The 288,358-nt window shown below is 46.9% G+C and overlaps 1 protein-coding gene and 1 long non-coding RNA gene across 5 annotated transcripts; one reads left to right on the top strand and one right to left on the bottom strand.

Moving 5' to 3' along the window:
- Positions 1-123,736: 123,736 nt before the first annotated feature.
- On the bottom strand, positions 123,737-241,705 carry TENT4A (terminal nucleotidyltransferase 4A). Of its 4 annotated transcripts, none has more exons than XM_030551673.1 (13): positions 240,871-241,705; positions 210,897-211,020; positions 208,207-208,253; positions 206,986-207,106; positions 205,174-205,281; positions 196,876-197,004; positions 193,535-193,748; positions 181,994-182,120; positions 161,719-161,819; positions 160,969-161,138; positions 146,841-146,999; positions 138,797-138,961; positions 123,737-125,975 (listed from the first exon to the last, which is right to left on the bottom strand). In XM_030551673.1, the coding sequence occupies exons 1-13, from the start codon at positions 241,650-241,652 to the stop codon at positions 125,790-125,792; spliced, it is 2,433 nt and encodes an 810-aa protein (XP_030407533.1). In that variant the 5' UTR covers positions 241,653-241,705; the 3' UTR covers positions 123,737-125,789. The 4 variants fall into 4 exon arrangements, with proteins under 4 accessions (XP_030407533.1, XP_030407534.1, XP_030407535.1 ...); XM_030551674.1 differs by having other exon boundaries at positions 123,737-125,972; XM_030551675.1 differs by lacking the exon at positions 146,841-146,999.
- A 9-nt stretch (positions 241,706-241,714) lies between these two features.
- Positions 241,715-245,645, top strand: LOC115646147. The gene is made up of 2 exons (XR_003998953.1): positions 241,715-242,069; positions 244,518-245,645. It is a non-coding gene; the product is annotated as an uncharacterized LOC115646147 (long non-coding RNA).
- The last annotated feature ends 42,713 nt before the right edge of the window (positions 245,646-288,358 follow it).

The raw sequence follows: 288,358 nt of genomic DNA, 5'->3' as shown, positions 1-288,358 counted from the left end.
GTCTCAAGGGAAACAGGTAGAGCAGGCCAGTTCTAGGAGTTCCCTCTTAAGTGTTGAGTTCCACTGTGTGAGAAATGGGTGCCATCCCATTACACCCCAGCAGAAGGCATTTACAGAACCTCAGTCCTCCTTCGTTGATTTTCCTGTTCAGAGAGAGGTAAGAATAAATTAAGAGCTCAAAGAAGAGAGATATTGAGTTTATTAATGGTAAAGATTAGTTGCATAGAGTTTAACTGAAAAATTACACTTTAGAGAGGGAGATTTCTAGTTTTATTGAATTCCACTAAATGAAGCTGCAGCCTGGTATCAAGTTCCAATAAAGGCTTTATGTTCTCAGAACAATATCATTTGGTAGTTTAACTTTGGGCATGACACTGACACCATCTGCTTGACACCAGTAGCCTTCTGCAAAATTAACTGTTTCATGGATTTCACACATTAGACCTGTTTCACTGTTATTTTCAGAAATAATGGGAAAAAAATCAAAATTCCCACCAGATCCAAATTGTTAAAATAAGAATTGTATTCCCTATATTTCTTTCTCCCACTAATTTCCCACTTCATTTCCAAAACCCCCCAATACAAACAACATGTTAACATGTTACTCCGATGACACTGACAGCTGGATTCTTCATGAGGTGCTAATGAACACAGGCTAGTTCTTATGGGATGATAACAGTAAGAAAAAAAACCCTCCTTCCAGAGAGTCAGTGAATCAGCATTGAGAGCCACCATCTTGTACCTGAGCCCCTTGTTTACAAAAGTCAATTGCAAAGAGATGGCTTTGCCATTTCAGTTGACTTGAGAAATTGGTCATCTTTCCCATTAAAAGTTACTGCAAAATGTGCAGTGTTCTTAGAGTGGAAAGTATTGTCTTTTTACAATCAAAATTATAGTAAGTATATTTCTAAAACTTTCATGTAATATGAACTCTCCCCTCTCACTTACTATCATGAAATATTAGATCTTATTCAACTTTATTTCATAAAATCATTAAAAATCACCTCTGAATAATTAATTTTCTAGTGTCCACCTCATACTTAATAAGCAATGAAATACCTCCTTTATTATTTTCTCTGACAGACTACACTGAACAAATAGAATTCTGGGATTAATTTAATTGATAGTTTCCAGGCTAGCAGCAAAATCTCCTCAAGGACTAGGAGATGATGAAATATGAGATTAATTTTCCATCTCTGTGGTGCTCCCAAGCTTATCACCTATTTTTCCAAGGACCTCAGCGGCCCCTTGTTTGCAGCATGACACCTTCTGCAAACAGGCCTGTTTATATTGAAGTGGTGTGAAAGCATGTTTTTTCCCTCTCAGTAAGTGTTGTCTCCTTTAGTACAGAAAGTTTCTTTAAGCAATAATGTTCCTATGAGTAATGATTCAAATGAAGGGTCCAATGAATATATAAGTAATTGGTAAATCATAAGACAGCCATGTACACTTAACTAAATATTGTTTGTACTTCATTAATAGTGCTACCGATAAATTAACCCTGTGACAATCAATTTGAGACTAAAAACATGCTCAGTCATATTATGTTGTCATGTTGCTTTAATCTGCTGTACCATGAAGTTACTTTTCTCTGCAGTTTTTAAACACTTTAAACACTTTATATTCTATTTGTATAAGAATAGAATAGATTGAGATTTCTTTTGGTCTATGAAAAGGAAAGTGCTTAATTAACTACACAATATGCTTCATAAGGTTGGAGGAAGACAAGTGCTCCTAAAGTAAGCCTTTGGTGGCATAGGGGAGGGTGGAGTTGAGTCTCTAAAAGTAAGTCAAGGAAAGGACAAAGCTTTCTTAATGGATCCCCACAGAAGCCTGAAATAGAACTCTAATAACTATTCTTAGACTCCTAAAGCCAAATTCATCCCTGGTATAGCTTCACTGACTTCAGCAGAGTGACACCAGGGAACAAATTGGCCCCAGGAGTCCAGGGCATGGGAGGTGGGAAACTGTCTCACTTAAATTCATGAGCACATAGGGAGAGCCATTACTGACATTCTCAGAGAAGGTGATGGCAACAGTAGAGGTACAAGATTTACAGATCAGCTGACAGCTCCTGTGACAGATATTTAGGCATGGGTGTTCATTTGCTTTACTAAATGTTATCTTTTATCTTTCTCTTTAAGAAAAGGTTTCCAATAGCATGAATAAATCTACTAGCTTTTTTGTATAGTGAGGCCTCAACTGAAATAGTGTTTTCGGCACCACACTTTAAGAAAAATTTATACAAATTAGACGGATTTCGGAGGAGAGAAATAATTGTGATTAAAGGTCTAGAAATCATGACCTATGATAAAAAGTTAAAATAACTGGCTGTGTTTAGTCTTGAGAAAAAAAAGAGTGAAGAGAACTTGATAAGTATATTAAAGGCTCTTATAAAGAGAATGCTAATCAGTTGTTTTCCATGTCCACTGAAGTTCAGACAAGACGAAATTTGATTAATCTTCAGAAAAGGAGATTTAGGTTAAATATGTAGAAAAACTTTCTAACAACAAGCATAGTTACAGTCCGACTCAGGTTATTCAGAGAAATTGTGGAATACCTGTCATTGGAGGTTTTTTAAAACAAACATCTTCAGGGATGGTCTAGGTACATCTGCTTTGCCTCAGTGCAGGGGATAGATTAGATGACCACTCATGATCCCTTCCAGCTTTATACTAATCTATTTTCATTTAATGGATCTGATACTGTATGATACTGAGGTATTGCTGAATGATTATAAAAGAACCTGTACAGATTCATCTTTTCAAACCTCATTCCCTGGGCAAACAGAAGTCTGAAAGAATCAAAGCTCAATATTTTAAGGAAGCCCTTGTCTCATTCCAAGATAAGCCAGAAAGACTGTACCATCATGGATCAGCCTTGGATGTTCCCTATAGGTTCAATTACATCACTTGGGCAAGCACTGCATAGACACCTTGTCACAGCAGCTGTGATATTCCTGATGATTTGGAAATGGAAGCAAGATGATGAAGACAGCCAACGACACAAAATAATTTACAATAGTAATGAATAATAAAACATACCAGAAGGATCAAAATCAAATGAGAGAGGACATCATAAAACTGGAGTAAAGGTTAAAAAAATATTGGCAACTTGAAGGGAACACATTGTAAAAGCTCATTGAAACTTTTAAATCCCCAAGCCTTAGAAAGCCAAGAATTTTTAAGTAATGGTCAAATCTCAAAAACAAACAAACAAACAAAAAAAAAATCACACACACACACACACACCAACCCACCACACAAAAGCTTTTTTTGGAAATATAGACACTCATTTCAGGTTAACAACTTAAACTCTGACTCATATCTCTCTCTGCCCTTTCCCTCTTAGCCCAAACCCATCTCAGCAAACGTTCAGGTACTAGTTTAGTCAATGGAAAATAAAGGGTATGTCTATCCTTCAGCTGCACAGCTATGCTGATGTAGTGCCTTAGCAAAGACACTTCCTTCTTCGACGGAAGGGGTTTTTCCATCAATGTAGTTAATCCACTTCTGAGGGGTGGTAGCTAGTTTGATGGAAGAATTCTTCTGTCAACCTAGCCGCATCTACACTGACCTAACTATGATGCTCAGGGTGTGAAATTCTTACAGCCCTGGGCAGCAGAGCTAGGTTGATCAAATTTTTAAGCATGGACCAAGCCAGAATGGAGGTAAGTGCAATGTCCTCCCTTTTATTCCAAGAGGACTCCACCTCCAATGCTTCTACTGATCTCAGCAGCAGCAATATCACTGAGGGACAGAGTCAATCTCTGGTCAAAGCTGCTATTTGGTCATCTAAAAGCAATCTAATCAAGTGGCGTGTGTGTGTGTGCACGCGCCTCTGTAGGGGTATGCTGAAAGCACTGTGTAATTGTATCTGTTTATGCCTGCTTTCAGGGGTGTGTTGAGAGAACTGTGTGAGTGCTTTATGTATGTGAAGGAGAGGAGTGTTGGAAGGAGTTGTCTTGTGCACAACTATAGCGGAGAGGCTGATGTGTGTTGTATAAGAGTTTGTGTGTGAGTGCATGTCTGTGTATATGTGCATGCATGTTGGGTAGAATTGTGTGCGTCTATGGCAGGGAATAAGGCCATAGGAAAGAGTGTGTGTCGGAATGGGTGTAGGGAATGATTATGTTTGGGTGCTGATAGAGTTTCCAAACCTTCACAAATCACTAATGAATAGTTCCAAAGATAACCATCCAGCCCTCCCAAACTAGTCTTGCAGTAGCTTCCATCAAGGACATGTAAACAAAATAAATTTGAAGTTTCTAGGCCAAGCAATTTGAGATATGACATGACAATGCAGTGTTAGAAAAATATTCTAAAAATGAATATTTTTTCTAAGTTTCCCATCTCAGAAAGGGCTGCATCAGAATCACTGCTAAAAACATCACATGCAAGATTTCACACAAACAGAATTTTTTTAAAAGGAATTCAGAGGCAGAGGTGAGGCCAGGGGCAAAATAAGGAAAATCAAAAATTTGTTGCAACCTTTACTGTAGAGATATTTATCACTCCATGACATGTATGACATAGTTGGCATCACAGAGACCTGGTGGGATAATATGCATGCCTGGAATATTGGTATAGAAGGGTACAGCTTGCTCAGGAAGAACAGGAAGGGTAAAAGACAGGAGGTGTTGCTTTATATATCAAAGATGTATACACTTAGACTGAGAAGGAGATGGAAATAAGAGACCAACTTGTTAAGTGTTTCTGGGTAAAGTTATTAAAAAACATGGGTGATGTCATGGTAGGAGTCTACTATAGACCACCTATGCAGGAATAAGAGGTGGATGTGTTTTTAAACACACACACAAACACCCCAAAATCATCCAAAGCACAGGATTTGGTGGTGATGGGAGACTTCAGTTACACAGACATCTATCGGAAAAAACAACACAGCAAGGCACAGATTATCCAACAAGTTTTTGAAATGTATTGAAGACACTATTTCAGAAGATGGAGAAAGCCACTAGGGGAGACATTGTTCTAGATTTGATTTTGACAAATAGGAAGGAACTGGTTGAGAATTTGAAAGCAAAAAGCAACTTGGGTGAAAGTGATCTCAAAATGATAGCGTTCATGAGTCTAAGGAATGGTAGGAGGGAAACCAGTAGAATAAAGATAATGGATTTCAAGAGGCAGACTTTAGCAAACTCAGGGAGTTGATAGGTAAGATCCCATGGGAAGTAAATCTAAGAGGGAAAACAGTTCCCAAGAGCTGGCAATTTTTCAGGGAGACATTTAATAAGGGCACAAGCAGAGTATCCCACTGTGTAAGGAAAATAGGAAGTAAGGCAAGAGACCACCCTGGTTTAACAAGGAGATATTCAATTATCTGAAATTCAAAAAAAAAATCCTACAAAAAGTGGAAACTAGATTATTACAAAGGATGAATATAAACACAAATATGTAGAGAAAAAAATTTGAAAGACCAAGTCACAAAACAAGATTAAACTAGCTACAGACATGAAGGATAACAAGAAAGCATTCTACAAATACATTGGAAGCAAGAGGAAGACCAAGGACAGGGTAGGCACATTACCCAGTGGGGGTGGCGGAAACAAGAATAGAAAAAGTGGAAATGGCAGAAGGGCTAAATTATTTTTTTGTTTCAGTTTTCACTAGAAAGTTTACTATTGATTGGACATCTAACATAGTGAATGCCAGAGAAAAATGAGGTAGGAACTGAGGCTTAAATGGGAAAAGAACAAGTTAAAAATTACTCAGACAAGTTAGATGTCTTCAGGTTACCAGGGCCTGATGAAATACATGCTAGAATATTCAAGGAGCTGACTGAAGAGGTATCTGAACCATTAGTGATTATCTTCGAAAAGTCATGGAAGACAGGAGAGATTCCAGAGGACTGGAAAAGGACAAATGTAGTGCCAATCTGTAAAAAGGGAATAAGGACAACCCAGGGAATTACAGACCAGTCATCTTAACTTCAGTACCCAGAAAGATAATGGAGCAAATAATTAAGCAATCAGTTTGCAAAACACCTAGAAGTTAATAAGGTGATAAGTAACAGTCAGCATGGATTTGTCAAGAACATATAGTGTCAAACCAACCTAATAGATTTCTGTGACAGGGTAACAAGCCTTGTGGATATGGGGGAAAGCAGTAGATGTTATATATTTTGACTTTATGATACTGTAGATGTGATATAATAGGAGATATATCTATCTCCTAGAAGGGACCTTGAAAGGTCATCAAGGTCAGCCCCCTGCCTTCACTAGCAACACCAAGTACTGATTTTCACCCCAGATCTCTAAGTGGCCTCCTCAAGGACTGAGCTCACAATCTTGGGTTTAGGAGATCAATGCTCAAACCACTGAGCTATAGTCTGCATGACTTTTTCATAAACAAACTAGGGAAACACAACCTAGATGGAGCTACTGTAAGGGTGGATGTATAACTGGTTGGAAAACCATTCCCAGAGAGTAAATCAGTGGTTCACAGACAAGCTAGAATTGAGATCTCTCAGGGATTGGTCCTGGGTCTGGTTCTGTTCAATATGTTCATCAATGATTTAGATAATGTCATAGAGAGTACACTTATAAAGTTTGCAGACAGTACCAAGCTGGAAGGGACTGCAAGTGCTTTGGAGTATATGATTAAAATTCGAAATGATCTGGACAAACTGGAGAAATGGTCGGAAGTACATAGGATGGAATTCAATAAGGACAAGTGGAAAGTACTCCACTTGGGAAGGAACAGTCAGTTGCACACAGACAAAATGGGAAATGATTGCCTAGGAAGAAGTCTGTCGGAAAGGGATCTGTGAGTCATAGTGGAACATAAGCTAAATGAATCAGTGTAACACTGTTGGGGAAAAAAACAAAACAAAACAAAAAAACCTACCCACATATATCATTCTGGGATGTATTAGCAGGAAAGTTGTAAGCAAGATACAAGAAATAATTCTTCCACTCTGTGCTGATATGGCCTCAACTGTAGTATTGTGTCCAGTTCTGGGCATCACATTCAGGAAAAATGTGGACAAGCTGGAGAAAGTCCAGAGAAGAGGAACAAAAATTATTAAAGCTCTAGCAAACATGACCCATGAGGAAAGATTGAAAAAAAATAGGTTTGTTTAGTCTGGAGAAGAGAAGACTGAGGGGTGATGGTAAGTTTTCAAATGACGTAAAAAGTTGTTACAAAGAGGAGGGAGAAAAATTGTTCTTGTTAATCTCAAGGAGCAATGGGTATAAATTTCAGCAAGGGTGATTTAGGTCGGACATTAGGGAAAACTTGCCAACTGTCAGAGCGGTTAAGTACTGGAATAAATTGGCTAGAGCAGTTATGGAATCTCCATCACTGGAGGTTTAAGATCAAGTTAGACAATCACATGTCAGGAACAGACTAGATAATACTTAATCCTGACATGAGTTCAGGGGACTGGACTAGAAGGCTTCTCATGGTCCCTTCCAGTCCTACAATTCTAGGTACACCCACCTATATGTGGCTGATTTACACCCGTTGTGGACTCCAGATCATTTCATGGATTAGAACGTTTTCTTGTTTTCCTTCTCATTTTCTCTCAAAATAAATGGAGTGAAACAATTGTGTTTGAAAACTAAGTGGTTTCACCTTCTATACCATATTCATTATTTTTCTACACATCTTATGTGATAGTTCAAGTTTATGAACATATTTAAAAGACCATGGTTAGATGATCTGAAAAATCTACAACTGTTCTGATGTGATCATCCTCCTATAAACAGCCTTGGTTTAATGAGTTACAATTCATGCCTTGAACATGAATAAGGGGAATTCATATTCAGGGATCATTCAACTACAGAAAATTCAAGACAGAGTTCAAATTCTCACCTCTAGTAAAAACTGGTTACTTACTTGTAACTGCTGCTCTTTGAGATGTGATGCAGATATGTATTTTACTTAGCTGTGTAAGTGTTCAGCCCACTTGGGCTGGACATCTTTGTGTAGCAGTATGCACAAGAATGGCACTCATGCCCTGTGGCCTTAGCTCTTCCTCTGCCTTCTAAGTGCAGCACTGCCCTGTCCTCCACAATTCCTTTGCACCAAACATCAGAAGTGCAGACTCCAATGCAGAGGGGATGGAGGGCAGGTCATGGAATATACATCTGCATCACATCTTCAAGAACAATGGTTACAAGAAGGTAATTTTTTTTTCTCTGAGTAGATGCAGCTCTGTATTCTATTGAGTTGACTCACAAGCAATACTCACAGGAGGTGGGGCTCTAAATCTATTTAAACAAGGACTGCTGTATTGCTTTCCCAGAGTTTGCACCTGATCTGGAGGCAGCAATAATGACTTAGTGGTTTGTAAAAGTACACACAGAGGACCAAGTGGCAGCCCTGCAAATGTCCAGTGTAGGAATGCCGTCAATGTTGCCTGGATTCTCATGGAATGAGCTCACACCCTATGAAGAGAAGTAGCCTGGGTTACTTCATGTTCTGTCATGATACAGGAAATTAGTCACCAGGAGATTGTCTGTGAAGAGACCAATTGACCCTTCATTTACTCTGCATGAGACAAAGAAACGAGTTGAAGTGAAAACATTTGGTCCTATCTAGATAAAAAGCTAATCACCTGACATCCAATGTCTGAAGCCATTGTTCCTCTGGGGTTGAATTTGGTTTAGGGAAAAAACACTGTAAATATGTTGCTTAGCTCAAGTGAAACTGGGAATCTCAAGATCTGCTGGGTACTTTTATACTAGACTATGCATATAAATCCCAGTCCTTCAGATTATTGAGCAGTGTCCCAAGCTTTACTGTTTACTTCTAGTTGAAATGGTAGTGGTCTGGGCTGTGTCAAAGTCAGACTCAGGACTCACAATTTGTTAGACCACTCTGTTTATCTGGGTGTATTGGCAGAGCACTGTGCTAATACACCCAGATAATGTGAGCACCATGCAAGACCCACACTACCTTATTTTGTACAGATAAAAAGGGTGCAAGCTTAAGAGGACAAAGAAAGCAGAACTGAGAAGTTTACCTGAGGTGAGACATACACAGTTAATTTCCTTACTAACTTTTACCAATCCCTGGTTAATGTTCCAGTATTAGCTTAAGTGGACTCATTGTTTATGCCTTAATCTTTCTTTTCCTGACACCTGTATTTCAACATTCCTTATTTCTGCTTCAAGGCACATCCAGCATTTCTTTAATCCATTCTATTTTTACAATATAATTCATTCTACTTTCACAGCTGTGTAAGTGAAGATTTTGGGTTCAAAACTGTCTGATCATGTTGGGGGCTATAAAATGTATGTCAGTTAGTATAAGGATACTGGACTATTCAAAGTTAGCATTATCTATTATAACAACATTTTTGGGAGGGATATAAAAATCTGCTACAGGATTTAAACCAATATCTAATTATTAGTGATTCAGAAGAGATTTTCATGGGATCAGATTTGGCACATCTGCCTACTGTGGGGTTGTTACATCTTCCACTAAAGCATGTGGTGCTGGCCACTGTTAAAGTCAGGATACTGGGCTGAATGGACCACAGGTCTGACCCCGTATGGCAATTCCTATTTTCAAATAATTTCTGTTTCTGAGGAGTCTTATCCATTCTCCTCGACTCCCTATGTGTATTTGTGAGCCTTCCCCTCCCCACCCCCAAATGTGTGTTGAAAATTAGATGTACTGCTCTTTTAACACTTGGTCTTTTCCACTGAAGTAGTTTGATCGTGTCCTCAACTCAGCAGAATTTTAAGTAGCAGCATACTGAATAAATAGGTTAGTCACAGAATTGCTCCCTTTTTTAAATGGTTGGATTCAACCCCACAGTGAAAACATAATTTTGTGAAGAGACTTGCAGTGTTTGAATTACTATGGTCTCTCACTATATGGTCTAGTCTTCTGTTTAACAAAAATACGCCTGAAAAGGTTATGCCTTTCCCCACCATCAGAAATTCTATTTAGATCAGGAATTGAGAGATTATAAATCCATCAAACAAAAGGTTGCAAAGTGTTCCAAATATACATTATTTATTTGTATTACCGTATAACTTGGAGGTCCCAACCAGGATTGGGGCCATGTTGTGCAAATACTGCCAAGGCAGTCCTTGCCCTGAACTCAGCGAAGAAGACAAAAAGTAGCTTTGCCCCCCCATTTTCTAGATGGAGAATGGAGGCATAGAGCAATTACGTGACTTGCTCCAAGGTCATAGGAAGGAAGTCCATATGAGAGATGAATTTAACCTAGATCTCCTCCAGTCCAATGCCTTAACCACAAGTCCATTGTTCCTGTCAAGGCTCAGTATGCAGGATTTGCTGTATTAGACTGAACTTCAAATATGCATTTTACTATATATATGGCCATTCATAATTAACTCATTTTCTTGAAGCTGAATACATTCAAAAGGTCTAAGGGTATGTCTACACTATGGGATTATTCTGATTTTACATAAACTGGTTTTGTAAAACTGATTGTATAAAGTCGAGTGCACTCGACCACACTAAGCACATTAATTCGGTGGTATGCGTCCATGGTCCGAGGCTAGCGTCGATTTCTGGAGCATTGCACTGTGGGTAACTATCCCGTAGCTATCCCATAGTTCCTGCAGTCTCCTCTGCCCATTGGAATTCTGGGTTTAGATCCCAATGCATGATGGTGCAAAAACAGTGTTGCGGGTGATTTTGGTTAAATGGTGTCACTCGTTCCTTCCTCTGTGAAAGCAACGGCAGACAATCATTTCGCACCCTTTTTCCCTGGATTGCCCTAGCAGACACCATGGCATGGCAACTATGGAGCCTGTTTTGCCTTTTGTCACTGTCACCGTATGTGTACCGGATGCCTCTAGCAGAGGTGGCACTGCAGCACTACACAGCAGCATTCATTTGTCTTTGCAAGATAGCAGAGATGGTTACCAGTTGTTCTGTACCATCTGCTGTGCCATTGTAAATTGGCGATGAGATGACGGTTATCAGTTGTTCTGTACTGTCTGCTGCTGTCATAGGTGCCCCAGGCTGAGGTTGGCAGGGGGCGCAAAGACAAAAACGGGAATGACTCCCGGGGTCATTCCTTCCTTTATGTTGTATCTAAAAATAGAGTCAGTCCTGCCTAGAATATGGGGCAAGTGTGCTAGAGAACCAGTGTACCAGAGAGCATAGCCTCTCCATGTCAAATCCTGCAGAAATGATGAGCTACATGCCATTCTAGGGGGTGCCCATGCAACAATCCCACCCATTGCTTCCCTGCTCCCCCAACCCTTCTGGGCTACCATTGCAGTGTCCCCCCCCATTTGTGTGATGAAGTAATAAAGAATGCAGGAATAAGAAACACTGGCTTTTTAGTGAGATAAAATGAGGGGGAGGCAGCCTCCAGCTGCTATGATAGTCCAGGTAGGACATTAAACAGTGCAGGGGAGAGGAGCCCAGCATCCCACTGCTATGATAGTTCAGAATCTTTTCTTTAGACATGAAAAGGGGGGGTGCTGATGGAGCTCAGCCCCCAGTTGCTATGATGAAGACAGTTACCAGCTGTTCTGTAGCATCTACCGGGAGTGACCGAGAGTCATTCCTATTTTTACCCAGGCGCCCTCGGCCGACCTCACCTGAGGCCAGCCAGGAGCACTCACGGGATGATAACAAGAACGGCTATCAGTCCTTTTGTAAGGTACTGTCTGCCACCAGGGAAGGGAGGAGAGAGGATGCTGCTGTTCTCTACCGCTGCACCGTGTCTACTAGCAGCATGCAGTAGACATAGGATGACATAAAAAAAGTCAAGAAACAATTTGTTCCCCTTATCTTTCACGGGGGGGACGGGGGCAAATTGATGAGATATACCCTGAACCACCCTGGACAATGTGTTTGACCCTACAAGCATTGGGAGCTCAGCCAAGAATGCAAATGATTTTTGGAGACTGTGGGATAGCTGGAGTCGTCAATACCCCCTCCCTCCCTCCTTGAGCCATCCATTTGATTCTTTGGCTTTTCGTTACACAGCACTGTGCTGTGGACTCTGTATCATAGCCTGGAGATTTTTTTCAAATGCTTTGGCATTTTGCCTTCTGTAACAGAGCTCTGATAGAACAGATTTGTCTCCCCATACAGCGATCAGATCCAGTATCTCCCGTATAGTCCATGCTGGAGCTCTTTTTGGATTTGGAATTGCATTGCTACCCATGCTGAACAAAGCTCCACGCTGGGCAAACAGGAAATGAAATTCAAAAGTTCGTGAGGCTTTTCCTGTCTACCTGGCCACTGCATCCAAGTTCAGATTGCTGTCCAGAGCGGTCACAATGGTGCACTGTGGGATACTGCCTGGTGGCCAATACTGTCGATTTGCAGCCCCACTAACCCTAATCCGATATGGTAATACCAATTTCAGCGCTACTCCTCTCATCAGGAGGAGTACAGAAACTGGTTTAAAGAGCCCTTTATATTGATATAAAGGGCATCATTGTGTGGACGGGTGCAGCGTTAAATCGGTTTAACGCTGCTAAAATCTGTTTAAATGCGTAGTGTAGACCAGGCCTGCGAGTCACTTTTTCCAATTCAGCCCTGTCTCTCTGAAGACAAAGGTGGCTTATCCACAATTATCCACAGTAAGACCATCTGGGTAGAGGAATATAAATTGACTAATGTTGTACTAGAATGACTCAATATTACATTGAGATGCTAAAATAAAAATGGAGGGTAAGTTTCTTTAATAAGAGAAATGGCAACTGGTAACAGCAAGTTAAGTTCATGCAGTCACAGAAACTGATGTCAATGCAAGCACAGCACTAGATGAAGTATCTATTGAAACTGTGTCCCAAACAAGTCAGGAAATTACCAGTAATTTGAATATGAGCTATGGAGTATAAACATCATATAAAGATTTGTGACATGACTTGATTCTGGACTGTGGATGAGGAAGTTCAGTCAATATTAGGAGTTAAATAGAAGAACTGAATCCTGTCAACTGTATAATGGAAGGTTTTTATGATCTAAAAGAAAAGTACATACTGTACTGCAGAATTCAGTCATGTGTTCAGTTTAATTAAGTACACACATCATTTTTATTTAAATGCCAAGTAACCCGAGTTATTAATACATCCTTAGGGTGACTATACATCCTGTTTTTCCCAGGAAAGTCCCTTTAAGCCCTGTCCTGGCTGTACTGACTTTTTTGGGACAAATGGGCATTTGTCCCATTTGCCCTTGCTAGCGCTATGCCAGTGGATGGGTGGCAAGGGAGGCTTGTGCCAGTCCCATGTGTGGGGGAGGCAGGGAATGTTCAAGCCAGTCCCACATGGAGAGGGATGGCAGGGGGCCTCGGGCTGGCCCTGTGCAATGTCCCATTTTCCTTTTGGGAAAATATAGTCACCCTATACATCCTGAAATACTCCATCTCCAGTTCTGAAGGAACTAATGCACAAGGTGAATTTAAATGTAGAGAGAAAGTCAGTGAACCAATTGATTAGTTATAACCAATAGAGGCAATAAGATAGGATTGAGATAGTGTGTAACTCCAAAGGAACATGATCAAGCTTGAAAATTAGGTCAGTTTGATCTTCCAGCTGTGGGAGAGATAAATAGCAGATTGCATGGAGTTAAATATTGCTAATATCCAGTGGATGTTAATAAAATAGCCCTGGATAAAACAAAAACCCATTTGTCATGCCATTGACAATATGCTATTTTCTACACTTTTTGATAATGCTATTGCACAGATAGTGTTCCTCACAATGATGGTGGAAACAGATGATATGGTTGGTATGTTTACAATATTGGTGAAAAGTCTTAAAGGGCAATAAAAGCAAAGTAGAGGTTATGATGAAGATGCCAATAACTTCAAAATGTACAGGGTGAGAAGAAATTCTGGCAGGTGATTAAGTGCTTTTCCAAATTCATGCCACAGATATCCATAGAAGTTGCTCTACTGAGCAGTAGTGCAGAAGTCTGTGGGAAGCAGGACGTGCTGAAAGTGGGATTGTTGTAATTGACATCAGTGAGAGCAGGATTGAGCTCAGAACATCTGAGATGCTACAAAGAACTATAAATGTAATCTCCTGCATAATTTCGCTCAAACAAACTGATTTAACCACTTGTTGATGCCTCACAAAGTGGACTGGGTGCAGTTTTTACAGGCCACTGAGCCAATTGTTTTTGCTCACAATGACACAAATCAGAAAATTTCCATGTCCAAACTGAAACAGAGGTTCTCATTGTGGGTTAGATTGAAATTTATGCTGAGTAAGGGGCAGAGCACAGTTGTGCTTCCCGAGAGCTGAACAGGGACCAAACTGTGACTTATTGCCCTGTGCTTCCCTGTGTTGCTTGGAGGTGGTAAGTAGAGAGAGCCCTTTTCTTTGCATAGCTTACCCCACTTTACTCTGACTCTGCAGCTCTGGTAGGCATGCTGCAGAGGTAGAGCCAAGCTTCCATCTATTCTGTAACCACTCCCTGCCCAGGGTTACCAATTTTGGTTGGACATATTCGTGGAGATTTAATCACATGACAATCTTTAATTAAAGATTAAATGTCTAATTCCGGGACACTCTAGGCTAATCCTGGAAGGTTGGCCTCCCAACCTGCAAGGCAAACAGTACCCTGCCCGCCCACCCTATCACTGCTCTCCCTACTGAATGTCTCTAGTGTCCATAGGACATGGGAATAAGGAAGTACCTTGTGCCCCCTTAATCCTCGGCACAGGTGCACACAGACTGGCTCAAACCTGAGTTCTAAACTATTGAGGTGAGAAAGTTGCCACCAATGTTTATAGTCAATCTGATATTAATTTTGTATAACTTATGTCAGCATTTTTATGGAGTTCTTTGCTGTGGAACCTGAACCAAATAACTGCATTTGTTTTTATTTGGAGCCAGAGCAAATATTTGAACCCATATTCTGTTCCCTCTTGCGCTAGTTTAAATCCAGACTAGCTGCACTGATTTCTGTAGTTACAGGAGATGTAGCCCAATCCATTTTGGCATCAAATCTCCTTTTTCGAGAGAGAGAGAGAGTGTTTACAGAATGTCTTTTCTGAGATCTTTCAGATGACATTGCATGCTGGAGCCAAGTTTTACAACCAAATTATAATCCCTTGAAAATCTGGGTTTAGTATTGGTGTGTTAAATTAATATTTCCTTTTCTACAGTATCACAAATGGCAACTCTGTCATGAAATAAGATATTTCTCACTTAATCTTCTAATCATATGTTCTCCACAGTGAGCCCTCACGGCTAAATGTAGTAAGACAAAGATATTTGTCTTCCTTTAGGAAAATGTATAGACAAACCCATTGTGATTTATCACTACAGACAAACTACATAAAATAGATAGAGACTATCTCTGTAGTACCAGTGAATGAATGAATAATATGTAGAGTCTGAGGCTGGACAATTGTTGTTCAATACAGTTGAGTTTCCAAATATTCTCCCCCACCCCCTTTTTCTCATATGATCTAGTATTACAAAATGCACAGACTCAGCAAAAGAAAAATCTCTTCCCTTTCATATCTTTGATTAACTGGATTCTGGATGTCTTTCAGGGTGATTGTCCTGTTGACTGATCATATTCTTAGTGACCAACAAAACATACTATTTCCCTCTAGACTTTATGCTGACAAGGTGGTACTCACTCCCACATTTCATCACTATCATCAGATTATTAAAAATTATAACAGCAATAAAAAAACCTTTCCCTAGTCTCCCACACAGATTCAATTTGTTCGTCCGTTGCTGACCTCTTCCCCTTGTTTGATGCTCTGAAAATCCCATCATTGGCCTATTTTTTTATTCATGTATCAAATAATTTGCATCTAGAGATAAGTGGGACTTTAAAAAATAATGTACGTTTTGTTGGTTTTTTAGTGTTATATTTCCCCTATCCTTCCTCTGCCCCCACATCCCTTCACACATACCAAAATCATCCAATGCAATTGTCCTTGGAGAACGCCTAGCCCTCTGCCACACTTACTCAGCAGCTATTATCCATCCATAAATTAAATTTTATTCGTCCATAACATTGTCCAACCAATTTGGAGAATAATTTGTATAAATAAAGTTGTCCCCACCAATCTTTCTTTCCTGCCTTCCTCCTTCATTGCCTCTATCCTATAACCCATTAGACAAACTTCCTCCTTATCCCCAGATAGAATTGGGAACTCTCTGAACGTGTCCTCAAAGCTCAGATCTGATCCTGATTCTGCTACTAGGAGTGACAAGAGAAAAGAATGTCTGGGTTACATTGCAGTCATCCAGCTGCCAGGGTAATTAATCAAACTCAGTTGCTCTTGAGACAAGTCTGTGGTTCAGAGTATCAGTAGGAATGGGGACCCCAAAGCAACAGTGAAGGTGAGCCAGAGTTGCTAAGAATATGGAAAGGGGTCGCATTGCCAACTCTGGTGATTTTACTGTTAGTCTTCTGATATTTGGTGTTTTTTTCTTAAGACCCAGCTCCTAGAATCATATGATGACATGAAAATCTCAGCTTCCATTTTATTTTTAAAAAGTAAGTTTCTAACCCTCATGGTTGCATAGAAAAGTGTGAAAACTTGGCCTTAACTCAGAACCCAGAAGGCACAGAAATAGAACCCACATTTTACTACTTTTGAAAATCTCATTTAAGTCTCTCATTATCTTTTGCATCTGAATTCATGATTTGGTTGTTTGGGATTGGCAATAGTGCCTGAACTAATACCTTAAATATTAAGTTCTGAGTCTCTGAATTCACAATCTGACATTTGAATTTCAACATTATGGGTACTTCTGGTTACATTATTAAAGTGAAACATGAGGCAGATGCTGTGGGCCAAATTCTCTACTGGTCCAAATTGGCAAAATGCCATTTAACTAATTGGAACTGCACCCATTGGCACCAACAGAGAACTTGGCCAGATATATTTTTACCTTTTAAAATATTGAAGGTTGACTTGCAAAAATGACTGTTCCCCTGTTTGGCAAAAGCAGAGAAAAGGTCCCCTCCTCACCCTGGATTGGATAAGTAGTGCTCCTTCACCCCTTGGTTAGTGTCATAAGAGCTCCCCCTTCTGTTTCAGTTCACTATAACCACTGGTTCTGTTCACAGAAATTATGAGAGGAAAAGTTCAAGAAGACTGCACAGTTTTGTTATGCCTTGCTCTGAGAAAGAACAGTGGGTGTGTTTGTGAATGAATTCATCCATTGCTATTCATTATGTACCAAAAAGTAGACTATTTTACCAGCCTGGAATTTGTACCACATATTTCTTAACAAGCTAATCAAAGCTACATAGCATGAGATATAGTGAATGAGAGATACACAGTTTCTGATTCTAGGTGTTCCTCTCAGACAGGAATTTCAGACAGGTGGAGGCCATTATATTGGGTACATCTTCACTTAGAGAAAAAAAGGATGTGTTCTTACCTTGAGTTAGCTATCATATCATGTCATTCCTGGACAAATCACTTTCCTGGGTCCATATTCCTAGGAATCACTACATCCAAATTAATGGGACTGTCACATTTGGAGTAGACCACAGGTAAAATACCCAATCTTAATGTGCCTCAGGCTCTCATACATTCCTATGCTGGAAGAGATTTGCTTCAGTCTGAATGATCAGTAAGGGCAAGATTCACAATGGGACTTAAGACCCAGGTTCTCAAAGATACTCCCCATGGGAGTTAAGTACCTAAATGCTTAAGTGCAATGTTTAGGAGCTACTGACATCCACAAAACTACTGCTCAGCTTCCACTTACCCTGTACACATTTGTTTCTGCCAGTGTGCACACAAAAAAAATACCTAAGTCCTGATGCCACCAAGCTGCTTGGCACCCTAAGCCTGGTGGGATTTTCAAATTAGACATTGTAGCATGCCAGACTTGGTAGGTATGCTCAGAGTATGCCTAACCAGCACGATAAGCAGCAAATGGCAAGCTCTGTTTGTCCAGTGGTCCACTTCCTTAGTGGGTGGGAGATCCAGGTTTGAATTTCTGCCTTGAAGCATGTGCTAACACCCATGTCTATCATCTCCTAGAAGAGGGCCCTCACCACCAGGCTATTGGGTAACCTGCAGTGTATTTATGTTAATCTCTCCTGTTGAAGCTGTTCCACTTTGTATAAAATAGTCATTAGCACCATGACTTGAACCTGACTCCCACATCCTAAGGGAATGTCCAAACCACCAGTCTATAATTTCAGACTCTTGTTTTTCCTTTCTGTCTGGCCCAATGCATATTTAATTTATACAGATTGGAACAGCTCTAACAGGAGAAATTGAGAAGAACCTAGCTCAGTGTACCCCCATAACCTGGTGGGTAGGGCATTCTCCTGAAAGTAGAAGGGCTGGCTTCATGTTCCTACTTCAAATCAGGCAGAGTAGGGGTTTGAAAACAGGGCTCTCACCTTTCAGGCTATAATAGGCTGAGGACCATTCTCATAAGAAAGGGCTGACCTGGCTTAGGCACCTAACTCCAGGACAGGTTTCGCAGCTGAAAATCCTGACTGCAGGGAGGCATCTCCCTGCAGTCTCTCAGTTAGGCACCCAAGACCTCAAACCCCTTTCCTCTGCATTTCCAGCTGGCTAGCTTAGGCAGTTCTCTATTCAACTCGCTGGCTTCTGTGTTACAGAATTCTCTTCTCAGTCACCTAACTCTTCCCATATGCAGCAACAGCCTAGGCGCCTAACTGGAGGTTGTGAATTCCATTGGGCAGCAGACTACTTCAGGGCTAAGCATAGCAATGCTCAGCAGTGCAGTGCTTAAGTCTCCCTTGTAAATCTAGCCTTAAATCCCTGGTGAAGTTGCCTCACCTTCCCTGGGTTTTGTATGCAGTATGTTGCCAATTGTGCTAACAAGATTTTCAGTTTCTGAAAAGCTTTGTCAAAATGTATCTGGGAGTACAGGAAATCCAGAATAAAATTAGTCAAATCACAGTTGCCTCAGAGGAAGACACACTTATGCCTAGCTCTGCTGAACAGTTAAATCTATAGCTTGTCATGTCAAATGAAATATCCAGGCCCGTGGTTAGCATTAAAGTCTGAAATTAGCTGGAGACAAATTGCTGTCTAGCATGTGCAGACACTCTGCTGGGAAGGACTGATTGCCTCATCACACAATCTCCTCTAGCCCTCTTTTCTCTCTGAAGAGGGCAATTGAAATTATAGTTCTTTACATTATAAAGTGAAACTTTTGATCATAAAACAGAAGTTAGGGTATTCTATTTCTCATCTCTTGGCTACTATTGACTATTTCACAAACTTGCATTTCTCTTTGAATTAATAAGAGAAGTGTCCCATGAGTACAGAGGGTTTATTTTCACTACAAATGTATTCTGTCAAATCTAGACCAGCCACAACATTTTTATAACTAATAGCACATGTATCCCTATGGACTTTTACCTCCAGATTAGACACTGTGAAACATTGTCATAGAAACAAATGGTAAATTTCCAGTCTAGCTCACATAAATCTCTCGTGGATAAATATTAGAGGAATCACAGTGACAACAAGATAAGGAAGCAGTGCTGCAGGTCTGTTTATACTGTCTTAGAACAACAAAAGTCTGTTACCGAAAAGCTTCAGGGATTTAAAAACATATCATAGAATATCAGGGTTAGAAGGGACCTCAGGAGCTCATCTAGTCCAACCCTCTGCTCAAAGCAGGACCTAATCCACAACTAAATCATCCCAGCAAGGACTTTGTCAAGCCAGACCTTAAAAACTGATCCACCTTTCAGCTACTGGCCCCATGTTCTTCCCTGGACTCAGTGCCCTTTTACATAGGGTGCTGCCCCCTGGCAGTGACCCCTTGTTCTCAGGGTCTCTCCTCCTTAATTAAAACTATTTTTACAGTGATATTAGTTTAAGTTGCTGGCGTGTTGTAGCCATGTTGGTCCCAGGATATTAGAGAGACAAAGTGGATGAAGGAATATCTTTCATTGAACACACTTCTGCTGGTGAGAGAGCTTTTGAGACACACAGACGTCTTTTTCAGGTCTGGGAAACTAATTCAAAGTATTAAATTAGTGCAAACTCCTGAGTGAGCACCCTTAATTAAATTTAAACCAAAGATTTAGCCTTGCTGATTTGTGCTAAATCTATATAAGCCAAGGTCAACTTGATTCAAGAGTGTCCACACAGGAGTTTGTGTAACCCACACACCTTCTGGGTGTGGTGTTCTGTCCGATCTAGTGTAGACATGATAAAATTGATCCCCGATCGCTCTGCCGTCGACTCTGGAATTCCACCATGGCGAGAGGCGGAAGCAGAGTCGACGGGGAAGAGGCAGCGGTCGACTCGCTGCTGTCCTCATGGCCAGGTAAATTGACCTAAGATAAGCCGACTTCAGTTACACTATTTGCATAGCTGAAGTTGTGCATCTTAAGTTGACCCCACCCCCGCAGTGTAGACCTAGCCTTAGAGAGAGAGATAAATGGGTCTGCTCTACAGCCTTAGCTAGCAGCCAGTTGGCTTTTAGCTCTTGCGGTACAGGCTCATGCACTAAGCTCCAGAGGTCCCAGCTTCAATATCGATGAGCAGGGTCTGTTGGTATTACATTTGCACCAGTTTAACTAAATCAATTTAAGTTAAGTCAGTGCAACCAGTGAAGATAAGCACTTTGTCTTCTTTTGTACAGACACCTGATGCACAATTATACCAGAAGATCCTTATGTAAGGAAGGGAAGTTCAAACTTTATTTGCAAGCGTTTTGTTTGTTTGTTTGTTTGTTGTCTGACCTGGTGCCATGTTAGTGATGTAGATGAATAACACTTTATAGAAAAATATTGTGTCTTTATTCTCTTCAAAGTATTACCATTATCATCATTACATATAACATTTATATTACAATGGCTTCCAAAGGGGTAAAGACAAGAACATCATGCTAGGTGCTGTACAGAATCCCAGCTCTGATGAGTTTACAATTTAATTAAAGTGACTTTAAAAAAAATCAGAGTGTTAGTGTGAGGAACAAAAGGTTACATAGACTGGGTCTATGAACAATAAGACTCCAAATTGGGTACTCATGGTGCTAAAGTTAAGCAGATATATTTGTCTTTACAGGATCAGGACCTTAAATAGTTCTGAGTCATTTATTTATTCATTTATTTGTTAGTGATAAGTTCTAAACATATACACAAAATAGATAGCAGCAAAACACCAGAATGACCTGTTCTTAAAATCAAAGGTGATCTGCTTTATTTAAAAACAGTTTGTGTAATGACACCTTGTTATTTATTTTAAAATTAAAGCTCAATAGATGTTAGGAGCCATAGGCAGTTCATGGCCATGCAATGCTTTGGAAATTGGCACTTTCATTGATGAGTTGGCTGCTGGTGAGAATCCAGTGAGAGACAAATAAAAGTACTTACTCACTGGCACAGACATAAGGAGCTAATGCTTAATAGGACTATCTATCCCTATTAATGTTTGGTCTTATTTCTCAACCAGCTGGATTGAAGTTGTAGTGCTCTCTCCCATGGTAGCTATATCAGTCTTTTATTGCTTCCTGCGGCCATGCTCATGGGTGCTAGCTGCTCTTCTATCCTTGTTCTAAGGACAAGAACATTGGATCAGTAAGGAGGGGCAGGTGGCAGGTGAGAACACAAAACAAAACAAAATCTCCTTGTTTCAAATGCTGACTTAAAAAGAACTCACACTTATGATACCTCATAATCTAATCAGAGATTCAGAAACTGGTTTTATATGCAGAAAGACAACATATACAGTTACATTGTACATTTTTTTTGTATCCTATGGACACTGCCAGAAACTGGAATTGGATGACAGGGAGATCAGTTCAAATTTCTTTGTTCTCTTCATTCTGTCTGTGCACTGTCAAATAACAGAACACTGAGCTAGATGGACCATTGGTCTGACCCAGTATGGCTGTTCTTATAAGGGATATAAACCTGCATGCTTCTGGGCATGCATTAACTGCTGCCTTGTTTTATGAAGAATCTTCCCTTATGGTGAGGTTATTTCACAATGACCTATTATGGGTTGTCATAAACAGATAAGTAAGAGTTAATAGAACAAAAATGCTTCATATTTCTTTTGCCTGGAAAGGGTTAACAAGATCAGAGAGCCTGGCTGTCACCTGACCAGAGGACCAACCAGGGGACAGGATACTTTCAAATCTTGAGGGAGGGAAGTTTGTGTGTGTGCTGTTAGTTTTTGGTTGTTGTTCACTCTGGGTTCTCAGAGGGACCTGACGTGCAACCAGGTTTCTCTCCAATCTCTCAGATACAGGCTCTTATAAGTTCAGAAAAGTAAGTACTAGGTAGATAGAGCGAGTTAGGATTATGTTTGTTTTCTTTATTTGCAAATGTGTATTTGGTTGGAAGGAGTTCAAATTTATATTTTGCTGAAAGGATTTTAATTTGTACTTGAATACTTAGGCTGGGAGGGTATTCCCAGTGTCTATAGCTGAAAGACCCTGTACATATTCCATCTTAAATTTACAAAGATAATTTTTATTGTTTTTTCTTTCTTTAATTAAAAGCTTTTCTTGTTTAAGAACCTGATTTTTTTTTATTCTGGTGAGACCCCAGGGGACTGGGTCTGGATTCACCAGGGAATTGGTGGGAAGAAAGGAGGGAAGGGGGGAGAGAGAGGCTAATTTCTCTGTGTTAGGATTACTGTCTCTCTTAGGGAGAATCTGGGAGGGGAAGAGAGGAGGAGGGGGGAAGATGCATTTTCCTCTCTGTTTAAGATTCAAGGAGTTTGAATCACAGTGATCTTCCAGGGTAACCCAGGGAGGGGAAGCCTGGAAGAGGCAACGGTGAGGGAAAGGGTTTACTTTCCTTGTGTTAAGATCCAGAGGGTCTGGGTCTTGGGGGTCCCCGGGCAAGGTTTTGGGGGGACCAGAGAGTACCAGGCACTGGAATTCCCGGTTGGTGGCAGCACTACAAGTACTAAGCTGGTTATTGAGCTTAGAGGAATTCATGCTGGTACCCCATCTTTTGAACGCTAAGGTTCAGAGTGGGGAATTATACCATGACATGGGTTTTTTTGCAACTTCCTCTGAAGCATCCATTAGAGGCTACTGTCAGACACAGAACACCAAACTAGACAGATCATTGGTCTGATCCTGTAGGGCAATCCCTGTGTTCCTAATACATGGCCTATATTTACACTGAAGGAGAAATGTACAGGCCTCTGACAGCCACCACCTGAAACTTCCTTTCATTCTATGCACTTGCTCTCTGTCTGCTGAGCTGGGAACCTGCCAGTTCACACTCAGATTTTAGGAGCCTCTGTGTATGCCTCCAAACTGACTTTAAATCCCTACTTTTAATATACACAGGCCTAGTACTCACATCTCCTCTGAACTTTTCAAACTATACATCTCAGCCAGATGTTCAAGATCTGCTGACTCTACTACTCTCTTATTTTCTAAGGCCAGATGCTGACCTCATGACTGGACTACTTGTGGTATGGCTCAGTGTCTGGAACCACTGCTACAGACTCTGAGAGAAGCTCCTTGTCTCACTATTTCTAAGACTAAGGCTATGACTTTTTGCTCTATCATGAAGTTCAGATTAGCAAATGTGACCAGGGCTGTGGGTTTTTTTTCTTCTAATTATAATATGGCTTAAGATCTTTGTATGCGAAAATGCTCTATTGACTCTTTGCACTCAATGTAAATTCAGTATATTTTCATTCTCTTTAAAAACGCAATGCCACTCCTTCAGCTGACCATTCTGGACATCTTAGCATATGCATGTTTACTCTTTTTGTCTGCAGGAAGACTATTCCCACAGGTTTTCTTCAATGGAGTCAGAATATTTCAGTATCACGTCATTCAATTAACTCCCACTAAAGAACTAACCTCTGGAAGAGTCTGCTGGGAAGGTTTGTGGCTGCCTGCTGCAGTTGGTTATGGATCTGAATTAAAATCTGCCAGTTAAAAGCAAGCAGGAGGACGGTTGGAAAGATTAAATTATAGCCAACAGTTACATAAGATGCAGTTACACTAAGAAATTAGGTGCAGATCTGCCTATAAATATATTGAAAACTTTTGAAAAAAAATAATTAAACATTTTGACTTATTATTTTAATATAATAGAAAATTATTTTTCTCTAAAAGTTTTCTCTAGTTTAAGCCTTCCACTTCCCAAATTTACCAGAAAGGTTGATACCTTGAGTTTAAATGAGGTGGCTTCTATATGCATATGAATTTACAGGTGAGAAAAAAGACACAGAGGTTGAGGAATTTACCCAAGGTATGATGGGGCAAGGCCAGCTGGCTATAGGAAAGGAGTGAAAAACAGGTATGTTAGCCCCAGGCTAAACAAATCCCTGTTACCATGGTAACCAAATGGTAGTTGCTTCAGGTTAATCAAGACACCTGGGGTCAATTAAGATCCTTCCAGAAAGCAGTGGAGACAGCTAGGTTGATTGGAACACCTGAAGCCAGTCAGGGGCTGGCTGAAACTAGTTAAAAAACCTCCCAGTTAGTCAGGTGGGTATGCATGTCAGGAGCTGTGGGAGGAAGTTGTGCTGTTGGAGGGACTGAGCTGGACACACCATATCAAGCCCAAGGAAGGAGGCCCTGAGGTAAGGGTGAAGTGGAGCTTGAGGAAGTAGCCCAGGGAATTGTATGTGTCCTGTTTCTAAAAGATCAGCTACCATAGCTGATACTATTAGGGTCCCTGGGCTGGAGCCCAGAGTAGAGGGTGGGCCCAGGCTTCCCCCTTTGCTGCCCCTCTACCCCTCCTGATTAATCACTGAGACTGGGAGACAACAGTGACTGTGCAAGGGAGGGTTGCTTCTCCTCATCTCCCTTGCTGGCTTATAATAAATGGCTCACTAGGCGCTGACCCTTCTCTGTAGAGAGAGAAGGGCTATGTGGAGGGTCACAGTGACCCTCTGAGGCTAGTGAAATCTGCCAGGAAATGTGGGACTCATGGAAACAAGGACAGAGCTTTGTCACAAAGGTCATACACAAGGTCAATGGAACAGCCAGAATTAGAACTCAGGAGTCCTGATTTCCGGATCATGGTTTCTAGGCTAAGAAGGTACAGAAATTTGCATAGAATGAAGGACTTTACCCTCTATGGTGAACTACTCATTTTCTCCCATTTTCTTCCTTCCTCTTGAATCAAGCTTCTGGGGTAAGAATCTGCCTCCTGTATCCACATACCCAGGCTTCTTCTCTCTTTTTTTTTTTTATCTAGCTCGTTGTGTTCCTGAAACAGGATATGTCTGTCTTCTCCTCCTCCCTAGTGAGTGAGATGTTGGCCAGGCTGGGATCTCCCATCTTTTGTTCTCCCCTTCACTGGGAGAGGAGAGATGCTTGGGGGAAGCTTTTCTGCATTATGCTCCAGTAGATCAGATACTGCACTAGCAGGTAGGACTCCTGGCTTTCCCATTTGTCTTCTTTATGATCGTGGACTAGTCACTTAACCTCCTTGTCAGAAATGTTTTAGAGATTGATATATAATGAATCATTTTTGCAACTCTTCTAAAACCAGATAACTGTTTGTTTGCTTGTTTGTTTGTTGTATTTCAATTTTAAATAAATAAAAATGTGTACCGAAGGCTCTAGGTACCTTAACACACAATTAAGTCTCAGCAGCATTAAAATAATAATTCAGTGGGAACTCAGCCGGTGAGCCTGCTACAAAAACACCTTTATGTCACTTCATTGTTGTGGGCAGCACACCTCTGTCTTCTCCAAAGCCCCTCTCAAACAGAAGTCTTTTGCTGCATTACTGAGCCCAGATGTTCAGGGGATTCTGAAGGTAATAAATACCTCCATGAATGACCTAAAATAGCCTTTCTATATATAACAATGTCACAAATTTAAAGTCCCATCTCAGGAACTCCGCAGGATAGGAGGAAGTGCTTTATGTCTCTGAAAAGTTAGGCTATCCCTTTCCACTGGTGTAATATTCCTGCATGGAAATTCCACATGCTAGCCCTGAAGAGACTCAGGATAATGGACTTTAAAGACAATAAATTTTTATGTACAGAAACTCTTATAGCCCTTACCTGAATTTTACCTCTTCTGGACCCCAGGCTGGTGTAATTTTGGAGGAAAAATTCCATATTTGGGAAGAAAGTTGGAAACCTTTTTCTGGCAGGTTGTTTGTTTTTTTTTTTTTAAATGGTGTCTGCCTGAACCTGCTCCTAGGTTTGGGATGTTAGAATATAATTTCTTGGGAAGGTGAAAAGCCAGAGAAGGAAGGCTGTCAGAAGTGAATAATATCATTGAGCCCATGGCTGTGCAGTTTATTATCAGAAAACCACCTCTATCTATGAAGTGCATGTGTTTGTGTGAATGACTCATTTTTTACACACATTAGCTCTGTTTTGTATAGCTCTTATCATAGTGGGCCCCTGGGCTATAATTGGGGGGGACTAGCACAACCATAATAATAATACATTTATAAGGGTTTTAGTCAGAATTATACGACTGCCATGATAGCCTGAATAATTTTCCCTTTGGAAAGCAGCTTGCATTTTTTTTAATTGGGAACACCTGGTTTCTAATATGGTTTGAGTTAGCCCAGTAAGAATGGGGTTAATAGAACCAATAAATATTTGTTTACACTCAGGAAAGTCCTGAACTGGACCCAGGATCTGAACTTTGGAAATCTCGCTTCAGGCAATTCAGACCTGGATATGAAATTGACTTCATGGTTCAGGCCTTTCAATATAATGGGCCCATACAATCTCTCCTCCCCTCCCACCAAGCTGGAATTCTGATAGGATTCTGGATCCAAATGTGATGGCTCTTTCCTCTCTAGCTTATAAAAGTAACAAGCTGTTTTCACTGTGATAGTTCATTTATGAATTCATGCTTGTTGCCCCAGTGATTTCATATGAAACTTCTCTTCTTATTGTGGAAGAAAGACTGACTCCAATAGTGGAAATTAGGACAGTATCTGTCTTATCCACAGAAGGATGTCCCTGGGGCGTAGCATAGGGGTAGTAACAGATTTTGCCACTGCACCTACCTTCCTCATTGAGGTACCATATGACAAGGGTGACTGCTAACAGCAACAGAACTTGCTGCACCTCTTTGAATATGTTCTGCTGTTGTCACTATTTGTATAATATAGGAGAAGGTAACTTTAAGATACACCCCACCACATAACTTCACTTAACTTTGCCTCCTGTCCCAGGAGGCAATCCTACTCCTATTTGGAAACACTTTGCCAGCCCAAATACTAATTTGTAGGAATGCCTTCCTTGCTTTGTCTTGACAACAGGTCTGGAGCACATAAGCACTATTGCAGTAATAGTGAACCTTCTGCTTCAAATGGGACCAAAAATAACAGTTTCTTTTAAAAAGCTCCTTGGCCTCTGAGGAGGGCAAGAGTGGGGGAAAGATGGGAAAGAGAGGTCTCCTCTGTGGCATTTTGATAGACAGGGCTGCAAATCTTCCTGTCTGAATATCTTCAGAAAACAAAAGGACCAGTCTCTGAAATATTTATTGTTTTCTTATTTCCTTATCTGAGAAGATTATCTCTACTCAGAGCTTATTATAGTGTGCTGGTTCCCTCTTCACTTATTCTTCAGGATCTATTTAAAGTCTGGCTTTGTCTGTTTCTTAGCAGCATATACCAATCTGATGCCATGGCATGCAATATACTTCAATATTTGAAGAAAGAGCTCAACTATGATTGTAAAGTGGAAGCTGGAAACAAATTTGCTTCCAAACCACTATTATGAGAACAAAATGTGATTTGAACTGTGTTGTCAAACCAACTTTTTTTAATCTATCTGCATCTTTCAGATTTCCTTTTTTCAAACACCAGAGAATGGGAGAGAATCCCCTCAACAAAATATGTCCACTGTTATCCTATTGTGTTCAGGTTTTTAAATATCACCCATCATTCTGATATCTGTGTCTAACACTGTTACTGTTTTTACTGAATCTTAATATTTGTGGTTTTCTTTTCCTACAGCCCATGATCTTTACAGAGAATACTGAACCTGTCATCTTAGGCATGCTGGCCTCAGTGGAGGTCATACTTGGAAGCCAGCTTTTTGAAGCATGGGCTGTAGATCTTGTTACTACCTGTGGGTTCATAAAAATCTTTCTGAATTGTTTTAATGTCTGAGACCAGGAACCAAATTATGGTTTCTCTAGTGTGTATCAGTTAAATTCTGGAGGATTCAGGGAGCCCTAATGGGCCAACATTTCAAATTAACGTTAGGCACTTTTGAACCACCATTCTCTCAATGCCAGCTGGCAAGGGGTTAGGGGAATAATCTGACTCTGATATGGACATTTTGGCTCACCAAAGAATGTCACGTGAGCTCTCAAATGAAAGCTGCGGTCACACACCATCACAAAATGTATGTACAATTCCTATAAAAGGAGTTAGAGGGGTGTGTGTGTGTGTGTGTGTGTGTATATATATATATATATATATATATATATATATATATATATATATATATATATCAGAAAATGTTTTTAGAGTCTGTATCACAATGAGTTATTTTAGCGAGAAGGTGGGCAAGGTAATATCTTGTATTGGACTGGCTTCTGTTGGTTAGAGAGACAAGCTGTCATGCTTTCACAAACCTCTTCTCTTCTTTAGTTGTGACACCAAGTACATTTCCCAGACTTAAACAATTATGAGGGACCATTCCAGGGGAAGCTGCCTGTTACCTCTCCCGTCATAAGGGGGGAAAAAACTGGAAGCGGGGGACACACGTGTAGTAGGTTATAGATTCTTGTAAACTATAAATCCAGTGTCACTATTCAGTCCATGACTTTTAGTGTCTAGCAAAGTTATGAATTTAAGCTCCCAGGCTTGTCTTTTGAAAATTTTGTGGGGGTTTCCTTTGAGGATGAGGGCTGAGTGGTCAGAGTGATCACATTGTGAAAAGTGTTCACCCACATTTTTGTGAGTTCATGAGAGCATAGTGATTGTCTTGTTTCACCCACATACTCTTGAATGAATGCACACACAAACGTGTAAGACAAAGACACCATATCACCCACGAGTGAACACTTTAACTTTGGTGGTTGGTGTGTGCCCATTGCTACCTGTCTAGAAAGAGCTGGGTCTGTCTGGAAATAAGTGCTTGTGTTGCCAGAGGCTAGTGATTTCAGGAAACTGATCCTAGCAAGCACAGGCAAGACTCCTTCATGCTCAGGGCAGATAGTGGTGAGGTGCATCACAACCCTGAGAACCTATCGGGAGTGTGGCAGTACTTAAATGCTCATTAGACACCCAAATCCCTATCTAGCTGTTTAAACTTAAGTGGAAGTTTGAAGCTAATCCATATTTGCAGCTATATGTATTACCCCCATAGGAGACATATTTGGGCAGGATTGTGGATTATCATCCTTCTCTATATACCAGCAGACAAGCTCAGTTTTGTGAGATCCCTTTGTAACTCTTCAGTCAGCTTTGGACTTAACTATCTTGAGTAACTTTATCATCAACAAACTTTGCCATCTCACTGTTCACCCCCTTTTTCCAGACCATTTTATGAATATGTTGAGCAGCACTGGTCTTAGTACAGATCCCTGGAGGACACCACTATTTACCTCTTGCCATTGTGAAAAATGACCATTTTTGACTACCCTTTGTTTCCTATCTATTTAACCGGATACTGATCCTTGAAAGGATATTTGCTCCTATCCCATGACTGCTTACTTTGCTTAAAAGCCTTTGGTAAAAAGCTTTCTGAAAGTCTAAGTACACTATTCCCATGTGCCTGAGTCCCTCAGGGAATTCTAATGGATGAGTGAGGCAAGAAAACAAATGTTCAATCTCCAGCAGTAGTCAAACAAGCTAACAGAATGGTATGAATAACCAGGAAAGGAACAGATAAAATAGAAAATATGATCATGCTACTATAAAAATCCATGGTACACCCATACCTGAAATACTGTGTGAAGTTCTGAACACACACCTATCCCAAAAAAGTATCTTAGAAAAAGTACAGGTAAGGGCAACAAAACTGATTAGGGTTATGGAACAGCTTCTATATGAGGAGAGATTAGAAGGACTGAGGCTGTTCATCTTAAAAGAGATGACCAAGGAGGGATTTGATGTCTGTAAAATCACGGTGTGGAAAAAGTGATGAAGTGTTTATCCATTCACATAACACCAGGACCAGTGGTCACCCAATGACATTAATAGGCAGCAGATTTAAAACAAACAGAAGGAAATACTTATTCATATCACACAGTCAATCTGTAGAACTCATTGCTGGGGATCTTGTGAAAGCTAAAAGTATAATTAGGTTAAAGAGAGAATTGGATAAGTTCATAGATGACAGGTTCATCAATGGCTATTAGCCCAGATGGTCAGGGATGCAATCCTGATGTTCCTAAACCTCCAACTGCCAGAAGCTGTGACTCTACAACAGATTGTAGATCACTTGATTGCCCTACTTTGTTCATTCCCTCTGAAACATCTGGCCATTGTTGGAAGGTAGGATACTGGGCTAGATAGAGCATTGGTCTGACCCAGCATGGCTGCTCATATGGTGTGGACTGCACCCTCTGCAAATTTGCAGATACCCTAGAGGGTAGGGATAAAATATAGAGGGACCTAGACAAATTAGAGGATTGAGCCAAAAGAAATCTGTGGTTCAACAAGGACAAGTGCAGAGTCCTGCACTTAGCATGGAAGAATCCCATGCACTGCTACTGACTAGGGACCAAGTGGATAGGCAGCAGTTCTGCAGAAAAGGATCTAGGGGGTTATGGTGGACGAGAAGTGGAATATCAACAGTGTGCCCTCGTTGCCAAGAAGGATAACAGCATTTTGGGCTCTAAGTAGGAGCATTGCCAGCAGATCAAGGGAGGTGATCATTCCCCTCTATTTGGCATTAGTGGGGCCTCATCTGGAGTACTGTCCAGTTTTGGGCCCCACACTACAAGAAGGATATAGAAAAATTGGAAAGTCCAGTGGAGGGCAACAAAAATGATTAGGGGGCTGGAGCACATGACTGCTGAGGGAAGTGGGCTTATTTAGTCTGCAGAAGAGAAGAATGAGGGGGATTTGATAGCTGCTTTCAATTACCTGAAAGGGGGTTTCAAAGAGGATGGACCTAGACTATTCTCAATGGTAGCAGATGACAGAACAAGCAGTCATGGTCTCAAGTTGCAGTGGGGGAGTTTTAGGTTGGATATTAGGGAAAAAAAATGAACAAACAGCCTTATCCAAAAAGAATACAATTTAACACATTCCAGCAACTACACATGTAAATACAAAAAACAATATAAACCTATTGTCTTACTATCCTTGTACTTGCAACTTGGAAACAGAAGATTAGAAAGAAAAATCAATCTCCAGGCTATCTCAGAGCCGAGAGGGCACAGACCCAAGACAAAGGACTCACACCCAAAACTTCCCTCCACCCAGATTTGCAGAGGGCGCTCTGGACACTGGACTGAGCTAATTCCTGAGGAGGACCAGTAGGAGGTGCTGTGGGGGTGAGTCTGCCTGGTTACAGGGACAAAGAAGTGACAACTTCTGGTAAGAAGGACCCTTTAGACATTCTGTGGATCACCCTAAATGTGTAGATTATAACTCTTGTGCCAAAGTTCTGTGCAGTGTGAAGTTTAAGTTTTTTTATTTAAAATTAATATATATTTTATAAATGCTCACTTCATGTAATGTGGGCACTGGCAATTCAGGTGGGTGAAGACACCCAATGTTTAGGCTTATGCCTCAGAAATGTGCACCTGAAAAATCAGGCCCCAAATTTCTCTCTGCTGTACTGTTTTCCTTCTTACTGTCTCTCCTTTCAGCAATTTTCTCTTCTCTGATAAAGCACATGTACCAAAATGAAGCAGCTAGCTGGATGAATGTCTACTGTAACAAAGGGAAGTGATGTGTCTAGACTCAGTAATCACTTTCTTTCACAAAGACTATCTCTACACTTGGAGCGAGGGGTGTGAATCTCAGCTCGTGTAAACATACCTGTTTGCTAGCAGACATTGAGAGAGCACCACTCCTTCTCCTTTAGTACCTGCTCCTTTAACAAAGGACATAAGGCTTTAGGAACCTTCCCCTCAACCACAAACCTTTTCCCTTCCTCATCCTTTGTAAACTCTGCCATTGCCTGAGACATCTCCATTCCCATGTGAGGATTACCCTTCTGCTCTATCTTCCTCTCCTCCTGGAGAGGTGCTCTCTATAGCAACTTGCACCTATCCTCTACCACCTTTGCCCATGTACCACCACCCTTCTAGAAAAGAAGCATATTTGGCAAGTTCTTCCCACCACCTCTATCTGCAACTGGGAAGGGGGTGGTGTGTCATTGCAATGTCACTTTTCCCCTTCCCTTTTTCATCTGTCTTGATCTCAGATGTAATGTTTTGCCTACTACTTGCTTCTGGAGGCAGACTGCCATCCCCATTACTCTGCTTCTTTCTAATACAATCATACCCACCTCTGTGTGCTTCCTTGGCACATATCTCTTCCCTGTGCCCCCAATTCCCACACCATGCACATCTGGTGTAATGTGGACACACAATTACTAAATGGCTCTTCTGCTTATAGCAGTAACATTATGCCAGATGGCAAGAGACAGCAAAGTGATCAGAAACCCCACAGTTATGAGGCTGCTGCACATAACTAACATACTCCCATTATTTTGCTTCTATAATTGAGCTGGGTCAGCACAAAATATAGTAGTTGTACAAGAATCGGGACAAGCACATTATGAATGTGTATTCCCCTGTCTGAATTCTCAGTCAATTCAGAACCTTTTTCTCTGGGGCCCAAAAGAATCATCAGTTTATTTAGCCAGTCCACAATCAACCAATAGGGCACTAGATGGTTACAAAATTTTAAGAAGGTCACCATAATATCTGGTTTCTTCGGGAGAAAACAACTATCTTCTACCAGTTCCTCTTTACCTTTCATCTTTGTGTATACCCTCCAAAGTGTTTTCATTAGCACACTTGGCTGGAAGCACAAATGGATTCCCTGGGGTTAACCAGGGTTAAAGAAATACTACTAGAACAGGCTGAGAAATTATCTTTTAGTGTGAAAAGTTTAGATGAATACTAAAATGTTTTCATTTTTGTCAAAATTTTTCTTCAAAAGTTCTTGGTTTTCATTGAAAAACTGACAATGCCAAAATAAAAAATGTTGGGCTTTGGCTGGTTTTCTTAAAAGCTTTATGATAAAGTGGAGGAGGGAGCAGGATGTCAAAAATATTTTGTTAGTATTCATTTGTGCTCAGCTGAATGCCTATGGCTCTCTCAGTTAAATTTTCAAAAACACCAAAGGGGCACATACCAGTTAAGTGGCTAACTCTCACTGACTTTTAATGGGAGTTAACTCCCCTTTGTGCCTTTGAAAATTTCCTCCTCCCAACTGAGTTCACAAAACATGCAGAAGCAAAATGAATAAATGTGCACTCCACTGAAAACTAATCAATGGGGAACTACAACCATGAGTGATTAAGGGCAGTTTGTGTATTACATTCTTAATTCCAGGTATAGATGTCAATCACCAGTGATGTTCATGCAAACTCATTACAAGAGAAATGCCTGCTAAATTGAAGTTAATTAATTAGTTAGGTTTCGGTCTTGTTCTCATAGTCAGTGGTACCACTTCCATTGATTTCAACAAGAACAGAATCAAGTTCTATATGTCTCTACCATGCTTTGAAAATTACTCCTGGGGGGAATTTCCCCCACTGCAGTGCATCCAAAAAATGCACCCCCTCTCCCTGCAGATTCTCTTTGCTTCCTTACAGAAAATGGTTTCTGTGGGGAAGTAAAGAGAAACTGCACCAGTGCTCACTCAGCTTTTCCAGTAGCTCAGATGTGCCTGTTTGGGCAGCTGTGGGAAACGAAGAACTGGAGGGATTTACAGCCACGAATAGTCTCCAGGAGTTACACAATTAATCCAGGTCAACCTTCTCTCCCACCTCTTCTCCCCAATACCCTGGTGGTCTGGACACTCACCTAGGATGTGGGAGACTTGAACTTGAATCTCACATCACATGGGAGTGTCCTAACCACCAGGTTTTTGAGCCAATCTCTTGCTTTGGAACAATAAATAATGAATTATTTATAAAAGTGGAACGAATCCAAGAGAAGAAATTGAACTTTTTGTACCTGGACCACACATAGCCCATACCAAAAATTCCCAGTCTGGTCGTCCACAGCTGTCTTTTGTGCAAGGCCTGATCCAACTCTGAGCACGTAGAATCATAGAATATCAGGGTTGGAAGGGACCTCTCGAGGTCATCTAGTCCAGTGCTTCTCAAAGTCAGGCTGCTGCTTGTTCAGGGAAAGCCCCTGGCAGTCCAGGCCAGTTTGTTTACCTGCTGTGTCCGCAGGTTCGGCCTATTGTGGCTCCCACTGGCCATGTTTTGCCATCCTAGGCCAATGGGGGCTGCAGGAAGGGCGGCCAGCATGGCCCATGCTGCTTCCTGTAGCCCCCATTGGCCTGGGACAACAAACTACAGCCAGTAGGAGCCGCGATCGGCTGAACCTGCATGTGTCAGGTAAACAAACCAGATGGGACTTCCAGGGGCTTTCCCTGAACAAGCAGCAGCCCGACTTTGAGGAGCATTGGACTAGTCCAACTCCCTGCTCAAAGCAGAACCAATCCCCAGCTAAATCATCCCAGCCAGGGCTTTGTCAAGCCAGACCTTAAAAACTCCTAAGGAAGGAGATTCCACCACCTCCTTAGGTAACCCATTCCAGCGCTTCACCACTCTCCTAGTGAAAATTTTTCCTAATATCCAACCTAAAACTCCCCCACTGCAACTTGAGACCATTACTCCTTGTTCTGTCACCTGCTACCACTGAGAACAGTCTAGATCCATCTTCTTTGGAACCCCCTTTCAGGTAGCTGAAGGCAGCTATCAAATCATTCTTCTCTTCTACAGACTAAACAATCCCAGTTCCCTCAGCCTCTCCTCATAAATCATGTGCTCCAATCCCCTAATCATTTTTGTTGCCCTCTGCTGGACTCTTTCCAATTTCTCCACATCCTTCTTGCAGTGTGGGGCCCAAAACTGGACACAATACTCCCGATGAGGCCTCCTCAATGTCTAATAGAGGGGAATGATCACGTCCCTTGATCTGCTGGCAATGCCCCTATTTATACAGCCCAAAATGTCATTAGCCTTCTTGGCAACAAGGGCACACTGCTGACTCATATCCAGCGTCTCATCCCCTAGGACCTTTTCTGCAGAAATGCTGCCTAGCCACTCGGTCCCTAGTCTGTAGCAGTGCATGGGATTCTTCCTTCCTAAATTCAGGACTCTGCACTTCTCCTTGTTGAACCTCATCAGATTTCTTTTGGCCCAATCCTCTAATTTGTCTAGGTCCCTCTGTATCCTATCCCTACCCTCCAGCATATCTACTACTCCTCCTCACAGTTTAGTGTCATCTGCAAACTTGCTGAGAGTGCAGTCCATGTCATCCTCCAGAACATTAATGAATTAATGAACACATCTAATATATTGGGCCCTGCAGGTGCGATAGACAGGACAATATCTAGTTTGAGAATCCCACCGGGGCTTAGGTGTCAGATTACTGAGCAACTTGGCAGTGGCAGGGCTTAAATGCCTAAAGTAGCAATTAGGCACCAAGTCCTTTTGTAAACGTAGCCCCTAGTATCATTATAATGTTAAACTAAGATGAGGGTGTTGGAGACTGGGGTTGGCTAGGTAAGGAGAATGGGAATGGAATGAAGTCTGAATGGAGAATGGGATTGGCAGGAGGAGCCAGGAGTGGGGAAGTGTCATAAACAGATAGCTAAGGGTTAATGTTCTTTTACCTGTAAAGGGTTAACACAGGGAACAAAACACCTGACCAGAGGACCAATCAGGAAACAAGACTTTTTCAAATCTGGGTGGAGGGAAGTTTTGGGTGTGAGACCTTTGTCTTGGGTCTGTGCCCTCTCGGCTCTGAGATTGATTTTTCTATCTCCAGGCTTTCTAATCTTCTGTTTCCAAGTTGCAAGTACAAGGATAGTAAGACAATAGGTTTATATTGTTTTTTGTATTTACATGTGTAGTTGCTGGAATGTGTTAAATTGTATTCTTTTTGGATAAGGCTGGCTGTTCATTTTTTTTCTTGAAGCAATTGACCCTGTATATTGTCACCTTAATACAGAGACTATATTTTATGTCCTTTTTCATTCTTTTTATATAAAGCTTTCTTTTTAAGACCTGTTGGAGTTTTTCTTTAGTGGGGACTCCAGGGAATTGAGTCTGCAGCTCACCAGGGAATTGGTGGGAGGAAGAAGTCAGGGGGAAAATCTTTGTGTTAGATTTACTAAGCCTGACTTTGCATACCCTCTGGGTAAGGGGGAAGAGAGATTAGCTCTCTCGGTACTTGTTTCCAGGACTCGAAACAGGGAGGGTATTATCCCTTTGTTTAGATTCACAGAGCTTGCTTCTGTATATCTCTCCAGGGAGGGAACACCTGGAGGGGGAAGGGAAATGGTTTATTCCCCTTTGTTGTGAGACTCAAGGAATCTGAGTCTTGGGGTTCCCCAGGAAAGGTTTTGGGGAGACCAGTGAGCTAGGCACTGTATAATTCCTAGCTGGTGGTAGCAATTAACAGGTCCAAGCTGGTAACTAAGCTTGGAGGTTTTCATGCTAACACCCATATTTTGGATGCTAAGGTCCAGATCTGGGAAGAAATGTTATGACAGGAAGAGACAAAACTGGGATTGGATGACTCAGGAGAAAAGAGGGGTGGGGGATAAGGGCAGAAAAGTCTGTCCACAAGAGCACACTCCCCTCCAGAGCCCGAAATGGAACCCAGGATTCCTGCATCTTTTCCTTCTGCTGTCAGCAAATGTCTATGAAACCCACAGGCAAAATGTCCCATCCCTGTCTAGTGCTGGTCCCCACAGAGGATGAAAACCTATTGTCCCACAGTGACACCATTAGCACAAGTGAAGAGGTCTGTGGGGTGATTTAAAGATTCAAACACTACAGCTAACCCATGCAGATATCAGTATGATGCCACATGACAGAATTTCTTATTTTTCTGTTCATCTTTTTTGTGTGTAATTTCCTGGATTTAAACATTTAAAGTACATTATTAAAGTGGCAAAGGGAAGCACTCAAAAGTTAAGAAATGCCAGAATTAAGGTTGCTTGTGCAAATTTAATTTGGGCCCCTTTTCAGTCTTTACATGATCACATACTGTTTTTTCCATAGGACCCCTGCCTCAGTCAGTGCATAGGATAGATTATGCTCTGAGGATGAATCAGGATTGTGTTTCAATAGTGGGCAGTGAATAAGACCAGGCCACACATTCGACAATAAGGAGCAAGTAATATATTGAATACCTGCTCATTAATTGCATACTGCCCATTCTGTGCACGGAATGAGGCAGACGTTCTAAGGAAAAAATACTATATGATTAAAGCATATGCACACGGGCAACATTTAATGGTTAAAATCTTAATTCTGACATATCCTAACTTTTGAATACTTGACTTTGAAAACTTAACATTCTTTTAATGTAGTTTTTGTATGTGATATTTCATATAGAGTTCTTTGGAAACATAATTCCTACCCCACCGCCACATACATCCCCCATTAATCTGGCTAATTTATACTTTTTGTGGTGAGTGGTTTTCTCTGTTTGCTTGTTTCTCTGATTGGTAAACTCCACAATCTTCCTGGGACGGTGATCAGTTATATCCATTTTTATTGCATAGATGCTTAGAACTTTCTTTGAGCAGAGCGGAAGCTTTATCAGGTATTGAAAAATCATTTTTCTACTCCCTACAAATATCAGGCATTGTACCTTTTGTCAGTGACAAAGTACATACACAAAAATAAAAGTAACTGAAATCATAATAGAAAGATAATGTTAAAGATTAATAACAAGTCACTTTCAATCCTACACAAACTCTTTCATTGGATAAATCAAAACAGAAGAGATGTCACAAATGGCAGTCTTATTTACAGTAAAATTATTTGCCGTGTACTTGTACTTTGAAAAGTAACTGTAGTTTACATGGCAAAGGAGAGCTTTCCTAAGTGCTAACCCAGAAAATTGAGCATAGGGTCTGAAGATCAACTGTGTTCTTTTTTTCTTGCATCATCAGTTACAAAGATTCTGCAGACAGAATTTAGTTAATAATTTTGACCATGATACACCATCCCTCTCACTGTGCTCCACTCTGAAAAGTGGAGCAATTTAGGACTGAGCAGCTGCTGGGGAGGGAGAAGGCTCAGCAGGAGCAAGATAGTGGCAGAATGATGAGCAGGAGAAGGAGGAGAAAAACAGTAGATGAAAAGAAGAAAACTGATTACAGTATTGAAAGAAAAAACAGTTGGGAACAGAAGTGGAGGGGAAGCAGCCAAGGACAGGAAGGGCTTCAAGGAGGGAAAATGGAAGAAACAAATTAGAATAGAAGACCGAAAAAAGAGTAAATATGAGAAAACAGCAAGAAATGGAAAGAAATGAGGAGAAAAAATAGCAAATGAAAAATTATTGACAAAGGAGACAAATTTTAAAAGGAAAAAATCTGATGTTTGTGGTGATTGGACTGGGAGACATGGAGCTTGTGCTAGGAGAACAGGAAAGGACAATGTGAATGGAAAGAGGCAATGGGGAAGCACACAGTAGGCATAAGGAGAGAGGATTAATTCAGGGGTCAGCAACCTTTGGCACACAGCTCACCAGGGTAAGCACCCTGACGGGCTGGGTTGGTTTGTTTACCTGCCGTGTCTGCAGGTTCGGCCAATCGCAGCTCCCACTGGCAGCAGTTCGCTGCTCCAGGCCAATGGGGGTGGTGGGAAGCGGCCCGCCAGACCAGTCAACTCAGGCTATTCTGGCACTACAGCAGCCTCTAGTGGGTGAAAGGCACAACTGCAGCACATTTTCTACAAGAAAAAAAAATCTGCCTCCCTCCGACAAGAATTCTGCTCATGCTGCAAATGTCACCTAAAGGGAGGGGGCACAACTGGAGACAAGGGGCATTTGGGGCATTTTGACAGGGGGCAGGGCAGATCAGGAGGCTCACTCCCTCCTGAGAACTCCCGTGCAGTGTGGCCAGTAGCAGCAGCAGCAGGGCAGAAAAATAGCCCTGGTATACAGTTGGTATACAACTCACAACTGGCCAACTGAGCTAGAAAAATCACATACTTGGCAATCTGCTGCTGTACCTAACTGGAAATCCATTCCTATGTGTAAGTGCACTCGTGTGTATTTGTTGCCCTTTCTTCCAACATCCTTGTCCCATTCTAACACCAGTGTTGCCCTTCTCTTGAGTGATGGTAGGTGTCCAAGGCCTTACAGATTGGTTTCCCAGTCAATGATGCAGACTGAGTACATTCAAAGTATATCTTGTTTTATTTAGACACATACACCAGCCCTGAAACAGATGGTCAAACAACATGCAGGCAATCCCTTCTTTTTGGAAATTCAGACCCACATCAGTGCCCAGTTCCCAGAGATCAACTCTGCCACAAGAATTGACTCTAATCAGACCTTAAAGGAGAGAGCAATTTTTTGCTTCCTCTCTTGCTGATTGTGCAACTTGTCATACCCCTTGTACACAGAAGGTTGCAAGACTACTAGTAACAGGTCAGGCTTCTGTACCAGGCATGGACTGGCTACAGAGATGAAGTTCCTACCCAGATTGAACACTGTATCTCTGTACATTCCTTTAATGCACTGTGAGAATGGCTGTTGTGAACTTAAGTGAAGTACGCTACACATTGCAACACATAGTGGCTGAACAGTATAATATAATTTAGCATTCCATTACCTCTCCCCCTTGAAGTTTTACATTCCTACCATTTACAAAATTTACACTACCATATTATCTTTAAAGTTCAATATGGATCCATCTGTTAAGTGTCTCTGAATCGTATTGGTTTTCTAATTACACCTCAAGGCGTACCAATTTGGTCTTCATGGTCCATTAGTTGCAACAACTGTCCCTGGTCGGTTTAGAATCATTTAATCTTCTTGTTCTGCATCTGCCATCTGTAGAGTTTCCTCTGATTGTTCATTCTGAGAAACAAACTGAAAATGTCTACAGTTTCTGTTGAACGCTCCACTGTCAGTCTCAATCACATTTGATATGGACAATTAATATTTTCTTTAAAACAGCTGGAGTTGTCCATCCTTTTTCTCCAGCCAGTTTGACACAAATACAGTCACCAGGTTCTAGGCATAGAAGATCTCAAACTATTGTGGGAGTGTTTGTAAATTCTTTTTGATTTTTTGATTCTTAATCCAATCTCAGAGGGGTAGCCGTGTTAGTCTGGATCTGTAAAAAGTGACAAAGAGGCCTGTGGCACCTTATAGACTAACAGAAGTATTTACCGACAAACTTAGGCTCCAACATTTCTGTTAGTCTATAAGGTGCCACAGGACTTTGTTGCTTTTTATTAATCCAATCTGGCCACTCTCAAAGTCTGGCCACTTTGGAGAGAGGTTCTTTTTCAAATTTGGAACAGTGGTTCTGAGTTGTCTTCCCACCAGGAGATGTGCTGGACTATATCCAGTAGCTGCTAATGGTGTTGATCTGCAGCTCAGAAGAGCTAGGAATGGATCTTTCTGTACAGTTCTGTCAGCCTGTCCATTTGCTGGTGGATAATGTAGACTGCTAGTAATATGCTCAAAATTATATTTTGTCTGTTACTACTTGATCAGGAATACTGAAATGAGCAAAAGTGCACTTCAGTTTCTCAATAGCATTAGACGTTATTTCTTTCTAGTACATTATTTCTATGTGCCTAGAAAAATAGTCCACTATGACCAGATAATGATGTCCTCTGAATTTGCATAAATCTGCATCTAGTCTCTTCCAAGGTCTGTGTGGTAGTGATGTTTTTACACTATATAGTTCAATATTGTTTCTTGAAGTTTTATTTGTTCTGAATCTTGCTTCAAAAGTCCAATATTGCTAATTTCTGCTAGTTCTTTCACCTTCCTCACTAGACCCATTATAACTACAGCTGAGATGGTGGTTGGTCTTTGATCACATACACTCTGTATGCAAGGCTTTTGTCTTTATAAGTTTCTGTGGTGAACTGGCCCATTCACTTCAGAATACCTCCAGGGCTACTCAAGGCTGTGTCAGGTGACTTCAGCTCTGGCAGGGGATGAAGATGATTGTAAGTCCCCTCTGAGATGATGATCACTGCTCCTGAATCAATTTTAAACTAGTGAATAGTCAATAGTCTCTCCATTAATATTTCATTCTCCAGGCAGGCTGTGTCTTCACACATGATAGATCTCTGGAACAATACTTTTGACTGTCTGTAGTACTCACTTCCTTGACTGAATGCCCATGTTTTGCATATTTAATATATCTTGCATCTTTACGTGGCCACCCATCTTGACTTATGAAATTTTGTGCATTTAGTCTGAAAAGTTGTGTAGTTACTCTGGGTTTCCCCCATAGCCTCAGGGCTTTTACAGTAATGACTTTCAGCAATTATGCTGTCTGTTTACAACTTCTAAGCTAGTTTCAGGTTTTTCAAGTTACTCCTGTCTCTTGTTCTGTTTGACTAGTCCAGACTGCTTTGCTATCTGTATAGTTGTAGATGGATTTAAGTCTGACTTTAATTGTAATTGCTGTGAGTGGCTTTTGTCTGTTAACCCAATAACCAGACTGTCTCTGATCTTCACGTCTTGCAATTCCAAAATCACTTTTCAGCCAATGCATGCAGAGTCCTTAAAATATTCATTATTTTCTCCTGCTTCCTGAATTCTCTGGTGAAAACATGCTTTTTAATAAACCACATTTCTTGGCAGTCTATAGTATGACTCAAACATAGCCAGAATCATTTTGTAGTCATCTTTGTGACTGTTTTCAGTAAAATCAAAGGATTTAAAGCTATACTCTGCTTGCTTCCCTACAGTATAAATTAAGAGTGATACCTGGATATGTCCAGTTCCTGGTGGAGTTTTGTAGCAATGTGAAATCTTTCAAAATACTGCATCCACTTTGTCCATTCTGAAGGCCTATCACAGCTGAAGTTCTCTGTGGCATTGAAGAATGGCATGCTGATGAAACTGATCCTGCAACCTTTGTTGCTGTTTTCCTTCTTTTCTGTTCTCCTCTGGCACTAGCATCTTCTGAGGAATACTTCTTCTGTTGTGTACCCCTTGAACATGGTAGATTGCAGGATTGATACTAGTAGGTCAGGCACCTGTACCAGAAATGGATGGCCTACAGAGCTTTCTTCCTGGAGGAATACACCATGGTTGTTCACTATCAGATCCTTTAATGAACTATCAGGAATAGCTGTAGTGAGCATGTTATGTTACATATGGTTCCACCTAATGGCTGAACAGTGGAATACAATTTAGCATGCCATTGCACCACTCTATCTCCAAGGACTATTGCCTCTACAAAGACATTCACATAACCAAAACAGCAACTTGCAAGACTGTAACACTACCACCTGGTGATGTTTCCTGTAATGTACATGTGAATAGACAGGTACATGGATGAGAGAGGGAAAAACTGACAGTGGGGAAACAGTGAATATGAATGGGAGGAGGGATCAATCAGCAGGGTGACAGGCACAGAGACTGGGTGTTTTGGAAGAGTTTTTTTAATGACAAAAGTAAGGTATTGTCAATTTCATTTTTATTTTACAATTTGCCACTGTTTTTTTCTTTGGAGCAGGTTTGGGCCTTTAATGGGAGGTTACCAATAAACTAAACAAACCAATTTCATCTTTGCATGTTCTTATTTTTAAATTCAATTTTACTGAATTTTTGAAGTGCAACTCTAGCTGGCGTATAAATCTACTTCTTGTAATAAACTCCTAAACCATGTGGAGATGCAAATCGTAACTGTTATTTACAAGAATTATTCCTTTAAAGTATCTCACCCAGAGGATGCCTCGGGCAATAACTAACCTATATTGTATATGTCTTCATAGAAGGAGTAATTTGCAATGAACAATGACAAGCCCTAGCCTAGTCTTCCAGGAAAGCTCCTGGAGTTACTCCATCTGCATTCAGTGTTTCCTCTGAAACCTCAGTTGCACTCTGGGCTTTTCACAGCTTTTATCTCTGTCTGAGAGCAAAAGGTACAGAAAAAGGCAAAATCTTAGCAAGATTTAAAAGTTTTAAAATGTTCTAGTAGGTCTGTTAATCACTTGAGGAGGAGCAATGTGTCACTCCTCTAACATTTCACAAGTGCTCAGATGGAGTCTAATCTGATGGACTTGATAGAAACTCCCAGCATAATTGACTGCATATGGGAATGCTAACATTTGAAAGCAAGGTGAGGCAGGGAGTGAGGATAGGATTTTCAAAAGTGCCTACATGAATTAGGAGCACTAATAAGTCACTTAGGCACTTTAAAAATCCAAGTCTGTATGTTTTGTTTGCTACAGCACCTAGCGCACGGTGAGTACTGAATAAATAGACATCATTAATATAGACAAAGGGGAACAAGTTAGCTCTATGTTCTAGGATGACTATTGTGACAGTCTGTATCCCTATGTTCACCCTTTTTACATAACTATAATGGAGTTTATAGAGTATGTCGTCTGAGGTATCATCATTTGAAAACTGATCATTATAGTTTTGGGAAAATGTGTGGCAACATTGTATGTAAAGTTATATGATTCTACTATCTAATATTACTGAGACATATTCCAAGTTTAGATAAGCAGACCCAAACCAGTTACTCCAGGACAAAATGCACACTGACACCTCAGTCAGTTGTCAACAAAATCAAATGAACTATCATCTGAGTAAGTGGCCATTCTTTGGCAAGAATAAGGGTGTGAGCAAGAAATTTACATCTTGGCAATGAAACAGCTAGATGCTCCCATCCCACAGTTTGTCATCTGTACCTGGAGATGATTATCAAAGAAGAGAAATGCTATAAGAAAATGGATCAAATTGCCCAGATTATCTCTCTTCCCTTTTGCTCTGCTCATGGCAACAATGACACCTGGAGGGCACTGGACTGGGGGAAGCATCTTGGTTGAAAGGATTCCATCCAGTGAGACTGCTAAAGCCTGTAGTGAGAAACATTTTGTTTTGACATCACTTAGCCCATTAAGTTAGCCTACGTCTATACTAGCACTTTTGTTGGTAAAATTTTGTCAGTCAAGGGGTGTTATTTTTTTGTTTTGTTTTTTTTTTTTACACACCCTGACCGACAAGTTCCACTGACAGAAGTACCAGGGTGGACAGTGCTATGTCAGGGGAAAATGCTCTCCTACTGACATAGTTACCATTCCTCATTGGGAGTGGTTTAATTATGCCAGCGGGGGAGCTTTCTCTCTTCGGCATAGAGCAGCTACCCTAAAGCAGCACAGCTGCAGCAATACAGCTGTGCTGCTGTAAGGTCTGTAGTGTAGACATGGCCTTAGATATTAGTTGTATTTTACCTTTTTGTTTTCTTGTAACCAAATTCTGACTTAAGTGGTTACAAGTAATGAGCATAAGTTTATTAACTACAGAAAGATAGATTTTTAAGTGTTGCTCTGCTCTACAATTCATCTGGGAGTAATTTATATGCTAGAGGCTGTGGGCAGACCAGAAGTGGTTGCTTTCTCAGCAAAGCAAGGTAAAACACGTGCCAGATTGGAGAATTGAGGGGACACAGCTGTTCAACAGTCCAGATAGTACCCTGGGTAATGTCACAATAACAGAAGCAGTTACCTATTTGTTCTTGTTGATAATTATATGGGGTCCATCACTGTGGTGGCAACACTAGTGTTGCCATTTATATTAATATAGTGTCTAGGAGCCCTAGTCATGTACCTGCACCCCACTGTGCTGGGTGATGTGAAAACACAGAACAAAAAGACAGTCTGAGTGACCCAGGACTGCTTGGTGCCAGCTGGCACTAATATACAGTTGCACAGGGTTTTAAAGAGTGCCTGTGTCAGATGTATATATTAGTTCACCAAAGGGTAGCACGTGAGGTCTCTACTGAGAGCCAGCATCCGCCAGATATCATAATCCATTGCAAAATATATGTACAAAAATATTTAAGGAGGTATGTATCTATGCACAAAATTATGTTCTTAGAGTCTTAAAAGTAAGACAGGTCACCAGGAGGTGACATGAGTCTGACAGGTTACTTTCAGGTAGGATGTAACAGATGCTTATTTCCTAGTCAGTCACATAAACATTATATATTACATGCCTCACAATGTATGCTTATTTGCATATTGAGGCAGATGCTGATTAGGAAATTGTGACATCTATGAGCAAGGAGTATACAGGAAAAAACAACCAGCGGGTGGGTGTCCTGCTTATGAACAAAGACAATGGATTGTTCTGATATATTTGGGAATGCAGACAGACACCCAGGATCTTTCACCAAGAAGGCAAGCTGACAGCATGGCTTGTCTCATGATCAGAAGATCAGCCATGCCTGTCTAAAACGCTGCAAGGACTTTGAGAATTAATCTATAAAACAGGAAAGTGTCTAGTTAAATAAGTCTAGATTCTAGAATGCATGTTACGATTATTTTATATGTAATCATTTTTTTCCAATACCGCTACTCACTATTACTTGAATCTCTATTCTTTTGTTAAATAAACTTTTGCTTGTTTACACTGTAAGCATATCTAAGTGCTGTATGCTAAGAGGAGTAGTGCTCTAAGGTAGAACTGCTAAACTGAGGTGTACTGCTTCTTTGGAAGCAGCAAATCTGTGAATATGGTGAGTGTCCAGTGGAACAAGGGCTGGACGCTCCAAGACTTTGGCTTTCTGGGCATCTAGTAAATGTTCTTAAATTCCCAATTATCATTCATATTTTTTTGATTAAAATCTTCCTTCCAGCTGACTTGGCTCATAATGGCTTTTAGCTTTTAAAGCACCAAGTATATATTTCAGTAATCTGGACTTTCTTCTGTTCTCACATTATAAGTGTGAACAAGTGATGGCGACTTGTAATTAAGTTGCCATCAATTTTTAGTTTTGTGATCAGTTCCTCTTTATCTGTGAAGGCAAGTTCTAATATAGAATATATATAGAGAGAGAGTATAGACAAGGTCTAAATCTGTAATGAAACCAAATGCTTTTCATCCAGATCTGTCTCTGCCAGACATTGAATTGAAGCTCAACTTTCTGGTGAGAAGTTGCATGATGCTATGGCTTGTGATCACCCTCAATGCCTTAAACAATAGCCCATATCTCCATGCCATCCTATATGTAATGGATCAATCTATCAGTGCTGTTCCAATTATTAGATTCTGCTGGAAGACGGGCTCAGTGTGACTAGCAATGGAGAGAACCTGGTCACAGCAGCTTTGTTCTGGCCTAAAACTGGTTTGTTGTACTCAAACACCGGAAGGAAATAGGTGAGTAAACCCCTGTCCACTAACTTTATCAGGTGTTCAGGAAGAGCTTTTCCTGAATCTCCTATCTAGTCAGCTTATTAATTTTGAGTTTTGAGTTATGGAGAAAGTGTGAGGTGACAGCATTGACTATCACTTTTGGTTGGTGATGTTTTTACCAGCTCAGTCTCCCCAAACTTACAGAGGAGGCTTTGCCACTGGAAAGAGTGAAGTCAAGACCCACCGCTGTTTAATTCCTCCTCTTTAGGTGAGCAGAGTTCTGCCTTTGTTTCTGAATCACCACTGTTCTCCTACTTCTTGTAGAATGCTTCTATCTCTGGCTGCCAGCAAAGAGTATAGATCCCACAATGTGTTTCATGACAGCATTGGTAAGAAGGCAAACAAGGTGGTTATACTTTTCTGGGATCAATGTGATACAATTTATCCCATCTTAAACTTCTGCAGTATATGCGACCCAGGTCACTTTGCAGAAGTTCCAGCACTGTCTATTTTGATTCAGTCAGTGAAACTCTAAAAGTGACATGAATAATAATGAGATGGCACTGGCTGCAAGGAAAGTTTCCAGGCACTGTTCATGATGAAAATTCACAGACAATCAGGTGAGTCAACAGGGTTGTGTTTCTTGTGTGGCAATCCCATTTGTTAGAGAGCCTACACACAACTGCTTTTTGGGTCTTTGGATCACCAAAGAGACTTAATGAGCATTCTCTAGTGTCTGAATACCTGAACACAATATTGTGCCATACTCAGCTTGTAGCAGTGTGGACTCACCCCTGCAGTGCCTTCTGCTGGTCATCCGTGGGAATTAGCTCACCAGCCCTCTGGAGCACCCTCTGTCGGCCAGTGACCTGCTACCACTGGGCCCCCATGTCCCTCCTGGACCCCTTTCTCTGGGGTGCTGGCCCCCTGGCAGTACACCCATATTCTCAGGTTCTGGGTCTCGCTGGGGCAGACTGCAGCATAAGCCACTCATCACAGGTAAGGGGGTTTGGACCTGCTGCCTTCCTCTACCACCCAGTACCCTTTTAAGCCTTAAACTAGGCCGTGCAGGCTGGGTAGTTGCCAGTCAGGAGTTCCCCTGCTCCTCTGGCTTGCCCCAGCCCTGCTTCTCTCCCAGTACCTTTTCTGCTAGGCAGCCAGGCCCTGCTCCCTCTTAGACCAGGGAGATCCTATTTGCTCCTGGCTTCCCTGGCCTTTATAGAGACCAGCGGGGTCTGTTTGGGGCATGGCCACAGCTGAGGCTGTTTCCCCCAACCAGCCCAGCTTTTCCCCCTGCCACAGGCCTTGTGAAGGGCTGTTTTAAGCCCTTCCTGGAAGGAGAGAGTGACCACCACGCTACAGAGCTGTAAATAGTCATTCTGTAAGTAGAGGATCTCTGTGCAGGTTTTCTGTGATTTCCATAACATCCATTACAGTCAAATGGATTACAGGTCAGCCTCACCGCAGTCCCTGGAAAAATCATGGATTAGGTCCTCAAGGAATCCATTTTAAAGCACTTGAAGGTGATCAGGAATAATCAATGTGGATTCACCAAGAGCAAATTATGCCTGACCAACTTGATTGCCTTCTATGAGGAGATAACTGGCTCTGTGGATAGGGGAAAAGGGTGAACATGATATATCTTGTCTTTTAGCAAAGCTTTTGATAGGGTCTCCCACAGTATTTTTGCCAGCAAGTTAAAGCATGGATTGGATGAATGGACTGTAAGGTGAATAGAAAGCTGGCTAGATCATCAGGCTCAACAGGTAGTGATCAACAGCTCAATGTCTAGTTGGCAGCAGCTATCAAGCAGAATGCCCCAGGGGTCTGTCCTGGGGCCAGTTTTGTTCAACATCTTTATTAATGATCTGGATGATGGGAGGGATTGCACCCTCAGCAAGTTTGCAGATGACACTAAGCTGGGGAGAGAGGTAGATATGCTAGAGGGTAGGGATAGGGTCCAGAGTGACCTAGATAAATCAGAGGATTGGGCCAGGAGAAATCGGATGAGGTTCAACAAGGACAAGTGCAGAGTCCTGCACTTAGGAAGGCAGAATCCCATGCACTGCTTACAGGTTGGGGACCGACTGGCTAAGCGGCAGTTCTGCAGAAAAGGACTTTGGGATTACAGTGGATGAGAAGATGGATATGAGTCAGCAGCTTGCTCTTGTTGCCAAAAGGCTAAAGGCATATTGGGCTGCATTAGTAGGAGCATTGCCAGCAGATCGAGAGAGGTGATTATTCCCCTCTATTCTGCACTGATGAGGCTAATCTGGAATATTGTGTCCCGTTTTGGGCCTACCACTACAGAAAGGATGTGGGCAAATTAGAGAGTCTAGCAGAGGGCAATGAAAATGATTAGGGGGCTGGGGCACATGATTTACAAGGAGGGGCTGAGGGAATGGGGGTTATTTAGTCTGCGGAAGAGAAGTGTGGGGGGGGGGGATTTGATAGCAGCCTTCAACTACCTGAAGGGGGTTTCTCAAAAGGATGGATCTAGACTGTTCTCAGTGGTAGCAGGTGACAGAACAAGGAGTTATGGTCTGAAGTTGCAGTGGGGGAGGTCTAGGTTGGATATTAGGAAACATTATTTCACTAGGAGGGTGGTAAAGCACTCAAATGGGTTATCTGGGGAGCTGGTGGAATCTCCATCCTTAAAGGTTTTTAAGGCCCAGCTTGACAGAGCCCTGGCTGAGATGATTTAGTTGGGAACTAGTCCAGCTTTGAGCAAGGGATTGGACAAGATGACCTCCTGAGGTTGCTTCCAACCCTGATATTCTATGATTCTACTAAATGAAGCGCTATGTGATCAATTAATGGTTTGGGTATTGAGCATTATAAGATATTGGGAAATGCACAGGGACTCACCAAATGGACTTCCAGGCATGTAAGCACTATAATAAATGGGAATGCCACATAAAGACAAAATTGTAAAGCTATTCATATATTTCATTCTAGTAACATCTGCCCAGGAATGTTAGCCTTAGCATGGCTCCCACTATAACAGCAAGCACACTTGTAACAGGCTGGCTGGTGTGCACTGCACTGAAGGAACAGAAACACTGTACAGTTTTTGAGCGGGTTGCAACAAAGGATTCTCAGTCTGTTATACAGGCTCCAGACACTTGCAGTCCTTTGTAATATGAACATCCTGTTAAGACATGTAATCCAGCAGCCATTTTCCATACACAAGCACAATAATTAATGGTTTTACAAATGTATGCACAATGTTACATATTCTTATGTGTTGTCAGCAGATGGAACTCCTTGTATTCACTTGTCTCTCTCACTAACAGAAGTTGATCCAATAAAAGACATTATCTCACCGATCTTGTCTCTCTAATACCCTGGGACTGACACAACTACAACACTGTATATTATCTACATGCTAGGCTCCCTGGACAAACTTGTATTTTGGCACCCCAACCCCTGCTGCCTCCTCAGGCTCCCTCCCACCCCGCATTGTCCCTGGGCCCAGCTGCCTTCCCCCACCCCCCAACTCATCCTGAGCTCCCTTCCATGGCCTCGCACCCTAGGCCCACCCCACTCCTTGACTCCTGACAATGGTGCCCTCTGTGACTACAGCACCCTGGCTGGTCACCACCATCACCCACCAGTAAGGCCGTCCCCCCATACAAGTGTGTCTCTTTTTATATACAACTCCCTCAACACATCCTAGTATGTGCCTTTTGAAAAGTTATCATCCTGTCTTTCTTGCAACTTGAGGCTGGCAAATATACTAACAAATTCCATAAGCTTTAACGCTAAAAAAAGGACTTTTCAGTTCACTACTAAGACTTTATGTTCAAAGACCCAGGATGACACACATTTTCTGGTGTTGTCAGAATGAAGGATCAACATTGTGAATCAATGGCAATGCAATATACCAGCACAGACTTTTCATATCAATTTATAGTAACAATTACAGCTACAGTGAAGAAATTTAAATTCTACTGATACAAACTTTTGGACACAAATTATAAATGGACAGGTAGGTGAATTGCAGAATAATCCCTTATTCCTGTTTACTGATATTAGCTGAAATCATGGTAATCAAATCTGAAAATTAAACCAGTTTTCTTTTTTCTTGGTAGGCTTAGGGGTGCAAGAGCGAATTTGTTTTAATCCCCATTAACTTCTTGCTGACAGGTCAAGATACATTTAGAAAAACATTTTGCAACTCTCTGCCAATATATTTAAAATGAATATCAAATTATATACATTCTGGACAGCTAAAGATAATCTTTGATAATCTTCTTTCAACTCACTTTCCTGACTATATCAATTTGGCAATGTGAATTCTCTCTATGATACTGGTTAAGCTTTGAGTTTTTTAGAGATCCTTTGAATTCAGAGTTTTAATACACTGGTTTTACAGTCACTAGCTCTTTTCAAATCTCATAAACAGTCTAAATGTTGTCCTTTCCATAGACTTTATATTAGATTCACTGACCCCCTAAAGACAAGCTCCAAATAAGGGGTTTAATTCACAACTGTGTTGTTGAACTTTTACTGTAGTGAAATTCCATTGATTTACATTTTTGTGAGGTTCTCCTGAGATCTCTTCAACTCAGTTCCCAAAGTCTCATCATTCAGTTTCCTTTATTTGGCATACTGTAAAGCTACATTGAGTTAATTTGACTCAAGCTTAGTGGGCTCATATAGGGCATAACACAACCAAAGTTACACAGCAAACCACTCCCTTTTTATATATATATATATATATATATATATATATATATATATATATATATATATATATATAAAAAAACATTGCATTTATTATACTATAGGGAGATGCCCTGGCTCCTACTGCACCTGAGAGGGCCGAGCCCACCGCTGCCCGTTCCTACCTCCCGGAAGTCAAGGGGTGGGACAGAAAGTATAAAAGCCCAGCTCCGGCGCTCACTTGGAGGCCGGTCGCAGAAGAGAACAGACGCGGGAGGCTGAGCTCCTGCCCGGCCTGAGCTTCCCCGTGCCCAGTATCTTGAGGAGCTGCCTGAGCTTCCCTGTCCTGGTATCCTGAGGAACCCATGGTCTGGGACCCACTGGAAGATGCTGGCGAGACACAAGTACCCAGAGAGGGGGAGGTCAGAAGTGGCCCGGGGGTGGCTGACCCTGGTTTGGCTCCCAGAGAACCTGAATCAATGTCAGCGTGTTGTGGCCAAGATCCCCACTGACAGCAGCAAGTCTTGGCCGCTGCCAGGACCCCAGGCTGGAACACAGTGGAGTAGGAGGGCCTGCGTGGCAGACTCCCCCTCTCGCTGGCCTGAGGAGGCCTTTCTACTGGGCTTATCGACTACTTGTTTGTTCAACCCCTGCTGAAGGGTCTGAACCCTGACCTATTTGCTGTCGGTAGTGAGGCGCCCTGGCTCCCAGCTGCACCTGAGGGGGCCGAGCCCCAACACCGGACATCTACATGTAGTGCCTTCTCTGAGGAGTTCTGCCCAGGATGTGGGTGTGAGCTCTCTACTCCAGTGAGAAGGGGGCTGGGGGGGGAGAGAGTCCCTTCCCGGGAGATGGATATGTCGCAGCTCCTTGCCCTCTTGACTGAGAATCAAGAGCAACAGCAGGCGGCCCAGTCGCGGCAGGAGCAGGAGCAGCAGGCCGACCACCTCCAACAGCAACAGCTGGGAACCCAGCAGCACCAACTGCTCCAAGAGCTGATCACCCTACACCAGGAGTTCCAACGCCAATGCATCCAGCAGCTCGCAGCAGCTCAGTCCGCCCCAGAGCAGCCCCCGCCGGGGGGCACGGATAGGACCCCTCAGCCCAGTCCCCCGATCCGGCTGATGAAGATGGGCCCCGGCAACGAGCCCGAAGCCTTCCTTGTCACGTTTGAGTGGGTGGTGGACATCGCAGGGTGGGCCCGCGACCAATGAGCTGCCTTCCTCGCCCCATACCTGACAGGGACCACTCAGGCAGCCTACCAAGGCCTGTCTGCAGAGGCTGCCCAGGATTACGACCAGGTGAAGGCTGTGGTCCTAGATGCCCTAGATGTGAATCTGGAAAGGTTCCAACAGCGATTTAGAAGCCTGGCCTACCCTATCCTTGGCCCAGCCCCGTATGGTAGCACAGGAACTCTGCGAGACCTGCAAGCACTGGTAGCAGCCAGAACGCCAAACGGCGGAGGAGACAATGGAGCAAGTGGTGCTTGAACAATTCACCCACATCCTTTCCCTGCAGGGAAGGGCCTGGGTCCTCCACCATTGGCCTGCAACCCTGGCCACTGCCGTTTCACTGATGGAGGACTTCCTCGTGGCTGAAGTACCACTAGGCCCGGCCGTTCGAGCAGCCCCACCAGGGGCAGAGCCCTAGCTCCGAGAAGAAGACTGCACTCGCCCGGGCTGACAGACGAGTTGCATATCAGGGGGCGGAGGCCTGGACCCGTACCACAACAGCCCCCAGGCGACCCGCTCAGACCCCGACTCCAACAGCGTGGGAGGCCACGGAACCCTCCAGGGCACACCCTGGGGCCCAGCCGCAGGCCAGATGAGCAGACCTGGGGCCCTGTTTTTTTCCTGCGGGGAGTATGGCTATCTATAGCGGGACTGCCCCCGACTCGAGTGCACCTTTGGCCAGGTCTGTTCAGGGGAAGACCGTGCCCGTCGATCCCAGGCCGCCAAGATCACCGTCTCCCTGATGGTTGAGGGATACCCGGCAACGGCCCTCCTCTACTCGGGCTGTGGACAGACGTTGATCCGGCAACGGCCCTCCTCTACTCGGGCTGTGGACAGACGTTGATCCGGCAACACTTGGGTCCACCAGTGGATGCCCGTCTGGGAAAGATCCGGCTACAATGCATCCACAGGGACATCTGACCTTACCCCAGCACCCACACCCAATTGACAGTTGACGGGGCTACCGGCTTGATGGTGGCGGGGCTGGCACCACGGCTGGCGCATCTGGTGATCCTGGGCCAGGACTGGCCCGAGTTTCCCGCATTCCTACGCTGCCACACCGGGGAGGGCCCGGAGCCCATGCCAGCCTTGGAAGGGGAGACCCCAGGAGCCGAGGAAGATGAGCCGGAAGCACTTGACCTCGATGACCAGCCGGGAGGGTTGGAGGACAGCTCCCCAAGAGCAGGGGAGGTTCCCTCCGCCCCCACGGATTTTTGCCGAGACCAAAGGGCCGACTCTACACTCAAGCAGGCATATGAACAACTGGCCACCATGGATGGAACCATCCTCGATCCCAACCGGGCTGCGCAGTGGCTGCATTTTGAGCTGAGACGAGAACGCCTGTATCAGGTCGAGAGGGACCCACACACCGGGGAACCCCAGACCGAGCTCCTTGTGCCCCGATGTCATCGGTGGGCGGTCTTGAAGCTGGCCCACAGTGTCCCCACAGCCGGACACCTGGGCCATGAAAAGACACTGGCCTGGATACTGAGGCGCTTCTTTTGGCCAGGTATATATCAGGAAGTAAAACGCTACTGCAACTCCTGCCCCGAGTGCCAGCTGGCCACCCCAGCAAGAACTCCCAAGGCGCCCCTAGTGCCCATGCCCGTAATTGAGACCCCCTTTGAGTGCGTGGCTATGGATCTAGTAGGGCCTCTCCCCAGGAGCATTGCAGGGTTTCAGTACATCCTGGTTATGCTGGACTATGCCACCCAGTTCCCCGAGATGATTCCCTTGCAAAACATCACAGCCTGCACTATTGCGAGCGAGGTGATGAAGATCTTCGCCCGCGTCGGCTTGCCCCGGGAGATCCTCACAGACCAGGGGACCAATTTTACCTCGCGATTACTACGCCAAGTGTTTAACCTCCTGGGGATCAAGCAGCTGCGGACTTCGGTATATCACCCCCAGACCGATGGATTGGTCGAATGGTTCAGTCAGACCCTAAAGGACATGCTGCACAGATTCCCCCAGCAGGACCTCCGCCGATGGGACCAGCTACTCCCACCTTGCTTTTAGCGGTTCAAGAGGTCCCCCAATCAACCAAATTTTTGCCCTTCGAACTGCTGTACTGCCGCCAGCCCTGGGGCCTCTTGGACTTAAAGTGGGAAACCTGGGAGCAAACCTCATCCCCCGCCCAAGGCCTTTTGAAGTACGTGATCCATCTGCAGGAGTGTCTTAGACAGGTGGAGGCCCTGGCCCGCGAGAATCTGAAAGCCGCCCAAGAAACACAGGCCCAGAGCTATAATCGGGACACACAGTCCCGCGACTTTCAACAGGGTCCTTCTCCTTCCCTCCAACAAGTCCAAGCTCCTGGCTTGGTGGCAAGGACCGTATGAGGTGGTGAGAAAAGTAGGCCCAGTCACCTAAGAGATCAACCAGCCCGACTGCGAAAGAAGCTACAGCAATACCACATTAACCTTCTCAAGCCCTGGCCCTAACCCCTACCCGCCTGAGCTAGGACCCCAGATAACCTGCACCGAAGATCCGGAGGGGCCCCATCTTGGGGAAACACTGACGGAGGCACAACTTAAGCAAACCCAGTGCCTCCTACAAGCATTCTCCTGCACTTTCATGGCCCAACCGGGATGCACCACCCTGATACACTACAGGATTCAGATGGAGCCTGGAGTGGTGGTCCAGGGCACGACTCGGCCTCTGCCCTATCATAGGAGACATGTCGTTGACGAGGAGGTACAAAATATGTTAGACTTGGGGGTGATTGAACCCTCGCAGAGCGAGTGGCATAGCCCTGTGGTGCTGGTCCAGAAGCCTGATGGCTCCCAACGATTCTGCATTGACTTCAGGAGCATCAATGCCCCCTCCAAATTTGATCTATACCCCATGCCCCGGATAGACGAGCTGTTGGCCCGGCTAGGAAAGGCCTGTTATATCACCACCCTGGATTTAAGTAAGGGGTACTGGTAGATCCCCCTCGATCCAGCGTCCAGAGAGAAGACAGCCTTCGCCACCCCTATGGGCTTCCATCAATTTACCCGGATGCCCTTCAGCCTCCATGGGGCCCCGGCTACGTTCCAGTGCCTGATGGACCGCCTCCTCCGACCACATCAGGCCTACACTGCAGCCTATCTGGACAATGTGGTCATCTACAGTCGCCACTGGGAGAGCCACTTAGAGCGGGTTGCAGCCATACTGAGGTCCCTGCGGGCAGCCGGGTTAACGGCCAACCCTAAGAAGTGCCGCATCGGCTGGCAAGAAACCACCTACCTGGGGTACACCATCGGAAATGGACAGGTGAAATCTCTCGTGGGCCAGGTTCAGGCTGTTGCAGCCTGTCCCCCACCAGCCACGAAACACCAAGTCCGTCAGTTCTTGGGGCTGGCGGGTTATTATCAATGGTTCATTCCCCAGTTCACAGCAATCGCGATCCTTGATGGGGCTCCTAACCAAGGACAGCCCGCGACAAGTGAAATGGACCTCCAAGTGTGACGAGGCCTTTCAAATGCTTAAGGCTAGCATCTGCCCTAAGTCCGTCCTGTATAGCCCCAATTTTGACCAGCCGTTCATCCTGCAGACGGATGCCTCGGAGGTGGGGCTCGGGGCTGTCCTCTCCCAAGAGGTGGATGGGGAAGAGCATCCGGTCCTCTACATCAGCCGGAAGCTGTTTCCCCAAGAGGAAAATTATGCTGTAGTTGAAAAGTAAGCCCTCGCAGTGAAGTGGGCTTGCGATGCCCTGCGGTACTACCTCCTTGGGGCTCCATTCACCTTGGTCACCGATCACACTGCCCTCTAGTGGTTGGCACGCATGAAGGACCATAACGTGGCTGTAGTGATGGTACCTGGTGCTACAGCCCTATGCCTTCAACATTTGCCATAGGGCCGGGAAGGATCACGCAAACGCGGACTTCATACCCCCCAGGTGGGAAAGGGAAGGGTCTGGCCCCACAGCATGGGGGCCAGCCTTGAGGAAGGGAACATGTAGCAAAGCACCCTGGCTCCCAGCTGCACCTGAGAGGGCTGAGCCACTGCAGCCAGCAACGTGGACGGAGCCACTGCCGCCTGTTCCTGCCCCCCAGAACTCGAGGGGCGGGACAAGAAGTATAAAAGCCCAGCCCTGGCGCTCACTTGGAGGCCGGTCACCGAAGAGAACAGACTCAGGTGGCTGAGCTCCCACCCGCCCTGAGCTTCCCCATGCCTGGTATCCTGAGGGGCTGCCTGAGCTTCCCTGTGCCTGGTATCCTGAGGAACCCATGGTCTGGGACCCACCGAAAGACACTGGCGAGACACAGGTACCCAGAGAGGGGGGAAGTCGGAAGTGGCCCGGGGGTAGCCGACCCTGGTTTGGCTCCCAGAGAGTCTGAACTAATGTCAGCGTGTTGTGGCCAGGATCCCTACTGACAGCAGTAAGTCTTGGCCGCTGCTAGGACCCCGGGCTGGAACACATTGGAGTGGGAGGGCCTGTGTTCCCCCGCCACCCTCCCAAGGGTTTCGGACTCCCCCTCTCGCTGGCCTGAGGAGGCCTTTCTACTGGGCTTATCGACTACCTGTTTGTTCAACCCCTGCTGAAGGGTCTGAACCTGACCTATTCGCTGTCGGTAGCGAGGCGTCCTGGCTCCCAGCTGCACCTGAGAGGGCCGAGCCCCAACGCCGGACATCTACACGTACATTACTTCTCACATCTTGGAAAAGGCTTAGTCAGTCTCGAGGAACCAGTCCCTGTAGTGCATGTTCTGTCCACATACTGTCTACATTTGATTGACCTTTTACCTTATTTTACGTTCTAGGCTTATCCTGTCAAGGGGAGTGCACAAGTGGGGGCAAGCAGGGTCACAGCACTCCCCTTCCCCCTGCAATAATTGGTGGCAGCACAGAGTGCCTCTGGCCCCAGGGAAACAGAGGGGAGCAGCAAGCTCCTCTGGCCACAGAGCCACAACAAGGGGCAGCAAGTTCCTCTCGCCCGGGGGCTGCAGTGGGAGCTGACTGCTCCTCCAGCCTGGGGCCACAGTGGGGGCACAGAATGTGCCCCTCCAAAAGCAGTGAAATTTAAATTCCTGAGCACACCCCGGCGCATTATCTTGTCCATTGTGAATGGTTCCTTGGTGTTCCCTCCGACCTTAGCTAGTACAGACATTCTGTTTCCAGGCTGCTCCTACTCCTTGTCCTGCAAGAAATAAGGCCTCATATGTGTCCAATTACTTATATCAAGTCAGGCCTACATTCCACTGCTTTTGTTTTTCTTTTTTGTGTTAGCATTTGTTTCATTTACATCATAGTCCTGTCTGTCTGTCAGCTTTCTTTTTAAATTCTCTATCCAGCAAATTCTCTATCCTTCCCAAAAGCAAGATAGTTGTAATAATTTGAACCACCATTAATACTAGGCTTAAATTATGAACAAGGAGGTGCAAGATCACCTCCTATAATATAGCCCACCAGGGTATAATTCCACATTATAAGCTTGCTCTGTCTGTAAAGGGTCCTTTGTAATTTTAACTTTGCTGTTATTACTTAAAAAACTGGTACAAATTATAAATTTTTTACAGAAAAAATCTTTTAGCACCACAGGAAATTTAGATGTGAAACAGAACATAGATCAATTACAATAATATTACCTGGGTCCATACCAGAAGTTGCACTTTTCAGCTACCCCAGAATACTTGCTATCACTAGCATAGGCAGTTTTTAGTTTACCAACATCCTAGTGTCTCAACTGTTCTCTGCAGTTTGGAGACTGTTCTCCCAAAGTAAACCCACATGCCAGCTATTCTTTCTCTAAGACATTACACCTGCACATGTAAGTGTCCTCCAGGTGCAAACAACAGGACAAGGCTAGGCACTGCCAGACTTTGTTGTCTTGCAACAGTATGTTATGGTGTCATGTCTCTTGTACCAAACATTTAACTTTTTCTGTGGTGATAGAAGGCAAGTTTTCTTGCTCCATATCACTTAAGGTTGCTTTTATTTATTTTATATATCCCACATATACTACACATGCTGTTATTAGAAGACATTGACTTAATTCCATATTATACACAGTTTAACAAAGCTTTGTTAATGAGGCTTCAGTGGATGCAGTACTTTTGCTGTTATCTTCCATTGAAATGCTTGGTCATATTCCCACAGTATGTCTATGTCAGCAACATATCAATTTTAAAAGTCTAGTTCCTGTACCAACTCTATAAAGTTTTATTTTCTGTGTAGTTGCCCCCTGTACTGGGGGTCTTACACATTCTAAAGTAAGCTTTTCTGTTCAGAACACAGTGTGATTCAGGCCCTTGAAATCTGCCAAAATAATAAAATAGGCATTAATGGACAAATTCTAATCTGAGACATATGCATGGGTTTTCTACTATATTCAGTGGGAGTTTCATGCACACATCTTTGGCCCTATTTTAGTAATCAGTTTATGAAACTCTGACTCTACCAATATCCAGCATAACCAGAGGCTGGGACTCCATTAACTGCATAAAAAAATTGAAAAGCCCATTACATTAAAGAAAACATGTCAGTAAGTTTACTTATCCACACTTTGTGACTTGGGGCCTTCTGCTTTGTACTTTAATCTACTCCATCTTAGAGCTTGTCAGGATTCCCTCCTCACTCTGAAGTTTAGGGTACAGATGTGAGGACCTGCATGAAAGCCCCCCCTAAGCTTATTTCTACAAGCCTAGGTTAAAACTTTCCCAAGGCACAAATTTTCCCTTGTACCTTGGATTATGTAAACGCTGCCACCACCAAGTGATTCAAACAAACATTTAGGGAAGGCCACTTGGAGCCCTATCTTCCCCCTAACATCCCACCAAGCCTACAGCCCCTTTCCTGGGAAGGCTTGAGAATAAACAAGATGAGCACAGACCAGCCTTGGGATTTTTAGTGTCCTAAAAAGCCCAATCAGAGTCTTAAAAAAAAAACCAGAACTTTATTAGAAAGAAAAAAGGTAAAAGAAGCATCTCTGTAAAGTTAGAATGGAAGATAATCTCACAGGGCAATCAGATCCAAAACAGAATTTTTCTCTATGCAAAACCTTCAAGTTACAAAAGAGAGAAAAGAAAAGGGAGGAGGAAGGGGAAGGAATACACCTTCCTCTTAACACAGAGAAAAATCACAAGTCAAAGCAAAAGATAATCTAACGCATTCCCTTGCTAGTACTTACTAATTCTATAAGAGTTGGATTGCTTGCTTTCTTGATCTGTCTCCAACAAGAGCCACATGGAACAGACAGAACAAATCCTTCCCCTTTGCCAGATTTGAAAGTATTTGTCCTCTTATTGGTCCTTTGGGTCAGGGGTCAGCCAGGTTACTTGAGCTTCTTAACCCTTTACAGTTAAGATGATTTTGTGCTTCTGGCCAGGAGGGATTTTATAGTACTTATACAGAAAGGTGGTTACCCATCCCTTTATATTTATGACAGAGCTGCTCAGAAAATTGCAGATTATTTTTCCCAGTGAAAAAATGAATTACAAGAGGGTGAGAAAAGTCATAAAATGGTTACAAAATATTTTGTCTTCATTTTCTAATAATCCAGGAACAACATACTTGAATCATTGAACTGGAAAAGGCCAATGGTCCAAATAGTCCAATATCCCCATCTCTGACAGGAGTAAATATCCAGATGCTTCAGAGGAAGGTGAAAGAAACACTCAAGTATGCAATTATGGGCTAAGTTGCTGTGACAGATCCAGACCAGTGGGGTACAGGAGTCTGTTTCTATTGGTATCCAGGAAGTGGGCGGGCGGAGCCCGCTACAGGAGTCTGATCCTATTGGTATCCAGGCGGTGGGCCCACTTCTAAAGGACCTCCCCCCCCCCCCAGCCTAAGGGGAGGATCCACAGGTCCGTGACACCAAATAAGCACGGGGGACAACTAATGAAAAAACAGGACCAGGAGTGAGGTCATAGGGCTAAACGAAGGGAACCTGATGGGGACACCGAGCAGAGAATCCCAGATAATGCCCACTGCTCCTCGAAGGCGTCAAGGGAGCCAGTGGACGCCGCTCAGAGAAACTCTGCCAGGAAGCATGAACAGACGGAGGAGCAGAAATAGGCCCCACAGTCACAGGAAATCCCGTCGGCCAACCTCCTCTCCCTGGTTTTGTAGATGGCTAGTTTGGCCAGGGCCAAGAGGAGGTTGACAAGGAGATTTCGCATCTTTGTAGGGCCACGGATGGGGAGGGTGTAGATAAACAGGTGAGGGGAAAAGTGCAACCAAAAACTCAATAAAAGATTCAAAAGGAGCCGGAACAGGGGCTGCAATGCGGCGCACTCTAAATAAATTTGTGTCAGGGTCTCTTTCATGCCACAAAAAGGGCAGGTGTTGGGGACAGAGGTAAACCACTCCAAGTACATGCCCGTGCTCATGGCCCCATGAAGAAGCCGCCAACTAACATCCCCGGCGGCCCTCGGGACCAGGGCAGAGTATAAGCTGGCCCACTGGGGCCTCTCACCCTTGAGAGGTGGCAGGAGGTCCCGCCATTTGGTATCAGGGCAGAATGAGAGGGTGAGGTAGTGGAGAGTGTGGAGCATGAGCATGTACAGGTGTTTCCATGGCGTGGCCTGGAACAGAACCGGCTGCAGATCGTGCAGCCGGCTCACCGTGAAAGTGTGGGGGAGCTGATTGGGTCCACGGGGCAGGGGCTCGATAAAAATGTCCGCAGGACTCGGTCAAGGTAAGCCCGAGCAGCAGGCAATAAAGTGCCCTTCGCCCCCTGAAGTACATGCCAGGGAGCACAAGGTCTGGAGAGCCCCAAGCGCTGAGCGAGCATCGGGGGATCCAGCCGGTCTCCCCGGTCGTAGTCCAGGAGGTCTTCGACCCTGGTGACTCCCACCAAGACTAGCCTCTGGCACACCACGGGGGACTCCGCCACCTGCACACGAAGCTGGGGATTGTGTAGCAGGGGCTCTGCAAGGAGATCGGCCCCCATGGTGGCCGCCACAGACCTGGTAGTTGAAAAGAGCTTCCAGGTCCGGAGGAAGTCTTGGTAGAAGACCGGCAGCCCGGAGATGTCTCGCGGAAGACCTCTCAGATGGAGGTAAAAGCTGCCAGTCGTATTGGAGCCCTCGGAAGTGGCGGAGGAAGGCGTGCTCCAATACACTCCAAGCTGGACTACCTGCACCATACAGGAGCCTCTGCAGGGCCTGGAGGTGGAAGACATGGACCTGAGTGTGTAGGCATTTCAGGCCCTGTCCTCCCCCCTCCAGGGGCAGGTGGAGGACCCCTGCAGAGACCCAGTGCATCCCTGGCCAAAAGAACTCCAGAATCATCATCCAGAGGTTGGCCAAGAAATCCGGGGCCACGATCAGGGTGTTAAGCCAGTACCAGAGCATGGACAGGACCAGTTGATTGAGCACCAGCGCCCTCCCTCGAAGGGAGAGGCATCGGAGTAGTCCCGTCCATTTCTGGAGCCGATCCATCACCTTGCCCTCTAAACCGTGCCAGTGCTCCGGCGGAGATGGATGCGTGGCAGAAAGATAAATGCCAAGATACAGCAGCAGACCCGCGCTCCACCAGATGGCCTGAAGTGCAGGAGGGAGGGAGCTTGCCTGCCACCTGTCCCCGACCACCAGGCCAGAGTTCTTGACCCAGTTGACTTGGACAGAGGAGACCAAGTACACAGCCTGGCAAGCCTCCACCCGCGCCAAGTCCTGGACCACGAGGAGCACATCGTCAGCGTACGCAGACAGGACAAGCCGCAGCTCCAGCTCCCGAAACACCAACCCCGTCAACCTCTTGTGGAGGAGACAGAGGAAGGGCTCGATCACCAGAGCGTACAGCTGGCCCGAGAGGGGGCACCCCTGCCACACTCCCTGCCCGAAGCTGACCGGCTCGGTCAGGGTCCAGTTGAGCCTGACCAGACACTCCGCAGAAGCGTACAACACTTGGAGAAAACCCACAAACTGGGGTCCAAAGCTGAACGCTCGCAGAGTGCTCAGAAGATACCCGTGATACACCCTGTCAAACGCCTTCTCCTGATCCAGGGACGAGAAGGCGAATGACAGACCATCCCAACACTCTAATTCCAGAAGGTCCCAGACCAGATACAAGTTATCAAAAATGGTGCGGCCTGGTACGGTGTAGGTCTGGTCTGGATGGACCACGTCCACCAGCACGGGCCCTAGCTCCATCGAGATGGCCTTCGCAACGATCTTGTAGTCCGTGCTGAGGAGCGAGATGGGACGCCAATTCCGTAAGTGACGGATGTCCCCCCTCTTCGGCAATAAGGCGAGCAGGGCTCACCTGCACGATAGAGGGAGGACCCCCCTCTGCAAAGACTCGGCCCAGACGGTGACCAGGTCTGGGCCGAGGACGTCCCAGAACACATGGTAGAACTCCACAGTCAACCCGTCCATGCCTGGAGATTTATTGGTGGGCATGCGACGGAGGGCTTCTGAGAACTCTGCCAGAGTGAGAGGCAGCTCTAGCCAGTCCCAGTCGCCGGTGCTGACCGTCGGGAGTCCGTCCCAGAGCACTCTGCAAGCAGCAGGATCGGTCGGATCCGGAGAGAAAAGAGTCGCATAGAAGGCCCTGGCCCTCTCGCACATCTCCACTGGATCTGTGAGGGGGGTGCCGTCCTCTGCCAGGAGGCAGGTGACGTGCTTCTTGGCCCCCCTCCTTTTCTCCAGGGCATAGAAGAAGCGGGAGCGGCGATCCATCTCCCGAAGGAGGTGGATGCGGGATCGAACAAAAGCACCCAGGGCCCAATGGTCTTCGAGGGCCCGGAGCTCCTCCCGCTTCTCCCGGCACACTCCGCAGAGGGATGGATCCTCGGGGCTGGCAGCCAGACGCCTCTCCAGCTCCAAGACCTCCCGCTCCAACTGCCCTATCGCCGCGTCCCTCCGTCGGCTGGGACCCCGAGTGTTGTCACGGCAGAAGAGCCGGGAGCGCACCTTCCCCAGATCCCATCACCGCCGCGCCGAGGAAAAGGCGCGCCTCTGTCCTTGCCAGGCCAGCCAGAACTCCCGGAAGGACGCCATTAAGCCCACATCCTCCAGCAAACTATTATTAAAGTGCCAATAGGCCGGCCCCGGCCTCTCCATGCAGAGAGAGGCCGTCACGGTGGCAAGGTGGTGATCCGAAAAGGGGGCAGGCCGAACGCTGGAGGAGTGGGCCCGTGAAAGGTGGAAACGTTACAGGTAAATATAGTCCAGCTGGGAGTGGCACGACCAATGGGCTTCCACCCGGACGAAGGTGAACGTCGAGACGTCGTCCAGGTGGTGGTCGCGCCAGACATCCACCAGGGAATGGCGTTCGACGATCTCCCGGAGGACGTCCGCGGCGGCCGGGCACTGCTCGGTCCCTTAGCGGTCCCGTTCCTCGAGGGTGGTGTTAAAGTCCCCTCCCAGGACCAGGCACTCACGAGGATCCAGGGAGCCGAGGAAGGCGGAAGCCTGCTGATAAAAACGTAGCCTCTCCGGGCCCGATGGGGCGTAAACATTGAGATTAACCACAAGCCCCTCCAGGCGGACCCAGAGGTGCAGCAGGCGACCCGGCACAGTCTCGGCGACCCCCAGCACCTCGGGCCATAGGTCGAGGGAGAACAGGGTCTCCACTCCAGCCGTGCAGACTAAAGTAGGCTAAAGTAAAGTGGCTAAAGTAGGCCCCGTCCCCCCCACTCCAGGCGCCAGCTAGCTTCAGCGGCCGGATCCCTATGGGTCTCCTGCAGGAAAACCACAGAGTACCCCCCCCCTCCCGGAGGAAGGAGAGCGCCTGGCTCCTGCAGCGACCCATCCTACAGCCCTGGGTGTTTAAGGTGGCAAGGACAATCGGCGCCATGAGGAGGGGTGGGGGGGGATCCTCGCCGGCAGACATGCCCACGGCCTTCGGCAGGCCGCGTAGCAATCCGTGACCAACCCCGAAGGTGAGTAAAGGGTCACGGAAGACACGGACCTGCCGGTAGGCCGCGGCGGCCTGCTTCCCGGTCCTCTTACCCTCCCCCATGAGGGCCCTCCCGGCTCGGAGGACCTGATGGAAATCCCCCCACCGCTGGAGCGCAAGATGGACTTTGTTCCGGGAGCCACGGACATCCTCAAGGAACTCCCACAGCTCCTCCCTCAGCGCATGGGGGGGCGGGGTCACCGATCGATGACTGTCCCCCAGTGGGACCCCCGTCACAGCCCCGTGGCCCACCGAGGTGGGCAGGCAGGGGGCAGACCCCTGACTTGGCAGCAGATGGGCCGACGCCACGCGACCCGCCCCGCTCCCAGATTCAAGAAGGGGCGGCGGAAGGAGAACAGCAGCCCCCGGGGGGTCAGGACAGGAAGAAACTAGTGAAGCCGCTCCCTGGGGGGTATTCCCAGGGGTGGCAATGGCCTTACAGGAGGTGGCGGGGACAAGGACAGGGTTAACAGGAGTAGGGTGAGGATCAGGGAGAGAATGGGGGAAGGGGGTAGAGGCAGGATCCTGAGCCTCTATAGTTGAGCCGCTGGATGGTGGCTCCTCCTGACCAGGCTCAGGGATCTGGGAAGTAGGAAGGGGACCCCTAACGATGCCAGGCTCAGCCACTGTGGCACTTGCGGCAGCCTCGGCATCCAGAGGTAGATGTTGGTCAATGGGGTCCCTGCCTAGGAAGGAGGGCGGGTCCTCCACACCCAAGAGGGACACTCCCTGGGAACCAGGTCACAGCTGCGGGGCACTGGTCATTGCCCCAATGGCCTCGGTGGCCGTCAACAGCTTGCCACCCGCAGCCAGGTTGATGGAAGAATCCAGGGGACCCTCAGAGGTGGGAGCAGAAGCAGCAGTTAGGGGAAGGGAACTCGGGGACAGGGGGACCGAGGTGAAGTCGCCCAGATCGAGGCCTGCTAGCAGAGGGCCATCCTCCCCGTGCATGACTGAGGTCAGAGCCAGGGCCTCGATCTCTTCGTAAATGGAAGAGAGATCACCATCCACCACCCCAGGGCCCTCCCTGCCAGCACCTGAGGCGCTACCCACATCGGTGCTCGCAGAGGCTTCAAGCGGGAAGGGGATGAGAGAGGCTCCCTTGGGGGTTTCTATGGGAAGGGACCCCGGAGGAGGGGCGGTGTTACCTTCCGGTGCTGCCACGATGTCCCCAGCCGGCATCACAGAACGGGAGTCATCAGGGGGCAAGGCGGAAGGCTTGTCATCAGTGCCTCCCTTCCTGCTCTTCCAGGGGGCCTCCGAATCTGAAGGATGGAAGGAGGCCCAAGCCTTCCACTTGCCCCGCTTCTCCTGCACTAAGGACCAGCCCTCCATGGCATCATCCAGGGGCTGGCTAACAGGGGTCAGGTTGGGGGGCCAGGGCAATGGCTCAGGGACTCGGGGAGGCAGTGGTGGGACAGCAGAAGCGAGGGAGGATTCCCCCTGGGATGAGCCCTCTCCCACGTCCAGCGGTATCTCCGCCACACCCTCCTCCACAGTGGTGGACCGAGAAGGAGGAGGAGGGGCAGCTGCGGGTGCCAGGCAGCCAGGGGTACCGGTGATGACAAGGCCAGCGTCTTGCCGGGGCTCGGGGGTCCCGGACACTCCTCTGTGCTGGACCAAGGGGCAGTCCCTCCGGATGTGCCCCAGTGCCTGGCAGAGGTAGCACCGGGCCTCCCCCATTGAATAATGCACCCGGTAGTGGGCTCCCTGGTGGGGGACCAGAAAGGACCCCTCGAGCGCCTCTCCGCCACGCACTGCCGGCAGCAGCTGAAGCTGCACTTGACAGCGGAATGAGAGGACGTGATGGAGGGTGGGGTCCTTGCAGCCCAAGGGGAAAGGGCTGATGAGGGAGATGGGGTACCCCAGGGCAGAAAGGGCGGGCAGCAGGGTGGCGTTGGGCAGGAAGGGAGGGACGGAGGTCAGGATAAAGCGGTCTCCCAGGTCTTCCAACGGCTCCAGGGAGATGAACACGCCCCACACTGCCAGGCCCGTCTCTTCTGCCTTCTGGGCGGCGGCCTCTGATGCCAAGAAGAAGACCACCCTCCCGTACATTTTGGAGGCTGCTACAATGGCCATGGGCCCCACTACCCTCGCCAATGCCCGCACGTAGGTCTCCATGTGGGGCGAGGCGGGCACCAGGAGTCAACGGACATCATGCTTCCTGGTCAAGGTGGGGAAGGGGTCCCAGCCACTATAGATGGTAGCGGAAGCGGCGGTCAGAAGAGCAGCGGCAGGCGAGGGGGCTGCCGTCACCTGGGCATATGCCTTGGGGGCCAGGGGAGGGACAACCGCGGAGCTGATGGAGGGAGCAGTGAGGAGGGATGCCACGGCTGGTAGCAGAGCTGCTGCAGCGGGGGCAGTATCTGCCATGGAGGGGCTGGTCTTTTTAGCAGGGCCCTTACCCTTCTTCCCAACCCAACCTTTCCCACCGGCTGGGGGGGCTCCCCCCAAATTGGAAGGGGTGAGGGACGTGGCAGCAGCAGAGGTCTCCCCAGTACTCACCGCCACCAGTGCCCCAGCAGGGGCAGTGGTAGGTGGAGCGGCAGTGGTGGTCAAGGTAGAGGCTTGGAAAATGGACACAAGGGCAGGTAGAGAGGGGTGGTGGGAGGATCGCGAGGGGTCCCTCCGCTGTGTCCCCCCCATAATGAGAGCAGGGAGGGGGACAAACAGCGAGGGGAAGGGAAGGAGAGGAGGCAACCACCCCTCCCTGCTAGGCTGCAGCCGGGGGGGGGTGCCAGAAAGGGAAGGCTAAAGGGGCAGGGGGGAGCAACTAAGAACTTAGGGGCAGGAGGATGTCAGGTCACCGACTTAGTGGGGAGTTCCGGCTCCTCTAGCTGCACTAGGGGATCAGAGGGGATAACAGCATAAGGGGCCGCAGTGTATAAGCGCAAACTCAAATGGGGGAAGGGCACAAGCCAGAGAGGGGGCGTGGGTGCACGAGGGGAGGGACCAATAGGCTGGGGGATCATGGGGAGGGGGAAAGGGTGAGCTAGGAACAGGGCGGAGGGACCACAGGGCTAGCTGCAGGGCTGGGGCAGGACAATGAGGGCCGCAGAAGGAAACAGATGGCGTAGACAAATATGGCATAGGAAAGGGAGTCAGCCCAGGGGGTAGAGGGGGGTGCGCCCATGGGCACTTATGCAAAAAAGTCAATGCTTTGCCGCTGTTACTACATGCTCAAATGGTGGAAGTGGGCATGGTGAGCCAGGCGAGCAGCTCAGTCCCAAAGGCAGGAGGTCAAAGTAGAAGGAAAGCAGCCAGCGGGGGTGGTGGAGGGGGCAACAATGGTGGTGGGGGCAAAGGGGGACACGGATGGACTGGGGGCAGGCTCCACACCACACCCCCGGTGTCCCAACAGACACAGTCCAAACCCCCACCACAAGAGCACAGTTCAAAAAAGACTTAGTCCAGTAAAGCCTCCTTCACAACGGTCCTCATGTGGTCTTCCAGCAGCGAGTGGTGCTCTTCTCCTCCTCCTCCTCCTCCTCCTCGGGGCTCCATCAGCCACAGTAATCCCAGCAGCTCCAGGTGGTGGTGGTCTGGTGTCCAGGCAGGAGGGACCCCGCTCAGATGGTGGTGTCCTCAGCAACAAGAGCTGGGGTCCCTCACTCCCCTCCTTCTCTGGAAAGCAGGCCTTCAGCAGCCTTCTTCTTCCCCCCAGGGCTGGAGGTGGAGTAACAGCAGCAATTGAGGGTGGGAGGAGGGTGAGGGGATCAGCAGCCAGCCAACTAGAGGGTAGCAGAGAAGGGGAGAGGCGGGGATGGAAGTGGTGGTGCCTGGCCCAGCCAAGGGAGCAGCAGGAAGAGCAGCAGCAGCAGCGAGGGCCCAGTGCTCAGCAGGAGCAGCAGCAGCAGGCCTCTCCCTCCTCCCCTCTACATCAGAGGAATCAAAGGGAGATCTACTGGCCACAGGAGAAGAAGGTTTCTGTTCCCTGAGTGACCAGAGCAGGGGCTGCACTAAAGCAATCAGGAACCTGCTAGAACCAATTAACACAGGCAAGCTAATCAAGACATCTGGAGCCAATTAAGAACTTTCTAGAATCAGTTGTGCCAGGCAGGCTAATCAGGACACCTGGTCTAAAAAGGACCTCCCATCTGTTAGTAGGGTTGTGTGCAAGGAGGGAGTGAGAAAGGTGTGCTGCTGGAGGAGTGAAGAGTTCAAGTGTGATCAGGCTTCAGGAGGAAGATCCTGCACTGAGGATAAAGAAGGTGCTGGGGGAAGGCCATGGGGAAGTAGCCCAGTGAGTTGTAGCTGTCATGCAGCTGATATAGGGAACATTGTAGACAGCTGCTATCCACAGGGCTCTGGGCTGGAACCTGGTGTAGAGGGTGGGCCCAGGCTCCCCCCATCCCCTGAACTCCTGATGAGGCACAGGAGGAGTTGACCTGGTCTGTGAGAAACATCAGAAGGGAAGGTCTAAATTGGAAAGAGATCTGGCCTATTCCTGGCCCACTAGGTGGGACACAGACACTGTGGGGATTGTACTCAGTTTCCCATATGCTGGCCAGTGATGAGGTTAGCTAAGTGGACGGCAGGTTTGAGCTACTAGCAAAAGTGGCCAAACTGAGGGCTGCCATGAATCTCTGAGGCAAGCAAATCTGCCAATAAGCCAGGACCCACCAAGGCAGAAAAGGAACTTTGTCACAGTTGCCCATAGGGTAAGCCTCTTCTTAACCCCTTCTCTTAAAGGTTGGCTCATGTCCTGAGACCTGATGGTGTGTCCAGCCCAAGCTTTTGCTTAGCTGCTTTTTCACAATCTTATATAATGTTACTGTGGATTTCTTAATACCTATATATTCAAGCCTTTTTTGAACTCTGCCTCAAGATATCATTGAGGTCAAGAGTTTAACAAAAAGTTTCACAAGCTAATTGTGCATTGTGCCTAGAAGTATTTCTTAGCCTCTGTATGGCTGGCCAGAAAAATTTAGTCAACATAAAAAAAAAAACCCTCTTTGCAAAGGTTTTCCCCTGTTTTTTGACAAGCTGTACCCTGAACTACCATGTATCTATTCCTATTACAGTACAAAAATCACAGTAGTACAGGAGAATAGAATATAGGAAACCCACACCACCTACGAGTGCTCTAAGTGCCTATGACAGGAGATAGACCTGGCTTCCTGTTTTGGGCTAATACTTCAGACTTTTTAGGTTCAAGTATAGGAAAATGGAGTTCCCAACCCCAAACAAGGTAATGTACACACTGCAGGTCAGTGCCCAGTTTCCTTCATTTTGTATTTTGGGAGGCATATATGATTAATACTGCAAAGAAAAACCTGCTTCTTCAGGGCTCATCCAGTAAGTGCTAAACACTCCTGTGAGGTGAGTGACTGCTGAAGTTGGGGAAGTTGAGGGAACTCACTACTTTGCAGGAATGTACAAGCACCTTGCAGCCTCTTGACGAACTAATGGTAAGACAAATGTGACTTTCTGCTTTAATTTCTCATGTAAAAAGTCCACATCCCCTTGCCTTCAGCTGGTCTGAGTCAGAAAGGCATGCATGAATTGATAACCATGATACCCCCATGTCCTACAATCCTGTGGAGGCCTTGTCCTGTTGATAAGGGACAGATTTTGCTTTTAGTTCTGAGCAAAGCAAAGAAAATTTTGTTTGTAGGCTATGTAATTAAATCAAATTTGACATGCAAGCTTTACATTGCAGTGTTCCTTTTAAAAGATTGCTTCTGAATTCGCATGACAATGATTACATCTGCCCATTGTTCCACACCTGGAGTGAGAAGCAAACACAAAGACCTGCCTGATGAGTTTTATTCAACATTGGTCAACAGAGTCCTAGTCATTGCTGTGTGACTCTTTCAGAAAGAAAATAAGTGGTTTTCAGCTTTTAGTTATAAAAATAACTTTTGCTAGCTGCACAGAATAAAAATCTAAACTAAAGTAGCTTGAACTATTTCCAGTAGATGACTTGACAAAATATACATTAGTTATTTCTGCTTAATTAGCATCCTGTGCTTGGACGTTTCATATTCTGGGACTTCCCATGGTGAACTGTAATTTTTGAGACTAAAATATAATAGAGCTGACTAGTTGACAGCCTCAGCAAGAGCAGGATTTAAATTGGAAAGCTACATAGAGCATCCCTGTGGTGACAATTGAGAGTGAACAACATTTGATCAAAATCTTATCTACTTTCAAATTTTGATATTTGTTCAGATGCACAGACATGAAGAACTTCAGCTCAGTGGGTTGTAACACTGAGAGCACACTCACAAGATCTGCAAGTGTTATCTAACACAGTATTTTTAAATATTGATTTTTGTCCCATATGCTCCTGGATATGGTCATGTTTCTCGTCATGGGACAATGCCAGTTAGTATAGAATAGGAGTTCTCAAACTGGGGGTCGGGACCCTTCAGAGGGCTTGAGGTTATTACATCAGGGAGTTCGAGCTGTCACCCTCAACCCCAAGCCTTGCTTTGCACCCAGCATTTATAATGGTGTTAAATATATAAAGAAGTGTTTTTAATTTATAAGGTCGTACTCAGAGGCTTGCTTTGTGAAAGGGGTCACCAGTACAAAGGTTTGAGAACCGCTGGTATAGAATGTGTCACTCTGCCACAACTGGGTATGCAGTAACACATTCATCACACACTTGTATATATTGTGTATTTTGGAGCTGATCAAGAGGCCACTGAAGTCAATGGAAATCTTCAGTGGCCTCTTGATGATGTCTCAGATGCTTGCCCTAGCAACCTATTAATGACAAAATTGAGTTGTCCTTTTCTTGTTAGAGTATAGCAACTTTAGAATATATTTCTTTCAAAAATCCTTTTAACAACCAGTGTAGTGAAGGTGAAGGAAGGCTATTATGTTCAAAACACTTTCCCTACACTTTTGAATACATGTTAATTTTTATCACCATCTTTTTTTTAAGGTTTCCTAGACTCTCTTCAGGTGCCTTATTCCTTCTCTTCCCAATGTGCCTGGCTACTCTTTCAGCAGAGATTGTGTTTTGTCGTTTATTTTTTGTAATACAGTAGTGGCTCCAGCTGCAACCAAGATTCCATTCCAGTAGGCATTACACAAACATCTAGTGAAAGACAGTCCTCACCCAAAGAGTGTACAGTCTAAATAGACAAAGGGTGGCAAGGGAAATACAGGCTTAGAGAGACTAAATGACTTGCTCAAGATCTCATAGCAAGTTATTGGCACAGCCAGGAATACGACCCCACACTAATAAATAGCCACTTTCAAATCATTTTGGATTGGAAGTTATTTAAAGTTTTGGGTTTCTTTTAATGGAGAATTGAAAATAACTGGAGACTACTAACAGATTCATGAGGCAGTCAGACCACATGGGGGCCATGAGTTTTCTTTTGCATAGCTCCAATCAGGAGATGAATGGGAAATAAGGACAAATAATGATGGCTGAGAATACAATCACCTATTTAAAGGATGTAAAAGGAAAACACACGATGATCAGAATCATAGAAATGAGTTACTAGATGAGTCACTTACTCTTTGTACCTTAGTTTCCACAGTTGTAAAAGGAGTTTCGTAAAATCCAGATCCTTAGCTGGTGTAAATCAGTTTGGCTGCATCTTCTTCATATTGAGGCTCTAGTCTTAAGTTTTTATATTGTGCTTGTCTGCTATGGTCTCTAAGCACCATAAAATATTTCTTTACAAACAACTGATTTTTTTCTGTCCCATGCAGATTTTAAATATAATTAATTTTATTTGTCTGTTTATTGTAGGAAATGTCTGTCAAAGAGGTGAGTTTTGCAATTTGACTGTGGTAAGATTTGCAGCCTTTAAGAATACCTACCACTTAGCTTTTTTTTTTTTTTTCAGAGACTTATTAAGGTTTGTAAAATGCCTTGAAAATGTAAAATACTAAATATTAATTACTGTATTTAAAAATCGGGGGCCGGATCCTTAGCTGGTGTAAATCAGTGTAGCTACATTGATTTCATTTACGCACACTGATTTACATCAGCTGAAGAACTGTCCCCATTTTGAACACTTAATAGAAAAGTAAATTATTATTAATTACAGCTAAGTGCAATAATTATTGTACTGCATCAGAAAATCAAGTGGATGTGTTTTCCCTTCCATATAGAAACATACTGCATATTTTTATAAAGAAGCTATAATAGTCAACAAGACTCCATTTCTCAAAGTTCATGTAGAAATGGGATCATTACTATTCCAAACATGTGAAATCAGACATTTCGTGAAGAAAAATCTTTAGTCACAACCTTGATAAGCATATGAATTAATAAGTCTTTTAACAATTCAAATCCATGTTAATAATTTGACTCTGCACAGCAGTTTGCTATAGCACTTTCTCTCAGAATAGCAACTAATTTCCTACCATTCAGTGGGGAAAAAAATCATGCCCACAGTACCACACTGCAATAGTAACGAACTGATGCGCAGGTACAAGGTTTCATTGAAAAAAATCTTTATTTTTTGTAAACTTCAAACTGTATGATTGCCACCTAGTAAATACCATTGTACCAATTTTCAAAATGATGAGTATATGGTAACAAGTGTGCCCGGTGAATTATAGCCCTTCTTTCAGTGATGTGCCACAAAGAGTTCTGCGAAGGGCATCCCACAAAAATATTCCCACATTTCCCATAGTAACCACTGTAGACTAGATCCACAATGGAGACTTAGACTGAGTGTTGTAGTACCTAATGTTTAGTGCCCTGCTGCCAAGTGGAATCCAAAGCCCCAAGTATGAGGAGAGCTAGGCCTACGGGAATAGAAGCCAGCAACCTGAGCAGAAACCCATGTAAGGTAGCCAGTAGGAAACCTCAAGAAGAGGGATGGGGCCTAAGACCTGTACTATAAAGGGAGTTTGATAGATGATAGATTCCAAGGCCAGAAGGGACCATTGTGATTACCTAGTCTGACCTTGTGTACAGCACAGGCCATAGAAATCCCACACAATAATTCCTAGAGTGTAGCTTTTAGAAAAACATCCAGTCTTGATTTTAAAGTGGTTAGTGATGGAGAATTCACCACAGCCCTTGGTAAATTGTTCCAGTGGTTAGTTACCTTCACTGTTAGAAGTTCATTCCTTATTTATAGTTGAATTTGCATACTTTCAACTTCTAGCCATTGAATCATGTTATACCTTTTTTCTCCTAGATTGAAGAGCCCGCTATTAAATATTTGTTCCCCATGTAGTTACATATAGACTGTAATCAAGTCACCCCTTAATCTAAATAGATCCATCTCTTTGACTCTATCACTAAGGTATGTGTTCCAATACCTTAATCATTCTCGCAGCTCTTCTCTGAACCCTCTCCAATCTATATCCTTCTTGAATTGTGGGCACCAGAAATGGACACAGTATTCTATTAGCAGTTGAACCAGTGCCAAATACAGATGTAAAATAACCTATCTACTCCTATCTGAGATTCCCTTGTGTATGAATCCTAGGATTGCATTAGCTCTTTTGGCCACAGAATTACACTGCGAATTACACATGTCCATCTGGTTATGCACCACAGCCCTCAAATCTTTTTCAGAGTCACTGCTTCCCACATTCTTTCTTCCCCAAAATGTATACATTTTGGCTTAAGCAAAGAATATGCATAGCTTTCCAAACGATCCAGATTTTTCTAAATTAGTAGCTTGTCCTCTTCATTATTTACCACTCCCCCAATTTGTGTATCATCTTCAAACTTCATCAGTGATGTTTTCGTGTTTTCTTCCAGGTCATTGATAAAAATGTTAAATAGCATAGAGAAGAACTGTTCCTTATGGTACCCCACTGGAAATAGACCTGCTATATGATATTTCCTCATTTACAATTACATTTTGAGACCTATATGTAATCCTTCTGCCCCTCTGAGTTGGCAGCAACAAGGGCCGGATTTAGTATCTAGGGGTTCTGTTTCAATAACGCAATGCAAAACCTGCTTGAGCCCCCACCCAGTGACCTGGCACAATTACATGCCCCCCTGTGCTCCTCTAGAAGGCAATACTTCCTCTCTTGCAATCATGGAGCCTGAGTGTAGCAAAATCCTTTTAATAAAGGAGGGAAACAATGCGGCATTACGTTGGGGAAACACCACAAACAGGATTCATAACACAAACCATGAGCAAAAGACCCACCTCCAAGTAAGTTTGGCTGTGTCCTTTTCCCCTCAGGGTCTAAAGTCCAAATCACCCCAAAGTCCAACAACCCAAAAGTCTCTGTCCCTGGTTAGTGCCGCCCCAGAGTTCAAAAGTTCATCTGCAGAGTTTTACCCGCCCAGCCTGGGTGGAATTGGGGGGGCACATGAGGTGTTAAGGGGCACCTTACATGGACCGAGGACAATTGCCCAGCCTCTCTGTGGAGGTCTGCTGCAGTCTTCACCACGAACGACTCTACTCCACCAGACGCTCCGCTCTTCCAGCCATACCATGAGCTGCTCCAGCCTTCCCCGCAAACTGCTCCACTCTGCTTCACTCACTGTTTCATGGGCTGCTCCAACCATCCCACAAACTGCTCCGCTCCACCAGCCATCCCATGAACCACTCCAGCTGTCCCCACAAACTTCTCGGCTCCACTCCGCTGAACTCGCCACTCCAACCATCCTGCAAACAGGTCTGCCAGCTGCTTAGCAACATATCTTCAGGCTCCCCCACTAGTTAACACAGCACTTAGTGATCTCAGCTCAGTACTTTTAGCTCTTTTAGTGATTTCAGCTTGTAGTAAGGGAGCTCCAGTGCTGGTGCACCATTGGCCCAAAGTGAATTCAGCTCAGCAGTCTCTAGCTAGACTCCTAATAGAATCAAAATTAGCTCTGTTATTCAACAAGGGAGAGGTAGAAGGAGGTACAATTGGTGTGCCAGGCCCTCAAAAGGGGCCCTTACCATCAGGTACACAAACCTGTCCCCAACCTCTCTCAATTCACTGGGTTTTGGAACCCATGTCCCTTCTCTAGTGAGTGCTACTTAGTTGATGGTGAGACCCTCTGTCATAAAACAGTCTTATAGTCCTTCATTCACATAATCGGGGTAACAGGATTTTATTCCTCCTACTCCAATAACTGAGAAAATGAGCATCCCACAGCTGTCAAAGTGACGATTTTCAGCTGCCGTGGGCTCAGGCTAGGCGGAGTGGGTGTGCCTATGCAAACAAGATTGGCTCTGTAAGTTCTTTTCCACACTCGCCATAATTCACCACCAGATATCAGGGTAGAGCTCATCCTGACTCTGCTTACATATAAGTTAATCAGTTTTAAAGCCATGTTCAGTGTATATCATTCTAGTTTAATCAAAATATTGTGTAGTACAAAGTCAAACATCTTATAGAAGTCTAAGTATATTGCATGAAGACTTTTATCACTCAATTTTGTAATTTTATCAAAAAAGGATATCGAGTTAGTCTGATAGGATCAATTTTCCATAAACTCATGTTGATTTGCACTAATTACATTATCCTCCTTTAGTTCACTATTAATCAAGTCTGCAATCAGCTACTTCACTATCTTGCTTGGGACTGATGTCAAACTGTTAGCCTTATAATGACTTGGGTTATCTTGTTTAACTTTTTTTAAATTAGCACAACATTAGCTTTCTTCTAGTCTTCTGGAACTTCCCTAGTGCACCAAGGCTTATTGAAAAATCAACATTAATGGTCCAGTGAGCTCCTCAGCCAGCTCTTAAAATCTTGAATGCAAGTTATTGGGACCTGCTGGTTTTAAAATGTGTAACTTTAGTAGCTTCTGCTTTAACCAGAGCAACTAGCGGAACGGAAAGAGTGTTATCACAATATGATGCCTGTGTCGTCTGTTTCTTACCTGAATACAGAACAGAAATATTTATTGAACACATTTCTGCATTTTTCTAAATTATTGATAATTTTACCATTTTCATCTAGTATTGGACAATACCATTGTCAGGTTTCTTTCGGGTATCTAACAGGAAGTGACTCCCTCTGCTTGGAGTTGTTGACTGTAAAAACTCTCCTGGAGTTAAACATCTAAGCCATCTTTTTGTGAGACAGGCCCTCCGCCTCTGACCTGACACGAAGTTAGCTTATGGACCATTGGTTTGATTCTGCAAGGTGCTGAACACTCTGGCCTGATCCAACAAAGCACATAAGCACATATATAACTTTAAGCACATGAGTAGTTGCATGGACTTTAAATGAGATTGAGACCCATCCATAAGGTTGAGCTATTTCTTGAGACCAGTCATGAAGTTGATGTTTATGCATTTCTTCCGCTTAATTCAATTATTCCTGCCAATATTTTGAACAAGTGACATTCATATATTTGTTCTGGTGGATAACTTTTCACTTCTTAATAATTTCAGGGCTAATAATAATAGGCTCATTAATTACAGATTTATGCAGTTTGTTGCGGCTGACAAGAAAAATATTAAATCCCATATTAATTCAGACCCCCTCATAGGCACTGAACTGTATGCCAGCACAATTTCATTTGCTATCTGTACTCATGAGCTATTGCTTACTAGCCTACACTGTATTACAGGGGTCAGCAACCTTTCAGAAGTGTTGTGCCAAGTCTTCATTTATTCACTCTAATTTAAGGTTTCATGTGTCAGTAATACATTGTAACATTTTCAGAAGGTCTCTTTCTATAAGTCTATAATATATAACTAAACTATTGTTGTATGTAAAGTAAATAGGGGTTTTAAAATGTTTAAGAAGCTAAAGTAAAATTAAAATGCAAAGCCCTCCCAGACCGGTGACCAGGGCCCGGGCAGTGAGTGCCGCTGAAAATCAGCTCACGTGCTGCTTTCCGCACCCATGCCATAGGTTGCCTACCCCTGCCATTATTTTCACTGCACTGTGTAAAATAATTTATAGTGGAAAAAATAGTTTTAATTTTATTAAAAAATTAACATTTTCATTTGAAAAACCATTGCGCCTGCATCCGTTCCAAAAATATCATTCCATACTCAGAGAGAGGACAGAAGGGACTCTGGAGAATATTTTACAGTTTCATAACTAGAAGCAAGGCTGGTGCAACCATTTAGGCTACCTAGGCTGTCGCCTAGGGCTCTAGGATTTGGGGGGCGCCATTTTCTTTGGCAGAGACAGCGGCAGCCAGATTTTCGGCCACACCAGTCGCTGCCGGAATTTAGGCGAAGGGAGCTGGGGTAGGGGAGCGTAGGGAGGGCTGTATGCAGCAAGTAAGGGGTGGGCAGCACGCAGGGGAACTCCTTGCCCCAGCTCACCCCTGCTCCGCCTCCACCCCGAGCACGCCATGGCTGCTTCACTTCTCTCACCTCCCAGGCTTGCGGCGCCTAAGCTGATTATCTTAGGCGCCGCAAGCCTGGGAGGTGGGAGAAGTGAAGCAGCCACAGTGTGCTCGTGGTGAAGGCGGAGCAGGGGTGAGCTGGGGCAGTGGGGGGTGCCTCAGGGCAGAGAGGGGGAGCTGCGGTGGGGGGGATGCTCAGAGTGGGGACGTGGGGTGAGGAGGGCACAAGGTGGAAGTTTCGCCTAGGGCACGAAAAATCCTTGCACCGGCCCTGACTAGAGGAAAGATTGTACAACCAAGTTAGCAATTGCCACGAATAACAAGATTTATTTTTTGATTGGATAAAGTGCCCTTTGAACATTTCTTGGAGAATGAAAGTCATCCTTAATCTGCAATTTATTTTCCATCTGAGCCCTTTTAAGTAATTGTGTAAAGCAAGTACATGTTAAAAATGCTGCACAATAGAAAGCAGTTAGAAACTAATTCAGAGGTCTGCTATGCAACACCTAATAGGCTTGAGAATCCCTTGAACTGAGATTGTATTACTCCAAAATTTGATCATTGATGGAATGTGCCCTTTGCAGTTCACTGCTGCAGTATTCAGAAGTATACAATCAAAGTCCTCAGCCCTACCCACACAGGGTATGGTAACAGACAACTGTAATGAAATCAGATATGGATAATGAAAATGTGATTCAAAGGTTAATTGCCAAAGAAAGATTTTATCCCTTCAAATAAAAAACAGCAACGAAAATCCCACACCCAAGAGTAAGAAAAGGTGATAAAATATGAAATTGTCCAGCTTGATGGACAAGTTCATGTTGTCCTCTGTTATTGTCTTCCTTATTTTAAAAGAAAAATGCCTGGAGCACATTTTATGCTAGTTTCATTTTATATAACGGATTTCTTAAAAAGAATTCATAACATTACAAGCCTTTGTGCCAATAATCAAGTGAAGACCTTATTAAAGGGTTCTAACAATGGACTTAAAATGAGATCGAGATCTGTCCATAAGGTCATTTTACAGCCAACTACTCCATAAAAGCTAATGGACTAGCCACAGGTTACCATTTTTTCTACTGTGAGGAAACCTTTGACACCATTTACCTAACAGTTGTTCTATTACTACTGCTATTAGTGCTTTTACTTGACTGTATTCTGGATTCCTCAATTAACAGAATCTATGCATAACATAGCACATATGTTCCCAGCAAAATTCAACCTGTTTAAATGCAGTGTTTCTGTCCGTTTTGCCTTTCCCAGAGGAGGAGTTTGGATAAGACATGGCAATGAAAAGGGGAGTAGCCTTGGAGGAAACACATGATAGGTTGCCCACAGCAAGTATGGTAGCAATAAGCAGGCATTTTTATCTGAGTGATACATTCTTGTAAAAGTGATTTAAAAATTAAAATGTAATTTCTTTATAATGTAAACAAGGAACAACATTCTCCATAGTCAAGATCATAGCTAAAGATATTGAATGAAAAAAAGTCAAATAAAAGAAGCACATGCCTTTTAGACAGAAAGAAATATACAGAATACCTGATTTTCAATGCATAATAAAGAATGTGTAAAATGTAAAAAAGAACATTGTCCCTGATTATCTAGAAAATTTGATTTCATTATAAACATTCCACTTTCAGGGACTGAAATTCTCTCCATAAAGTATGTTACCCTCCTATTCTCAACCTCATTGATGAGCAAAAATAACTCTACAGTCATTATGGCCTATATGTTTTGTTCCTATATGTAGCGATGTGGGACTCACCCTGCGGCACCTCCTGCTGGTCCAGTATAGGAATTAGCTCTCAAGCCTTGGAGAGCTCTCTGCAGGCCAATGTTCTGCTATCGCTGGCCCTATGTTCCTCCCGGACCCCAATACCCCTCTCCCTTGGGTGCTGCCCCCTGGCAGTACCCCCACTCTCTGGGGTCCTCTTCCAGGGGAATTCCCACCCTCTATTCTCAGCTTGCCTTAGTGTTCACTCTCAGTCCTCATCTGGTCCTCACACTCTGCAGTCCATATCACTCATCATCAGCAAAGGGGGTTTGAACCTGCTGCCTCCACCTACCCCTGGGCTGCACCTCTGGAACCCCAGTACCTTTTCAGGCCTTTGCCTAGGTCTGCATCCTGGGGGTTTTCCAGGCAGGCACTCCCCAGCTCCCTTGCCCTATTCCCCAGCATTGCTCTACTCCAGTACTTTACTCAAGTCCCAGGCAACCAGGCCCTTCTCTCTCTGCGCCTGTGCTCCTGGCCCACAGCCTCTTTATAGGGCCAGCTGCTGCCTGATTGGGGCATGGCCCCGCTGTGACTACTTCCCCAATCAGTCCAGGTTTTCCCCTACCACAGCTCTCCCCCAGGGCTCTTTTAAGCCCTTCAGGCAGGACACCCTGCTATACCATGTTACTAACTGGAAATTGTTTTCAGATGTATGGAGATAGGACAAAGCAAATAACCACAAGAATTAGATGCCATGTTTCTCCTTTTCAAGGCTTCTGTATCAAATAGTGAAAACAGCGTTATCTGCCAACATTTGGAAAATGTAAAGATATTTATTTTATTTGCTATTAAATATATAAAATCACTACTGACATTTACAAAACAGGGATAGCCTTTAAATCCCAACAAAATATTCCAAACTAGGATAACTTTGCAGGGGACTATAGTGTGAAAATGGTAAATATTCACTTTAAAAAGAGAAAACAATGAGAAGCCTTTGTGGCACCTTAGAGACTAACACATTTATTTGGACATAAGCGTTCGTGGGCTATAACCCACTTCATCAGATGCATGGAGTGAAAAATACAGTAGGCAAGTATAAATGTACAGCACATGAAAAGATGGGAGTTGCCTCAACAAGTGTGTGGAGGGGGGCTCAGTGCTAACAAAGCCAATTCAGTCAGGATGGATATGGCCCATTCCCAACAGCTGACAAAGTGTGAGTATCAACAGAGGGGAAATTACTTTTTGTAGTGTATCTATCTATCTATCCAGCCACTTCCAGTCTTTATTCAGGCCTAATTTGATGGTGTCAAGTTTGCAAATTAATTCCAGTTCTACAGTTTCTTGTTGAAGTCTGTTTTTTGAAGTTTTTTTGTTGAAGAATGGTCACTGTCTGTTACTGAGTGTCCAGGGAGATTGAAGTGTTCTCCTACCGGTTTTTGAATGTTACAATTCTTGATGTCTGATTTGTGTCCATTTATTCTTTTGCATAGAGACTGTCTGGTCTGGCAAATTCACATGGCAGAGGGGCATTGCTGGCACATGATGGCATATAACACATTGGTAGATATGCAAGTGAATGAGCCCTGGATGGTGTGGCTGATTGGGTTAGGTCCTATGATGGTTAGGTCCCTTGAATAGATATGTGGACAGAGTTGGCAATGGGGTTTGTTGCAGAGATTGGTTCCTGGGTTAGTGTTTCTGTTGTGTGGTGTATAGTTACTCATGAGTATTTGCTTCAGGTTGGGGGGGGCTGTCTGTAAGCAAAGACTGACCTGTCTCCCAAGGTTTGTGAGAGTGAGAAATCATCCTCCAGGATAGACTGTAGATCCTTGAGGATGCGCTGGAGAGGTTTTAGTTGGGAGTTGTATGTGATGCCTACTGGCATTCTGTTACTTTCTTAGTTGGGCCTGTCCTGTAGTATGTGACTTCTTTAAAATGAGAGTCTTCCTTATTAGTAACTACAGTGTCTGCCAGAAAAGGCATTAAATTGTGACCAGAGAAATAGTAATACTTTGTATTGCCTTCTGTCAAAGATCTTGGTGTGGTTACAAATCTTGAACTGATCCTCACATCGTGGTAATGAAGTATTAATTGATTGATAGATCATTATCTGAAGACACAGAGGGGGCAACTAGCTCCCAATCACACGACATGGTAGCAGAGTCAAAAATGAAGGAATCCTGACTCCCATCCCCATGTTCCATCCACCAGGCCATACACCTGCTCAGGATGTGCCTGAATCTTCAGGCTTTGTAAAGGTGAAAAAAGCACAAGACGCTGTAGGTAAGGCTGATGGGAAAGCTGAAAGAGAGAGGTGCAAAACAATTCCTGAGTGAATAAACCAGTTTGTCCCTTTCCATTTCTCTTCCCCTGTTAGAATGCTGCATTTCTGACTTGGCTTCCGTGTCACTCTGTGACCAGGGGTATGAGAAGATGCATTGTGAATTATGGAGAACAGACCTTGGATGTCATTCCAGTTACTGAATCATATAAAAAGGTACTGTGCAAAACAGGATTGTGCTGGAAAGAGTGTGATTCCCAAAGATGCTATATGGCAAGGGATCTCCTTTTTCCTCAAGCACAGATGCTAGAGAGCACAGGATCAAATGCAAAAAAACTGTCACAACGGCAATCAGCTCATTTAACTTTAAATAAATATAACAATACATCTTCTGTCTAGCAGGCTGAGGCATCCAAAGAGAGCATGTTGTGCTGACACTGTAGTGTGCCCAATTGAATAAAAAAGCAGGTGCATTGTTTAATGACAGGTCCTAAAACTCTCTGGGTAAAAACCTAGACCCATTAAAGTCAGTAGGAGTTTTGCCATTCTGCAATGCCAGGATTTTACCCTCTATCTTTTCCCTTTACTTTCCAGTTCCAAAAACCACAACAGTTGAAGAAATTAAGATACAAGTTGTGATCTCTAGTCTCTGCTCCTCACTGAATCCCACCTTCTAGCCCTGAGAAAACTACAATGTATTGGTGACCTTCCAAAAAACACCATCCTAGCCACCATGGATGTAGAACCTCTCTACACAAACATCACACACACAGATAGAATACAAGCTGTCAGGAACAGTATCCCTGATGATGCCACAGCACAAATGGTTGCTGAGCTCTGTGCCTTTATCCTCACGCACAACTATTTCAAATCTGATGACAATATATACCTCCAGACCAGTGGCACCACTATGGGAACCTGCATGGCCCCACAATATGCCAACATTTTTTTGGCTGACCTGGAACAACGCTTCCTCAGCTCTCATCCACTCACGCCCCTTCTCTACCTAAGCTACATTGATGACATCTTCATCATCTGGACCCATGGGAAGGAGACTTTGGAAAAATTCCACCACGATTTCAACAGCTTCCACCCCACCATCAACCTCAGCCTGGACCAGTCTACAGGGGAGGTCCAATTCCTAGACACCACGGTGCAAATAAGTGACGGTCACGTTAACACCACCCTATACCGAAAGCCCATCAACCGCTATGCCTACCTTCATGCTTCCAGCTTCCATCCCGGACACATCACACGATCCATTGCCTACAGCCAAGCACTGAGGTACAACTGCATCTGCTCCAACCCCTCAGACAGAAACCAACACCTAAAAAATCTTCACCAAGCATTCTCAAAACTATGATACCCGCATTAGGAAATAAGGAAACAGATCAACAGAGCTAGACGTGTACCCAGAAGCCTCCTACTGCAAGACAAGCCCAAGAAAGAAACCAACAGAACTCCACTGGTCATCACATACAGTCCCCAGCTAAAACCTCTCCAATGCATCATCAGGGATCTACAACCCATCCTGGACAATGATCCCTCACTTTCACAGGACTTGGGTGGCAGGCCGGTCCTTGCCCACAGACAACCCATCAACCTGAAGCATATTCTCACCAGTAACGACACACTGCACCATAGTAACTCTAACTCAGCAACAAACCTCGATGCCAACTCTGCCCACATATCTACACCAGTTACACCATCACAGGACCTAACCAGATCAGCCACACCATCATCGGTTCATTCACCTGCATGTCCAGCAATGTAATAGATGCCATCATATGCCAGTAATGCCCCTCTGCTATGTACATCGGCCAAACTGGACAGTCCCTATGTAAAAGGATAAATGGACACAGATCAGATATTAGGAATGGCAATATACAAAAACCTGTAGGAGAACACTTCAATCTCTCTGAACACACAATAACAGATTTAAAGATAGCCGTCTTGCAGCAAAAAAAAACTTCAGGACCAGACTTCAAAGAGAAACTGCTGAGCTTCAGTTCATCTGCAAATTTGACACCATCAGCTCAGGATTAAACAAAGACTGTGAATAGCTAGCCAGCTACAAAACCAGTTTCTCCTTCCTTGGTGTTCACACCTCAACTGCTAGAAGAGGGCATCATCCTCCCTGATTGAACTAACCTTGTTATCTCTAGCCTGCTTCTTGCTTGCATATTTATACCTGCCTCTGGAAATTTCCACTACATGCATCCGACGAAGTGGGTATTGTCATAAACAGATAGCTAAGGGTTAATGTTCTTTTACCTGTAAAGGGGTAACACCAGTAACCTGAAACACCTGACCAGAAGACCAATCAGGAAACAAGACTTTTTCAAATCTGGGTGCAGGGAAGTTTGTGTGTGAGTTCTTTGTTCTTTGTCTTGTGTCTGACCTTCTCGGCTCTGAGAGTGATCTTTCTGTCTCCTGGCTTTCTAATCTTCTGTTGCCAAGTTGTAAGTACAAGATAGTAAGACAATAAGGTTTATATTGTTTTCTTTTTGTATTTACATGTGTGTAGTTGCTGGAGTGCTTTGAATTGTATTCTTTTTAAACAAGGCTGTTTATTCATATTTCTTTTAAGCAATTGACCCTGTATTTGTCACCTTAATAGAGAGAGACCATTTTTATGTATTTTTTTCTTTCTTTTTAAGACCTGTTAGAGTTTTCCTTTAGTGGGAATTCCAGGGAATTGAGTCTGCAACTCACCAGGGAATTGGTGGGAGGAAGAAGTCAGGGGGGAAATCTCTTTGTGTTAGATTTACTAAGCCTGACTTTGCATAACCTCTGGGTGAAGAGGGAAGTACTTCTGTTTCCATGATTGGAAATGGGGAGGGTGGAGTCTCTCTGTTTAGATTCACGGAGCTTGCTTCTGTGTATCTCTCCAGGAACCCAGGGAGGGAACACCTGGAAGGGAGAAGGGGGGTGGGAAATGGTTTATTCCCCTTTGTTGTGAGACTCAAGGAATTTGGGTCGTGGAGTCCCCAGGGAAGGTTGTTGGGGGGACCAGAGTGCCCCAAAACACTCTAATTTTTTGGGTGGTGGCAGCTTTACTAGGTCCAAGCCGGTAACTAAGCTTGGAGGTTTTCATGCTAACACCCATATTTTGGACGCTAAGGTCCAAATCTGGGGAAAATGTTATGACAGGTATTCATCCACGAAAGCTCATGCTCCTATATGTCTGTTAGTCTATAAGGTGCCACAGGACTCTTTGCTGCTTTTACAGGTCCAGACTAACACGGCCACCCCTCTGATATGTTCTAGCCCTAGTTCCATTCCTAGGTTCCAGAAATACTGCCAATTATTATGAAAAAATAACATCACCAGTGCTTCCTCCATGTAACTACTTCTTATTAGTTTCAGCTTGTGTCAATAGCAGAACCAGACAGCAGCAATCTGAAGGCAAGTGCCAGACCAAACCTAAAATAATCTTCAATTAGTAAGAACATAAGAACAGCCGTACCGGGTCAGACCAAAGGTCCATCTAACCCAGTATCTGTCTACCAACAGGGGCCAATTCCAGGTGCCCCCGGCAATGATCAAGTGATCACTCTCCTGCCATCCATCTCCATCCTCTGACAAACAGAGGTTAGGGACACCATTTCTTACCCATCCTGGCTAATAGCCATTTATGGACTTCACCACCATGAATTTATCCAGTTCTCTCTTAAAAGCTGTTATAGTCCCACCCTTCACAACCTCCTCAGATAAGGCGTTCCACAAGTTGACTGTGCGCTGCGTGAAGAACTTCCTTTTATTTGTTTTAAACCTGCTACCTATTAATTTCATTTAATGACCCCTAGTTCTTGTATTATGAGAATAAGTAAATAACTTTTCCTTATCCACTTTCTCCACACCACTCATGATTTTATATACCTCTATCATATCCCCCCTTAGTCTTCTCTTTTCCAAGCTGAAGAAGTCTAGCCTCTTTAATCTTTCCTCATATAGGACTCTCTCCAAACCCCTAAACGTTTTAGTTGCCCTTTTCTGAACCTTTTCTAAAGCCAGTATATCTTTTTTGAGGTGAGGAGACCACATCTGTACACAGCATTCGATATGTGGGCGTACCATGGATTTATATAAGGGCAATAATATATTCTCAGTCTTATTCTCTATCCCCTTTTTAATTATTCCTAACATCCTGTTTGCTTTTTTGACTGCCTCTGCACACTTCGTGGACATCTAGGTACATATAAATATACATCTCAAGAGAGGGGGGGTTAACATATAGATACACCAGATTACAGAAATTTGAAGGCAGGACAAATTTCAGATTTAAAAAATGATCTCCCACAATGGAGATGGGTCAAGCTCCAGTTAGTGAAGTAGATTTTGCTACTGAAAAGAAATTGGCCAAATTCAGGAGACTATAACCCATATTTTGTATAGATGGCAGATTGCTCAGCTAATCTAAATTAAGCCTTGAAGTGGAGGAAGAAGCTGCTAGGGGGTGAGGGGATATGCTAGTGGCAGCTGAACTGTCCTGCTGGAAGCTGTTTGGTAAGCTAGCTTTTCCCTTTTGTATATCTTCCTCAAATTATTTTGTCTAATTTTTATTATTTTACTGATTTCATTATAAAAATATTGTACCATAAACAGGCAGACACTAAAAAAATTATAGCACACCTTACAGACATAAAGCAAAAGGCCCGCTGCTATGTTGTGTTAATCTATATGTTTTATTGGAGGAACAGTTAATATATGACCTGGAGAAGAGTTGAAAGCAGGATCAGACTTGAGGCACTGCCATTAAGACCTGGGATGTTGCTTTGGCTAAGGAGTAACAGATGGTGAGCAGAATGGATGCCCCCTCTACTTCAGAGTAAACTCCAATCTCTGGAAGTGAAAGGTGGGAAATGCAAGAATGAAGCAGCATTCTGCTCTCATGGCAATAAATACAAACATGAGCCAATATAAAGTTTCTATATGCTTTGGGCCTGAGTGTCCTCCAACTTACACCAGTGTAAAGCAGATATCACTTCACTAAAGTCAATGGAGTTACATTGTTATCTCTAGCTTGCTTGCTAGCATATATATACCTGCCCCTGGAAATTTCCATTACATGCATCTGAGGAAGTGGGTATTCACCCACGAAAGCTCATGCTCCAAAACGTCTGTTAGTCTATAACGTGCCACAGGATTCTTTGCTGCTTTTACAGCATAAAACTGGTGCAAGTGAGATCAGATACAGGACATTTATCCTTTGGCTCTTTTCTGCTACAGTAATGAAGTAAAAAGGTAAGTTTCAATCAGGAAATTAAGAGTTACAGAAGGGTGGCAAGGGCTAATTCAAAAAAAATCCACAAAGACGCATCTGGAAGGCATCCTGATTTCTGAAAAGCAAAAAGAAAGAGAAGCCCAATTCTGCTTGTTATGGACAAAAAGAAACAAATCTAGTTGCATTTCAAAGTGTTCCATGAATTGCCCACTACATTACATTTGTATTTTCATTTTGTGCTTCTTCCTGTAGCACGTTCCTCCTGATTGCATTATGATACTCAGCATTTATATAGTGCTTGACATTAAAGGAGTTCAGTACACTTTAGTAAAGGTGGGAAGGTATCATTATCCTCATTTTACAGAGAGTGTTTGTGTCATAAACAGATAGCTACGGGTTAATGTCTCTTTCACCTGTAAAGGGTTAACTAACAGTGACCTGAAACACCTGACCAGAGGACCAATCAGGAGACGAGATACTTTCAAATCTGGGTAAAGGGAAGTTTGGGTGTGGGTCCTTTGTTCTTGGGCTGTTCTCTTTCTGGGCTCTGAGAGTGACCACCCGAATCTCCAGGCTCTTTAATCTTCTGTTTCCAATTGTAAGTACAGCAGTAGAAAGACAATATAGGCTTTTACATTGTTTTTTCTGTATTTGCAAATGTGTAGTCTGCTGGCAATAGTTTAAATTATACTTTTTCTGGATAAGGCTGTTTATCCATTTTCTATAAGCTAAAAGATCTTGTACTGTTTACCATTTAAACTGCAGAGATAAACCTTTTACTTTTTTTTTTCTTTCTTTTGTTATTAAAAGCTTTGCTTTAAGACCTGTTTGATTTTTTTCTCCTAGTTAAGGCTCAAAGGATTTGAGTCTGTGTACACCTGGGAATTGGTGGGGAGAAGGGAAAGAGAGTGGGGAGGGAAGAATAAGTTTCCTCTTTGTATCACATTCAAGTAGATTGCCCTGAGGGAGGGAAAGGTAAATTTCCTCTTTGTGTTAGATTCACGGAGTTGAATCACGTGATCTCCTAATGTACCCAGGGCAGGAAAGATCTGGGAGGAGGTAAAGAGGGGGGAGGGAATGGTTTATTTCCCTTTGTTGTGAGACTCAAGGAATCTGGGTCTTGGGGGTCCCCAGGGAAGGGTTTGGGGACACCAGAGTCTATCAGGTGCTCTACTTAAGTCCTGATTGGTGGCAGCCTATCAGATCTAAGCTGGTAATTAAGCTTAGGGGAATTCATGCTAGTACCCGTATTTTGGACTCTAAGGTCCAGATTTGGGAATTATACTATGACAGTTTGCCACATGTACATGATCATATAATGATTCATTACCTGAAGTAGGACTAGAATGCTGCTCTTCTGAGGTCTAGATCAGTACTTTTTAAGCAACTGGCCTACATTATCCAGTCTCACAACATGTTCTCCACAGACTCTATAGTTTAATGGCAAGAGTGGCAAGTTGGACTACAAGCCCAAACTACAAATAAAGATAGTAACTATGAAATATAGGTCAATACTTTTTTCTAAAATCCTATTAAACATCTTGCGTTCTTGGAACAAAAATGTTACAGATCGTTTGCTGGATCCAAATGATAAACACATTGAAAGCAAGTTTGGGATAAATGAGCACCCTTTGGTCTCTAGTTTAAACCCAGTCCACGTGAGTCCAAAACAGCAGTGAGGCACAATATTGTGTAAAAAAATGGGCTATTGATGCATGCCTCAAGTTCAGTGTGGGACACAACACTGACTGGCTTCTAGCTGAAACATGTATTATGCCAACGTGGTTTATTCCTGTTAGAATATGGAATGTTGATTTTTCATTTAAAAAAACTTTTAAAAAATAATGTTTGGGGTATGAGGGTGAAGAGATGTAATGTAGCAGTGAAGTGCTGGAGCGGGTACTCTGTGACTCCAAAAACCCTCCTGTAAAAATTCTGTCTCTGTTAGGGAATTCCCTAGCTGGCCATTTGCAGCCAGATTATGTCTCTCTCCTTTGTATTACTCATCTGGCACAAATGGAGTGGACCTGGGGCTGCGAATCTTGCCTGTAAGATCATCACAAGAATTATGGTTTATAATGGATTTATTAGTTCCCTTTTTTTTTATAAGGGAATGTTTCTGGCATTGAAGCATAAGGTTATGTCTACACTACCAGGTTATTCAGATTTTACAGATATTGATTTTTGGAAACAGATTGTATAAAGTTGTATAAATGCACGCGGCCACACTAAGCACATTAATTCGGTGGTGTGCATCCATGTACCGAGGCTAGAGTCGACTTCCGGAGCACTGCACTGTGAGTAGCTATCCCATAGTTCCCGCAGTCTCCCCCGCCCATTGGAATTCTGGGTTGAGATCCCAATGCCTGATGGGCCCAAAAATTTGTTGCAGGTGGTTATGTGTAAATGTCATCAGTCAGTCCTCCCTTTGTGAAAGCAATGGCAGACAATCATTTCACACCCTTTTCCCTGGATTGCCCTGGCAGACGCCATAGCACAGCAACCATGGATCCCATTCAGCGTTTTTTCACTGTCACCGTATGTTTACTGGATGCTGCTGACAGACAGGGTACTGCAGTGCTACACAGCAGCATCCCCTTGCGTTTTGCAAGTTAGCAAAGACTGTTACCAGCCATACTGTACCATCTGCTGCTTTGCAAGTTGACAAAGACGGTTACCAGTCATACTGTACATGTCTGCTGCTGTCATGGGTGCTCCTGGCTGGCCTTGGTGAGGTCGATTGGGGACACCTGGACAAAAATGAGAATGACTCCCCAGGTCATTCTCTTCTTTAAGTTTTGTCTAATGGAGCATCAGTCCTGACTAGAATATCAGGCAAGCCTACTAAAGAACCAGAGAGGCAAACAGCGCTCTGGGTCAGAGCCCCAGACATCCTGCAGAAATGTTGAGCTGCATGCCATTCTAGGGGTGCCCCTACAACAACTCCACCCATTGCTTCCCTCCTCACCCACCCCTCCTGGCCTACTGTGGCAGTTATCCCCCCATTTGTGTGATGAAGTAATAAAGAATGCATTAATTTGAAACGACACTGACTTTATTGCCTCTGCAAGCAGAGATCAAAGGGGGGAGGGTGGTTGGCTTACAGCAAAGTAGAGTGAACCATCATTCTGCACTTGCTCAGCCTATAGCTGAACATGGGAATCTGTGATAAGCACTAGGATAGAAGCACAGGCAGGACTGAATCTCCATTTGTGTGTAGGCCTTTGGTTGACTCTGGTAAAGTACAAAATGTCCCAGGATATTTATGTTGGGGACAGTTCTAAACGGTGTAGTAAGTGAAGGCCCTGATAAAGGCCCAGTATGAGGCCTGAGCCGAGGTCGTTGGGAAAGTCTGCAGACCTCGGATGATTGTTGCCATCACCTGAAACCGCGGCTGTGGTAAGCAGGCTCCGGCTAGGTCGGAGTCCAGGATAGCTCCTAGGAAGTCTAACCTCTGCGTGGGAACCAGAGTGGATTGTTCTATAGTAATCATCAGGCCTAGACATGTGAATAGGTCCTTGAAGATGCCCACATGCTGAGTGATTTGTGTCTCGGAGTCTCCTCGGATAAGCCAATCATCCAGATATGGAAAAACGCATATCCGACGTCTGCGAAAGTAGGCTGCGACTACGGCCATACACTTGGTCAATACCCGTGGGGCTGTAGAAAGGCCAAACAGCAGGACCATAAACTGGAAGTACTGACGGTTGGCTAGAAAGCAGAGGTATCTCCCGTGCAGAGGGAAGATGGCAATGTGAAAGTACACGTCTTTCACATCGAGGGCGGCATACCAGTCTCCAGGATCCAAGGACGGGATAATGGTTCCCAGGGATACCATGCGGAACTTCAACCTTATCATAAACTGGTTGAGTCCTCGCAGGTCTAGGATAGGTCTGAGACCTCTATTCGAGTTGGGGATTAGGGAATAATGGGAGTAAAACCCCTTGCCCCTTTCATCCATCGGCGTCTGCACCTCTTGTAAGAGGAATTGCTAGTGAGAGGGGTCTGTAACGGGGGACAGGGTTGGAACAAATTGGAGGTGGTACCCATACTCCACCGTGCGTAGGACCCAGTGATCTGAAGTTAACTGGGACCACGCCAGGAGAAAGTAGGAGTGGGATCCCAACCTGTAACTGGTACGCAGCCCTCGGGTACACCTTCGAAAGTTCGTCTTTGGTCCTGGTGGTGATTGTGAGGGACCTTGATCTTGGCCCTCTAGGGGTCCTGACGGTCGTTTGCGACCATCTCGGCCATGCCATCTGCCAAAGTCCTGTCTCTGGTTAGGCACAGAGTACGGCGGTGTGACTGGGGACGGAAAGGCCTGTGTTTGTAGCCAGCGTATGCACGCTGAGAGAGCGCATTAGGACCCTGTTGTCCTTCAGGCTTTGCAGCCTGGGGCTGTCTTTACCGCAAAAAGGCCTTTACCATCAAATGGTAAGTCCTGAATGGTATACTGCAGCTCCAGCCAGAGGTTTGAAATCTGAAGCCATGAGATGCGCCTCGTGGCAACACCCGAGGCCAGAGTCCTGGCTTCTGAGTCTGCTGCATCCAACGAGGCCTGGAGGGAAGCTCTGGCCACCTTTTTCCCTTCCTCCAAGAGGGCAGCGAACTCTTGGTGGGAGTCTTGAGGGAGAAGCTCCATTAATTTAACTACCGCCACCCAGGTGTTATAATTATAGTGGCTAAGCAAGGCTTGTTGATTTGCCACCCAGAGCTGTAAGGGCCCTGCAGAGTACACCTTGCGGCTGAGTAGGTTCATTCGCCTAGCCTCCTTCAATTTTGGGGCTGGCGTCTGCTGGCCATGCTGTTCCCTCTCCTTAATGGACTGAATGACTAGTGAGCAGGGAGAAGGACGGACATACAAGTAATTGTACCCCTTAGAGGGCACCATATATCTACGCTCGACTCCCCTGGCCGCAGGAGGGATAGGAGCTGGGGACTGCCACATAGTATCGGCATTCGCCTGGATGGTCCGAATAAATGGGTAGGGCCCCTCTAGTGGGGCAACCGCCGATAGAATGCCCACTACTGGGTCCTCTACCTCCGGGACCTCCTCCACCTGGAGGTCCATATGGAGTGCTATCCTCCTTAGGAGGTCCTGATGGGCTCTCAGGTTGTTGTTGGGCACATCAGAATTGCGGTCCTGAGCATAAGAGCTGTCCGCGTGGGATGACACTGATAGGTGTCTGGATGGCCATGGAGGTGCTGAAAAACCATGGGCAGAGTCTCTGACTCTATTGGACCTTGCCCAACTTGGCACCAGGGACCGGTACCGGGAGGCGTACTGGCACCTGGAATGAGATCCAGATCTGCAACCAGAGTGGTGCCGGGAGGTCGACCAAGATCTCAAGGCTCGATGTCGGGAGCGGCTATGGGAGTCATGGTGCCTGTAGCGGTGCCGGGAGCTGGAACGGTGCTGAAAGTAGCGGGTCGGCAAACTGGATACCGACCAGTGCGGCGAGTGCGACCGGTACCGAGGAGGAGAACAGCATCGGGACTGCAAGTGGTGTCGGGAGCGGGAGTGCCGACGGGACCTGGAGCATCTGCGGGACCGTGATCATGAATGGTGCCCTCTGCTGTGCTGAAAGAGGATGGTCATATCAAGAGAGGCTTGCCAAGAGACTGTATTACCCACACCGGCAGTGCCAGGATCAGGCAGCATCGACTCTGTCATGGCAATGAGATCCCTCGCCTTTGAGAATGTCTCCGGCGTGGAGGGAACAGTAGGCTCAACCGCAGCATGTACCAGGGAGCTGTCAGGCACCGGATTCAACAGCCCTCGTGAGACCGGGACCGACGGTGCCAATGCCGTTAGTGCCTTGGCAGGTGTCGGTGCCGGGCGATCCGACTTTGACAGGCTCTCTGGCTGCAGTGCAGTTGGCATAGAAGCAATAGGAGCAGGGAGCTCAACCATGGCGCGTGGCGGGGAGCAGTCAGGCACTGGCAGGAGGAGTCGTAGGCTCTCTCAACCTCGGAGAGAGGGAGCAGTGCCGAGTCGACTTCGGTGCCGGTGATGGCCGATGCCGAAAGGCCTTGGCAGTACTGGCGGGGTCTGGTGCCAAGGAGGCGCTTCTGCCCGCCGATTGATCATCGCTCAGTGCCAAAGGCGGAGGGGTAAGTGAAAGTCCCCCTCCTTTTTGTTCTCGGCTTAATAGCCTTGCAAATGGGGCACTTAGCTGTCAAGTGCAGTTCCTTGAGGCACTTCAAACAGGAGTGGTGCGGATCTCCTGTCGGCATCAGCTTGCGGCAGGCCAAGCACGGTTTAAAACCTGGTGAGCCGGGCATGGGCTCCAGCACTGGGTGCGGGGAAGGGGCTACTCCCCAAACCCCTCTAACTATTACTAAACTAACTATGCTAGTAAAGAAAAAACATATAACTATATAAATATATATATAAACGGATTATAACTATATAACTATATACACGAGAACTACAAGTAGCTAGGGAAGTGGAGGTCAGCTAAGCCGCATTCCACTGTTCCAACGACCGACACGGGCGTTAAGAAGGAACTGAAGGGTGGCTGGGTCGGCAGGGGTATATATCCGGTACCATAGCGGTGCCATTCCAGGGGGCGCCCAGCCGACCCACCGAGTGTTGCTAGGGTAAAAATCTTCCGACTAACGTGCACGCGGCGCGCGCACACCTAACTCGAATGGATATGAACAAGCACTAGAAGAAGAACTGTCAGTATCACACAGTACTTTTCACAAGGGCATCTGGTAACAAAAATAATCTTCAGTGGATGCTAACATAATTAGGAATCTGAACACATGAGCTGCATTTATGTAGTTAATAGACTCAGGGACCCACCAGAAGGAAGCAATATTTTGGTATCTGTAACTATAAAATGTTATGATTAGCAGCATATTACGAATCAAAGGTAAAGCTTCATAGATACCCCCTCAAAACAAAAACAATTGCTTCAGTCACTTAGCCATTAGGGTGGTTACTGTAAATAAAGTGTTCTGTATATATTCAAACATTAATTTAAGTTATAAAATGAATGTACTTTGAAAGCTACCCCCTGCCTCAGAAAAGAATATTCAACATGCTTCACATTACCAACATGAATAGAAATAGGCATTTTGTATTTATTTTGTGGTAGGGATAAAACTCTGGTGCAAGAGTGCCCCCTGTCTACAGCAAGAAAGCTCAGCAACAGTGAATAGAATTTCCTTTAGCAAATGATGTAGAAATGCTTTTAAAGCCTCTGCAGAGATAACTAAAAACAAATCAAGTAACAAACCACTCCAACTCAGGCAAATTAAAAATATTGCAATTAACAAAATTATCATTATGTGCATTGCTCCATTTGTTTAAATGCTGCTTTTGTATGTAGAGGGGAATTTCCTTTGCAAATCCAACAATTGCCTAAATGGAGACTAAGAAGCAAAAGTAATTCTAAACGGTAAAAGTAGATTTCAGTAGTCCCATCGTTACGATATGAATGTGGCATATTGTGCATTGACCGTTGTAAACACAACATAATCAGAATATCCAGTAAAGCCCTTTTCCTTAACAAAAACTACATTAAGAGAGTTAAAGATATTTGAGATGTCACATTATCATGCTGCACTTAGAAGTGAGCTGAGATTTTTATTTTAAGTATCCATTTTCAGGAATTTACACTGTATTGTAACTTTCATAAAATTATTATTTTGAGTTAAAGTTTCTCATTGTTGTTTTTAGACTAGAAGTTAAAGGTTTGTTTGGGATATTGTTTGTGAAGGTGATGTTTTTATTGATTATTTATTTGTGGGTAGATGTGCGCCTAGAAAGTTTATGTAAAATTAATTTCACTGTTCTGGAGTTATCCAACAGTGATAAACAACACCTTACAACTGAAGAATCCAGTAAAGCCCTTTTCTTTAACAAAAAGTATATGAAGCATATTAAACACTGGAAGCTCATGTCCAGGTGATTATCCTCGATGACTCCCAAATCTTTTTCAGAGTCACTGCTTCCCAAGACAGAGCGTCCCAACCTGAAAATATCATAGAATCATAGAATATTAGGGTTGGAAGAGACCTCAGGAGGTCATCCAGTCCAATCTCCTGCTCAAAGCAGGGCCAACCCTAACTAAATCATCCCAGCCAGGGCTTTGTCAAGCCAGGCCTCTGAGAATGAAGATTCCACCACCTCCTTAGATAACACATTCCAGTGCTTCACCACTCTCCCCAGTGAAAAAGTTTTTCCTAATATCCAACCTAAGCCTCCCCCACTGCAACTTGAGACCATTACTCCTTGTTCTGTCATCTGCTACCACTGAGAACAGTCTAGATCCATCCTCCTTGGAACCCCCTTTCAGGTAGTTGAAAGCAGCTATCAAATCCCCCCTCATTCTTCTCTTCTGCAGACTAAACAATTCCAGTTCCCTCAGCCTCTCTTCAGAAGTCATATGCTCTTGCCCCCTAATCATTTTTGAATAGAAGGGAATGATCACATCCCTCGATCTGCTGGCAATGCCCCTACTTATACAGCCCAAATTGCCATTAGCCTTCTTGGCAACAAGGGCTTCTTATCCACTGTAACCCCTAGGTCCTTTTCTGCAGAACTGCAGCCTACCCATTCGGTCCCTAGTCTGTAACAGTGAATGGGATTCTTCTGTCCCAAGTGCAGGACTCTGCACTTGTCCTCGTTGAACCTCATCAGGTTTCTTTTGGCCCAATCCTCTAATTTGTCTAGGTCCCTCTGTATCCTATCCCTACCGCCTAGCATATCTACCACTCCTCCCAGTTTAGTGTTATCTGCAAACTTGCTGAGGGTGCAGTCTACACCATCCTCCAGATCATTAATGAAGATATTGAACAAAACCGGTCTCAGGACCGACCCTTGGGACACTCCGCTTGAAACCGGCTGCCAACTAGACATGAAGCCATTGATCACTACCCATTGAGCCCAACGATGTAGCCAGCTTTCTATCTACCTTATAGTCCATTCATCCAATCTAAGAATACTGTGGGATACCATATCAAAAGCTTTGCAAAAGTCAAGATATATCACATCCACTGCTTTCACCATATCCACATAGCCAGTTATCTCCTCACAGAAGGCAATCGAGTTGGTCAGGCATGACTTATCCATGGTGAATCCATTTTGACTGTTCTTGATCACATTTCTCTTCTCCAAATGCTTCAAAATGGTTTCCTCAAGGACCTGCTCCATGATTTTGTGAGGGACTGAGGTGAGGCTGACTGGTCTGTAGTTCCCTGGGTTCTCCTCCTTCCTTTTTAAAAGATGGGCACTATATTTGCCTTTTTCCAATCATCCGAGATCTCCCCCAGTTGCCACGAGTTTTCAAAGATAATGGTCAATGGCTCTGCAATCACATCAGCATTAGATCTGGACCCATGGACTTGTGCATGTCCAGCTTTTCTAAATAGTCTTTAACCTGTTCTTTCACCACTGAGGGCTGCTCACCTCCTCCCCCGAACTGTGTTGCTCAGGACAGCAGTGTGGGAGCTGACCTTGACTGTGAAGACTGAGGCAAAAAAAGCATTGAGTACTTTAGCTTTTTTCACATCATCTGTTACTAGGTTGCCTCCTCCATTCATTAAGGGTCCCACACTTTCCCTGACTTTTTTCTTGTTGCCAACATATCTGTTAGCAACATGAAAAATATTAGCAATGTGGCCTACCTTCTTTGTTCTTAGATGTATGTGTGATGCTTTATGAAGAGGGAAATATGACCATTTATATCACAGTTGCACAGATGCACCAAATCAGAAACAAAATATGTCATTTAAGGTATCAATGGAAAAGTTGCAATCTGCTAAGTATGATTATCCTGTTTATATGTATCATCTTTGTATCTGAAGTTATTGATGTTTGATAATTGGGCTTTGAATCAGGAGTCCATGCTATTCAAAAGTTTAAAATTTTGTATTCAGAGTTTTAAGGGTTAAAGAATTCTGACAATGGGTGAAGCGCTGTCATATGCAGATTGTGACTCAAAGAAGCTTAAACAATTATGTAAAGAAAGAAAAATAACCCTTAAAAAGGGGACATCGCAGATCAGAAAATGAGAGATTTACTCGTGGACTCTGATCAAAGAGCAGAAGCCAATGAAGCTGATAGGACCCTGTTACAAATAATGACAGATGAGAAGAGGCTTCACTGTAAAACAAAGGTGGCTGACATTCAGTGAAAAGAGAAAAAAGCATTAGCTGAGATAGAAAAAGCAGCTGAGGAAAGCTGCTGAGAAAGAAGATGCTCATCAGAGGTGAATGGAACTGCTGCAAGCTGACAAAGAAGCCCATCAAAAGCAGATGAAAGCTGTCACACACCAACTCCAAATACTGGGAGAGCAAAAAAGTCTGCCACAGCCTGGAATTCCACCTCCTCTCAACAATAAAGACTGAGATAGAATCTGCCCTATTTATAAAGAATCTGAAGATATGGGGGAAATTTTGTTCCCCTTTGAACATCTGTATGATAGTCACAAGATTCCTGACAGCCAATATATGCCTGTCCAATTAACCAAATTGACTGGAGAGGCCAGAGAGGTATTAAATGAGGTGGGGATGGAAAAGGATTTTGTAAAGTTTTAGGAAACTATATTTAAATGGCTTAAGGCCACTCCTGAGTCTTATAGATTGAAATTTAGAAATCTCAAAATGTCTGACTTTACTTGTGTAGTATGTTCATAAATTGTTGGGTTATGTAACAAGTAGATTATGGGGGCAAAAGCTTATAGTAACTTTGACAAGATGCTATATTTGATTATGTTGGAGCAACTGCTAAAAATAGCTTCAGAAGATATCAAAGCTGCAATGTGTGTTAGGGAACCTGATTCACTTTTATGGGCTGCAGAAATAGCAGATAAATATGTAGAAAACAGAGCTCTTAGTAAGCATCCCCCAGTTTAAAAAGGGATGAAGGGTTCAAGAGTAAGTTTAGCCCCAACCTTATTAAAAAGTCTCAGGGAAGCCCAGAGTATAAAAACTCTTATCCTAAGGCATAGGCGTCGCTTCCTCATTTCCCCAGAAGTGCTCAACCTCTGCTCCACTCCAGGCCCCACGCCCCACCCTCCACTTAATGCCTATCCTGCCCTGCCGCCTCCCCCGAGCATGTCCCACACTCATTCCACCCCCACCCGCTACTGTCTTTTCAAGAAATAAATGCAAGGAAGCAGATTTTTTTAATATAAAAACAATTTTAATGTTGAATCTGTTTAGTTCTTATCAGCAAAGTGAAGGAACTAGTCTTTTTTTATTATTTTTTTCTTTGACAAAATCCCCACACAAGCAGACTACTTCCCTCCACTTTCCCCTATATACAGTCACAAACACCTGTATTCTGTGAGGTTGCTTCAATCATCCTTTTCATTGAAACGAGAAGAGAAAACTATGTGTAATTAACATATTTGGTGACAATCATACAGTTTAGAGTGGATGCCTTACGTCAGATATTGACTTGTTTTCAGACAAGTTGAAGAAAAGACGGTTACTCACCTTTGTAACTGTTGTTCTTCGAGATGTGTTGCTCATATCCATTCCAGTTAGGTGTGTGTGCGCCGCGTGCACGTTCGTTGGAGAAACTTTTACCCTAGCAACCCTGGCAGGTCGGCAGGGCGCCTCCTGGAGTGGCGCCGCTATGGCGCCCAATATATACCCCAGCCGACCCGGCCACCCTTCAGTTCCTTCTTGCTGGCTACTCCGGCAGTCGGGAAGGAGGGTGGGTTTGGAATGGATATGAGCAACACATCTTGAAGAACAACAGTTACAAAGGTGAGTAACCGTCTTTTCTTCTTCGAGTGATTGCTCATATCCATTCCAGTTAGGTGATTCCCAAGCCTTACCTAGGTGGTGGGGTCGGAGTGAGATGTGGCGGTATTTAGAACTGCTACGCCAAAGGCTGCATCATCTCTTGATTGTTGGACTAGTGCATAGTGTGCGGTGAATGTGTGGACCAATGACCAGGTTGCTGCATGGCATATCTCCTGGATAGGTACGTGCGCCAGGAACGCTGCCAACGACGCCTGAGCTCTCGTGGAATGTGCCGTGAGGTGGCCAGAGGGGACACCAGCTAGATCGTAGCATGCGCGAATGCATGCAGTCACCCAGGAGGAAATCCTCTGAGAGGAGATTGGTAGACCTTTCATCCATTCTGCGACTGCCACAAACAGTTGAGGAGACTTTCGGAACGGCTTTGTTAGCTCAGTGTAGAAAGCGAGTGCTCTGCGTACATCTAAGGAGTGTAGCTGCTGCTCCCTCCGAGAAGAGTGGGGCTTCGGGAAGAAGACCGGGAGGAAGATGTCCTGGTTGGTATGGAAGGCAGACACAACCTTAGGGAGGAACGCCGGGTGGGGTCGCAGATGTACCTTGTCTTTATGGAAAATGGTGTAGAGTAGGTCCACTGTGAGAGCTCTCAGCTCGGAGACCCGTCTAGCCGATGTAATAGCCACCAGGAAGGTCGTCTTCCATGACAGGTACAGGAGCGAGCAAGTCGCCAGTGGCTCAAATGGTGGAAGCGTGAGCCTGTTTAGGACCAAGTTAAGGTCCTAGGTAGGAGCAGGGCGGTATACGGGGGGGTAGAGACACTCCAGGCCTTTAACGAATCGAGCAACCAAGGGGTGGGAGAATACGGAGCGGCCACCTCCTCCTGGTCGGAAGGCAGATATGGCCGCTAAGTGTACCTTCAAGGAGGATGTTGCTAGGCCCTGCTGCTTAAGGTACCAGAGGTAGTCTAGGACCGTGGGAATCGGAGCCTCCAAAGGGGTCACACCCTGAGTAGCACACCAGCAAGAGAAGCGCTTCCACTTGGCCGTGTACGTTGAGCGGGTGGAAGGCTTCCTGCTGCTAAGGAGGATATGCTGAACTAGTGCGGAGCAGCTCAACTCCACCACGTTCAGCCATGCAGGAGCCACGCCGTGAGGTGGAGGGCTCGTAGGTCCGGGTGACGGAGCCTGCCGTGATCCTGTGTGATAAGGTCTGGGTGGAGAGGGAGGGGGATTGGAGGGTCCACAAACAGATCCAGCAAAGCGGTGAACTAATGTTGTCTGGGCCACGCAGGTGCGATCAGGATTAGACGCGCTTTGTCCCTGCGGAGTTTCAACAGGACTTTGTGCACCAGAGGAAACGGAGGGAAGGCATACAATAGGTGGTGGCTCCATGGCAGGAGGAATGCGTCCATGATCGACCCGGGAGAGAGACCCTGAAAGGAGCAAAACTCCTGGCACTTCCTGTTGGACCTGGTCGCGAATAGGTCTATGCGGGGAAATCTCCACTTCTGGAAGAGGGAATGGATGACATCCGGTCTGATTGACCATTCGTGGCATAGGAAGGATCGGCTGAGTCTGTCCGCCAGTGCGTTCCTGACCCCTGGGAGGAAGGATGCCACAAGATCTATCGACTGGGCTATGCAGAAGTCCCAGAGTCGAATGGCTTCCTGACATAGGGGAGAGGAACTGGTTCCCCCGTTTGTTGATGTAGTACATGGCCGTTGTGTTGTCCGTGAATACGGAAACACAACGGCCGTGCAGGTGTTGTTGGAACGCCTGGCAGGCGAGGCGGACTGCCGTCAACTCCCGGACATTTATGTGGAGCGACAACTCTTGGGACGACCAGAGGTCCTGGGTACGTAGGTGCCCTAGGTGGGCCACCCAACCCAGGGATGATGCATCGGTTGTTAGAGTCATCAACGGTGGCTGTGGGTGGAACGGCATCCCCGCGCATACTAGGGATGGGGTCAGCCACCAGTCGAGGGAGCGGAGGGGGCCGGAGGGGACTGTCACTAATACGTCTAGGTGGTCCTTGCCCGGGCGGAATACCGAATGAAGCCACCTTTTGAAGGGTCTCATTCGGAGCCTGGCTTACTTTGTCACATAAGTATATGCGGCCATATGCCCCAGTAGTGCGAGACAGGTGTGAGCTGAGGTGATTGTGGAGGCCTGCAAGCTCCGTATGATCGAGACAATAGTCTGGAAGCAGGGCTGAGGTAAGTAAGCCCTGGCTTGAGTAGAGTCCAGGGTCGCGCCTATGAAGTCTAATCTCTGCGTGGGGACCAGGGTGGATTTCTCGGCATTGAGAAGTAGGCCTAACTGGGAGAAGAGGTCCGTAACCACCTCGACATGCTGCCGTACCTGCGACTGGGAGGACCCCTTGAGGAGCCAGTCATCGAGGTACAGAAACACGTGGATTTACCGCCGACGGAGGTGGGCGGCCATGACGGCCATGCACTTGGTAAACACCCTCGGGGCCATGGAGAGGCCAAAGGGTAGGACTGCGAATTGGAAGTGCTGATGTCTGACCATGAAGCGAAGGTACTTCCTGTGCGGTGGAAAGATGGCAATATGGAAGTACATGTCCTTCATGTCGAAGGCGGCATACCAGTCTCCAGATCCAGGGATGGGATAATGGTTCCCAGGGAGATCATGCTGAACTTCAACTTGAGCATCCATTTGTTGAGGCCTCGCAGGTCTAGGATGGGTCTGAGACCTCCCTTGAACTTGGGAATCAGAAAATATCGGGAGTAGAACCCCTTTCCTCTCTCGTCTAAAGGTACCTCCTCTATAGCTCCTGCTGCGAGGAGAGATCGGACCTCCTGCAGGAGGGTTTGCTCGTGAGAGCGGTCCCTGAAGCGGGATTGGGAAGGGGGGCGGGAAGGGGGTGAGGAAGCAAATTGTAGGTGGTATCCTTGCTTCACTGTGCACAGCACCCAACGGTCTGATGTTAACTGGGACCATGCCGGGAGGAAGTGGGAGAGGTGGTTGGAGAAGGTAGGGGAAGGATCCTGTCTTGAGGCTGGTACGCCGTCCCCGGGCACACCTTCAAAAGCCGGACTTGGGGCCTGGTGGTGCCTTGGAGGGCCCTTGGTTTTGGCCTCCCTGGGAGCTGGACTGGCATCTGCGGCCCCCCCGGCCACGCCGTCTACTGAAGTCCTGCCTCTGGCAAGGTGGGAAGTATGGGCAGCGTGCTTGGGGCCTGAAGGGTCTATGAAGGGGCTTGGGTGGAAGGGGTATGCATCCCCAGCAAGCGAATGATGACTGGATTGTCCTTCAGGTTTTGCAGTTTGGAATCCGTTTTGTCCGAGAACAAACCCTTCCTGTCAAAGGGTAAGTCCTGGACGGTATATTGCAGTTCCGGGGGTAGGGTGGAGGCCTGAAGCCAGGAAATGCGCCTCATGGTGATTCCCGAGGCCAAGGTTCTGGCTGCTGAGTCGGCCATGTCGACGGAGGCCTGTAGAGAGGTCCTGGCCACCTTCTTATCCTCCTCCAGGAACGCATTGAATTCTGGGCGTAAGTCCTGGGGTAGTAGCTCGGAGAACTTACCCACCTCCGCCCATATATTGTAGTTATATCAACCCAATAGGGCCTGTTGGTTGGCCACACGGAGTTGCAAGGCCCCAGCTGAGTACACCTTGCGACCCAGGAGGTCCATCCGCCTAGCCTCCTTGGATTTGGAGGCCGGTGCCTGCTGGCCATGTTATTCCCTGTCGTTGACAGACTGGACAACTAGGGAAGAGGGAGGAGGGTGGACGTACAGGTACTCGTACCCCCGAGAGGGTACCATGTACTTTCTTTCCACTCCCTTAGCCGTCGGTGGAATGGAGGCTGGAGATTGCCAAAGGTTATTGGCGGTGGACTGGATAGTTTTGATGAATGGGAGGGCTACTCGGGTAGGAGCATCCGCAGAGAGGATGCTTACTACTGGGTCCTCAACCTCTGGGACCTCCTCCACAGGTAGGTTGATGTTAAGGGCCACTCTGCGGAGGAGGTCCTGGTGGGCCCTGAGGTCTATCGGTGGGGGCCCTGAAGCTGAAGACCCGGCCACGGCCTCATCTGGCGAGGAGGAGGAGGAGGATACTCCAGGGATGAGGGCAGCCTGGGTGGTCTTCTGCTCCTGGACCGGTTCCTAATCCAGCTGACCCGGGGAGTCTGGTGGCAGTTGTTTTTCTGACTCAACCGCGCGGGGGGGGGGAGGCGGGAAACAGTGGCCTCTGGTACCCGATGTTCTGAGGTGGCAGAACGGATCTGGGGCAGGGGGCCACCCTGGGCCTGATGGCATGGCCAGGGTGTCCAAAAACCCCACTGTTGGGATCCCACATCCTGCAGGCGGCGGTCCTGGAACACTCCTACCGGTACTTCGGGATACTGGTCCCAGTCGTAGTAGCTACCTGCCTGGGAGGATGCCGACATGCCTCCAGACGGCCATGGTGGAGCAGCGAAAGTTGCAGCCGAAGTTCCAACAGACCTTACACCTCTGGGTTGTGGTGACCGGTGCTGGTATTGGTGACGGTGCCGAGAGCGAGACCGGGACCTGCGACCGGCTCGGTGCTGGGAGGTCGACCGAGATCTCGAGTCTCTCTGTCTCGACCTGCTCCTGGAGGTGCGGTGCCGTGAGCTGGAGCGGTACCGCGAGTATCAGGTTGACGCTCGAGATGTTGACCGGTGCCGGGAGCATGAGCGGTACCGAGGTGAAGGTCGGTGCCGGGAGCCTGAACGGTGCCTAGGTGAATGCCGGTGCTGGGAGTCTGACTGGTGCTGAGACAGAGATCGCCGTCGAGAGTGTGAACGATGTCTCGATGTAGAGCATCCGCGGGACCGCGATCTGGAGCGGTGCCGGTCTGCTATGCTGACCGAAGCTGGTCTAGTCAGGGTCGGCTTGCCCACTGAATGCAGTACCCGCACCGGCAGTGCCGGGGGTAAGGGCGGTGGCGCATCGGTGATCGCAATCAGATCCCTCGCTGCGGCAAACGTCTCCGGGATAGATGGTGAAGCAGGCTCTACCATGGTGGGCACCGGGGAGCCGCCAGGTGCCGGACTCAACGGCCCTTGTGGGGTCGGAGTCAACGGTGCTGGCTTAGTCGGTGCCGCGGCAGGTATCAGTGCCAGGCGGTCCGGCTTTGGCACAGGCTCTGGCTGCGAGGCGAATGTCGGCGGGATGATTTGCGCCTTCGCTATCTTCGACCTCGGGGAGAGGGAGCGGCTCGGAGCCGGTTTCGGTGCCGGTGGGGGCCGGTGCCGTGAGTCCTTGGTGGCAGCGCTCGGTGCCGTGGCGGTGCCCTTGCTTATCGGCTGGCTTGTGCTCGGTGCTGAGGGCGGAGGTGTCAGGGCCGCTTCCATAAGGAGCTGTCTTAATCTAATGTCCCGCTCCGTCTTGGTTCTCGGCTTGAAAGACTTGCAAATTGAGCACTTAGCTGATAAGTGTGACTCCCCGAGGCACTTTAAGCAGGAGTCATGGGGGTCTCCAACCGGCATAGGCTTGTGACAAGCCGAGCACTGCTTGAAACCAGATGAGCCGGGCATGAGCTCCGGCTCTGGGTGCAGGGAAGGGGGTGACCCAGATCCCCTCAAACAATAACTAACAACTACACTATTAACACTAACTAACTGACTGTATATATATATATATATATATATATATATATATATATATATACATACACACACACACACACACACACACACACACAACAATTAACTACAACTACGGTATAACAACGATAAGGAGAAAATGAGCTGCTAGGGAGTGTGGAGGTCAGCGAAGCCGCGCTCCACAGTTCCAACGACCGACACAGGCGGTAAGAAGGAACTGAAGGGTGGCCGGGTCAGCTGGGGTATATATTGGGCGCCATAGTGGCGCCACTCCAGGGGGCGCTCAGCCGACCCGCCAGGGTTGCTAGGGTAAAAGTTTCTCCAACGAACGTGCACGCGGCGCGCACACACCTAACTGGAATGGATATGAGCAATCACTCGAAGAAGAATTATTGATACTAATCAAGATGAAGCCAATGTCTTGGGACATCAGCTTTTGGTATTACCCTCAATAGAAGTAAGTTTCTTCTCACTACAGTATTATGACCTAGAATTTGCAAGTACAATTTAGTAAGCCCAAGATAAAGAAAAAGGTGCATCAACAATAAACTCTTCCTGCCTTATGTTTGCTCTTTAAGAGGTGAATGCTTCACAGATGAAATAAAAATGGAGTTATAGCAAAGGAAACACAGTGAAACATCATTTTAACACCTCATCACAATAAACGTGTGTGTGATGCTTCCCAGATGTACGCTTGGCTGTGGGGCACCTCATTACCACCTGTCCTTAGTGCAAGGAGGCCTTGTCTGTGCCAGTCAGGAGTCAGCTCCCTGACTCTACCCACCACAGGCAACTCAAGCCCTCTCCTCTAGGCCTATGCAGGACCTGCTGTCTCTCTGCAGGTTAGAGACAGGCAGACTCCAACTCCAGAGCCTTCCAAGCATCTCTGTAGAGTGTTCAGCCCTGATCTGCTGGACACTTGCAGTATTCACAGATCTGCTGCTTCCAAACAAGCAGTACACCTCAGTTTACTAATGCCACCTCAGATCACTGCTCTGCTTAACTCATAGCAATTAGATATTACAGAGACACAGTAGGTGAGGTAATATCTTTTTTGAACCAACTTCTGTTGGTGAGAGACAAATATCCTAACATCTCTAATATCCTGGGATCAATATGGCTACAACAACACAGCATATAGCACTTAGATAAATGTTTATAATGAAATCAAGAGTATGTTTATTTAACAAAGCATAGGGTTTCAATTAATAAGCAGCATTGGAAACGAACAATTTTACATAAAAAGTATAACGTGCATTCCAGAGCCTAGACTTAATTAACAAGATACCCTCATATCTAATAAATATTGCTCACCAGTGCTTTGTAGCCAGGCTAGCTTTGACCCCTTTTTCGAAAGACATCCTAGGCTTCCAGTTGTCTCCCTGGTGACATACAAGACTAAGCCTTTGATTAGGACACCATCCAACTAATTGGTTTTCCCTGTAGATTTTCTCTTGTAGTCTTTTACAGACTTTCTGTTACCTGTCTCAGTCTGAAAATAGTCCTCCTTTGTGAGACACACAGTACATAATACTAGTGGCCAGTCAGAGAGATTAGTGTCAGTCATCTCCTGCCTGAAAGGATCACATCCTGAGGTAAATCACCACCTCATGACCTCTCTTAATCCCAAATTCTTAAGAACATAATTATCAGTTTAGAATCACAATTCCTCCATTACTATCTTTACCTTCATGTTCCAATGGCTATGATGACCAGCAGGCCACTGGCTCTTGATAGAGATCTCACATGCCACCCTTCGGGGAACTATTATTGATATATCTGACCCAGGGGATCCCTGTAAAACCCTGTGCCCTCTGCCAGTTGGCACTAAGAGGCCAATAGGTCACAGTATGGTTAAGCCCACAGGAAATACTTCCAGGCACTGCCAATTCTGAGCCAAAACTCATCTGAGTCAAAGAATTATGTTTTGTTGGCTGTCCATATAGAAAGATGAGAATGAGCCTGCATGAGAAGTACAATACTAGAGCATGGGTGATGGTCCTCAATAGGTATTTATTCAAATTCTCCCCCAGTCACCAGCCTTCCATCAGGCTGCCTCAACAAAAGATCCATTGGCTGCTGTCCCCCCAGAGGAGGAAGATCTGAGATTTTACTCCCAGCTTTTCATGATTTGGAAACACGAGGGATTCCAAAACATTCTTGATATGTGCCTCCTTGACAAGGAGATCTGCAAAGTCAAGATTCTGCCTGGAGAAAACCAGATCTATTCTCTCTATTCCTAGGTGATTTTCTTTGCTCTGTGGATTTGAAACATGCCTATTTCTACTGTGCTATTTAAACAAGCTCAGGCTGTCACCCCAGAGCATCAGGTTACATTAAAAGGGAAGTGACCTTCCAAACACCACTTTTTACCTAAAAATGCCTTCCCAAATCCATCATCTTTCAGATCAAGGAAAAGCATGTCATTTCCACATCACATGGCCAGCATTTAGTTTGTATTCACACTTAAAGCACTTCACCAGGTGCTCCATGAAGACTTAAGTCATTCTTTATTGTCCCCATGGGTTCAGTATGGAACGCTGTACTTTCATAAAATTATTCATTTTGTTCCTTTAGTTCATAAAACTAAGCACCTTTGAGGCACTTAGAACAAATGACATTTGAACTCCGACTGCAAACTTTGGGAAAATGTGTTTATATCACCAAGAGATGACTATAGATGAAACAACTCACTTTGTAGTTTTTCCAAATGAATTTTATTGATCTAAACTCATCATTACAAAATTCAAAATCAGGCCAATTATCCTGTAAAATCGAGTCTCCAGGACCCTACATTGCTTTTAGGCACAGATAGAAACAGGAAGGACCAATGTGTCCCCAGTGTCGAAGGCCCCTGCAATGACAGGAAATACCTGTGTGAGACAGGCCCAGATGATCCAAGGAAATGACCCCTGTTCAGTGCTGCAAAGGAAGGCAAAAAAAAAAAAAAAAAAAAAAGAACAAAACCCCAAAGAGTCTGCATGACCTGCAGGCCAATCTGACCTGGAGGGAAAATCCTTCCCAATCCCAAATCTGATGTTCAGTTTAACCCTGAGCACATGAGCAAGAGTCATATTGCAAAGCACTTAGGACTACAGGATTTGCTGAACCACATCAGGCCTTTGGTGCCTCTAGTCTGTTCTTCTGTGGCAAATATCTGATGTTTCTCAGGAAGGAGGGAAAAATCCCATAATCCTCCTTGTAATGATAGTAGGAACTTTGGAGTAGAAACCAAAAAGTTACCTATTATGTTGAATGAGGGGAATCATTATGCAGTGAGCCTAATCAGCAGAAGCAAGTTGCTTGCACTTGGATCCAGGCAGACAAACCAGCAACATGTTTTTGTACATTTCTCAACAAGCAGCTAAGTAGCATGTTTATTCTTACTTTAAAAAAACCCCTTCAATACCTTTTTGCATGTTATAATAGCAAGTTGGCAACAGCTATTACACTCCTGGCCAGTTATGAATGGAGGAAGAAGTTGTCCTCCCTGTGCTGGTGATCAGCTGAAACCCTGAAGCATGAGATTCCTTGTTATCTCGCATACACAACACAGATGCTAAGTCGAGGCAGCAAAGCAGATCTTTGCTTTCTTTGCAAGGACTGGAAGTGAGAGATTCAGAATGTTGGAGGGAAGGTATTAGAAATGAATAGGGCCATGTTCTCTCTCTTTCCTTACTCTGAGTAATATTTTACTTTGCAAGCAGCCCCTTTTATTCCAGTGGCCCTTCTTGCAGAATAAGGGATTCCTTAGCCTGAGTGATGATAGAATCTGACCCTGATGTAGTACTGTATATACACAGCACTTTACCAAGCACACAGATATGATATGTCCCTGCCCCAAAGAACTGACAGACAAAGCTGGTTGGTGAAGCCCACTCTCACCCAGCTGAGCACTTGATGAGTTAGTTCCACTGAAGTCAGTGGGGCTATTTGTGTGAGTAACTGCTCCCCAACAGGAGTGAGGGGTTCACAGTCCAGCGCTAAACATGACACACACAAAATTCAATCTCTGCTGCTGGAGCAGGTGTGGGTGCAAGACAGAATGTGAACTTTCTCCAAGGGCTCCTGGGATTTGCTGGTGGTCTCTGATCTCTCTGGCTGTCGCACTTGTAGTTCTCTCTTGCCCTCTCTGTATGGGTTTTGGTGCTTACGCACTGTTAGACCTGTGGAAAGAAATTCCATTATTATAGCAACAATGTAAACTGACCCTGGCTGTGCCTACGCCTATCCCTGCCCCTGCCTGAGCCCCAGTGGTAGGAAAGCCTGTAACAGAAAGATGGGATGAAGATCCCATTGTGACACCCCAATGAAGCTATCACCATAGTGACAGCACCTGTGAACTACAACTGAGCAGTGAAATTCCTGACCCAGGTTGTCAATGAGGGCAACCTGCCAAGGACTGAGAGAATTTCAAAAGTTATTGCCCTTATAAAACCCAGAAAGGACCCACATAATGCAGCAAGCTACCAACCACTCTCTCTGCTATCTGTTGTCTTCAAAGTCCTGTGGTGGCTTATCCTCCAGTGTAAATCTCCAGAGGTGGAGGCAATTCTCAGCATCAACCAGTCTGGCTTCTAGAAGGGTTGAAGCTCATGTGACCAAGTTATAACCCTTGCTACATATATAGAAAACAAGTTTCAACAGAACTTGAAGACAGGAGTTGATCTCTTGGACCTGACACAGCAGCCTATGACACAGTATGGCACACTGGTCTTCTGGCAAAACTGTCAAGAGTTCTCCCAGCATGGGTAGTGGACATTGCTGAACTTCTACTTCATGACAGGCATTTTTGGGTACAAATGGGAGATAGAACAAGTGCATGGAGAAGACAATCCAACGGCTTACCCCAGAGCTCCATGCTTGCATCCACCCTATTCAATCTGTACACAAATGACCTGCCACTGACTCAGACATGCAAGTTTATCTATGCAGATGGCATCTGCTGCTGTACCCAGTCACTCTCTTTCACTGAATTGGAGAACATCTTGAATGCCAACCTGGCCAAGATGGTAGACTACTGTAGCAGTTGGATCCTTCAATCAAGTGTGACCAAGACAGGTTCAGGCGTCTTCCATCTCAAAGCGCTAAACATAAGTGGGATGTCTTCCTCAATGGATAACAACTGAAACATAAGGCAAAACCCAGTTTACCTTAATATCACACTGGACCACTCTTTGATTTACCACCACCATCCAAAAATGCTGCCAAAGTCAGGACCAGGAATAATCTAATCCTGAGGCACACTCTTGCTGTGGTAATAGGGTGGTTGGTGAGTTGGGCAATGAGACCTGCCCTTGCCTTGAATCTGGGTACTGGGAGAAAGGCCCTACTTCGGGTAGAGTCCAGAACTGCCCCTGATAAACTCTGCTCTTTGCACTGGGATCAATGTGAATTTTTGTTTACCAAAAAAACCCAGTGCTTGGCATGTGGTTTGCACCAACCGGATACTGCATGGGACTCGTGCCCACAAATGACTCTTGATGAGCCAATCATCTAGGTATGGGTAGATTTGAACACCCTGGCACTTCACGTAGGCTGCGACCACTGCCATGCATTTCATATACACCCTTGGCGCTGTAGCCAAGCCAAATGGAAGCGGGTTTGTCCCACTACAAACTGCAGGAATCTTGTGTCTCTGTGGAAAACGGAAATATGAAAATACACATCCTTCAAGTTGAGGGTGGCATACCAGTCTCCAAGGAAGGGATAATGGAGGCCAGGGAGACCATGTGGAACTTCAACGTCTTGAGGTATTTGCTGAGGCCTCGCAGGTCCAATATGGTGCGCAGAACCCCTTGCCCTTCTGTATCAGAAAATAACGAGTAAAATCCTTTTCCTTTTAGATAAATCATAGAACTGGAAGGGACCTTGAGAGGTCATCTTGTCCAGTCCTCTGCACTCAAGGCAGTACTATTATCTAGACCATCCCTGACAGGTGTTCGTCCAACCTGCTCTTAAAAATCCCCAATGATGGAGATTCCACAACCTCCATAGGCAATTTATTCCAGTGCTTAACCACTCTGAGAGGAAGTTTTTCCCAATGTCCAACCTAAACCACCCCTGCTGCAATTTCAGCCCATTGCTTCTTGTCCTATCTCAAAGGTTAAGAACAATAATTTTTCTCCCTCCTCCTTGTCACAACCTTTTATGTACTGGAAAACTTATGTCCCCTCTCAGTCTTCCCTTCTCCAGACTAAACAAAACCAATTTTCTCAATGTTCCTTCAGAGGTCATGTTTTCTAGACCTTTAATCATTTTTGTTGCTCTTCTCTGGACTTTCTCCAATTTTCCACATCTTTACTGAAATGTAGCACCCAGAACTGGACACAATACTTCAGCTGAAGCCTAATCAGCGTGGAGTAGAGTGGAAGAATTACTTCTCATGTCCTTCTTACAATACTCCTGGTAATACATCCCAGAATGTTTACTTTTTTGCAACAGCATTACACTGCTGACTCATATTTAGCTTGTGATCCACTATGACCCCCAGATCCCTTTCCACAGTTCACCTCCCTAGGCAGCTGTAAGGGTGTGGACTCACCCCTGTGGCGCCTCCTGCTGGTGTCTCAGGGAATTAGCTCAATTTCCCCAATCAGCCCAGGCTTCTTGCCCCAGCCACAGCCCTCTCCTAGGCTGTTTTCTACCCCGAAGGGCAGGAGCAGGTAACCACCCTGCTGCACACACACCCTCAAAACCCTCACCCCTGGGGGTGGGGGGAACTCATGGCCTCAGCTCTCCAAAGTTGGCCCTCCAGGGCTGCCCCTCTAGGGCCGCTGCTCTCCTCTTGGCTGCCTCCCAACCTCAGCCCATTTCCCAAGTGTGAGCCTCCGCCTTCCGCCGAGCCAACTCCATGGTCTCCAGGCACGCTCGCAGATTGGGGTCTCCCAGGCCCTCTTCCCTCAGGGTCTGGGTCCATTTAGTCCCTTGTTTCACTACCACCTGGGCCTCAGCCTCTTGCTGGGCCCACTCAGTCTGGGTCTCATCATCGGCGACAAGCCCCGGGCCGGTCTGGGTTCCTGCCTCCTGCAGGGTTCTCAGTCACCGCCTCCAGCAGTTTTGGCCCTTCCGGCCTCACAGGCACCTCCTCTGGCTTTTTAATCAGTTCCTCTGAAGGGGCAGTGCCTCCTTATATGCCCGGGAGCCCCAGCAGGCATCTCGCCTCCGTGTTGCTCTGGGCCTCAGCATCCCCTTTTTGTCCCTTGTCGAGCCAACCCTCCCCTGGGTTGCCCTGGACCCTGTTCCTTGGGGAGGGGCACTCCCGCCTTCACCCGCAAGCCTAACATGCCCATAGCTGCCTGGGTTCCCTTGCCCAGCAGGCTGCTGGAGGGATTGGGCACGGTCCCAGTTCGGGTTGAGAGCCCCACCTCCAGCCCCATAGAGACTGTCTGGTTTTAAGTGTCCTGTTCGACCGCAGGTGTAGCAAGCCCGACGCTCTGCCCCTGGTCAGCTTCTCACACCCTGCTCCCATTTGTCGGCAATTCCTCCTAACCTCTTGGTGGAGGAGTCTCACCAGGGTCCACTGCTCCCTCACCAGCTGGGCCACCTGACCATGGAGAGCCTCCCAAAGTCCCTCCTGGGCCTCCCAGATTCCCTGGATGTTGTCTGTCCCCTTCCTTTGTGGCACTGAGCCTGGGGCCCAGGAAGGGATGGCAGCTGGGGTCTCTGCATAATACCCCCCAGTGTACCCAGGATCCATCATCCCCTTTTTCTCTCTCTCCATCTCAGGCAATAGTCCCAGTCCTTGCCCTAGCCCTCTTGTTTCAGGGGCAGCCTGCACTGCTTGCCTTCTCCACCATATGTAGAGGCATTGACTCACCCTTGCAGCGCCTCCTGCTGGTTCTCTCAGGGAATTAGCTCCATTTCCAGCCTGGAGCATCCTCTGCAGGCTGGTGATCCACTGCCGCTGGGCCTCCATGTCTCTCTCTGGACTCTGGTGCCTTGTTAGCTGAGGTGCTGCCCCCTGGCAGTAACCCCTTTCTCTCAGGGTCTCCCCTCCCCATGAAACCCCCACCCACTATCCCACCTTGCCTCTGTATAAGGCTATGCCAGTCATTATCTAGCCCCCACACCCTGGGGCAGACTGCAGTATCAGCCTACTGATCACTGGCAAGGTTGAGTTTGGACCGGCTGCCTTTGCCTACCCCTGGGCTGCCCTCTGCAACCGCCAGTACCTGTTGGCCTTATGCTAGGCTGCAGCCTGGGGCTTTCCAGGCTGGAGCCTCCCGACCTCCTCTCCCTTTCCCCAGCCCTGCTCCACTCATGTACCCTGGCTCTAGCTCCCTGCAGCCAGGCCCTTCTCCCTCTACAGCCAGAGGGAAACTGAGTGGGCTCCTGGCTCACTGCCTGTTATAGGGGCCAGCTGGGCCTGATTGGGGCTTGGTCACAGCTGAGCCTACCTTCCCTAATCAGCCCAGGCTTCTTGCCCCAGCCACAGCCCTCTCCTGGGCTGGTTTTCTAACCCAAAGGGCAGGAGTGGGTAACCACCCCACTACAGCAGCCATTTCCTATTTTGTATGTGTGCCAACTGATTGTTCCTTCTTAAGTGGAGTACTTTGCATTTGTCCTTACTGAATTTCATCCTATTTATTTCAGACCATTTATCCAGTTTGTCCAGAGCATTTAGAATTTTAATTCTATCCTCCCACCCCTCCCAGCTTGGTATCATCTGCAAACCCTTATAAGTGTACTCTCTATGCCATTATCTAATGTACGGGGACTTCCTGTATGGCCCATACTTTCAGGAGGGCTTGCACCTCTTGGGCGAGTAGTTACCTGTGAGAAGGGGCCCTGTAGAGGGACAGGGAAGGCAGGATTGGGGCAGGGGGACACATAGAAATAAACTGCAGGGTATAGCTCACTGCCCCAGTGCTGAGGACACACCGGTCCAATGTTTTAGCAGCCCAAGCAGGGAGGAAAGAAAAAAGACGGTTTGAAAACAAGAGAGGTGCAGGATCCTGGCTGCAGATTCAGAGGTGACCCTTGGGTGCATCCTCAAAATGCCTGCTTGTTTCCAGGTGGGTAGTGGGAAGAAGTGGGAGTGGGAAGAAGGGGCTTGTTGTTGGCCTTCATGGCGCTTATAGCCCTTGCCCTTCTTGTGGTAGGGCTCTGGGTCACACTTGACAGTTTGGTCTTTGAGGTTGCAGCAGCTTTCTTGCGAGGGCCGGTGTATAGAGACCGAGGGACTGAGAGTCCTTAAGCCCATGTAACCTTGTGTACATTTGTTCTGCAAACAGGACTAGGCCATCGAAGAGGAGGTCCTGGATTGATTGTTGAGCCTTTGTTGACAGCCAGAAAGACAGCAGCCACAATGCTTGCCTCATTGACACGGCCATTGCAATGGACCTGGTCACTGTGTCAGAGGTGGCCTGAAGGGAGGCCCTTGCCACATTTCCCCCTTCATCTAAAATGGCCAGGAACTCGTGCCTGGAATCCTCTGGCAGCAAGTCCACAAACTAGGCCACAGACTGCCACACATTGAAATCATACCTCCTGCGTAAGGCCTAATGGTTGTCCACTCAATAGTTGGAGGCTGGCAGATGAATAAACTTTTCTACCAAATAAATCTAGTCTCTTTCCATCTTTGGCCTGGTCTACACTACAGTGTTAGGTCGAATTTAGCTGTGTTAGGTCGATTTAAAAATGAATGTGTCCACACAACCAACCGCGCTCTGTCGACCTAAAGGGCTCTTAAAATTGACTTCTGTATTCCTTTCCGGTGAGGGGAGTAACACTAAAATTGACTTTCCTGGGTCAAATTTGGGGTAGTATGGATGCAAATTGGCCTCCAGGAGCTATCCCAAAGTGCTCCATTGTGACCGCTCTGGACAGCACTTTGAACTCTGATGCACTAGCCAGGTACACAGGAAAAGCCTCGGGAACTTTTGAATATCATTTCCTGTTTGGTCAGCATGGCGAACTCAGCAGCACAGGTGAACATGCAGTCCCCCCAGAATCAGAGTGTAGACTGTTTTTCTGCTCCCCCTATCATCTCCATCCCTAAGGTTATCGCAGATTAGCAGGCAAAAAAAACATGCACTCATGCTGACATGATTTCTGAGCTCAAGCAGTCCTCCCGCACTAATAGGGCACAGCTTAATGCATGGAGGCATTCAGCAGTAGAGGCCAGGAAAGGATTAAGTGAGCACAAAGAGCTGAGGCAGGGTGCGATGCTGAGGCTAATGGGGGAGCAAACGGACATGATCAAGTGTCTGCTGGAGCTGCAGAAAAGCCAATGAGCACAGACTCCAGCTGCATCCACTGTATAACCGCATACCCTCTTCCCTATGTTCCATAGCCTCCTCACCCAGACTCCCAAGAACACGACGCAGAAGGGAGGCTCCAGGCACCCAGCCACTTCACTGCAGAGGATGGCCAAGCAACAGAAGGCTGTCATTCAAACAATTTGATCTTTAGTGTGGCTACAAAGAATGCATAGTTTCAAAATAGCTACTTTATTTTGAAGGGGGGAGTGTGGTTGGCTTACAGGGAATTAAACTAAACAAAAGGGGTGGGTCTGCATCAAGGAGAAACACACACAATTGTCACCGAAGCCTGGCCAGTCATGAAACTGGTTTTCAAAACGTCTCTGATGCACAGCACGCCTTGCTGTGGTCTTCCAATCGCTCTGATGTATGGTGTGAAATGATTGTCTGCCACTGATTTTACGGAGGGGCAACTGACGACGTGTGCCCAAAACCACCCGCGACAATGTTTTTGCTCCATCAGTCTTTGAGAGCTTAACCCAGAATTCAACAGGTGGCAGAGACCGCAGGAACTCTGGGATAGCTACCCACAGTGCACTGCTCCTTAAGTCGATGCTAGTGAGGATGCACTCTGTCGACTTAATGCGCTTAGTGTGGACATACACAATCAACTGTATAAAATCGGTTTCTAAAAATCGACCTAATTTCGTAGTGTAGACATACCCTTTGTTTTTGAGAGTTGGGCTGGGTGGCCCCTGCCTATCCCTCTCGTTGGCCACAGAGACTACTAGAGTTTGTGGCAGGGTAGAAATATAAATATTCAAACCCCTTCACTGGGATGTAACACTTCTCTCTCCCGTCTATTTCCAAGCGGACAGAGGGACCGTGTCTGTCATAAGGCTGTCACCAGCTTTACTAACCCTTTGTGTACCAGGTGGCCCCATCTAGGGTGGCGCTCTGCGGCCAGAACGTCAAATAAAGTGTCAGAGGGTTCTGCCAACTCCTCTGCTTCCAATCCCAGGTTTGCTGCCACCCACTTCAGCAGCTCCTGGTGTGCCTTATCATCCTATGGCACTGTCTGGGATGGTCCTGCTACTGCCTCATCAGGTGAGGACGAGATGAGAGCCGAGGAAGGGTCTGGTTCAGCATCCCTCGCTTATGGGAGGCCTCCACTGAGGCCGGAGGGTGCTCTTGAGCATCTTGCTCAGACCCCTTCTCTGAGTCTAGAGGGAGGTAGGAGACTCGTCTGACATCCCCAACACTAAACACTACATCTGGCTCTTCAATACCTGGGGGAACCTCCATGGGTTTCAAAAGTGCCACGGGGTAGGCCACTGGCCCTGAGGCCATGCTCTGGCTGGTGGCCTTGGAGTAGCCCCTTCAGGTCTGGTTGGGTGCACCTGACCTGAGGGACCCACTATCTCCTCAGCCTCTGAGCCCGAGTAGGAAAGTTCCTGCCTTGAGGACCACTGTGATGCCAATAATACATCCATATCCCCTCCACGCCTACCATCTCTGCATCTGTGGCTGGGGGACAGGCAAGGACCTGAGGTCCTGATGCTGCCTGTCCAGGGACTGGAGGTGGAGCTCAGCGGATCGGCGACGGTACACCAGCAATTGAAGCCTAGAGCTCTGGGAACGGCCCTGGAAGTCCAGCAACTGAGAATGAGATGGCAGAGAACGCCACCTCGACCCTGGGGATTGGTGCTGTGAGTCCAGCAAACTACGTCTTGGCATCGGGGACTGCTTCCATAGTCCTGGGGACCAGTGTTGTCCCAGTCAACCTCATTGCCCCAAAGAGCGATGCCTGCACTCTGATGACCGGTGCTATGATTCCGGGGACTGACGGTGTACTATGGCTCTGCACTGATCATTGGGCGAGTGATGCCATTCCTCAGGGGATCAGTGCCAAGAATCTGGCAAACCATGCCAGGAACTCTGGTCAGTATAGCAGGTTGGAAGCGCATCCCTGAAGATCGCTGCTTCGACGCTGATCACCACGGTGCCAAGGAGCAATGCCGCACAGAGGGAGACCATTGCATGGGCCCTTGTGCCAGCTTCCCTCTGGAGATGACTATGTCTTGATGGTGCACTGGTGGCATAAGCAAAGACATGATGTGTTTTTCAGACTGAAAGGTCTCTGGCGTGGATGGGACCTGCAGGTGCTGGGGACCTTTGCCACTACCCGGGGTGGCTGGTGGGTCCCTAGGAGGGCTGGATAGCCTAGCCAGGGATGCAAGTGCTTGGCTGGGCTCCGAAGACATTCTGTCCTGCATGGGCCTATGCTCCTCTTATGACTTTCCCTTTCCAATATGGGATGTCAGGGAATTCCCTCTCCCGGTGTGCTTCCTCTGCTTCTTAGCAGGTACCAGGAACCGGGCCAGCATCAGGAGGGTTGTGCTGGAGGCGCACTTTGCACCAATGCCACTGTGCTCATTGTGTAGTCCAATCTCGGCGGCTCGGAGACTGGTGTGAGGGCCGACTCCATGAGGATCACAATTTTATGTTCCGCTCCTTTTTATTTCTTGGCTTTAAGCTCTTGCAGATGCAACACTTATAGGTAACATGGGTTTCCCCCAAACACTTCAAGCAGCTTTGATGAGGGTCGCTGATCAGCATAGGCTTTTTGAAGCGATCACAAGGCTTGAAGCCCAGGGATCGGGGCATACCCCACCCCTGGGCTAAATCTCTCAGGGGACTATCTACAGTACTATTAGGAAACTATTAAGAGAACAAAGAACTACTTTCCTAAGAACTATTTACACAATGAATGATAGGAAGAACCACTGGGTAAGAGCACGTGCTGAAGTAAGGAGACATTCCAGCACTGTCTCTGGTGGTAAGAAAAAAACGGGGGGAGGGGTAGGCGCCCCTTATACCAATACATATGCATGCCACTCCAGAGGGCGCCAGAGCCACTCTCCCACATGTACCACGGGGGGGAAAATGTACAGCACCAGTGCATATGAAGAGCACACACACCTAACATGGAATGGACATGAGCAAGCACTCGAAGAACTAGATGTTTGCACATTCAAACTAATTACCATTCCTTCACTTCAAAGTGATGTCTCAATTGTTTCAGCAACAGACCAGCATGTTAAGATGAGGTGTCCAAAACTGACTAGACAAAAAAAAGACGGTTACTCACCTTTGTAACTGTTCTTCGAGATGTGTTGCTCATATCCATTCCAGTTAGGTGCACGCGCCGTGCGTGCACATTCATCGGAAGATTTTTACCCTAGCAACTCCGGTGGGTCAGCAGGTTGCCCCCTGGAGTGGCGCCGCCATGGCGCCTGATATATACCCCTGCCAACCTGTCCGCTCCTCAGTTCCTTCTTGCCGGCTACTCCGACAGTGGGGAAGGAGGGCGGGTGTGGAATGGATATGAGCAACACATCTCAAAGAACAACAGTTACAAAGGTGAGTAACCGTCTTTTCTTCCTCGAGTGATTGCTCATATCCATTCCAGTTAGGTGATTCCCAAGCCTTACCTAGGCATTGGGGTCGGAGAGAGACGTTGCAGAGTGCAACACGGCGGAGCTAAAGGCTGCGTCATCCCTAGATTGCTGGACCAGGGCGTAATGGGAAGCGAAGGTGTGGACAGAAGACCAGGTTGCTGCCCGGCATATTTCCTGAACAGGCACATGAGCCAGAAAAGCAGCCGATGAGGCTTGAGCCCTGGTGGAGTGCGCAGTCATGTGACCGGGGGGAGGGGGGCGTGCGCCAACTCATAACAGGCGCGGATGCAGGAAGTTACCCACTAGGAAATCCTCTGGTAACCCTTTGACACGTTCCGCCACCACAACAAAGAGTTGGGTTTTTTTGCGGAATGGCTTAGTCCTTTCGATGTAAAAGGCGAGCGCTTTAAGGATGTCCAGCGAGTGTAGCTGCTGCTCCCTGCGAGACGAATGGGGTTTTGGGAAGAAGACAGGTAGGAAGATCTCCCGATTAAGATGGAAACCCGACACCACCTTGGGAAGGAAGGCTGGGTGTGGTCTCAGCTGCACCTTGTCTCTATGGAACACGGTATACAAAGATCTGCCGTGAGGGCTCGAAGCTCCGAGACCCTTCTTGCTGACGTGATGGCCACCAGGAAAGCGGTTTTCCATGAGAGCTTTAGAAGGGATCAAGTCGCTAAAGGTTCAAATGGAGGTGACATGAGCCGGGTCAGAACCAGGTTAAGGTCCCAGGAGGGAGCAGGGCGGCAAACCTGGGGGTAGACACGCTCCAAGCCCTTAAGGAATCTAGTCACCATGGGGTGAGAGAACACCGAGCGGCCATCCCCGCCTGGGTGAAAGGTGGAGATAGCTGCCAGGTGAACCCGGAGAGATGAAATCGCCAGGCCCTGTTGCTTGAGAGACCATATGTAGTCTAAGATCTGAGCAACGGAGACCTCGGTGGGAACGAAACTCCGTTCCGCACACCAGCAGGTGAAGCGTTTCCATTTGGCCGAATACGTCGCTCTGGTGGAAGGCTTCCTGCTGCCCAGGAGCACCTGCCGCACTGGGGTAGAGCAACGGAGCTCAGACCGGGTCAGCCACTCAGGAGCCACACCGTGAGGTGGAGCGATTGGAGATCTGGGTGACGGAGCTTGCCGGGGTTCTGAGTGATAAGGTCCACATGAAGGGGCAGTGGGACAGGTGCGGCTATGGAAATGTCCAGCAGCATGGAGTACCAGTGCTGCCGAGGCCACACTGGAGCTATCATGATCAAGTGGGCCCTGTCCCTGCGCACCTTCAACAGGACCTTGTGGACGAGCGGAAATGGTGGAAAGGCATATAGCAGGTGCGTCGTCCACGGAACAAGGAAGGCGTCCGCCACCGAAGACGGTGAGAGGCCTTGGAAGGAGCAGAACATCTGGCATTTCCTGTTCCCGCAGGATGCAAAGAGGTCCATTTGGGGAAACCCCCACCTCCAGAAGAGAGAAAGAGCCACATCCAGGCAAAGGGATCATTCGTGGGACAAGAAGGACCTGCTGAGATGATCTGCCAGCATGTTCCGCACCCCCGGGAGAAAGGACGCGATGAGGTGAATGGAATGGGCCATAGAGAAGTCCCAATGTCGTAAGGTCTCCTGACACATGGGGGAGGATCTCGTGCCGCCCTGCTTGTTTATATAATACATGGTCATCGTGTTGTCGGTGAGCATGGAGACAACGGCCCTGTAGATGGTGACGGAACGCTTGACAAGCAAGGTGGACCGCTCTTAACTCCTGGACGTTGATGTGGAGGGCTAGTTCATGAGGCGACCACAGGCCTTGTGTTTGCAGGAGCCCAAGGTGAGCCCCCCAACCCAGGGAGGAGGCGTCTGTTGTCAGGGACACCGAGAGTTGGGATGGATGGAACGGGAGCCCCGCACACACCACGGAAGGGTCCAGCCACCACTGAAGGGAGTCCAAGACGTGTTGTGGAATTGTGACAATCATGTCGATTGCGTCTCTGGCCAGACGGTATTGGGCGTTGAGCCAGGACTGGAGGGGTCTTAGGCGGAGCCTTGTATAGTTTGTTACGAATGTACAGGCCACCATCTGGCCCAGGAAGGTAAGGCAGGTGCGCACCGAGGTTAGGGAAGCTGCTTGCAGTCTCCGTATGATGGCTGCCAAAGTTTGGAACCTCGAGGGAGGCAGAGAGGCTGTGGCAAGGGTGGAGAGTCCAGGGTGGCGCCGGTAAACTCTATCCGCTGTGTGGGGATTAGCATTGATTTCTCCACAATGATCAGGAGGCCTAGGCTTATGAACAGGCTTGTGACCATGCGGACATGCCTGAGAACTTGCGCCTCGGAAGTCCCCCGGATAAGCCAGTTGTCCAGGTAGGGGAATACATGAATACGACTGCGGCAAAGGTAGGTGACGACTACAGCCATACACTTGGTGAACACTCTTGGGGCTGTAGATAGGCCGAACAGGAGGACCGCGAATTGGAAATGTTGCCGGTTGACCACAAACCGGAGGAACCTCCTGTGGGGTGGGAAGATGGCTATATGGAAGTAGGCATCTTGCATGTCGAGGGCGGCGTACCAGTCTCCAGGATCCAGGGATGGGATAATGGTCCCCAAGGATACCATACGGAACTTCAACTTTAGTAGGTATCTGTTGAGTTCCCTCAGATCGAGAATAGGTCTGAGACCTCCCTTGGCCTTGGGGCTCCCTTGGCCGCTCAAATTGTGGAAACTCCTCTATGGCTCCTTTGGCGAGGAGTGCTTGTACCTCCTGTAGGAGGAGTTGCTCGTGAGAGGGGTCCCTGAAGAGGGACGAGGGAGGGGGGTGGGAGGGAGGAGTTAAAGCAAATTGCAGGCAGTATCCAGATTCCACCGTGTGTAAGACTCAGCGGTCCGATGTTAGCTGGGACCACACAGGGAGGAAAAGGGAAAGAGAGTTGGAAAAAGGAGGGGATGGATCTATAAACGAAACTGGTACAACGCCCTCGGGTGCACCTTCAAAAGGAAGGTTTGGGCCCGGAAGAAGGCTTGGACGGGTTCTGGTTTTGGCCCCCTTGGTTGCCGGATTGTCTGCGGCAACCATTCCTGCTTCGCTGCCTGGTGAAGTCCTGCCTCTGCTGGGGTTGGGGGAAGGGCTGGCGTTGCTGCTGTGGCCGGAAGGGTCTGCGCTGGGTTACAGGTGTATGCATCCCCAAGGAGCGCATGACGACTCTAATGTCTTTTAGGTTTTGTAGCCTAGGGTCAGTCTTGTCGGAGAACAGGCCTTGGCCCTCGAATGGGAGGTCTTGGATGGTATATTGGAGTTCCGGGGGAAGGCCGGAGACCTGCAACCAGGAGATATGGCGCATAGTAATGCCAGATGCCAGAGTACGCGCGGCTGAGTCCGCAGCATCTAGGGCAGCCTGCAGGGAAGTTCTCGCGACCTTCTTGCCCTCATCCAGGATCGCGGAGAACTCCTGATGCGCGTCCTGAGGGAGCAGCTCTTTAAATTTGTCCACTGCGGCCCAGCTGTTATAATTGTAGTGGCTAAGGAGGACCTGCTGATTAGAGACGCGGAGCTGGAGGGCCCCGGCAGAGTAGACCTTGCGGCTGAGTAAGTCCATGCGTCTCGCCTTCTTGGACTTTGGGGCTGGGGCCTGCTGACCATGTCGCTCCCTCTCATTCACAGATTGGACGACGAGGGAACAAGGGGAAGGGTGGACATACAAGTATTCATACCCCTTTGAGGGGAGCATATATTTACATTCCACCCCTCGTGCAGGGGGGGAACAGAAGCCGGAGACTGCCAGATGGTAGTGGCATTGGCTTGGATGGTTTTAATAAATGGAAGGGCCACCCGAGTAGGGGCATCCGCTGACAATATGTCCACCACTGGATCTTGTATCTCTGCGACCTCCTCGGCCTGCAGGTTCATGTTCTGTGCGACACGCCTGAGGAGGTCCTGGTGTGCCCTAAGGTCAAGTGGAGGCGGGCTAGTAGATGATGTCCCAGCGACAGCCTCGTCCGGAGACGATGACGAGGAGAGACCTGGGAGGAGTGGGTCTGCGGAGGGCTCTGCCTGGAGAACTGTATCCGGCTCCGCAGGGGGTTCCGGGTCTTGAGGCTGGGACAACCTTTCCTCCGCGGTAGGAGGAGGAGGATGGGAAATCGTGGCCTCAGGGACCCTGTGCTCCGAGACATTGGAGCGTGGGGGCCCTGGCTGTAGGCCTTGGGCTTGATGGTACGCTCAAGGTGTCCAGAACCCCCACTGCTGCAGTCCATGCTCTTGGGGCTGGGGTTCATGGAACAACGTGGCCGGGACATCCGTGTCCGGGGCATATAGGCTATCCGCCTGGGAGGACACAGATGGTTGGCGAGATGGCCAGGGGGACGGGCCGATCAAGGTTGGTACAGGCCCCTTGCCCCCGTTGGTGGAGACCTTCTTGGTGCCGGAGACCAGTACCGGGAATCATAATGGTGCCGAGACCGCGATCGGGACCTGCCACCAGCTCGGTGCCGGGAGGTTGACCAGGATCGGGAACGTCGACGTCGCGAGCGGCTGTGGGAATCTCGGTGCCGGTAGTGGTGGCTAGAACCAGAACGGTGCTGAGAATACTGGGAGGTGGATCTGCACCGTGAGTAAGACTGGTACCACCGTGGTGAGCGGCACTTCGACCGAGATCTTCCACAGGACCTGGAGCAGTGCCGGGACCTAGGTGGAGATCAGTGCCGGCTTGTCGGGACGGAGGTCTCATGGCTGCCAGTTTGCCTCTAGACTGAAGAACCCGCACCGGTGGTGCCGTGGGTTGAGGCAGAGCAGACTCGGTCATCGCGATCAGGTCCCTGGCCGATGAGAATGTCTCTGGCGTAGATGGGACCGTCAGCTCTACCACGGATCTCCCCAGGCAGCTCACCAAGACCGGACTCGATGGACCTCTCGGGCCCGGAGTCAACGGTATTACTGGCGTTGGGGCCACGGCAGGAGTTGGTGCCAGGCAATCCGCACAAGTCTGCGTCGCAGGAGTGGAAGCCGCTGAGGTTCGTCTATCAGGGCCTGGCGCCGGGGAAGGCCGGAGCGGAGGCGTCTTCACGGTGCCGGCGCAGTCTCGGCACTCGGTGCTGAAGAAGGAGGGTTGAGAGCTGCCTCCATGAGGAGAGTCTTCAACCGAAGGTCTCTCTCCTTCTTGGTCCGCATCTTGAAAGCCTTACAAATGCGACACTTCTTGGATATGTGCGATTCCCCAAGGCACTTTAGGCAGGCGTCATGGGGATCGCTCGTGGGCATCGGCTTTTTGCAGGCTGAGCACGGCTTGAATCCCGGCGACCTGGGCATGAGCCCAGGCACCGGGTGCAGGGAAGGGCTAGGGCCCGAACCCACTAAACTATATACACAAAAACTAATTGACAACTAAGAACTAAGTACTCTATACACTAATAACTACATACAACAAATGAACAAGGAGAAGCTAGGTACGTGGAGGACAACTATGCCGAGCTCCACAGTTCCAACGACCGACACGGCGGTAAGAAGGAACCGAGGAGCGGACGGGTTGGCTTGGGTATATATCAGGCGCCATGGCAGCGCCACTCCAGGGGGCGACCTGCTGACCCACCGGAGTTGCTAGGGTAAAAGTCTTCCGACAAACGTGCATGCACGGCGCGTGCATCTAACTGGAATGGATATGAGCAATCACTCGAAGAAGAACAAATGATGTTCCCATGAATGATGGGACAGGATTGCCAACTCACAGAAAAGCAATGTCCAAGTGGAACAACTGACAACTTACTTAGAAAAGAGTGCATGGCAAAAAAACTGACATATGGCAGGAAGAATTAACCAGCACTGCCATCATAGCTATCACCGTTGCTACCACCACAAAATGCGCTGATGAGATTTACTATTACATTGTTCTCCTGATCTCAAAAAGCATTCTCATCTGAACAGGTGATGTGATAAACTACAACATTACCATCTCCGTTAGATCAGTGGAATCTTAAGTAACACTTTGGATGAGAAACCAAGATACCTGCCACACTCCTTCCCTATGTGTTTCATCCTTACCTTAAGAATGCTACCTCTCTTTGCCATTTATTTTAGCCTGCCAGGACAACCCTATCTTTGCATCAGTTGCTGAGAGCAAAACAACAAGCTAAAAAAAACCCTGTATGTTAGCAAGGTATTTTTCCTTTAAAATAATTCTGTGCAAATGAAGTGGGACAAAGAAAACAGAGCTGAAATTTAACTGTAGATTTACTTAACTGTTTGCCAAAGTTATAATATATGGTTGCTTTAATCAGAAACTATTGTTACTACAGACATTGAACTACAACTAAGTGAATCTTTCCTTCATACTGTTCTGGGAAGGTATAAGACTTTTAAAAGACAATAGAAGTATTGTTTCATAGGAGCACTGCAGTAGATGTTACAAATAAAGATTAAAATGTGGAGTTAAAGAGTGAATTAAACCCTTGCATTAGATTTCTTGTGAATATCTATCTTTCTATACACACAGAACAACAACTGGTCTCCAAAGTTTATTAAAAATCAAAGAATAGAAAATTTTACATAAAAATATGTCAATTTTAGCTTCCACATTGTTGTCTCCACAAAAAAATCTAAACATGATTTTTTTAAACCTGTAGCAAATAACCACAGCGGTTACCAGGCCAATTTATTTGGTATACCATGACTGACATGGAACATGATACCTGTTTATTCTTCAATGAATTTTGCTTTAAAATGGACGATAGTTAAGACACCAACTAAAGCCTCTGAAGTTTCCATAATGTAGGTTTATGCTCAATATTGCTAGTGTGTAAAGATTAGTACTAAAGGCCTATGCATCAGCCCTTAAATATTGGTTAATGAATATGTTCACAATTTTTAAAAAATAATTTGTGGTAAATCTGGATCATTAAGTACTGCAGACAAATGTGCTACTCTACTTTGGAATGTTGCCTCCTCTCATCTCAAGGAGATCTGTTTGCAGCTGACAGACATAGTAACAATATGGGCTAGTCCTGCTTCAAAGGCATACTGCACTTTATAAAGCTTCATCAGGTTAGATGCCTCATTTTTATCTCAACATTCAGATATCAGTTTTAAAATATTCCACTTCTGTACATTTAGATGTCATGGTAATAGAATTTTTTCAGCTTCCTGCACTAATTGGACTTCAGATAACCAACCTGTAGTGTTCAGTAGGGTTAAGAACCCTAACTTTAAAAATGGGAAGTCAGAGGGCATGAGATGCAGCCAACCCCCAGGACAACTGTGGTGCTCTAAAAACTCAGGGTCAGGCAGGATGTATATTTCCTTGTTCAAAAAAGTTAACAAAAAGACAGTGGCTGTAATGGCAATACACACTTGCATAGTATACCTGTATGCATCTGTAAATTAAGTGCCAGCCACAGATTGTGTCCAACACTGGGCTGTGCTCTCCTCCAATATATTAAAAGATGCTTCTTGCAATGCTTAGAGCAGCTGAAGTACTTTATATATTTGCTCTTAACAGAACGAATGCATACTGCTATACAGATTCCTTAATGGAATCAACATATTTCCTTTCTCCACATTCCTCAAGCTGGGTAGCTTTGTTCAATAATGATGTTCAGCCCCAACCATTAATGGGTTACATTACTAAATCTGACAGAAGCATATAGTTCACAATTCTTAAATTTCATGTCAAGACTTAACCCTTTTTCAACCTTAAGAAGTTATATTTCTGGCACTTTAAATGCTGGATTTGTTGTCTATTACAAGGAATAAATTAAAACCCACTGGTCAGAGCAAGACAACTGACAGAGGCCAGACAATGAGCTAAAATGCATGGTCAAAACACTTTGGAGCTTAATACCGTCATAAAACCATATGCCAAATCAGCATGTTCATTGTGAATCAAGAAGCCTCAAATAGTACCAAAAATGATGTCATGTTCGCAACACTGCTTAGACAACCTACCAAAACAATGAACCCAACTTAGATTGTAGGACCTGGGAAAGGATCTGTAAATTAAAAAACCCAACCTCCTCCCTTTAGATACAACTTATGTGACAAAATGAAATTAAATTAAAAATTCTGAATTATTGCACAAATTATACTTTTTCAATATTTACAGAGCAAAAAAGTTTGAAATCTGAAATAAAAACAGGAGGGGCAGCAAAACTATTTTATCACAAATAAAAACATCAAGGACTGAAGTTCCTTTGCTCCTCAAACAAAAGAGCGAAACAAAATCCCCACAAAGGAACAGATGCAGCTACAGAAAAAATGCTACAGTATTTATAACGTTCTTGCAGTTCTAAGGCCAGAGCTGTTTCGGCACTGTATGAGTCATAATGGGAAGGCAAAAAAACAAAACCAAAAACCTTCCATATTTAATGAGGCTTCACAAATAAGCACAACTACTTTAAGATGGACTTGACCACCACATGAAGAAACATGCAAAAAGTCAGCTGCAGATATTTGGCAACACCCACAAACTGATGTGCTAAATGCTGGTCTCCATTCCCGTCTAGTATCGTTCACGCAGCTTCAGTTTCTAAAATGGGAGAAGATGATCCTGGCATTTGCCATTATCTGCTGAGACTAATAGGCAAACCGTCTCTGTGTTTTTTTCTTCGCCAGATGTTACGATTATATTGGTGGTGTCCTCTGTTGCCAACTGGCTGCCTCACACCTCCACTGCTGACTGGACTGTAGCCATTCCCTTGGTTAGGATTATGAGCTCCTTTCATAGAAAACTTCATTCCACTGTGCTGCTAAAAATACAGAAGCGTTCCGTTTAGTACTACAGTCAGTTGAAACAAAGTGCATCAATTCTCTAACCAGCTGTATGTACTTTCTCAATGTGCTACTCATTGTCAGAACAACTATCAAAACAAGTAACGATAACTTTCCACACTTGACTAAAATGTACAAGAAACACCCCATTTGAGAAACTAGCTAAGTTAACTAACACGCACTACCACCACCACCACCACCACGGAAGGGAGTATGCTCCCCTTCTGAAGTATGCTCCTCAAATGTAAAGGTACTAGGTCAAAGGCAAGTGTCCTAAGCACCCTTTAGTTTTGCATTAAATATACAGTTCATTTAAATATATTGACTAGAGATGTGATTAATTTGTTTCATATTTAGTTAATTTTCTGTAGGGACTTAGTAGGAATACAAGTAAATGTTAAATATAAGATCAGTTACTGTTGGAGAAAAAGACTCACCTTTGTAACTGTTGTTCTTCGAGATGTGTTGCTCATATCCATTCCAGTTAGGTGTGCGCACCGCGCATGCACGTCTGCCGGAAACTTTTTACCCTAGCAACTCCAGTGGGTCGGCAGGTCGCCCCCTAGAGTGGCGCCACCATGGCGCTTGATATATACCCCTGCCAGCCCACCTGCTCCTCAGTTCCTTCTTGCCGGCTACTCCGACAGTGGGGAAGGAGGGCGGGTGTGGAATGGATATGAGCAACACATCTCGAAGAACAACAGTTACAAAGGTGAGTAACCGTCTTTTCTCTTCGAGTGATTGCTCATATCCATTCCAGTTAGGTGAATCCCAAGCCTTAGATAGGCGGTGGGGTCGGAGTGAGAAGTCGCGGCATAGAGCACTGCTGAGCCGAAGGCCGCGTCATCTCTGGACTGCTGGACCAGGGCGTAATAGGAAGTGAAAGTGTGGACCGATGACCAGGTCGCCGCCCTACAGATCTCTTGGATCGGCACTCGGGCAAGGAAAGCCAGTGATGATGCCTGCGCCCTGGTAGAGTGTGCAGTCAAATGGCCCATAGGGATGTGAGCCAAGTCATAACAGGTCCTGATACAGGACGTTACCCAGGAGGATATCCTCTGCGAGGAAATAGGAAGGCCCTTGACATGGTCCGCTATCGCCACGAAGAGTTGGGGGGACTTGCGGAACAGTTTGGTCCTCTCCACATAAAACGCTAGTGCCCGACGGACATCCAGCGAGTGGAGTTGTTGCTCCCTGCGGGACGAATGGGGCTTTGGGAAAAAGACGGGAAGGAAGATCTCCTGGTTAATGTGAAAGGCTGAGACCACTTTAGGGAGAAAGGCAGGGTGCGGTCTCAGCTGCACTTTGTCCTTATGGAAGACCATATACGGGGGGTCTACCGTGAGAGCCCGGAGTTCTGACACCCGTCTAGCTGAGGTGATGCCCACTAGAAAGGCGGTCTTCCAAGAGAGGTAGAGCAGGGAGCAAGTCGCTAACGGCTCAAATGGAGGGTCCATTAGCCGAGCCAGAATGAGGTTGAGATCCCATGAAGGGGCAGGGGGACGGACCTGTGGGTAGAGATGTTCCAGCCCCTTCAGGAATCTTGCCACCATAGGGTGGGAGAAGACAGAACAGCCATCTCCTCCCGGATGAAAGGTGGAGATGGCAGCTAGGTGCACCCGAAGGGATGATATCGCCAGACCCTGGACCTTGAGGGACCAGATGTAGTTCAGAATATTGGCGATGGAAACCTCCATGGGGAGAAAACCCTTCTCCGAGCACCAGCAGGAAAAACGCTTCCACTTGGCTGAATACGTAGCTCTAGTGGAAGGCTTCCTACTGCCCAGGAGAACCTCCCGAACCAGGGTAGAGCAGCGTAACTCGGAGCTGGTCAGCCACACAGGAGCCACGCCGTGAGATGCAGAGACCGAAGGTCCGGGTGACAGAGTCTGCCGTGGTACTGGGTGATCAGATCCAGGTGAAGGGGCAAGGGAACTGGGTTGGTTATTGAGAGGTCCAGCAACATGGGGTACCAATGTTGCCTGGGCCACGCTGGGGCTATCAGAATCACGTGAGCCCTGTCCCTGCGCATCTTGAGGAGGACCTTGTGGACCAGCGGAAACAGAGGGAACGCATAAAACAGATGGGTCGCCCATGGGATAAGGACGGCGTCCGCTAATGACCCGGGCTCCCGACCCTGAAAGGAGCAGAATGCCTGGCATTTCCTGTTCTCCCTGGATGCGAAGAGGTCCATCCGGGGACGACCCCACCTCTAGAAGAGTGAAAGGGCGACGTCCGGGCGAAGGGACCACTCATGTGAGCGGAAGGATCTGCTCAGGCGATCCGCCAGTGTGTTTCGTACTCTAGGTAGGTAGGAGGCCATGAGGTGAATGGCATGGGCTATACAAAATTCCCAGAGCCGCGTCGCCTCCTGACATAGGGGAGAGGATCTGGTGCCGCCCTGCTTGTTGATATAGTACAGGTCGTCGTGTTGTCGGTGAACACCGCGACACAGCGACCTTGAAGGTGATGGATGAACGCTTGACAAGCAAGACGGACCGCTCTCAACTCCCGTATGTTGATGTGGAGGTCCAGTTCCTGGGGGGACCACAGGCCCTGAGTCCTCAGGGTTCCGCTGTGCGCCCCCCAGCCCAGATCTGAGGCGTCCGTCGTCAGGGATGCCGAGGGTTGGGGCGGATGGAACGGGAGCCCTGCACACATGACGGACTGGTCTAGCCACCACCAGAGGGAGTCCAGTACCCCCTGGGGAATGGTGACAACTGTGTCTAACGAATGTCTGGCCGGTCGGTACAGCGCGATGAGCCAAGATTGGAGAGGCCTCATGCGGAGTCGAGCATACACTGTCACGAACGTACAGGCCGCCATATGGCCCAGGAGGGTCAGACATGTTCTTATGGAGGTCAGGGGGACCGCCTGCAAGCGCAGAACGATGGCCGATAGCGACTGGAACCTGGGCAATGGTAGCAAGGCCCTGGCCAAGGTGGAATCCAGAACAGCCCCGATGAACTCTATCCTCTACGTGGGGAGCAGAGTGGACTTGTCCACGTTGACAATGAGGCCTAGGGCAGCAAAGAGGTTGCTGATCCTGCGGACGTGGTCGCGGACCTGCAGCTCTGATGTGCCACGGACCAACCAGTCGTCGAGGTATGGGAACATGTGAATGCGGCTGCGCCGAAGATGTGCGACGACGACTGCCATGCATTTCGTGAATACCCTCGGGGCCGTAGAAAGGCCAAATGGGAGGACCGCAAATTGATAATGCTTGCGGTCGACCACGAAGCGAAGAAAACGCCTGTGCTGTGGAAATATGGCGATATGGAAGTAAGCGTCCTGCATGTCGAGGGCGGCGTACCAGTCTCCAGGATCCAGCGATGGGATGATGGTCCCCAGGGATACCATGCAGAACTTCAACTTCACCATATGCTTGTTGAGTTCTCGCAGGTCGAGGATAGGCCTGAGGCCTCCCTTGGCCTTGGGGATCAGAAAGTAACGGGAATAAAACCACTTGCCCTTCTCGCTCTCTGGAACCTCCTCTATGGCTCCCTTGTCGAGGAGCGTCTGTACCTCTTGACGGAGGAATTGCTAGTGAGAGCGGTCCTTGAAGAGGGACGAGGGTGGGGCGATGAAAACTGCAGGCGGTAACCAGCCTGTACAGTTCATAAGACCCAGCGATCTGATGTTATTTGGGTCCACGCCTGAAGGAAAAACGAAAGACGGTTGGAAAACTGCGGGGAAGGATCTGAAGGGGAAACTGGTACTGTGCCCTCAGGCGCACCTTCAAAATGAACGCTTGGGTCTGGGTAGGGCCTTGGAGGAGCCTTGGTTCTGCCCCCCTTGGCCACCCGACTGTCTGCACCTACTGTTCCTGCCCTGGCACCTATTAAGGTCCTGCCGTGGGCGGAACTGGGGATACGGCCGGCGTTGTTGCTGCTGGTTCTGCGGCCGGAAGGGTCTGCGCTGCGTCACGGGCGCATGCATCCCCAAAGAGCGCATGATGATGCAATTGTCTTTAAGGCTCTTTAGCCTGGGGTCTGTCTTGTCTGAAAACAGGCCCTGGCCTTCGAAGGGGAGGTCCTGGATGGTATACTGGGGCTCCGGTGGAAGGCCAGAGACCTGAAGCCAGGATATGCGGCGCATCGTAAGCCCTGAGGCAAGGGTCCGAGCGGCCGAGTCTGCAGCGTCCAATGAGGCCTGTAGCGAGGTCCTTGCGACCTTCTTGCCCTCGTCAAGAATCGCCGCAAATTCTTGACGTGCCTCCTGCGGCAACAGCTCCTTAAACTTGTCCACCGCTACCCAGAAGTTAAACGAGTAGCAGCTAAGGAGGGCCTGTTGATTGGAGACCCTGAGCTGTAGCGCCCCCGCCGAATACACTTTACGGCCTAGGAGGTCCATCCGCCTCGCCTCCTTAGATTTGGGCGCTGGGGCCTCGTCCATGGCGCTCCCTCTCGTTCACCGACTGTACCATGAGGGAGCACGGTGTTGGGTGGACGTGCAGGAATTCATAGCCCTTAGAGGGGGCCATGTACTTTCTCTCCACGCCTCGTGCGGTAGGAGGGATGTAGGTCAGTGACTGTCAGATAGTGGTGGTGTTGGCCTGAATGGTCCTAATGAAAGGCAGGGCAACCCTGGTAGGAGCATCTGCGGAGAGGATGCTGACCACCGGATCCTCGATCTCAGCGACCTCCTCCGCTTGTAAATTTAAGTTTTGCGCCACGCGCCTGAGGAGGTCCTGATGTGCCCTGAGGTCGAGAGGGGGAGGGCTGGAGGATGAGGTGCCTGCCACTGCCTCGTCAGGGGAAGATGACGAGGAGACCCCTGGCAGCAGAGCATACACAGGGGGGGTTCCGTCTGGACCCAGCCCTCCGACTGTGGAGGGAGCTCTGGGTCCTGGTGGCTGGACCTGTCCTCGCCTTCCGGAGAGGGAGGGGGGCAAGACAGCGTTGACTCTGGTGGTCTTCGGTCCGCCGCAGGCCAGGGAGAAGTATGTTGCGGACCCTGGGCTTGATGGTATGCCCAGGGAGTCCAAAACCCTCACTGCTGTGGCCCTTGGTCTTGAGGCGGAGGGTCCTGGAAGAGGGCCGCGTGTCTGTCCGGGCCCAGCGTATAAACGCTGTCCGCCTGAGAGGAGACCGATGGCTGCCTCGAAGGCCATGGAGATGCCGAACTCGGCTGATAAGCCTCCCTCAGTCCTGACGCCGACGATCCTCTCGGTGCCGAGGATCGGTACGGGAGCCATACCGGTGCCAGGACCGGGATCAGTCTGGTACTCGGTGCCGGGATCCGGACCGGGACCTGCCTCCAGCTCGGTGCCGGGATCGGGACCGCGATCTACGTCCGATGCGGTGCCGGGATGGCGCTGAGGACTGGGACCTACCACCGACACGGTGCCGGGAGGTCGACCGGGACCTGCCACTGGCTCAGTGCCGAGAGGTCGACTGGGGAGTTGATCGCCGACGCGAACGGCTCCTAGAGTCCCGGTGGCGGTATGGAGAAGAGCCAGATCGGGACCGTACCGACGTCGACCTGCGCCGCGAGTGCGACCGGTGCCACCTAGGAGAGCGGTGCCGGGACTGCGAGCGGCACCAAGAGCGCGAGCATCCACGTTGTCGGGGCCTTGAAGGCGATCGATGCCTGGATTCCAGCGACGGCGCTCTCGACGTCAGCTTGCCTCTGGAGATGACCCGCACCGGGGGTACCGGGGGTTGAGGCTGGGATGGCTCAGTCAGAGCTATCAAGTCCCGTGCCAAAGCGAAGGTCTCCAGCATGGACGGGACTAATGGCTCGACCCCAGATCTTAAGGGGGAGCTCGGAGGGGCCGGACTCGACGGACCTTCCGGGCCTGGAGTCGACGGCAACCTTGCAGACGGTGCCGCAGCAGAGGTAGGTGCTGGGCGCTCCACTCGAGCCTGCTGAGATGATGTTGCAGACGTTGAGGGTCTTTGATCAGATCCCGGTGCCGGGGATGGGCGGTGCCGGGGTGTCTTTCCGGTGCCGGTGCGGTCTGGTGCCGGTGTAGAGGTGGCCGGCTGCGCTGACGGTACTGGATTCAGTGCCGCTTGCATCAAGAGAGTCCACAGTCTTTGATCTCTCTCTTTCTTTGTTCGAGGCTTAAAGGCCCTGCAGATGCGACACTTCTCGGCGATATGCGATTCCCCGAGGCACTTCAGGCACCCGTCATGGGGATTGCTAGTTGGCATCGGCCTCTTGCAGGCCGAGCACTGCTTGAAGCCCGGCGAACCAGGCATGGGCCCGGTGCTGGGCACCGGGAAGGGCAACGGCCCAACCCGCGAGTAAGTTCTATAAACTATATACAATAACTACTAATTACTATACAACTCTAACTGTATTATTAAACTATTTACAACTACAACTATTGACAGTAACGAAGGAGAGCTAGGGACGTGGAGGACAGCAAGCCGCACTCCACAGTTCCAGCAACCGACACGGCGGTAAGAAGGAACTGAGGAGCGGGTGGGCCAGCAGGGGTATATATCAAGCGCCATGGCGGCGCCACTCTAGGGGGCGACCTGCCGGCCCACTGGAGTTGCTAGGGTAAAAAGTTTCCGGCAGACGTGCACGCGCGATGCGCACACCTAACTGGAATGGATATGAGCAATCACTCGAAGAAGAATTTTTACTTTTTCTAGCAGTTACCACACTGGTATCTGAGATCCACGCATCAGGACTTGTGTTGTGATAGGTGTTAACTATGTTCTCAGATACCACGGCATGGTAACTGCTGGTAAAAGTTTTAATGGCAGCCAATGTAAATCTGCTACCGTCTCGGGTGATAAGGGTATGTTCTAATCACCTATAGACAGTGAACAGGTATCCTCCCTGGTGGGTCCAAATGAAGTGAGATACTGCTTGAATAAGGAGGCCTCGAAACAAAACAAGCTACTACTTTTGATAATAGGTAACTTCAGCTCGAGTCAAGTCACAAGGCCTTGGAAATAAGTATGGTATGAAGCATGGCCACTAGTTTCTTTTTATGCAGACAAATAATTTTATAGAGTATTTGATAATGTCCTCTTTTTGAAGACATTTTCATCTAAGTTATCAAAACTATTCATTACCTTTTATCACCACCTATTTTAGTTCAATACCTAAAACAGAGTTTCTTAATTTTCACAACAGGCTTTCATAATTGCAGAGAATTTTATACTGGTAGTTAATCACCCGCATACATGTGTGTACAGTATCTACAAGACTTAGTCCATTAATTTCTTAGAATAATAAAGACGTTTCTTCAACTAATTGACTAAACGTTTCCACATTAGTCTGAAGTAACAGCAATTGTTTAAGTCTTAGAAACTGTGTCTATTTGTACAACTGAGCCCGCATTAAGTTTATCTAGCCCATATTTTATTATTCAAATAACATATTAAAATGGATGAAAGGCCAACATAACTGCATCAGGTAGAGAACGATGAAAAAAGTGAACTTGGAAATCTGAGGGAATTAACAAGCTGAGGTTTAATATGAGCTGCAGAGTGGCAAGAAAGCAACTGTAGCAGGAAGTACAGAGCTTATTCCATCTCCTGTTGAGGTCAATAGTAAATAGGAAGACTTCTTCAATGAGTGCACGATAGGGCTCATGAACAATGCCAATAGAAAACACATTTTTACCTTATCTAAATTAACTCATAGACTCTAGGACTGGAAGGGACCTCGAGAGGTCATCGAGTCCAGTCCCCTGCCCTCATTTGGAACTAGTGTAGGACTATGGTGCAGCATGTATATTCCTGCCTTTATCCAGAAGTAGTCATTCAGACCACCTGCCTAGGTGCTATGATAATACAAACAATAGATCTGTGTGTCATGAAAAATTCAGGATATAAAAAAAAGTGAGTCATCCTAATCAGGTATCTAGAAAGCTTGGTTCCTGGATTTGAGACTTGGTGCTTGATATTACCATATTAGTCTCAGCTTAATTTAGCCAAATATAGCCTGACCTTGATAATACGCCCATTATTATTTGCACAAGACATCCTGGCAATCCAGAGACTAGAAATGGTTATATTTTATTTCAAATCATCATCATCATCATCATCAGGAAAGACAGGGAGACGAGAGGGAACACCTGAAGCACCAATCTGGAGAAGACTGGTGTGTCCAAATGTTTACCCAAATATATCACCACCAAAACATTAAGTGTTTGCCAAAAGTATTACTTCATCAATCTAAGGATTTTGGCACAAACCTGGAACATTACCAACATACCACGTGGGTTTTGGTTTGTTTGTTTGTTTTTTTAAACTAACAGACATAACTTCTGAGACACTAGATTTTTAGTAGTTTGCTTTTGAAACAAAGTCATGCTGTTGAGCGGTGTTCTCGTTAGCAGCAAACTCAAGGTAATGTTTAAGACAAGACTCTTAGTTCCTACACAGTAAATTTTCTATTCTAAACAAGTTTGTAAATAAGTGAATCAGTTATAATGCAAATAATTTTACCTATGTATCAAAGAAATTTAGTAAATATACTGAAAATAGAAAGGAAAAACAATGAATTGTTGTTTAACATTCAAAATACTCAGCAAGAAGACATCAGCAAACAAGACACACAGGTTTATTTTGTTACTGAAGTTGCCCTCTAGATAGGACCTCAAGAAGAGAGCAGATAGCTGATCCTGGCTCTATAAGAAGTACTTCTGGCAAAGAAGCCCCAAGTCTTGAAGCTGAAGGAAAAACCCAGGAATATACCATAAATCTACCAATTCTTTTAACTGGAGAGTGGAAAAATCCTACAAAAAGTTAAGAATCAGAAGACAACTTCTAGCTGCACTTCTTGGCCTCACCTGTACAAAGTTTGCTGAATTTAAATAATGAGCTATAGATGCACATAGATTAAAAATAGTGTTTGGAAAGATCCAAGGCAGGCACAATTGTCCTTCTCACGGCATTCCCAAGATTTATGTAAAATACTAGAACTCTTATCATGGATGGATGCAAAGTTAATCTAGATTTTCTGTCACGAAGAGTGTTTATATTGGACTCTTAATCGCCAACAGGTTGCTGTCTTCAGTGTGGCTAAAGAGTAGCTTCTTACCCCTAATGAGTAAGACTCTTAGTTTCACGACAGGGGCTGAGGAGTGATAGAAAACTTAAGAGTCGTGTGATTAGGTATTGGCTACAGAGTGACCAGAAGTCAGGAAGCAAGCCCCTTCTTTGTAGATTGATAATCTGTCTTTATCAATCTTATCTGTAATTTTGACATCTTTATTTCTGTCTGGGACAGCGGATCTAATAATTCATGTTCACTTATCCAGTCTAATTGAGTGGAAGCAGAGTTCCTCTTTTTTGAGATTAAAAGCCTGTTGGCAAATATGCGTGAACTGAGCACTCTCTTCCCCAGACTAATACAGCCAAAACTAAAGACAACTAGAACACAATTTGAGACACTATGATAGTGTGGCATTTTAACTTCAGGCTCCATCCCCTCTTGCCTCAGCTGGAAGACAATCAAATCCCATGTTAAACCAAACTTAGTATTTCATATCCTGTGTGCATCCATGTCTGTCTAGCACAGCAGATTCATATGGGAGTAATCAAAATTACAGGCAAACTATTAGTTGTTCTCCCACGATAAACCCACTGCTCTGTACAGAAGTTCATATTCATGGGAAGTAATAAACAGTAACCACAGCCCACTAATCATTTAGGGAGGATAACTGAGGCTGAGACTAACGTGGTCATTACAAATAAAATAAACAGCAGCATTTATCACCAAGACAGTTGCTATCCAGTTTCCAGTGAAGAGAAACTGCAAATCAAGAGCATGAATGTATAAATGCATCAGGTCAACTGGACTAAGAATATCACAGATTACAGTGTTTTGCAAACTGGGGTCTGCGGTCCCCCAGGAGTACACTCAGTTCCCTAGCGTGCAGGAGGTGCTGGGAGAGAAGGGGGGATGAGTGGGACAGGTTGTGCTCGGGGGAGGGGGAAGAGGAGGGGTGCAGTAGAGCAGGAGTAGGGGTGAGGTCTTGGAGGAAGGGGTGGAGTGGGGGTCCGCGAAAAATTTAAAATCAAAATGGGGGTCCTTGGGTTGCTAAAGTTTGAGATCCAGTGACATATTAGATGATATTTATGACACTGGATGCCTTTGAAACTAGGATATATGTTTCTACATCTTTTTCCCTTCCCTTCTGTCCTCCATGTCAGCAAATGTAAAGACTACTATATTAGAGCATTTGGAAAGCACCTATCTAAAGAGGGAGAAACTCAGAATTAGAGTTTAAAAAAATGATTAATTTCCTCTGATTTAGGGAATCCCAAACCAGAAGATTCACCTTGCGTTCAACAGGATCACCTATCAATTCAGAGTCTGTAGTAGGTCAAAGTGAAACACTGCATTCACATGAACAAAGTGGCTGAAAGATATCGTTCTGACAAGATATAGGAAAGTAAACGAAACTCTAAATATTGTACAGTACTGCATGCTTTTCCAAAATCTTTAAGGAAAGGTGTGGCCTCAACTCTCTCTATTTGGTCTTTTCAAAAGGTGATATTTGGTACAGTAGCCCACAAAACAGTCTTGACAAACATTTAACTCATATCTACACCATTTGAAGAGAATGACTTTACATGTATTCAGTCCTAACCCAGATGATAGGCCCCAGTTCAAAGATTTTTTTTTTTTTTAAACTCTTGTTTGGGAGAAGCCAAAGAAAGATCAGTGGCAATGTCCACTAAACCCTGCCTTAAGAATGCAAGAGATTGGTAAAAAGTAATTCTCATCTGCTTCGGACTCTACTGAACTGTTGCATTTTATTTTATTTATTTGGTTAGTCCTGATGTTTACTGCCAGTCTATCCTAGGGAAAAAGCAGCAATATCACTGCTGAGCTGATGGTATGAGTGACTAACACAATGAAGCACAATGAAGCCAGACAAGGGCAGAAGAAACTATATGAAGAAATCAATCTGCTGTTGGTCTGTGATTATAAAAACAGTTCAATTCATTACTTCAGAATCAAGCTTAAGGTATCAATTCCTCTCCCATTTTCCTTTCTTGGGCTCAACCATAAGACATACTAGCAAAGTCCTTTCAAGTTTATCCTTTCAAGTCATCGTGTTTGGAAATACTGAGGCAGGCCAGATGTGAATATGGCAAAAATTAAGAGAGTTAGAGTTTTCTAAATAGTCTTGCTTCCTTTTAGGGTCCTTTGAGTCTAAGATTTAGTAGGGACCTGCAGCTTTAAGGAAACCATGGAATCCTAGCTCACATCCAAGCACAGTCACATGAAGTTCTTCCCATCTCCTCATATGGATTAGATTAAAGCTAGTCAGTGAGCTGTTGATTCAGGAAAGAGCACATGGAAAGCAAGTGCATCTTGCCCTGGGGAGAGAAGGGCAATGTGCAGAAGCTGGGAATATGGGTTTCAGTTGTCACTGTGATGACTACTGAAGGAGTTTTCCTCCCCTGATCTGAACATGCTTGCAGGATTTTTGCTATGATGCAGATTCCATTGGGAATCAGAAAGGCAATGCTGGTTCAGAGTCTACTCTGCTGCTGTCCTCACTGCACTTCCAAACTGTTTTCCAGCCAAGTGGAGGAATTACTTGCTATGGGGGCATGACTGTGTTTCTGACAGTGAGGTAAGCCTATGTCAGGAGATAAAGCTGCCTTGCTAAATTCTTGGCATGACCCCAATCTACAAGTAGCAAAGCTGGAGCAGTTATGCTCCTGGTTACAAGAGGAAGTGCACCAAGGTTTTTCCAAGAGGTAGTAAATGAGACGAACGCTTTGGTGCCAAGAAAATCTGCCCCAAGGGCAGCTGCCTTCCATTTCAAGGGCAAAGTTTCTTCTGAGTACAGGAACAGCAAACCTTTGCTGCTGCTGGAGCTTATCTACTGACAAGAGCTGGTAATCTACCCTGAGGCTTTGGTGAAGATCTTCTCCTCTACAGATGGAGGACAAGCTATACTGAGAAAAAACTGCTGAGTGGGGGGGAGGAGGGAGGGAAACCCCCCCAAAAATAAAGGAGTCATTTTCCACAGGAAGCATCCTTTGCAAAAAGACTCATAGAACATGAGCAAACATCTGTGCAGACATTCCCAAGTTAGTCAGTCTATATAGCTTTGAGTATCTGCTATTAATAGTACCTGGTAACAGGTGAAAAAGTATAAATGCAAATTACTGCAGAAAATCCTTCAGATCTCAACAGAACCCAGACGACAACTGCCCTCAAACTTCTTCATAAAGAAAAAAGAGGTACAAAAAGTAGTCTCAGGATTTTATTGTCAGAAAGGTTTCCTTATAATTAAGGCCTAAGGAGAAATTAGATGGTTTTGAGTGGATAGCCTCGTGAATACTTCAATTACTGGAAGACATTGAGACAACTATTTACAAAACTTACAGTTGTTCTTTGCAGTCTTACACAAAATCCTTCCAGTATTTGGTAACTGAAGGATGAACTCTTGTACCCCAGCCACATTTATACCACTAACTGCTCCTTTGGAAATTAGATTAAGATTTATATCCTCTGCTGGCAAGGTTAAGATGTTAAACTACCTTTATCAAAAAGGATGGTTAGGAAAAAGGCTGGTTGGATTGCAGTTTATGTATAAACCAGAATGGGCTACCTAAAAATAGCTCATTTTATTTTATATAAATAATTTACTTGATACGTCAGATCTTACTTGCAGTATGTGTTATCAATTATATAGTCTAATTAAAAGCAAAATATTTATTATATTCTTGCTAAGATATGAAGAATTCACCATCAGGAAAGTTGTTTACACATGCTATGACCAACATCAGAGACAAGGGAGGATAGTTTAAGGAAAGAATCCATGGAATCAAAATAAAATTCAAGTAAAATAAAAGCATACCTTCTGATACAAGTGGGGGCTTGGCAGAGGATTGGGGGATGCAGAGGGAACAGCAGGAGAGGGCATGTGGTGAACAGTTTTCAGAGATGGTGCCCCTTCAGTGTCAACCTGTCTGCAGGGAAGTGGCGGACCAGCAATAGTAGGCGGAGGGACAGTAAACCTTGTCTAAGTAAAAAAGAGAGGTGAAAAATATGTCAGTGAAGCGGCCAGGATACACTATACAGGAACTCAATGCACAGATTCTATTTTTAAAAGTATGGCATACTATATGTAATTATCCAAAACTACTACTAACTACATCTTGCATTTAAACAAACATTTCTTAGCATTCATTCACAACTTTTCCTAAAGGGCTGTATGTTTCTATTTTTCAATTTGCAGAAGTGCGGACATCATACTTTCTGGACACATTACTAGCGAACTTTATACAAGTCAAATTAACTGAAACAAACCTGAAAAGAGAGTTGTCCTTTTAGCTAAATACGAAACCAAAATACTCAGGCAGTCCTTCTCAAACTGAAACTGAAATAAGCCTTGCATCACATTCAGAAAATGGAGGTTACTCACCTTACACAGTAACTGTCTTTCTTCAAGATACATGTGAATCTCAAGCCCTTGATTGGAGATTTTACACTAGCAGTGTCCCTTTGGCCTGTGCATGTGCTCTATACAACCTTGTGCTGTGCTCTGAGGCTACAGGTGGTTGTTTGGGCAAATTGCTTTCAGATTCTTTATCTGAATATTCAACAAAGAACAGTTCAAAGCAGAAGGGAAGGAGGGCAGGTAGTGGAGCACTCATGGGGACACACATCTTAAAGAACCACAGTTCCTGCACAAAAGGAGTAACCTCCTCTTCGAGTAGCTTCCCTATGGGTGGCTCCACTTCAGGTGGCTCCCAAGCAGCACCCCAACAGGGAGGAAGGAGCTTCGGAATCAAGTCTGAGATTGAGTAAGCAGAACCAAGTGCTGCATAAGATCTGATCACATGAACCAAAGTATAGCGCTTTAGAAAAAGTATGCACTGTGGGTCATGTAGCAACTCTGCATCTCTTGGATACGGGAATGTTTTTGAGCAAAGATATAGAAGTGTGCTATTATCCTTTGGGGAGGTAAAACACCAGCTGCACTGTAGCGAGAAAATACACCCAGAGATCCCCCTCAAAAATCTCTGAATAAATAGTGGACCCATTGGATCTTTCTGTGATGGAGACAAGCAATCAGGCTTATTTCTGAAATTGTTGAATTCTATCCAGATAAAAGGCCAATGCCTGTCTCGCATCTAATTTATGAAAGGAGGTCTCATGCTGACATTTATGTGAATAGGGAAAAATACCAGTAGACGAATAGACTGGTTAAGATGGAAATCTAAAAACACCAAGAATTTTGGGTGCAGCCATAAGGAGACCTTGTCCTTGAAAAATGCCATGAACGGGGAGTCTGCCATTAAGACCCCAACCCTGTGACCAGATGTAATAGCTATAGAAAGGCCATCATCACAGATAAGTGAAGCAAGGAACAGGTTGCCATAGGCTCAATTGGAAGTCCCATTTAAGTACAAGATTGAAATGCTAAGTTGGAGTAAGTTCCTCAACATGTGGGGAAAGGTTCCCAAAACCCTTAATAAATCTAGATGACAAGATACACAGATATAGAAAACCGCTCTAAAAAGGAATTAATTGCTGATATTGCTGCCAGATGAATCTTAGAGCTTACTGATAACTGTGAATTTCATCAAGTTCAGTAGATAACCCAAGGTATCCGAGAGTGGAGACTATTCAGGCACAAGGCGATGACACTGATGACATCAGTGGTTGAACCTTTTCCATTTTTGAAGGTAAGCAATTAGAGCTGACTCCCTTCTACTGTTTAGTAATAACTGTTGTAAGCCTGCCAAGCAGGCAGAATCTAATCCCATGAACCATCAAGGAACCATGAGTGGAGGTGGAAGACCCCTATGTTGGGGTGATGCACACAACCTGCATCCTGGGATGGTTGGAAGCTTGAATGCTGACTGGACACTCAGGTGAAACAGGTAAGGATACCAAGCTTGTCCCAGCCAGGTTGATACTAAAAGGATAACCCTGGTCTTGGTCTGTCTGATCTTGTTCATCACTCTTACAGTTAGTGGTGTTGGAAGGAATACATAGAACAGGCCCTTCATACAAGGAAAGAAGAAAAGCATCTCCCAAAGACTGATGATCTATGCTTTCTGTTGAACAGAATAAGGGATACTTTTTGTTGCTGAATGTGGCAAATAGGCCCACCTCCAGAAGTCCTGACCTTTGGAAAATCCCACGAAAAATTTGACAGTTCAAATCTCATTTGTTGTCGTGGGAGAGGCACCTGCTGGGCATATCAGATGAGACATTCTGGACTCCAGGAAGGTAAACAGCTGAGATCTGAATTTGATGGGCTATACACCAGTTCCACAACTTCATAGCTTCACCACACAGGAAGGAGTATCTTGCTTATCCCTGTTTGAGGATATAAAACATGCAAGTCACATTGTCCGTCATGATCTTGATTGATTTGACTTCCCTGAGTTGTAACAGGTTGACATGGAAACAGACTTCCTGAGGTGACCATCTGCCCTGAGTTGTGAGGGTCCTGAGGTGTTCTCCCCACCCTAACAGTGATACCTCCATTCTTGCAGATACTTTTGGAGCTAGGTGGATGAAATCGACACGTGTACGCAGAGTTGATTTTTACACCAATCTAAGTAGCTCTTCATCAGAAAGGGAACTGTGACCTGTTTGTCCAAACTGTCTCTGGTTGAGAAATAGATCCTTCTGAACCAGTGGATGTATAGTGTTGCATGCTTGATCATGAAGATGTAAGTTGCCATATGAACCAGGAACTGCAATCACTTCAGTAAGGAAGTATGAGGGGTTCCCTTTAATTGTACCCCCCCAGATTCGCTGAAGTTATGAATCTGTCTGTGGAAAAGAATGAAGGTCCTGGCTGCCAGTGAATCCATTTATGCCCTATTAATGGTATTCTCTGTACAGGTGCTAACATGGACTTTTTTTTTTAAAAAACATTTATCTGGAGATCCAATTCCTGGAAGAGAGAAAGGGCTATATTGATGGAATTAAGTACTGCTTTGTAAGATCGGCCCTTGAGATACAGGAAGACTAAAATTGCTTCTCACAGAAGGTAAGCAAATACTACAGCTAGAACCTTTGAGAACACCCTTGGGGCCGAAGGAAAGTACTCAGTATACAAAATGATCCTGGCCCATGGTGAAATGTATGTATATTTCCAGTGAGTGGGATGTATGGATATATGGAAATAGGAAACCTGCAGGTCAAGGACTGAAAGCCAATCTCCTGCCTCTAGAGAAGGGATTATAGCTGCCAGAATCACCATTCTGAACATTTGAGACCTTACAAATTTGTTCAGTTGTCTTAGATTCAAGATCCATCTCCACTCTCCATCTTTCTTTGGCATGAGAAAATACTTTTACTAAAACACTTTCCCACTGTGAGGGGATGGGACCAGATCTACCACTCCTAAACAAAGGAGAGAGTATGTTGATTTAGTATAGTCTTGTGAGAGGGGTCCCTGCACAGCACAGGGAAAGGGGAGGAAGGGAAGAAAAGTGGATGGTGTAGCCCAATGCTACACTCTCCATGACCCACTTCTCTCTTGTAACATGCTGCCAGGCCTGCTGGAAACAGGAAAGGTGGTTGAAAGGCTGCAGCTTGCAAACTAGAGTTGAGGGAGGAGTTGAGGCCTTGACCAACCCATCAAAATTTTTGTTTCAGTGATTAGGTATCCTTAGTGAAGGAAGATGAGAAGCTCTTTCCTTCTGGAATTTTTGTCTATTTCTAGCATTTTCAGTAGTTCTGTGAAATCCAGAGAACTGAGTAAGATATGATTTCAGGGCAGCTTGAAAACTGCTAAATCTCCGCTTGTTCACAGAAGTATATGCCCAGAGACCTCAGCGTTGCCCTACAGTCCTTTGGCATGGGCAGGGTCTTAACTGTAGCCCACAAGAAGAGCTTTTGACCATGAAACATGAGGTCCTCAACAGTATTCCAAACGTCTCAGGAACCCTGACAGCTAGAGCCACAATGCCCTGTGCATGACAACTGCTGTGGAGCTGGATCTAGTGGCAGCATCTGCAGCATATAAGAATGTTTGGAGTGAGGTTCTGGCTAATAAAATGGTCCTCCTTAAATGAGGGTCTGGAAGTGCATTCTGTGCTCCTATGGAATATATTCAATAAAAGTTGTAAACTTGTAATTCATGAAGTCCTACTCTGCCATGATCGCCTGATAGGTTGCTATCCAAAACTGGACGGTCACAGAAGAGTGCACCTTGTGGCAAAAAGGGCATAATCTCTTCTGGTCCTTATCATAAGGGGTATACCTAGAATAATGCTGTTTACCCCACTTGTTTACAACATCCACCACCAGGGAATTAAGCGAGGGGTGCAAAAACAAATTCTGAGTCCCAGGGGTGAACATAATATTTCTCATCCACCCATTTATAAGTTGGTGGTGGGAGTTTGTCACACAATCTTTGGTGGATCCAGGAGCATTTCATTAATGGGTAGTGCAAAGTTGGTAGGTGTTACCAGCTGCAGAATGTCCAAGGGCCTGTGTTGTGAGTCTTGACGCTCTCCAAATATCTCTTGAGGAGGTTAAAGTCCTGAAATTGCCAAAAATCATTGCCCATTAATTATGGTGGATGCACGATTGCCTAGTCCAGAAATAAGAACAAAAGGAGTTTGAAGGATGGTCTCTTTGTCCATCCTAGCCTCCTATTTTTCAGAGGTCTCACAGTGGGCGGTTGGTGGCGGAATCAGTGAAACCCTAGTCTCCTAGTGCAATGGAGCCAGACATCTGGCAAATTGCTGCTGATATATCACACAAGGATCCCAGTGTGGCTATTTAGGAGGGAGACACATAAATGAGAGAGGGCGATATCCAGGACTGATTCTACCATTCCTAATGTGTATGAGGATCCTTGTACAAGTATGGGTTCCTGTAATGATGTGTGAGGAACCCCACACTGATAATAAGAGAACTTATTGGAGGACACTGAGGAGAATGCAGAAGACATTCGATAGAGGAGGAGAAGAGAAAACGGCAGCGAATCCTGTGCTACAGGGACACAATGGTAATCTGGAAACAGGGGTCTTGGCACCATGAATCATTCAGTAACCATTCGCAGTGGGGATGATGACTTATCTATAGAGTCCTACCAAATTTGTGTCAATAAAAAACATGTCTCAAAGATAGTGAAATCTGGTCTCCCCAGTTAAATCTGGTCTTTTGTATGATTTTACCTATACCAGGGATTGGCAACCTTTGGCACGCGGCTCGCCAGGGTAAGCCCCCTGGCGGGACAGGCCGGTTTGTTTACCTGCTGCGTCTGCAGGTTCGGCCGATCACAGCTCCCACTGGGATGTGCTGGACGTCACTTCCCGCCGCCCCCATTGGCCTAGAGTGGCCTTCAGAGCTGGGATCCTAGCCAGCAGCCGCTGCTCTCCAGCTGCCCAGCTCTGAAGGCAGTGCCGCTGCCAGCAGCAGTACAGAAGTAAGGGTAGCAGTACCACAACCCCCCTCCCATCAATAATCTTGTGATATCTTTTTGGAGGTGGTTCCTTGTGGTAGGAGATAGAGCTCCTTTTCTCTGGAGCCTTCTGAAGTCCTCCCCATCTTGGGGGAGATCTTTGCTAAGGCTGAAAGGGCACTAAATCAGCCAACTGCCAGATGTACTGGCGGGTCTCCTAACCTAGCTGGTCAAAGCGAGCACTACATCAGAAGTTTCAATTTGGTCTCCTGATTCATCCATGTCCTAGATTTGACAGCCAGGCAAAAAAAGTTACACTTTTGGGAGATATGGGCCCTCCCGAGCAATGGATACACAGAGTGTCCATTGCTGACCAGGTTAGCCTCCTGAAAAGAGAGGCAGCATTTGAAAATTGGCAAGCCAGGCATGCCCAGCCAGGCCAACTAAGCTCCCTAGGAAAAAAGAGGAGAAAAAAGGAAGAAGGAAAAATCCAAAACCTCTCACTATTATCTAATTCTATACAAACGCTGAACAAGAAACACTGAACTAATTACAGAACAACTGAAAAACATGCTAAGGCATGCACAAGGCTGATATGATAGAGCTCCACCTCAGGCCATGTGGTAAAGAAGGAACAGAGCTATTTCGCCCACACAGCCCTCTCTACACTCAGTGAGACACAAGGTTATATAGAGCACATGCATGAGCTGAACTGACACTGCTAATGGAAAGTCTCTGATCAAGGGCTAGAGAGGTGAATGCACACCTGAAGTGGAGCACCTACAGGGATACCACTTGAAGAATGTGATCTAATTACTGCCATGTGAGACCAAAAAGCAAAAGTCATTTAATTGAGAATAACTCTTGGGCATTCCAGAATCAAGGCAAAATCTAGGGACTGCCAGAAGAATCTTTCAAGAAACTGACAAAAACAGGCTCAAGAAAAGATGGTAGTTTGGCAATAGTTCAATTTGGAATGTGTTTGAAAGAAACTGGATCACTGCATTTACTTTGGGAAACATGCAACTATGCACAACTCTCACATTTGAGCTATGAGGGCAATGATCAATTTCACAGAGATATCTACAGCTGTCTAATCTACAGAGTACCTCCTACACACAGGTGTACTCATTAGGTCACCCGCCATTTGAAGGAAATGGTTTCAGTATAGTTACTACTGACTCGTTATGCTCTTCCAAATCTCTAAGCTATCACAGTAATGTCAGCTCTGTCACCATGTCATGGCAACTGAAGGACCATAAACATCACAGCAGTGGCATAACTGGGTGCACAAGTAGACTTGAAAGCATAACACAAAGGCCATCTTCCCATCCGAGTCATACCAGACCAAGATATATTACACGCCAGGGCCATAAAATACAAACCTGAATGGTCAAGATGAACCCAATTAATGTCCTCAACCCTGATAAAGTTATCCTCGGACCATAAAAATCCCACACACAGCAGACCTCTCATCCCCTCCAGAGAGTCAAAAAACCTATATCTAATGTTGCCTGTAACTGAGACCAGGTTTCAGAAGCTAACACACACCAAGGGGCGGGGGGGGGGGGGGGTGGGGGAAACAACAAACGCCCTTCTTACTTGAAAAGGTAACTACACAGACAAAATACACTACCCCTGCAGTTCACCACTCTGCAGCAGTTTCAGATTCCTCTCTCAACCAGCTTTCAATACAATCCATAACTGTAAAATGTCAACCAGCCCATAACTGCAAGCATTAGAAGGGCAGTCTTCATTTCAGCTAATTAGCTCCTACTCCTTACTAGAGGGCACTGGGATAGGGGAGAAATAGTATGTTGTCACTTATTGTGATTGTCTTCCTGTGAGTACAACACCTACAACATTTTTGGCATAGATTTAATACAAACAAGACACAGATAAGGGTTCTACACAGAATGTGTTTTACAAATAACCCCCTAAAGAAAGAACAGTTGACAAGCATACAACTTTGTAGTCATCTTCCAAAACTTAGTACAGAAAACATGAAGTTTAGATAGACTTGTAGTGACCCAAAATTCTCAGAAACACCACACAAGTCCTGGACAGAAAAAGCCACCAAGACTCATAGTTCTTAAGATAAGTCAAATACTAGTTTACAAAGGTGGTATGGAGGAAGAACTGCATTTTTTTTAAAACAGGAAGTTAATAAACCTTGACAATTTGAGAGCTCACAGGTAATCCCAGATCTTGCATAAAGCAATAAAAAGTTTGACATTTTCCATTTCAGTGTTATTCTCATGAGAGTCAAAGAGCATGTTGTAAGATGGGCCACATGTACTAGGATGCATCTTCAAATGATTAATTTCTTTTCATTTTGCTGTTAGAAATGCACTTTTTTGTTAAAAGCTTCAGCAAGCCCAAAGAGTCTTTTTATGAAATGTTCCTACAGGTGTTCAAAGTTCTTTAAAATCAGACTAGTACAGCACAGTGCAAATGGCCTACACTTGTGGTTTGAATACTACCTCATTAAAAAAAGTTACTCCAATTAGTTGGCTCATACCTGATTACTGGTGGCCATTATCAAGGTTCTCGTAGGTGCAGACTGAGGTTTACCACTTGGCATAGGCAATGCTGGTGGTAAACTGGCCATAAGATGAGTCGGTGCTTGCAGATTGAACTGGTAAACATTAGGAGCTGTGCAAGGTGGCGTATCAGAATCCTTTTGGCAAAGAAAAAGGGGAAAAGAAAAGCAACTTTACAGAAAGTACAGTATACACAGACTATGCATCTGTAAATGCAATGATTCAGTAACTGATCGTGTAAATACTGTAAAATCTGGGTTAAAGTCATTTCAGTGTGAAATTAAATACACGCTGGTGCTACATTTACTTTATGTAGCAGTTTTAAGAGTTAACTCTGAAAACCTGCATTGAGAAAAACAGTTTAACTATCAACGGTGGTCTCAGATCAATTTCCACTCAGCTCAGACTACAGCCATATGTGAAATTAAATTCTCCACTCTCCCAATCTAAAAGTCATGGGGACAAAAGCAGGAAAGAAGAAAACAAGGAGAGTAGCACTGGTAGAGACACAAGGACTGGAATTTAAAGTTCTGATCCTATACCAAGAATTGAGCAGTTTGCTGGTAATTCAAGTTATTTTTACTTATCTGTACAGAGAAGTTACTCACTGGTAATTGTTATAGTCTTCTCCCATCCTACCCAGCAACAGCAAAGTTAGGGCTCCACCTACCAAGAAACAAGGAGACAGACGATCTGCCAGTCATGACTAATATACAAGCACCAAATCATCCACTTTCTTTCTGGTTAAAGTTCTCTAATCTTATCTACTACTTTCCTTTGGAAGACAATGACACTGCACCAGGGGACGAGAGAAGGATTAAGGTTGATAGAAAGGAATACTATGACAATTACCTGTCAGTAATTTGCTTTCCATATGCTCTCTTCTCCCATCATGACCAACATCAATTATAGACAAGCGGTGAGCCAGAGGCGGTGGTCTCACTACTATGGTGCTTGTAGCACTTAATTGCCAACAAAATAAGCAGACAAGGACAGTTCCAGCTATTAATATCAGATGAAGATGCAAGGAGACAGCCAGGTAGCTGTCTCAAATATTAACGATTGATTCTTCTACTCTGAGTCCAAGAAACTGTCATGCACCTTACAGAAGATTTTAGTCATTTGGACATAAGACTTTTTAATCCACTGATGTCATGATAAATATAAAAAAGAATGAACAGGTAGCTTTTCTAAAATTGTTAATGCAAGATGATTTAATTCAGGGCTTACTTGACATACAGGTAAAAAAATCTCCATTTCAAAAGAGAAAACAAACACAGGTGCAACAGACACACCGATCTGAAATTTATCACGAGATTAAGTGAACAGGCAGTTGACTCCCTCTTAACATGGGTCACTATCCAGCTGTAAGCTCACAAGGATGTGGTAAGAACTGAAAGGTCCCCAGGACTGAAGAATCAGTCTTATAACCAGATGCTCCAGGAGTATAATGCTAACAAATTTTCTTGGAGTGAGGAGATGATTAGTCAGACACTCTTGGTTGACAGACATGCTTACTAAAGTGAAGACTGGTGTTTGATGATTTGCTAGGAGGCAAAAATTCCATAGCAGTCTGTTTAAAAAGAATTCCCAACTGGAAAGTTATGCAAGAGGGTCAGAGATGTATCTTCTACAAATGATGAGAATTCCATAATCCAGATACTGAAGAATCCTCTCCTTTGATTTCTGCAGTAGACGGGCCTGGATGACAATGCTATCCATATAAGAATTAAGCATTATGTTTCATTCTATGTCAGAAGGGGATCAGCAAAGTTTACAGAACTGAGTCAAGTGTATCCCAGGGCAAAACAAGCTAGTGCCAATGAGCTGGGTGGATTGGGATATAAAAATAGGCCTTCAAAACCTAATATTGGGTGGTGTAGAAATAAAGATGAGAAGCCTATCAACATCCAGAACAAGAATACAATCATCTCTTTATGAGAATGTATTGAACAAAGCACTTATCTAATGGGCTGCCACAGAAAAAGGAGAGAAAGAGAGAGAAACTCCACAAGCACCTCTGAGCAGTGGGAAGAAGTTACTGTTGCAGACTTCGGAAGGCACAGAAAATAGTTAGATCTTCTGGTTTGATTGCATCTTGAGGCAAAGTGGCAGAAGGAATTCATTCACTGAAGAAAGATCTTTGTAATCCACAGGGAGATAGTTTAGTGATAAATCAATGCACAGGTGCTACCTACCGGATCAAAGACATGGTAATGGATACCTGCCATGCAACAAATACAAAGTCTGAAATTCCCAGGCAGTTTTAAACATGTAACCTATGTGCTGTAGAACTATAACCCTAACAGGTAAGACACCTAGACTATATGGATGGGTAGTTGAAATTTCACACTCCCTCCCAAAAAATGCTTAGTCCTTGGTGTTGGGTTAGAGGCTGTGTGTGTTGCGGAGCTGGGGAATTTCAATGGACAATAAGTCCAAGCAAGGACCAGAAGCTACCATAAAATCACACTAATTTAGGTAGGGAGGCAGAAGCGATACTGTTGGACCTGCAGCCCTAAAAACATAGGCAGAGTTTGAACTCTGTGCTATCGCAGGTTCTAGTTGCAGTCAGTGCCCAATATCTGAAACAAAACTCCAGGGCAGTCAACTCACCAAGTAGGAGTAGTGGTGGACAGAGATAGCAGCCTGTTTCAGGACTAGAACACTTCTTTGAAATCCTTTTGAAGTCAGACAGCCTCTGAGGGATAAGAGACCAGGGAAAGTGAGAAAGGAGGGCCAGTAGCAATGCAGGAATGGCTACTAAAAGGATATGTAGCTCTAGAAAAGCTGGACGAGCATAAGTCCATGAGGCCGGATGTGCTGAATCCAAGGGTGCTAAAGGAGTTAGCGGATGTGATTGCAGAGCCATTGGCCATTATCTCTGAAAACTCATGGCGAGCGGGGAAGGTCCCGGATGACTGGAAAAAGGCTAAAGTAGTGCCCATATTTTAAAAAGGGAAGGAGAAGGATCCAGGGAACTACAGGCCAGTCAGCCTCACCTCAGTCCCTGGAAAAATCATGGAGCAGATACCTCAAGGAATCAATTCTGATGCACTTCGAGGAGAGGAAAGTGATCAGGAACAGTCAGCATGGATTCACCAAGGGCAAGTCTGCCTCACTAACCTAACTGCCGTCTATGATGAGATAACTGGCTCCGTGGATGAGGGGAAAGCAGTGGATGTGTTATTCCTTGACTTTAGCAAAGCTTTTGATACGGTCTCCCACAGTATTCTTGCTGGCAAGTTAAAGTAGTATGGGCTGGATGAATGGTCTATATAAGGTGGATAGAAAGCTGGCTAGATCGTCGGGCTCAATGGGTAGTGATCAATGGTTCCATGTTTAGTTGGCAGCCAGTATCAAGCAGAGTGCCCCAAGGGTCAGTCCTGGGGCCGGTTTTGTTCAATATCTTCATTAATTATCTGCAGGACAGTGTGGACTGCACCCTCAGCAAGTTTGCAGATGACACTAAACTAGGAGGAGTGATAGATACACTGGAGGGTAAGGATAGGATTCAGAAGGACCTAGACAAATTAGAGGATTGGGCCAAAAGAAACCTGAAGGAGTTCAACAAGGACAAGTGCAGAGTCCTGCACTTAGCAGGGAAGAATCCCATGCACTGCTATAGACTAGGGACCGAATGGCTAAGCAGCAGTTCTGCAGAAAAGGACCTAAGGGTTACGGTGGACGAGAAGCTGGATATGAGTCAGTGTGCCCTTGTTGCCAAGAAGGCTAATGGCATTTTGGGCTGTATAAGTAGGGGCACTGCCAGCAGATCAAGGGACGTGTTAATTCCCCTCTATTAGGCATGAGTGAGACCTCATCTGTAGTACTGTGTCCAGTTTTGTGCCCCACACTACAAGAAGGATGTGGAAAAGTTGGAATGAGTCCCGCAGAGGGCAACAAAAATGATTAGGGGGCTGGAGCACATGACTTATGAGAGGCTGAAGGAACTGGGATTGTTTAGTCTGCAGAAGAGAAGAATGAGGGAGGATTTGTCAGCTGCTTTCAACTACCTGAAAGGGGGTTCCAAAGAGGATGGATCTAGACTGTTCTCAGTAGTACCAGATGACAGAACAAGGAGTAATGGTCTCAAGTTGCAGTGGGGGAGGTTTAGGTTGGATATTAGGAAAAACTTTTTCACTAGGAGGGTGGTGAAACAATGGAATGGGTTACCTAGGCAGGTGGTGGAATCTCCTTCCTTAGAGGTTTTTAAGGTCATCATCCCTGGCTGGGATGATTTAGTTGGGGATTGGTCCTGCTTTGAGCAGCAGGTTGTACTAAATGACCTCCTGAGATCCCTTCCAACCCTGATATTCTATGATTCCATGGCCAAAAGGGGAGTTTTCCAAATTTTGGCAGCTGCTTGGCTTAGAGGAATCCAAAAAAATTGCCCTACACTCCTGAGAGAGGCAAAAGAGACTGCAGACAATATACAGAAGAGAGGGAATATATGGAAACACAAAGCTTCCAAAAACAGAGCCATCACAGTGGGTCTTACTGGTGGCAAATGGTGGCCAATACTCAAACATATAGGCTTCAGAGGGGTCTAACCAGATGAAGAGCTCTCAGGCTATCATAGCTTATGTGACATAGGCAGAAAAACCAGACAATGCACAAAGATGGGGCCCAAGGCTCTGGAACAGTACTGCATGAATGAGAGAGGACTGATTCTGAGCAGTCAGTTTAGAGCCCTGGGGGGTGGGAAATAAGTAACCTGAGTATTTCTCCTTTGGTATTTTCAGAAAGGCATAGCCTGAGTATTTCTAATTGGAGGAGAGATCAGTTCAGAGGCTCCTCAGAATTATCCATGGGATTCTGGGGCTTGCTCATATCACTGTCACCCTCTGTGCAGAAAATAGTTATTCCAAAGCTGCACTGACATTGTTTTAAAAGACACTGGCAACTTAACTAGGTATATGGGCTGAGACCTGTAAATTTCCTGACGCACTTAAACTGGGTAAGGCAGACTAGAGGTGAGGTTGGTCCCAGAAATGAAAATTTGTCATCTCATTTTCTTTGATCCTGACTTCTCCCCCAATATCCCATAATATATTTGGGATGTAATAAAAGAAAGATTAGTACGCAGAGAGGGACCAGGAGGCAAAAAGTACCCAGCCAACGAATTATCAGGTTTTAATCATGACCACCGCTTAAAGCACCTTATTGCTCAGAATGCTTCTGCAAGGAATTAAAGCAAAGCCTGTAGCACTTTATTCGGGATTAGTGGATGACCAGATAGTAGTTTAATAGATTTCCTCTGTGGTGTCCAGGCCCTTTCTGCTCAGAAGGCTGCAGTTAAGTTTGTTGAACAAGGTCTTATGTCATTTGGAATGCACTGAAAAGGGTTGTAACACACCACTTGACTCAGCTAGCTATGGAACATTATATAGAATATGGATATTTTCAAGCCCAAATATGTTGAACGAAATAAAGAGGTTTAATAAAATATAGCTCTCTCATAAGGTATATTTTCACTGCTTCTCATATCTAGCAAGTAACATAACATTGTGGATGTTAATTTGAACAAAAACACAAATATTCCACATGAAATATAGAAGCAAGAGAATCTACCTTTAACAAAGAATTCTGAAGTAAGAAGAACTATCCTATGCTCATGAAAGATGTAGTAGGGCTCAAGTCTTCTATTATCTGAAAAAACTGTGTTCAACTTAAGATGCTAGAGTTACTCTGAGATTCCCATCCGGCCTTATTCTGAGATCTGGGTTCAATTCCCAGCTTCGTCAGACTTCCTATGTGACCTTGGACAACTCAGTTTGCCTCAGCTCCTCATCTGTAAAATGAGACTATACTAAAGCTCACATAGTGGTGAAGATAAACCCATTAGTGTTAGAAGCACTCAGATATGAAGATGAAGGGCAAGAACCTAGACTGGAAGCAGAGATTTTTGGGAATTCTTGCTCAAACAACTGTGACCAACCACATCCTTATGGAAAGGAAGTACAAGGAGTTAGCTGACCAATTTGAAGGGAAGAGTTCTCAAACTTCTAGCACTATAGGCAGATCCAAACCAACACACTACCCTACCAGAGGCTACCACCACATAACCTGCAAGACACCTAAACAGGCCTGCACTTTTGACTCTGTTTAACAAAGAAACAAAAAAGTAGTTGTGACATGTTGCAATCCTAAAATTAAGGGATTCAGTAAGAATCTACACTAAGAATCTGCAAGAGCTGGAGCACTTGGTTTCTGATCAATGAGCTTTCTATCTTTGAGCAGAAGATGAGAAAACCCAAGCAGCAGATAGAAACAGAGCCAGAGCATCTGTTTCTTGGGGAAAAAGAATCTCACTTTTGTGGATGCAAGAAAATCTGAGGTAGCCCAGTTCCCCAGGTATCTGCTAAAACAGTTCCTCTTTCAAGGGCTGCTTCAAGTTTTCAGCCAAATGCAAAAACAGTCTGGCCAAACAATGTCTCCATTCTTATATGGATTGTGTTGACTATCATCAGTCCATGAGAAAAAAATCTATTGCTTTAATGTTTAGACTAACTTCTTGTGACCCCTTGGTGACTTATGTAAGACATGATCATATTGTGTCATTGAATTTCCTCTCAGTTGATCCTGAGTGCCAACCTGACTACTCCTCCCTTCTCAGTTGTCACCATCAACTGAGGGATTGAAGCTCTGAATGGTATATTCCCTTTCATTTTACAACTCCAGCTGGGAACAGTTCTGGACATAAGCAAAATCCCTAAAACTCTCACGAGCCATCTTGACTTGACACTAGGCTAGTGTAAATAGCCTGTGAGCTGCAGGTAAAGATATATGGATAATGCTGTGGTGACACCTCAGATCAGCGCCTAGATCAAACCATTCCTGTGCCTGGAAGACTCTGGCTCTCAAACTTAACTGGAGAAAGACTAGGAATTCTTCAGGTTTTAACACAACCTATGTTTCTGAAGCATGGAGAGGAGCCTCTTAAGTAACTTTTTTCTTGCACATCATATGCTGTGATGAATGCAGTCTAAATATAGGAGCATGAGTCCTTAAACCCTCAGTCAGTTTATTAAAGTAGCACATTTATGAACATTGGTAGTTCAGAAAGACTAAAACAGTAATGTTTTATACTGAGGTTTTTTTGTTGGTAAACAGAAGTTGCCAGGGACTAGGCCTGACCAGAATAGATGGATAAAGCTTCTGCCAGATGGTCTACTGAAATATTAGAGTAGTTTTAGCCTGAATTTCATCTTTCACCAACCAGTTCAGTCACTTTGACTAAGCACAGGGCTCTAAGCACTTATCTGGAGGGACAAGTTCTATTTTGCTCTTGGCTCAAGGAAGTGTGATCTCTGATTTTTCTTACTCTTGGAGTTGGAGGAAAGATCATGGAGCTCCAGAGTGTATTTATTCTTAAAAAGTGGGATCACTTGTCCTTGTGTCTGGACAAAGGCAAACCCTTTGTTGTAGTCATATTAACTACTCTGACTAAATGGAGAATTGAACCCTTTCCATGACAGACTTCCCTCATGTTCTAAATCTTTCCTCTATGGAAAGAGTCCCTTTTCTGTAACCAGGAACAAAAAGGAACATCTTCCCTTAAGAGAGTAGGGAAGACAAGCTGGCTTGTCTTATCTGATACAACTGTGTCAAACTTCTTCCAGAAAGGATCCCACCTGAATTCTGAGGCACATGAGATTTTCCAGAACTGGTGCCTGGCTACTGAAGTAGCTAACAGGTCTTGCAGCCAGCCTCAGGAGTCCTGTTTTGATTGGCAAAAAAAGAGGTATTCAATTATATTAGTTTTTCAATTGTGTTAAGCTCTTGATGTTTAAGATGCAGGCTAACATGATTTTTTTTAAAAAAGTACACTTTTGTGCCTGGCAAGATGTGGCCAGGTAGTCCATAGATTTGTCCCCCACCAACACAGTAATTAGAAAAAAAGTTTGTCCTGGTTTTGGGAGTGTAGGCTTTTTAGTTTTTTGTACTGGGACCTTACAGCTGTGATCAAGTACATTGGCAGACCAAAGCAGCTTTAAAGTCCCTTCTGGGGTGCTTTTTGCATATAGCCTTCTGGGAACGAATGCCCTCAACAGGAATTACCATGTCTCTGAAAGGGATACCACTACTACAACCACCTTGGGTAGGACAAGAAAATAGTTTCACTCTAGTACTGTGCAAGACTTATGGGCCTGAGTGAGCCATCTTCTTTGGTGGGAGTGTCTCACTATCCTGAGTAACTTCTTCAAAAGATAAATGAAGAGAAGATGGCAACTTCTGCTTCAATTTTGGATGACAGATAATTTGCCCTTTATGTCAGTTTGTTCAGCCATTGCCCTCATCTGGCAGGCTTCTCAATGGCAATCATCCACTTTCTCCCCATGGTTTGAAACAGAGAAAACTAGTGTCTCCTGCTTCCTTGTCTCAGTGTTATGATCCATATTTGAATGGTTTCATTTTTTCAGGGTAGCCACTAGAACTTGGTGACATTTTTAGCTTTTGGAGATTTTTATTCCCTTGTCTTTCAAAAGGAGGGTGGTTATCAGCAGAAGACTAACTTACTATCTAAAATCTGCTTTTGGGTTTTAGCTAATAGCCTAGTGAAGGGGTCCTGAATCCCAGCACCCCTCATCTAATATTTGGAGACAAAATTAACAGGTGTTTTTCTTAAGCGCTTCAGAGGTCTTCTTGTTGAGAATGAGAGAAAGAAAGGATGCTTGAGTACTTGAAACACGATTTGAATAACCACATAAGCCTGGAATGAGTTGCTGGGCCTTATCTTTAAAAGGTAAACTAGATAAGTAGGTTTGAAGCCAATCCTGAGAAGTTCTCAAATTGTCAAGGATAATTGTTTGTTGAGTCTGAAAAGATAAGGATAAATCATCATCTTGTGAAGTCTCAGATGGTGTAGAAGAATACAAAAGCCCATGCAAGCTATGCAGACCAAACCTGTTCCCCTCAATATTGTGTTTTTTTTGTGGTCAAGAAGTTACAGCAACGCTCCCTGCTTTCACAGTTCCTGAAAAGGACTCCTTGCAGGCGAACTGTTCTTTGGCTTGTTTCATTTCCCAAAAGGACTAAAATCTGGAAATTTTGGTCACTTGAAAGTAATTGGAGATTTCATGTGTTGCTGCTCCAAAAATAAAAAAATCAGCCTTAAGAGCTAACATTGCAATGTATAAAACAGGAGTGCTTAACTGCCAAGCTGCTTGCGCTTCCAGAGGAAAATAATCTGGTCTGAGGATGAAAGGACTAGACAGGACTGCCTGTTTTCAGTAAAAGGGTACAGCTCATGTGTGCACTTCAGGGAGAAGTCAGAATCCAGAAAAGAAGATATATTGGGGAGAATTAAATTTTCCCATGGATTCCCTGTAGGCCCTTTTTAATGATTAAATAGGTAGGAAGTCTCTGCACCAAAGAATTTTTCCTTGTTGCCCTTCCCCATTGTCCACATTACCCTGTGAATTGGACTTTTCCCCTCCCCCCCTTTCTCCTTATTTACAGGAGTGATAAGTCGTCAGAGAGGCCAAATGGGAGCTAATTGAGGCATAGGGCTGCACGTCATACTTCTAACCCAGAAAGAAAAAAAAAAGGAAAGAAAGCAAGCACACTGGTGTTTACATGTTAATACTTCGGTATTACATAGCTTTTTTCATACTAAGATCTCAGAGTGCTTGATAGAGGAAGGTAAGTATTACAAAGCAGCAATGTGCAGTTTTGGGCAATTTACTTCACAACAGTTCACTGACAAGCAGGAATAGAACCTTGGAGGCTTCACTCCTAGTTCAGTGCACTAGCCACTTCACTGGATTCCTCCTTCAGAGGGATCATTTCTATGAGATATATGAATGAAGACCATCATGTCTCTTTCCTACTTGGTATGAGGAGCCATAACACTGTCTAATCACCACTTGAGCAACGTGGGAAGGAGAAATACCCAAGAAAGCTTTTCTATCCACAGCAGATTATGAGGTACGGATTTTATGAACATGTGTTATTTATATTATTTTAATAATAAATATTATTATTAATAATTATAATGTTTTCATTATAAATGCTTTTTTTAAACAAACCCACATATTTTACAAAGCCTTCATATTTAGGACAGCAACTGGCCATTTTCTCTGCCTGGAGGTGAATTTTTTAAATTATGGGAAGGATCATTGTAAGAAAAAAGTACTTTGAAAAGTAGCAAGGCTAAAACAAGAGTAGGGGACTGAAATTGGTCAGTCATTGAGGATTAGTGCCTTTACTTTGTTTGGCATGGAAAATGTTAACAAGATTAAACTGGAAGTTTACTGAATATGCCAAGTTGGCCACTATTAAGATTTTTAAAACATGCATGATACCCTTTAATTTCACCGCACAGTCTTCCGCCAGTTCTGAATGTGGGCTGTTACGCTCATTTGCTCTTTTGTTGACATTCAACATATGTAAACTACCTTAATACTAGGAAAAGGAAAGATTTGCAGGCATGGAAAACAGTGCCCCTCAATTTTAGGATTTCTGCAGTTTGATGCATTACACAATATTCTGTAAATATTATGCTTTAATTCAAGTAAGTTATGTTTTACTGCAAAGACCTAACCCAGAAAAAGCCAACAGAAAATGCATAAAGTTGCCACACTCTAATATCACAGCTGTACAATTGAATTCAATTTGTTAAGTTTACAACAGGTATTGCATGTATCACATTCTTCTTTTTCTGTTCAATGTTAACTTCTCGTAGACTCTAAGATCAGAAGGGACCATCATGTTCATCTAGTATCATCCTTCTGCAAACTGCAGGCCACAGAACCTTACCCACTCCTGAAATAGACCCCTAATCTATGGTTGAGTTAATGAAGTTCTCAAATCATGGTTTAAAGAGTTCAAGTTACACAGAATTCACCTCTATTTTCTACCTCCTGAATGCAAGCTTAAATACTTTACATTAAAACAATGTAAGTGTACATTTAGTGCAAATGCTTGCCCACCCTGAACTGGACCGGACAGTCTCTCTCTCACGTGTCCTTGATACAGGATGGAAATGAAACTAGTTTTTGCATTCAGATTACCTCAAAGACACAAAGTCTACCTTATAGACTAACAGACTAAGTGAGTATTCACCCACAAAAGCTTACGTTCCAATACATCAGTTAGTCTATAAGGTGCCACAGGTCTCTGTCGTTTTTTTACAGATCCAGACGAACTCTGCTATCTCTCTGATATAAGCTAGTGAGCTCTTCACTGTGATGGTGTTGCAACAGCCCACGGTAATCCAGCTTGTTGATTAACATCCCCAGAGGACAAGTGTGGTTCCCCCAACCCCTCTCCAAACCATGACTACTATTGAGTACTCAAGGCGGTTATTAGCTCAACTCCTATGGCCAGCCACATTCTTGATCTGTAGTGATTGGGATGGGATTGAGGTGAAGCACTTGAATTTCTTCCATGGCCTGAAGCGGTCACTACCTTTGGTTTTGAAGCTAAATCACATCTGTGTCAGGACACTAAACCTATTAGACAGTCTGCCCTCAGAGCACTCAAAAAATGCTATGGGGTTTAAATCACCAACAGGGACAGAGTGTTCTTTTGACAATCAATGATTTGGGCGGTCCTATAAAAAAAAAAGCTTTTGTTCTCCATCCCTAGGAGCGCTCTTCTCAGGCTCAGTCCTCACAGGTCGTCTTGGTTGACAAGTTAATCTGCAACCAAGGAATCTGAAGGGAAGGTGGGTGGAGCCAGGGTGGCAGAATTGTTTGAATCGGATCACAGACTTGCAGATAAGGCCAAAAGAGATGATTGATGATACAGGTCAGCCTACATAAGAGGCTACAGGACTTCCCCTGAGTCAATTCCTGTCCGAAATAGAGCATGTCTTTTAGAAAAACATCCAATTTTGATTTGAAAATTTCCAGGTGATCAATTGTTTAAAGATCTTTAAGATTCCTATGGTTCTGTGGAAGATCAGGAGAGCCTTTCACCACAGCTTCTGTCAGATCTTAAACATATACATCTCAGGTAAACAGCTTGGTTCATTGTGGATGTCCCTGCTCATTAGCAGATTACATTACCTTCTATTTTGAGGGAAATGCCTATTATTTTGCAGAGAAAAAAACTGATTGGGTTCAGACTGTCCATGAGAAGTTAAAACAAATTCTTCATCTATTTTAGTTCCTGCCAGGAGTGCTCCACAGGCCTGAGGAAGTTTGGTGCTACCACCTGGATCCACATCCTTTCTGGCTGGTGAACTGCTTAGCCCATTTCTAGTGGAATCTGTCCGTGCATCAAATAATGGCAGGCTGCCAACTTCTTAAGTGCATCCTATACTGCTGCAGAATTACCTGCTCACTTGAGAATCGTGTTATTTGGGGTTATTTAAATCTCATGATCTTCTGAAGCCTTGCAAGTTTTTGTTCTTATTTAAAAATGGGCACTCTTGACTTCAGTCTCAAATTTAAAGTAATAGACTGCACTCAAGCAATGTAAGGGAACAAGGGAATGTGGGAAGAAATTGTGCAGAGGCAAGGTGAGGAGTAGGAGACTAAGGGGAAGAAGTGACTATGCAGTCGTAAGGCAGGAGAATGAGAGAATGATAAGTATAGCAGTTCCCCTAACTCACAATGAAAAGAATATTTCAAGCAGCCAGAGCAAGGAGATACACGTTCTGTATAAATTTAAGGTTGAATTTTGAACCTGAAATGAACACAAATTGGGGAAGGGCTCTTAATTGGGGATTGGTCCTGCTTTGAGCAGGGGGTTGTACTAGATGACCTCCTGAGGTCCCTTCCACCCCTGATATTCTATGATTCTGTGATTCTATTTACTCTTGAGACTAAAAACAAATGAAAAACCATGTATTAACTTTTTCAAGTTTGATTTTTTGGCATCTGTTTCTGAATGCTTGTGGGTGGCACTACTGCTGAAGGGCGCCATCCATTTGATGACAACCTGAATAACTGTTGTTCTGTGCTTCATCTTTCCTGTGTGATTAAGATTGAAGATTGTGACAAGACAGCTGTCTTAGATGCCTTACTTTCCTTGATCTGTGTTAATCTGGATAGGATACAGAAACTGCTTTAGTCTCGTAATAACAAATGAAGATCAAGTATCTGCTGATATGTAGCTCAGTTGCCCTTCATACAGTTGATAAGGTGATGTGCCTCGAGGCAGAAGAATGGTGCTGCTTTTTGTGGCTCTGACCATCTCAGAATGCCTTCTAGAACTTGTTCGGCAATGGTGACAAGATGGTATAGTGAAGTCTCTCCAGATGCAGATCTACAATGGTTCATGGTTTTGACACTAGTAAGACTAGATTACTGCAATGTGTTCTATTTAGGCACTAAATCTTTAATCCATTCAAAATCTGTACCTGGCCCAGAATGCTGCAGTAGCCTTGAGCTAAGTGTCTCATTATGAGCATATTACAGCGGTGCTTTATAAGCAATACTGTCCACCTGTGGGTTTTGGTGTGGAGTTTATAGGCATTGTTATTGACCTAAGGAGTTATAAAAAGTATGAGGGGCTACCTAATTACAAACCACCTTTTTTCATGTCATACTGTTGCAGTTAAAGTCAGCATTGGCACAAAATCTCAATATGAGAAGATGCTGATAGCATGGCTTTATTCATAAGGGCTCCTTGGCTTTGGAATTTAAACCCCACCCCTTGGTCCAAAAAATAGTAAGTTTATTCACTTTCATGGCATGCTGTGAGGCTCATCTCCTCATGTGGGGTTCTATGAGGAAAATTTTGCTTGATGGGCATCATCAGGAAGGGGTACTTTCCCCCCACTTTTTCGCTTTACAGGTTACTGTTGGATTTTGGGTTTTATATCTGCTGATGTTTTAAAGAAAACTGCAAAGAGTGCCTAGAACTTCAGAGAAACTGTTTAAATAGATTGTAACTGTAAGAATTAAACAAAGGGGGTAAAACAGCTTGTTACTGACTACTAGTTTATGTTTTAGTAAGTTTGATGAAGACAAGAACACAAAAGAATATCAACTTATTATGGCAAGCTAGAATGATGTATTGAAAACTTTACTTAAAAAAAATAAAGTACTACAATAAGTGCTGCCATTTTAACTAACAGACCACTGTAGCTTTATAGAGGAACTTCCTGGTAATTTAATCTATTAAAGAAAAAAAACCCAAACAACTTACAATATCACTGCCAGAGAGCGATGAAACAGACGAGGCAGATGAACCTGAGGACAACTGTTGAGTACTAGTTAACGACAAAGCCAAGTGTTGGTTGAAGGGTGATTCAGAGCCTCTGTTCTGTTGTTCTGCACTGCATGCAGTTATGTGCTCTCTTACTTTCATTCTATTGTCTGTTGATAAAAACATGATCATCATTCAGAAGCACATGAAACCTCATCACCTTGTAGTGTAGAAAAAAGTATTTCCCAAAGTTGCATTAACTAGCTAATATTAAAAATTTTCAACAGCAAGAGTCTCAGGCTACATCTACGCTGCCCTGCAATTTGGACTATATGGGACTGAATAACTGTGTGCACCAAAGTGCTATGGTAACTCCCACATGAAGACACTGAGGGAATGAACTAAAAGGTTCCTAGTTTGCATTACCATAGTCACCTTTAACAAAGATTACAATAATGAGAACTAGAAACCTTTTAGTTCATGCCTGCAACATCCACACAGGGGAGTTTCAGTGCAATATTGTGGTGCACACGGCTATTCACACCCCCATAATCCAAACAGCAGAGCCAAATACGCAAGCCCCCCCCATCTTGAAATTAAATTCAGGTGCATGAGACCTTACTGCAGAATTTTGTGACTAGCCCAGTACAGAGAACATATTGACAACTGAATCAGTCCAAGAAAGTTCTCTGTATTTCTTAGAAAGTATTTTAGTAATTTGAAGCTTCTGAGATCAACTCTTGTACTTACCGATATCAGATGACAGACTACTTTTGCCTCCCCATGTCTTTTTAATCCATGCTCTGTAGTCAATCACTTCCTGTGTCACTTTGATGATTCTACCTAATGTGCTAGAAACAAAAGTTATATTTGTAGACCAATATAAAAACTAAGTGGAGAAACAAAGAGGTTAGATATTCAAAAACTGTATTCTACGTGAACTACTCAAATGATCTAGATTGGTTTAAGATTTAAAGAGGTGATAAGGAAGTAACCAAGGTATTATCTTAGTTTTCATGACTTCGTTTGCTTACTATTCAGTTTAAGCCACTGGCAATGCAGACTTGCTATTAAACGACATTTGTTGCACTTCCTACCTTTACTAGTGTTAGTGACCCTATAGTTGAAATGGACTCTGTCAGAAACACAAAAGTTTCAACCAAACTTTTCTGTAGTAACACTTTTAATGATTAAAATATTTATACTTGATAACAAGAGCACCTCAGAGGTTCCAGGTATTCCCTAGAGAAACTACATAATCATAGCTTCCTTATATCCTTCATGGAGTCTCAATTAGACTATAAGTAATTCATGGAATAGAAACCTCAGTTAATACAGGTCTTGGTCTCAGACTGGTTTTGACACTGAAAGACCTTCAATCTTTTGCCATAGATTTAAAAAATGGGGGAATTAAAGGATATTAAATCCCTACAAATAATGCACAGTATTAACGTTCAGCATACAGCGGCTTGGAGACACCAGGAATAGAGAAAAACTGCTGCAAGTGGTATGGGATTGCCTGGCCACTGAACTCCAAGAAGCAAAATTATATTTCTGACAACTATACTATTTACTTTTATTAGAAACAATCCTAAATCTCTGAGATTTAGACTGCAGAGATAACAACTACAAGTTTCTTTGATGACCAAGGGGATATACCAGGACCGGGACTACTTAAAGACTGAGCCCAAGGAGGGCTAGAGAGACACCACCAGAGGAGTACTGAGATAGGCAGTGGTGGACTGTATACCCCAGAAGAGGTCTGTTCTGGTTCACATGCAGACAATGTGCGTGACTCAGCCCTCCAGCAGAGTTGCTGAAAAAAAATGCCTGAAAACCACCAAAAGGGGTCACCAGAACTGAAAGAATGCACACACACTCAACCAAAGGGGGCGCTCTTGAGAGGTGAGTGCTGACCCTGTTACATTTGGTACCAGCAGTGTGATTCTTCGGACCAACCCGATTAACAAGGGGCATGATTATGGATGAGGTGATCCACCTGTTGGTGGCAGGCCAACAGCAGCAGATAACTGTGGTGCAACAGCAGCAAGAGCAGCAGCAGCACACCCAGACCCTGCTGATGCATCTGATAAAGAACCTGCAGGTGGCCAATTTTGCGACATAACAGCAGTGGTGGAAGAGCCACTCCAAGAAGCAGGAGCAGAGACACTTCAGTCACATCACATCTGGCAACTTATGAGTTTAGCAGATGAGAGGCCTGAAACCCAGCCATGGAGATGTTATGGGTGTGGACAGCTGGGGCACTTAAAAGGGCTTGCCCTGGCAGGAATGGCAAGGTTTAATTGCTTTGATTGGGCCGCATAAAAAGATTTTGCCCTTTAAAGGGCTGAGTGCAATGCAAGGGAAAAGGCAAGGGCCCCAAGGATAGACCAGATGAGAAGGGGATGTTAGGTGCAAATTCCTATGAGTTAGGGGTAGGTTCTCCAGAACTGATAGGGGAACCAGGCAAGGGTGATTCTGGGCAGCAGGACAGTAGGGCTATTGCGAAGGCCCCAAGAAATACACAGCCCATTGCCAAAGCAAGGGAAAAGGCTGTGTGTTTTGCCTGCAAGATGGCAGGGCATTTAAAGAGAGAAAGGAAGGGCAACAAGGGGAAAGAAGGATATCCCAGGCTGAGGCAAGACTGAGACACAATCTAAAGAGAGACTGGGTGGGTTTCTTGGCCCTTATGCAGGAGAGATCAAGATGGCACCCTAGGACCAGGAGGGTTTGGGACAAACTAGGTAAGTGAACCAGAGGAAGGATGGCAAAAGGGGTTCAGATGGAGCCCCAAGTACAGGATAATATAGGGATGCAGACAGATTCCCAGGAACAACAGGATATAGATGGGACCCCAACAGATTGTCAAGGTCACCCGTTACGGATGGGAACCCAAGCTGGACCTCACAGTGAACAGGTTAGCACAGGACTGAGACAGGGTCTCCCCAAGGAAAGAAGGTAGAGCAGGCCAGATCAATGAGTTCCCTCCTAAGTGTTGACGAGCTAATTAAATGGCTGGAGTCAACGGAGAGCGAAATGGAGGATCTTATGTGCTGGAGGGAGCAACTGGCCATGGATCTCCAGTTTGCTAAGGAGGAAAACAAGCACCTGCTCCACTTGGTAAAAGACCTCGAGACAGCTCGTCATGCAGGGATGGACAAGCTGTGGCATACAGAGACCCCAAAATACAAGAGGCAAAGGTGAACTGAAAGGCTTCTTAAATGCTCTCAGATAAGAGAGACCTCGGAGAGTAGACCCTGACTAAACAGGGCAAAAGGACACACAAAACCCCTCTCCAGATAGAGGTCGAGGAGAGAGAAGACCCTGCTAAAGCGGGACAAGAGACTAGTAGAACTATCACCCCAATCCTATCGGGGGGGAGGGAAGGGTGAGGTGAGATGAGATGGAGTGGACTAGCCTAAAAGCTTACTGCTGGAGGCCTCATGGTTTTGCCACACCCATCCCAGCAAAGGAGCAGTGGAGAGGTCCTCCAAGCAGCCTAGAGTAGTTGCAAGGAAGCAACCAGAGGGGCTGATGGAACAGCCACTCAGGGGCAAGGAGGGCCATATAAAAGGAGCAGCAGAACAGCACAGCAGTTAGTTGCTGCTTGGAGTTGGAGAAGAAAGGACTGAGTGCCTGGATGGAAGACCAGCAGAATCACAGACAGATAAGTCAGGGCAGGGACTGGGGAAGTGAGAGGCTGCCTGGCTGCTAGGAATGATCCAAAGACAGTTTGCTGGCAGGTATTAGGGGAGCAATGAAGGAGCTCCTGGCAAGCTGCTGGGATTAAGTAGGGACTGAGCCTGGGGAGGGGTGCAGGAAGATGGTGTCTCTGGGGAGGAAGCCCTGGGGATACGACCCCATACCAGGACTGGGACTACTTAAAGACTGAACCCAGGGAGGGCTAAAAAGAGACCCCACCAGAGAGGTGCTGAGATAGGCCCTGGCAGACTGTATACCCTGGAAGAGGTCTGTTCTGGTTCTCATGCGGATCGTGTGTGAGAGAGACTCGTCTGGAGGGCTGAATCACTGGGGGCGGGGGGGAAGAGCGACTTGAGAACCACTGAAAGGTGTTATCACAACTGAAAGAATGCAGACAGACCCAACCAGAAGGGTGCTCAAAAGAGGTGTGTGCTGACCCCATTATAGTAAGGATTTTATAGCAGGGGTCTGTGGGCTGCAGGTTTAATTTCTGACGGGTCTGCACTGGCATTTGAAATTTTGTAGAGGTCGGCAAATGAAAAAAGATTGAAAAACCACTGTACAATACAACAGGTATACTTCACACCTGTCCTCTATCCTCATGCCTTTTTATGGTAGCTTTTTCCCTTTAAGTTTAGAGAAAAGGGGAAAAATACATCTCAATAGCCTCTCTTACTAAGAAGGCTCAGTTACCAGCAGCCTACAGTCACTTAGCCCTCTAATTTACAAGCCTGAACGGTATTTTAGAAAAGCAGACTCAAGGCATGATCTACAGCAGAACCCAAAGACAAATCTTGCCTCTAGCATTAACTTCATGTGTTGCATTGGGCAAGTCTACACCTAAGGCCACGTCTAACCTTCAGAATTATGTCAATTTAACTTACATCAGCTTACAGCCCCCCCAATTATAAAAATGTGTGTGCACGCACACTTGGCTCCTTGTTTCTGTGATGCACATCCTCACCAAGAGCGCTTGTATCAAATGTATTGTCAGTGTGTGCACTGTGGGATGGAAATATATATCAGTTTGTGTATGGTGAAATCAACAGTTATCCATATTTACATATAAATAAATTTAATCCTTCCAAACCTAGATGTAATTAAACATTATGCTTGTATAACCCAAACTCTTAAAGCAACAAAAATAGTAGCCTATCTTGTAATGACTGGGGAAAGCCTAGTAACACCAATATTACTGGCATACAAACACAGGGGATGTTGGTTCTATTACCCATCAAGTTAACATAGAATAAACTGCAAGTCCTCGCATCACAGGAATGCTTTTGCAAGCCTCTATTACAGTCTCCTTTCCTCGACTCAAATGGTCATCTTGAAGAATCTGTTCTCCTTCATAGCCTTTGTACTGAAGCAGATCTTATTCTCCCCCAAGACTGGTGTATCCTCAGATGATGATTGCTCTTAGTAGGGGAGCAACTGAGCCTCAGCCATGCACAAAGGAATGTAATGTCCTTTTATCAAATGAAACCCTAGTCATTTGAAAGGTAAAGTTAGTGTTTGAAAAACCAGGTTCACAGATCCTGTTCATGAAGCCTTCTTTTAAAAAAGCTGGATACATGAAGATTGTTCTGGCTCCTAAAAGGACAGCGTTCCCACTGCTGGTAACTTTACCCAGGGTGTTGTGACTAAGGTCTTCCTGGAATTTAAAAAGTAGGGAAAGGCTATCTAATGTGTGCAATATTGATATCCACTTTCCTTGCATCAGACACCATCAAGACCCACTTGTATGTAGTAACAGAATTATGAACACTGGAGTGTCTATCAACCAAGGAATTACCTGAGGCATACTAAATTCACTCTTCTGCACTCAGTTCTACAAGAAAGAAGAATTCTGGGATATAAATAAAGACTGGACTCCACACTAGGTGATGTGGAGCCAATTTTCATACGTAAGCTATGGTAAAACCAGCAAGTTGGCTAAGCATACCTTGTTTGGTATGTCAAAGCACAATAAATTTTTCCCTCCATCATGGCCCAGAGAAGAGAAGTGAAGGTATATCCAGATGTATGACCATAAAGAAAAAATGGTTACTCATCTTTCTGTAACTGTTGTTCTTCGAGATGTGTTGCGCGTATCTATTCTAGTTAGGTGTGCGCACGCACCGGTGCACGGATGTTGGAAACTTTTTCCCTAGCAGCTACCTGTCAGGCCGGCTGGGGAGCCCCCTGGAGTGGCGACGACATGGTGTTTGTTCGACATAAGACCCTGCCAGCCCGATCCCCCTTCAGTTCCTTCTTGCCGGCTACTCCAACAGAGAGGAAGGTGGGTGGGAATGGAATAGATATAAGCAACACATCTCGAAGAACAACAGTTACAGAAAGATGTTTAACAGTTTTTGCTTAGTTCCAGTTAGGTGACTCCCAAGCCTTACCTAGGAGGTGGGGTCGGAGTCAAGGAACCGCAGACTGGAGGATCGCTCTGCCGAAGACCGCATCATCTCAAGAGTGCTGGCGATGGCATAGTGGGACATGAAGGTGTGAACCGAGGCCCATGTGGCAGCCCTGTAGATTTCCTGGAGAGGAATGTGTGCCAGGAAGGCAGATGATGATGCCTGAGCTCTCGTGGAGTGAGCCGTAACAGCAGGCGGAGGGATGTTTACCAGGTTATAGCAAGCACAAATGCACCCGGTGATCCACAAAGATATTCATTGAGAAGAAACTGGGGCGCCTTTCATCTGCTTCGCAATGGCGACAAACAACTGGGTTGTTTTACGAATGGGCTTTGTCTGGTCTATTTAGAAGGCGAGTGCCCTTCGAACGACAAGAGAATGGAGATGTTGTTCACAAAGGTCAGCATGCGGTTTTGGGTAGAAAACGGGCAGGAAGATATCCTGGCTCACATGGAAGTGGGACACCGCTTTTGGTAGGAAGGCCAGGTGAGGTCTTAGTTGAACTTTATCTTTATGGAAGGCTGTATAGGGTGGCTCACATGTGAGAGTCCGTAGTTTGGACACTGGACATGCAGAAGTGATGGCCACTAGGAAGGTGACCTTCCAGGAGAGAGAGAGAGAGAGGTGAGCAGGAGGCCAGCAGCTCAAAAGGAGGGCCCATAAGGCAAGAGAGGACTAAGTTAAGGTCCCATGCAGGCACGAGTGGCTTAGTTGGAGGATGGATTTTCTCCAGGCCTTTAAGGAAACGCCGCACGACCGCGTGTGCAAACACGGAGCTCCCAACCGCGCCTGGGTGAAACGCAGAGATGGCTGTGAGGTGAACCTTAAGGGATCCAAAGGCTAGGTGCTTGTCCTTTAGGAATATCAGGTAGTCCAAGATGCACAGAATTGGAGCCTGAAGCGGGGGCACCTGCCGCTGAGTGCACCAGCTGGAAAACCTTTTCCACTTGGCTTTGTACGTAAGCCTGGTTGACGGCTTGCAACTTTCAAGAAGCACCCGCCTTACAGAATCCGAACAGGCACGTTCAGCCTGGTTTAGCCACAGATCCTCCAGGCAGTGAAGTGGAGTGACTGAAGGTCCGAGTGCAGGAGATGACAGTGGTTTTGAGAGGTGAGGTCGGCGCTGAGAGGGAGACGCAGGGGAACCTGGATTGACAAGTCCAACAGGAACAGGTACCAACACTGACGCAGCCAGGCAGGACTACCAGAATGACATCTGCCTTGTCCTGGAGGACCTTGAGGAGCACCTTGTGTACCAACGGGAACAGAGGGAAGGCATAAAGCAACTGACCCGACCACATGATCTGGAAGGCATCTGCTATCGAGCTCAGGCTGTGACCCTGGAAGGAACAGAAGGCTGACCACTTCCTGTTGGACTGTAAAATGAACAAGTCAACTTGGGAAAACTCCCAGGTGCAGAAAATGGAATGAATAATATCTGGACGTATCAACCATTCGTGAGCAAGAAAACGCCTGCTCAAGCTGTCTGCCAGAATGTTCTGGACACCCGGCAGGTACGAGGCCTGAAGGCTGATGGAGTGGGCTAAGCAGTCGTCTCACAGAAGGAGGGCTTCTTGACAGAGCGACGATGACCAGGTTCCACCTTGCTTGTTCAGGTAGAACACAGCCATGGTGTTGTCCATTAGGACTGCTACGCAGTGGCCCTGCAAGTGAAGGAGAAAGGGTTGGCACACAAGGTGATTCGCCCTGAGCTCTTTGATGCTGATGTGCAATGACAGCTCGTTCTCATGCCATAAGCCCAGCGTTGTCAAATTCCCGAGGGGGGCCCCCATCCCAAGGCAGATGCATCTTTGACCAGGGTAAGGGTGAGCTGGGGGGGGATGGAATGGGACCCCGGCACCCACCATCTGAGGATCCAGCCACCGTTGTAGGGAGTAGTGTGCGCACTTCGGGACCATGAGGACCATTTCTAGACTGTCATGTCCAGGTCGGTAGGCTGAAGCCAACCACGTCTGTAGCAGCCTGAGTCTTAGTCTGGCATACTGCACCACGTAGGTACAGGATACCATGTGACCCAGTAACCTGAGGCACTGCCTTGCTGTGGTGGTGGGAAACTTGCAGAGGCTGGTAATTATGCCTGCTATAGTCAGGTGCCGTGCTTCCAGAAGGAAAGTCCTCACTTGGTTTGCCTCCAGGACTGCACCAATGAACTCTATTGTTTGAGTGGGTGCAAAGATGGATTTGCTGATGTTTACTATGATACCCAAGCGAGTGAACATGTCCATGATTAGATGTACCTGAGACTGGATATGATGGTGAGACCAACCCCATATAAACCAGTCATCAAGGTACAGGAAGACGTGCACGTGGTGTCGGCGAAGAAAGGCTGCCACGACCACCATGCACTTGGTAAAGATGCAAGGGGTTTTGCACAAGCCGAATGGGAGGGCTGTGAACTGATAATACATCTTGCTCACCACAAAGCAGAGGAAACATCTGTAAGACGGAGTAATCAAAACGTGAAAGTACACGTCTTTCATATCAAGGGCGGCATACCAGTCTCCCAGATCCAGTGAGGGAATGACAGTAGCTAAGGAGACCATTGTCAACCTGAAGTTCCCTATGTACTTGTTGAGCTCCCTGAGGTCCAAAATAGGTTTTAGGCCTCCCTTTGCCTTGAGGACAGCGGAGCTCCTGAGGAACTTCCTCCACTACCTCTAGGGCAAGGAGGGAATGAACCTTCTGAATGAGGAGCTGCTCGTGAGAAGGGTCCCTGAAGAGGGATGTGGAATGGGGGTGAGAGGGTGGGGTGGTATGGAAATGGATAGAATATCCCGTCTGCACCGTGCAGAGGACCCAGAGGTCCAATGTGATACGGGAGCAGGCATGGTAGAAATGGGATACACTGTTCAGAAAGGGATGACTGTCCGGGGTAAGAGCTGGTATTCGGTCCTCTGGCACACCTTCAAAATGGACGCTCAAAATGGACTGTGCTTGACCTTGCCCGGAGGAGGGGAGTGAGACTCTCTACGTATCTACTTCTTCAACGAGAGAAGTCCTGCCTCAGTCTAGAAGGGAAAAAGCGTTGGCTGAATGGTCTGGGGTTTAAATGTCTGCCTTTGGTTAGCTGGGGTATGCATACCTAACAATGTAATAGTATTCCTCGTGTCCTTTAAGGTATGCAGGCGAGAATCAGTTTGTTTTGCAAACAGGCCCTGGCCATCAAAGGGTAAGTCCTGGATAGTGTGCTGAACGTTGGGTGGAAGGCCTGAAGACTGAAGCCAGGTGTTCCGCTGCATGGCAATACCTGATGCCAGAGTGTGCACAGCTGCGTCCACAGCATTGAGGGAACCTTGGAGGGAGGTCCGAGCAACCAATTTACCCGCCTCAGCAATGACCCCCAGTTCTGTACGAGCTTCTGCTGAAAGAAGCTCTTGAAATTTGAGGATCGCAGAACAAGAGTTAAAAGTGTACCTACTGAGGATCGCTAGCTGGTTAGTGATCTGCAGCGAGAGACCCCCAGTAGAATAAATTTTTCTCCCAAAAAGGTCCAGCCGCTTAGCGTCCTTTGACTTGGGAACAGGCCCTTGCTGGCCCTGCCTTTCCTTGACGTTCACCACGTCCACCACAAAAGAGCATGGGGCGGGGTGGGTAAAAAGGTATTCATAACCCCTGATGGAGACAAAGTACTTTCTTTCTACCCCCTTAGCTGTGGGAGAGATGGAGGCCGGGGTTTGCCAGAGACTTGGCATTGTTATGGATGGTTTTATTCATGGGGAGGACCACCCTGGAAGGCCCCTCCGGGCCTAAAATGTCCACCATAGGGTCCTCCTCCTCCACAACCTCCTCAATTTGGAGGTTCATATTCAGGGCTACGCGCCTCAATAGTTCTTGAAAGAACTTAAAGCCCATCAAGGGTGGACCAGACGTGGACGTGCCAGCCACAGCCTCATCAGGGGAGGACGAAGACGACTCCACTGGAAGGGCCGGTGCAGAGATAGTCTCCTGGTCAGGTATGGGTGGTTCCTCTGGGGCACCTGGGGGAGCCCCTACTGCGGGCGCTGGCTCCACAGGTTAGTTCAGGTCCGGAGGGGGGGCGGCTGAGAGTCGCCTCGGGAGCTGGGCGCTCAATCCTGACGGTAACCAGGCAACTGGAGGGGGGACTGCCCTGAGCCTGGTGATATGCCCAGGGTGTCCAAAATTGCCACTGGCGCTGCCAGCTGGGTGCTGGGGGATCTTGGCCGAGGTCCCCAGTTGGGCCCGGGGAATGTCAGAGAACGCTGAAGCTCTCTCCGACCTGCCAGAAAGGGACCGAGATCGCGATGGCCAAGGAGGAGCAGTGCGCGAGTGAATCAAAGGTAGCACAGAATCCCTTGGCAGGCTTGGGTCATGCGCGGATCGGTGCCGGGAGGCTGATTGCGACCAGTGCCGCTATGAAGAGCGGTGCTGGGCTGGTGAATGAATGGCGCTGCTCCAGGGAGCAATGCCACGATGGAGTGCGGTGGTGGGCCGTGGGCCAGTGTGACAATCAACGCGGGGATTGGAGTTTTAAACTGTGTCGGTCCAAACGGTGCCACGAGGTCACCGATCATGACCTGGATCTGGAGCAGGACCATGACCCAGCAGTTGATTCCTACCTCGAGTGGGAACAGATCCGAGGATACAGATTACTAGACCAGCGCTACGAGTGAGATTGGTACCTGTGGCGGTGCCGGGACTCGGAACGGCATGGACATACTGGTCTGAGGGCTGCCATTCCGAACGTCGCTGGTTTACCCTTGGACGGTACCGAGACTTGGGTTGGGGCTGGAGGCACCGGAGCTGTCATTTTGATAAGCCCTCTGGCGGCCTCGAAGGTATCCCGTGTGGAAGGTAATGTGATCTCTTCCACTTGCATTGTCCCTTGTGCAGGGCAGGGATGAGCAGATCTGGGCCTGGCGGCCATGTTCTACTTAGAGGCCTGGTTAGAGTCTTGCTCAGTTGGGCCAGGACAACTGCTTCAGCCCTAACAGGGGGTCCTTCCAAGGCTTGCTTCTTCCCAGCAGCCGGGGAATGGGAGCTGTCAAGGTTCCTTCCCCACTCTGAACTTTAGGGTACAGATATGTGGACCTGCATGGACACTTCTAAGCTTAATTACTATCTTAGATCTGGTAACTCTGCCACCATCCAGAAATTTCAGTGTCTGGGTCACTTCTTGTCCCCCCCAAAACCTTCCCCTCCCTGGGCAGCCTTGAGAGGCTTTTTCACCAAGTCCCTGGTGAACACAGATCCAAACCCTCAAAACAAGGAGAAATTAACCATCTCCCCTTCTTTCCCCCCACCAATCCCTGGTGAGTCCAGATCCAATCCCCTTGGATCTTAAAACAAGGACAAATCAATCAGGTTCTTAAAAAGAAAGCTTTTAATTAAAGAAAGAAAAGTAAAAAAATCATCTCTGTAAAATCAGGATGGAAAATACTTTACAGGATAATCAGATTCATATAGCCCAGAGGAACCCCCTCTACCTTAGGTTCAAAGTTACAGCAAACAGAGGTAAAATCCTCTCAGCAAAAAAGGAACATTTACAAGTTGAGAAAACAAAAATAAGACTAATCCGCCTTGCCTGGCTATTACTTACAAGTTTGAAACATGAGAGACTGATTCAGAAAAATTTGGAGAGTCTGGATTGACGTCTGGTCCCTCTTAGTCCCAAGAGCGAACAACACCCAAAAACAAAGAGCACAAACAAAAGACTTCCCTCCACCAAGATTTGAAAGTATCTTGTCCCCTTATTGGTCCTCTGGTCAGGTGTCAGCCAGGTTTACTGAGCTTCTTAACCCTTTACAGGTAAAAGAGGCATTAACCCTTAACTATCTGTTTATGACAGGAGCAGTGCCGAGGCAGGCATTTTTGGGGCCTGGGAGATCGCCGGTCCCAAGATGAGTGAAGGGTCTTCTGCAGTGCTGAAGAGGGTATCGCAGGAGGGGCACTCTGCACCGAAGCACTTGGGCCTGTATCTTGAGAGAGCCGCAAAGCAGACTCCATGAGGAGTTGCTTGAGTCAAATCTCCCTCTCTTTTCACGTCCAGGGCTTGAACGCCTTACAGATTCTACACTTGTCTGCCTGATGGCCCTCGTCCAGACACCTGAGACTGGAATAGTGGGAGTCACCTGTAGGCATGGGCTTGTTGCAAGAGTTGCAAGGCTTGAAGCCCTAGGACGGCATGCCCCAGAGCCCCACGGGGCAGTCGTTAATGGGACTGCCCTCAACTACTAAACTACGCTTAATACTATAGGAAACACTTAACACTAATAACAATCAACAATCAAGATAAGAGAAGCTAGGGATAAGTGGAGCACTTGATGAGACAGGAGACCACTGTTTCAACAACCGTCATGGGCGGTAAGAAGGAACTGAAGGGGGGGTCGGGCCGGCAGGGTCTTATATAGAACACCATATTGGCAACACTACAGGGGCTCCCCAGCCGGCCCGAAGGGTAGCTGCTAAGGAAAAAAAGTTTCCGACATCCGTGCACGTGGCACGTGCACACATCTCACTGGAATTGATATGAGCAGTCACTCGAAGAACTTATTTATCTTATCCAAATATCTGAAGAGATCTAGTTGTCTGGTAGAGTCTGCCTACTTTCAGAATCTGGTGAAAATCTGGTACAACTTGTGTCTCACTCTCAAGTCTGCTCAGACATTAAGTTTCCCTTCTATATAAATGGTTGACCATTTGTCCTTCAATATTGAACAGAGGCAAGTAAGTTTAGTTCCCTGGTTGTTAATGCTGGTAAATTTTCCAAGCTTGCGTGTTAATCAAATTGGGAAGATAATATGTGCAGGAGTATAGGGGAGGGAGAGTAGCCTGAATTAAAAGAACTATTGAGATAGATTTGGAGAGGAAAAGAGGTACAGCTCATGCCATAAACAGGGGGAAAAGATAAGGCAGGGGGGTGGGGGGGACACACTAAAAACAGTGCAGGAAAAGCCATACTGGTAATCTATCCTAGGAAAGAAAATTGGAGCGAAGCCTTAAGGAATGGAAAAGACGGTTACTCACCTTTGTAACTGTTGTTCTTCGAGATGTGTTGCTCACATCCATTCCAGGTAGGTGTGCGCGCCGCGCGTGCACGTTCGTCGGAAACTTTTTTACCCTAGCAACTCCAGTGGGCCGGCAGGTCGCCCCCTAGAGTGGCGCCGCCATGGCGCTCTATATATACCCCTGCCGGCCCGCCCGCTCCTCAGTTCCTTCTTGCCGGCTACTCCGACAGTGGGGAAGGAGGGCGGGTGTGGAATGGATGTGAGCAACACATCTCGAAGAACAACAGTTACAAAGGTGAGTAACCGTCTTTTCTTCTTCGAGTGATTGCTCACATCCATTCCAGGTAGGTGACTCCCAAGCCATACCTAGGCGGTGGGGTCGGAGTGAGAAGTCGCGGCACGGAGCACTGCAGTTCCGAAGGCCGCATCCTCCCTCGACTGCTGGACCAGGGCGTAGTGGGAAGCAAAGGTGTGGACCGATGACCAGGTCGCTGCCCGACAGATTTCCTGGATGGGCACACGGGCGAGGAAAGCTAGCGACGACGCCTGCGCCCTGGTAGAATGCGCAGTCACACGGCCCGTAGGGACATGGGCCAAGTCATAACAGGTCCTGATACAGGACGTAACCCAAGAGGATACCCTCTGGGAGGAGATAGGAAGACCTTTCATACGATCTGCTACCGCCACGAAAAGCTGGGGGGATTTTCGGAAGGGCTTAGTCCTCTCTATGTAGAACGCGAGAGCCCTACGGACATCCAGCGAGTGGAGCTGCTGCTCCCTGCCTGAGGAGTGAGGTTTTGGGAAAAAAACCGGAAGGAAAATCTCTTGGTTGACGTGGAAGGCTGAGACCACCTTGAGCAGAAAAGCAGGGTGTGGTCTCAGCTGCACCTTGTCCTTGTGGAAGACCGTATATGGGGGGTCTACCACAAGAGCTCGGAGCTCCGACACCCGTCTAGCTGAGGTGATAGCCACTAGAAAGGCAGTTTTCCAAGAGAGGTAGAGCAGGGAGCAAGTAGCTAACGGCTCAAAGGGGGGCCCCATGAGCCGGGACAACACCAGGTTAAGATCCCAGGTTGGAGCAGGGGGACGGACGTTAGGGAATAAACGTTCCAGCCCTTTAAGGAATCTCGACACCGTCGGGTGAGAAAAAACGGAGCGACCGTCCGCACCCGGGTGAAAGGTGGAGATAGCTGCTAGGTGGACTCGCAACGACGATAAGGCCAGACCTTGCCCTTTGAGGGACCAAACGTAGTCTAAGATTTCGGTTACCGAAACTTCCATAGGGCGGAGATTTCTCTCTACGCACCAACAGGAGAAGCGCTTCCATTTCGCCGAATATGTGGCTCTTGTGGACGGTTTCCTGCTGCTCAAGAGCACCTCTCTCACAGGCGTGGAGCAGCGCAGCTCGGAAACAGTCAGCCACGCAGGAGCCACGCCGCTAGGTGCAGCGACTGCAGGTCTGGGTGACAGAGGGTCCCGTGGTCCTGGGTAATCAGGTCCGGATGAAGGGGCAGGGGAACTGGGTCGGCTATGGCCAAGTCCAGCAGCATGGTGTACCAGTGCTGCCTGGGCCATGCCGGGGCCAATATGATCACGAGAGCCCTGTCCCTGCGCACCTTCAGGAGGACCTTGTGGACCAGAGGGAACGGGGGAAATGCATAGTACAGGTGGGTTGACCACTGGATGAGGAAGGCATCCGCTATCGACCCCGGCTCCCTGCCCTGAAAGGAGCAGAACGCTTGGCACTTCCTGTTCCCTTTGGACGCGAAGAGGTCCACCCGGGGATAACCCCACCTCCGGAAAATGGAGAGAGCGACGTCCGGGCGAAGGGACCACTCGTGTGACAGGAAGGATCTGCTCAATCGATCTGCCAGAGTGTTCCGTACTCCAGGGAGGAAGGAAGCCCTGAGGTGAATGGAGTGGGCTACGCAAAAGTCCCAGAGTCGTATCGCCTCGTGGCACAGGGAGGAGGACCTGGTGCCTCCCTGCTTGTTGATATAGTACATGGTCGTCGTGTTGTCCGTGAACACGGCGACACAACGACCCTGAAGCTGATGACAAAACGCTTGACAAGCAAGGCGGACCGCTCTCAACTCCCGCATGTTGATGTGGAGCCCCACCTCCTCCTGGGACCACAGGCCCTGTGTCCGCAGGGTCCCTAGGTGGGCCCCCCAGCCTAGATCTGAGGCATCCGTTGTCAGGGATACCGAGGGCTGAGAGGGGTGAAAGGGAAGACCCGCACATAATACGGACTGGTCTAACCACCAGCCGAGAGAATCTAAGACCTTCTGGGGGATTGTGACTAACATGTCTAAAGGTTGCCTTGCCGGCCTGTAATGACTGATAAGCCACAGCTGGAGAGGCCTCATGCGGAGCCGAGCGTAGTCGGTCACAAAAGTGCACGCCGCCATGTGGCCTAACAGGGTTAGACATGTCCTCACTGACGTCAATGGGGCTGACCGCAAACGTTGAACGATCGCCGCCATGGTCTGGAACCGTTGCAGAGGCAGCGAGGCCCTGCCCACAGTGGCATCCAGGACGGCCCCGATAAATTCCACCTTCTGCGTGGGCCTCAGAGTGGACTTGTCTGTGTTTATCAAGAGGCCCAGACTTGCAAATATGGCGGTGATCATGCGGACATGGCTGTTGACCTGCTGTTCCGACGTGCCCCGAATCAACCAATCGTCCAGATAAGGGAACACGTGGACACGGTTGCGCCGAAGATGCGCCACGACAACTGCCATGCATTTTGTAAACACCCTCGGGGCCGTGGACAGGCCGAATGGGAGGACTGCAAATTGATAATGAAGAGCCCCCACAACGAAGCGGAGAAAGCGTCTGTGGCGCGGCCAAATGGCAATGTGGAAATACGCGTCCTGCATGTCGAGGGCGGCGTACCAGTCTCCCGGATCCAGGGATGGAATAATGGTCCCCAGGGATACCATGCGGAACTTCAACTTCACGAGGTATTTGTTGAGTTCTCGCAGGTCGAGGATAGGCCTGAGGCCCCCCTTGGCCTTGGGGATCAGAAAGTAGCGGGAATAAAACCCCTTGCCTTTCTCGTTTTCCGGAACCGCCTCTATAGCTCCTTTGCTGAGGAGCGTCTGCACCTCCTGCCGAAGGAATTGCTCGTGAGAGGGGTCCCTGAAGAGGGACGAGGAAGGAGGGCGGGAAGGAGGAAATGAAACAAACTGCAGGCGGTATCCCGTCTGCACCATGCTTAAGACCCAGCGGTCCGATGTTATTTGGGACCACGCCGGGAGGAAAAACGAAAGGCGGTTGGAAAATGGGGGGGAAGGATCCATAGGGGAAACTGTTACCGCGCCCTCGGGCGCACCTTCAAAATGAAGGCTTAGGACCAGGCGGGGGTTTTGAGGAGCCTTGGTTCTGCCCCCCTTGGTTCCCAGACTGCCTGCGCCTGCCGTTCCTGCCGCGGCGCCTGTAAAGGTCCTGCCGCTGGCGGAACTGGGAAAACGGCCTACGTTGTTGCTGTTGTTGCGACCTAAAGGGTCTACGCTGCGTCACGGGGGTGTGCATCCCGAGGGACCGCATAATGACCCGGTTGTCTTTTAGACTCTTGAGTCTGGGGTCTGTCTTATCAGAAAACAGGCCCTGGCCTTCGAAAGGAAGGTCCTGTATAGTGTGCTGGAGCTCCGGCGGAAGGCCGGAAACCTGCAGCCAGGAGATGCGACGCATCGTAACTCCAGACGCGAGGGTACGGGCAGCCGAGTCCGCAGCGTCCAAGGAGGCTTGTAAGGCCGTGCGTGCGACCTTCTTGCCTTCGTCCAAGATGGCCGTAAACTCTTGGCGAGCATCCTGTGGCAGCAGCTCCTTAAATTTGTCCACTGCCACCCAGGAGTTAAAGGCGTATCTGCTCAGCAGGGCCTGCTGGTTAGAGACCCTGAGCTGCAGCGCCCCAGCCGAGTACACCTTACGGCCAAGGAGGTCCATCCGCCTGGCTTCTCTGGATTTGGGGGCCGGAGCCTCCTGGCCGTGACGCTCCCTATCGTTCACCGATTGCACCACCAGTGAACCGGGAGTCGGATGAACATGTAGATATTCGTATCCCCTAGAAGGGGCCATGTACTTTCTCTCGACTCCTTTCGCTGTCGGAGGGATGGAGGCCGGGGACTGCCAGATAGTATTGGCGTTGGCCTGGATGGTCCGTATGAAGGGCAGGGCGACCCTGGTGGGAGCATCAGAAGAGAGGATGGTGACAATTGGATCCTCTATCTCCGAGACCTCCTCTGCCTGCAGACTCAGATTTTGAGCCAATCGCCTGAGGAGGTCCTGGTGCGCCCTGAGATCCAGCGGGGGGGGACTGTTGGAGGAGGTACCCGCCACCGCCTCATCCGGGGAGGAGGATGATGAGACCCCAGGCACGAGAGTGTCTAACTGAGGGTCTTCCTCAGCCCTCGCCTCTGCCTCCGGAGCCGCAGCGGAGTCCTGCTGTTTGGACCCTTCCTCCCCTTCCGGGGAGGGAGGGGGGCGAGACAAGGAGGCTTCAGGGGCCCTACGTTCCGCAGTCGCCGGTCTAGCAGGGAGCTGCTGGGGGCCCTGGGCCTGATGGTATGCCCAGGGTGTCCAGAATCCCCACTGTTGTGGGCCTTGGTCTTGCAGCGGCGGATCACCGAACAGCGCCGCCTGCCGGTCGGTGCCCAGCGCATACCCGCTGTCCGTCTGGGAGGATACGGACGGCTGTCTCGAGGGCCACGGTGGGGCCGACCCCGGATGGTAAGGGTCTGCGCGGGCCGGCACGGAGGATCGTCTCGGTGCCGGGGACCGGTGCCGGGAGTCATATCGGTGCCGGGACCGGGATCGGGACCGGGATCTGTCACGGTGCCGGGATCCTGATCGGTACCGGGCGCCGCTTCGGTACCGGGACCTGCCACCAGCTCGGTGCCGGGAGGTCGACCGGGACCTACCACCAGCTCGGCGCCGGGAGGTCGACCGGTGCGGCGATTAGCGTCGGGACCTGCTCCTGGAGTCGCGGTGCCGGTGTCGTCGACTGGAGCCTGACCGCGACCGCCTCGATGCCGACCGTTGCCGCGAGTGCGACCGGTACCGCTGAGGGGAGCGGTGCCGGGACTGCGAGCGGCGTCGGGATCTGGAGCGCCCAAGACGTCGGGACCTGGATGGCGAACGACTGTCTCTGGGCGGCGCCGACATCATGGGCTTGCCTCTGGACACAACCCGCACCGGAGGTACCGGGGGTGGCAGCCGAGTGGGCTCAGTCAGGGCAATAAGGTCCCGAGCCGAGGCGAAGGTCTCCGGTGTGGATGGGACCACTACCTCAACCCCAGATCTCATGGGGGAGCTCGGCGGCACCGGACTCAACGGACCCGCCGGGCCCGGAGTCAACGGTGCTGACGGTGCCGGCGGCGCCGCGGCCGATGTCGAGGCCGGGCGCTCAAGCCGGGTCTGCCTGGCCGGAGTATCAGACTTCGACGGCCTTGGCTCTGATTCCAGTGCCGGAGAGGGTCGGTGCCGAGGAGTCTTCTCGGTGCCGGAGCGATCCGGTGCCGGTGCCGATACCACGGCCTGCGAAGCCGACGGGTCGAGTGCCGCCTCCATTAGGAGAGTTCGGAGCCTCTGATCCCTCTCCTTCTTTGTCCTCGGCTTAAAAGCCTTACAGATGCGGCACTTGTCGGATCTGTGCGATTCCCCGAGGCACTTCAGGCACGCTTCGTGGGGATCGCTGGTAGGCATGGGCTTCTTGCAGGCCGCACACTGCTTGAAGCCCGGCGAAACAGGCATGAGCCTGGCGCCGGGTGCCGGGAAGGGCTAAGCCCCCGGCGAAGAACTACTTAACAACTATTTAACTAAACTATCTACTTAAACTAATTAACAACTATAATGGAACTAGAGATGAACGATAGATAAACGATAGAGAACTAGGAGAGCTAGGGACGTGGAGGACAGCTAAGCCGCGCTCCACAGTTCCAACGACCGACACGGCGGTAAGAAGGAACTGAGGAGCGGGCGGGCCGGCAGGGGTATATATAGAGCGCCATGGCGGCGCCACTCTAGGGGGCGACCTGCCGGCCCACTGGAGTTGCTAGGGTAAAAAAGTTTCCGACGAACATGCACGCGCAGCGCGCACACCTACCTGGAATGGATGTGAGCAATCACTCGAAGAAGAAGGTAGGATTCCAGGATAGAGAAACTGAGCTACTCCCTTGTTTTTAATAAATGATCTTATGGACTTGAGGCTTTAGAGCTTTATGAATCTTGTTTGAGTTTGGAGAGCCTTCATGTGCTTCCCAAATCCAAGACTTCTACATTCAAAGAAGTTACCCCTTCATCAGAAGTGTCGGTTCTTCGTTTAAGAGGGATGGATTGTGTGATTTGTTCTCAATCTAGGAGTTGAAAGGACCAAGAAATACAAAATGATATCTAAAGCTTCCTTGTCTAGAGTGCCTCTGTCATGTTTGACTAAGTGCACTGGCAAAGTAAGAGGTTATCGGCAAGAGCTTGAGGCACAAGAACAGAACACAACTCCCTACATGACCACACAAAGGCCTAACAAACCTCCAGGACCCCTCAACTGCTCCATACCTTGCTACCGAAGCAGAGGGAATGAGAGATTGTTGGATGCAGAGTCTTTGATAGCTAGTTCTCAGAATTACCTCAAAATACAGAGGGATTAACTTTGTATAGCTCTGTATGCACTACTCTTGTTATATTCCCCTCCTTGACAGACTCTGCCTTAGTGATAAGTGGAAAGTCTAATTCTGAGTATCAGTGGTCCAGTCTAGAAGCAAGTGAGCAGGGAGGTCATGCACATCAGATGACAGGAAAGAAAGCCTGGAGATCCACAGTCACCATGTTAAAAGCAAGAATTAGGCCACTTGCAACAGGCCAGAAGTGTGAAAGACTGGATCCACTTTGTGGTAGAGAGCAGGGATAATAATACTTTCTGCGAGGCATTTTGCACATCTAGCCTTTCAGAGCATTCCAACTCTGCAAACAAAAGGCTTAACTACATGAGGAAATTTTCCAGCATAATGAATCCACTCGTTATACAGGGGTAATTCCCCATATAGATACTTATTCCATAACTAGTGGTATAATTATACTCAATTATGCCAATAAAAGTTTCCCCATGTAGGTAAGCCTTAAGCAAGAATCTTCAGCAGAGCTGCCTCCAATATGGCTTGAGGGATTTAATTCAACACGTTCACACGTGCAATGTCCATCCGGAGTTGCAAATGCAGAGAGTTTCGACGACTTACCAGCACTTTGCTGTAAAATGCTATATAGGTTACATGCATTATAAATATCAAATCTATCAATATAAATATCAAATCTTGAAGCTTGACAATTTTATTTTTTTGAAGGACAATAAAAAGCTAATTAGTACATATAAACTTATGGCCATTTGAAAATTATGTACTGAGCATGAATAATGTCATCTTAGTGATTTATGAAAGCAGTATTTAAAAACCGCATAAACACTAACCTGGCTTTGTTCAGGTGGTCTGTTTTAGCCAGCACTCCTAATTCTTTGCATCTTATAGCTACACATTCACAAATACACCACTGAATTTAAGAAAGCAATCCACACTTTTGAGTAATATTTAAAACAGACAGCTTGAGAAAAAGAAGAGGATGTATCCAGAACAGAGACAGCATATTGCCTAGATTCCATCCATGCTGAGGAAAGGGAGATAGAGGAATAAAAGCTCCCACCAAATTTGCTAGACAGTCTGCTACATTTCCCTAAACAGACACTTCAAGTCAGGTGCACCAAAACATGCACTCTTACAACAAAAGTTTAGTATGAATACATCTGTGCAAATTTCAAGAGAATAGCAGTATACAACATATAAATACCCCTTCTTATATTTGAGAAGATTTTAATAAGCATTTTCAGATATTCCTATTTGATTACCTAAACATATGCATATTTAAGAAGTGGACTATTACCTCTCAGAATCTCTATTTGGATATGATCTTGCAAGCGGCGATACTGCATGACTAAGAACAATGTAGGCATAATCAAAAACTTGTTTCACTTGCATGGCACCGTAAGAACTTCTGCCAACGTCATTTCCTGTAACAATGTGACAATCATCAATTAACGCATTTTTAAACTAGTATCCAGAGAAATCCTGTCAGCCTGAAAGCTCAGTACCAAAGAAGCTTCACCACAGGTGGTGAGAATTGATTATCCGAAGCATCTCATGCTGAAAATTTGTCCTTGAACACCAAAGTGTGCTAACAAAACTGCCAAACTGAATTAGGGCAGCCAGTGTAGCCTAGCACTTTACGAATTCCAGTTTTTAACGTGTGGTGACGTAAGAAACTCAATCCCAATAAAGAGGATTAGACTAAAACCTATAAAACAAATTTCAAGTAATCCCTGTTAAAAGTAGCTTCAATCTACACTGCATTATTTGTATGGGGAAGGTATCTGAAATTTTAGAATAAGTTATATATTATTGTGAATAATAAAGCACAGCCGAACGCTGCCGTGACTGATCTCTTGTCTTTTTGAATTAACGGTTTTTGTTACTTCGGAGTTCACTGCCTCTCCTGTTCTTACCTCATCTACGCTAACCAGAAGACTCAATATGCTACAAAGATCGAAAAGCAAAACAAGGCTAGATGAGTAGTTGTCCATAGGTTAGACAGGGAACTGCCATCACCTGTCAACTGTCGTAGCAAGAAAACTCCAAACCAACACAACCTAAGTTATTTGTGAGCCAAAAAGGAACGATATGTACTCAGACTCAGACTCATAGGTCAGAAGGGACCAATATGATCATCTAGTCTGACCTCCTGCACAAGGCAGGCCACAGAACCCTACCCATCCACTTTCATACAACCCCTAATCCAGGACTGAGTTATTGAAATCCTCAAAACTGGTTTGAAGACCTCAAACTGCAGAGAATCCACCAGCAAGCGACCCATGACCCACGCTGCAGAGGAAGGCAAAAAACCTCCAGGGCCCCTGCCAATCTGCCCTGGAGGAAAATTCCTTCCCGACCCCAAATATGGCGATCGGCTAAACCCTGAGCATGTGAGCAAGACTCACCAGCCAGCACCCAAGGAGGAATTCTCTGCAGTAACTCAGTTCCCATCCCATCCAACATCTCCCCGCAGACCATTGAGCAGACTTATCTGGTGATAATCCAAGATCAGTTGCCCAAATTAAACTATCCTATCATAACATCCCCTCCATATACTTATCAAGCTTAGTCTTGAAGCCAGATAAGTCTTTTGCCCCCACTACTTCCCTCGGAAGGCTGTTCCAAAACTTCACTCCCCTAATGGTTAGAAACCTTCGTCTAATTTCAAGTCTAGACTTTCTAATATCCAGTTTGTACCCATTCGTCCTCGTGCCTACATTAGAACTAAACTTAAATAATTCCTCTCCCTCCCTAACGTTATGTACTGTAAATAGATCTTTACAAAAAGGCAGGAAAGCCTGTAAACTAGCATTGCAACTTTAGAGTTTGTTACTAGAAATTGCAATTCATGGATTAAATATTTCAGAAACAAAAAAACAAAAAAGATAATTTACTAACGCTACTTTAAAGGCAGTTGAGCTGAAGAGGTATAAAGCATCAGAGGGATGCTTGATAACCACCTCTTTTCCAAACATTTAAGAGCAAAACCTAGAACAGTTCCTCCAGTTGCCCCTAGATCCAAGACCAGTCACTTTAAGAAGACAGTAGCATGATTCATGCCAAATCCTAGTTAGATGAAACACAATATTAAAGTGAAGTTTAGTCACTTTTCAGAGCAGAACCTTCTTTCTAGTCCACTGAATGTAGTATTGTAGAGTTAGTCTGTCTCAATTATCTTCTGAGGCCTGAAGCCTCAGAAACCAACTGCTTCCACTTCACTTATTACCAGTAATAAGGTTTCTGCAGACCAAATTAAACCCCTAATTACGCTTATGCAACCACATTGCCTTGATAAGTTCACATCAGCTATACCTTTAAAAAACCTAATTCTTAGTTTCATAAAATGTAAGGCCATAAGGGGCTATTAGATTATCTAGTTGGATCCTCCCGTATATCACAGGACACTAATTTTCACAGATACACATATCTTAAGCCCAAAGACTTTAGACCTTCAGTACTCAGGAGACTGTGTGCCACAGGGAAAGGACAGGAAAGACCAAGACAGGTGCTACCAATACCAAAAATGCAATGCAGGGATTTGATTAGGTTAGATATGCCTACTTAGCAGAAGATACTTACTTAACCAAGGAAAGGGGGAGGTTTTGGTTTTGTGGAACATTGAGGCTCTTACTACAGAGAGGTGCCTGTACAGTTCTGACATCCTCTCTCTCCGTAGTAATGTTACCAATATCCTGAGTGATATATTAGCTAGGGCAAGGAGGAGGGCTTTAAACCAACTATGAATGGGGAGAGCAATAGCTCAGTCGTTTGCGCATTGGCCTGCTAAACCCAGCGTTGAGAGTTCAATCCTTGAGGGGACCACTTAGGGATCTGGGGCAAAATCAGTACTTGGTCCTGTTAGTGGAGGCAGGGAGCTGGACTCTATGACCTTTCAGGGTCCCTTCCAGTTCTATGACATAGGTATATATCCATATATCCAAGGCAATAATGGAACAAATGCTCAAATATGTATGCCAGCCCAATCCATCATGCATATGACAAATCCAAGCACCAGAAGGCATATAAGGAAATTTTTAATTGTCAATATAAACTAGTGATAGCAGCCTAGATAAATAAGAGGAACTGGAGATGCACATGTATGAAATGAAATAGGATATGGCTGGTATTAGTGAAATTTGATGGGATAGATCATGACTGGAACATTAAAATCTATGGCTACAACTTGTTCCACAAGGATAGGATGGGAAAAAGGGAAGGAAGGTAGGCACTCTATATGAAAGACAGTTAACTGTCACACAGTCAAACTACTCAGAATCACAGGACCTCAGAAGTTTAATCCAGAAGCACTGAAACTAGTAAAACTAAAGATAGGGGACTGGTGGGCACCTGTTAGACTGCCAAACCTCAACTTGAACAGAACAAACTGCTCCCTAAACATCTAATGTGCAACCAGGGGGGTAGGGGTAGAAGAGAGAATCTGTGGGACATGTCATGTGGTCAGTAATAAATTAACTATTATTTTTAGAAACTCCAAGGAAGTTTTAACATAAATCCTGAACCCAACATAGGATAACTCAATATGGGGCTTCATTCTGATGGAATGAAGTCTTAACTGCTTACCTAAAAATTAGCTGTTGCCTAAGTACTAGTGAAAATGATCAGCATATATTTACCTTGTGCAAACAGAATACACCACTCCCCAGTAATTATGTATATTAAGAAGGACCAGTTTTCCAAAGCCTGAACCAATTTTTGGCTTAATAGACTGGGAACAAACTTAAGGCGGGGAGTGTTAATAGAAACTCAGAATTGTTCAAAGATGTACTGAATGCCCAAAAGCCAAGATTTATAGATAAGGCAAAAAGGGAGCACTGTGATAGTCTAATCTGATATCTTGGATAACACAGGTCAGAGGATCTCCCTGAATAACATCAACTTCCAGGCGTTGGATCTTGTTATACCTTTGGCTGCTAGTCCAAATAACCCTTTTACCTGACTTCTGGTCTCCAGGTATGTACTCAGACTAATAAAGTCACCCTTTAGCTTCTCTTTGTTAAACTAAACAGATTAAGTTGTTGGAGTCTTACTATAAGATGTGTTTTCCATTTCTTTAATCCTTTTTGTGACTCTTCTCTGAACCCTGTCCAATTTATCAACCCCCTTCTTCAACTCTGAATACCTGAACTGGACACTGTATTCTAGTAGAGGTAACACAAGTGTCAAATACAGAGGTAATATAACCTCCCTACTCCTACTTAAGATTCCAATTTTATACATCCAAGTATCATATTAGCTCAGCCAGAGCACTGCATTGCATGCCCATGTTCAGCTGATTATCCACCATGACCACCAAGTATTTTTGTTTTATTCACCACCACACCCGAAGTCACAGCTTCTCTTTTTGTTCCTAGATGCAGAATTTCAAATTTGGCTGCATATTGTTTGCTTGTGCCCAGTTTACCAAGTTACCCAGATCACTCTGCATCAGTGACCTGTTCACATCATTCTTTACCTCTGCCCTAATTTTTAGGTCATCTACAAAAAACAGTTACCCCCTTTTAGTAACTGTTGTTCTTCGATATGTGGTGTTCATGTCCATTCAAAGTAGGTGTGCGCACACCACGTGCACGCCAGCCGGAAGATTTTCCCCTAGCAGCGTCTGTAGGGTCGGACCTGGCGCCCCCTGGAGTGGCGCCATTACGGCGCCCTATAAAGGAGCCCGCCGACCCTCCACTCCCTCAGTTCCTTCTTGCCAGCACTCAGACAGAGGGGCAGGAGGGTGGGTATTGGAATGGACATGAACACCACATCTCAAAGAACAACAGTTACTAAAAGGGGGTAACCGTTTTTTCTTCTTCGAGTGGTTGTTCATGTCCATTCAAAGTAGGTGACTCACAAGCCTAACCTTAGGTGCTGGGATCGGAGATCACTGCTGACTGGAGTACTGCACGGCCGAAGACTGCATCATCCCTAGCCTAGTGCGTGATGGCGTAGTGTGACGAGAACATGTGGATGGAGGACCACGTGGTCGCTCTACAAATTTCTTGAGTCGGGATCTGAGCCAGGAACACCACAGAGAAGGCCTGTGCCTTAGTGGAGTGGGCCGTGACTGGAGGGACAGGGGTCTTATCTATGCGGTAGCATTCTCAGATGCAGGTCGCAATCCCCGAAGAGATTCGCTAAGAGGAAACTGGGAGCCCCTTCATCCTATCTGCTACTGCAATGAAGAGCTGAGTTGAGCATCTGAACGGCTTGGTACGCTCAGTGTAAAAAAGCCAAGGCCCTGCGGACATCCAGGGAATGTAACCTCCGCTCCTCAGTGGAAGAGTGTGATTTGGGATAAAACACTGGGAGAAAAATATCTTGACCCATGTGGAACTGTGAGATGATGTTGGGTAGGAAAGCCGGATGAGGTCTAAATTTGGACCTTGTCCTTATAGAAGATAGTATACAGAGGCTCGGATGTTAGCACCCTGAGCTCCGACACCCTTCTGGCCGAGGTGATCACCATCAGGAAGGCGGTCTTATACAAGAAGTACAACAGGGACCACGAAGCCAGAGGCTCAAAGGGAGGTCCCAAGAGGGCACAGAGGAACAGATTCAGGTCTCAAGCAGGGGCCGGCTGACGAACATGCGGAAATAGCCTGTCCATACCTTTGAGGAAACGCCCGACCAGCGGGTTCGCAAACACCAAGGTACCCCCTTCTCCCGGATGGAAAGCCAAGATGGCCGCCAAGTGAACACAAATCAAGGAGAAGGAGAGGCCCAGTTGTCTGAGGTGCAGCAAATAGTCTAGGACAATGGAGATTGGGACCCCCAGCAGATTGTGACCTCGCTGACTCGACCATATGCAGAAGCGCTTCCATTTGGCCAGGTAGGTGGCCCTAGTTGACGATTTCCTACTATGGAGCAGTACTTGTCTGACCTGCTGGGAGCACTGCATCTCCACCGGGTTCAGCCATGGAGCATCCATGCTGTAAGGTGAAGGGACTCCAGGTTTGGGTGGCGGAGGGAGCCCCGGTCCTGCGTGATCAGGTCCAGGAGCAGGGGCAGCGTCAGGGGCACCTGAATGGACATGTGCAGGAGTGATGTGTACCAATGTTGGCGCGGCCACGCCGGAGCTATCAGGATTACCTGTGCATAGTCCCTGCGAATCTTCAAAATCACGCTCTGTATCAGGGGGATCGGAGGAAAGGTGTAGAGCAGACAGACCCCCCAAGACTGTAGGAAGGCGTCTGACAGAGACTCCTGACTGCGGCTCAGGAGGAAGCAGAACCTCTGTTTTCCCTCGAGGCGAACAGGTCTAACTGGAAAAAGCCCCAGAGCTGGAAAATTAAGCGTACCATGTCCCATTGGAGTGGGGAATGGACACTACTGAGTCCAAGGGGTCCCTGGCCGGGCAATATACTGTCGTTAACCAGGACCGCAGCGGACGAAGCCGGAGTCTGGCATAGTTTACCCCATAGGTGCACGCCGCCATGTGACCCAACAGCCGGAGGCAGACTCGTGCCGTGGTAATCGAGGCGCGGTGCAGTCAGAGGATGAGCTCGGAAATCGCATGGAACCTGGATTCTGGCAGGTACACTCTGGTGAGGGTGGAGTCCAGAACTGCTCCTATGAACTCTATTCGTTGTGTCAGAGACAGGGTGGACTTGGCTTCGTTCAAGAGGAGGCCGAGATTGAGAAAGGTCCGCCTGACGACCTGGGTCTCCACCTGCTCCTTGGAGCAGCCCTTTATGAGCCAATCATCCAGGTAGGGGAATACTTGGATGCCCCGCCTGCGCAGGAAGGCCATCACGACTGCCATGCACTTCGTGAAGACTCTTGGAGCAGCTAACAGGCAGAACGGGAGCACCGTGAACTGCAGATGGGTGTCGGCCACGACAAACCTGAGGTACCGACTGTGTCGGATAATTATGGCAATGTGGAAATAAGAGTCCTTTAAGTCAAGGGTGGCATACCAATCTCCTGGATCCAGGGAGGGAATAATCTAGGACAGGGAGACCATGCAGAACTTGAGCTTTAGTACAAACTTGTTCAGCCGCCGCAGGTCTAGGATGGGTCTCAGGCCCCCTTTCTCCTTCGGTATTAGGAAATACTGGGAGAAGCCTTTGCCCCTGAGCTCCCAAGGGACTTCCTCCACCCCGCCTGCCTCCATGAGGGACTTCACTTCTTGACTTAGAAGTTGCTCGTGAGATTGGTCCCTGAAGAGGGACAGAAGGGAGGAGAACTGGATACAATATCCCCTCTCTACTGTGCGGAGCACCCAGCTGTCCGACGTGATTCAGGACCAGGCACGGTAGAAGGGGGACAGACATGACCCAAAGGTAAGGGTAGAAGGATCCAGAGTCTCGATAGGTAGGTCGCCCTCGATCATACCATCAAATAGGGGGTCTAGGCCCCAATGGTCTCAATTGACCGGAAACCTGGCTGGAGGGGTGGCGTTGGTGACGCCTCCTGCCATTTCTGCCCCACCTGTGCCCCAGCTCCTGGCGAGTCTGAGAGGCTGGTAGGGGCGTGGGGCCATCTGTGGCCTAAACTGCCTGCACTGGGTAGCAGGGGTATGCAAGCCCAGCAAGCAAAGCATGGCCCACGAGTCCTTTAAGCTATGCAGACACTTGTCCATCTTTTCTGACAACAAGAGCATCTGCCCCTCGAAGGGGAGGTCTTGAATGTGCTGGACCTCATAGGGCAGGCCCAAGACCTGGAGCCAGGCTCCCCTACACATGACCAGGCTCGTGGCCAGGGTATGCGAGGCTGAGTCAGCCACATTTGGGTGGCCTAGAGAGAGGCTTGGGAGATCAGCTTCCCCTCCTCCACCAGGGCCGAAAAAACTCTGACTTGAGTCCCGGGGAAGGAGCTCCGTAAACTTCGACATGGCTGAACATGTGTTATGACCATATCGGCTTACAATTGTCTGTTGGTTGGCAATGTGGCGTTGTAGACCTGCTGTGGAGTACACTTTTCTGCCAAAGAGGTCTAGTCCTTTAGCAACCCTGCTCTTTGGTGTTGACCCCTGAAATCTCTGACGCTCCCATTGGTTGGCCGCATCCACCACCAGGGAGTCCGGGGGGGTGCTGTGTGGATGTACAAGTGTTCGTGCCCTTTAGAGGGGATGAAATAACGCTGCTCCGTTCTCTTGGCAGTAGGGGCCAGCAAGGCTGGCGTTTGCCATAAGGTGCGGGACGTATCCGCTATGGTCTTCATCAGCGGGAGAGCCACCCTGGATGGCCCTGAGGGAGCCAGGATGTCTACTACATGGTCCGCGTCCACCTCGATTTCCTCAGCTTGGATTGCGAGGCTCAGAGCTGCTCGCTGGAGCAGTTGTTGGAGGATTCGGGTGTCCTTCAGGGCTGGTGCCGCAGCTGTGCCCGAGACCACTTCATCCGGGGAGGAAGATGAGGAAATTACATGGATCAACCCTTCCCCCGGTGCATGCAGTCCTTCGGGGTCCTGCTGCACACGGTACTGTGGTTGCAGGGCCGGTTCCGATTCTAAATGCGGCACCGCAACCGGTACCGGGGTCGCCAGTGAGCGGCTTGGCGTATTGGGCAGTGCCTGCTGAGCCCAAACTGTAGCCGTTGTCAGTGCTGAACTTGGATATGGCACACGCCTGCCCGGCGACGGTGCCAGTGGAGGAGGCAGCTGCGCCGGGGCCATCGACGCCGAGGAGACTTAGGCTGACCTTGATCGAGGACCAAAACACCTGGTCTACCAACTGGTGGTAGGCCCAGGGGGCCCAAAACGGCCACTGCGAGGGTGGATGCCATTGCTGCTGACCCTATGGGTAACGCTAGTGGCTTGCCCCCAAAACCGATCTCCTGCTCCACGACTGGCTGGAGCGGTAGGAGTCTGCCTCCGAGTCTGAAGTCTCTGAGTACGAGGACCTAGGGGGGAGCAGCACCTGGTGCTGTTGGAGAGCAGTGCTGAGGCGACGGGGAGCCTCTTATCTGGTCTGGTGCCACCTTAGTGGTGTAGTGCGGGGATGGAGGCAACAGCATGGCCGGCTTGCCCCTCGGTTGAACTGGGGGACGGGCCATGGTTGGCAACTCCCTACAGTGCGGGGAGGCTGGCGCCAGGAGTCCCATCAAGTCTGAGGCCACCTCAAACGCCTCCGGTGTCGAAGGGAGGCGCAAGTCTCCGCTGAGGTCTGGGGATCTAGGCCGGTCCAGACTCGACCGCACTCTCTGCGGTGCGGGAGTCGACAGAGCAGCCAAGGGCTGTAGCCCAGCCTGTCCGCTTGCACCCGCGTACGGCGTCGGCCTCGAGTTCTGGTGGAGTGACCGTTCCCTTACTGGCTCTCTCTTCTTAGGGGGCACCGGCGACAGTGAGCAGTGCTGCACTGAGGCCAACTTCCTATGACCCGATTCCATCCGGTGCCAGGTTTTAGACGACTTGGGCTGGGCCCTAAGTCCTCATGCCGGGGCACTCCGCACCGAGGAAGACGTGCTAGGCATCGCCTCAGCTGATTCCAGGTCTGAGGTGGCCAGAGGGCAGCCTCCATCAGGAGGACTCTAAGTCTTTGAGCTCTGTCTTTGAGAGTTCTCGGATGGAAGCCTCTGCAGATAGAACACCCGTCCTTTTGGTGGCTCTCTCCGAGGAACCTCAAACAAGCAGAGTGCGGGTCACTCTTCAGCATGAATTTCCTGCAGTCCTTGCAGAGTTTAAACCCGGGGGACCCGGGCATGCCCCAGCGGGCGACGAAACTTGGGAGGGGGACCCCCCCAACTACCAAGAACTATATACAATGAGCTAAGTAAACTAATTATAACATAACTATCTACACGGACTATATACAAGGATAGGACACTGCTAACTTGCTATGCGCAAGAGAAGTTCCAGTTAGCCGTCACCGGCAGTAAGAAGGAACTGAGGGAGTGGAGGGTCGGCGGGCCCCTATATAGGGTGCCGTAGTGACACCACTCCAGGGGGCGCCAGGGCCAACTCTACGGATGCTGCTAGGGGAAAATCTTCCAGCTGCTTTGAGTGGACATGAACAACCATTCGAAGAAGAACAGTAATTGATTTTATGTTGTCTTCCAGATCATTGATAAACAGTGTTAAATAGTGTAGGGTCAAGAACTGATCCCTATGAGACTCTGACTAGAAATGCCCCCACTTGTTTGTTCCTCATTTGCAGTTATATTTTATTTATTCACCTAATGTGCATGTTGATTTTGCATTCCAGTTTTTAAATAATGTCATGAGGTAGCAAGTCAATACTTTACAGAAGTTTAAAGTATATGACAACACTTTTACTTTACCAACAAAACTTGTAATCTCAGCAAAAAAGATCAAATTAGTTTGACAGGACCTATATTCCATAAACATATTGAGTAACATTTATTGTATTAATCTCCTTTAATTCATTATTAATAGAGTTCCATATCAGTAATTCCATTATTTTGCTCAGGACCAATATCAGACTGACTATAATTACCCATGTCGTTCTGTATACCATTTTTAAGATATTAGCACAACTTTACTTTGTGTTCCAAGACTCATTAGAAGTCAACATTAAGGAACAAGAGACTCCTCAACCAGCTCTTTTAAAACTCTTGAATGCAACTCTTGGATGTGGAACAGTTAGTTTGAAGATGTTTAACTTTTGTAGCTACTGTTTAACATTCTTCCAAATCACTGTTCAAATAAAGTATGCCATCAATCATGTGATACAAATATATCTGACTTTTTCCCCAAATTGAATCATTCTGCCTTTACTGCATTATTGACAATTGTACCATTTCCATTGAGTAATTCTACCATTTCCATTGGCTCTGGTGGCCAGAGATTTGTGTTTTTTGCTTCCCTTATAACTTTCCTACAATTCCTTGCTACCAATTTATTACTATCAATTTCCCCTTGCTTCAATTTGTTACATATGTTTCATTTTTTATAGCTGCATTCACTTCCCCTCCAACCCATGTTGGTTTTTAACTAGCATGGCCTTCTTTTGACAGACTTGCTAGGCATTTAGTGAAATATTCTTGAACAGTTGCTAATAATTCATGATTCATAATTGTATGTTTAAATCCTCTCACCTGGTTTGGCTCATTTACAGCTTTGTGAAACTGGCCCTTTGAAAGCACCATGTACATACATTACTGGTTTGGACTTTATTCTGTTTGGATAAAGAATGTAATGAAGTCATGATCATTTGTACCTAAGCTACCACTATTTAATTCTGTGATTAATTCCTATTTATCTGTCAAGAACGAACTAATACAAGATTCCCCTTCCCTTTTTCCTTTCCCCCAACAAACCTGGATGCAACATTTTCTGAGTTAGGAAACTCATCTTTAATATTTAGAAATTTCAAGGATGTTTAGCACTGGCAGCATGAGATCTCCAGCAGGTGTCACTCAGATTGAAGTCCCCCATAATCTTTTTTTCCTACGTATTACAGATAGGGGCTTAAGGAACCAGTCATCTTGTTCTCTAGTGTGATCTGGTGGTATGTAGCATAGTCATATTTGGAGTATTTTGGGCTTTTTTTTTAGGACATTAATCCAACATTCAAGGTCATTTTCTGATTTGTCTGACTCAAAACAGGTAAACTCAATAGACTTACATACAATAATCAAACACATAAAGCTGGAATCCCTGTAATATTCATAGACAAGTAAGTATTTTAAATTGTAAGATATCTTCACATATACCAACATAATTCTGAATGTTACACATCATTTATATATTTTTCCTTGTGTGCGCTTTTAGTCTAGCACTTTGTAAACTTAACTGAATACACGGTATGGACATCTTAAAGCAACACGATGTAGTTCCTTCACATAACAAAGAACAACTTTGATCTTTTTTGTCATACTTCTTTAAAAATCAGAAATGTAGAGTATTTTAAAAAGTTATGTAATCTTACCAGGGAGGAGAGGATCTTCAATGCACAACATGGATGGTCTATATCCATTGGTCATGGCTTTCATGATTTCTTCTTTGGCAATATAGGCACCTCCATTTTTTATTCTAATACCAGTTTTCAAGTAATTAAAATTTCTTCCATACAGTTCAAAAAATTCTACTAGAAGCATTCCAAGGTTTTCATCAGCTCTCCTGGCATCAATTCTTGGATGCAACTGTAAAGAAGAATGTCTGATACTTACTAAAAAGTGATGGTGGATTATAAGCATGTACTAGAAAACTGAAAAACCATATACTAACAGTTAGACATAAAACTGGTCCATTACAGCCACTTCATAATCTAAAAGTTGCAATTATATTACATTTCCCAACTAAATTCCCCTAAGCCTTAAACTTCCTTAAACTTCACTTCACAAATGTAACCAAGAGGGGGCAGCACTTGAATAGTATATGGAGCCTACAGTACTTAATCGAATCTGTCTACTTAGTCCAGTTTTCTAGTCCAAAAGCAACACAGAAGAATTGCCGCTTAGATTTGATGCCTAGAAAATGAAGGAATATTGGTTTAAGTTTTCATAGGGATTCTGCAGTGGTGGCAGTTTTCAGAAGATGGACAGAAAATAGAACTCAGTGCTTCCACTACAAATGCTTATGCATTCTAGAACAGATACGCATTGCTGGCCGCTCACCATCATCCCCAAATTTTACCAGATGTACACAACTTGAAGCCACCTCAGACAGCGGACAACTAGCCAATAACTACCATATATAAGCCGAATTTTTTTTTAGTAAAAAAGGGAAGCACCAGAGATGGGGATTGGCTTATGAACGGGTATAGAGAGGGAGAGGTGAGACACAGCCCCTCTTCCCAACAGAGGGAACAAGAAGAGGCAGCACAGCCAGCAGAAACAGAAGGGAAGAGGTGGGGCCAGTGTCTCTACTTCTGGCCATGCTGCTCTTCCCCCAGCCTGCAAAGGAACTGCAGCTCTGGGGCTGGCAGGCTGCAGCCCTGCCACTTGGCCCCGCCCCCCAGAGCAGGCTGTGGCCACGCCACCCAGGCACTGGATCACTTTGTGGCCACGCTGCCAGGCCCAGCCCACTGGAACATGCTGCGGCCACGCTGCCCAGTCTGACCTGCCGGAGGAGGCTGCAGCCACGCTGCCCGGCCTGCCAGAGCAGCTCCAGTCAGGTCAGAGACATCCTGCCCTGGCCCTCCCCACATAAGGTGGGAAGGGATGGGATGGAGAGAGTGTGGGGGTCCCAGGCTAGGGGTGGGGTCACAGGAGTTACTCCCCTGACTCCCAGCTTCTCCTCCCCAAAAAATTTCCCCACCTGTTGCTGTCCTGGCCCGTCAGGGTAAGCAGCTGGCATGCCAGGACACTTTGTTTACTTAGGTTTACCTCCAGGCCTGCAGATGCTCGAGGTAAACAAACCATAATGGCCCACCAGCGGCTTATCCTGATGGCCCGGGAGCCAAAGTTTGTTAAGTATCAGAGGGTAGCCGTGTTAGTCTGGATCTGTAAAAGCAGCAAAGAATCCTGTGGCACCTTATAGACTAACAGACGTTTTGGAGCATGAGCTTTCGTGGGTGAATACCCACTATTTCGTATTCACCCACGAAAGCTCATGCTCCAAAACGTCTGTTAGTCTATAAGGTGCCACAGGATTCTTTGCTGCTCTTTCAAAGTTTGTTAACTCCTGAATTATAGGGTCGGTTTATGAACAGGTTATAAAAATTTTCCATTTTTACTTATCCATCTTGGGGGGGTCGGCTTATAAATGAACCGGCTTGTGATCGAGTATATACAGTAAATACCAAAGCTACTCATAAAGAACACCTATGCTGGAACGTATGCCCAGATCAGCGTGAGGCCCTGTTTTTAATCTGAGTTAACTGACTGCCAATTCACTGTAGTTAGGCTTTATAATGATAATTTAGAAATTCCACAAACATTTACAAATGGGCCATATGGAACAAGTATGTAATTAAAAAGACTAATCATAACGCATCCACACCAAGGGACTGAATTATGATTTTATTTCTCCTTAGCTTTGTTCAAGGAAACTGCTTAAACCATTTTAGCTGAAATTTGCAACAAGTCAGTCTGAAGGAAACACCTAGAATGGCAAAACTGCAGCCCAATCAAAGCTATAAGCAGCTGAAAATGAGGTCTTATAATGGAGTGTTGGGCAACTAGCCTCACCTATAATATACTGAACACAAGATTTGCACATAATTTACCTTTTTAACAAGGTATCAAAATTCTGTGTGTGGTCCATAAACATACATCTTTGTATATCAGAAGTAGCCTTTATCACAACAGGCATTTGGGTAAGAGAACAGCCAGGCCCAGCTGTCCTGGTTCAAAGCCTACTCCCATTAGCACAGCAAGAGGTCTGCTGACAAGGGAAGCAAGCAAAGGATGCAGAGAAGATTTCAAAGGAATTCAGGGACAAGCAAGGACCCTCAGGCATAGGCGCTGACTTCCTCTCTGCTGGGTGGGTGCTTGACCCCCCCAGCCCTACCTCCACCCCCCCTCACCACATTTCATTCCCTTAAGTCCTTGCCCCTGCCCCTGCCTTGCCTCCTCCCCTGAGTGCACTGCGTCTAGTTCCTCCCGGAAAGTCCTAAGCACTGCCAAACAGCTGTTAGGTGGCGGGCAGGGCAGGGGGTGGAGAAGCACTGGAAGGGAGGGGGAGGAGCAGGGACATGGTGCACTGGGGGGGGGCAGAAGGAGGCGATGAGGGGGGAGCTTGACTGCAGAGAACCCATTAATTTTTCCCTTTGGGTGCTCCACCCTATGCCTTCAGGCATCCCCTCCATCCATCCTCTGTCTGGCAACAGGGAGGAAGAAGTAAAAAGATCAGGGAGGAGTCGCTATGGAGAAATCAGTAAGGCTCTGACATTACCATAATTTGACAACAGTTTCCAGTGTTTCTACTGAAATGACTACCATGTTGGGTGGCCTGCTGGCTTGCAGCCCAATCAGAGAGGGGGTGGGGCAGACTACTGGCAGTCTCTGCCAGAGGAAGAGACAGTTCTAGGCAGCAGGTTCAGAAAAAGGTTGTGTGGAGAGGGCCACTATGCCATTCTCCACATGTTATATGATTATAATCAATTTTCAGAGGCCTCTGCTGCTGTTCTCATCCATACTCTGTGCAGAGGTCTCAGATACGAGAGGCAGCTGGCAGGGGAATGGAGATCACAAAGCCTTAACAACAAACGGAGTGCTGTATGTCACTAAGGGAGAGAGAAGAGGAACAGCCAATTGACGATAAGGGAATTCATGGCAGAAACTAAAATTTTAAAGAACAGAGTAACAAACGAAATAGAGAACTTACCTGCAGGAAACTAATTGCCATTAAAATTAGGCTGTAAGAGCTAATTCCACCAGTAAAAACTTCATTCAAATCCCTCTGAAGAAGGAACTGTTTTAATACTAAAATCAAGTAAGGCAGCAATGAATATTTCTGCAAATAGGGAAAATAGGCCTGTTATAATCTATTACAAATTCTATAAAGATTTTAAGAGGCATTAACATGTACAATTCTCTCCTCAAAAACATGACTATAGGACTTTTTAATCAGGCTATCTGAAATTATTTTTACTAGCTGTTTACTCAAAGGAACAGTTAACACTTGATTTTATTCTATTCACATTTTATTTGTGTAAGTACAGAATTTAATTTGGTATATTGTATCTTCCTAACAAAAGAAAAATTAAGGTTAACACAGAAAGCTACTTTTTTAAATTCTTCCATCAGCCAAGACATCATTATCCAAAGTGATCATCAAATTATATTGCAGGAGGGATATAACCAGCAGTAACAGCTGATTTTAGTAACAGAAGACAGCTAAAACTTTGCAGTATAGGTATAATTAATAATCCAAACCAGATCAAATATACAAATGTTTCACTAAAGCTGGTTAGTTTTTATGCATAGTAACAAAGTTGTGAAGAAACAAGTCATTATACTGTAACACCCTCACATTTATTTAAGCTTTCCAAGAAAACAGTTCAGTTCACAGAGTATAAAAGCTATTCAGGACCTGTGTTGAGCCCATACAAAAGAGTGCTACATTTAAGGTAAAGACTTTAAAGCAGCATACTAGCATACTGAAGGTGCACCACAGTGGGCAGACTGCTGAATTCTTTAACAGACATAGGAAGAGTACCTAGTATACAAAAAATTTGTTTTTCAGCATGAAAGAACTGACTTTCAGTCTTTACATATTTCATATATAGAAGCTATTCACTTCTGTAAAAGCTAGGCTTTTTACATGTCATTCATGGAAAGGTGGGAAATAAAATATTAATGTTCAGAACGATGGCTGTGCAACATGCTTAATTTAGCCAATAGTTTCTTAAGCAGTGTATTATGTGGAGCCTTACCTCACTTAAGACTAACTTCAGTGCAGCTCACTTCAATTCTGTGTGACATACCAATCCCATTTATTTAAATGACAAACAAAAGGTATGTTAGGATGGAAAAAAAATTCTGAGTTCTAGTTAAGTTCTTCAGAATTTTATCAAATTCATTTTGGACTGACAGTTTCCAAGCTTGCTGTCAGCCTACAAGCAATTGCTTAGGTTTTGAATAGACAGCTCAGCTGTTTCAGTTTTGAATGCATTAAAAACTCTAAATTGGTAGCTTTCATTATGGTTTTCATAGATTTAACTAGAGCTGGTTAGGAAATGTTTTTCCTCTTCTTGGGAAAAACAGAAATAAAAAGGCGGTTTTCTAGAAACCGTTCTGCAAATTTGAGAGGCTTATCAAAAACAAAAATTCATCAGAAACTGAACTCATGAAAGTTTATATTGACAAAACACTCAAATTTTCACTGAAACATTAAACCAAAAATGTCATCAAACTAACTTTTACAACAGAAATCTGCAATCAATTTTTACATTAACCTAAAAACCTACTGGAGCTTGGAATACTGGGGCAACGAAGATTTAGAAACAAAACACTAAGGGTATGTCTAACAGACCACGGCAGCAAGCTTCTCAGCCTGGGGCAACAGACTCAGACTACTGAAGGTCATGCTAGTGCTCTAAAAGTAGCTCTGTGGACAATTCTTTCAAGGTTCAGCTCAGGCTCTGAAGCCTATACAGGTGGGTGTAAATCAGCATCCCAGGTTAAGTCAGCAGACATGACAATTCAGGTCACCAAGAAAAAAAGTGAAAGCCTGATATTTCTGATATTTCAAATCTTAACATTTAGGTACCTTCAAAGACAGTGACTTCAAACTGGATTGTGACAAGTTCTGGGTCAGAAATGTTTCTAACTTAAAAGCTGCTTAGGTTTTCTGCAAATTCAGATTTTTGGGGAGGGTTTTGTTTTGTTTTTTTGTGCAGGGGGCAGGAGGGGAGGTGCTATTTATTTTTAACATTTTAATGAAAATTTAATCAAGCCAAATTCAAAGACATTATGTACTGCACTGCAAGTCACTGTATATCATTAAGAAATTTTTATTTGCATAATTTGGCAAATATGTAGTACAAAGACCATATTTTAAAGCATCAGCAGAAGTGGTCCGAAAGGTTTAATAAACTGACACAAATTTGTCCTTCACCTTTCCAAAAATTACACTTCTGTACAGAATTAAGATAATGTCCCTGTTTAAATCTTTCAAATATTGGAAATGAGCAGTTTATTACAGTGTTTCCTCTAATTAAACTTGGCTAAGCACACATGAGTACTATATATGCAAACAGGGGCGACTCTAGGCATTTTGCCGCCCCAAGCATGGCAGGCAGCTTGCCTGCGGGAGGTCCCCAGTCCCACAGATTCGGTGGCAGCCTGTGGGAGGCCCACCGAAGCTACAAGACCAGCGGACCCTCCGCAGACATGCCGCCGAAGGCAACCTGCATGCTGCCCTTGCAGCGACTGGCAGAGCACCCCCCGCAGCTTGCTGCCCCAAGCATGCACTTGGGGTGCTGATGCCTGGAGCCACCGCTGTATGCAAAATTTCAACAAGTGAGACTTCTTTCCACACTTCTTATTCAACCATCTAAACGTCATTTTAAAGCAGACCTTTTCAAACAAACAATTCTCCTTGCACAAGAACATAACAATGGCCATATTGGGTCAGACCAAATGTTCAGCTATCCTGTCTTCTGACAGTGGCCAAGACCAAGTGCTCCAGAGGGAATGAACAGAACAGATACTCAGCAAGTGATCCATCCCATCGCCCATTCTGAGCTTCTGACTAAGGGAGGCTAGAGATACCATCCCTGCCCATCCTGGCTAATAGCCATTGATGGACATAGCCTCCATTAAGTTATCCAGTTCTTTTTTGAACCCTGTTATAGTCTTGGCCTTCACGACATCCTCTGGCAAAAAGTTCCACAAACTGACTGTGTGTTGCGTGAAAAAATACTTCCTTCTGTTTTAAACCTGCTGCCTAATGATTTCAATTGGTGACCCCCTAGTTCTTATGTTATGAGGAGTAAACAACACGTCCTTATTTACTTTCTCCACCCACATCATGATTTTATAGACCTCTATCACATCCCCCCTTAGTTGTCTCTTTTCCAAGCTGAAAAGTCCCAGTCTTATTAATCTCTCCTCATACGGAAGCTGTTTGATATTCCTAATTGTTTTTGTTGCCCTTTTCTGAATCTTTTCCACTTCCCATGTATCTTTTTTTTTTTAGATGGAGGGGGGGACCACATCTGCACACAGTATTCAGGATTTATATATAGAGGCAGTATGATACTTTCCTCCTCCTATCTATCCCTTTCTTAATGATTCCCAACATTCTGTTTGCTTTTTTGACTGCCACTGCACATTAAGTAGATGGTTTTCAGAGAACTATCCAAAATAACTCTCTTTCTTGAGTGGTATGTGTATAGTTGGGATTATGTTTTCCAATGCGTTGGAGACGGGAGCACTTCTTAAGCTGTTTTCAGTTAAGCCTGCAGCTTTTGGGGGATGTGGTTCAAAACTGGGTCTGTGTTTGTAGCAGGCTAGTGTATCTGGTACTGAAGTCCCAACCTGCCAGGGACAATGGCTTAGAGGTAGTTACAGCACATTAGGTGGCAGTCCCAAGCGGGTTTCTGTGACACAACCTGTCACAGGGACCTCTTTCGGAAAGCCACTGGATTAGAGCCAGGAATCTCAGCAGATGATGACCCCAGATGCCAGGGAGCAGGAGGTGGTGCCAGTGGCATAAATTGCAGCCTAGAAAGCCACTTTAGCTACCAGCTTGCCTTCGTCCACAAGACATTGGAAGTCCTGCTATTTTTCAAGGGAAAGAAAGGCCTGAAAGTCTGCCAGCTTAGAGTACGAAAGGAAGTCATACTTGGCTAGGATGGCAATATAAAATTGGAGGCTTAGCAGATGAGCAGACCTTGTGGCCCACAGGTCCAGTTTCTTAGCAGCCCGGTCGGGTGGCATGGAGCAGAAATGTTGGCAGGCGCACTCAGTCACAGCTTGCAACACCAGCAAGGTGGGGGTGGGAGGAGGGTGAAGAGAAAGTCTGTGCCCTTAGAGAGAATGAAATAATGGCACTCTGCCAGTTTTGGGTAGGGGCACAAAATGCTGGGCTATGCCAAACAGCTTGTGCTGGCTGCATGAGGGCATCATGAATAGGGAAGGCAGTATGGGAGAGTCCAGTGGGTTGCAGGCTGCCCAGAAATTGGTTTTGTGGATCCTGGACATATTCAAAAGGCAGGTTGAGGGCTGTAGCAAGTCCTGGTGCTGCACGTAGTCATTGGGAGGAGAGAGTGTGGGCAGGATAAGATCATCAGGGGACAAAAGCGCCCGTACGGATTGGAGGAGACGATGGCGCTGTTGGGGTATCACCGATGTTGAAGGAGTGGGGAGAGTAGGAGGTTCTTGGGGGGGGTGGGCGAACGGAAGGGAGGAGGAAGAAGTGGTATGCATTAGAGAAGGGCGATGATGGGGATGGCGCGATAGAACGCAGTCACGGTAGAGGTCCCAAGCAGCCCAGGAGAGCCAAGCAGAGGGATCATCAGGCATTAACAGGGCCTGCGGAGCATACACTGGATGATACGGTTGGTGCCGGGGATTTGGGCTGTATGACTAGGCCAGCGTGAAGGCAGTGTCTGGTTTAGAGGACTACTCAGAGTCTGAAGACCAGGCTATCGGAGCCGGTGGCACCATTGGTGCAGTGAAGGACGCATAGTCCGAGAGAAGAAAAGGTGCGTCTGAGGGCAACTGTGGAAAAAGGTGGAGCAGGAGCGTCTTATCCTCAGGAGACAGCAGACGAAAGACACCTGAAGGGCTGGGACATAGAGGTGCCCCAGCATATAGCAGCATGAACTCAGCTGTGGGCTTTAGAGGGGAGAGATGGCCTGGTGAACGCAGAGCCGAAAGTCCCAATGGTCCTGGCAGTGGATCAGTCACCGAGGTCAGCAGTGGCACTGGTGGGGCATAGTGCTTGGACTTATGCTCCATGTGAGGCTTCTTTGGAGCAGGAGCATCTGGATCAAAGCACAATTTCTTACCCGACCTGGCACGGTTCTATGCTTATATGTAATCCCCATCAGGGAGCTACCTTTCTGCACATGAGCATGCTTCTTGTGCACAGTGTAGGCTTTGGCCGGATAGGCCGGTGACACAAGTGCCGGATAGGAAAGGCCTAGGGGATGTGCTGACTGCCGGTTCTGGGCATCCCCGACAGATCTGTGGTCGCCAGATCCAATTGTGCACATGTGTGCACAGTCTCCTCCATAAGCAATTTGCACAGGGTGAAATTCTCTAGCTTCCCAGGTATGTGGCAGGAATGAGCGACAGATGAGCAGCAGGCACCGATGTGATTCTCACCAGGACAATAGATTCAGCGCTGGTGCTAGTCTCTCACAAAGGAGGAGCATGGGTAGGAAGCACAGTATTAAAAACCAGCTTACTGGAGCACAGTCCCTGAGGGAAAGATCCCTGGAGGGGAGAAGTCCAGCAGAAACCTACGAACTAAGGGGAAAACTATATACAATGAAAAGAGTAGTTCTCTTAGCAAGCTAAGAGCATCAAGGAACAGTGGTTCCAACTCTGGCCATTCAGCAGTAAGAAGGAACTAGAGTGGTGTCGACCTGCACAGCCTTTTAAAGCCATGTGGGTCAATAGACACTACTATGAACAGTTATGGCTGTGGCGCGTGGCGCTCATGCGTAACCATATTTGGAATGCACATAGTGACCAGCACTCAAAGAAACACACCAACAGTGGAGCACCCACAGGGACACTACTTGAAGAAGAAAATAAGGTTCGGCAAGGAAGTATTTCCTTAACCTTCACTGGGAGTGCTATTACAATGATATTCTAATATGTGATTTTAGAATCTAAGATATAATAGTCAAGTATTTTAGCGAGATTCAAGTTGTCTACTGTTTTTAAACAAAGTCAAAAAATGACTGCCAATCAAAATGTGACCATGCAAATTTCTTCAGCTTACATATTTTCCCCTCCAGCTAACCTAATACCTCCCAGCATTAACACTCTAGCTGGCACAGTCCCTTCAAATTATTAGTTTAAAATTTTTTTTTTTTTGATTTCTGATAAGATAGTATAAAGTGTTAAGCTTTTCAAACCAAAAGATTTTTTTTAAAAAAAGGAACAGTGGAGCAGAAAGTCTTCATGTTTAAGGTTTCAGAGTGGTACCCATGTTAGTCTGTATCAGCAAAAACAACGAGGACTCCTTGTGGCATTGTCTCGTTAGACTGACCTCACACTTGGTAAGGCAACTCCCATCCTTTTGTGTATTTATACCTGATCCTGTATTTTCCATTCCAATCATCTGATGAAGTGGGTTATAGCCCACGAAAGCTTATGCCCAAATAAATTTATTAGTCTCTAAGGTGCCACAAGGACTCCTCATTGTTTTAATGTTTAAGGGTTCGTCTGCAATGGAGACACTGACTACACATGAGCAAATAACTGCCTAATATGAAGTGATGTCAAAGCACAGCAAAACAGAATGGGAAAGATATTTCATTTTCTTTTTATAGTAGCCTTACGTTTACACGTAACCTTAGGGGGTACCAAATTTTCAGATGAGTATAATATTCAAGTTTTTCACTGCGATGGAAGTCATTCTACTATACTGAAACTTTCTGATAAGGTTAAGGGAGCTCTTAGCTCTTACAAGCCAATTAGGACATCTTATTTTAAAGTTATGGTAGAATCTTGTTACACAACTATAAAGGAGTTGGCTTGATAGATCAGTGTCTTGTGCTTCTATATTATATAAAGGATGAGTGTTTGTGGACAGTCCAAGCTCCTGGTCCTCTCATGAGTAGTTCAAAGACAGGAAACAAAGGGTAGGAATAAATGGTCATTTTTGTACTGGGAACTGTGCTGTTCAACACATTCATAAGTGATCTGGTATACAGCGAGATGGCAAAGTCTGCACACAATACAAAATTACTCAATATATTTTAGTCCAAAGCAGACTGCAAAGGATTACAAAGAAATCTCACAAAACTGGGTGACTGGGTAACAAAATGGCAGATGAAATTCAATGTTGATAAGTGCAAAATACTGCACATTGCAAAATAATCCCAACTACACATAAAAATGATGAGTTCTAATTAGCTCTTACCACTCAAATATCAGAGGGATAGTCGTGTTAGTCTGGATCTGTAAAAGCAGCAGAGAGTCCTATGACACCTTATAAACTAACAGATGTATTGGAGCATGAGCTTTCATGGGTGAATATCCACTTCATCAGATCATTGGGTGATACACATCACCTTCATATTGGTGCACATAACAAAATGGGGGAGGGGGGTGCGCACCGAGGGGTTTGGAGTGTGGGAGGGGGAGTCAGGGCTGGGACAGAAGGTTGGAGTACAGGGATGTGAAGGCTCTGGCTGGGTGTCCAGGTTCTGGGGTGGGGTCAGGGATGAGGGGCTCAGGGCTGGGGCAGAGGGTTGAGGTGCAGGGGATGAGGGCTCCAGCTGGGGGTGCAGGAGAGTGCTCCGGGGTTACAGCAGGGAGAGAGAGAGAAAGAGGACTCTTCCCAGCTCTCCCTCCCGCCCTAGCAGCTCCAGGGCTGGGGGCACAGGGTAAGCATCGCAGACATGGCAGGCCCAGGGCTAAGTTGGGGCTGGGGAAGGAGCGCCCCGGGCACAACTGGCCCAGGCTGGGGCTCAGTTCGGTCCGCCCCTTCCCCAGCAGGTTGGGGGCCGAGCTAGGTCCTGGTCAGGGGAGTGGCGCCTCTCCCCCCATCCATGGCAGGTCCAAGCCAGGTGAGTTCCCTGAGTGCCTGTGCAGCGCTAAATAGGCTGCTGCGTAGCTGCACAGCTTACACGGAACTTAGGTCTGATGGTATCGATATTCTTATGTTCTTAACAGCCTCTGGAAAATCGTTAGAACTATACTGCCAGAAAACAAAAGCAAACAGTTTCTAGTCCAATTTTATTAGGGCCTCTTTGGAAAACCCATTGCCCTTCAAAAGTTTAACTGCTTCCACAGCTGATCTCCAATCTACAAAACACAAGACTGTTTAAAGTTAACAAAATTTAATGTTATTCTCTTCCGGGTAGAGACCCATAACATTTCCCTGCATCTAAATGTTTTAGCATTAAGACACAAATTTACATGCCTTAGAGTAAAGGACAAAACAGTAATACTGATGTTTATTGATTAGTAGCATCAATTATGCGGTTTGTACCTTCATGTACTCCTTGATAAATTGAGCTGCCTTCACACCAGTTTCCACATTAAAACTTATGTCAACTTTCACTTCTGTCTCCTGGTCAGTAAGTTTTATTATTGGTACCTGCAAATATTTATGGAAGAGAGACATTTTATACACCCCAAATAGTAGGCTGAAGCTTTTCGATATTTGATTAGTCAGACATTTCCTTAATTTAAGGCATTCAGACAACTGGTCTATAGTGACACTGTATTACTGAACATCAGATGAAGGTCTTCAAGGGGCTGATTTAGGGTATGTCTGCATTGCAATCACAGGCATGAATGCAGCACGTAAAAATTACCAAGATAGCTTTGATCTAGCTAGCTCAAGCAGTAACAGTGAAGCCCTGGCAGCACAGGCTGTACAACTCCACCTGGTTCCCTGGGTACCTAGTGCTAACTCAAGATGTGGCAGCATCAATGCTATTGTAATTCAAACTAACTATATTATGTCTACATCTCCTAGTCCCACCTCTGACTGCAGTGCAAACCCATAGAGAACTATTATCTTTAATTTAAGCAGACAATTATTTCTTGAAGTGACTGGATTAGAAGACCAACTAAATCCAGACCAACACAAAACATTCCTATACTAAAATGCACGTGTTCATTTTCAATTAGAGGTTTATCATTTTCCAGTTTTCAATTGTAACCTCATTAATCCACACTACTAATATAAGGAAGTGATTACAGAAGGGCTAATACAGATTAGAATGGCTTCTAGACTAATAAATGCCAAGCAGTAGAGGAGCTTTGGCACCTCTAACCACCAAAAAAAAGAGTCCTAACAGTTTTCAAAGTGTTTCAAAGTACTAAGATAATATGCCACAACCTCAGAGGACTATACTAGCTCTGCCATCACAGCACAGTAATACCTTTCTGGGCATTTGCTTTTGATATTGCCAACTCATTCATTTTCAGAGGGGATTTAGGAATTCACATTTTATTCCCTGGAGAATTAATCTATACTTCTGTACAGCATCTCCCTAAAGTTAGTCCAATCATGCAATTACATAATTTCCATCAGAAAGTCTCTTAGCATGCATGACACCTGATTCATTAGGGTTGTAAGAAAGGTGTGAGAGATATGCCTTGAAAATGAGTGGTTGCCAGAAATTATCATGCACTGGAAAAGAACTGAGCCTATGGTCATCCATATCCAGGGTACTCTCTGAGCTGCTTACCACACTAAGTACTACACAACCAATGTAGTAATGCTAAAAAGGTTTAATCAGCACCTAGAACCAATCACCACATTTCTCTTGGTCTAGTTTCCCCTCTGCCCATAAAGTCAAGATTGTACAGTCTATAGGATCAAGGTTCTCTGAATTCTAGAAGACTTTGCAGGTTAGTTAGCCAAGTAGTTATGACCAGAGACAAGGTGGTTGCTGAAGTAAAAGAGCATCGTACAATTAGCACGCAAGGTTCCATTTTCAGAGACAGGGAGTTTAACAAAGTGCAACATGATAGCAAGCCAAACTACCAAGCAGTAATTGAGGAAGTCCTCTAACAACTTTCAGCACTGTAAATAAAATTCCTAAGAAGCTAGATCTCTGGAACAGTGATTATGAACGTCATTATTAGAAGGATTCTGTCAAAACATACCCTACGAAAGTGTTATCCAGAAAACATGATATAAAAGAACACAGCAGGTCAACATGCATGAAACACTAAAATAGCTACACGTGCCATCTTTAATAAGTTTTTTCTTTACATTGCACTTATGTCACCTTATCATCAAAGCAGTTTATTTTTCCAAATAGGAGTTTTGTTTCTCATTACTTACCGTAGCTTTGTCAAGTACTTTAATGGAATATGGCTCAGCCACATTGTGTTTCCTTAGTGCTTGTTCCAGCAGTTGTAGAGGTGGGCGTTCCCATTTCCCAAAAACAACTAAATCAATATCACTATAGACAGGAAACAAAATATAACAATAAAGTCCACTGAAATGAGACAGTAATATTCCCCTGTAGACAAATGGCAACACTAATCTTCTGCACAATACTTTGAAAGAGCCCCCAAAAATCTCAAATCTTTAAGTATGGTAGTTCTGCCATACTTTCTAGCATACTGTAACTTATGCCGATATAGGAATGGTCAATTAAGTCTATAAAAATAATTAAGTAAATTTCTCCAACGTTTTCCTAATGAAGCCTACTTCAAATCAAGAAACAATACAGTTCCATAAAAATGATATATGATTCATTACTGCTGCAGACTCAGGTTTAATTATGCTGTTGATCAAACAACTAGTTTACAGAATTGTGGAGTCCAAAATGTTTTAAAAACCTAATGTGATTTTATGAAAAAAAAATTAATACAAAAGGTTTTAAACAAACACTAGAAGCAGCTTTGGAAGTATGCAGAAGCCTGCAATATTGTAAATAAAGATACAAGCACATTGTGCTAGTGACTCACAGTGAAACTAACTAAACAATTTTAAAAACGGAGTTGACTGAATTGCAAAAGATAAACGGCATAATTTGTAAACACTAAAATTCAGTTCTAAAAAGATTTTTATGTTGGTAAGAGATAGGGAAATTAATCATTAAACAGACAACCACTGAAAATTAATGTTCAGTGATTACCTCAGTTATTATATAGCTTAGACAGTAAATATTAGCTATCCCACCAAGCACGAAATATTTCACAATACTGCTCAATTTGTATGGGTAAGTGAATGAATTATCGCAAAAGATAACAAGTGTTATCCCAGAGTGCATCTAGGAGAAACTATTTCAATCAAGAGTCAGCAATCAATGGAGGGTATGGATGGTGGTACAAAGATTATTAAAATATTTATGTATTTTCAAAAGTTTATAGTATGTTCAGTGGCTCTTTCCCTGGTTAGGTGAGACATTAGATACAAACTTTCAGTAATGTTTGTTACATTTTCACATTCTGGTTTGCAAATATTTGAAAATAAACCAAATCTCCTCTAGAGGTTTATCACCACTTTCATAAGACAGACCAAAAAGGTTATGTACCAAAGTAACTTGCTACTTACCTAGTTGGAAGGTAAAGCCCTGTACTAAAGCTGCCAAATATCTGAACCTGAAAGGAAAAGTTAAATACTAAAACATATCCTGCAATTATTAATATTAAAGCAAAATGTAGCCAAACAAGTCTTACAGTTAATAGGTCCAGAAAAACATGAGTTTACTTAAACTATTTCTTGGGATTCTATCTGACTAATGTAAACAAATGTTATCCCACCCCAGCTCAAATTCTGTCAAGTTTAGATTAATACATCATAAAGGAAGATGCGGTGTGAAGTTAGCCTCACTCTGTCCCCCCAACTCCTCAAGTATTGAGAGAAGTTTGGAGTTTAATACAGTAAGTCTAAAAATGTTAATTCTTTACAGGAAAGGGTAGTCACTTCTCTTCAGGAAAACCATGCCTAGCACCACAAGCAGCAGAACAAAGACTACTGCAAGCAAGGCCATGCCTACACTAGAAGTATACTACACCAGTAAAGCTTTCCTAGTGTGCTTACAGCTATACTGGTAAAGTTGCACTTTGAATCACTACAGTAAAGCCATCCATTACATGCAAAGTAAGTTATACTTGTAAAAGTGTGGCTTTGCCAGTATTACTGTAAAAACAGTGGCGACTACTGCTATAACAGCTACATCAGACAGCGGTCACTTCTTCACATCCCTGAGGAACACCGTGCCAGTAGAAGTCTGTAGTGTAGACCTGGCCTAAGTCATTTATTGCAACAATTCTCAACCTCACTTGGAGAGGTTTAAGTTAATGAACAATCCCTTCCTCTTAGAAAAGCATAATTGGAGAGTCGGAGGAAAACCAATCTCATGGATAGCTTTACTTTTTAAACCAGTGATGCTAGAATCTGAAGACAGTAGCAATGAATTTTAAAAGACAAGAGAAGAAGCCAGTCTTGGAATAGATATTAAAAATACCTTGAGCAAAGTAAATACACTAATTCTACAGCCAGTGAACTGTAGAAAGACTTCAAACATCCACATCATAGCTCCATATTTATTGGTTGAAATATGGAAGCCACCCCACTATAATCTGATATGGCAATTCCTGTGGTTGAACTAATCAACTGGATGTGTTACTGATTATTCTTGGTAAATGGGATTACTTCAATATACTTTAAGTGAAACCAATGAAGAACACAGTATCCAAGACTAAACTTTCACCAGGATTTCTTTTGAAACTACTCTAAGGATCATATTTCTTCTGTTTAAAGCTAATTCAGGATGCTGCAGACATGCTGAAAACACAAGCAATTTAAATAGACATTAAAAACAATGTCCTTGTCCAATAAGTCATTGTGTCCAAGTTTTATGCATACGTGAGTATTAAGGAAACACAATACATGAATGCTAACAGTTTAATAGAAACAAAATACGTCACCTATAATGCAAGACTGACTTATCAAATTTGATTGTTGTATGCAACGTAGCTGTAGCTGTGTTAGTCCCAGAATATTAGAGACACAAGGTGCATGGGGTAATGTCTCACTCACCAACAGAAATTGGTCCAATCAAATTCAAAAAAGAGTCAACAGCAGTTAAATTTTCTCCATATGTTTACAGGCATAATTAACAGACAAACAGTAGATGTGTTAAATCATTTCTGAGACAAACTTCTCTCAAACATATGCCACTTAACGTTCCCTATTACACTAATGTATTTTATATAAATAAGTCTCTCTGCTTCACGTTTGGTCATTTCAGCAGACCATCACAGCTGCAAATAAATCTGATTAAAGGCTGCTTAACATAAGAGTCACCAACAGTATGCAAAAGTACCAGCAAAAGGAACCACAAAAAGTAAGAACAGTCTTCCAGCAAGGGCTTGTAAAAATTTTACTATTTAAGCTATTGAAAACCAAAGGAAAGGGATCTAGAATTTTGTCCAAAATATGGCCTAAAGCAATTGAGCATCTCACCTTGCTATTACTAATTTCCTTCTTTAGACCTCTTGGTGGAGGTTATACATTGTGATTTAGTTCCTCTGACACACTTTTCCCTCAATAATCCTTAAGCATATTTTAGTCATACTTTTGTATCACGTTTTTCCCACAGGATATTTATATCCTACTGCTTCCATAACGTAGGAAGATCTGTATGGATCTTCAAGGCATAGTGTTTTAAAAGTATCTGCTTGCCTATCAGTGCTTGGTTTTACATGTTTCCTTTATAATTTACAATACCAATCCCACAAAAATTAAAAAAGTTCTAAAAAACAAATGTCCAACATTTAGCTAGTGTTGCTAAAGCAAGTCTACACTCTAAGTTGATTACTAACATATGAACTTAATTCCTGACATTAATTATAAGCTATTACTCAAGAAATGATATGTATAAGATGTATAAGAATAAAATGTATAAGAATTTCTAATTTTGGTGTAATTTTGCTTTAGTCAGTTTTGGCAATTGTTGAAGATTTAGAGAGCAAGATAACTACTAGGCTTCAGCAACCTGAAGCCTAGATTTGAAATTCTTGTATTACGCTTTGATGGTTTCAGTTAAGAGTAGCTTGTTGTAAGAGCCAGCAGTTGTTGTTATATTGTAATGCAACAGTTGCAACAAATTCATTTTTAAAAAGTTAAATGGAGAGAGAACTCAAAAAAGGTTGCATTAGGAAGACAAAATGGAACTTAAATGAACTCCGTTCTACAGTGTTCTAGTAAATTTGATTTGAAACTTGAGAGGTACTCACATCAGCTGTAGGCCAAAGATCTTTGATGACTGTCTCTATTCTTTTCACCACTTCTCTTCTCATAGTTGCTTCTTCAGGACGAGGGGACATGAAGTCATAAAAGTCAATTATTTCTTCATGGAGCCTACAGGTGGGGGTGGGGAATAAAATAGTAGCATCAGCAATGACAGTGATGATGGAACTTCTCTATCCAATACAAACAAACAAAATGGTTTATACTCTAACACCATATTTTTTAAGTGTTTTTAAGTCAATAGCCTTTCAACCAAACATTTTTAGAAATTATGATACTACTCTACAAAAAAGATTCCTTGTTTCAAAAAGTTTATCTAAGTTGATGTATATTTTATCATCTTAATTATGTGTGCTAAGTCTAGAGACAAGGTATTGGTACTTTATAGGTTATATAGGAGGAGTGGCCAACCTGAGCATGAGAAGTAGTCGGAATTTACCAGCGTACATTGCCAAAGAGCCACAGTAATATCAGCAGCCCGCCCCATTACCCCCCACCCCACCCCCATTTCCAGTGCCTCCTGCCCACCGGCAGCTGATCAGCACCTCCCCCTCTCTCCCCCTGCACCTCCTGATCAGCTGTTTGTGGCATGCATGAAGCTCTGCGGGGGGGGGGGAGGAGTGAGGACACAGCAGGCTCAGGGGAGGAGGCAGGAAGGGTTGAGTGGGGGCAGGGCCTGTGGCAGAGCCAGGGGTTGAGCAGTGAGCACCCCCTGGCCCACTGGAAAGTTGGCACCTGTAGCTCCAGCCCCAGAGTCTGTGCCTATACAAGGAGCTGCATATTAACTTCTGAAGAGTTGCGTGTGGCTCTGGACCCACAGGTTGGCCACCCCTGTTATATAGCCTCCATACATTCAGAATAGAAATATGTACACGTTTAACTGAAGCAAGTCCCAACAAATACTTTTGTTGGTAGGCATTCCAATTTCTAACCCCCTTTAGCTCACTAATTTAAGCCTGATCAACTTTGGCTACTTATTTCCAAAATAAGGAAGCTATTTCAAAATAATGAGGGGGAAAATGGCAAGATGCATAAATTCCTGAGTATTACACAATGGGGTTCTTAAATGGTGAGCGCCACAGAGTTTAAGCTAGTTTTAGTATTACAGAGATTCTAATTTATGCATAAGAAATATGAATTTCTCCTGTACTTGCCTTGTAAATTCTGCTTCTCTGAAGGCATCTAGCAGGATTTTCACCAGAGTGGATAAAAATCAAAGATTTAAAAAAAAAAAATGTTTTTAAAGCAGATTTTTTGATCAAATGCCTTTTGAAAAAAAAACCTATCTAAAGATAGTTTTAATTAAGATATATTTGAGCTATAATGTATCTCATCATGGAATAGGGATTATAAATTCTAAATCTACAGTATGAGACAATATATTCATTTAATGTTTAAGATAAATTTTGTAAATGAGTTCCAATAGTTCATGGATTAGGGACCCAATTTTATGGGTTCCAGGGCCTCTGTATAGATTTAGGTTAATCTTTCTATCTACCCAATGGGTCTCAGTGCTCAGTCTAGAAGATACCATCAGAGATGCTTAGTTTTGCAGTTCTCAAACTGGATGTGTGTCTCCAGAGGTAACATGCTTGTTAACAGCAAAAATGTTCATATATAAATAAATAAATGGAGGTTAGAAATAGCAGACCTCAACCCAATTGTCCCTCTGCAAATTTGTATACACAGAGTCAATCCCTTACCTCTCTAAAAGTGCAAAGTTTCATAAAGTTCAATGAATTGAAGATTGTTGGAGGCAGAATAGATCTGGACAAGGAGAAGAAATCTGGAGACTGGAGTCAAGGAGAAGGGAGGAATAGGCAGTAGAAACAAAAAATGAAACTGTTTGAGCACCATATTCCAGAAGTCTTGAGGTCTTTCTGAGTATAGCCTTCATTAATTTGAAGATGTACCATACCATTATCTCACTAGAAGGGAAAATCTATAATGGCAGCAGGCTGTATGAGAGACCCAGTTTGGGAATATTTTAATGAAGTTCCTCTACCTGTGGGTAAATCAGGCATGCGTGCAAAATGCAAAAAGTGCAACAAAGAAATGCAAGGCCATCAATGCCCAAATGAAACAACATCATGAGAAGTATTCCTTCTCAGGAGGAAGTTGTGTTGAAGATGATGAAAGGAACATGTCTGAATATGCAGGATCTTCAGGTTGGTAAACTTTTTTATTTCATACTTCTTCCTTAAGGACTGCCTGTCTTCCTTCTGAACTATTCTTGATTTCTCATGTTTGAGCAAAAGATAAGAGTTGTTACTGAATGGTACTATCATTTTAGATGCAGCTGTGATAAAAAATAAATAGCTGAAATAGGCAGACCTTCCTTTTACAATTTCACCTTAAAGTAGTACTGAGTGTCAGTGAATGCAATGAGTAACACTAAATGAGCAGTATGGTAATAATTAGAGAACTGCATCGACTTAATTTTGTTTAGGAGAATTCATCCTCAACATACAGAATTCTGAAGACTATCCACCTTCAAGATCGCCATCATTTTCCATAGTTTAAGAGTATCTGCCAATGATAGCGTTTCAGTCACATCATGTACGTCACATAGCCACAGTCTATCACCTGTAGCAAAAAGAAAAAAATCCCCATCATCCAGAAACAACCATAGGTAAGTTTGTGATAAGAACTAGCAGATTACAAAAAGAGGTAACTGATGAAAAAATTGCCCCGTTTGTTTATGAGACAAACTCTCCTTTTCATATGACTGAGAACCCACACTTAAACATGGTTCAGTCATTAAGACCAGGATGCAGTCCACCCAACAGAGCAGATGTCGCAAGCAAATTGCTGGATAAAGTGTATGAAAGAGAAATTGAGCAGTGTGCAAAAGGTCAAGAGGATAAAATTGTTAACCTAAGCCTTGATGGGTGGAGCAATGTCCACAAGGATCCTGTTGAATGTGCTTGTGTGACAACAGAAGAAGGGAATGTCCTCCTTACAGAAACAACTGATACATCAGGAAATATACACATAGCAGAACATTGACAAGAAATAGCAGTAAAAGCTACAACAAACTGAAAAAAAAAAATTCAAATGTCTAGTACGCAGCTTGGTCACAGATAATGCTGCAAATGTATTCAAGATGAGAAGAAATTATTTAGAAAACAGAGAAGAGAGTCCCAGGCTAATAACGTATAGTTGCAGTGCTCATTTGATGTATCTCCTAGCCAAAAGACTTCAGTGTTCCAGAAATAAAGGGTAACGTTGAAATTGCAGAATACTCCTCTAACAAACATTTTGTAGCAGCTGCTCTGAAAAAAGTGGGAAGAACCAAGCTAACTCTCCCACAAGCCGTGCAATGGAACTCAGTAGTGGACTGTCTTGAGCACTGTATCAAGAACTGGCCTAATCTGATGACAGTTTGTGAACAAAACTGTGAAAAAAAATAGATAGCACTGTAACAGCCAAAGTTCCTAACATTCGGCTTAAGAGAAATGTTAAACACGTGCTGAGTACACCCTGAAGCTCATTTCTATAGTCAAACAAAATGCAGGGAAATAGCTGTTTTATTGCTGATGCTTTTGAAATCTGGAAGGAACTGAGTGAGATCTTAAAAAGAGATCTCTGTAATGACAGAGTTAAATTACAAACATTAAAAAAGTGAATGGGACAAGCACTATCTCCAGCTCATTTTCTTGCAAATATTCTCAATACTCGTGTCATGGTATAATTCCCCACTCTGAACCTTAGCATCCAAGAGATGGGGAACCAGCATGAATTCCTCTAAACTCAATTATCAGCTTAGTACTTGTAGCGCTGCCACCAACCAGGAATTCCAGTGCCTGGTACACTCTGGTCCCCCCTAAAACCTTGCCCGGGGACCCCCAAGACCCAGACCCTCTGGATCTTAACACAAGGAAAGTAAACCCTTTCCCCACTGTTGCCTCTCCCAGGCTTCCCCTCCCTGGGTTACCCTGGAAGATCACTGTGATTCAAACTCCTTGAATCTTAAAACAGAGAGGAAAATGCACCTTCCCCCCTCCTTCTCTCTTCCCCTCCCAGATTCTCCCTGAGAGAGACAGTAATCCTAACACAGAGAGAAATTAGCCTCTCTCTCCCCCTTCCCTCCTTTCTCCCCACCAGTTCCCTGGTGAATCCAGACCCAGTCCCCTGGGGTCTCACCAGAATAAAAATACAATCAGGTTCTTAAACAAGAAAAGCTTTTAATTAAAGAAAGAAAAAAACAGTAAAAATTATCTTTGTAAATTTAAGATGGAATATGTACAGGGTCTTTCAGCTATAGACACTGGGAATACCCTCCCAGCCTAAGGGCTTGTCTACATCAGAAAGTTGCAGCGCTGGTGAGGGAGTTACAGCGCTGCAACTTTGAAGGTGTACACATCTGCAGGGCATCACCAGCGCTGCAACTCCCTATTTGCAGCGCTGGCCGTACTCCCGTTTTGTCTCGGGTGTAGAGGATCCAGCGCTGGTGATCCAGCGCTGGTAATCCAATGTAGACACTTACCAGAGCTTTTCTTGACCTCCGTGGAAGGAGGAAGCCTCTGGTAATCAAGCTGGTCTCCTTCCCCGGCTTGCTCTCGCGTTCCCGGAACCCCGAGCAAGCAGGTCTCCTTCCCTGCGGTTTGCAGGGTGGTTCGGGGAACGCGAGAGCAAACCGCGGCGAAGCTGGTCTCCTTTCCCGGTTTGCTCTCTCGTTCCCGGAACCCCGAGCAAGCAGGTCTCCTTCCCTGCGGTTTGCAGGGTGGTTCGGGGAACACGAGAGCAAACCGCGGCGAAGCTGGTCTCCTTTCCCGGTTTGCTCTCTCGTTCCCGGAACCCCGAGCAAGCAGGTCTCCTTCCCTGCGGTTTGCAGGGTGGTTCCGGGAACGAGAGAGCAAACCGGGAAAGGAGACCAGCTTCGCCGCGGTTTGCTCTCGCGTTCCCGGAGCCACCCAGCAAACCGCAGGGAAGGAGACCTGCTTGCTCGGGGTTCTGGGAACGAGAGAGCAAACCGGGAAAGGAGACCAGCTTCGCCGCGGTTTGCTCTCGCGTTCCCGGAGCCACCCAGCAAACCGCAGGGAAGGAGACCTGCTTGCACGGAGGTTCGGGGAACGCGAGAGCAAACCGGGAAAGGAGACCAGCTTCGCCACGGTTTGCTCTCGCGTTCCCCGAACCACCCTGCAAACCGCAGGGAAGGAGACCTGCTTGCTCGGGGTTCCGGGAACGAGAGAGCAAACCGGCAAAGGAGACCAGCTTCGCCGCGGTTTGCTCTCGCGTTCCCCGAACCCCCCTTGAAGCCGCCCAACAGCGCTGCAGTGTGGCCACATCTAACACCACTTGCAGCGCTGGTTGCTGTAAGTGTGGCCACTCTGCAGCGCTGGCCCTATACAGCTGTACTAATACAGCTGTAACAACCAGCGCTGCAAAATTTTAGCTGTAGACATGGCCTAAGTATACAAGTACAAATTAAAATCCTTTCAGCAAAATACCAATTTGAACTCCTTTCACCCAAATACACATTTAAACTTCTTCCAACCAAATACATATTTGCAAATAAAGAAAAACAACCATAAGCCTAACTTGCTTTATCTACCTAGTACTTACTATTCTGAACTTATAAGAGCCTGTATCGGAGAGATTGGAGAGAAACCTGGTTGCACGTCTGGTTCCTTTAAGCCCCCAGAGTGAACAACCACCAAACACTAAACAGCACACACAAAAACTTCCCTCCCTCAAGATTTGAAAGTATCCTGTCTCCTGTTTGGTCCTCTGGTCAGGTGACAGCCAGGCTCACTGTTCTTGTTAACCCTTTCCAGGCAAAAGAGAAATGACGCACTTTTGTTCTATTAACTCTTACTTATCTGTTTATGACAACTCGGTACCAAGGTCAAACCTTAACTGATGAAGAAGAGGAGCTGGCTATGACAGACATTCAGCAATCATCCCCTCATAATGCCAACTATAATAAACTTCAGAGCTAAGGGCAAAACATTCAAGAAATATAATGTTTTCTGATGTTTTAAAGAAAGTCACAACAGTGAACTGGTAGAAGTCACTTAAGCACTTGGATTCAGAGACTGATAAAAGTGAGATTATCACTTTAACAGCAGTAGCTTCTTCTGCCAGTGTAGAAAGAATAATTTCTTCCTTTGGACTAATTCATTACAAATTGAGAAATTGTTTGAGTCCTGAAAAAGCAGGAAAGCTTGTTTTTCTTTTCCAGATTACGAACAAACAGGAAAATTAAGGTGAAGATGACTGACTTAGCTGCAGACGCCTGCAGACGCCAATATTTTAAGTTTCTCATGCTGACCTGGCTGACCCAGTCGATTTTTTTTTTAAATACTTACATTTAATTATTTTAGTTAAAAACAATTTTAACAAAAACAAACCTGATTTTAAAAAACTTGAATGTTTAACTAAATTCAAATGGTGGCTTTGTTAAAATATTCTATGTTTGCTGTTGAATACAAAATGTTGTTGTTTTAGTTAAATAAAAATTTAAAATGTCTGTCTGGTGATGTTCTCCACCTAATACAGCATGGCAAAAAAAATCCTCCAAATATTAATGATTAACCTGTTGCATTTGAGAGAGTTCACTTCCCCCAATGACTTCATAAATATATGCTTCAACTACCTTTGGTAAATGAAATAACCAAACAATCATGCATTTTCTAATATAGGTATAAAACTACGGTAATCTGAAAAGTTTCAAAATAAGTCACTTAAAAAAATGTATATTGCGTACCTTCTAAAAATGAAACCTAAATCTGAGTTGTGAAGAATATGTTATAACAACAAATAGGAATGCACTCTTATGTTGAAATCCATGATTAAATTGAGTTTTCTTGACTACTGATTTAAATCATTATTTAATCAAATCCACCCTGATAACAATTTAGCGCCAGGCTAATACATCACAAAATGGATACTATGCTTCCATTTAAGATCTTCCTATGTGTTTCTACACTATGCCTAGTATAATGGGTCCCTGATCTAAGCGGTTGAGCTCTATTGCAATGCTTATGAAAAAAAGATAATGGCTCTACTGCAAGAAGAGGTTGTCATAAACAGATGGTTTAAGGGTTAATGTCTCTTTTACCTGTAAAGGGTTAAGAAGCTCAGTGAACCTGCCTGACACCTGACCAGAGGACCAATGGGGGGACAAGATACTTTCAAATCTTGGTGGAGGGAAGTCTTTGTGTGTGCTTTTTGTTTGGTTCATTGTTCTCTCTCAGGACTGAGAGGGACAAGAACACTAACACTCAGACTTCCCAATCTTTCTGAATCAGTCTTTCATGTTTCAAAATAGTAAGTAATAGCCAGGCAAGGCGGATTAGTCTTATGTTTGTTTTCTTAACTTATAAATGTGGCTTTTTGCTGGAACGATTTTTACCTCTGTTTGCTGTAACTTTGAATCTCAGGCTGGAGGGTGAGGGGGGGGTTTCCCTCTAGTCTATATGAATCTGAGTACCCTGTAAAGCGTTTTCCATCCTGATTTTACAGAGATAAATTTTACCGTTTATTTCTTTAATTAAAAGCTTTCTTTTTAAGAACCTGATTGATTTTTCCTTGTTTTAGAATCCAAGGGATTGAGTCTAAACTCACCAGGAATTGGTGGGGGGGAAAAGGAAGGGGGGATGGTTAATTCCTCTTTGTTTTAAGATCCAAGGAGTTTGGATCTGTGTAGCCTCTCAAGGCAAGCCAGGGAGGGGAGAGTCTGGGGGGAAAAAGAGAGAGATGGTTAATTTCTCCTTGTTTTAAGACCCAAAGGGTTTGGGTCTTGGGTTTCCCAGGGAAGGTTTTGGGGGAACAGAAGGTGTGCCAGACACAGACTTATGGTTGGTGGCAGCGTACCAGATTTAAGCTAGTAATTAAGCTTAAAAGTGATTATGCAGGTCCCCACTTCTTGAACCCCAAAGTTCAAAGTGGGGAAAAAACCTTGACAGAGGTGTACACCAATAATTCAATATAACCAAAAATTGAGCTGTTCATCTTGCTGCACCCTCTACCACCACACCCTCCTTTCTCCATAACCAACTAGAACATGGCCTTAGTGACTAGGATGATATTTCTTAACCCAGGCATTAGCTATGACTTTGCCCTCCCTAAGCACTCATTCCAAACAAGCATGTTTCCTGTCCACACAGTTACAACTCACCCAAGGCCCCTCGTTTCATGTTCCTGACTACTGCATCCTCTTTTACAGTCTTTACTACTACCAAGTTATTTCTCTCAAGTCTATTCAAAACGCTGCTGCTAACATCTTCTTCCTGGTTCATAACTAAGGGTATGTCTACACTACAGGATTATTCCAATTCTACAGAAGCCTGTTTTTGGAAACAGATTGTATAAAGTTGAGTGCATGCGGCCACACTAAGCACATTAATTCGGCGGTGTCCATCTATGTACCGAGGCTAGCATCGATTTCTGGAGCGTTGCACTGGGTGTAGCTATCCCATAGTTCCCGCAGTCTCCTCCGCCCATTGGAATTCTGGGTTGAGGTCACAATACATGATGGGGCAAAAACAGTGTTGCGGGTGATTCTGAGTAAATGTCGTCAGTCAATCCTCCCTCCATGAAAGCAACGGCAGACAATCATTTTGCGCCCTTTTCCCTGAATTGCCCTGGCAGACGCCATAGCACGGCAACCGTGGAGCCCGTTCAGCCTTTTTTCACTTTCACCGTATGTCTACTGGATGCTCCTGACACACGCGGTACGGCAGTGCTACACAGCAGCATCCCTTTGCCTTTGCAAGTTAACAAAGACGGTTACTAGCCCTACTGTACCGTCTGCTGCTGTCATGGGTGCTCCTGGCTGGCCTGTGAGGTTGGTCGTGGGCGCATGGACAAAAATGGAAATGACTTCCCAGGTCATTCCCTTCTTTAAGTTTTGTCTAATGGAGAGTCAGTCCTGCCTAGAATATCAGGCAAGTCTACTAAAAAACCAGAGAGGCAAACAGCCGCTCCAGGTCATTTCAGCAGGATGTCTGGGGCTCTGATGAGCTGCATGCCATTCTAGGGGTGCCCCTGCGATAACCCCACCTGTTGCTTCCCTACTCCCCCACCCCTCCTGGCCTACTGTGGCAGTTATTCCTCCATTTGTGTGATGAAGTAATAAAGAATGCATTAATTTGAAACAACACTGACTTTATTGCCTCTGCAAGCAGAGATCAAAGGGGAGAGGGGAGGGTGGCTGGCTTACAGCGAAGTAGAGTGAACCATCATTCTGCACTTGCTCAGCTTATAGTTGAACATGGCAATCTGTGATATGCACTAGGATAGAAGCACAGGCAGGACTGAATCTCCATTTGTGTATGGTCCTTTGGTTGACTGGTAAAATACAAAATGTCCCAGGATATGTATGTTGGGGGACAATTCTAAACAGCAGCTTAATTTTTTTATTTGCAGCAAAATGCAGATGTCTAAGTATCTGATTGTGAGCCCTGGTAGCAAGGGGTAGGCTGGGGTAGGCACGACTGCGCGGTGCTGCTGACTGGGAGAGCAGCCTGAGGCAGAAGCCTCCAGCTGGCATGATATTCCAGGCAGGACTGAACCTCCATTAGACAAAACTTAAAGAAGAGAATGACCTGGAGTCATTCCCATTTTTACCCAGGCACCCCCAACCGACCTCACTGAGGCCAGCCCGGAGCCCTCACAGGATGATGATACCAGTCATATTGTACTGTCTGCCATCAGGAAGGGAAGAGAATGCTGCTGTGTAGCGCTGCAGTACCGCGTCTGCCAGCAGCATCCAGTAGACATACGGTGACATGGAAAAAAGGCGAGGAACAATTTTTTCCCCTTTTCTTTCATGGGGGGGTGGGAGACTACATATACCCTGAACCACCCACGACAATGTTTTTGACCCTTCAGGCACTGGGAGCTCAGCCAAGAATGCAAATGTTTTTCGGAGAGCGCAGGAAAAGACGGTTACTCACCTTTGTAACTGTTGTTCTTCGAGATGTGTTGCTCACATCCATTCCAGTTAGGTGTACGCGCCGCGCGTGCACGTTCGTCGGAAACCTTTTTACCCTAGCAACTCCAGCGGGCCGGCAGGTCGCCCCCTGGAGTGGCGCCGCCATGGCGCTCTATATATACCCCTGCCGGCCCGCCCGCTCCTCAGTTCCTTCTTGCCGGCTACTCCGACAGTGGGGAAGGAGGGCGGGTGCGGAATGGATGTGAGCAACACATCTCGAAGAACAACAGTTACAAAGGTGAGTAACCGTCTTTTCTTCTTCGAGTGATTGCTCACATCCATTCCAGTTAGGTGACTCCCAAGCCATACCTAGGCGGTGGGGTCGGAGTGAGAAGTCGCGGCATGGAGCACTGCAGTTCCGAAGGCCGCATCCTCTCTCGACTGCTGGACCAGGGCGTAGTGGGCAGCAAAGGTGTGGACCGATGACCAGGTCGCTGCCCGACAGATTTCCTGGATGGGCACACGGGCGAGGAAAGCCAGCGACGACGCCTGCGCTCTGGTAGAATGCGCAGTCACACGGCCCGTAGGGATATGGGCCAAGTCATAACAGGTCCTGATGCAGGACGTTACCCAAGAGGATAACCTCTGGGAGGAGATAGGAAGCCCTTTCATGCGGTCCGCTACTGCTACGAAAAGCTGAGGGGATTTGCGGAAGGGCTTGGTCCTCTCCACGCAGAACGCGAGAGCCCTACGGACATCAAGCGAGTGGAGCTGCTGCTCCCTGCCTGAGGAGTGAGGCTTCGGGAAAAAAACCGGGAGGAATATCTCTTGGTTGACGTGGAAGGCTGAGACCACCTTGGGGAGAAAGGCAGGGTGTGGTCTCAGCTGCACCTTGTCCTTGTGGAAGACCGTATATGGGGGGTCTACCACAAGAGCCCGGAGCTCCGACACCCGTCTAGCTGAGGTGATAGCTACTAGAAAGGCAGTCTTCCAAGAGAGGTAAAGCAGGGAGCAAGTAGCTAACGGCTCAAAGGGGGGCCCCATGAGCCGGGACAACACCAGGTTAAGATCCCAGGTTGGAGCAGGGGGACGGACGTTAGGGAATAAACGTTCCAGCCCCTTAAGGAATCTAGACACCGTTGGGTGAGAAAAAACAGAGCGACCATCCGCACCCGGGTGAAAGGTGGAGATAACTGCTAGGTGGACTCGCAATGACGATATGGCCAGACCTTGCCCTTTGAGGGACCAAATGTAGTCTAAGATGTCGGTTACCGAAACTTCCATAGGGCGGAGATTTCTCTCCACGCACCAACAGGAGAAGCGCTTCCACTTGGCCGAATATGTCGCTCTTGTGGACGGTTTCCTGCTGCTCAAGAGCACCTCCCTCACCGGCGTGGAGCAGCGCAGCTCAGAGCCAGTCAGCCACGCAGGAGCCACGCCGCTAGGTGCAGCGACTGCAGGTCTGGGTGACAGAGGGTCCCGTGTTCCTGGGTAATCAGGTCCGGATGAAGGGGCAGGGGAACTGGGTCGGCTACTGACAGGTCCAGCATCATGGTGTACCAGTGCTGCCTGGGCCATGCCGGGGCCACCATGATCACGTGAGCCCTGTCCCTGCGCACCTTCAGCAGGACCCTGTGGACCAGAGGGAACGGGGGAAACGCATAGTACAGGTGGGTCGACCACTGGATGAGGAAGGCATCCGCTATCGACCCGGGCTCCCTGCCCTCAAAGGAGCAGAACGCTTGGCACTTCCTGTTCCCCTTGGACGCGAAGAGGTCCACCCGGGGATAACCCCACCTCCGGAAAATGGAGAGGGCGACGTCCGGGCGAAGGGACCACTCGTGTGACAGGAAGGATCTGCTCAATCGATCCGCCAGCGTGTTCCGTACTCCGGGGAGGAAGGAAGCCGTGAGGTGAATGGAGTGGGCTATACAAAAGTCCCAGAGTCGTATCGCCTCGTGGCACAGGGAGGAGGATCTGGTGCCGCCCTGCTTGTTGATATAGTACATGGTCGTCGTGTTGTCGGTAAACACCGCGACACAACGACCCTGAAGCTGATGACAGAACGTTTGACAAGCAAGGCGGACCGCTCTCAACTCCCGCATGTTGATGTGTAGTCCCACCTCCTCCTGGGACCACAGGCCCTGCATCCTCAGGGTCCCTAGGTGGGCCCCCCAGCCTAGATCTGAGGCATCCGTTGTTAGGGACACCGAGGGCTGAGGGGGGTGGAAAGGGAGACCCGCACATAACACGGACTGGTCTAGCCACCAGCCGAGAGAATCTAATACCCTCTGGGGGATTGTGACTAACATGTCTAGCGGCTGCCTTGTCGGCCTGTAATGATTGATGAGCCACAACTGGAGGGGCCTCATGCGGAGCCGCGCGTAATCGGTCACAAAGGTGCAAGCCGCCATGTGGCCTAACAGGGTTAGACATGTCCACACTGACGTCAATGGGGCTGTCCGCAAACGTTGAACGATCGCCGACATGGTCTGGAACCGCTGCAGAGGCAGCAAGGCCCTGCCTACAGTGGCGTCCAGGACGGCCCCGATGAATTCCACCCTCTGCGTGGGAATCAGGGTGGACTTGTCTGCGTTTACCAAGAGGCCCAGACTTGCGAACATGCCGGTGATCACGCGGACATGGCTGTAGACTTGTTGTTCCGACGTGCCCCGAATCAACCAATCGTCCAGATAAGGAAACACGTGGACACGATTGCGCCGAAGATGCGCCACAACAACTGCCATGCATATTGTAAACACTCTCGGGGCCGTGGACAGGCCAAATGGGAGGACTGCAAATTAATAATGAAGAGGCCCCACAACGAAGCGGAGGAAACGTCTGTGGCGTGGCCAAATGGCAATGTGAAAATATGCGTCCTGCATGTCGAGGGCGGCATACCAGTCTCCCGGATCCAGGGATGGGATAATGGTCCCCAGGGATACCATGCGGAACTTCAACTTCACCAGGTATTTGTTGAGCTCTCGCAGGTCGAGGATAGGCCTGAGGCCTCCCTTGGCCTTGGGGATCAGAAAGTAGCGGGAATAAAACCCCTTGCCTTTCTCGTTTTCCGGAACCGCCTCTATAGTTCCTTTGCTGAGGAGCGTCTGCACCTCCTGCCGAAGGAATTGCTCGTGAGAGGGGTCCCTGAAGAGGGACGAGGAAGGGGGGCGGGAAGGAGGAAATGAAACAAACTGCAGGCGGTATCCCGTCCGCACCGTGCTTAAGACCCAGCGGTCCGATGTTATTTGGGACCACGCCGGGAAGAAAAACGAAAGGCGGTTGGAAAACGGGGGGGGAGGATCCATTAGGGAAACTGTTACTGCGCCCTCGGGCGCACCTTCAAAATGAAGGCTTAGGTCCAGGCGGGGACTTAGAGGAGCCTTGGTTCTGTCCCCCTTGGTTCCCCGAATGCCTGCGCCTTCCATTCCTGCCGCGGCGCCTGTTAAGGTCCTGTCGCTGGCGGAACTGGGAATACGGCCTGCGCTGTTGTTGATGCTGTGGCCGGAAGGGTCTACGCTGCGTCACGGGAGTGTGCATCCCGAGTGACCGCATAATGACTCGGTTATCTTTCAGACTCTTGAGTCTGGGGTCTGTCTTTTCAGAGAATAAGCCCTGGCCCTCGAAAGGAAGGTCCTGTAAAGTATGCTGGAGCTCCGGCGGAAGGCCGGAAACCTGCAGCCAGGAGATGCGACGCATCGTTACTCCCGACGCGAGGGTGCGGGCAGCCGAGTCTGCAGCGTCCAAAGAGGCTTGCAAGGCCGTGCGTGCGACCTTCTTGCCTTCATCCGAGATGGCCGCCCACTCTTGGCGAGCATCTTGTGGCAGCAGCTCCTTAAATTTGTCTGCTGCCACCCAGGAATTGAAGGCGTATCTGCTCAGCAGGGCTTGTTGGTTGGAGACCCTGAGCTGCAGCGCCCCAGCCGAGTACACCTTACAGCCGAGGAGGTCCATCCGCCTGGCTTCTCTGGATTTGGGGGCTGGAGCCTCCTGGCCATGACGCTCCCTATCGTTCACTGATTGAACCACCAGGGAACACGGAGTCGGGTGCACATGGAGATATTCGTAGCCCCTAGAAGGGGCCATGTACTTCCTCTCGACGCCCTTCGCAGTAGGAGGAATGGAGGCCAGAGACTGCCAGATGGTGTTGGCGTTGGCCTGGATGGTTCGTATGAAGGGCAGGGCGACCCTGGTGGGAGCGTCCGATGAGAGGATGGTGACAATTGGATCCTCTATCTCCGAGACCTCCTCGGCTTGCAGACTCAGATTTTGAGCTAATCGCCTGAGGAGGTCTTGGTGCGCCCTGAGATCCAGCGGGGGGGGGCTGTTGGAGGAGGTACCAGCCACCGCTTCATCCGGGGAGGAGGATGAGGAGACCCCAGGCAAGAGAGTGTCTAACTGTGGGTCTTCCTCAGCCCTCGCCTCTGTCTCAGGAGCCAAAGCGGAGTCTTGTTGCTTGGACCCTTCCTCCCCATCCGGGGAGGGAGGGGGGCGAGACAACGAGGCTTCAGGAGCCCTACGCTCCGCAGTCGCCGGCCTAGCAGGGAGCTGTTGGGGGCCCTGGGCCTGATGGTATGCCCAGGGTGTCCAGAATCCCCATTGTTGCGGGCCTTGGTCCTGCTGCGGCGGATCACTGAACAGCGCCGCCTGCCGGTCGGTGCCCAGCGCATATCCGCTGTCCGTTTGCGAGGATACGGACGGCTGTCTAGAGGGCCATGGTGGGGCCGACCCTGGATGGTAAGGGTCTGCGCGGGTCGGCACGGAGGATCGTCTCGGTGCCGGGGACCGGTGCCGGGAGTCATATCGGTGCCGGGATCGGGACCGGGTTCTGTCACGGTGCCGGGATCGGGACCTGCCACCAGCTCGGTGCCGGGAGGTCGACCGGGACCGGGACCTGCCACCAGCTCGGTGCCGGGAGGTCGACCGGTGCGGCGAGTAACGTCGGGACCTGCTCCTGGAATCGCGGTGCCGGTATCGGCGGCTGGAGTCTGACCGCGATCGTCTTGATGTCGACCGGTGCCGCGAGTGCGACCGGTACCGCTGAGGGGAGCGGTGCCGGGACTGCGAGCGGCGGTGGGATCTGGAGCGACCATGACGTCGGGACCTGGATCGTGAACGAGAGTCCCGAGACGGTGCCGACATCATGGGCTTGCCTCTGGAAACGATCCACACCGGAGGTACCGGGGGTGGCAGCCGAGTGGGCTCAGTCAGGGCTATGAGGTCCCGAGCCGAGGGTCTCCGGTGTGGATGGGACCACTATCTCAACCCCAGATCTCATGGGGGAGCTTGGCGGCACCGGACTCGACGGACCCGCCGGGCCCGGAGTCGACGGTGCCGGTGGCGCCGCGGCCGATGTCGAGGCCGGGCGCTCTAGCCGGGTCTGCCTGGCCGGAGTAGTGGACTTCGACGGCCTTGGCTCTGTCTTCGGTGCCGGAGAAGGTCGGTGCCGGGGAGTCTTCTCTGTGCCGGTGCGACCCGGTGCCGGCGCCGAGATCACGGCCTGCGAAGCCGTTGGGTCAAGTGCCGCCTCCATAAGGAGAGTTCGGAGTCTTTGATCCCTCTCCTTCTTTGTCCTTGGCTTAAAAGCCTTGCAGATGCGGCACTTGTCGGATCTGTGCGATTCCCCCAGGCACTTCAGGCACGCTTCGTGGGGATCGCTGGTAGGCATGGGCTTCTTGCAGGCCGCACACTGCTTGAAGCCCGGCGAAACAGGCATGAGCCTGGCGCCGGGTGCCGGGAAGGGCTAAGCCCCCGGCAAAGAACTATTTACAAACTACTTAACTTAACTACTATTTAACAATCTAATTAACAACTACGATAGTACTAGAGATAAATGATAGATAATTAGGAGAGCTAGGGACGTGGAGGACAGCTATGCCGCGCTCCACAGTTCCAACGACCGACACGGCGGTAAGAAGGAACTGAGGAGCGGGCGGGCCGGCAGGTGTATATATAGAGCGCCATGGCGGCGCCACTCCAGGGGGCGACCTGCCGGCCCGCTGGAGTTGCTAGGGTAAAAAGGTTTCCGACGAACGTGCACGCGCGGCGCGTACACCTAACTGGAATGGATGTGAGCAATCACTCGAAGAAGAACTGTGGGATAGCTAGAGTCCTCAGTCCCCCCCTCCCTCCCTCCCTCCGTGAGCGTCCATTTGATTCTTTGGCTTTCCGTTACATTTGTCTCAGCTCCTTAAGTTTCACGCAGCACTGTGTTGAGTCCCTATTGTGGCCTTTGTCTATCATAGTCCTGGAGATCTTTTCCAAATGGTTTGGTATTTCGTCTTTTGGAACAGAATTCTGATAGAACAGATTCGTCTCCCCATACAGAGATCAGCTTCAGTATCTCCCGTACAGTTCATGCTGGAGCTCTTTTTTTGATTCTGGGACTGCATGGTCACCTTTGCTGATTAGTGCTCCAAGCTGGGCAAACAGGAAGTGAAATTCAAAAGTTTGCGGGGCTTTTCCTGTCTACCTGGCCAGTGCATCTGAGTTCAGATTGCTGTCCAGAGTGGTCACAATGGTGCACTGTAGGATAGCACCCAGAGGCCAATACCGTCCAATTGCATCCACACTAACCCTAATTCAAACCCGCAATGTCGATTTCAGCAATACTCCCCTCATCAGGGAAGAGTACAGACATCGATTTCAAGAGCCCTTTATGTCAACAAAAATGGCTTTGTTGTGTGGACGGGTGCTGGGTTAATGCAATATAAGGCTGCTAAATTCAATATAAACTCGTAGAGTAGACCAGGCCTCAAAGTGCTTCAGCCCCCTCCCACCTCCTACATGGGCTGCCTCTTCACTTCTGCAAATACAAGATTGGCTAGGCAAGACTGATGGTAAAGAATCTAACAAGTTACTACCAAACAAAATGCCATCTTTGCTCTACCAGTGTTCCCAGCCTTTCCTACCTACTAATCAGTTTCCCCCTAGACAGTGTGTGCTTTTCCCCATACCTCCTGTAACACCTGACAAGGACTCAGACAAAATCTGTTCAGCCACTACCTCAGCACACCTCCTCCAAGTCTCTCTTTAAAATTCATCTCTGCCAAGGCACCTATGAAAAAAACCAGTTACCTGCTGATCCTGACAAGGGAGGTGGCTAGCTGTGACTGTCCCTTCTTTGCCTTCCTTCCTTCCCCTACTTCATCACTTACTAATTATCCCATTCTCATCCTATTTCTACCCTCCAAATAATGCATAAGCCAACAAAATATATAACAAGGCTGTACTAACTCTTCGCCATATTCAACAGCTCACACTATATCCCCATTTCCAACCCCATTTGCCTTTAAGGGCTATGTCTACACTACCACTTACGTCAGCAAACCTTACCATGCTCAGGGGTGTGACTATTCCACCCCTCCCTGAGCAACGCAAGTTACACCAACGTAAGCGCTAATACACACAGAGCTATTTTGGTGGGAGAAGCTCTCCCACCGACATAGTTTCTGCCACTCAAAGGGATGGTTTTGCGGACAGAAAAGCTCTTGCATTGGCATAGAGAGTCTTCATCAGTACAGCTCACCACTGCAGCACTGAAAGTACAGACATGCCCTTAGACTAAGGCCTAAAAGCACAGGGACTCTCTCTATATAACACAACAGGACCCCACCCGTGGTGTGTCAGCATTATCAGAACAATGAAGCCATCATGTTAGTGAACTGTTGTCCATAGAAAAAAGAACGAGAAGTACTTGTGGCACCTTAGAGACTAACATTTATTTAGGAATAAGCTTTTGTGTACCAATGTAATATATGCCATCATGTGCCAGCAATGCCCCTCTGCCATGTACATTGGCCAGACCAGACAGTCTCTATGCAAAAGAATAAAATGGACACAAATCAGACGTCAAGAATTATAACATTTAAAAACAAATCAGTCAGAGAATACTTCACCCTCCCTGGTCACTCAATTACAGACCTAAAAGTCATAATTCTGCAACAACAACAAAAACTTCAGCAACAGACTCCAATGAGAAACTGCAGAACTGGAATTAATTTGCAAACTGGACACCATTAAATTAGGCTTGAATAAAGACTGGGAGTGGATGTGTCATTACACAAAGTAAAAACTATTTCCCCATGCTAATTTTTTCCACTATTACTCATATTTTCTTGTCAACTGTTTGAAATGGGCCATCCTGATTATCACTACAAAAGTTTTTTTTCTCCAGCTAATATCCCACCTTAATTGATTACTCTCATTAGAGTTGGTATGGCAACACCCATTTTTTAATGTTCTGTGTGTGTATGTATCTTCCTACTGTATTTTGCACTGCGTGCACCCAATGAAGTGGGTTTTAGCCCATGAAAGCTTATGCCCAAATAAATGTGTTCATCTCTAAGGTGCCACAAGTACTCCTCGTTCTTTTTGCTGATACAGACTAACAAGTCTACCACTCTGAAACTTGTTGTCCATATAGTTACTTCTGATTATTCACACTTGTGGAATACACACAACTGTGCTGTTGAGCTCTAGGAAAAGTACCCTTTGTAGGTGAAAAAGTACCCTTAAGGCACTGAATGTTCAGCCCAGATGTTAAACGGATCATGCAGACCCCAAAACATGCAATTCCTTCAGCCAAACCTCAGAGTCCTATGAAAGCAAAACTGAGGCAGAAGGGAAGCTAAGGTAATACCATGAATATGCAGAAGAAATACTTCAAGAATCATGGCTGCTGTTAAGTAGCTTCTCTTTAAAGTAGCCTCTGCATATTCTTACTTGCAGGCAACTAGTAAACAGTACAATTAGATCAAGGAGGATCTCTCTCATAGTTCAGTGTCACAGAAGTTGGCACCATTGGCATAACAAAGGAGAGCAGCAAAGTAATAGAAGTGGGTTGATAAGTAGGGAAGGACAGAGTTAGGCTGGATCTTGAAAGCAAGAACATAAAGCAAAGAAACTGGTATGGTGGAAAAGAAGGCAATAGAGAATTTTAAACAGAGTGACATGGTTAAAATAATGACATAGGAAAAAGATCTGGACCCCGATCCACGACAGGACTTCGTTGTTACTACACCTAAAGTCCCTTGCCACAAAGTGGAATCTACATCCTGATTGAGTCACTCTGGATCCCTCTGTAGTGCATGGAGATAGGTGCCTAAGAGGGGATCCACAAAAGCCACCATGCTAAGTGGGGATGGTACCTAAATCGAAGCAGAAGGGAGGTGTCTACCTCTGCTTGGTATTATTAGCCATGGAACCTCTCCTGGAGTTCAGCCTCCAAGCCATTTTTTCCCAATAAATGCAGGGGGGAAGGGAGGGGATGGTGGTAGTTTCTCTCAACTTTTTGCACAGTGCTCACCAGGCATGCAGGAAACCTGGATTCATTTCCCCCACTGATTATGTGGAGAAGGGATTTTACCTTGGTTTCCCACCTCATAGGAGCACCCCAACCACTGCACTACTGGATATTCTTGTGTGGGTTTCTCGCTCTACTGCTGAAGCTGTTCCACTCTGTATAATTAACTAGCTTAAGTGGAGATTGAGGTGATTATACATGTGATCGCTGGCAAAAGCACAAGCATATGGGGATTTTAGGCACTTACAGGATTGGGTAGCAGCTAGGCAAAGGTTTTCACGATTTCACCGGCACCTAAAGATTGGACATAGACATCTTAAATGGCCAGTAAGCACTGAAGTCCTTCTGTGGATCTGGCACCTTAGCAATTGCGCCTCAAGCAAACTGGGGAGATGTCAGGGAAGCGAAGATGAGGTTAGAATAATCAAAATAGGAAATTAAGATCTGACTCAAATTTCAACAGTATAAAAATGGAGAGAGTGGTAGTTATCTTTCAAGCAGGAATGTGTAGGGAGAAGAAGGAACCTAACACTCGCCTGGTTACTAAACTAAGTGATAGCAGAGATGGTATGTTCCAAAACTGGCAGAACTGGGTTTAGAGACAAGTAGTTTTGGGAAGAAGATTTTAATATTAAAAAAAAGCCACAAGGTTTTAGCTTAATATTTCACATGAGACAAGATGGGCGAGAATTTTTATTTGGCCAACTTCAGCTGATGACAGATACAAGCTTTTGAGCTATACAGAGCTCTGAAGAAGCAGCTGAAGAGCTCTGTGTAGCTCAAAAGTTTGTCTTATGCAAAAAGAAGTTGGCCCAATAAAAGATATTACCTCACTCACCTGGCCACATTAAAAGGTTGTCAAAGGCAGGCTGAAATGTGGGATTAATTGGGACGAGATAAACTGAAGTGCCAAGATAGATCTGAGTGGTCAGACACTGAGTTCTACTCTAATTCAGAGGACTGGAGCATAATGTGAACTTAGTTTCGAGAGGAATTAGATAGTAAATTAAAGTCAGAGTTATAGTTTAAAAGTACCTTACTTCACTTAAGTTTAAACTAAACATTATATTACTATTGGATTGTGGTACTGGTGGTTCTTGTCTACTCAGTAGCTGCTTTCCATTAACTAAAGCAAAGCCTGTAAAAGCAGACAGCAGCTTAGTGCCTGTTTTAAACTACAAGCCAAATATGTAGGTTTAGCGTTCAAAAGTGGTCCAAAGCAGATTTTTCTCAGCTCTAAAGCTGCAGCTTTTGTTTCTAGGTACCATGGTGATCCTTGTTTTTATGACTTCTACACTAGACTACCACCACAGCCCCTACCAGGGGCCCCAATTATCTATGTATTATAATATTAAATAAAATGCCTTGAAAACTAGTTGTAGATTGCTATTGTGTTGTGCAAAAGCGGAGTCTCTCAGCCTTCAGTGCACTAAAGCAGTGGTTTTCAAACTTTTTTTCTGGCGACTCAGTTGAAGGAAACTGTTGATGCCCACAACCCAACAGAGCCGAGGATGAGGGGTTTGGAATGTGAGAGGGAGCTCTGGGTTGGAGCAGAGGGTTGGGGTGTGGGCAGAGGCTGAGGGATTTGGGGTGCAGGAGGGGGCTCCGGGCCGGGGGTGCGAGCTCTCAGATGGGGCAAGGGATGAGGGGGCTGGGGTGCAGGACGGGGGGGCTCAGGGCTGGGGCACGGGGGAGTTACCACTGGCAGCCGGACCTACTGCTGGCCACTTCCAGGTAGGGACTACTAGTTTTACTACAAGTTCTTACTGCCTAGCCTCCAGGGTCCCTGGTTGCTGAGCAAGGCAACCCAGGGCCTTGCATTCCATGACCCAGTATTGGGTCACAACCCAAACTTTGAAAACCACTGCACTAGTGGCCTCATAATGCCTTAAACAGTAGGAGACTAACCTATGTAAGGAATCACCTTCCTCCTGTCAATAGTATTTGGACAATTTGATCATCCTCACAAAAAGTACTAAGGCAGAGTCTTCAGTTGACGACCCCATGACTGTGGAGTGTCGTCACAAGAAAAGGAATATTGTGACACCTTCTGCATGATGCTGAAGATTTTCTTTTTGAGCTTGTATGTTTAAGGGATAAGTAAGCAGTTTTTGTTTGTTTTTTAGCTTTTCTGATTAACTGAAAAGCCTCTAGGCCTTGCCATGTAACATTTCAGTTAACACTGAAACATTCACGTTGTCTGACTAGAACACTGCAATCTGAGAAATGCAATTGAATATTTTTACAAGTCTTAATTAGGCCAATTTACTGTATACTTTATATGAATTCTCTTCAAACACAAGTTTCATAAATGGTACACGTAAATCCTTCTAAATGCAAACCAATGAAGTGTAACAATAGATGACTAAAATACACAAACAGAAAACTGAACACTTTTTCCATACCAGAACTTCAATGTCATCAGTAGAAGTTCTTATGTAAGTTTGCTGGAATACTTTCACTTAAATTCTGATCTTACTGGTTAGCAATCCTTAAATGACCAAGGACTACTACTATAAATAGGGCCCTACCAAATTCATGGTCCATTTTGGTCAATTTCATGGTCATAGGATTTTTAAAATGATAAATTTCATGATTTCAGCTATTTAAATCTGAAATTTCATGGTGTTATAATTGTAGGGGTCCTGACCCAAAAAGGAGTTGTGGGGAGGTGGCAAGGTAATGGGCAGGGGGAGGATTTGCAGTACTGCTACCCTTACTTCTGTGCTGCTGCTGGCTGTGGCTCCTCTGCCTTCAGAGATGAGCAGCTGGAGAGCAGCAGCTGCTGAGGGCCCAGCTCTGCAGGCAGCATTACAGAAGAAAAAGGAGGCAATACCATACCATACCATCCTTACTTCTGTGCTGCTGCTGGCAATGACGCACAGAAATAAAGGTGACACGGTATGGTATTGCCACCCTTACTTTGGTACTGCTGCTGGAAAGGAGCCACCTTCAGATTTGGGAAACGCCCCCCAATTTGAGAAATGCTGGTCTCCCCTGTGAAACCTGTATAGTATAGGATAAAAGCACACAAAAGACCAGATTTCACATGGGGAAACTAGATTTCAATGTACGTGACACGTTTTTCACAGTCGTGAATTTGTTAAGGCCTTAATTATAAACAGTTAAAAATAATAATGTAATGGCATCTGAATTAATAGGACCCTACCTAATGAACCTTTCATTCCAATAAGGAGTGGCAGAGTACACTGAATGACTTTTGGCTTTTCCTTGGGCAGTCTACTAGATCTTTTTCAGTCTGGTGAGAACATTATGCCTATCCTTACAAATGAGGTACCAAATGTTATTTCAAAAGAGCGATTATGAAATTGCAAATTATGAAATTGTTGCTAGGCATTTACTACTTTTAAGTTACTAGTAATGAGATTATTCTAATTACAATACAGCAACATAAACTTGAAATTTCAGACCATGTTTAAGTTACATTAGTTTTAGAGTTTACATTTCACTGTATTGTTTCATAAACTGAATATGATTGTGTACTGCTTTTCACCAGACCTGTGGTGGCATCACCTGTGGTGACTCCATTCTCCATTTATGAAAACAAATGAAGTAGGTAGATTAGCTGTTCAGTATTTAGATAATAAAATGCTACTATCCCCCAAATTGTCCAGTCTATGACTGCAATGCTTTAAAGAAATTAAAAGACAAATTCTACCTTAAGATACGTTGCATGCAACACACACTGAATTCAACGGCTTTGTCTCCACAGCAAATGTTAGAACCTGTCATGCCGCTGCACCGATCACGGCAATTGTATAAGCAATAGCAGAGATAGGGTTCCAGTATTTTTTCACTTGCGCAGCATTTTTATTGTATTGGTAAAAATACTCAATTTCCATCTACGTTAGATTTTAGCACCAAACCTACTCCACTCTTGCTGTAAGACACACAACAGTAAAAGCTCTTTTATCTGCCACTTCACCAACCGGCAAGCTCTATAAACCAGCATTTCTGATCTGCAGTTGGTGTGGGGCCAGCAGAGGGCTGAAGCATGGGAGGGGCTTCAGGTCCCGCTCTCGAAAGAAGTTTGGATCCAGAAGGGAGCTTGGGGCAGAAGGTTAGGGTGTGCAAGGGGCTCAGAGTGCTGGATAGGGGAGGCACTCACCTCTACCCGCAGCTCCCCACAAGCAGCTCCCCCACCCAGCTGCTGCTGACAGAGGCGCAGCCAGGCGGCTCTGCACAATTGCTGCCTCAGTGCTTCGGGATAGGGGGACAGACTCCACGGTTCCCAGCCCATTGGCTGAGAACTGCAGCCAATGGAAGCTGCAGGGGGTGGTGCCTGCAGATGGAGGCAGCATGCCTGCATACAGAGCTGCCTGGCTGCACCTCTACCAGGAGCAGTAGCAACAGCAGGCACAGGGAGCCACCAGAGGTAAGCAACCCCCCCCCATCCATCTGGCACCCCAAGCCCTCTCCCACATCCCAACTCTCTGCCCCAAGCCCCCTCCCTGACCCAAACTCCCTTCCAGAGCCTGTGCCCCACAGCTCATGACCTGCATCCCCCTACACACACTTTAAACTCCTCCCTCTGAGTTCCTATTGGCCAGCCCACTGCTAAAGAACGCCCCCCACCCCAGCCTAAGGGGAGGTTCTACAGGGCCTGGAAACCAAATAATTCCAGAGGACAACTAATGAGATAACAGGGATGGGAATGAGGTCAAAGGGTCAAACAAAGGGAATCTGACGGGGACACCAAGCAGAGAACCCCAGACAGTGCCCACTGCTCCTCGAAGGTGTCAAGGGAGTCAGCAGACACTGCCCAGAGGAACTCTACCCGGATGCGTGAGCGGATGGAGGATCGGAAATGGGGTCTCTTGTGACTGTGGGGCCTATCGGCCAACCTCCTCTCACTGGTTTTATAGATGGCCATTTTAGCCAGGGCCTGCAGGAGGTTGACCAGGTGGTCCCATGGCTTTGTGAGACCACAGATGGGGAGTGCATTGATAAAGGAGGTGAGGGGAAAAGTGCAGCCAGAAGAGTAACAAAATATTTGTGAGGAGCCGGAATAGGGGCTGCAACCCGGTGCACTGCAAGTCAACATGCGTCAGGGTCTCCCTCATGCCGCAGAAGAGGCGGGCATCTGGGACAGGGGTAAACCATGACAAGTACACGCTCGTGTTCATGGCCCCATGAAGGAGCCACCAACTGATATCCCCGGTGGGCCCCGGGCAGAATATAGGCTGGCCCAGCGGGGCTCCTCACCCTGTAGAGGTGGCAGGAGGCCCTGCCACTTTGTGTCGGGGCAAGACATGAGGGTAATGAAGTGAAGGGTGTGGAGCACAAGCGTGTATAGATGTTTCTTTGGCGTGGTCTGGAAACGAACTGGCTGCAAGTTGTGCAGTCGGCTCACGGTGAAGGCGAGGATGGGGCGGTTGGGTCCACGGGGCAGGGGCCCAATGACAAGGTCCGGAGGGCCTAGGGTGGAGGGTAGCCAAGGCATGCCCTCTTGCAGGACCCGGTCAAGGTAGGCCCGAACACAGAGCAGTAAAGTGGCCCTTATATTCTGAAGTACGCGTTAGGGAGTACGAGGCCTGGAGAGCCCCATGCGCTGAGCAAGTGTCAGGGGATCCAGCCAGTCTCCCCGGTTGTAGTCCAGGAGGTCTCCTACTCTGGCAACTGCTACCAGGACCAACCTCTGGCACACCGACAGTGAGTCCGCCATCTGCACATGGAGCTCAGGGTTGTATAGCAAGGGCTCCGTGAGGAGATCTGCTCTCTCGGTGGCCACCATGAACATGGCCACTGAAAACAGATTCCAGATCCAGAGGAGGTCCTGGTAGAAGACCAGCAGCCCAAAGAAGTCTCACAAATGACCTCTTGGATGGAAATAAAGGAGCTGCCAGTTGTATTGGAGCCTTTGGAAGCAGCACAGGAAGGCGTGCACCAGTACTCTCCATGCACCATAAAGGAGCCTCTGCAGGGCCTGGAGATGGAAGACATGGACCTGAGTGTGTAGACACTTCGGGCCCTGCCCTCCCTCCTCCAGGGGAAAGTGGAGGACCCCTGCAGAGACCCAGTGCACTCCTGGCCTGAAGAACTCCAGAATCACCGTCCAGAGGTGGGCCAGGAAGTCCGGGGCTGGGACCAGGCTATTGAGTCAGTATCAGAGCATGGACAGGACTAGTTCATTAAGTACCAGTGCCCTCCCTCGGAGGGAGAGGCATTGGCGTAATCCAGTCCATTTCCAGAGCTGCTCCGTCACCCTGCCCGTTAAACTGTACCAGTTTTCCGGAGGAGATGGATGCACAGCAGAAAGGTAAACGCCAAGATAGACCAGTTGACCTGCGCTCTACCGGATGGCATGAAGCGCAGGTGGGAGGGAGCTTGCCTGCCACCCATCCCTGACAACTAGGCCAGAGCTCTTGACCCAGTTGACCTGGGTGGAGGAGGCTGCCGAGCAGACGGCCTGGCAAGCCTCTACCCACGCCAAGTCGCCTGGGTCCTGGACCACGAGGAGCACTTTGTCGGCGTACACCGACAGGACTAGCCGCAGCTCTGGTTCTCGCAGCACCAACCCAGTCAACCTCCTGCGGAGGAGGCTGAGGAAGGGCTCGATCACCAGAGAGTACAGCTGGCCCGAGAGGGGGCAGCCCTGCCGCACTCCTCACCCGAAGATGACCAGTTGAGCCTGACCAGATACTCTGCGGAGAAAAACCTCAAACTGGGATCCGAAGCCAAACGCTTGCAGAGTGCTCAGGAAATACCTGCAGCCCACCCTGTTGAATGCCTTCTCCTGATCCAGGGACAGGAGGGCGAACGACAGACCATCCCAACACCCAAGCTCCAAGAGGTCCCCAACCAGACACAGATTACCAAATATGGTAAGGCCCAGGATGGTGTAGGTCTGGTCTGGGGGGGACCACGTCCACCAGCACGGACTCTAGCTGCAGCGAGAGGGCCTTGGCCATGATTTTGTAGTCCGTGCTGAGGAGCGAGACAGGGCACCAATTCCATAAGTTGCGGAAGTCCCCTTCTTTGGCAATAAGGCGAGCACGGCTCACCTGCACGAAAGAGGGAGGATCCCGCTCTGCAAGAATTCAGCCCAGAAGGTGACTAGGTCTGGGCCGAGGATGTCCCAGAACACGCAGTAGAACGCCACACTCAGCCCGTTCATGCCTGGAGATTTATTGGTGGGCACGCGGCAGAGGGCTTCCGAGAACTCGGTCAGAGTGAGAGGCAGCTCTAGCCCGTCTCAGTCGCCCATGCTGACCGTCGGGAGTCCGTCCCAGAGCACTCTGCAAGAGTTAGGATCGGTTGGATCCGGGGAGAAAGGGCCTGCATAGAAGGCCCTGGCCCTCCCACACATCTCCGCCAGATCCATGAGGGGGGTGTCGTCCTCCACCAAGAGGCAGATGACATACTTTTTGGCCCCCCTCCTTTTCTCCAGGCAAAGAAGAAGCAGGAGTCGCGATTCATCTCCTGAAAGAAGCGGATGCGGGATCAAACAAAGGCACCCCAGACCTGATGGTCCTCGAGGGCCCGGAGCTCCTCCTGTTTCTTCCAGCACGCTCCAAAGAGGGATGGATCCTTGGGGCTAGCAGCCAGACGCCTCTCCAGCTCTAATACCTCCAGTTCCAACTGCTCTATCGCCGCATCCCTCCCTCGGCTGGCACCTCGGGTGTAGTCACAGCAGAAGAGCCGGGAGCACACCTTCCTCACATCCCACCACCGCCATGCTGAGGGAAAGGCAGGCCTCTGCCCTCACCAGGTCCCTCTGAGTTAACCGGCATTTTTAATTTACTGGCACCCCCAGTATGCCAGTTAAATAAAAGCTTTTACTGTAGTGGTTTCTCTATTTACAATGAGAGCTGACCAGAATAGTTCTTTATGTTGATAGAAGTTTTTATAAACATCCTATATTACATTAATATGATTATTCAAATCTGTGGAATGCCTACTTACCAGTACAGTATTCACAGCAAGTCTAAAGACAGGCTCAAAGCACGTTACAGTATATAGCTCATCCATTCTTTCAAGAATCAATGTCAACATAACATGGTTTTTCACAAAAAAAAAAAAAAAAAAACCCACACCCACAACATACTCCCACTGCACGCTATAAAAGTGAATTACCCAGAAGAGAAGGAAAGAAGAGAATAAAGCACTTAACACTAAGGGTATGTCTACACTTGCAGAGTTTTTGCACTGTAAGTTTCACTGGTGATAGGGAACCAGTGAAAGTAAAGCGCTGGTTTGTGTACTCACTTAATTCCTCAGGCATCAGACTGTGTTTACATTAGCAAAACTTCCATCGCTGATGAGAGTAACCATTCTAGGGCAGCTATCCCACAGTGCAGCTCTCTACATTTTGACAATGAGTCTTGTGGGAAGGAGGGGCGTAATTGAGGGCATCCTGATCCTTCTCCCCAAACAGTGATCAGCTCTAGTAGCTCAACATTGCTCCAAGCAGGGGATCATTTGCTTGGTGGAGCAGGCATTGTCACCTGGCCAAATGATAAGTGAGCACTTGCCAAGAAAACATGAAGGGGAGTTTCAAAGTTCTAGGGGCTTTACAGGGGGAGCGGTAGATGTCTGTTTACCTGGCATCAGAGCAGCAGAGTTGCTGGCCAGAGTGGTCACCAAGACACTGTGAGATATCCTCGAGGCTAAAAGCGGTGTAAACAAGAAGGATGTATCTTCACTTGCACATCACCACAAAAGCATCACCAGTAAGAGCTGTATGCCTCTTGTGGAGGTGGGTTTTTTTGCGGTGAAACTTCTGAGTTTCACCATAAAAAGTCATTGGCAAGTGTTTTTGCACAAAAAGGGACTTTTTCCGCTTTAAATGGCAAGTGTAGACGTGCCCAAAGACAGAAAACAGTTAACACATGGTGAGACTGAGTAAAAAGAAATACTGAAATAGAAGCTAATTGCATTTGCAAGATGAAGAAAGTCTGAACTAAATTCAAAGCACTAACACTGAACACAACTGAATACTTTCTGAAACACCCTTATCTGTTCTCAGTGCGCAATGAATTTTTATTTTTCAAGTGTCAGTGTGGGTGGTGCAGAGAAAGAACATGTTATAGAAACACTGAAACACCGTTCAGTAAGGAGTCCGATGGCACCTTAAAGACTAAGATTTATTTGAGCATAAGCTTTCGTGGGTAAAAAACATCACTTTTTCATTGTATGCATCTGAAGAAGTGAGATTTTTTACCCACGAAAGCTTATACCCAAATAAATCTGTTAGCCTTTACGGTAAGGTGCCTTTAAGGACGCTTTGTTGTTTTTGTGGATACAGACTAACACAGCTACCTCTTGATACCATTTAGTAGAAATCTGAAACTGGCCCAGAAAATTAAATAAGTGAAACTATTTCAGTTTAATTCAGTTGTATGGTTCTTTTTTAAAGTTACAAGAAATAACATTCTTAATATTGTTCTTTAACAATTTTTGACACGCACTATGAAAACCTGCTGCTTTGAGTTATAGTATCACAGGGTTAGAAGGAACCCAGGGCAATCTAGGCCAATCCCATGCCAAGATGCAGAATTTGTTGAGTCATAACACAACCAAGGAAATGTTACTCTTGTTGCTAGATTAGTAAAGTTAGCAAGATCAAATTAATGTGTAATCTTTTGTACCTCTAGAAATTATATTCAGTCACCCCTCCCTTGTCTCTCATTGTATACTAACCATAGTAAGAGATATCTATTTACAGAAGATTTAGAAAAAACGAATTGCATCTGTTACTTCTACCTACATTCAACAGCTCTAGATTTCATATGTTCCAAATGCAAGTTTATGAAAGACTATTCATTTCCCTTCTCCAAAGCTGATATGAAAAAAGTGTGTTCAACACTTTTTCTAAATATATATTTTTTCTTCTGATTGAAGAGAAGGAAAGCTGAGTAAATGAAGTGAAAGATTAATTTTTTTGCATTATATGCTTTAATTCAAAAGGTAACTGGGCTCAAGGGTAAGTAGGTGAAATTCTACAGCTTGTTCTGCAGGAGCACAGAATATCTAACGGTCCCTTTCTGGCCTTAAAGCCTATCAATGGCAATATCAACCGATTAAGAAAAATATGCATTATAGAGTAGTAGAGATTTCTCTAGTTAAAGTGTTTTCCTATTTTTGAGAAAAGAACTCCATTCAAACATTCATCAATTCAACTCTTCAAGCAACATAATGAATTATTTTATATCATCTACAATTGTTTTTCAGAACCCAGAATGGCTTTTCAAATCATTCAGTAGTACACTGGAGTTATTTCCTTACAATGCTCCTTTAATCCAAAAGTGTTTTTGACATGACATTTCAATCTCAACCTTTCCCTTCACGTATTTGGAAAACGGGGCTCACCGTCTAGTGTGACAGATCCTCTGGTTGGCTACCAATGCCCACTCTACAATATTCATGTCTATGGCCAAAGAAGGCCATACAAATTTAATTCTGCCTCCTCTCAGGGCCTGTCCTGCCAGCACGGAGCTACCCGAATGCGTATGATCGCAGTACAGGGCCCAAAGCAGTGATTTATGCAAATGATTTTTTATTAGCAGCTCATTTAATCCTCCTGCCCTATTACGATTTTTACAGCCGGCTCGGAGCCCTTTCCAGACTAGTTTTTGCCTCCCAAACCTACCCCTGGCAGGAGACAACACTGTTCCCCCCGAACTGGCTACAACAAGGGAAGAGAAAATTTCCTATAGTTTATGGTTACAAGAGGCAAAATCCCGTCTCTCCACCACTCCATGCGCGCCCCTCTGGGGGGGCTGCTCACCCTCCCCCGGATGGGGGTACTCACCCCTGTACCCCCAAGCTGTATTGCCTGGTTTTCCAGGGTGTGCCGGGGCTCTGCGGCGCTGGCTGTAGCTGCTGCCGAAGCGCCTGCTGGCGGGGACAGTTGTTCAGCGCGGCCCCCCGGCTGCCGGATAGCAGGTAATTCATCCCATATGTGCTTGCTTTATTCTCCCGCTTCCTGCGGCCCGGGTGATACTGATGCTGCTGCTGCGGGGAGGCGGGTGGAGGTTGGTGCGGGCTGCTCGCCGCGGGCTGCGGGGGCTGGTGCGCAGGGCACTGGCCGCTCACGCTGTTCACTTTGCTCTCGTTGAAGTTAAAAAACTCCACGGGTCCAGTCCCGCTGCCGCGAGCCCCGGCCCGGCCACAGGAGGAGCCGCTGCTGCAGGAGCCCGAGGAGGAGAAGCCGGGGCTCTCGGTACCGGACTCCACGGAGGAGCAGGACGACGACGAAGACACGGAGGGGGATTTCTGCAGCCGCCTTCCTCCCTCGCTGCTGCCCCCCGCGGAGCCGGCGGCTGTGACCAGCCCACTCAGCAGGTCCGGGGGAGAGGGCAAGGGCAAGGGCGGCGGGGAACAGCACTGGCGGCCGCCCCCGGGCGGCCCAAGCCTGGCGTGGCCGCGGGCGGTGGGTGGGGAGGCGGCGGGGTCCAGGGCCGGCGAGTTGAGGCAGAGGTAGTGCGAGAAGCCACGGCCGCCCGCGCCCTGCGAGGTCTCCCAGATCTGCATCCACAGCGCATTTGCGGGGCCTTTCTGCTCGGGCTGGATCCAGGCCACGCGGGGATCCATCCACCCCGTCCGCTCGCGCCCCCAGCCGGCCCCGCTCGCCGCGGCTCCTCCGCCCGGCGCCGGATCCGGAGCGGCGCTAAACACGCGCCGCGGGCAGCGGCATCAGGAGGGAGGCTCGGCAGGGAGAGCCCGGCTCTGGCGCCCCGTGCTCGGGGTGGGGGAGGCCGCGCGGAGTTGCCCGGCTCGGCTTTCCCTGAAGCGCGGCGGTCGCTGCCCTAATGTGGCGTCCCCTTGCCGGGCCAGAACCAGTAGTGCGCATGCGCAGAAGATTTTAAACCTTCACTGGATACGGCCGCCCTGGCAACCGCCCATGCGCACTGGGAGTGGTGCCGGCTCGCTGAGGGAGGTGGCTCGGAACGTTCCTTCGGCATCTCCCGGCGCGTGGAATTTTGGAACCGTTCGGAAAATCCGAGCAGGGTAGGGATCTTTGTCCTACTACGCTTGCGCACTGCCGCGTGGAACTGTCTGTAGCTCCGGATCGAGCCCGGCTCGCGGGGCTGCTGCTGCGGGGTTTTTCCGCCGCCAGCCGTGGGCTCCCCTGACACCCTGAGGGGCAATGGCGTGGGGCGCCCCGGCACAGCCAGCCCCTACGCAGTGTTGAGCAAGAGCAGGTCTTAGCAGCAGCCTCGGCGTGACTGGTCCATGCGTCCTACTCACGAGAGCCTTTCTGCAGCATCCCGACCTAGCGCTCTGCCTTACAGCCGCCGTGTAGCCCGTGCTGCCGGTGTAGTGTAGATACGGCTCCGCGTAGTAATGTGCTACCGGTAGCACTTATTGATACGTGGAGATTGTACTACACAGAGCAGTATCTATCCTACACTACACCGGCCCAAGAGAGCCCGGGCTGTCGGCGTTATATTGCACTTCCCACACGCAAGGACTGTTTTTCAGTCTCCTGTGAGTAAAGGAAGGTGCATGGGCTGGCGCGTTGGGGAGAGCTCTCAGGTTAACCCCACTCTGAGATTTGGATAAATAAAGGCTCAGCCCCACCCCAGATAAAACAGTTGCAAACATTCCTTTGGCTTTAAGGAAGCAGGTCGCTTTCTTTGCTGAGATGCTTAAGTGCTTTGTCTCGAATGTACCAACCACGTGCTTACTTATGCTGAAGTTTTCCAATGGCATAGCAGCTGTTTAAGCATTTATTGGCCTGCAGCTATACACAGTTACTACTGTAAATTAAACAGCCTGTTAAGCTGCAGCCTACACTTGGGTGATGACCCTTCAACACCAGCTCTTGGAGGCACTGAGCCTCCCACAGGTAGGCCTGGTCTACACTACGCTGTTAAACCGATTTTAACAGCGTTAAATCGATTTAACGCTGCACCTGTCCACACTACACTGCTCTTTATATCGATTTAAAGGTCTCTTTAAATCGATTTCTGTAATCCTACAAAACGAGAGGAGTAACGCTAAAATCGATATTACTATATCGGATTTGGGTTAGTGTGGACGCAAATCGACGTTATTGGCCTCATTATTTTACAGTAGCTACCCATAGTGCATCGCTCCAGAAATCGATGCTAGCCTCAGACCATGGATGCACACCACCGAATTAATGTGCCTAGTGTGGACGCGCACAATCGACTTTATAATATCTGTTTTATAAAATCGGTTTAAGCTCATTCGAATTTATCCTGTAGTGTAGATGTCGCCTCACAATGGGCTGGTTTTAAGAGGTATGCAGCACTTCTGAAAGGTAGGCTCAGTGTTCCCCCAGTCCTCAGGGAGTTCAGATGCTGTACAAATTTCATAGGGACAACATGTAGTAAGTGTATTCATGGCCCCACACCAGCTTTTGCTAGCTGAGGTGCAGGGCCAGAACCCCCAGAAGAGACTGGTGCATTAGCCAGGAGCAGGTTCCTCCTGCCTTTCTCCTCCATTGAACCATAGTAAGCATAAATGAGCCCTTCCTTTAAATCAGAAGTTGTAATTATGGTATCAGCCTAAATTTATATTTAAAACAATTTGCCGACCTAATGTCACTGTCCTTACTAATGCAGAACTTTTACTAACTTTAAGGGGCTAGCTAGACCATGGCTCATACCATGGGGGATGGGGAAGCAATCTTTGCAGAGTGGTGACACACACAGGTTGGTGGGAGGAGCCTTGACTTCATTCAGCCTTATTGAAATTCTGGGAGGAGGGAAGGTGCAAACCTGTCCATGTCTAAAGGCCCCTCCCCCAGCCTTGTGGGAGGAGTCACTGGACCTGGGACTCAACTAATGATGGGGGGATAACTAAGGAATAACAGGTTCAGGAGTGAGGGTGTCATAGGTTCAAAACTAGGGATCCAGAGTGTTAACCCTGCAATGTTAACTATGTTGGTGAGGATGGTATAGGCCAGCTATAATTTGCAGCTCATTGGCAGGATCCAGCAGGATCTTGGACCTTATCTATCACTCAGGGGTTAGAAAGGAAAGATAGTGTGCCTCCCTATCCCATGATGCAAATGGATAAAGAAGAGAGAAGAAAAAAGTTAACAGATAACAGCTTTTATTTAAACAGATAACTTAATAAGAAACAACAGTGAGATATGGTTTGACAGTTTGAGTTTAAAACCCAGGCCCAACCAAATAGGTACCCTGGCAATAAACAAACCTAAAACAAAAATACCCCAGATACTGCACCGTTTCCAGGTGTTGATAGGCAGTAGATCGTATAACACTGTTGTCACAGGCAGCTGATGGACCTCTTAGAGGGAGATCAAAAGAATCTGCTGATACTGAAGATAGGCCTGGCTCTGCGATCACCCAAGGGTGAGCGATCAACAGGATCTCTATACCTTCCTCAGAAAATGATGTGGAATTCAGAGGTCGGTAAGCACAGTCGCAGTTCTTAATGCTGATGTCTTTATTTACTTTGCAGGTGATGATCTTTTGGTCCATGTTGCTGTGCAAACACAATGGTACCGTAGCTGCCTCCAGGATGGACGGCAACTAGGCAGCGGGTGCTCAAAGTTTATATAGGCACAACAAGTGCACCAAGGTTCTGAGGTAAAATTGGTAGCTCCCTGGTTGGAACCTGTTTGAACTAGTTCTGTGCTGACCGTTAACTGCTTTTCCTGACAAAGTTCCAAAAGGGCACGAAAATTTCAAGAAGAAACCAAACAAAGATGGAGTCGAACTGTTGTTTGTTGGGCACGCCATTTTGAATTTCAGACTCCATATCTAATACATAGTCAAATACCTTAATCAAATGTAAAGGCATAAAGAATAACTTATTTTAAAGCACAAAACAACTCAATCTCTATTTAATATGCAAAAACATGTTACATTTCCTCTCCTTGATAGTCCTGAGTAAATTCTGAAGGTACTATCATTACACAGACACATAGAGGTGGAAAGTGCTATAACAATAAAACAATTTAAATAACCTTAAGATCATACAAAACTGTCATTTAACAAAGTGCAATATAACTGTGCAATATAATGATTATTACAATGCATGTAAAGTGCAAACCTTAACAATTGAACTTTGTTAAATCAAAAGGCATAATAACAACTTTCTTTTTATGAGAGCAACAAGAATATATGGTCAAACCCACGAGGTAAAAGATTATTAATGTTTGAATGATCAGTACCACTATGATGGGGTGCATCATTATTTCCCACACTTGCCTAATATCCTCTGAATTGGTATGGAAAATATTCTCCCACCAGTGTGAAGGATGAGTTTCTTCCTCCACTTGTTTTAACACTCATTTTATTATTGCTACAGAGTGACATACTGTTAGTAAAGTGCTCATTCCCTCTACCTGCAGTCGTTGTATATAATATCCCAAATGCTTATGGTGCATTAGGTGCCTTAAGGCATTAAGATCTGCCCCTGTGTGCACCAGTTCAATATATTGGTACACTGCATAATGAGTCCTAAACATTTCCAATTGCACATTATGTAATGTAATCTTGGATAGAAAATATTGAAGACAGATTGAAACTAGAGTTATTTATACTTTCATGGAACATGTTGACAATAAAGCGCTTAAATAAACTATGCACACATATGCAATGTCTGTCTACTTGAACTACCACTGAGCCGTTAAAGAGTGAAGAACTGTGCCATTGATAATGACATTTTCCATATTGAGAGTTAAAACACACATGTGACTCTTCCCAATATTCTTGTGATACAAGTGAAACCCATTCCCTTCTGTTCTGTGCATGCTTGCATATTGAGGGTAAAATATTGTTTTCCCCTAACATGAACCCACCCACTGGCTTCCATTGGCATGGGCATTGATTCATTAACATACATGCCCAAAGGGATTATCGGATAGATTGTTTTGTTAATTGCATTCTTTAGGGTTATCACAGAAGCAACTATGGTCTTGTTAAGGTGGAGATAGGTGATGTTTACAAGCTCCCACCATTGCTGGTGCTCTTTTTCAAAATTACATACGTTAGTCTGCATAATTTGTTTTAATTCTATAGGTAAAACACTATTAAGACCATCTCTCACAATAGACTGAGCGATGTCCAATAGCCACTGTTGGGCCTGGACATAGGCTAAAGCAGGGGTCTCAAACCCGTGGCCCGCAGCCCACATGTGGCCCACAAGCTCCCCACACCCCCGTCCCTCTGCCTACCCTCGGAATTGCCCCGCTATGAGCCCCACACCGCTCTCTGAAGCAGCTGATAGCATGCCCTTTGAGCCGGGGGGGGAGGAGGAGGCAGAGGACTCTTGCATTGCCTCCTTCCAGGCACTGCCCCCTGCATCTCCCTTTGGCCGCGAACAGGGAACCGCAGCCAGTGGGAGCTTCCTGGGGTGAGGTACCTGGAGGAGCGACAAGAGCAGCAGATGCAGGGAACCCTGAGCCCCTCCCCCTCCCCGAGGGGCTGCAGGGACACGGTTCCAGCTGCTTCCTGGAACGGAGCGGCGCGGGGCCAGGGCCAGGGCAGGCAGGCTGGGAGCCTGCCCTGGCTCCGGTGCATGCCGCTGCCACCCCGGAGCTGCTCTAGATAAGTGGCACCGGACTGGAGCTCGCACCCTGAACTGCTCCTGCACCCCAGCTCCCTGCCCTGAGCCCCCTGCTGCATCCCGCACCCTCCTGCACTCCCTTCCCTGAGCCACCTGCTGCACCCTGCATCCTGACTCTGTGCCTCACCCCTCACTCTCTTGCACCCCACACACCAACTCCCTGCCCTGAGCCCCCTGCCACATCCCGCACCCCTCCTGCACCCAACTCCCTGCCCTGAGCCCCTGCCGCATTCCGCATCCCTCCTGCACCCAACTCCCTTCCCTGAGCCCCCTGACACACCCCACACCCCTCCTGCACCCAACTCCCTGCCCTGAGCCCCCTTCCGCACCCTACACCCCAACCCCATGCTGCACCCCTCACCTTCTTGCACACCACACACCAACTCCCTGACCTGAGCCCCCTGCCGCACCCCACACCCCTCCAGCACCCAACTCCCTGCCCTGAGCCCCCTACCACATCCTGCATACCTCCTGCACTCCCTGCCCTGAGCCACCTGCTGCACCCTGCACTCTGACCCCGTGCCTCACCTCTCACCTTCTTGCACCCCACACACCAACTCCCTGACCTGAGCCCCCTGCCACACCCCACGCCCCTCCCGCACCCAACTCCCTGCCCTGAGCCCCCTACCACATCCTGCATACCTCCTGCACTCCCTGCCCTGAGCCACCTGCTGCACCCTGCACTCTGACCCCATGCCGCACCTCTCACCCTCTTGCACCCCACACACCAACTTCCTGCCCTGAGCCCCCTGCTGCATCCTGCACCTCAACTCCCTGCCCTTAGCCCCTGCTGCACCCTGCACCCTTTCTGCACCCCCTGGGGCAGCGTTGGGGTGGGGACTTCAGGGAAGCGGTTGGAACGGGGCAGGGAAGGGGTAGAGAGAAACGGGGCCTAATGCAAGGGGTGGAGTGGAGGTGGGGCCAGAGGCAGCGAGGGGTGTGTGTCAGTGATGCAGCCCTCAGGTCAATGCACTAGTCCTCATGTGGCCCTCATGGTGATTTGCATTTGAGACCCCTGGGCTAAAGCCTCAGACATATTGGATTGGGGGATATATAATGCTCCTGTAAGTGTTCCCTCCCCACTCTGAACTCTGGGGTACAGATATGGGGACTCCCATGAAAGACCCCCTATATTCTACCATCTTAGGTAAAAACTTCCCCAAGCACAAATTTCTTTCCTTGTACTTGCATGGTATTGCTGCCACCATCAAGTGATTTAAACAAACAGGGAGAGGCCACTTGGAGCCCTAACGTCACCCAAAATATCCCCCCAACCCCTTTCACCCCTTTTCCTGGGGAGGCTTGAGAATAATATACCAACCAATTGCCTTTAATGAAAGTACAGACCAGACCTTTTATGTTTAGGACACTAAAATCAATCAGGTTCTTAAAAGAAGAACTTTATTATAAAGAAAAAAGTAAAAGAAGCACCTCTGTAAAATCAAGATGGAAGGTAATTTTACAGAGTAATAAAAAGATTTAAAACACAGAGAATTCCCCTCTGATTCTGCTTCCCAGTTACAAAACAGGAATAAAATTACCTCTTAGCAGAGGGAAAATTCACAAGCTAAAACAAAAGACAATCTAATGCATTTCCTTGCTTACTTACACTTTTTGTAATCTTAGATGCTCATTTCAGGTATGTTTTTAGGAGATGTTTTTTTCCTGCCCTGGTCCCTCTCTGTCCGAGTGGAAAAACAAACAAAGAGCACAAACAAAACCTCCGCTCCCGCCCCAATTTGAAAGTATCTTCTTTCCCCATTGATCGTTCTGGTCAAGTGCCAACTAGGTTAATTGAACTGATTAACCCCTTACAGGTTAGTGATTCTGTACCTCTGGCCAAGAAGGATTTTATATTACTGCATACATAAAGGTTGTTACCCTTCCCTTTATATTTATGACAGCTCCAATAACTCGAAGCTGGATTGGACCTCAAGCCAGTGAGATAGGATTTTAATTAGGTTAATTTCAGTGATACCTAACTCAGTAAGGGTGAAAGAGAGGGGACCTGACAAAGATGCCAGCCACTTCATGGCCCAGTTACCCAATATGTCCTGCTAAAAATTGTTGGTCCATGGTTTTAAGCTACACCCAGTGCTGCTCCAACTCCGCCTAGTACCTTTGTTACTAGGTCTTGTTTAGTTCTGCTGTGAGAAGGCATGAGCATTACTCCTTTCACCCAAGCCCCCAACCCATAAGCAGTGGAGTCACAAAGCTGGTACATTATCTATCATTCCTCTCCACTGGCAATTGAATTTGCATGATAACTTTTTTGAGTGAAAATTGGGGCTCTATCATGATGAGTCTAGAGACATCCCGTTTCACTGCAAAGGGATCCACGTAGCTTACATGAGGTTCTGGAGCTATAAGTACCCTGAAAGTTGTTAACAATTCAAAAGGGACCCTTTACTGTCTGTCAAGGCTGAATCCCCACTCTGGTGCTTCGAGTGCAGAAGGTGGGTGTTGTCAGATGCTACCGGTGTGGTGCTCTGCTCTATTCAGTGTTGCTATCATTCGGCTGCATGCGTGTGTTCCCTCTTTGTGCTGTTCCAGCTCTGCGCAGATAGCTGACACAGCAGACCCGAAGAGAACCCCCAGTGACCACAGACTCCAGTAAGTTACGAAGGCACGTCGGCCAGGTTTATTGCCATATCGAACACAATAGTAGTTCCCTCTAGATTGTTACTCTACAGGGCATACTACGAGAAAGTGCTTCTTGGCAATGGACTCGACTCAGTCAGTGGCGGGACTTTCCACTGCCCCCTCGGCCAGACAAAGACACCGCCCCAGGGATGCATTCTTATACACAGGTACAAATAAGTTACACATCACTCCTGACGTATTGAGGTGCAACCCCTCTACGCAGCAAGGTACAACCCCTCTATGTAGTAAGGTGCCGCCTCTCACCTTGTACATGTTGTTGGAACAAAACAACTCTATCCATATTACCCTTTCGGCCCTGTTATTGGGATGGATCAGCCTGTTCCTTGTTATCTGTGTGGAATGTGCAAGTAACCGCAGTAGGGTGCCTCCTCCACTGTCACCCGACGTTCAGGTGTCAACCGGCCGATAATTCCCTGCAGCCTCAGTGCATGGAGGTCGCAGAGAACAATCGGACTGAAGCCTCCTCCCAAATTTGGAGAGAGTGCAGTCGTATAGTCAAAAAATCAGGAGGCGCCGTATCCAAACTTATTCCCCCACCGCGGGTACAAGGCGGCGATCCGGCTCACAAACTATTAACCCACCTGTTAGAAGAGCTAGAAAAGGTCAAAAAGCCTAAAAAACTCAGACCAGACGAATATAAGTCAGAGGACGTTTTCCACTGTTCTGTTCTGTGTGTTAAATAAAGCGTTAGATCTCTGTGCTGTGCTTCACGGAAGTACTATGTTTGCAGCAAAGCAAGCAGCCTCGGATTCCTTCACAGGTAGCAAGAGCGAGGCAAGCGAGGAAGGGGAGGTAAAGAAAACCCCCGCCGGCAGCGACAGCGATTTTTTCCCCCCGCCTTATGAGGCGCCTCAGCATTCGCTATACCCCGCTCTGCCCACGGCCCCCCCAGCGGTAGAGGAAGGGATTAGAGTAGAAGCCATGCCCGTTGCTGTGACTAAGAGCAAGGTCGACTCTAACACGGGTCAGACCATCACCACGACCGAATATCGCACCCGGTCTAAAGCCGAGTTAAAAGACTATATGAGGGAAACCCAGCGTAGGGAGAATGAGCCACCCCTGGCGTGGCTATGCCGTGTGACCCTGGACCAAAGGGCAGAAGCAGTAGATAGGGAGGAGGCAGCCGTCTTGGCTAAAATGGCCAATTGGTCAAAGGGGTTCCCTGGTCACGCTCTATTAAACAACGGAACTTGGCCGGTTACTACCCCGGTGGCAGCCATCCTCACTATGAGAGGAAGCTTTAAAGGCATGTATATTCCCCCAGGCAGCCTTAAAACACCCCATGACTTAATATGGGGCATTGCCAGCGCCTCCATAGTACTTTGGGACCCGAATCAATTTCCGCTAAATCTTAACCAGCAGCAACAACAAAGTAATTTGCCATTCATTTTTGTGGCCGATCCTTCCCAAATTCCGGTGTCAATGGACGCTCTTACTTTAGCTTTGGAAGGGGGTCCCCAACTTGACACCGGGGCAACGCTCATGTTACATGCCGCCATAGGGCGCCCCGTGGTTACATTGTACAAGGCTGTTAGCAAGATTCGATTTCCGGAAACGCCGCCTCCCTCAGTACTCCCGGCCGCGGCGGCTCTAGGGGACAACCAAGCCCCGAAAAATTACCCAAGCGTACCAAAGCCGAAAGGGCACTCTTCGGGTTCCTCCTTCACAAGGGAATCCCCAAAGAGGCGTTGCGTAAAATGTCTAACACCGAACAGCAGACAGTTGCAAAGCAACTAGGCTGGAAAGATTGGGACGACTATGTCAAGTCAAAAAACAAGTAATGGCCAGGTGCGCCCCGGCCCAGACCAAGACCCCCACCGACAAACGGCCCTATGCAACTTTGTTGGTCGATTGTCGCCTCCCCATTGCCTTTTTGTTGGACACCGGCGCCCAAATTAGTGTAATTAAGTCCGAGGTTCCCCACACCCCCACAGGCTCATTTATGTTCTTTCAAGGTCTTAATAGTGTAGAAGAAAAACCTGTAGTTTGGGTTACAATCGCCCATGGAAAATATATGAGAAAAGTAAAAGCCTTGGTGGGAGCGCAAAATTTGTTAGGGGTTTCAGACATTAAGAGATTTAAACTGCAGGCCTCTGTTTTGCAAGCCCTCCCCATAGCAGTAGGCAGTCATTCCCCCTATATCCCCGAAGTTATCAACTCCCAGCCTTGGAAATTTTCCCCCATTCCCATTAAACCTGAAAGGCTCCCCCTCATTGAAGAGTTACTCGTTCAACTCTTAAAAGAAAGAAAAATTGAAAGGGCCACTGCATCGACTTTTCTGTCCCCGGGCTGGGGCATTCCCAAGCCTGGCGACCCCTCTAAATATCGTCTTGTCATTGACTATAGACAGGCTAACAGCCGTGTCAAGCATATCGCGTTCGCCAGTGCGGTCACCATCCCCGAAATCCAGCGGCAACTAAGCGATGCACGTAATCAGTGGGCATGTACTCTTGATTTAAAAGATATGTTTTATCAAATTCCACTACTGGACACACAAGAAATCTTAAACTTTGCTTTTAAAGGCGTTCAATATAAATGGAACGTTTGCCCGCAGGGGTTCTGTAACTCTCCGGCACTGGCAGCGTCCCATCTCAACATCACCTTGCAAAAGGTGAAGCCCCCATCAGGTGTAAGTGTACTACCCTATGTAGATGATATTATCGTGTGTGGGTCCCATTCTCAGGCAGTCCAAAACACCACCCAAATGGTTGTCAATGCATTAGAGGCCGACGGGTGGCAAATTAATATGGCAAAAAGCCACCTACAGGCATCCCAGCACTTTTCATTTTTGGGCTTCCATTTCACCCCCACCACTTATACCCAAGCCCTGGCTGGTGTGTTGGTTCCCTGGGTGGAAACCCCTCCTCAACATAAAAAAGAGCTTCAGCAGTTATTAGGTCTCCTCAATTATCACCGCCACTTTCTCCCGGCAAAGCTAACTCCTGACTTAGAAGCCTTACAAGCCCCTATCCCTTCCAAACACAATCGAGAGGTATGGAGCACTTCAGCACAGCAAAGCTTAGAAAGATTGGCCGCATGGTTTGCCTCTAACCCCCACCTTGCCCGGTTTGATTCGCACCAGCCCCTTACCATCACTCTGTTCGTTACAGCGCACCATGTAGGGTATTCTGTATTACAGCAAAGCAAAACTGTTTATAATTGGGCCCACCGCATGGTCGGACCCCAATACAACTATGGACTGGTGGGAAAGATGTTATTAGCTGCGGCCAGTGCGCGTCATTGGGCCCCACTCTCTGTTACGGGTACTCTGTCAGGACCCTGCGTTCATCTTATCCCATGGCTCACAAGCACCCCTCCGCCTGAGTTTCATGGTACAACTGCTACTTGGCAGCTTTTGTGTTTCCAGGCGGAGGTGGCTTGGCAGGGGTGGAAACTGGTGTCTCGGAATAATGCTTTAATTCCTCCACGAGGCCAACCAATATGTATTGAGACAAAGTATAACCTGTGGATCGTATCTGACGGGGGCACCTCGCCGGCCCCACGGGCAGGAGTCCTTTGTGCGAAATGCGATCACTTTGAAGTGAAGCATCTGCCTTCATCCTGCACCGCGCAGCAAAACGAGGTGCAGGGCATCCTTTTAGCAACTCAGCATGTGGTCAAAGCCCACTCTGCTAGTGAGCAGGTTGTTTTGGGTATTGATTCACAGTTTTGTTTAAGCATTTTGATCAACGAGGCTCACCCCTCTGCGTTTGTGCCCCTTTGGGAGGACATCTTCTTACTGCGAAAATCTTCCCTATCCTGGTTTGTCACTCGTTGTCCCTCGCATCGACCAGACTCTAACCCCTTGCATTCCAAGTTATATCAAAAGATAAGGGAGGCTCAGACCCCCCAAGTGTGTACAGTGGAATTGACCCCGCAGGCAGAACCGTTACTTCGCTGGCTCCATGAAGAATGGGGTCACTTGCCTGCCAGCAGGCTGTATAACAAATTGTCAGCCTGCACCAATATTACGCCAGAGGTGAAGCGTCACCAGTGTGAAAGCATAGTGCAATCTTGTCTAAAGTGCGTGCAGGTTAAGTCCATGAATCGGCCCCACTACGAACAATCAGCCTATGCTGCAGGATATTTCACTCCTGGTAATACATGGCAAATTGACCTTATGGGGCCATTACCAGGCGCTCATCGGCATCCGAAAGCCCTGGTTATAGTAGATTTGGGATCACGACAAACCTACTCTGTCCCCCTTAATAAAACTACCGCCGCCACTGTCGCTGGGGCCTTGAGACTAACGGCCGCCACCTGGGGCACACCCACGGAGGTTCAGGCAGATGGGGGGCCTCTGTTCACCAGCAAACACATTGAACGGCTCGTTCTCAGGTGGGGAGCTTCTCTCCACATTCACACCAAGTATCACCCAGAAAGCAATGGCGTAGTGGAGCGCAAAATCGCAGTTCTTAAAACCATGTTGCGCACGGCCAATCCCAATGATGACTTTAAAAACTGGAGCACGTTCCTACCTCAGGTTCTCATTGCCCTTAACGACGGCTACTCCAGGTGGCCTCACATTGCACCCCTTCAAAGAGAACCCTGGGTCCCCGTGTTTAAACCAGAGCAGCCCGTTTGGGTAACAGAGCCCCAGGCTTTCGGTCAGCGTAAGCCCTACAAAACGGTTGTACTCAAGGCCGGAAAATATCCCAACACCTATGTGGTCAGCAATGAACAGGTCGATAAACTCCTAGTTCACCACAATTGGCTCAGTAAGCGTTCCAAGTAATCATTGGATTAACCTAGTGGCCGGTTAAGGCCCTCTTCTTTTTCACGTATGTCTTTTATTAGCTAACAGTGGCAGTCACGGACCATGATGTGTGGCTATCCCTGAACTCCCTGGGCCCCGGGGGTCTTCAAACGTGGTTTGCAGCCTATTGGATCCAGGAGCTCGGAGGAAATCCAAACGTCTCTAAGATCTCGCAAAATTGCCTCGTCTGCTCTGCACCGTTGTCACCCTCTTCCCCCACCCCCTTCGTGTTTGTACCCGTTGTGTATAATTTTACTTTGTTTAACTTGACCACTGTAAATTGTTCTTCCTCCTTTGTGCAGTGGGCCCATAACTCATTGTGGAATAATTGTTCCCAACAGTGGCCTGCATATGTTTTTCCTTATCTCAATACCTCTGATCGCAATCCCTTCCCTTTCCCAGTCAAAGTTAGTGCTCCTGTGTCCGCCTCTCATTGTTGGATCTTTCCTGGTAATACCCAGACTTCTAATCCCACGTGGGTAGGAGCCTATCCCAATTGTACCCAATGGATTTTTCCCAATCAAACTGCCCTTTTTACTCCTTCGTCCTTCCCCCCCCCCCCCCGTAAATTGTTCTACCCCGGTATTAACCTCCCTCAGCTCCGAGGATTTCGATTCCTCCTTAGGTGACAAGTATCTCCATACCCAAGGCACGGGACAGCACTGGGCCCAGGGCCAGTGTGCTAACTTTTTCCCACCTCTAAGGCTGGGTCACTTTTGGATCTGTGGAAATGTGTCCTTTGCAGTCCTTCCCCCCAACCCACGGGGAATTTGTACCGTCGGCACTCTTTATTTGTCGGGGGGCGGAGTCTATGTAAAAGCCCCTGGCTCCCATCCCAGTCGTGTCCGCCGGTCCCTCGGGTGGTGGACTCGGTTTCAAAAAGCCGTTTCATCCCTTACCACCGCTGTAGTTACCTTTAACCCCATCGGTTATATGGTTTTACGTGATCAAGTTTTGTTTCAGTCCTTGGCCATAGAAACTTTATCTAATACTACGGCTAAAGGTTTTTCGCTAATTAATCAGTAGTTAAATGATTTGTCTAACTATGTTGTTCAGAATAGGTTAATGATTCAATATTTGTTAAAAGCTCCCGACTTTTGTGAAAAATTCGCTGAAGTGTATCCAACTTTTAAGGATAAGTGTTGTATTTCTTTGCCTTCTATTTCTCTCAACTTAAGTTCTATTATTAAAGACCTGCAGACGCTGAGCTCCGCTGTCAGGGAGTCTCGTGAGACCTTTTGGTTTTGGTCTTGGCTCAATTGGCTTGGCTTAGGCCAATTTAAATCCTATTTTCAGTCCCTTTTTGTTTCTCTTTTGGTTGGATGTGTCTTGCTATGTCTCGGATGTGCCTGTATCAAAGCTTGCATCCGTCGCACCATTGGTTCGGCCTACATGGCCTCCGTCCCCGAAACTCCCTTTCTCGTAGGGGAAGGCAAAGAGTCGGACTCTGAGTCGGGGGTTTAGGCACCCTAACCACGGGCATTCGGCCAGGGCACGGGGGCATGTTGTAACACCAGGCCTGCTTCTGCATGTCTGCCCTGGCCTCCATGCTTAGATGCAAAGCCAGACGTACACCGAGCTGTTTCCTGTTATTGTCTTTGCCAGTAAAGGCTGAGGGTTGACCGTTCCAGTAAAGGCTGAGGCTGAAGTTTGACCGCTCTGTTGCAACTTAACAGATATTTTGCAAACAGCTTCCAGTAAAGGCTGAGGCTGAAGTTTGACCGCTCTGTTGCAACTTTACAGATATTTTGCAAACAGCTTGCAACAGAATATCCCCTGCCTCTTCGGGGAAACTCGGCGAAACCCTATCTATAGTTTATTTTACCTTATTTGGTAGACAAGAAGCCCCATATAGCTGTCAGCGATTTCGACACTAGATCTTGGGGGCCGTCACTTTGGGTATATCTGTCCTGCCCACAGTTTGGCAGGCAGAGAGGAGAACGCACCTGAGTCACTTGCACCTTGAGTGCACCCGTAACCGAGCCTGATCACCTCGAAGCCTCTTTCAGCTCTCGTGTTTCAGTGGAGCTTACGCGTCTGCCGGCCGTAATGTTTTTGCATTGGTTTGTATTAGTAAGTATGCTTTGTAATTAATTGTTTTTGGAAGTTAACAAGATTTTCTTTTGGGGTTAACTGTATATTGTGTCTTTCTTTGTATGAGTATATTGTGTGTTTCCTTGTATAAACAGAGTTGTTAGTCAATATTGTTTCTGTATCACTAATAAACCATTAAGGTAAAGCCATACGTCTCAGTGCCTGCACGCTCCCAACACTGTGCCACGACTGTTCCCCCTCTAAACATCCAAAAACGAACCTTTATCGTTCGGTCACCCCTGCAACCTGGTAGATAACAGGTGTGCATCTGACTACTTGGGTCCTCGCATACTATCGGGTGACTAACAGTTGGAACAAAACAACTCTATCCATATTACCCTTTCGGCCCTGTTATTGGGATGGGTCAGCCTATTCCTTTTTATCTGTGTGGAATGTGCAAGTATGTGTGTCATAAACAGATAGCTAAGGGTTAATGTCTCTTTCACCTGAAACACCTGACCAAAGAACCAATCAGGAAACCGGATTTTTTCAACTTTGGGGGGAGGGAAGTGTGTGTCTGAATCTTTTGTCTGTCTGCCTGTTTCCTCTGAGCTTTGGAGAAGTAGTTCTATTTTCTAGTCTTCTGTTTCTAAGTGTAAGGACAAAGAGATCAGATAGTAAGTTCTATGGTTTCTTTTCTTTGGTATTTGCATGAATGTAAGTGCTGGAGTTCTTTGATTTGTATTCTTTTTGAATAAGGCTGTTTATTCAATATTCTTTTAAGCAATTGACCCTGTGTTGTATCATCTTAATACAGAGAGAACATTTGTATTTTTTCTTTCTTTTTATATAAAGCTTTCTTTTAAGACCTGTTGGAGTTTTTCTTTACTTCAGGGAAATTAAGTCTGTACTCACCAGGGAATTGGTGGGAGGAAGAAATCAAGGGGAGAGCTGTGGGTTGGATTGCTAGCCTGATTTGGCATTTCCTCTGGGTGAAGAGGAAAGTGCTTTTGTTCCAGGATTGGGAACAGAGAGGGGGAATCACTCTGCGTAGTTTCACAGAGCTTGTGTCTGGGTATCTCTCCAGGAGCATCTGGAGGGGGGAAGGGAACAAGGATTATTTCCCTTTGTTGTGAGACTCAAGGGATTTGAGTCTTGGGGTCCCCAGGGAAGGTTTTTCAGTGGGACCAGAGTGCCCCAAAACACTCTAATTTTTTGGGTGGTGGCAGCAGTACCAGGTCCAAGCTGGTAACTAAGCTTGGAGGTTTTCATGCTAACCCCCAAATTTTGGACGCTAAGGTCCAGAATCTGGGAATAAGGTTATGTCATGAGTGGCAGCGGCGGGATATAGACAGAATCCAGAAGCCAGTAGGAATATTATATTTTTCTTTTCTCTGCTAAGGGCTTTTTAGCAGAGAGAAACAGTTTGGTTTTAAAAGGGAACCAGAGAGAATTTTTTTTTCTGCTCTCTCTAGCAGTTTGTGGTTTGCATGTTAAGCGAGAAGACTGTTTAGGGTCTTTTGTCATGCAATAGCCCTCCCATTAGGAGGCAAAGTACCAGCACTTATATGCATGCAAATAAAGTGGTTTTTCTGGTTTCCCTTAATTGAACATTAGCTAGAGAGAGAAAGGGAAAAAAGCACTGTTGCTAGGCAGACTTCAGGAGGCAACAGAGCCTGCAGTTCAAAAGAGAAACACCGGAGGGCACCCCAACACAAGAAAACAGGAACCATGTCTACCAGGACAAAAATGGAGGCCGAAGACCAAATCAAAGAAGCTGAACACAGGCGAGAGATGGAAAAACACAAACAGGAACTAGAAATAAAACAAAAAGAGATGGAGATAAAAGAAAAGGAAGAAAGCCTCAAACTGGCAGCCTTCCAAAGAGAACAGGCAGCCCAAGAGGCAGCACACAAAAGAAAACTAGAAGAAGATGAGTTGGCCCACAGAAGGAAGCAAGAAGAAGAAGAGGCGGCCCACCGCCGAGACATGGAAAAACAACAAAAACAAATGGAAAAAGAAAATGAAGAGAAGGAAAAACAGAGAAAACATGAACTGGATTTGGCAAAAGCTGGGCTGCATGTGCCAGCCAACCCTAACAACCCGGCGCCAATTATTGCTCCACAGCACAGGAAATTTCCCACCTACAAGGCAGGTGATGACACCGAGGCCTTCCTGGAAAATTTTGAAAGAGCCTGTCTTGGGTACAGCATCCCCGAAGACCAGTACATGGTAGAATTAAGGCCACACCTCAGTGGACCTTTAGCAGAGGTGGCAGCTGAAATGCCCAAGCCGCAAATAAATGACTATAAACTTTTTCAAACCAAGGCCAGATACCGGATGGGGATAACCCCAGATCATGCCCGTCGGCGCTTCAGAACCCAAAAGTGGAAACCAGAGGTGTCATTTCCCAAACACGCCTACTACATTGCAAAAAACTATGAGGCCTGGTTAACAGGAAACAACATTCAAACCTTGGAAGAAGTGAACCTCCTCATACAAATGGAGCAGTTCTTGGATGGTGTTCCTGAAGACATCACCCGGTACATACAAGATAGAAATCCCAAAACTATCGCTGAGGCGGGGGAGATTGGAGCCAAATGGATGGAACTGGCAGAAAGCAAAAAAGCTACTGTCAAGGGGAACGATTACCCCAGGGGGCACACAGACCATAAACCCTACAACCGAGGACAGCCAAAGACCCTCCATACCACCCAAGTAAAGCCACAGATACCCTACTCTTCAACCTCACCAGTCTCCAGTAACTCACCTCGGCCCAGTGACCCATCAGATGGAAGATGCTTTAAGTGTAATGAACTGGGACATATCAAGGCCAACTGTCCCAAGAACACCATGCGAGTGCAATTCATTACACCACCATCACACCAAAGATCCCCAGGCCCAGATGCCTCTCAAATACCCTTGGAGCGAAGGGAAAATTTGAGAGTGGGCGGAAAGAAGGTTACTGCGTGGAGAGACACGGGGGCACAAGTGTCAGCTATCCACCAATCCTTCGTTGACCCCAAATTCATCAACCCAAAGGCCAAAGTTACCATTTACCCCTTCATGTCACAAGCTGTAGACTTGCCTACAGCTGAACTGCCTGTCCAGTACAAAGGCTGGTCAGGAATGTGGACTTTTGCAGTCTATGACAATTATCCTATCCCCATGCTACTGGGGGAAGACTTGGCCAACCAGGTGAGGCGGGCCAAGAGAGTGGGAATGGTTACCCGTAGCCAAACCAGGCAAGCTTCCAGACCCATTCCTGTTCCTGAGCCGTCCACAGAAGCCCCGTCTGTGTTACCAGAGACCCAGACAGAGGCAGTGGACCCGGATTCCATGCCTACCACTGAAACAGCCACAGCATCTCCAGTCCCAGGCCCGGAACTGGAACAGCAACCAGCACCAACAAGTGCAACCACATCTTCAAACTCAACGCCAGAGGGCGCCAGCGAGCCAGAACTGGCAGAAACACACGACAGCCATACCCAAAAGGCTCAGCCAGAGCCTGAAATACCCTCAGGTGCACCAGCGGAGAGCGGTTCACCAGCAACGGAAACAACCCCATCACCTACATCGCTTCCAGAGGGACCAAGCCCAAGTCCACAGTCTGAGGAAGAACTGGTGACCCCAGCCTCAAGGGAACAGTTCCAGGCTGAGCAGGAAGCAGATGACAGCCTTCAGGAAGCGTGGGCGGCGGCACGGAGCACCCCACCGCCTCTCAGCTCTTCTAATCGATCCCGGTTTGTTATAGACCAAGGACTTTTATACAAGGAAATTCTTTCTGGTGGACACCGGGAAGAATGGCAGCCGCAAAAACAGTTGGTGGTTCCAACTAAGTACCGGGAGAAGCTCTTAAGCTTAGCCCATGATCATCCCAGTGGCCATGCTGGGGTGAACAGAACCAAGGACCGGTTGGGGAAGTCCTTCCACTGGGAGGGGATGGGCAAGGATGTTGCCAAGTATGTCCGGTCTTGTGAGGTATGCCAAAGAGTAGGTAAGCCTCAAGACCAGGTCAAGGCCCCTCTCCAGCCACTCCCCATAATTGAGGTCCCATTTCAGCGAGTAGCTGTGGATATTCTGGGCCCTTTCCCAAAAAAGACGCCCAGAGGAAAGCAGTATGTACTGACTTTAGTGGACTTTGCTACCCGATGGCCAGAAGCAGTAGCTCTAGGCAACACCAGGGCTAACACTGTATGCCTGGCCCTAACAGACATCTTTGCCAGGGTAGGTTGGCCCTCCGACATACTTACAGATTCAGGGTCTAATTTCCTGGCAGGGACCATGGAAAAACTGTGGGAAACTCATGGGGTGAATCACTTGGTTGCCACCCCGTACCACCATCAAACCAATGGCCTGGTGGAAAGGTTCAATGGAACTTTGGGGGCCATGATAAGAAAATTCATCAACGAATTCTCCAATAATTGGGACCTAGTGTTGCAGCAGTTGCTGTTTGCCTACAGGGCTGTACCACATCCCAGTTTAGGGTTTTCACCATTTGAACTTGTGTATGGTCACGAGGTTAAGGGGCCATTACAGTTGGTGAAGCAGCAATGGGAGGGGTTTACGCCTTCTCCAGGAACTAACATTCTGCACTTTGTAAGCAACCTACAAAGCACCCTCCGACACTCTTTAGCCCTTGCTAGAGAGAACCTAAAGGATGCTCAAGAAGAGCAAAAGGCCTGGTATGACAGACATGCCAGAGAACGTTCCTTCAAGGTAGGAGACCAGGTTATGGTCTTAAAGGCGCAACAGGCCCATAAAATGGAAGCATCATGGGAAGGGCCATTCACGGTCCAAGAGCGCCTGGGAGCTGTAAACTACCTCATAGCATTTCCCAATTCCTCACTAAAGCCTAAAGTGTACCATGTTAATTCTCTCAAGCCTTTCTATTCCAGAGATTTACAGGTTTGTCAGTTTACAGTCCAGGGAGATGATGCTGAGTGGCCTGACGGTGTCTACTACGACGGGAAAAAAGACGGTGGCGTGGAAGAGGTGAACCTCTCAACCACCCTGGGACGTCTGCAGCGGCAACAAATCAAGGAGCTGTGCACTAGCTTCGCCCCATTGTTCTCAGCCACCCCGGGACGGACTGAACGGGCATACCACTCCATTGATACAGGTAATGCTCACCCAATCAGAACCCCACCCTACCGGGTGTCTCCTCATGCCCAAGCTGCTATAGAACGGGAGATCCAAAACATGCTACAGATGGGTATAATCCGCCCATCTACCAGTGCATGGGCATCTCCAGTGGTTCTGGTACCCAAACCAGATGGGGAAATACGCTTTTGCGTGGACTACCGTAAGCTAAATGCTGTAACTCGTCCGGACAACTATCCAATGCCACGTACCGATGAGCTATTGGAAAAGTTGGGACGTGCCCAGTTCATCTCTACAATAGACTTAACCAAGGGGTACTGGCAAGTACCGCTAGATGAACCTGCCAAGGAGAGGTCAGCATTCGTCACCCATGCGGGGGTGTATGAATTCAATGTCCTTCCTTTCGGCCTTCGAAATGCACCCGCCACCTTCCAGAGGCTGGTAGATGGTCTACTAGCTGGACTGGGAAAATTCGCAGTTGCCTACCTCGATGATGTGGCCATTTTTTCAGACTCCTGGCCCGAACACCTACTACACCTGGAAAAGGTCTTTGAGCGCATCAGGCAGGCAGGACTAACTGTTAAGGCCAAAAAGTGTCAAATAGGCCAAAACAGAGTGACTTACCTGGGGCACCAGGTGGGTCGAGGAACCATAAACCCCCTACAGGCCAAGGTGGATGCTATCCAAAAGTGGCCTGTCCCAAGGTCAAAGAAACAGGTCCAATCCTTCTTAGGCTTGGCCGGATACTACAGGCGATTTGTACCACACTACAGCCAAATCACTGCCCCATTGACCGACCTAACCAAAAAGACCCAGCCAAATGCCGTTAAGTGGACTAATGAGTGTCAAAAAGCCTTTACCCAGCTTAAGGCAACGCTCATGTCTGACCCTGTACTCAGGGCCCCGGATTTTGACAAACCATTCCTAGTAACCACAGATGCATCTGAGCGTGGTATAGGAGCAGTGCTCATGCAGGAAGCAACAGATCACAACTTCCATCCTGTCGTGTTTCTCAGCAAGAAACTGTCTGAGAGGGAAAGTCACTGGTCAGTCAGTGAAAAGGAATGCTATGCCATTGTGTACGCCCTGGAAAAGCTACGCCCATATGTTTGGGGACGCCGGTTCCAACTACAAACTGACCATGCTGCACTAAAGTGGCTTCATACTGCCAAGGGGAACAACAAGAAACTTCTTCGGTGGAGTTTAGCTCTCCAAGATTTTGATTTTGAAATTCAACACATCACAGGAGCTTCTAACAAAGTTGCTGATGCACTCTCCCGTGAGAGTTTCCCAGAGTCCAGTAGTTAAAAAGTGTTCTTAAAATGTAAAAGTCTGTTAGTTATATACTTAGTAGTATATGTAAAGGTGCATGTGTTGTATTAATCTGTTTATTTTCAAGTTCTAGAAGGAAATTGCCGCCAGTGAGCTTCCCCACTGTCTGCAATTTGGGGGGCGTGTCATAAACAGATAGCTAAGGGTTAATGTCTCTTTCACCTGAAACACCTGACCAAAGAACCAATCAGGAAACCGGATTTTTTCAACTTTGGGGGGAGGGAAGTGTGTGTCTGAATCTTTTGTCTGTCTGCCTGTTTCCTCTGAGCTTTGGAGAAGTAGTTCTATTTTCTAGTCTTCTGTTTCTAAGTGTAAGGACAAAGAGATCAGATAGTAAGTTCTATGGTTTCTTTTCTTTGGTATTTGCATGAATGTAAGTGCTGGAGTTCTTTGATTTGTATTCTTTTTGAATAAGGCTGTTTATTCAATATTCTTTTAAGCAATTGACCCTGTGTTGTATCATCTTAATACAGAGAGAACATTTGTATTTTTTCTTTCTTTTTATATAAAGCTTTCTTTTAAGACCTGTTGGAGTTTTTCTTTACTTCAGGGAAATTAAGTCTGTACTCACCAGGGAATTGGTGGGAGGAAGAAATCAAGGGGAGAGCTGTGGGTTGGATTGCTAGCCTGATTTGGCATTTCCTCTGGGTGAAGAGGAAAGTGCTTTTGTTCCAGGATTGGGAACAGAGAGGGGGAATCACTCTGCGTAGTTTCACAGAGCTTGTGTCTGGGTATCTCTCCAGGAGCATCTGGAGGGGGGAAGGGAACAAGGATTATTTCCCTTTGTTGTGAGACTCAAGGGATTTGAGTCTTGGGGTCCCCAGGGAAGGTTTTTCAGTGGGACCAGAGTGCCCCAAAACACTCTAATTTTTTGGGTGGTGGCAGCAGTACCAGGTCCAAGCTGGTAACTAAGCTTGGAGGTTTTCATGCTAACCCCCAAATTTTGGACGCTAAGGTCCAGAATCTGGGAATAAGGTTATGTCAATGTGAATGTTCTGATATCTGGTAGTCAGTACCTTTTAGGTATGTCTCTTTCTGCAGCATCAGCCCTTTCCTTGCCAGCTTCTGTGAGCAGGGCCTGACTCTGGCTCACAGCTTAACTTTGCTTTATGTTAGCAAAGTCTTGACCATTACTTTAGTTCAGGCCTCAGGCCTCATACCAGGCTTCTGATACAAAGGTTTATATCTTAGGACCTCTACTTACTACAGTGGGGACCACAAGAATTTTAAAAATACTTGCCATTCCAGGCTTGTTTAAACTCCAGAGGTTACAGCTTTTCTCTGACTTTGGCTTGGTAAAGCTGCCACCATCCAAATGCAAAAAAAAAAAAAAAGCAACTAAAACCCTTAGACCCAGAAAGGAGCACTAGGGAATGCCTCAAACCCTTTCACCCCGCTTCTGAGGAAGAGCTGAAAAAAAAAACAAAACAAAGGAAATTAGCAGTTGCCACCAGCTAATTAAACAACATATGCACAAACCTGTTAGGACACCAAAAATCAAATCCTGTTCTTAAAAAATATAAATTTTATTAAAAACAAAAAGAAAGAAAATACAGTTGGAATTTAGGCTTTTGCTAGATTTTAAAAGAGCAATTCCAAAAATTAAGCACCCAAAATAGCTTTCTTGGGAGTTCAGTTTAAAAAAGTTACAAGCAAACAAAAGCATCTGGGATTAGCACAGAGGAGTCCACAAGCCTTAAAAAATAAACAGAAGTAAACCTATTTGCGTCTTTCTAAACATTCCTAATTTACTTACATATTTGAGGGGGGGTTCAAATAAGTACTTCTAGGTATAATCTGATGATTTCTCATACCTGGTTTAAAGCTGCTTATAGCGTAGTCATAGCCCTGACTTTTCTCTGTTCCCCCCTCTCCAGAGAACAACCACAAACACAAAGGAGAAGCTCCCTTCCCAATTTTAAAAAGTTCTAGCCTTCCCATTGGCTCTTTTGGTCACGTGCCCTTTTCTTTACCTGAGGGACTTTTTAACTCTTTACAGGTAAAGCAAGCAGAGAACAGCTACCAAAAGGGATTGTACAGCTTACTGTCTGGTTGGGTGTCCATAAAAGGGAGTTCTCCTCCCTGCAACTCTGCTTCATTTATCGCACTGTCCATGTTCCAGAATGAGTGCTATTAACCTTAACACCATAACAGGTGATGTTAAAACTCTGGACCTGTTCTTCTAAACAACAAAACTGATTTAGTAGTGTCATAAACAGATGGTTAAGGGTTAATGTCTCTTTTACCTGTAAAGGGTTAAAAAGCTCAGTGAACCTGGCTGACACCTGACCAGAGGACCAATAGGGGGACAAGATACTTTCAAATCTTGGTGGAGGGAAGTCTTTGTTTGTGCTTTTTGTGTTGTTCATTGTTCGCTCTTGGGGCTAAGAGGGACCAGAGGTACAACCAGACTCTCCAAATCTTTCTGAATCAGTCTTTCATGTTTCAAAATTGGAAGTAATAGCCAGGCAAAGCTGATTAGTCTTATGTTTGTTTTCTTAACTTGTAAATATGGCTTTTTGCTGGAAGGATTTTTACCTCTGTTTGCTGTAACTTTGAACCTACGGCTGGGGGGGGGGTTCCCTCTAGTCTATATGAATCTGAGTACCCTGTAAAGCATTTTCCATCCTAATTTTACAGAAATAATTTTTACCTTTTTTCTTTCTTTAATTAAAAGTTTTCTTTAAGAACCGGATTGATTTTTCCTTGTTTTTAAACTCCTAGGGATTGAGTCTGAATTCACCAGGGACTGGTGGGGGGAAAGAAGGCGGGGATGGTTAATTCCTCCTTGTTTTAAGATCCAAGGAGTTTGGATTGGTGTGAAGCCTCTCAAGGCAACCCAGGGAGGGGAAAGTCTGGGGGGAAAAGGAGGGGGATGGTTAATTTCTCCTTGTTTTAAGACCAAAGGGGTTTGGGTCTGAGTTCCCCAGGGAAGGTTTTGGGGGAACAGAAAGTGTGCCCGACACTAAATTCTGGCTGGTGGCAGCAGACCAGATTTAAGCTAGTAATTAAGCTTAAAAGCATTATGCAGGTCCCCACTTTTTGTGCCCTAAAGTTCAAAGTGGGGGAAAAAACCTTAACAAGCAGCAATCTTTGGAATCTCTGTACATTTTGTTTCACACTTGCTATAATTTAAAATGACTTGTTGGTAATTATTGTCAGGTAAGTATACTTGAACCTTGACTGATGTGATATTTGGGTTGTCATTGTGAAGGAGGATGGAAATGTTCGCTAATCCTGGGACAGCAATGGAAGGTGCCTTTGCTGCAAGACAATTACATTTGAGGGAATCCCAGTCATGCAGATTGTGGGAGCATTCATCAAAAACTTGCTGATCCAAAATCCACCCACACCTGCCCTTCATGAAGTGGATTTGGCCAGACTCTTCTATGATGGGGTTATGCACCTTTTTATCATTGAGGATGATTGCTATTAGTCACTTGTTTCCTTGTCCTTCCTTAAGGGACAGATAGCAATAACCTTCTAATGTTTATGCATATATATACACACACTACACCTGCTAGCACATTTTCAGGCAATTCCCACCTGTCCGGAACTAAAGGTATCTTGGTGCCTGAGATGAACTCCATCTGTACCTCCCCTGTCGCAGGGTCAACATACCTGTACCTATCATGTGTGTAATTAACCTCTGGGAACACTGGTTGTACCCTCCCAGAAAAGCAAAATCAATGCACATTTTCCAAAATTTGTAGGACGTTTCCGCTGCTAAAGGTCAAGGTAAGTATCAAGTCAACTCTCATCTTTTGTTCTGCAAGAGAGAGAAGACATATGCATATAAGCTTTAAATTATGGCAGCTTATCGTCATTATTGGTCAGTGGTTCTTGATGGCCTTCATCTCTTCCCTTCCAGAGTTTTAAGTGAGAACAGTGAAACCACTTATTTATTTTCCTCTTTCCAGTGTTAATTTGCATAAGGTAAACAGTAGGACTTGCTTTTTCAGCAATAGGTGCTGGACCGGCCCACCTAGGAGACAGAGATTGCTGCTTATCTGAAAAATAACAGAAGATACTGTCTCCTATGTTCAATTCTGTGAACGACAACTTATCATTCAACCATTTGTTCATCTTATGAACAGCAACTTTTACATTTACCGCAACCTTCTGCTGAACTTCACTGATGGTATTTAGGAGACTTTTTATGTACAAGTCCTTGTTCACCCTGGCATACTCATCCAGAGGTACTACTCCTCTCAGCCACCAGTACTCTGGGATGCCCATGGGTCGACCGGTGAGTGTCTCATGTGGTGTGTAGCCATTGGCACTTACTGTAGAGCATATGGTCACAAGGACTAAGGACAACTTGGTGTCCCAGTTTTTGCCAGAAACCTCAATAACCTTTCTGAGAGTGTTTTTAAGTGTCCAGTTACTCTGTTCTACAAGTCCAGATGACTGGGGGTGTCCAGCCACGTGAAATTTCTGCTGGATATCAAGTGCCAGATCCATTTGCCTCATTAAGTCTCCAGTGAAGAGGGAGCCTTGATCTGAGTCTGTAATTTGTGGAATGCCAAATCTACTAAAGGCTTGTTCCAACAGAATCTTGGCGGTGGTGTGAGCTGTGCAGTTCTTGGTCGTGTACGCTTCAGTCCACTTAGTGAACAACTCCGCTAAGACCAGACAGTAAAGGTTACCCCAACTTGTTCTTGGAAGAGACCTTATAAAATCTACTTACACACGCTCCCAGGGTCCATTGATGGGTTGATGAAGGATGGGTCCTTTGCAAATCCGATGGTCTGGATTGCAAGAAGCACATCTTAAGCAATTATTTATCCATCCTTCGACATCCTTATTGATGGATGGCCACTATCCCACTGTAAGAAGTCTCTTTACAGTTTTCTCTGGTCCATAGTGTCCCTGTGCATGCACTAGCTGCATAAGCTCTCAATGCAAGCACACTGGAATCACTAACACTGATGGCTCCTTTTCTGGATGGTCTTGACTGCTTAGTCTCTCAGCAAAAATAAGGTCTGATTTGTCTTGGAACACCTGATAATTTTTGTGCTTTGTTTAGTTAGGAGGTCCTTAACCATAGAATCCTTCTGTTACAGCTGCTGAAGGTCTTGGTGGTACTGGACCTCAGGCAGATGGATAGCATGGACGACATGCTTTGGGAGGTCCAAAAGAGTATCTGGATTTAGCAGGGCAGCCTGCTTAGCAAGCTTGTCTACTGCATTATTAAGGCAAGACACCTCTGCTTGGTTTTTACCATGAGCTCTAATCTTAAACAGATATTTTGCTCCCACTCACTTTTCTGCCAACTCCCAAGCCTACAAGAGGTAGCTCAAGTAGGCAATTGGGCATCCATCTGCTAAGCGCATATTTCTTTCCTTCCAGGTTGCCATCCAATCTATTCATGCTTGAAGGAACCAATCAGAGTCAGTGCATATGGTGAGATCCTTGGCAGAGTCAGCTGTTCTTATTGCTGATATCACTGCTACCACCTCTGCAGCTTGTGCAGAATGGTAACACACTGCCCCTTGCACTATCTGTCCCGCAGACACTTGCTTTGCCACATATCACAGAATCATAGAATATCAGGGTTGGAAGGGACCTCAGGAGGTCATCTAGTCCAGCCCCCTGCTCAAAGCAGGACCAATTCCCAACTAAATCATCCCAGACAGGGCGTCATGAAGCCTGACCTTAAAAACCTCTCAGGAAGGAGATTCTACCACCTCCCTAGGTAACCCATTCCAGTGCTTCACTACCCTCCTAGTGAAAAAGTTTTTCGTAATATCCAACCTAAACCTCACCCACTGCAACTTGAGACAACTCCTTCTTGTTCTGTCATAGGCTAGATCCATCCTCTTTGGAACCACCTTTCAGGTAGTTGAAAACAGCTTTCAAATCTCCCCTCATTCTTCTCTTCTGCAGACTAAACAATCCCAGTTCCCTCAGCCTCTCCTCATAAGTCATGGGCTCCAGCCCCTTAATCATTTTTGTTGCCCTCTGCTAGACTCTCCAATTTTTCCACATCCTTCTTGTAGTGTGGGGCCCAAAATTGGACATGATACTCCAGATGAGGCCTCATCAATGTTGAATAGAGGGGAATGATCAGGCCGGGCCTGTTTGTTTACCTGCCAAGTCCACTGGCTGACTGCAGCTCCCACTGGCCATGGTTCACCACTCCAGGTCAATGGCGGCTGCAGGAAGCGGTGGGCAGGATAAGGGATGTGATGGCTGCGGCTTCCCGCAGCCCCCATTGGCCTGTAGTAGCGAACCGCAGCCAGTGGGAGCCTCGATCAGCTGAACCTGCGGACGCAGCAGGTAAACACACCAACCTGGCCCACCAGGGGGCTTACCCTGGCAAGCTGTGTGCCTAACGTTGCCAATCTCTGTTATAGTCCATTCATCCAGCCCATACTTCTTTAATTTGTCAGCAAGAATACTGTGGGAGACTGTATCAAAAACTTTGCTAAAGTCAGGAATAACACGTCCACTGCTTTCCTCTCATCCACAGAGCCAGTTATCTTGTCATAGAAGGCAATTAGATTAGTCAGTCCCTTGGTGAATCCATGCTGACTGTTCCTGATCACTTTCCTCTCCTCTAAGTACTTCAGAATTGATTCCTTGAGGATCTGCTCCATGATTTTTCCATGATATCCAGTGACAGGATGTCCATCAAGATGGTAATTTGACCCATCCATGACCCAGCTGTCTCTGTTGTGTTAGGTCTAAATAAATAAGGTCTAAATAAATAAATGTGTCAAATTACCTGTTTTAATTATGTGTTGTGACAAAGTTCCTCCTCTACCTTGGTGGGCCCTGCGCTTATTGGCAGATTTGCTCGTCTCACAGATTCACCTTGTGGGTCGGGAAACAGCCCAGAGACCTTCCTCTCTGGTAGAAGCCACAGTCCAGGTCAATTCCTCCTGTGTTTGATCAGGAGTTGGGAGGTTTGGGGGGAACCCGGGCCCACCCTCTATGCCAGGTTCCAGCCCAGGGTCCTGTGGACTGCAGCTGTCTATAGTGCCTCCTGGTACAGTTGCGCAACAGCTACAACTCCCTAGGCTACTTCCCCATGGCCTCCTCCCAACACTTTCTTTATCCTCACCACTGGACCTTCCTCCTGATGTCTGATAACATTTTGTACTTCTCAATCCCCCAGCAGTACACCTACTCACTCTCAGCTTCTTGCACACCTCTTGCTTCCAGTTCCTCTCATGCACTTCCTCTCCTCTGGCTCCCTCTGGCCTGACTGGAGTGATCCCTTTCATAGCATCAGAGGGGCCTTAATTAAAGTCAGGTGCTTAACTGCCTCATCTGACTCTTAACGGGTTAATTGGAGTCAGGTGTTCTCATTAGCCTGGAGCAGCCCCTGCTCTGGTCACTCAGGGAACAGAAAACTGCTTATCCAGTGGCCAGTATCTCTCCCTTCGACTACTCTGCCGTAGAGGAAGGAGGGAGAGGGCTGCTGTGGCTGCTGTTCCTGCTGGGCACTGGGCCCTCGCTGCTGCTGCTGTTACTGCTCCAGCTGCTCCCCTGGCTGAGCTAGACACCATCACGCACCCCCTTTCTCTGCTATCTGCTTGCTGGCTGGCTAGTAGATTCCCGCCCCCCCCTCAGTTGCTGATGTTACTCCACCTACAGCCCCTTGAGGTGGGGGCTGCTGGCCTGCTCCCCAGAGGAGGGGAGTAAGGGACCCCAGCTCCAGCCCTTGTTACTGAGGAAACCACCACCACCACCATCTTCTGAGCAGGGTCCCTCCTGCCTGGCCAGTAAACCACCACCTGGAGCTGCTGTGTTTGCTACTGGGGAGCTGCTGGAGCCCCGAGGAGGAGGAGGAGAAGAAGAGGATCACCAGATGCTGGAGGACCACGTAGAGACTCTGAAGATCACCATGGAGGGGGCACTTAAGGACCGAGTATCTTTCGGACTCTGCTCTTGTGGTGGGGGTTTGGACTGTGTTTGTGTGGACACCGGGGGTGTGGCATGAAGCCTGACCCCAGTCCATCCTTGTCCCCCTTCGCCCCCACCACCATTGTTGCCTCCTCCACCACCCCCACTGGCTGTTTTCTATCTACTTCGACCTCCTGCCTCTGGGACTGAGCTGCTCACCTGGTTTGCCACACCCATTTCTATTGTTTGGGCCTGCAGCAGCAGCCAGCTACAATTGACTTTTTGTACAAGTGCTCGTGGGTGCACATCCCACCCCCTTTGGGCTGACCATCTCTCCTTTGCCACGTTTGTCTGCCCTGCCCATTTCCATTTGCAGCTCTGATTGTCCTACCCCAGCCCTGAAGCTAGCCCCTTGGTCCCTCTGCCCCATTCCCAGCTCGACTTTTCTCCCCTCCCTACCCCGTGGTCCCCCCAGCCCTGATTAGCCCGTCCCCTCGTGCACCAATGCCCCCTCCCATGCGCTTGTGCCTCTCCCCTGTTTGAGTTATCCTTGTTCACTGCATTCCCTTATGCTGTTATCATCCCTGATCCCCTAGTGCAGCTAGAGGAGCCAGAATTCCCCTCTGAGTTGGTGACTGATGCCCTCCCCCCTAAGTCCTTGATAGGTCCCCACACCCATTTAGCCCTCCCCTTCTGGCACCCTCCTTCCCTGCCTGCAGCCTAGCGGGAAAGGGTGGTTGCCTCCTCTCCCTCCCATCCCCTCGCTGTTTGTCCCCCTCCCCGCTCTCATTATGGTGGGGCACACAGCAGGGGAGACTTCTCACAATGCTCCCACTGCCCCTCTTCCACCTGCCCCCACATCCATTCCCAAAGCCTCTGCGTCGACCACCACTGCCAGTCCACCTGCTACCACCTCCGCTGGGGCGGTGGCAGCGGCGAGTACCGGGGAGACCTCTGCTGCTGCCACATCCCTCGCCCCTTCCGTTTGGGGGGAGTCCCCCAAGCCAGCAGGAAAGATCAGGGGAGAAAGAAGGGTAAGGGCCCTGCTAAAAAAACTGGACCCTACATGGCAGGGGCTACCTCCGCTGCTGCGGCCCCGCTACTGGCCGCGGCATCCCTCCCCGCTGCTCCCTCCACCAGCTCTGTGGGTGCCCCTCCCCCGGCCCCCAGGGCTTACACCTAGGTGGCGGCAGCCCCCCCACCTGCCGCTACTCCTCTGACCACCACTTCCGCTACCATCTATAGTGGCCGGGGCCCCTTCCCCACCTTGACCAGGAAGTACGGCATCCGTTGCCTCCTGGTGCCTGCCTCGCCCCACATGGAGAGATACATGCGGGTGCTAGCGAGGGTGGTGGGGCCCACGGCCATTGTGGCGGCCTCCAAAATGTATGGAAGGGTGGTCTTCTTCTGAGCATTGGAGGCCGCCATCCAGGAGGCGGTAGAGACGGGCCTGGAGGTGGGGTGTGTGTTCGTCCCCCTGGAGCTGTTGGAAGACCTGGAGGTCTGCTTAATCCTGACCTCCGTCCCTCCTTTCCTGCCCAGTGCCGCCCTGCTGCCTGCCCTTTCTACCCTGGGGCGCCCTACGTCTGTCATCAGCCCTCTCCTGTTGGGCTGCAAAGACCCTACCCTCCGTCACGTCCTCTCATTCCCCCAGCAAGTGCAACTTCAACTGCCGCTGGTGGTGCATGACGGAGAGGCGCTTGAGGAGCCCTTCTTGGTCCCCTACCAGGGAGCCTGCTACTGGGTGCATTATTCTACGGGGAGGCCCGGTGCTACCTCTGCCAGGCGATGGGGAAGGTCCGGAGGGACTGCCCCTTGGCCTGGCACTGAGGAGTGTCCGGGACCCCTGAGCCCTGGCACAGCACCGGCCCGGTCATCGCCGACACCTTTGGCTGCACGGTGCCCAGAGCTGCCCCTCCTCCTTCCCGGTCCACCACTGCTCCCGCTTGGGCCCATGGGGTACTCCCCCCACCACGCCCAGATGAACAGGAGAGCCCCGCTTCCGCTGTCTGCGATCTGGCGGGGCCTGTGGAGGAGGGTGCGACGGAGATACTGCCGGGCACAGGAGAGGGCCCACCCCATGGAGACTTCTCCCTTCTACATGCTGCCCCACCGTTGCTTCCCCAAGTCCCTGAGCCATCACCCTTGCCTCCCGACCCACCCCTGTTAGTCAGCTCCCGGATGATGCCATGGAGGGCTGGTCCTTAGTGCAGGGGAAACAGGGCAGGCAGAAGGCTCGGGCCCCTTTCCATCCTTCAGATTCGGAGACCCCCCAGAAAAGCAGGAAGGAGGGCACTGATGTCGAGCCTTCCACTTTGCCCCCTGACAACTCCCATTCGTTGGTGCCATCTGGGGACAATGTGGCAGCACCGGAAGGTAACATCGCCTCTCCTCCGGAGTCCCTTCCTATGGAAGACCCCGATAGAGCCCCTCTCGCCCCCCTACCTTCTGAAGCCCCTGCGAGCACCGAGGTGAGCATCACTTCGGGTACTAGCGGGGAGAAACCTGGGGTGGTGGAAGATGATCTCCCCTCCATCTATGAGGAGATCGAGGCCCTCGGTCTGACCCTGGTCACCCAGGGGAAGGATGACCCTCTGCCAGCGGGCCTCGATCTGAGTGACCTCACCCCGGTTCCCCTTTCCCTGGGTTCCCTTCCCCTAACCATTGCTTCTGCTCCCGCCTCTGAGGGTCCCTTCCATCTGCCCGGCCTCGAGTAGCACCTCGCTGATCGCCGCCAAGCCTCCTGAGGTGACGGCCAGTGCCACGCTGCCAAGATCCGATTCCCATGGGGTGTCCTTCTTAGGTGTGGGACAACTGACCTCCTTCCTGGGTGGGGACTCCACTGACGACCATCCATCTCCAGATGCCGTGGCTGCCTCACCAGCGATAGTGGCTGAGCCCAGCATCATTGAGGGTCCCCTTCCCACTCCCCAGATTCCTGAACCAGACCAAGAGGGGCCGCCTTCCAGCGGCCCAACTACTGGGGCTCGGGATCTTGCTTCTACCCCTTTCCCTGATTCTTTTCCTGATCCCTGCCCTGACTCTACTCCCGACCCCTGCCCTTTCCCAGATGCCAGCCCCTTCCTTATTCCCTCCACCTCCCCTGATGCCATTGCCGCCCCTTGGGCTGACTCCTTCCATATCCCACAGGATACCCCCCAGGGAGTGACGTTTGTATTTCCCTGTCCCGACCCACCAGGGGCTGCTGTTTTCCCTCTGCCGCCCCCTGTTGAATCGGGGAGCGGGGCAGGTCGCATGGTGTCAGCCCATCGGACGCCACGTTGTGGGTCTGCCCCCTGCCTGCCCACCTCGGTGGGCCATGGGGCTGTGACAGGGGCCCCGTTGGGGGACAGTTGTATATACGCTGAAAGAGGAGCTGCGGGAGTTCCTTGAGGACGTCTGTGGCTCCCATAACAAGGTCCAGCTTGTGCTCCAGCGGTGGGGGAATTTCCACCAGATCCTCCGGGCCACAAGGGCCCTCATGGGGGAGGGCAAGAGGACCAGGAAGCAGGCCTCCACGGCCTACCAGCGGGTCCGCATCTTCCATCACTCTTTACTCACCTACGGGGTAGGTCACAGATTGCTACGCAGCCCGATGGAGGCTGTGGGTGTGTCTGCTGGTGAGGATCCCCCCCAGCCCTCCACCGATTATCTTTGTAACATTAAACACCCGGGGCTGTAGAATGGGTCTCTGCAGGAACCAGGTGCTTTCCTTCCTTCGGGAAGGGAGGTACTCTGTGGTTTTCCTGCAGGAGTCCCATATGGATCCGGCCTCTGAAGCTAGCTGGTGGCTGGAGTGGGGGGACGGGGTCTACTTTAGTTTCGGTTTGCATGACTGGAGTGGCTGTTTAGTCTTGGTTTGCACGGCTGTTCTCCCTCGACCTACAGCCCAAGGTGCTGGGGGTCGCCAAGGCTGTGCCGGGCCGCCTGCTGCATCTCCGGGTCCACATGGAGGGGCTTGTGGTCAATCTCATCAATGTTTATGCCCCGACATTGGGCCTGGAGAGGTTGCGTTTTTATCAGCAGGCGTCCGCCTTCCTCGGCTCCTTGGATCCTCTCGAGTGCCTGGTCCAGGGCAGGGACTTTAACACTACCCTCGAGGAACGAAACCGCTCGGAGACGAGCAGTGCCCGGCCACCGTGGACATCCTCTGGGAGATCATTGAACATCACTCCCTGGTGGACGTCTGGCGCGACCAGCACCCGGACGACGTCTCTATGTTCACTTTCATCTGGGTGGAGGCCCATCAGTCACGCCACTCCCAGCCGGACCGCATCTACTTGTCACGTCTCCACCTTTCACAGGCCCACTCCTCCAGCATTCGTCCGGCCCCTTTTTCGAATCACCACCTTGCCACCGTGACAGCGTCTGTCTGCGCAGAGAGGCCGGCACTGGCCTATTGGCACTTTAATAATAGTTTGCTGGAGGATGCGGGCTTCGTGGCATCCTTCTGGGAGTTCTGGCTGGCCTGGCGAGGGCAGAGGCATGCTTTTCCCTTGGCACGGCGGTGGTGAGACCTGGGGAAGGTGCGCACCCAGCTCTTCTGCCGCAACTACACCTGGGGCGCCAGCCAATGGAGGGATGCGGTGATAGAGCAGTTGGAATGGGAGGTCTTAGAGCTGGAGAGGTGTCTTGCCACCAGCCCTGAGGATCCATCCCTGTGCGGAGCATGCTGGGAGAAGCAGGAGGAGCTCCAGGCCCTTGAGGACCATCGATCCTGGGGCACCTTTGTTCGATCCTGCATCTGCCTCCTTCTGGAGATGGATCGCAGCTCCCGCTTCTTCTACACCCTGGAGAAAAAAAGGGGGGCCAAGAAACATGTCACCTGCCTCCTGGCGGAGGACAGCACCCCCCTCATGGATCTGGCAGAGATGTGCAGAAGGGCCAGGGTCTTCTACGCGACTCTTTTCTCCCCGGATCCGACTGATCCTAATGCTTGCAGAGTGCTCTGGGACGGACTCCCAATGGTCAGCGCGGGTGACCAGGACCGACTAGAGCTGCTTCTCTCTCTGGCCGAGTTCTCAGAAGCTCTCCGTCGCATGCCCACCAATAAATCTCCGGGCATGGATGGGTTGATTGTGGAGTTCTACCGCGTGTTCTGGGACGTCCTTGGCCCAGACCTGGTCACCGTCTGGGCCAAGTCTTTGCAGGATGGGGTCCTCCCTCTCTCGTGCAGGTGAGTCGTGCTCGCCTTATTGCCGAAGAGGGGGGACCTCTGCGCCTTACGGAATTGGCATCCCATCTTGCTCCTCAGCACGGACTACAAAATCATGGTGAAGGCCATCTCAATGCAGCTAGGGTCCATGCTGGCGAACATGGTCCCCCCAGATCAGACCTACACCATCCCAGGCCGCACAATATTTGATAACCTGTATCTGGTCCAGGACCTCCTGGAACTAGGGTGTAGGGATGGTCTGTCGTTCGCCCTCTTGTCCCTGGATCAGGAGAAGGGTAGACCACGGGTATCTCCAGAGCACTATGCGAGCATTTGGCTTCGGACCCCGGTTTGTGGGTTTTCTCCAGGTGCTGTACGCTTCTGCGGAGTATCTGGTCAGGCTCAACTGGACAATGATCGAGTCGATCAGCTTCAGGTGAGGAGTGCGGCAGGGGTGTCCCCTCTCGGGTCAGCTGTACGCTCTGGTGATTGAGCCTTTCCTCTGTCTCCTCCATCAGAAGATGATGGGGTTGGTGCTTCGAGAGCCGGAGCTGCGGCTGGTTCTGTCAGCATATGCTGACGATGTGCTCCTCGTGGTCCAGGACCTGGGAGACTTAGCGGAGGTGGAGGCTTGCCAGGCCATCTACTTGACAGCCTCCTCCACCCGAGTCAACTGGGTCAAGAGCTCTGGCCTGGTGGTCGGGGACAGGTGGCAGGCGAGCTCCCTCCCACCCATACTTCAGGCCATCCGGTAAAGCACAGATCCACTGCCCTATCTCGGCATTTACCTTTCTGCCACGCATCTGTCTCCACCGGAGAACTGGCATGGATTAGAGGGCAGGATGAAGGACCGGCTCCGGAAATGGACAGGACTACTCCAGTGCCTCTCCAGACAGCGATTCTGGAGTTCTTTTGGCCAGGAATGCACTGGGTCTCTGCAGGGGTCCTCCATCTGCCCCTGGAGGAGGGGAGGGGCAGGGCCTGAAGTGCCTACACACTCAGGTCCATGTCTTCCGCCTCCAGGCCTTGCAGAGGCTCCTGTATGGTGCAGGTAGACCGGCATGGAGCGTACTAGCGCACACCTTCCTCTGCCACTTCCGAGGGCTCCAATATGACCAGCAGCTCTTTTATCTCCATCCAAGAGGTCTTCCGCGAGACCCCTCCGGGCTGCCCGTCTTCTACCAAGACCTCAACTGGACTTGGAAGCTGTTTTCAATGACCAGCTCCGTGGCGGCCACCATGGAGGCTGATCTCCTTGCGGAGCCCCTGCTACACAACCCCCAGCTTCGTGTGCAGGTGGCGGAGTCCACCGTGGTGCACCAGAGGCTGGTCTTAGCAGAAGTCACCAGGGTCAGAGACCTCCTGGACTACGACCGTGGAGACTGGCTGGATCCCCTGATGCTCACTCGGCGCATGGGACTCTCCAGACCTCACACTCCCCAGCGCTTACTTCAAGAGGTGAAGGCAGCTTTACCGCCCGCTGCTCAGGCCTACTTTGACCAGGCACTGTGAGAGGACACGCCCCGCTCACCCTCCACCCCAGGCCCTGTGGACCTTTTCATTGGGCCTCTGCCCCGTGGACCCAATCGGCCCCCCACCCTTTCACTGTGAGCCGGCTGCATGACCTGTAGCCAGTTCTGTTCCAAACCGTGCCAAGGAAACATCTGTATATGCTCGTGCTCCACACTCTTCATTTCCTCACCCTCACATCCTGCCCTGCCACAAAGTGGCGGGACCTTCTGCCACCTCTCGAGGGTGAGATGCCCCGGTGGGCTAGCTTGTACTCCACCCTGATATGAGTTGGTGGCTCCTTCATGGGGCCGTGAGCACGGTCGTGTACTTGACATGGTTTCAAGTATCAGAGGGGTAGCCGTGTTAGTCTGGATCTGTAAAAGCAGCAAAGAATCCTGTGGCACCTTCTAGACTAACACACGTTTTGGAGCATGAGCTTTCGTGGGTGAATACCCACTTCTTCAGATGCATGTGGTGGAAATTTCCAGGGGCAGTGTATATATGCTAGCAAGCAAGCTAGAGATAACGAGGTCAGTTCAATCAGGGAGGATGAGGCCCTGTTCTAGCAGCTGAGGTGTGAAAACCAAGAGAGGAGAAACTGGTTCTGTAGTTGGCAAGCCATTCACAGTCTTTGTTCAATCCTGAGCTGATGGTGTCAAATTTGCAGATGAACTGAAGCTCAGCAGTTTCTCTTTGAAGTCTGGTCCTGAAGTTTTTTTGCTGCAGGATGGCCACCTTAAGGTCTGCAATAGTGTGGCCAGGGAGGTTGAAGTGCTCCCCTACAGGTTTTTGTATATTGCCATTCCTAATGTCTGATTTGTGTCCATTTATCCTTTTCCGTAGAGACTGTCCAGTTTGGCCAATGTACATAGCAGAGGGGCATTGCTGGCATATGATGGCGTATATTATATTGGTGGATGTGCAGGTGAATGAACCAGTGATGGTGTGGCTGATCTGGTTAGGTCCTGTGATGGTGTCGCTGGTGTAGATATGTGGGCAGAGTTGGCATCGAGGTTTGTTGCATGGATTGGTTCCTGAGCTAGAGTTATTATGGTGCGGTGTGCAGTTACTGGTGAGAATATGTTTCAGGTTGGCAGGTTGTCTGTGGACAAGGACTGGCCTGCCACCCAAGGCCTGTGAAAGTGTGGGATCATTGTCCAGGATGGGTTGTAGATCCTTGATGATGCATTGGAGGGGTTTTAGCTGGGGGCTGTATGTGATGGCCAGTGGAGTCCTGTTGGTTTCTTTCTTGGGTTTGTCTTGCAGTAGGAGGCTTCTGGGTACAGGTCTGGCTCTGTTGATCTGTTTCTTTATTTGAAATAATAATGACTGTGAATGGCTTGCCAACTACAGAACCAGTTTCTCCTCTCTTGGTTTTCACACCTCAACTGCTAGAACAGGGCCTCATCCTCCCTGATTGAACTGACCTCGTTATCTCTAGCTTGCTTGCTAGCATATATATACTGCCCCTGGAAATTTCCACCACATGCATCTGAAGAAGTGGGTATTCACCCACGAAAGCTCATGCTCCAAAACGTCTGTTAGTCTAGAAGGTGCCACAGGATTCTTTGCTGCTTTGACATGGTTTATCCCTCTCCCAAACACCTGCCTCCTTTGCGACATGAAGGAAACCCTGATGCACATTTATCTAGAGTGCGCCAGGTTGCAGCCCCTTTTCCAGCTCCTCTTAAATCTCTTCTTACGTTTTTGGTTGCACTTTTCCCCTCACCTGTTCATCTATGCACTCCCCATCCATGGCCCCACAAAATTGCAGGATCTCCTTATCAGCCTCCTCTTAGCCCTGGCCAAACTAGCCATCTACAATACCAGGGAGAGGAGGTTGGCCGACGGGATTTCCTGTGACTGTGGAGCCTATTTCCGTTCCTCTATCCATTCACGCATCTGGACAGAGTTCCTCTGGGCGGCATCCACTGGCTCCCTTGACGCCTTTGAGGCACAGTAGGCGCTGTCCGGGGTTCTCTGCTTGGTATCCCCATCAGGTTCCTTTCGTTTAGTCCTATGACCTCACTCTCAATCCTGTTTTTTTCATTAATTGTCCCTTGTATTTATTTGGTATCAGAGACCTGTGGAACCTACCCTTAGGCTGGGGGGAGGTCCTTTAGCAATGGGCTTTGCCCGCCCACTTCCTGGATACCAACAGGACTACTCTGCTGTTCCCAACTGGCCTGGGTCTATCACACCTGATTTTTTAAGAGTCAGAACAGTTTCTCAATTTACTTAGGGTCCACTAAGTAGCTATAATAGCCTTCCACTATCAGTAGAGGCATAATCAGTGCTATCACTCCCAATTACAAAATGATTCTTAAGGGGTATAGTAAAACTTTTCCCACAACCCTAACTTCCCATCCCTACATAGGACCTAACCTGGTGTTGTAAACTTTGACTAGACCTCCCTTTGAACCCTGTTCTTACATAATTGTCAGTGAAAACAGCCTTCTTGTTGGTGATCACTTCGGCCAGGAGAAAAGGGAAAATAGAAGCTATGATGGCACATAAGTCCTACATACTATTCTTTCAGGACAAAAATCACATTCAGGCTACACTTGAAATTCACCCCGTAGGTGACCTCCCCTTTCACATGAGCCAGCTGATATGTCTTCTGACCTTTTATCTCAAGCCTCACGATGATAACAGGGAGGCTATACTACACACACTAGAAATTAGGAGAGCCCTAGCCTTTTATCTAGACAGGAGAAAGGATTTTAAGAAGTCCCCTAAGCAATATGAGACCAGAGATTCTCCAAGTGGATCTCAAACTGCATTAGACAATGTTATCAGTTTCATAACATGACACCTCCAGATGGAGTGTGTACAAATACCACAGGATCGATCCCCTCATCTAGCGCCTTCCTCAAGAATGTCCTTGTCTCAGAGATCTGTAGAGAGGTGACCTGGGTGTTAGTCTATACCTTTGCAAACACTGTGCAATTATTGTGGATTCCACCTGTGATGCCATCTTCAGCTCCATGGTGCTGTCATCTGTAACTGGCTCGACTCAAAAGCCCCAGCCCTCTGGTGAGGGATACTGCTTGGGAGTCACCTACAGTGGAGCACCCAAAGGGACACTACTCAAAAAAAAAGACGTCACCTTGTGCAATAACAATGGTTCTTTGAGATGTGTGTCCCTATGGGTGCACCAAAACCCATCCTCCTCCTCTCTACTTTGGGAGTTCTTGTCATTGCCTCTGTGGTAGAGAAGGAATTGAAGGTTAGCCCACACACACTGGTTAGCCTCATGGCAGAGCACAAAGAGAGACAGCACATGTGCTGGTCCAATGGACATTGCTACCAAAGTTCTCCAATCAGCAGTGCAGGGATGCAAGCACACTTACAGTGGATCATCCATAGGGACACACATCTCGAAGACCCATCACTGCTGCACAAGGTGAGTAACTTCTCGGACCACTATCTGGTGACTATGATGACCTTGCTGGGCCTACTGGCATTTCAGTAACAGCCTGTTGGAGGATGGGGGCTTTGTGGCATTCTTCCAAGTGTTCTGGGTGGCCTGGCAGAGGTGGAGGTGTGTCTTTCTTTCAGTGACAGGGTGGTGGATGTGGGGCAACTATGTGCTTGGCTCTTCTGCCACAACTACACCCGGGGTAGGGGGGGCAGGGTAGCTGAAGGAGGGACGTGGCGATAGAGCAGTTGCAATGGGAGATTTTGGAGTCAGTCTCTCACCCTGGGATCCATCCCTCTGCAGAGAGCATCAGGGGAAGTGGGACGAGCTCTGGGCCCCTCATGATCATCAGGCCCAGGGTGCCCAATCCTTCAGGAGATGGACTGCAGGTCCTGCTTCTTCTATGCTCTAAAGAAAAAGATGGGGTCCTGTGGCAGGGCGACAACTCACTGGTGGAGTGCCGCCTGCTGGTCATCCAGGGAATTAGCTCTTTTCCAGCTCCAGAGCGCCCTCTCCCGGCCGATGTCTTGCCTGCCGCTGGCCCTGTGTCCTTCCCAGACCACGGTGCCCTTTGTCCAGGGGTTCTGCCCACCACAGTACCCACTCAGTCTGGGTCTCCCCTCCCAGGGGAACCCCCAGCCCCCTATTTCCACCTTGCCTCAGTGGCTACTGTCAGTCATCATCTAGCCGCTGCTCCCTGGGGCAGCCTGCAGTTTGGAAACCACTCATCATTGGCAAGGGAGGGTTGGACCAGCTGCCTCTGCCTATTCCAGAGACACCCTTCTGCAGTCCTAGTACCCTTGTGGGCCCTTAACTCGGCCTGTAGCCTGGGGCTTTGCTAGGCTGGAGCTCCCCAGCTCCCTCTGGCCTTCCCCAGAACTGCTCCACCCTTGATACCCTTCTTAACTTTCCAGGCAGCCAGGTCCTTCTCCCTTAATGAAGCTAGAGAGAGTGTCTGTCTTCAGCCTCTAGCCCCCAGCCCTCTTATAGGGCTAGCTGTGGCCTGACTTGTGGCTGCTTTCCCAATCAGGCTCTCTTTTCCCTGCTGTGGCCCTCTCCAGGGCTGTTTTAATCCCTCCAGGCAGGAGCAGGGTGGCCACCCCTCTACAGGTCCAAAAAGCACATCACCTACTGGAGGATGCGCCCCGCCCCCCACGGATCCAGTAGAGATACAGGGAAGGGTCAATGCCTTCTATGACAGCTTTTTCTCCCTGGATCCAACCAACACCTGTGGGATGAACTCTCTATGGTCCGCATGGACGACCGGGACCAGCTAGAGGAATCTCTCATTCTGGCCAAGTTCTTGGAAGACTTCCATATGATGCCCACCAATAAATTCCTGGGCATCAATGGGCTGACCGTGGAGTTCTACGGCATATTATGGAACATCCTCAGCCTGTACCTTGCCATGTACAGGGCTGAGTCCTTAGGAAGTTGTGGAGCTGTGCTTGTTCTGCTGCCTAAGAAGGGGGACCTCTGTGACCTAAGGAATTGGCACCCTATCTTGCCCCTCTGCATGGACTATATCATAGTGAAAGCCATCTCACAGCATCTGGGATCTGTACTGGCAGACGTCATCTACCCCATCCAGACCCACACCATCCCAGGTCAGACCATTTTTGATAATCTCTGTCCAGTCCAGTATCTGCTCCATCTAGCATGTGAGGATGGCCTGTTGCTCACCCTCCTCTCTCTGGACCAGAAGAAGGTAGTTTGACAGGATGCATCATGGGCATCTCATGGGCAGTCTGCAGGTCTTTGGTTTCAGGCCCTGTTTTGTTGGCTTTCTCCAGATTCTGTATGCCTCTGTGTCTGGTCAAGCTCAACTGGGCATTGAGCAAATGTGTCACTTTTGGTCCAGGGGTGCATCAGGGCTGCCTGCTCTCTGGCCAGCTCTATACTATAACCAGGGAGCCCTTTCTCTATCTCCATTGTAAGAGGATCATGTGTTTGATGCTTTGAGAACTGGACTTGTGGGTGGTCCTGTCGGTGTATGCTGACAGTGTGCTCCTCGTGGCCCAGGAGACCTGGTATGGGTGGAGGCTTGCCAAACTATGTGTTTGGTGGCCTCCTCCACCTGGGTCAACTGGTCAAAAGTTCTGGCCTCATGGTTGGGGATGGGTGGCAGGTGAGCTCCCTCCCACCTGCACCAGGCCATCCAGTTGGGTGCAGGTCCATTGCTGCATCTGGGCATCTACTTTTCTGCCACCAACCCTTCCTGGCTGGAGAACTGGAGTGATCTCGAGGCCAGGGTGGCTGACTGGTTGCGAAGGAGGACAGGGCTGCTCCGGTGCCTTTCCCAGCTGGTCCTGTCCATGCTCTGGTATCTATCCAACACCCTGAGCCCACCCCGGGAACTCTGGACAGTGTCCATAAGAAAATAGAGGCTAGAAATGGGGAACAGATAGCTGAGTGGTTTGAGCATTGGCCTGCTAAACCCAGGGTTATGAGCTCAATCCTTGGGGGGGATGGGGGCAGTTAAGGATGTGGGGCAAAAAACTGTCTGCTTTGAGCAGGGGGTTGGACTAGATACATCCTGAGGTCCCGTCCAACCCTGCTATTTGAGGGGGAGGGATAGCTCAGTGATTTGAGTATTGGCCTGCTAAACCCAGGCTTGTGAGTTCAATCCTTGGGGGGGGGGCAGTTAAGGATGTGGGGCAAAAAACTGTCTGGGGATTGCTCCTGCTTTGAGCAGGGGGGTGGACTAGATGACCTCCTGAGGTCCCTTCCAACCCTGGCATTCTATGAAAATCCTGGTGTTCTTCTGACCAGGAATGCACTGATTCTCTGTGAAGTTCCTGATCCTTCCTCTGGGTGGGAGGGCAAACAGGGCATGGTTGCATCCACAGCCAGGTCCAAGCCTTCTGCCTTCAGGCTGTTCTTTGACTCCCTCACAGTGCAGGTAATCTAGTGTTGAGTGTGCTGGCACACACCTTCCTCCACCATCTTCAAGGGCTAAATACAACCAGCAGCTCTTTTATCTCTACCTGAGAGGTCTCTCCTAAGCGACTAGTCTTCTACCAGGGCTTCCTCGGGCCCTGGAAGCTAGTCACAGAGACCAGGTCCATAGCAGCTCTGAGAGGGAGGAGCTCCTTGCAGAACCCCAGCTACCTAACCCCCTTCTACTTGTGGGGGTGGAACAGTAACCCTCGTGTGCTGGAGGTTGGTCAGGGCTGGTACCACCAGAGTTGGAGACCGCCTGCACTATTGTCAGAGGGACTAGGTGGATCCCATGGCACTTAACCAGTGCATGGGGCTGCCCACCTTGCACATCCCCAATTATGTGCCCCAGAAGGTGAGGGCAACCTTGCCTCCTTTCTCTCTCACTTTCCTCGAGTTTGGGAGTTCCTGCATGAGGGTGTTCCCTACCCACTGAGGCCTTCTGGGAATTTGTCATTGGGTTCCTGCCCCTTGAGCCTCCCCAACACACAAGCTAAGTTGACTGAATGTCATCCAGATGGTCCACCTCCGAACTGCACCCAGGAAACATCTGTACAAACTCATGCTTCATTCTATTCATTTCCTCACCCTTGTGTCCCACCCCAGCCCCAAGTGACAGGACCTGCTGCAACCTGAGGAGAAAGAGGATCCCCAGTGGGACAGCCTGTACTCCACTCTGGTCCCATGACCTGCAGAGGATATCAGCTGGCAGCTCCTTCATGAAGCCATGAGCACTGGCATGTACCTGGGACAGTTCACAAACTCACCTGATACTTGTCCCTTTTGCAGCGAGAGGAAGACCCTGGTGCAGATATACATAGAGTGTATCAGGTTGCAGCCCCTCTTCCAGTTCCTCCAGAATCTCTTACTGACATTCTGGTTTCACTTTTCCCTGCAGCTCCTCACCCTGGCACACCCCATCCATGGTCCAATCAAGTCATGGGACCTCCCCATCAACCTCCTCCTGGTGCTGGCCAAGATGGCTATCCATCACACCAGGAGGAGGAAGTTGGTCCTGTGACTGTGGGGTCTATTTCTGTTTTCTTGTCCAATCACAGCTATGAGTAGAGCTCCTCTGGGCAGGGTCCACTGACTCTCTAGAAGCCTTTGAGGAACATTGGGTGCTGTCGGGAACTCTCTGCTCAGTTTCTCCAGCTGTGTACCTGATTTTTGCCCTGTGATCTTCACTCACATCCCTGTTTTTTCATGTGCTGTCCATCAGCTGCACGGGGGGAGGGACTTAAGCGATGGACAGGTTTAGGCCTGCCATCTCCCAGAACTACAGTAGATACCTGTTATTCATCTTGTGGATCAGTCACAAGAACAAGGAAGAAAGAGGCACTTTGCCAGTGATTTTCACAGCTATTTGCTGACAGTAAAGGAATGTAGAGACTGAAGATTCCTGGGCTGAATTCCAGATTCTCTAGGTGAATGTAGTCTACTGGTCATAGAACCTTCTGCCTCTTTGCGCCTAGGCTTTTTCTGCTTACTCTTCTCCTTGTTCCACCGTGTCTTCAAGTCCAGCAATCTCTGCTTTTCCCCTTTCTTCTCTGCTTCCCCACCCAGTGGTCCTACAAACCTCTGCTCCTACCAACTCTAGTTCCTCACCTCGCTACATTTCATTATAGTTAATTCCTCCTCCTCTTTGCTGTCTGGCTGCCAGCAGGGAGAACATTGGGAGCATAGAAGATATGGTCTCCCTACTCTCAGTTCCTGTACCTGGGCCACAGCAGCCATGGCTGCCAGCAGGAGCTATTGCAAGGAAAGTCCTCCTCAGCCCCTGCAGCTCTAGGATAGTGCTTGCTCAGTTGCTCTGAGAGGGTAGCACATACTTAGTTCAGTCAGCTGATGGGAACTATGAAGGGCTGGAGCATGCTGTGTGTGCACAGAATTTTGAGGGGATTTAACGGGCAAATTCTAACAAGTCTCTACTGAGCATGAATGAACTGAGATTTGTTTTTCTTTGAATTTTACAACTTAACCACATTTGGCAGTTGTTCATATGAGCAACTAAAGCATACCTCTGACATAGTGCAACCCTACTGCTAAATTTCAAATCCCTGCTCCAAAGCACAGAAGTGCTAGAGCTTCTCCATGAAATAGTTATATGAATTATTTTAACCTTCGTAAAACAATGTATTTTCTCCAAATCTTCTCCTTGGAAATGGCTGAACCATTTTACCTGAATCAAACAATAAACAAATGAATAAATTTAATGGGAGGCTGTGATGGGGCAGATCAGCCCTGCACTGGTACTGAGGGGGTTAATCCTTCCCTCCTAGCAGAAGAAGTCCCGCCCCTGAGGCTCTGGTGGGCATGCTCCAATTGGAAGTCAGGTAAAAAAGCCTGCAGAGCTGCTCAGTCAGGGCTGGCTGCTGAGGAGGAAGTACACTTGCAAGAGGCTACAGCCCTTCTCTATAAGGGCTGAAGAGCCAGAAACCTGGATCAGAGACCTGCAGCTATTGGAACCCAAGGGAGTGTCTGGTGCTGGGGAACCTGGATACTCCAATGCTGTATGGACTACTGCTGCTGGAGAACTGGTAGGAAGTGACCTGGGAAGGTAAGGGAGTGGTACCTCCCACCATGATGAAGTCAGCATGTTTCAGGATTCTATGCTGACCCCGTGGCAGACCGCTCCACCACTGGCAGGGCCCTGGGTTGGGGCCTGGTGAAGTTGAGGGGGGGGGGGCTGTTGCCCCTTGTGATGGCCCCCAATTACCTGATGCCCTGTTTTGCCTCCAAAGGGGGCAGCATGGACTCAGGCCCAACTTAAGGGGGCGCTGAGGTACAAAACCCTCTACATGATGGAGAATGTGGGCACTGACCAGGGCCTGATAGAAGGACCCATGCTTACAGGATGGAGACTGAGATGCTCTTGAAATGGCTGCTGGAAAACCAACAGCAACAAGCTGCACAACAACAGCAACAGCAGTCGCAGCTGCTACAGCAACTGGCTACCCAACAGCAACTGCAGGCGGCACAGCAAGAAGAATCAAAGCAACAGCTGATTCAGAAGTTGGCTGCCCAGTAGCAAGTAAATCAAGACAATCTCTTCCAACGGGTTGAGTCCTTGTTGAGTCCTTCTCACACTCCAGCTGGAGGGGGGCCTGGGGATGGCCTTGGGGGGACTACTGGTGTGTCTTACAAAGAAGGGGGCCTAGGAATGACCCCGAGGCCTTCTTAGTGACTTTTAAATGGGTAGCTACTGTCACTCATTGGCTCCCCGAACACTAGGTCACTATTCTAGCCCTGTATTTAAGGAGCTCAGGCCACTTACCGCAATTTTGACTTGCAGGAGGCACTGCAATATGAGAAGATTAAGGCTGCCATCCTAGACCAGCTGGGCATCAACCTGAAGACATACCAGCAGAGGCTCTGCCGAGAGAAATATCCACCAGGGGCAGTAGCCCAGAGGGTCTCCAACCTCTGTTGGAGGTGGCTAGAGCCAGAGCACACAAGCTGCCAAGTAGCCGAGGTTGTGACACTGGAGCAGTTCCTTCAGATCCTGCCCACCGGGGTGAAGGAGTAGGTATAGTGACACTGGCCAAAGACCCTCGTAGAGGCTATGTCCCTTGCTGAGGACTATATGGCAGCCAAGCAGGAGGAACGAGCAGACCTCATAATAGAATATCAGGGTTGGAAGGGACCTCAGGAAGTCATCTAGTCCAACCCCTTGCTCAAAGTAGGGCCAATCCACAGACAGTTTTTTGCCCCACAGCCTTAACTACCACCCCCCTCAAGGACTGAATTCACAACCCTGGGTTTAGCAGGCCAATGCTCAAACCACTGAGCTATCACACCCCCCAACAAGGAGTTCAGGATGGGGAGACTGACCCCCCGAGGGAGCAATGCATAAGACAGGAGAGGGAAGTCTCTGGTTGCACATCAGGCAGATGGGGTCCCCGATGATCCTCAGGACATGGGGTCCCTCAGGGGCATTCCTGTCTCAGGGCCAGGAGGAATGATCGGGGGAACCAAGCCTACCACAGCACCCCACCCAAGGAGGGAAACCGGGACTGATGCCAGTGTGGACAAACAGGACACTTCAGGAGAGTGTGTCCCTACATGGACTGTAATTATGGACAGGTCCTGGTGGTGGACCAATGAGCCTGGAAGGACGGGCCACTGAAGATCGTGATCCTGGTGCAAGTGGAGGTAACTCCAATTGTAGCATTGATGAACTTGGAGTGTAGCTAGACTGTCATCCACATGGGACTGTAGAGCATTCCCACCCCACTGGGGCACCAATACGGTTAATTTTAACCCACCATCTAGGCGTGACTGGAGGCCGCTCAACAGGAATTGTGTTGCCTAGTTGGGGTCGCCCCTAGGGTAGCCTACCCAGTAATTCTGGGGTGCAAGTGGCTGTGTTTTGCTTACCTTATAAAGGGGTGGAGCGGACAGCCCGAGAAAAAGGGGAGAGTATGCCATGGGAGGCAGGGTTTATTAGGTCAAACCAGGCCCCAGGACCCCTTGCAGGGTACATTGAGAGGCTCTGAGGAATTATGCTGAGGAATTATGCCCTGGCCAACAGTCCAACAGGGGAAAAGCCAAGATAGCTGGATATTGGAGATTTCCTGGATGAACAGAGAGGAGACTCCCAGCCTTAGCCAAGCCTGTGAGCAAGTGGCAAGCTGGGCTGGAGAGGCCCCAAGGCCCCCATTTTGAGATCTACAAGGACTTGCTTTATCAGGTTGTCATGGTATAATTCCCCACTCTGAACCTTAGCGTCCAAAAGGTGGGGTACCAGCATGAATTCCTCTAAGCTCAATTACCAGCTTAGTACTTGTAGCACTGCCACCAACCAGGAATTCCAGTGCCTGGTACACTCTGGTCCCCCCAAAACCTTGCCCGGGGACCCCCAAGACCCAGACCCTCTGGTTCTTAACACAAGGAAAGTAAACCCTTTCCCTTACCGTTGCCTCTCCCAGGCTTCCCCTTCCTGGGTTACCCTGGAA

This window comes from Gopherus evgoodei, chromosome 2 (genome assembly GCF_007399415.2).
Source record: "Gopherus evgoodei ecotype Sinaloan lineage chromosome 2, rGopEvg1_v1.p, whole genome shotgun sequence".
Lineage (NCBI taxonomy): Eukaryota > Metazoa > Chordata > Testudines > Testudinidae > Gopherus > Gopherus evgoodei.
This window is presented reverse-complemented; position numbering and strand designations above follow the sequence as displayed.

Bases quoted from the DNA above. Each gene is read 5' to 3' on its own strand.
- TENT4A (XM_030551673.1), bottom strand. From the start codon at position 241,652: ATGGATCCCCGCGTGGCCTGGATCCAGCCCGAGCAGAAAGGCCCCGCA. The intron at 211,021-240,870 runs GTGAGTACCCCC...CCCCACCTGTAG, and splicing joins TACAGCTTGGGGGTACAGGG to GCTCCATGAAGAAATAATTG. The intron at 205,282-206,985 runs GTAAGTAATGAG...AAATATTTGCAG, and splicing joins AAGTACTTGACAAAGCTACG to GTACCAATAATAAAACTTAC.